This window comes from Hetaerina americana, unplaced genomic scaffold (assembly GCF_022747635.1).
Source record: "Hetaerina americana unplaced genomic scaffold, ioHetAmer1.1.p SCAF_1, whole genome shotgun sequence".
Classification (NCBI taxonomy): domain Eukaryota; kingdom Metazoa; phylum Arthropoda; class Insecta; order Odonata; family Calopterygidae; genus Hetaerina; species Hetaerina americana.
In genome coordinates this window covers 27,128,365-27,374,976 of record NW_027286069.1, presented here as the reverse complement: position 1 = coordinate 27,374,976, position 246,612 = coordinate 27,128,365, and the positions used below count along the sequence as shown (strand labels likewise).

Genomic DNA, 246,612 nt, shown 5'->3' with positions numbered 1-246,612 from the left:
TAGGTTATATGCATGTAGGTTGGCAAATATATAACCACATGAATGTGGTGGGATGATATTGGAGGGAGATAGGGGGAAGGGTCATCGGTGGTTTTATTGTATCAGTTACTAGAGGCCGGAGAAGCTTGAGATATAAGGAGAACAAGAATTTAGTGGCTAAAGAAGGGATTGGGGAGAATAAATGGATGAAGGGACAGTCAACAGCTCCAAATGGTTTGGTTGAGCTGACTGTCAGCATGGGAGGGGGGGGGGGTTTGTTGATTGTCATGGCTTTTGGGCAATAACTGGTTGGAGGGGACGTCAAGGAGAGGAGAAGTTACAGAAAACATATTATTAACAAAGTATACACTAGGGTTGAAAGATATAACAACTTAGTAAAATTTCACAGCTCTTATTAAGCAACCCACCAATTGTTTCAGTTCTGTAATCTCATCTTCAAAAGCATCATATAAAAATAAAAAAATGGATTTGGGGGAGGTGAAGGGTGTTACAAGTAGGAGGGAGAAGTTACATATAGGCGATGATGATGGAAAGATTGATGATGTTGTTGAGGGGTAGGGATATATGGTAGAGCCAAATGTTGGTGAAAAATGTAGTTATGTAGTTGTTTAAGGTGGCTACGGAAGGGTCAGTGCTGCAAAGTAATTGCTCCATTCTGTGCTGCAGAATTTTTTCCTGAGTAGTTGGAAATGGAGTATTGTTAATGTGACATTGGAGTAGTAGTAGTTTTTATGGGAGGCAACCGACAGCTCAGGTTATTTGCATCATTAGGGATGTACAGGAAAAGAATGAAGGGTGAAGAGAAACCCAGTGTCAGATTAGCCTGCTCTTAAACAAAGGCACCAAAGGGTCTGCAACTGAACGTCCCGTCCGATGGATGGCATATTCACTTGAAGTGCCCTTTATAAATCACCTCAAGCAGGGATTGGGACACCACTGAAAAATATCTATTGTTGCCAGGAGTGTGACATTGGAGTTGTAGTTAGATTCAGGTAGATGTTTCATAAAATGGCAAGGGGGAGGTTTGTGGGTGAAAACATATTAGTGCTCTATAACCCTGATATGGAAATTATGTCCAATTCTACTGCAATACACTGCATTGCAGTCTCTTCAATGGAATTTGTACTCTTCCCAAGCATTAAAAATGGTTCAAAACACTTGACAGAAAAAAAGAATAGTTGGTGAGGCTGTAAAATCCTAATTTGTGCTCAGATTTAATGAAAAAGTGATTGTTTAGCAGTTGGTATGTAAATGAAGAAAATGTATGGAAGCTTTCACCAGCGGATGTTGCCTTTTTAAGTTTCTAGGCATGGAATAGTAAATATTTCCAGATGAAGGAAGTTTTGTAAACATTGGCAACAGTGATCTGTTTGAAATGGTCAGTTCTCTTCTGAATGAATTAAGGGAGGAGTGGGATGTGTAAAAGGCAGTGAACCAGTACATAGACAATAGCCTTCTTCTAAAAAGGGTATCGTTCAAAAAATACATGTACACATTGTATGCCTGGTGTGAACGAGTTTCTGGTAGATGCTGAATTCCAAGGCTGGCTACATGTAAGAATTTCATCACAATATTTTACTACTAACAATGGGACATTTATAGCAAGATGGATGAACTTTTAAAAGGTAAGAAAAATGTTGTTTTTTTGTTGCACTCCATATGCAGAATATATTATTATTATTAAGGTGCCTGGAAATAATATTATTTTAGAGTGAGAGTGCTTTACTAATAATTTTGATTTTAAGAAATCTATGGAGATAACTAATAGTAGAGGGGAACCCATAGTGAGGTTGCTATGCTATGCAGAGATTATTAGTAGTTAACAACTGAATTGCTTTGAAGACCTGATATAATATATCTACCACTTATGTTATAATGTCAACAAAAATATTGGGATAGGTATACATCTAACCATAATGCGAAGTTAAAAATCCATTTTTATTATAAAGGTGGAATTCATTATTCAAACTGAAAAAATAACTCAAATTTCAGCAAAAGTTTGAATTGTAGAAACAATAGCCTAGTGTATTAATGTGTGAAAACAATCATCATGTACATGTAATTAGTAAGCCCTAATTCATGCAGAGTGTATACGAGTCCATCAAAATGCTAAATGATTTCTATTCACTTATGCATGCACATTTGCAATTCTTAATCATCCTTTAACAAATTTGGAATGGGAGGTACAAATACAGTGGTTTCTGTACAATCAAATGTTATCAAATCTAAGAAAGGTGATATGTATGTTGATACGTTTAATGGAGTAATGTTCATTAACAATCTTCTTTTCTCAGGCCCTCTCCTAATTTTGCTGCCTATTAAACCCAACCACTATTTCCTCCCGCACAGGGTTCCCGAGTATGCAGTATATTACAAAGCTCATCCTGCAGAAAAGAAAATGACCCAACAATTGAAATGCAACCTGTCTCTTGGTAGCTCCTTAACTTCCTAGCTAGCAGTATGTAGTTGCATTACATAATATATTTAAGATATGAGTTCTATTAACAATACATTAACCTTCTTCCTGCCTTTGTAATAGCTAATGTCATTAAATACTTCCAATCATTAACTTGCAGACTGATGTGCACAAACCTTTGGCTTAATATGGAAGAATGTAGAGCCAGAAAATGTTCCATAGGCAGCAAAACTCACCTATTTCTAAGTGCTGAAAATGGGAGAGTAACCCAGGTCAGCGGTTCAGTAGGAATACTGATTCTCTAGAAGAGAGCTGCTCTATAGTATTAAATTTTCAAGGACGACCATTGGCATAGCAATCAAGAATTTCCAACCCTCAACTTGGTAGTTATAATATAAAACCTTCAAAAAGATTTTAGGCCATAGAATAAGAGTTTCATGAAAAATATAATGTCAGAATAACTCGTTTACTCAATATTGGGAGAGGGTTAAAAATGTGTGGAAACATTGGTGTGCAAGTTGATGTTACAAATAGCTAAACCCTGGGAGAGGAGCGCATGTACAGAGGGTGTAGGTACATATATATTTTCTGCCAGTTACAAAGTCCTCATGCATAGACATACAAAGGAAAAAATTCTCACTAAAGAGGAAATTTGAACAGAAGTCAATTGCTTTGAGATTATAGTCATGAACAATTGCGAGAGAAAGTGGTACTTGGAGAAAGAAATCACATTGGTCATTATTGCTAATGATGAAAAATCAATCAAGAATATTGCACCTTTCTAGCAAAAAAAGAATTAATGGGCCAAGAAAACAAGAGAAGGTAGTTAATTTATTACTATCATGATAAATTACATTAATATTCTGGTTTCAATTATTTATTATGATGAATCAAAATGTACATTAAAGAATCAAAATGTAGCTGGAGCCATATTTGGGTTGGGTTTCTTTAATTTAACTTCTTGTTTCTTTACCTAATTCATCTAAGTCCATTCATAGAAAGAAACAATTGAAATTGGGGAAAAACTAATTACAAATGCAGTCACTGAAAAAATCAATTCACTTTAATCAACAAGAGCTAAGGCACACTGGCATCACAAGTATCATCAGCAGTAATGGATTGGCGTGAAAATATCATAATTGGATAAGACAGAACAGTATCTAGCCAACCCATTTCGTTAATCATGCTTTTCTGGTTTCAGATTTCTTTTTCATGAGTTTATCAAATGCCAAATACATGTTTAATTTTCAGTTTTCCTGATTTCTATCACTTAATACATTTTTCAATGTACTCTTAAATGGCCTTGGATCTTCAATGTTTTTCGACTTTCCTTCTATTATTCAATACTCTATCTTGATATATACCCTCTTAATTTTCCTGCACTTCAAAGTTTCCATGCCAATTACACTGTGGCACATATTTGATCAATTAATCATAGGGAAACGGAATTCACAAGGCTTGGTCCAAAACACTTCCTTGATAGGTAAAATGCTCCACCTGATATAGTTTTTGCTCTCCAATTTTAACATTTAGCTTAGCCTTCCCCTTTCCAGAAAACTTCATAACCTTTGCTTTGTTTGTACTAATTCCCATCCTATACCTATCAAACTGATTTTCTGATGTACGCAGCAATGGCTGACAGGCTAACTAAAGCTTCATCATCTATCTTCAAACAGCTGATTTTATGAATTCCATGCCAACTCTTCTCATGCCTCTTTTACCAATTCCTCTAGGTGTACATTGATGAGCATGGTTGATAATGGTTGCCCAACCCTGTCTTACTTTCCTTCCTAATATTGCCCATCTTGATTCCCCATTTGCCAATTGCACTTGAGCGGTCTGAGACATGTACAGGTTGGGGATGAACCTCTTATCCCTTCAATCTACTCTTATTTCTACAATTTTTCATTAATTCTATCAAATTTACTCTATTAAATCTTTGCCTGATCATGATATAGCTTAACTGATATTTCTGTGAAACCCTGGATATTTTCACTGCATAACTAAGTCTATTATGGAGTTTAAATTCAGATTTTAAAGAAACTGTGGGAGATGCTGCAACAGTAACTTTTAATGGAGTCATCCGCTAATGTGCATTTCAATGCAACAATTTCAGAGTGTATAAATCATTCATACCCAGGTCAAGGTGAATGATTTTTAAACTCTGAAATTGTTTTGTTTAAATTCAGTGTTCATAATGTTTATACCCTGTCTAAAGCCTAACAGTATTGATTTCTCTCAAATACCATTCCTTGTTCATAAACCATAGTCTCCAACCAAAATACCTCTCTCCCTTAGGCCACAGTTGCTTTCCAATACCCCATCACTATCCACTTCCACTCCATGAACTGCAATTTTTTTCATCTACTTAAGTATATACTCTGTCCAACTTCGTACACTATTGTGGCTGACTTGTAGACCTGGAAAATTACCGAGTTCATTGGATCATCTTTTACTTCAACTACAAATATTCTATCACTCCTCTGCACAATGTTCATCACCCTTCTTCCTGTCTTTTTCTTCATTACTGCCACTCCTCCCTGGCTCTGTAACTCTCCACTGTATATTAATCTATAACTATTGCTCCAATAATCCCTAACATCCATCCATCTCACTTTTCACGGAACTAAAATATCTATATATATTTCCTCTCTCTATCCATTGCCCTTTATTTCTCATTTTACCAGTTCTCAACATTGTCCTAGAATCCCAAGTCTCTATTCTACCTGGTTCAGCCCTCTTTATCTGCTGCTGTCGTCAATTTCCCTCTGCTCAAGGGTTTTGGGTGACGTTGAATGCACAGGCCTTGCAATTCCTACAGCTGGGTTTGACACATGACCAGAGTCCCATAGTTGCCAGGATTCATTTTAGTAATTTTGTGCATCTTTGGGATAAATAATTGAGGCGTTTTCCAGATACATTCCAAGTATTTCTTAACATGCCATCATCACCCAAACGGACACTCCACTGGGGGCAGATGGCCTCTGCGGCTACCTCACTGAGGTACAGCTGCTGCAAGGATCTTTCATCTGTCACCTATCCTCTATGGAAGACCCTACCAGAAGCATTTATCATTGCCCCTGTCGGTACGAAGGTCTCGGGATAATCGGAACACACAAGCGCTTCCACCATGGAGTAAATTCATTAACTTTCCAAAGCATTCCAAGGATTGGCACAAGATAACCACACTGTCATTGATTCCACAATTTCTCTAATTAATTAATGTAACAAGTTCAACACTTCTACATTGAAAATGAATTATAAGCAGGTCAGTCTGAATAATGAATCTGTATGAAAACCATTTTAAATATTCAGAAAAAAATACTAACTCTGGTTAAAAATAAACTTTTGTAACAAAGGCTAGTGGGGAGGCTTTGCAAAATAGTTTACGTTTGTAAGCTTGACTGAAGGCTTTAGTGTGACTTCCCTGGGTGATATGTGGAGGTTTGAGTCCCTTCCACCATTTTGCAGAGGTTAACATATACAAGAATTCACAATGCAATAAACATTTTTGTCCATTTGAAACTGGGATTAAATTGTGCGCAACACACAGGCACTGAAATCATTAGAGCTTAATCACTTTGGAAGTGCCGCTCAGTCATTACTATGGCCATCATCATCTTTTTTATTACAAAGTTAACTGATCTGATGCATGTAATCATTGTCACAATAAGGGCTAGTCAGTTATCGACTGACAGTACTTACCTATTTATTGAGGTCTGAACCATTTGTCTAAAGTTTACATCAATCCGGAATTCTTCCAAAAATTACAATAATGGGTAATATTTCAGCAGGAAAAAATCTTATTAATGTAGAGGTGATATTGCAAAAGAATACTTTACTTCACATTTATGAGGCGATAAAACATCCAACAATGCCACAAAATTCATACAAGTTAGAACTTATAACTTCGGAGGGAGAGTTTTAATCCATAGAAGTAGAGTTATCTCATGAAGCCACTAAACGGAACCATTTAATCGGGGGAAATAACAAATCCCTTGCCCTTAATTAAACCAGCCTGAAATCAATAGTATACCACGGACTGGAAACCAACCACTACCTTCTTCGCTTTTACGAAAATCAAGACGCAATTGGGTTTGCATGGATGGTTACACTTGTTATCCTTGTTTCCGTGAGAGGTCTGTAATTTTTTGGATTCACAGGAAGTTTCTCGAGCTCCTCCAGGGCATCAAATCCATCAATGACCCTATAATAAAGTTTGGTAAAAATAACAAGTAGCGAGGCAACGGCATTTGCACAAGAAGAAATGTATGATAACATTTTTATACTTACTTTCCAATGATTGTATATTTTAAATCTAAATGTGGCTGTTCCGCATACGTGATAAAAAATTGACTGGCGTTCGTATTTGGACCACTGTTTGCCATTGATACAGTACCTCTGCAGCTGTGCTATTTAGAGAAGAAACACTTCAAACACTAATTGAGATGGTTTTCATGTGGATAGAAATATTTAATTACCTTTAAATCGTCTTTAAATTCGTCCTCGAATTTTCTACCCCATATTGAATTACCGCCTTTTCCGGTATTGGTAGGATCTCCAGTCTGGACAATAAATCCTTTCATGTTACGATGGAAAAGACAACCATTGTAATAGTCACTGGCGCACAATGCTAAAAAATTCTGCAATAAAATACGTCAATAGCACATCGGGATAAATAACATGGTAATTTTTTGGCCATGCAACCTTATATATTGTCGAGCAATGAAAATATATACCTCGCAGGACTTCGGACATGATTCGCAATATAGCTCAATCTTGATATCTCCAACGTCGGTATGAAGAGTTACAGCCTAAAATAATCACAAATTAAACAAAATGTATTCCACTACAACGTTCGAGTAGCTATATAAAATTTTACATACGCTAGCAAAACAGCGAATGGACATAACAACCGCGGGGGTTAACTTCATTCGCATACCTACCATTGAGAATATTTCCTCGAGAAAAGTTACATACTTTTGGGAAGTGAAATTTAAACTACGGCCAGTTTAACATTGTCGACATTTTTCAAACATTACGATGCTTCCGTGGTCGCAAGTTATGGCCTGATGGGAGCTTCGTGACGTCATAGTATTGATCGCGGAAGAGTGTCGTTGTTCGCCATCTTGCAGTTTGTGGCTTTAGTCACTGAAGAAAGTTAAAATAAAATCCTCAATCATCCGTCCTATATTGTATTCGGAAAGGATTATTTCCCATCGTATAATTTGTACCCACCTGGGCGGACCAAGGTAATTATCCAATGCAATAGCCTATTACTCAGTAAAAGTTAAATAATTCACTACGTCTATCCTGTAACTTAATACCGATTTTTAGATGTTTTATGGTGATGTGTCGGTATTGAACGTTAAAGTAAGTGACCGGGATTTAGATAACGGCTTATTGAATTACATAGTCCTCGTGAGACGTTTATTAGTGTCTAAATTTTGTGATTGCGTAATGAATGAGTTCAAAAACCTTAATGACAATCGTACAACCGAATGCACGGAGACGCTTTTTGTGTTAAAGTCTGTGGATTAACGAAATTGATCTTAGTATTATTCGAAACCTGTTTGCATGTTGCTTTAATCGTGTCTTAAACCTCGGTTGTTACCCTAGTTAGCCTAATATGCCATTATAGGAACTCTACCTGTCAATTGTCAATGTTTTCTCTTTCCTAATCTTTCTTTGTAATGTATCCTAAGAAGTAATTATTGGCTATAAAATTCTGCGAGGTGACTTAAACATTGTTGGTTTTAATACCTCAAATGATATTTAAGATTTTATTTTCTTTAATTTCAGCCAAAGGGTTCGCTCTACGGGTCCGTTTCATCTAAATGGTTGTCTGTGGTCACTATGTCCACACTATCGGGGCTTGCAACGAAGGGGGAGAAAGGCAAATCAAAATTTCAATCTTTGGATATCAATAGTTTATACAGGGTAAGTAATAAATACTCATCACTTCAAACTCTCATTCTGTTTGGAAAATCCTGGAGCATTTCAATGTTCAGTTGGGCAATGTTTGTTAATTGATTCATGTAGTATTTTATTATGGTGAAGGGAAGCCACACCCTAAATTCTGAAAGAAATAGGGATATCGATTTCGTTTGTACAATCTTTTTTTATGCAAACAGCTTGTTTAGTTATAGCATTTATCGCCCCATAAAATTGATTTAATGCGTTCAGTACTTAAACAAATAGTTAAGTCGATTGTTTGAATTTATTTGTGGGATATTTTTGCCCATCTAGGATTAGTTTTGTTGAGTTAACGTATTAAATGGTCATCTTTGGATAGAGTACCGTCCTATGCAAGTCATCTTCAACATAGTAGTAATCGCCAAAAGTGTGTGCAAAAAGTATGTATGTGTTACATTGTGGTTGTATGTATTGCTACATTATCATCATTTCTTGTCAGGGTTAATTTAATTGTACGTATAGGTGACAATGAACAGAAATTGTTCAAGTTTGGGCTCAGAGATGTAGTTTGTTCACTTAAATGATTGCACCTAATATCAAACTGTAGTTTCTCCTTATATTTCCAAATTTCGTGGCCCTCTCAAACATTTTGTTTTGCACACCATAGGTATGAGAATTTAAGGGCTATCGGGCACCAGCTGATTTGTTGAAAGACATGCGGTGATAAAAAAATGTGGCATTGGTCTCATGATCTAGCGAAGTACAATATTCAAGTCTCAGTTTAATGGATTCAATCCTTCTATTTTCCAAAATTGTGGTCGGTTGTAATATAGCCCGTTTAAAGTATTTCTTCCCTCGGAGCGTTAAAAAAGTCCGTTTTGCAGTGATGAAAAGTATTTGGCAACATATTCAGATGAAATGTTAAAATTTTGCTTTGAACTCCGGTTTTTCATAATTATACATCGCTAGTGTCATAGTTGTTCAATTCAGTTTTAAAATACTCTTCATATTTTATATTTAAAAGTTGTTACGTACGAATTTACCAGCCATTTTATTCCAAGTGAATTAATAAATAATTTTGTAAATGGTATCAGCATTTAGAAGAGGGCAAGTGAGGTTATTTGATACCAAGTGAGCCATGAATGTGATATTGCATTAGGGGTGTGTGCAATTATCAACCTGGAAATTAGTAATTCAATGATGGGGATAAACTATGGTAACATCTATTTAGTATTTTAAACAGTATATTATGCCTAATTTATTCTACATTTTATTTTTATGTAAATTGTCTGTGGCCTGTATTGACATAGGTGCTTATTTGATAATGTACCAGGTATTTAGTGTGTGGAAAGCATGTATAGTTATAACAACATTCTATAAGTTCTCAATTAGGTTAAAGAGAGTGTAAACTAAAATTAACATGTCAGTATGTTGTCACATCGCTAATACTTTAATTCTGCTCCATAAATAGTCTTGTTTCGTAATAAGCTGTGCTTAATTCCTAGCTAACTATATATTTTTAGTGCGTTGATTCTGGAACCTGGGTTTAACAAGACCGCCCATAGAGGATTAAAAATAATTTGAATATACTGGAAATCATTTGTATTAACTGTTAGTTCTTTGTCTTCTTTGTGTTATCAGTTAAGTGTGCAATAAATTGCACACTTAACTGATACTCTGATCATTAGGAAATTTTGTGGACACATTAATTTACAATTAGTCTTATAAAATGCTGCTCATTGCCAAATGGTAACAGCTTTCCACTAGATAAGATTTGTTAAACATATTTGTGTAAAAAAATCTTATCCAGTGAAAATTGTTATCATTTTATCTTGTTATGATTGAATATCACTATGTCATAACTCAAACTAAAAAAATTGTGAAATTCTGGCTTCGTTTATGCTAGACTGATAACCATATAGAAGATTATTGTAATTTTAATTTTCAATATTTTTCGTAACATTGTTGCTAAAGCATTTATTTTATGTTCCTGCCATTGTCCACAATTTTATAAAACGTTCATGAAACAAAAATGATGTAAGGAACATTGGAAAACTCTGGACTTGGTTGAAAATAGTACGCATGTGGTCCATTGTATCTTTCCCCAGGTAAAAGACAGACTAAATTATGATAAATGAAGATGTAGATAAATAATGTACTGTTTTAATGAAGATCTAGCATGAAATGTAGAATAAATAAGCTTATGTTAAAGAATTAAAAAAGTGAAGATTGAAGATGAAAAGTCAAAATAGTATACGAGGTTGTCTTCAATGAATGAAAAGGCTATGTCTGGCAACATTAAGAAATTAGGTTGACTTTAATTGACTTCTCCTGCATATTGGAACTTGCATGAAAACCTACATTTCCGTGTAAAGATGCAGGTTTTCATTGACTAAAACTGCAGTTTCTATAGGGTAGAAGACATTTTAGGAATGCAATTAAATATATTTCTGATATACCCTTTACTATGAAACCAAAAACCTCGTGACCCGCATAATTGTCTTTGTAAAACAAATTAAGACAAATTATAATTAAAATCCTTTTGACCTAATTTAGTTGAATACCACATTGAATGTGTGAATGAAATTAATGTTTCTACTTTGAAAATAGAATTTTACATCATGCTAATCCTTTTGATTCGTCAGAATCAGTTTGTTCCCCAAGTAGTAGTCTCACTTTAGGAAGACTTAAAAATGTATCGGTGGTTAGGGAGGAGGCCTACATTAATGCATCAAAGAAGGAAGTTTCTTGATCAGGATGCTACTCTTATAAATCACAAACACAACATGGATTGGTGCAGCTAATTAATTAATTAGGGTTAAATGTCAAAGAGGAAAGCATTTTTTTGTCAATATGTTAATTTCACCTTGGCCTTCCCAAATGAGGAGACCAAAACCATTACATAAGAATAATACTATAAGATCAATTGTCTCAGCCCTCAAATGCTACATCCACTGCCTATCAAGTTCATTTCGGTGGAAAGTTGTTGGTACAGTTTTGTACCCTCTAAATTTCTTCATTGTTACTGTAAACTAATTTCTGTTACAAATTGCAGATAAACAGGTTTCCTGCGTAGTGAGAAAAATGAGAAAAGGAAATACTGCAATTTTATAATTGCAATGTGTATGTGACCATGGAGTCACCCCTATGCAGAATTAGATAAATTGTGAAAGTAGAATTCTGTTATCTCCTCTGTTTCTCATGATGGTAAAAATCCAAGTGAAGCCAGAAACTTTGTCCTATTTAGGTTTCCTTCCTGTATAATTCAAATAGTGACATCACCTGTTTTCTTATCCATGGATTTCTTCTAATGGATATTGATATAGATATTGTTTTCTTCTAATAGTATAAATTATGTGATTGCTGCTCAATGGTGATTGGGTATTATGGAGAGCCTTCAGCAAAACACAAAGGAAAAGTAGATCTAGACCTACGTCTTGAAAATCCAGCTAGATAGCCAGCAAGGGGTAGCATTTGGAGAGAGGGAGCATGCATAGCACTCAGCAGAACTGTGCGCAAGGACTTCACCACAGAAAAATGAAGTTTGAACCCAGTTTACTCTTTCCAAACAAAGAGTATTCGTATTTATTACCTGTTCCTGTGTTTTATCCGTGTTATCACATGCAGTCCTTCGTTTTTTGAATCTTTCCTGTTTTCCTTTTCAGCTGTCATCAAGCCCTTTCAGGAAAGCCTTGAATGCTTGTGTTCTTTACCTTCTCCCATTTGAAATCTTTGTTCAATCCCTCCTCTCTTGACATATATTCATGGACTTAAATTGTTATGTGACTTCATATTTTAGTTTACCAATGTAAGGACCTGTTGTAATAGACCATTTTTAAAACATACAACATTCAGTTTACGTAATCAACTTTTAATGAATGTTTTTGTAAGTGATCCAGTGGAGTATAATCAAACCCTCATGCTGTTATTTTGTCAATGTTTATGTGATTTTGGAGATCTGCAACTTATTAAACGGGAGATAAATAGTGAAAAATAATTGTGAGACTTTTCTTGCTTTCCGCTGAGCGTCTCATCGAAAGCAAGTGTAGGAGTTAATAAGAATATGGTCTTTACTTGATAGGGATGATTAATTAATGTTAATTGAATATGAGGCATATAATTTGATTCATTCATTGTTGATGCTTCACCAACTCAAAGGTAAGTTTGATTGGTGGGGTAAAACTTACCTAATGCTTAGCCCAACAGTGTGTGAAATTCACTCATTTTAGTAGGGCAGTGTCTTTCTCTGTGCCATCTTTGGTGCCTCAAAAATCCACAGTAATCTGGAGGGTGATGGTCACCTGGAATTGAACCAACTCAGATCTCTGGTATAGCCCAGTGTTCTATCTAATTGATTACCATACCACCTAATGTTTAATTTTACTCTAATCAATAATGTAACCTAGTCACATTGCCATTCATACTTCTGGTTGTTATAGCATATAGTTTTGATGCTTAAACAATAGTGTGCATTATTCTCTCAACTTTGTAATTAAGTTAAATTGCTTGTAACTACATGAGGTAATGATTGTCCCAGCTAAGTATGGAAAATCTGCTTTAATTATAATTTTATGAAATTAGTGTCCAAAATTCACTTCATCAGCATTCGCTATTTTAAAATTCTAATATTTTTTAAGTGAGAGGGTCAGTTCCCTTTTTATCATTAAAGGAATGATAGCAAAGTAAGCGGGAGAATAGCCGAAGAAACTTGTCGCTCTCTAAACATTACTGTGTAAATGTTATGTTTTCAATAACCTCTTTATTCAGATAATTTGCTGTTATTTATTTAACTTCTGGTGGTCTTTGGCTAGTAATCTATACATTTTTTGCCAAGGGAATTCTCAAACTGTATGTTTTTTAATTTTTCCAATTTTCTGCATCAAGGCCAACTTGTTACAAAGGTGTCAAAGCACTGATATACCATATTTTCCCATCGATAATCCACAAGTTATCAATGCATAAATGTTCAGATGATTGAAAAAATGACAATGTGTGTTATGTAATGAAAATGGAAAAAATCCAAACATTTACATATCTGTGCACACCCTAATTTATAGAAGAGTTTTGGAAAAATAAATTAGTCTGGAAGCATGCCTTTCTTATTGCATTCTATTTTATACAAATGTGCTACTGTTTCAGGTATTTCATCTCATAAATCCTTGAGAAAAAGAAGAAATATATAATTTCTATACTTCATTTATTCTAATGCGTAGTACTTCTTTATTCTAATGCATATTACTTCACGTATGCATAGAGTGCGTCCTATCATACACACATATGTGTAAATATATGATAGGATAGGTAGATCCATCGAATCCAAGAAATTCGTAGCCTGAATCAGAATTAAATGAATCAAGTGTATTTATTATCTCTTCAGGCACATCACTGAGTTCACTTTTGAAGTTAACTCTCCCTCATCTTCTAGCACTGGTGTTGAAATATTGCCTAAAGCTTTTTCAAATCCATATTTTACACAAGTCCTTCTGACACCCTGCCAACTTTCCAGGATCCACTGGCTTATTTCTTCTTAAGACACTCTTAATCCTTCCCGATTCTGTGTAGGCTTTCTTACCAGGCATCAACCACTTTTCCCAACTAGAACATAACTTTGATTTAAAAGATTTACAATGGATAAATCCTGCCAGCCTCGCGTTTTCCTTTTTTGTCCGCAAAATTGATTACTTCTAGCTTAACCATCGCTGTATACGATTTTCTTCTCTTTTCTTAAGGAAATTCTAAATAACAAAAGTTTAACTCAATTCAGGTTTGAAACAATCACCATGTAGGCGGCACTTTCATAAAACCTGGAGGGTGTATAGAACAGCGTGTACTAACACAGTGTACAAACAAAAGCAAACAAATAAAGAAAATAATATTTCATTTATTCTCTTATTTTTTTGATATTTGATTTGCTGAAAGTTAATTTATATAGCAAATGAAAGGGCACACAAACCTATGTTATATATATAGCCACAGGCAATTGTGATTTCATGTATTCATTGGTTGTTACCATCTATTAGCGAATTGATATAGATGTATGTTTACACACAATACATATATATTCATATATATATATTCATATATATATATATATATATATATATATATATATTCATATATATATATATATATATTTTTTTTTTAAGGTAATCTACCGGTTAAGGTAGGTTTTTGGATGGACACAACTACCAAACAAATATTTTATTACTCCTAACAAAACACAAAATCCATCATCCTACTCTATATCAGGTCCCTCTTCATCTCTGAGTACTTTCTTCCTCCCTTCATCCCGTCCAACATCCCTATCCTGTTCCTTCCCTTTCCTCTTTTGCCCAACATTCTACCCTCTATCACAGTCTTCAACATCCCACTGCCAGTCAACACCCCCTTCATCCACTTTTCCTGCCTCCATAGGATTGCTCCCAACAAACCCCTCTCTTCGCCCACCATGCCAAGTACTTCCTCATTTGTTTTCTTCTCTGTCCATTTAACCTTCTCCATTCTTCTCCACACCCACATTTCAAAAGCCTCCAATCTCAACGTCTATCCTCCAGCTTCAATGACCACGTTTCCGCGCCGTACATAGCTACGCTCCATATCAAAGTTTTAACAAGTCTTTTCTCAACATCCTTACTCAATGTCCCTGTCATCAACTCCCTCTTCCTTGTGAAAGCCTCTTTGCCTAGCGCAATTCTTCTCCTTACGTCCTTACTACTTTGATCGTGTTGGTTCAAAACACTACCGAGATACGTAAACTGCTCTACCTGCTCTAGTTTTTGCCCTCCTATTTTAATGTTAAGCTTGGCCTTTTTCTTTCTAGAAAATCGCATAACCTTTGTTTTCTTAATATTGATTCTCATCCCATACCTGTCGCACTGAATTTCCAATTCACTCAGCAATGCTTGCAGCCCCTTGGCTGACTTACATACTAAAGCTTGGTCATCAGCAAACCTAACTGATTTTACGAATTCCCCACCCACTTTCATTCCTACCTCGAGTTCTTCCCATGCCTCTTTAATCATTTCCTCTGCATACAGGTTGAACAGCAACGGTGATAATGGGCAACCCTGCCTCACACCCCTTCCTAACACTGCCCATCCTGACTCCCCGTTTCTCACCCGCACCTGAGCAGTCTGAGACATGTACAGGTTGCGGATTAGCCTCCTTTCCCTCCAATCTATTCCTATTTTCTGCAGAATACTCATTAGTTTTCCCAATTCACCCTATCAAACGCTTTTTCGAAATCTACGAAACAGGCAAATACCTCCTGGTTGTGTTCTATATTCCTCTCGATTAATAATCTCATTACTGCAATGGCATCACGCGTACCTCTCCCCTTCCTAAACCCAAACTGATCATCCCCTAAGTAATCATTTGCCCTACTCTCTATCCTTTTGTTTATGATCCTGAGAACAACTTTAGCTGCGTGGGATATCAAACTAATTGTCCTATAGTCCTCACATGACGTGGCCTTTACCTTTTTCGGAATAGGAACTAAAACTGATCTCACATAGTCTTCCGGCCAGATTCCCTCCTCATAAATACTACGGATCAGCCCATATAGCCTCTTCCTCCCACATTTTCCTAAGCATTTTAAAAGTTCCACGGGAATGTTATCTACCCCCACGGCCTTATTTAGTTTCATCTCCCCTAGTGTCCTTTCTATCTCATGGTCTAGTATGCCTGGACCTAAGCTGTCCTCCTCTACGTCATTTTCTTTTTCAATGTCTAACTTTGTTGGTCTGAGTTCTTTACCATACAGTTCTTCTATATACTCCTTCCATCTCTCTTGGATCTTTCCTGCGTCAACTATTACCTTACCCGCCTTATCTCTAACTGTTAGCATAGCTCTTCCTTTCTTACTTCCCGATAAAGATTTAACTCTCCTGTACAGCACACCGATTTCACCCTTCCTCTGCAGACTTTCCATATCCTCGCACTGCGTCTTCCACCATGCTTCTTTTGCTTTATTCGTTGCCCGCCTCAATTTATTGTTCAATTCTTTGTACTTCATTTTGCCTAATTCTGTATTTATATTCTTCCATTTTCTCCGCTCATCCATCTTTGTAATCATCTCATCCGTGATCCATGGTTTCCTAGTCCTTTTAGCGTTAACGGTTCCAATAATGTCTTTTGCGGCTGTAGACAACCCCTTCTTGATCATTTCCCATTTTTCTTCGATAGTACTAAGCCCTTTACCATCCATATATATATATATATATATATTCATATATATATATATATATATATATATATATATATATATATATATATACGTACACACAGATGCGTCGCATCTGTACACGTTCAAGATAACTATGAAGCTCTGGGCGTGGGGTATCTATACAAATTCATGATAACTGCCAATTTCTGGGTGCACGTTATCGATGGCAAAATATGCCCTTACCCAGAATACAATAAATTACTCTTTTGCTCCACAACTTTCTACCTCCCTTCATTCTGTCTTCGTCATTTAAATTCCATTGTCACTCCACATGCTCTGCATCCACTTTTCTGTCTCCTTTGAACTTCTATCAACATCCTCCTTTTCAATACTGTCACCAATTTTCTCATATTGCTTTCTCTTATTGTACAGAACTAGAAAATTGATGGAAGATATAATCAAGGCTTAGGTGATTTGGACTTGTTTATCCACTTTCTCTTCATTCAGCCTTTTCATTCGCCTCAAATTAACCCCTGGGAAACTTAGATGCTTTTAGAGCTAATGTTGATTCATCATTATGCAATTGAAATACTTTCAGCTACTTCAAAATTTACTAGTTGACTGATATTTATTTTAGGGAGTCTTACTGGGCTTGTTACAAAAATCAAAGAAAAATTGTCATTTCCTCCATTAAATTCATTTCAGGTATCTCAAGTGAATTATTTTTCATTCAGTAAACATTTCAAGACTGATATTATTTCTTTGAAATTTTGATCTGCAGTCATACTTATTCACTCAAATAAACCCATGACTTATTTACAAAAACAGTTCAGAACACTTTGTCATGATAATTATGTCTGGCACATCAACAGCTGGATGTATGTCGTAAAACCTTCACTATTTTTATGTTTCAATCCTTAAAGGACCATTTATGTAAGTCCGCCCACAAAGGGTGGCCTCCTGAATTTTCAATCTGTTTTCTCACGCTCTTGAATTGCTTGATTATGATTGACTTCCAAGTTTGCAATTCTTTCAACCCTTATTGTTGTATTGCATTTTACTTAATATTTATGATGATCAAAGTGAATATGTATTCTAATTCACATATCACTATAATAGGAAAGTGGTAGTCGAGGGGTAGAGCATTGACTATTGACCAGAGAGCCTGGGTAAATTTCCCAGGCATTCCCCTTGTGGGCACCCTCAGCTTCATCTGAGCTGTGTGAATTTTTGGGTACCAAAACTTCCTGGGAAACCATAGGTGGCACAGGGAAAGGATCTGTGCCAAATATCCTGATGTGTGAATGTCACACGACAGTGGGCTTAGCAGTGGGTGAATTCAACTATCACCTATCAAACTGACCTTAGGGTTGATAACTGTATTTGTTTTTTTAAATATCAGTGTAATGTGATTTTTTTAATTGTACAATTTATGTGCAACTTTCACCATTTTCAACCATCTAGTCATCTTTTTGGGATACTTGTGTATCCTATTTTTCATTTATCTAGGTAAATTTGTGATTTTAAAATATTAGTAAAGGCTTGATGACTGTAGAATTGTGATGTATGGATCAGAGACATCATCTTTTAGGCTATAGAATGAGCATAGGTAGATGGTGGGTTTTTGAGATATAACTGTGGCCAAGAATGGAAAAAATGAGTTAGGCAGAGAGTGAGGCAAACATCAAGATTAGTAAAGGCTTAATGACTAGAATTGTGATGTATGGATTGGGTTTGGTTGGGTAAAGAGGAAGTTACGGGGGAAACTCTAAAAAGGCAGAGAATTTGAATCGATATAATATTAAAAAGAGTTAGATATACAAGGCTCTAATAGACAGGAATGTGCTGGGTAGAGGAAGAAAGAGAAAGTAGACAGCATGAAGACAGGCAAAATTTATGAAGAAATGAAGTAAGAAATAATGTGGGCCAAAGAAAGAGGGAAGTTATCTATATACTTAAAACCTATCTTTTAAATAGGTAAAATATCTTGAATTAATGAATTGAATTGTTTCGCTTTCAAAAAGTTGTCTATTGGATAGGGATTTGGAAGCAGGATATTTCTTCCAATTAATCAATTTTAAACAACCCTAGTTCATGATTAATTGTCCAACAGAATCATAATATTTTCCAATTAAGGCCATTCTTAATTAGCTACTAATTGACCAAGTTTGATGACATGATATTGAGGTAATGGCAATTCATGGGGTAAAAGTTATTATCATAGATAAAATAGCACAATACAACTATGGGCAAGTACTTCAGCCTGTACTTTGTGGATTTAAGGAGGCATTTGACTTGGCGTGAACAAAGTAGAGGATTAAACTCGAGGGCCAGTTATTTTATCAAAGCATATGTGTGTGTGTGTATATATGTGTATAAATCAGACAGCTCAGGCACGAGTGGCAGTGGGAGAATTGGGATGGGCTGGAAATGAGACCGAGTTATTCATTATTACGAAAGATATATATTGAGGAAATGTGAAGCATGGTACAGGATGGGCTTAAACTGGATTTAAAAGTCAGGTTTTTACATGATCAAGCGAGAGTTAGGCTGACAGCCAAGGGAAAGCTATTATTGTTGAGTGCTTTACAGGAGCAATACAAAAACTATGGTATAAAAATTAACCATAAGATGGTGAAAGTAATTTCTAAATTAATTTAAATAATAATAGTGGTAGTAATAAGATGGAATAAACTAGAGCTGGTGGAACATTTGGGTAATAATTTAGAGGGAATGGGTGTTGTGTTGTGGTGGAAATATTAGAAGGATAACTGCATTGAGAGAAGCATTTACCAGATGAAAATGACAGGTATGGTAATTAATTATTAAATTTAAGGTCAGGACAAAATGGTGTGTATCATTGAATTAATATTAAGCCTGGACTTGGAGGAAAGAGTTTGGCATAGATATTTTGAGGTGTAGGTGTGGAGAAATTAAGTTAGCCTGAGATGATGGTGGATGGTGGAGTTTTAATAATGGTGGGTGAAGAGAGGAAGTTGCTTTAATAATTTCAAAAAAGGCAGAATATTGAATTAGGCTTTTAAGATGGTATGAAGGCAGATAAAGAAGCAAGTATCAATACAGGAAACAATGTTAGGCAATCAAGAAATTTCTCACAATGTATAAAAGGGCGCAATAGCCATTAGGGGCCATCCAAAATATCTAAATTGTTGGAATAATCTGAATTAGTTGTAGGGTGTCGGCCAACATGGAAAGCTCAGGGAATTGGGTTAATATTCAGGAGAAACATTATTTGATTAATTTTGGGTAGAAAATTTGCCCCCCTCTCATTTTGAGATGTACTTAAGAGGTGTCGCTGATTCATTCATACGTGTTTATGCTCTTATTGATAGCCCTTGTCCTACATGAACATGCCCTCCAGCCACCCACTGGATTGACAATGGAAGGAAATGAGGCAATAGGTAAAACTGAAGGCAAGGTCAAGGGCCTAAACATTTGTTTTCAGAACATCTTTAATTTTATGCTCATTATTTTCCTTTTACTTGTGTTAGTAACTATGAGGCAACATTTAATTTCCCTGGTCCATTTTTTAGGAAATATGTTGAACATATGCACGAGTTATTTGTCAGACCTACTATTTTTAATGTGAGTGATAATTAATTTTAATGAAATGATGCCCTTTTCCTCTCTTAGAATTCTTGTTCAGGTGGCAAGTGGAGAGATGGATCCCAATTTTTTCAGAATTTTGGGTTATTCTTGATACCATATACTTCTGAGGATATGCCCATTTTCAATATCTTGTCATCACAAGAATCACTTTTATTTCTTACTGTTTCTGTTTGTCTGAATAGACCAAATGTCTATCTGCCGAAAATACACTAATTTGTGAATGTGGAGAATCATGGATAACTTGGATAACATGGATGAATTAATTATTAAAGGGAAGTTCCCTTCAGGTTGAGCTCATTTTGGGCACATTGCTGCCAAAATCTTGAAAATGACTTTAAATAAGGGAGGAAGAAAAAACAAATACCCAGAAATACAATCACATTTCACCCATGTAAGACTCAAATCATTCACACACTATGGGATTTTATAGAGCATTTATTGTCACAGAAAGAACCTCTTAGTTTCATTAATTATGTAATGAATAAAACTTAAGCAAAGAGATGCACACATTCTCTTACTCTGGTTTAAATAATTCATTTCTTATGGGTTTATGCAGAATTTCTTCTGTCCTCAGTAAATTGCCTGAGATATGAAGATATGACAACTGAATCCTGTGACACTGTCACAGGATTCAGTTAAGTTATATATACAGGGCATTAGAAAAGTGATTTGGAAGGTCATAGATTTAAGAGGTTTTTTCAAAGCAATTTCTTTTCTTATATAATCTCCAAAAATACTTGGTTTTGGACTTGGTGGCAACATAAAAATTGAATCAAAAACATTGTTACAAAACTAATGTTTCCATAGTTTCCATGGAAATCAAGATAAAAGGTTTGTCTTTTTAGCCAATAAGTGATAAAAATCTTGATGTTATGGGAGCTTTTTCTTAGGTTACCAATACATGTTTTTGATTTAATTTTTTGCTGTCATAACTCTGTAACCAAGGAGGTTTGCATATTTTGAAGAGAAAATTGTGTTAAATTACAAAATGTACTAACCCTCAAAATTATTTGCCACCATGATACTGAAGATTGTATTTGCTATCAAACACCCTGTGTATATCCATTGCCGTTTATAATGGCAAAGGAAGGGATAAAAGATTTTGATTTTAATGGTTGAAAATATAATTAAAAAGAATTGTTTAAGCTTTAGTGATCTCTTAGAGAGAACTTCACTATGGAAGTGTGCTGAATGTTTACTTGGAAAGATTTTGGGTTGAGGTGTTTGGTGTTTTTCTGGACATTTTCATGCAGCATGATCATTTTCATTTATCCATGTATATAGTAAAATGTCTTAACAGTGGATACTTAACAACATTATTCCTGGCTTTGGGCAAGTGATCCTGCATCTGTTGTAGTTATTATTACAACATTGCAGGTTACAATGCCATAGTATGTACTATTACAATTGGGTTTCTGCTAAGCAGGCGGCAGTGGCAAGAATTTGCTTTCTTTCGTGGATTTTCAATAATTTTGCTCTTTACCATGGTAAATAAAAGAACTATTTAATGTTTATCATTAAAGTGGCAATTGCAACAATATCTCATCATGCATTAGTCTTTGTAATATTTTTTAACCGAAAAACTTTTCAGGGTGAATCTTTGGAGCCTGCACAAAAAACAATCCTCCGTAAACATGGAATGCAAAGCCTTGGTCGTGTGCCCTGCGCCCGCCGAGCTCCTGCCAACTTGCCCAGCCTGAAAGCGGAGACATCAGGAGCGGATCCACCAGTCAGTCTTGTTCCCACAGGAGGTACAGGATGGGGTTCAAAGCCATCAGGAGAGGGAACAGCACCCTCAGCAACCCCACCCTCGACTCAGGTGCAAGGACCTGCGGCTGTGGCCGCCCTGCTGCCCCCTGCAACATTACCCTTGACCTCCAGTACTACTCAGCCCACATCTCAACCACCTCTTCCACAGAACCGGCAGCAACCACCCGTTACTGGCCCAGTTGGTGGGGCCACTACAGTAAGTAATTAAGGGTACTTTTTGGGTGAAGTAAGTCCTTATTCATTCCAAAGAGGCATGCTTTGAAACATTGTATAGTAAAACAAAATTTTCATGCTTTGAAGTAAGTCATTAATATTGCAAGGAATCGAATTAGGTTTGTGTTTTCAACTTTTTTGCTGGAAGGCACTGGAAAAACTTTCCAATGATATTAGTTTAAAGTAACATTAGTGAAAGATTAAATTTATGATAAAGTTATGGAAATAAAAATGAATTGATGAACTTGATTCAAGTTTCTCTTAAAAGTTGATATTTATACACTTCGGTAATAATAGATATTTATATTATTATATCTTCTGGAGGAGTCTTAAATCCTTCGGAAGTATGAACTCTGAAATATGAACTTTGTTTACAATTGCTGATTTTCTTCTACTTGCTACAATCATCAAAAAAATATATAATTGGAAATCTAAAAAATTTAGTATTGCTGTGATATTTGCTTGAATTTTTATAAAAAATTTTCAACAGTTGACATGGATGACAAATGAATTATAGCCAATAGTTAATGAAACTATGACCATAATTATTGTTTTTGATCATAATTTTATTTCTTTGTTAGTTCATTCCATAAATTGAGTAATTACTTTTAATAAACTTTTAATGGAATCTTTTAAGGGCATCTGTCAACAGATGATAAAAAACTTTATGAAATTTTGTGTCTACTTAAACCCTTACGGTATCATGATGAAAATGGGAAGGTTTGACATAGGATATACATTACTCTCCTGCTAAGATACAATGAAGGTTTCCTGTACATAGGTCGTAACATTGCCTCACTATAATGATGCTATTGAACAGCTTTTTGCAAGGTTAATTTTAAAATCATTTGAAATAAAATACTAAACGTAATTCATAAAGAAATAACATCCTGCATTATTACATTAAACATGTAAATAATTTATTACCAAACGAAACAATGAACTTACTTCTATATTCCCAACAAAACGTCAACTTTTTGTTTGCAAAACATATGGGGATCATTTATTTTTTCTATTGGAACAAACAGTTGCAAACAACATTAGGTAATAAATAGGAATATCATAAAAGTAAATGCAAAGCATTTTGAGAAGGCTGTATTTGAAATTAGTAATCGGATTATTGTTGTTGCTTTTGCCATGTGGCAAAACACATACTATTTGGATCCAAATTGTCAAAATTCAAATGAGTTTCTTTCCTATATAGCAGGAGTTTCCCAAACTTTCTGGATCACCAGGGACAGACGGTATAGCAACAAATTCCACCTCTGCAGGAAACAGTGTCAGTGGAGTGTCTCCATCGGCTGGTCCAAAGGGTGGCACAGCACCGGGTGTGGATGTGCAATATGGTCCCGGCCCAAGTTTACGACCTCAGAGTAAGAGCTGTGTTTAGAATGTTTTCATTTCTAGGAATTTATTAGTTCTTTATTTATCTAATTATTATGTGTTCTATAATTGTACCGCTGATTAATAATTTTTTGTTCATTCGCATTTCTTTCTTAAATTCTTATCAGTTACTCCAATGGAAAAATTGAACCTTTTGCATTAGAATTATATAAGTTCTTGATTAACAAATGCTTCTTCTTACTCCAAAATATCGTATTTATAAATTTTTTGTTTCATTTACTGTTGTACAAGAAAAGAAGGGTATGAATGTTTATATTATTTTTCTCATTCTTGGTAGCCTCAGTGATGAATATCAAATTGGAACTGAATGAAATGATGCTTCCAAAACGAGCTTTTTAATTCTGAGGGGCTATATACTTTTTAATGTTAATCTGATAGTCTCAGTAGAGCTATCACTGAAATACGTTACATACCAAAACTGAAGTTAAGCAATTGACATACTTCGGTTGCAGAAATGACACATTGATGATGTTTTGAGATGATTTTTAATGATTTACGAGTCTGGTAAAGTCTTATCTTTTAAAGATGTTACCTGGCAGGTGAAATGGAGTTGTTGGTAGCAATTAGGTGTCTGGTGTTACTAGATTTTTCTGTGTATTGTATCTAATGTGGGTGAATGTTCCTAGACTCGAATGAGAGGAGTTGGTTTAACCAGCAAGCACTTCATTGCACAGTGTAGAATGTCATTTGATAAATGCCATATTTCTGAAGTGTAGTATAATTTGCATGAGAAAAAGTATTTTTGAGTTAAACTTAATGGAGAAGGAAATGAATCTATATTGAAATATGAAGATAGGAATAAAACATTGAGCTAAATGGGGAAGAATGGGAGTTAATTATTTTTATCGTGCATTGGATTAATGGTTGTGGTTGAATATGTTGGTTTTGAATTTTTGTTCCTTGAGGATGCAGTTGATGAAAGAGTTGTAACAAAGACTACTGACTGTTTTCTTTCTAATTTAGTTCTTTAATCATTAGCAAATTCCTCAGTGCTTTACCATACCATTTTGATTCTCTACAGTTTTTCCTTTATTGCATTCCTTTTTCTATTCTTGTTTCATCCTTGAAAGCCATTGATCATGCATATGATCTCTTTGGCCATGCACCCAAGACCTAATCAGGACCAGGGTCAATTACTAAGAAGTGCTTATAGCTTTTCCTTCTTACACTCTGCTTTGTACTCTGCTTAATGTTAATATTCCTCATGAAAACATTTATGTTTTCTTTTTATTTAATGTTCTGGACTCTGCCATTGGACCCTAAAGTGAGATTACCTAATCTCTCCTGCTGTCTATGTCCTTTGAATCCTCTCTAATACCTTTTCATTTTCTACCCTTTTGTAAATTCCCTTGGTTTACACTAACTTGTCATTTTTAAAAGAACACTGGCAATGGAATGAAGAAAGGTGACATTGCCAAGAAGTAAGAGTATCTAATAAACATTTAAAAATCTGTAAATTGGCAAAGGAGTTGATCAGAAGACCGTATTTAATGCTTAAAAATCCAGTTGTAATAATTTATGAGCAGCAGCAACAAGAAGGTTGATGGAACCAAGTTAAAGAACTTCAAAATTGCAGTAATTGACACATTCTTATCTAACAAATTAAAGAGATACTGAAATAATTGTTTGGCAACTTTAGTGGGTAGTGAGTTTGTATTTCGTTATTTGACAAGATCTATATTCCTTATTTGCAAATTTTGAATCACTACAAGCTTCACTAATTTCTTTGCTAAATATGTTTTCCATAGGTATGGTTGGAGACGGTCTGGGTGCAAGAGGTGCAGGCTTAGGAGTATTACCCACCGCCCCTGCCACCCCCCTCGGCCAGACCCCGGCGGTGGGAGGTGGTGGTGTGGTACCACAGGGAGTGGGGGTAGCAGCACCAATGCCCTCCGCTGGGGTTGGCGCCGTCGCAGGAGGTGGAGGAACAGCTGCTGCCCCATTCCCTGGAATTATGCCTCGTTTTGTGAGTTGAATTCATTTTTTTCAATGGGCATTTGGTTGAATCCTTATACTGCATAACAGTAGGCCTTCTGAATACTTTTTTTAATCAGAATCATAAATACCTGCCCATTGTCAAGTGTAGAAAACTAAAATTTTTTGTCTGAGGCGTAACTGTGTGGAATTTGCATAGCATTGAAATGAAATAATTTACTTTGTGATTACAAAGTAAATTATTTCATATCAATTTGTAGAAAACTATTTTATATGTCGGTGATCATCCATTTCCACCATCTTTAGGCAAATATTACCCTGCAAGTGTTTTATAGGACAGTTGCTTGAACAAATCTGTCTAATCTATTTTATTTATGAATTAATCTTATGGTATATCTAAAAAGTATTCTCTTAGAATTGGTGCTTGATAGTGTGCGGCTTAAAAATCTTAAAAATAATCGTCAATTTACTGAAAGAATTTTGATTTTACATTGTATTAAATGGGATCAGGTTTTTAGGTTGTCATTAGTAATTGTAATTTAGCACATGAAGTTTCTAATGATGAACTTTAACTGATGTGAAATTCTATGATATTTCTAATCGAGCTTTTTAATTCTGAATGGCTTAGTGGTAATTCACAAGAAAGTGTTTGAGGCATAAATTTGCATTTTACTAATCCACCGTGGAAATTTTTTTCCCAATCCGTAGATGTACCGAGGTGGTTTTCCAGGACCTGGTGGATTTTCTCCAAATTTCCAGGCCTCTCTTCATGGAAATGCCCCAAGGCCTCAACGCTTCGGTTATCCATCGGCCACAGGTGGCCAGAGTGGTGCTGGAGGCACAGAGGGCGAAGGTGGACCTGGTATTCGTTATGGGCCGGCTGCTGGTGGCCGCCCCCCAGGTCCAACCGGTGGTGGCCAGGGAGGGCCATCTGCCCCTACGGAAGACGAAATTCTTCAGAGGCCAATCATCAAGGAAGAGGACTTAAACAAAATGGATGACATTGTTCGTGGAAATGGCTGGGCCACTCAAGATGACATTGACTACAAGTAAGCGTGAAAGAAATAATTACATCCTATCAAATGACATTATGTGACGCAGTTCAGGTCAACGTCACCACTGGAAATAAGCCAGCCTTATCTCTACTGATCAGATTAGTTTTTATTATATCCTTTCACTGGATTCATGAGACTATTGTTCTTATGTTCTTATGAGTATTGTTCTTAGACTGTGCTTATGATTTTTTTTAAAGCAAATTAAAATACTTTTTCTTGTTCAGGAGCCCATTACTTTTGTATCTGTTGTGTTGCGGCAGTACCAATCATCCCGATTGTCAGTCACCAGGTCTTGTGTTTTTCATGCTTCAACATGTTTGGATTAGTCATTTTGTTCCTCTTAATTTAAACTTAAGTGCAATATGAATAGTCTCCCTCAGGTGTTCTTAAACTGTTCACATTACTAAGCTAGGTCCTTTTTGTACATGGTATTCATTTCATTCCAAGAATCTTTTCCAGGGCAGACTGAGTTACAAATGGTTCATATTTCCATCACTAGTTGAAATCTGAACCAATTCCAATTTCCATCATAAGGTCTGTGGTGCCCACCATATTCAAAGTCTTTGCTAAAACTGTTCATCTGCTTTAATTACTGCTCTAATTTTTGATCTGCTGAAAAAGTTCTTTGTTAAGGCTTGTTGTACCTTAATAACTTTTAAATTGTGAATTTGTCTGTAATACATATTTCTATTTCCATATTAAATAGTGGTCAAAATAGCAGGAAAGTCGAAAATGAAATTGAGTAACTATGGGGTTCCACAGACATTGGAAAAATAGCAAATTGTTTGGGAGGTAATTATAAGGTGGTGTTAAACATTGCACGAAAAAGTAAATTCCATTTATGGAAATATAGGGTCTTTGTCCCCCAAAAAATATACATCGTGCTTTTACTGTGTGTGCTAAGTACAAAGTCTTCTTATTAACAAACAAGCATTGCTTTTTTTTAGTTGTACTTTTCAAATATTTAGTGTTTACTAATTCTGGTCCATCAATTTAAATTTTTAATTTTGTGTGATTTTTTTCCATTATAGCCAAAAGTTAACTTTTAGTGATGATGAGAGCACAGAAGATGATGGAACAAATGGACATTTATCACGTAAGGAAGCTGCTGCTGCTGCCTCCGAGGCACGGCAGCAACAGGGAGGTGTAGGTAGAGGATTAAATCAAAACATTTCTGTGCAACAACATCATCATTCATTGCCATTGATGCAGCAGCCAACAAATCCACCTATTCATATGCACCTTAAAGGGAAAGACCCTGAAAGCCGTAGAGGACCTGCTGGTCCAGCGGCTCGTGGTGTACCTGTACCAGAAGAGGAAAGGGATGGCCATGACATTGATCATCGAGATGACGTTCGTGGACGTATGGTGGTGAGTACTAAATTCTTTTGTTACTTTGTTACATTTATTTTGTGAGTGTTTTATGAGAAAGTTGCTATAATGGTAGTATATCTAAGTTTTTCAGTGAAAATGCAAGAATATAATTAAATATTAATTGACAATAAAATATTCTGCTATCATTCGTAACAAATGAGGGGAATATAGTATTAATATACTGAAAACACTCAATTCAGAATTCACCCAAATCTTCTCATCACTACTGAAATTTCAAATAGGTCCGTTGTTTGCTATCATTAAAACAATTTGATACCATCTCCATGGGCTAAATGGCCTTTGTGTAAAATATATTAGATTATTTAATTTCAAATGATTTCATTAAAATACATACACAATTCAGCTGATGCCTCGGCAAAATCGCATGCAATTTTTTCAGTGGATTGTAATATGTGAAATCTAGATTCTACTGTGCATAGCTGCTTCACAATTGATGGACCAGAGTCCAGTGAGCATGGTATAAATTTTCCAACTTGTGTGCAGGTACAATGGTCATCTATAAAACATCAAAATGTTTTTATAAATTGTCAGTTTTGAATTACTGTTTTTAGTGAGATTCTGCAGTATATAATATAATTTGTATTAATAGATATTCGCCCATGAATCTCTGAATGTAGTTAGTTTATTTTTCCCTTTTTGATTGACAAAGGATGATCGTGGTCGTGACTCCAAGAGATTGGATGGAAATCGCATGGTTGATGGCAGGGGTAATTGGGGTCAACCCGGAGGGCGCTCAGCAGCCCCTCCCCCTCTCATGCCTCCATCCATGATGGATTATAGAGGTGGACCACGAGGAAGTGGTAACATTGGAGTTACACCACCCCAGCAGGGACCAGCATCAATTCCACCAGCTTCTCTGGGAAATTTGATGCAAGCTCCATTTAAATTACCTGCACACATGGTAATGATAGAATTAGTTTTATTATGTTAGTAACGATGCTTATATTTTTAAATAAATAACATTCAAACATTTTTGGCCTCAATTTTTGGGTTATTATCTTACATTTTCAAATTAATTTTAAAGGCTAGCTGTAGCCTTTGGTGTGATCAGTATTTGACTATATTTCTAAAAAGTATCGAGATGCACCTGGCTTTTTGGAGGCATAGCAGTAGAAAAGCAATCACAATATCTTGAATTATATATGAAGGTTTAAAACATTGGCCATACTGATGATTTAAAGAGAACTGATTTGATGATGTTCCTTAATCGAGCTTTTTAATTCTGAATGGCCTAGTGTTTAATATGATCACTCTTAATGGATTAATTAAGGTTTTATCATGACGTACACATGTCCTGTAATATGATGAATGCCAATTCATATCAGCAATTCTTGGTTAAGTACCCTTTGCCAGTCATTTGTTTTTTGCTGGTTACATATTTGGTAAAGCTTTCTGATAATACTGTGTGCTGTTCACTTAATGTTAGCTCTGATTTCTTGTAAAATTATAATTCCACCCCTATAGAAATCAATTAAAAATTGTCTTTCATAAGGAAAAAAAAACTATATTTAATCTCAAGGAATGAAAAAGGAGAGTTAATTTGTTCCTTATCACAGTCACTTATTTTTTAAATGGTTTTGATTCTTATAAATTGAATCTGTTTTTACAGCGTTCATATTTTCTGTGTATTATGGTTATCCATGTATTTTTTTATTATTCTTGCTTTGCCATGTAATTAGCATGGATAATAGCAAGTAATCTGTATTTATATTGCAGGTCTGAGATTTTACCCTGAATGCTTGCAACTAAATATTATTCTTTAGATAACATTTTAGAACTTTATTTTTGGTAAATAATGATTTTTTTTTGCTGTAATACAATGCTCCAGTATAAGATGCGATTATAATATAATGGTGAAGTTGCCTCATTAGCACATTGGTGGTGGGGGGTCTGATTTTTAACACGCACCTGGTGCCATTCGCCTGCAAGCGTTCATGCAGGCTTGATCATGTTGTCAGTGGACCCCTGTAAAGTGACTTGATGGCAAATGCAGGGAAATATTGAACAGTGGTACGCCATCAAATTTTGTGTTGGTCTGGGAAAATCGGTTGCGGAGACATTCAGTATGATTCACAAAGTGTTCAAGGTTGAAAGCATGTCACAAACTGCAGTTTTTAAGTGGCACATGCTCTTCAAAGATGGCCAATGGAGTATGAAGGATTGAGCCCTGCGCTGGATGGCCGTCAACGTCAAGAACAGATGACAATGTGCAATGTGTGCATGAAGTGCTGAACTCAGACCGTCGTTTAAGTTTGGGCATGACTGGAGATTGTACTGTCATTGATAAGATAACAGTATACACCATGATCCCAGAAAATTTGGCATTGCAAAAGATCTGTGGTAAACTCATCCTGAAGGTCTTGACAGACAACCAAAAGCAAAGTCAAGTGTCTGCCAGCAAAGACCTTCTGCAATGCATTGAAGAAGACAAGTTTGGGTGTCCTGGCACCAGCAGACATATTTCATATTTCCAAAAGTGAAATAATCCTGCAAAGGGCACCACCATAGGACTCATAAGTGCCATCGAAGAAGGTTGCACACATACCCTTAAGGACCTTTCGGAATTCGCCTAACATGGAGCTTTCAACTCATGGAAAAGCCACTGACAAAAGTGTGTCAGCGCTCCATTGAGGCATTGTAGCAATATATTAAATTATTTTTCTAACTTTTTCCTGATACTTATTATGCAAACCTTGTACATTTATTTTAAAATTTAAATGTTGCCCATTAATTAAGTCAGGCAATGTAGTGCCATTTTTAATAAAATGTTTCACAAGTTTTTGTTCAGTAAACTTTCCTATTATTTAGATGGGAAATAAAGATTTTATTCCAATAAGAGGTTGCGTAAGAAATTCTTAACTATATCCTTGGAATGTAAAAATATAAATGTTATTAATAGATCTTTTTATGGTGTGTTTGAGTTACTTCTGCAAGTTTGGCACACAGCTGTTTTAAAGCCAAACATTGATTTTTCATTTCTTCTTTGCATAGCCATTTGGTGGTGCTGGAGGTAGGCTTATTGATGATGAGGAAGTTTGGCGTGAGCGGAGGAGACAGACTACAGAAGAAGTTGCTATTGCTGTAGTTCGTGCTAAACAGAGAAAAGAGGAGGAGGAAAAAAAGTTTGAGGAGTCTAAACAGGTGTGTTAGATGACAAATGGCTCATTTTGCTGTTATATTTTCATTTGTTTCATGTTTCCCTAAAACAAGTTATATTGGCATTGCTTCATATCATGAATTATCTATAACATCCGTATTGTTGTTTGCCTAAGAACCCATCACAGATATGGCCATCATGCCACATCATACAGTATAGCCTCAATAAAATGAAAACTCACACTGCCCAGCGTCTCACTTAATCAAATTCTTATTTTCGGGTAAAAGCCAAAGTAAGTGGCATGAAACAATTTAAATTTAATGGAAATTATAGTAATAATAAAATAGTCAAACATTTTCCTGATAGGTCATTCCATATTAACCCAGTTTTAGAATGCCTGCCTGCTATAGTAATTGTTTCACTGATAAGTTTTAGCTTGGGTGTTCACCTACTAGTTAGGCCTTTTAATAATTTAACCTTTAGTAATAGTCACTTCTGATTGTTTCATGGAATACTTCCTAATGTTTTATTTCATGTTAAATTTGAATAATTGTGCACCTTGAAAGTCTCATTTGATGTTATTGATGCCTAGATAATTCATTTTGGTTTCCTCATTGCATCTATTTTATAATAGATTTTGTATTTTTTGTTATGACTCAATAACTTTCAACATGGATGATGATCATAACTTTCATTATATCAACATGCGTAGTTAAGTTAGAACAAATGGCAAATAATATATATATTATTATTTCCAGGTTATCCCAATCCTAGTATTTTATTGGGTATCTTTCGTGTGCGTTTAGCGAATGGCACTGGCCTAACATTTAAAGTGAAATATTGCTTCCTCTATCTTATGTTGCTCAAAAAGAGGGTTTAAAAAAAATAATACACGAGACCAATGAATTACCATCTTTGTAAGTTAGGGCCAATTTTGAGCAAAAATTGGTTTTGAACACCAATAGGTCAATGACTAAAGTAGTAGTTTATAGTATCATCATTATCACGAGTAACTTGAATTTATTTATCAAATTCAACATAAAATCCTGCCTTCCTAAGGAGTTATATATATTGTAGACTCACTAACTTGCTTCCATGCCCATGGTACAGTATGCCCTGTATGTAGTGTAAAGCATCCAGTGCATTCAATTGAGTGTCTTTATATTCCTACGACAATCAGGCAGAGATATGAATCTGTGCAATCATGCTTCAACAATTCTCCTTAAATGAGTGAATTATACCTAAAACCCAGTGGTTGGAGGACTCACTAGGACAATTTGCCAGAAAAAATTGTAACTGTACATTTCTCAAGTATACACTTGGTGGATGGGCTGGACACTGATTAATAAACAGCAGAATTTTTCTGTTCTGAGACCCAATTTAGGCATCTGGGGCATTAAGCTTGGCTGACATCAGAGCATGAAGCTCATCCATCACCATTGCCAACTAGCAGCAGTGGGACAAAAATTTGAAATTTTAGTTCATTTTCTAGGATATCACTTGATTCACCCACACTTTTTATGGAAAATTATATTTAATTTTGCAAATTGTTCAATTCTAGGCTGCTGCAAAGAAGTTGCAAAATCTGGAGGAAAAAATGGGTGTAAATAAAGAAAAGAAAGAGACGCCACCACAACCACCACATCATCCACCAGAAGAAGGGTCAACTGAATGGGAGAGGGATCGTTCTCGTACAAGCAGTGAGGGCAGAGAGGAGAAAGCTGTGGTACCCCCACCACCTGCTCCTAGAGAAACTATTCGTGAGATACCAAGAGATTCCCCTGGAGAGAGAGATTTCAGACCTGCTCCACCATTAATGGTAAGAGCATTTCTGGCTGGGCATAAATTAAGAGCTTTAGTTTTTTGGTAAATTCTTGATATGCATTCATTTACTAATGTTCATTAGAGCCCATTTTGGTCTTAAAAGGTGAATGTTAATGACACTAGCTCATGGTGGATCATTCTGGTTCTTAAGTTTCCCAAAGCCAAAGATACATAAAAAGGCGAGGTTGAGAGAGGAAGAAAGTCATCTTTCATGAAGACAATGCATGCCCGCATATGTAAAAATGGCATGACAAAAATGTGTGAACAAAGATAGAGTTATTTCCACACCCACCTTATTTGCCTGATTTGGCTAGACCAGATATCCATCTAGTTCCCAAGCTCAAAATTTTCCTCAATGGATGGAGATTCTCATCAAACAAAGAACTAACAGCCGAAGTAGACAGTTATTTTGCAGGTTTGAAGGAATTGTATTTTTTGAGATGGGATCAAGACATTGAAGTGCATTAGTGCAGATAGAGACAGCATTGAAAAATAATAGTTTATTTTGGGTACGTCATTTATATCTATTTCATTCCAAGTACTTTTCAAATTACCCACATATTATTAAAAACGTAATTGTCCTTGTGTCATAATGTTTTGCGTATATTTCAACATGGTATAACTATAATGTCGTAAAATGCTGCATTTTATTAATTTCATTCAACATGTTGATAAGGTGTCATTAATAATACCTGCTTTCCTGAAGATTACTGACACTTTGTCTACATTCATTACAACCTTACATAGATCAGTGTCAGTTCCATTGGAATATAAACCAGTCCTCTATTTGTCCAGTGTCTATACTCGCTGCTGCTTACTTTTCTGTATAATTCTTTATAATTTTCTGTAGCTGACCCGGCGAACTTCGTATCGCCTAGCAATCAATGAACAGTTCAGTTAAACCATTCATAAATCAAGAACGGCTGTGCCGATTTTAATTATACTTGACTTTTTGTAATAAAAAATGAAAAAATTTAAGTATAAGTACGAAAAAAGTATAGCAATGGCTTGCTAGAAAGACATTTTCTTTATTCAATCTATACATATATACATTCAGATTTATTCTCTTGAGTCAAGCACCTTATATAGAACATTTTTTGTTTTGTTATCAGGCACAAGAACGAATAAAGCGGATGGTTTGCTGACATGTGAACATGCCACATATAATTGACCATGAGCAAAACATGGGTTTTCTAGATTCAGACCACAAACACTCATCGATTGGCCTTGTGATTTCTTGATTGTCATCGCAAATAGCGCACAAATTGGAAATTGAATTCGTTTGCACTCAAAGGGCATATCGGTTGGGATCATGCAAATCTTCGGAGTGAGAACTTCATCATCTTTGAATGAATCTCATTGATCATCAGTTTTGTTATCACCAAACGCGTTCCATTGCATAGTTTTGGTTGGTTTAGGTTTCGCAGTATCATGACCACCAAGCCAACTTTCAGCTGTAAATTGTGCGTTGCTAAGTCAAGCACATTCAAGGAGTTGAAAAATTCAGATGGATAGTTGGTGACTTCGTCTTAGTTTGTTACACAGTAAATGGACTTGAATGAATGCAGGGTACCAACGATTTGATTCTGAATTACAAAGTTTGTCATCCACATCTTTGTCCTTAGCCACCAAAATTGCTCGCTCACTCTACCATTTGTGATTTTTGTGGTTATCAAATATGATTGGGAGCAGTTTGTTGATGACCTCATCTTACGATGAAACGTAATTGCAAAAATTCTGAGGAAATGAAATCAATCCTCTGGATGCCTCGACAGGAACACAGCCATTAATGATAATCAACAATTGCTTGGAGAAATCTTCAGCAGATGGATCGTTCGTCAATGTAACTCTCATGTTTTTTGTCAGTTGAAGTTTCTTCACATAGCACCACAGATTTGATGATTTGAGGCAAGCGTTTATTTCATCGGCATCAGTCGGTCTTGGAGTGACTGGGAGTGTTTGGCGGAAATCGGCAGACAGTAAAATCATTGCGCCACTAAAGCATTTCGAGTCATTGCGCAGATCTTTCAATGTCCGGTCGAGTGCTTCCAAAGCATGTTTGTGCGCCTTTGTGCATTGGTCCCATATGATGATTTTAGATGCTACTAAAATTTTGGCCATTGCAGACTGTTTTGAAATGTTACATGTCACTTGTTAAGAATTTTGTAGGTTTAAAGGCAACTTTAATGCTGAAGGAGCCATACGGCATCCTTCCAACTATGTGGCTGCTATGCCAGAAGAAGCAACTGCTACCGCAATGCCCGATCTAGCATGAATAGTAGCCAAAAGCAATTATATGAGGAATGTCTTCCCAGTTCCGCCAGGGGCATCCTGGAAAATTAAGCCACCATTTCCATCATCAATTTCCTTTATACCATTAATGTATGATATACTTCCTTCTGTTGGTGGCTCAGCAGGGGTACATTTGTTTAATGTGATTGGTCTCATTCACGTCGATCATATTCAAGTTAATGTTCCATTTCTCAATTAAACGCATCGTTCATTCCTCGATCTGGTGCTGGTATTCCTAACTTCATTAATAAACTGCCCCACATGAGGTAACACATGTCCTCAATCAACAGCAAAGCCTGGTTATGCACTCCTCATTTACCTCAATATCAAGATTTCTTGAACTTACAGGAATTTCATGTAAAATTACTCCTGACATGTTATCCTTGCATTTGTTCCGCAGGATTAAATGGGAAGCATGTCGGAAGGATGATAGCAAATAATGTGCATATCTGACTTGGGGATGTAGAAATAGTCGCTTCAGCCATTGTCGTTTCCCAAAGATTATTGTTTTCAGGTCAATTGAGCTCTTGACATGCAGCACGAAATGTTGGGCACACTATATCATTCGGGGTTCGTAGTTATTCCAACGATGATGGCCCTCAAACATTCTCCAGTAACAACCGCCATTAGAAACATTCATCTTTCTTTGGTTGAACGTTATCAATTCTGCTGAGAGCATCAGTAGAACGCACATCCAGATGACCAGGAACCACCACACCTTGCTTCCAATGTTGAAATTTCTTTAATGAAGCGATACGATATGATATTTTATGATACAATATTATGATACTATAACGATACTGTAATGGGTATTCTGCTATTCTGGGTTGAGAAGGATCCAAAAAACCAAATATCATTAAAATCTACGGTACGATACTTTTACAATATTTTAATGGTTATTCTGGAATGAGTCTTATCAAAAAAACCAAACTTCATTAAAATCAGTTCAGCCGTTCTCGAGTTATAAATGGAGTAAGTAACACGATTTATGACTTTCTTTTTTTATATGGATGATTCAAATTCTTCCCCTTCATCTGTAGTTTCACAAAATCAGTGTGTAGGGTTAAAATGAAAACATAAGATATTGAAGGGAGGAGTGTTTTGGAAATGGGTTGCACAGTTAATGACATGGGATGCTTTCTTTTACTGGTTGTAGTGCCTCCTTAAAAAGGAAAGTTGAATCCAAAAATCTTGAGCCTTACTGCGGTAAACATTTAAAAAATTAGTATTTACATGTATGATACTTCACATGACATTAAAATGATGCACATTACTTTATTTTTACTTTTATTAATTTTTATTAGGTGAATGATCGTGGAGGAAGTAGCTTTTCTCGGGATCGTGAGCTTCGAGGAGAGAGGGATAGGGATCGTCATGACTACAAGTTTTCAAGACAGTTTCAGTCAAATCTGCCTCCAAGGTTTCAGAGGCAGCAGCAACAGGCTGAGCAGCATAGTATACCCACACTGAGAGGTCCTCCATCTCCTCCACCTGGTTCCAGACCAAGGTCAACCCCTGGTCCTGTGCCACCTGGAGGTTCTCAGGCTTCACTTACTCCCTCTCCTCCTTCAGTTACATCTTCTGACCCAACTACTCCCATTGAAGGAAGAGGATCTTCAGGTGTACATGAGTCAAGATGGGCATCCCTTGGATCTTCCCAACCACCACTGCATTATGGTGCTCCAGGTGAGTTTTTTATTTTATTTGTATTAGGTTCACAATTTTAATCGTGACAGCCCAGTGGGTAAAGTAGTAGTAGTTTTTAGGGGAGGCGACCGGCAGCTGAGGTCATTTGCGCCATAGGGGATTGACAGGAAAGGATGAAGGGTGGAGAGAAACCCAGCATCGGCATTAGCCTACTCTTTACGAAAGGCGCCAAGCGGTCCACAGCTTAACATCCCATTCGACGGACGGCGTGCTCACTCAAAGTGCCCTCCACAAAGCACCTCAAGTAGGGATCAAGATACCTCTGAAAAACATTCAACACCGCTGGGATTTGAGCCCGGGCCCGGGCAACCAACTAGTATTGAGGCATCTATGCCCATCACACTAACTTAAGCTGGCAATTTTTTGGAAATGCATCTAAGTTACCCAGAAGTCAATATCCCTCAGCCCTATTGAAGTTGAGCCTTATCAAAATAACTGAAATGCATTTCCAGATAATTCTTTGAAAGTTTCCAGAAATCCTTATACAGTGGAACTCCTTCCAACAAGCATAATTTGCAGAACGATATTTCTTGTAAAGCAAAGCCCTCATTTAGTGAAACAATTTTACCTATGTTAATTAATGTAATGTACGATAATGCATTCGGTATTAAAAATAACTTATGTATACAATGTTTATTGAAAGAAAATTACTTAAGTATACATTGTGTAGAATCATGTTCATATTTTCTTCTTTAGTGGAGTGAAGCTTCTGGGAATGCTATTATTCTTGCTGTTTGTCTTCTATGGTGTTTTATTCTGAAGAGGTTTTAGTGTTTACTCTTTTTACTATTATAATTTTCAAACTAATAATAAATGTTGGCTCTGAATGATATCCAGAATAAATCGTCAAGTAGAAGTCACTGCAGTGCACGTGCATGAAAATGTGGCTGTCTGGAACTTATCATAAGCAGTGAATTTCCCTCTGGTTTTGCATTTGTGTTAAAAATAAAAGCTAAACCATAAATATTACAAAATGAAGCAATAAAAATATTATATTGGCTTGATGAAACTGCTTTAAATACTTCTTTTATTTCTTCATTAACCATGATACTTGTAAGTAAATATTTCACAGTCTACTGGTTCTGTTGCTTCTCAAATATCTAGAGGAGTGATAGGCTTCATCCTCTTTCCATCTACATGCATGTCTTCTCCTTTCTGTTTGTGGAATTTATTTTGGTTGCATCTTAGGTATTTAAATTTATCGATCGCCAAAGATATTTGTTTTTCAATTCCATTTTCATGGCTGCACAAGGAGAAAATCAGCCTTCTCTTACTCACTTCAGCCCCATGACCCACATCCTGGAAGTTAATTTAAAATACTGAAGTCTCATCTGCATTAAAAATGTCATTCATGGAGTAGTATTTGATCATGTATGAAAAGATAATGTTTTTCAATGTTTCTCTAATGTATGTCTACTGCCTTGTTGTGCACCCGTCTGTAATCACATGGTATTTTTTTTTGACCCTTCGACCAATCCGTTCAATATATTCACTTCATTAGAAATTTCTTTAACTCATGAATTGACCATCAACTGCACATTTTATATGCTTTTTATTGGAGTTTTCAATTTTGTTCTTATTTATATGGTAGTATTTATAGTTGGTAGATTTTTGCCCTTTTCTCAGAGAAGTTTGGGCACCCTGGGAAAGAGGGAAAATTATAGGTTTTTTGTCTTCAAAAAGAATAGTATTTAATTATTGTCTTCACCCTTCCATATGGATCTAAGAGATGGCTAATATTTTGAAAAAATATGGCCTCTCTTGAAGACTAAGAAAGTAACAATATAATGTGAAAAATATTCTCTTAGTTTTTGTTTGAGCATTCTTTTTCTATTGTTCGATTGTTCTGTTCTAATGTGTTCATATTTGAGATATGAATACATGTTTAACTTCCTGACATTTCATCTATATTTTGCAGATATTCTAGTTTGTTTGATTATATTTTTTTTCTTGTTGAATGTTTAAAAGAAATATAAATTACTATTTTTACCTGTGTTATGGTAATCACATGATATTTTATGTCATCAGCTGTTTTTTCTGAATCTATATTTGTGAAAGAGAAATTTTTTTATCTTATGAATGTGAAGTTCATTGCTTGTACCAGTCCACATTTAGTATTAATACTACATGCTTGTAACCATCGCATCCTCTATTCCTAATTTCATACTTACATTTTATTCCTTATATTATTGGCTGGATCATTGTACTTGTATTGATAGTTAATGTTTCAGTTATTTATCTTTAGGGATGAATACTGTTTCAGTGTTTAATTAACTGAGATTAGGTTTTAGTTCTTCTACATTTTATTATTGTTTTTAAAATGTTTAAGGGATCATATTTGGCTGTGATCCCATTCGTAGATGAATTTTAAAGGAGAGGTGGAACAATTTTTATTATGATAATATTGTAGTTAATATTTGACATCAGGTGTTGCTTGGTAATGAACATATCAACAAGTGTTAAATTTCAGTATCAAATTTCTTGACCCTAGGTATTACTGGAATGAAGTCTGGCAGTGGCCCTGGTAGGAGGAGTGTTCGTGAAGAAGCAGTGCCTGTTACAGACAGGGAAAGAGAGCGTGAACGTGATGGAGAGAGAGACAGAGAAGATAGATCCGTGTGCATTGACCGAGGGAGAGGAGGAAGTTCTTCAGAGGCACCTAGAAGCTCAAATACAGGACCACCACAGGATGTTCGTGATAAGGAGAGGGCATCTGAACCAAAGAGAGTTATTCCCACATCTGCGGAAGATCGACGTATTGATGAGAGGTAAGAGTGGACTATTGATGGCATGAAATACCGTCAGAAGCCATTGATGTTGTGCTTGATGAATTTGGTTCTTTTCACCATTCTTCTCTAATGAATTCCGATTGTTTTACTGCAACCAAATCCATGCCCAAAAAATGTATCATTCAAACGCCAGCAATGTACCTGTACTACTTGTATGAATACTCTGATATGTAGGGTTCACAGTTTTATATAAGCCTAAGCAAAAAATAAAAGGTATATCTATTTTGTAAGAATTAGATTTTCTTCAAAATATCACATCTGCTTTTCACAGTACCATTGCATGTGGCAAATGGCATTCAATGCATTCACTGCATAGGGATGAAGTATAATGACAATATTAAAGAGATAAACATGGAAAAAATGTTACCTAATTATATTTTGTAACTGCAGTATATTTATTACATTTGCAAATTGTCATTGGTGACAAATGGCCATTGGTGACTTAAAATACTTGAATATTTTTGAATGCAATAGAAAACCACAAATATGAATACATTTACTCCAAAAATTCTTCCAATTCCCAATCATCAGTTTTCTCTATCCTGTTGTTGTTCTTTCTGATTTAATTCATTATTGCTGACTTAATTGTGAATGAGAAGTATATTAGTGCATTTATCTGCCATAGTCTTATCGTCAGATGTGAGATGTACTAATGAAAATGAATTCCCATGAAATGGTAAAGCCTTTTTAAAGCAATTCACTAGAATCCTGAGTTGCTTTTCTGAATCATTAGTTTATATCCCCAGAATCAACATGCAAAACTTTTGCTTGTGTTTTCATTGATATCCTCTGAGACGTGAAGGTCTAGCTCTATGAAAAGGAATTTTTGATTGGCCACAGCAATGTGGTCAATGACATCTCATTGGGAAACCCATTATTAATTAAAATTCTTGCCTATAATTCTGGTATAATTTCAGATATAGAGGACATGGCCGAGATGTTCGTGGCCCCCCCCTTCCTAGTGGTTACTTGGATAATGGCCGACGAAGTTATTATGATGGACCTGATTATGGCCGTGGTTATGGTCGAGGTCCATCACAGGACTATGATTTTGACAGAAGGTAATTAGTAATTTACACTTCTTTCTCATTTCTTGTGTTTTATGTTGTTCAGTAGCATAAAAAGAGCCTATTCCTTGTCCTAGGTTATGCTGATGTGGTACAATCCTTTTTACCATGTAATGTTTGTCAGTGTTAGGAAAAGGAAATAATTCTGAATTTTATCAAATGTTTTGTTATTAAAAGTGTGTATAATTTTTGAAAAAACGTTATACAATACATTTGTTAAACTTGTTCTTTAAAAAGTTATTACAGAACTTTAAATGAAATTTTTTATCACAAAGTGGAAAAGATGCTCAAGGCATAAAGGATACCCTTAATTTTTATTGGTGTCGCTGTGTGATTCAATTGAAGTCCCAAGGAAAACAAGTCACAAAAATAATTTACACCCAAAAATGAGAATGAGCAGGCGAGGATGATAGAAACATTGTGTATGGCCATGACCCATGAGTTTTCATTTTAATTTTCGTGTTGGTGCAAATCTATAATCTCTTGTAACATTGTCCATTTGCTATAGTTATAATGTGAAGTTTTGCTATCATAGATTTTATGCATTGTGCAGGTAAATCTTAGGACAAGTAGCTGTACCTTGAGAATTACTCTATAAATGAAGATTTTAATTAAATTTTGTATTCAACTATATGCTCTACTAGTTTGATTAAAATGTGCTCTAAGAATGACATATTATTATGGTAATTCTTTAATATATTTGTGTTCTTGTGTCTAGCACTAGCTGATTAATCATTTAGAATTAAGTTTGTGATTGATGTTAAATTTGTGAGGGCAATACATTAACTTATCCAAGAAAAATGTAGTAGTTAATACTTGAATAATAAGGTTCTACATTCCTTCCAATTCCTACAAATTGTAATATCTTATTTAAAAATTAAAATTACAGATTCTATTACTGGAATCTCAAAAAACTGTGCTTTAATTCTCTCTAATATTTTATGGAAAAGCAAAGTAAATAATTTTTTATTATCTATGGGGGGATTACCCATTCAAATTCTTCCATATCTATGTTTTACGGGTTACTTTAATGTTACAAAAACATCACTAATCAATTTTGAAATTTGGTAGTGTCAATGTTTGTCTCCTATTTTAATTGGAAACATGGAGGCTAATTTGTTTCTTGGTCCACAGGTATAAATGGTGTATTGTGAAAAGTCTAATTTACATTTTTGAGGGGATTTGTTGACAAGTATGTAAAATGCAGTTCATGTGTGTTTAGTTCAAAAGGAGTAATATTTTAAAAACATTTTATAACTTACAAATTTATGCATCTCAAAATTTGTGATAAACTCAAATAAGTTTAATTTCGCAAGCAGCTGAAGTGGTACCCTGGATAATCTAGAAGAGGATGGGGAGTAGGGCTTAAGAGTAAATGATTGCTAAGGATATCATTTTTGGTTTCAGAAAGGTGAGATAAATGCTGTCATACCAGTATTGAATTCACTAGTTTAGAGAAACCTTGAGTTAAATCAGGATACCTTTGTTTGTTTTGTAGATTCTGAGAAGGCATTAAATAGAGTGAATTGATGGATGTATGGCCAAAAATAGGAGTAGATCGGAGGGTGGTTGGTGACATTAAGAGTCAGGAAGGGTGCTTTTCAATGTATTCAAATTTGGAGCAAATGATTAAAGAGGCATGTGATGAAATGTAGACGAACTAAAGTAATCCGTAAAATCAGATTTGCAGGTGATCAACCTATATTAAGCCAGTCAGCCAAGGGGGCGCAAAAGGATTGCAGACCGTGTTAAAAAGTCGCTGTGATATATATGAGATGAGAATCAATGCAAACAAAACAAAAGTTGATATATTTTTTGAAAAAAGAGGAAAGATAAGTTAAATATTAAAATAGGAGGTCGTTTACTGGAGCAATTAGAGCAGGTACTTTTGTCGGAAGTGTTTTGGACCCAGAAGGTCAAAGTAGTTGGTACAAGAAAAGAAAAAATCAAATTGCATTATTTAAGGAAGCTTTCACTAGGAGGGGGGAATTAGTGACAGGGACGAGAATGATATTAAGAAAATGTTCATTTAAGCTTGATTTTGTGCATCATGGAAATATGGTTGTCAAAGCAAGGCAATGTGTAGGTATTTGATTTTTGAAGCAATTCTTATATGCCTGTATTGGAGGATTTGCAAATTATTGATGTTGTAGAGAGCCTTACTGGAATAATGAGTTACTCATTTGCTTATTGAATGAGTTGTGGTTGATCTGTCTTACTAAGGAATTAGGGCTACTATAGTGGCTCTGCTGTACATTCTTTCTCCTTACCTAAAACCTCCATTGTACTTTTCCACAGGGAAATAGTATTTTCTAAGCATATTAATGAATTTTTTTATTTGACATTTTTCATGATTTTAAATGAAACTTGAATGAAAAACAGGAATAACTCCTGACTTCGAGAAAACGACAAACTTGGATGGCCATATTATGAAACATAGATGTGCTAGGGAAAGCATTTTATGTATTCATAAATATGAACACTTGGAGTTCTCAGAAAAATCCTTATGGTTTCTATTACAATAAAATTGCATTAACAGTCAAAACATCTGGATCATATATGATTAGTTCCAGTGCCAATTTTTCGATCAAGTATGTTTTGTGTCAATTAGTTTTATTGAACTACTCTCATTAAGGATAGAATTTTACTAAGTATTGAACTGAAATGGGATTAAGGTCAGGTCAAACAAACTTTCGCTGTATATCCTCTCTTCATTTACTGGCGAAAAATGAAAATTATCATCTGAAAGATTTGAAAAAGGTCCATAAGCATAGAATTGTATCAACACTGACATTTTATGTTCACTTATTGAGAATATTTTCTTTCCAGTCGCAGTGACAGAGAGCATACCAATGATGCTGATGCCCCACGCTTCAGTGATTCTCGTCATGGTGCTCTTCCTTCTAGCAGGGATTTTGATCCTTGGGAGAGAGATAGGGAAAAGGATGGGCATCCAGTCGATAAGGATAGAATTCCTGAAGGACGGGACAGGCCCATTGAAAAGGAGAGAGATCGCGTTATTGATAGAGACCGGGAGAGATTAAATGACCGGGAAAGAGAGAGAGCTGCTGACAGGGATCGTGATAGGGACAGGGGTATGGAAAGGGAGAGAGAGAGGGATCGGTTACCTGAGAGGGTCTCGGAGCGGGAGAGGGCGTCTGAAAGGGATAGAGATAGGGACAGATTAATGGAGCGTGTCCCAGTGGAACGGGATAGGCTAGCAGATCGAGTGGTGGACAGGGATGTCAGGATGGATCGAGACAGGCCTCAGGACAGAGATCGACCCTGTGATAGAGTAATGGAAAGGGAAAGAATGAGTGAGAGAGACCGTGGTTTGGAGAGATCAGATAGAGACCGATTTTCTGAGAGACCTGAACGAGTCGGAAGAGGACCTGGTGAAAGGGATAGACCCAATGATCGGGACCGAAACGGGGAACGGGAAAGGGCAGTGGAGAGAGAGAGGACCAATGAGAGGGATCGGCCAAATGATAGGGAGCGCCATGCTGACCGTGATAGGCCAGTCGACCGGGATCGACAAGGTGATAGGGATCGACAAGGGGATAGGGATCGGGCTGTGGACAGGGATAGGCCTGCTGAAAGGGATCGTGCAATGGACAGAGATCGTCCTGTAGATAGGGAGCGAGCTGGTGACCGAGACAGACCAGTGGAGAGAGAGCGCGATCGTCAAGTGGAAAGGGATCGCATTGTGGAACGAGATAGACCAATGGAGAGGGAGAGGATAATTGAACGTGATAGGCCATCGGAACGAGACCGTCAAGTTGAGCGGAATTTCGATGGGGATGTTCGGAGTGTGGAAAGGGAACGATCAGTGCCAGATCGTGAAAGGAATCATGAACGAGTCTCCAATGAAAGGGGGGCTCCACGTGAAAGGCTTGTCGGAAGAGACCGTGGGGTGACTGCTGATAGGGAAGTGGAAAGAGACAGAGAAAGGACTCTGGAAATAGATCGTACTTTTGATAGGGACCATGTTGTGGATCCAGAGAGGGGAGTGCGACAGGGTGAAAGAGGAATGGAACGGCTGGGAAGCCGTGATGGTGAATATCGGGAAATCAGACAGTTTGAAGATCGCAGAGAACTTGTGGACAGTAAAAAAGTCAGAAGTGGTGAAACATACCCTGAGAGAAGGGTGAGTTAAGGGCTTATTTCATATTCTCTTTTTGATGTTTCTTATGCTCACTTCTAATAGATGTAATTTTTTTCCTCATATTTCAAATATTATACTTATTTCTTTTCCTTTTAATGAAGTCTGTTATGACTAACTGCAAATTTTAAGCCTCTAAAAATTGTCACTCACTTATTTCTCAGCATTTTCTACAAAACCTAAAGGGGAAAGGGAGAAGGAGTTTTAATTGCTAGAGAAAAAGGACAGCTTATGATAGTATTATAAGCGAGACCTTATGAATACCAGTTGAATCATTGCCATGTAACTAACCTTGTTTTGATAAGTTGCTTAGTGTTATTTCTTTTCGTTTGATGGAATGCTGTGAAGCAAAACTTGTGTACATGTACCTCCTATTTCGCTTTGTTTCATTGCATTTTATATTAGGAAAATAACCTATTCAAACTATATTTCATAAATAAACTGTGTTTTAAGAAGACAAAGAATCAGGAAACTTAAGCTCATAATAGCTATTACATATTTGTGTTACATTTAGCAATATGATATTTGTACTATTGCTCAGTGCTTGAATACTCGCACACAATAATTTGCTGGCGAAAAAAACACAAACCTCTGTCTAAATTGTGGTTCTGTATCATTTTTTATTTAAGTATCTGATACAAATGTAAAAAGACTTGTTTTCTGAAAAACTGTGTTGTTGCCTTGAACTCTTCCACTAAATATTTCATATAGGTACAGTAAATTAGCATTTTGTTATTCCATTACATTTCTCTCCCTATATATAATAAGGAGCCAATGGTCTAATGCTGACTTGTAACCTGGATATAGAGCAGGCTCTATTCACGAAAAGGTTAAAGGAAGTTTCAGCCTATACCCTTATCCCACCACAGATATCATTTGTAATCTCTCTTTTCCCAAATGAATAAAACCTTGGACTTCCCCCTCCATAGGATTTTCTGAATTCCCATCGCCCAATTGAAATGTTGACTAAATTCTATGCCATTAATAAATCGCAATAAATGAAACCCTTAGAAATGAAATATTCCCAAGTTCACTGTAAATGCCGACCAAAATATCTTTAAAATGATTTGAAATAGCCCACTGATAGGAATGAGGAAAGAAACATGTAAGGAAGGAGGATTCCAAGAAAGGGGAAATGTTGTATATAGGCATATAATAATAGATCTTTATCCTTGTTTAGACAATACAGCTTGTGCTTGTTCCTTGGGCATTAGTATTCACTCATTTTACCCTTAGGCTCTCTACTTCAGTGATTTTTTTACTCTTGTTAAAATAGTTCTCTTAATAAATGAGTTTTATTGGTCCTAGATAATCACCTCGTAAGGTGTGATGTTAATATTTTCTATCCTAAATATTCCTTTCTTAATTACAAAATGAAATACTTGCTCTGTCTAGTTTCATAGACAATACTCACATTAAAACTGTTCAGAGCTATAATATATGCAGATTAGAAATAACATTATTCTCCTATGGTAGAGACATAAATTTATGTTATATTAGTTTGAATGTCACATACTAAATGTTGACAGCAATGTGATGGGCTTCATTTCTTCTATGTCTGTACATTTCATTGTATATTTTGTGGTCCAAGAATTGGCAGGCCAAAAATTGGAGCTACATCACCATAGGAATAAAGGAAATGTACAGTAAATGCATCATGTTGCATAAATAATATCAATAATGAGGGTTTCAGGTTGTATGTTTTAGCAAAAAATTATTATTTTTTTTGGAAAAGAGTTGGAAAAAATTGTAGGCAAAATATTAATTCAGCAGAAAGTTAATTGAAATGGATGTGATCAAGGTAGTCAGGCATGCCATTTACTTGCTAGTCATGTGAGTAATTTCTGTTATGAGGGGAATTTTTTTTTTTTTTGTTTCACATATAAACTGTGTTTTGCATGAAAAGAAAGATGATCAAGATTAGTCTAGAAATTAATTTTAATGACAAGTGAAACTTGTGAAAGAATAGGTTATTGAAGTGTTCGTCCTAGCTAGATGCAATGTTGATTATTATTTTTGTCAAATAACCAGGATAAGGGGAGAGTGCTTAATAGTGGCGAAATTTCGAATTGAAAATGTTCCAAGTACAGGAAAACTAGTTGTAAAGAAGTCATTAAGATGAAAAATATTAAGGCTTTATTATAGCAAATTTGGTGCTGGTTTGTAAAAAAGAATTCCAACTATGGATATGAACAAATTTGGATAACTTATTAAAATTATTGTGCAAAGTTTGGGACTTCATTTTAACGCTGGCACGATGAATGGTGTTAGAGCACTTTTGCGTTTTCTACTGAAAGAATTTATCTGAGGGGGATACAATTCCATGACTTTTAAATTTCAGATTATGTTTAATGGGTCTTTTGCACGTTATTATTATTAAAATATATCCATACACACTTTGTCAGGTGAAACACAAGTCCCTAGAATCCTGATTGGTTTCATACAGAGCCATACAAAAATCAACCATAAATAAATCAAAATTATGCTCTAATCAAGGAAAATTTGAAGTAATACTTGACCCAGCCCAAAGTAAGGCCTCGTACCAAACATCACACCACAACTGAAATTATGCAATGTCCACCATCATACCCTGTCCAAAATCACGCACCATCCAACATCACATCATGACCAAAATTATGCAGACCAACATCAGACACTGCTCAAATTAATGCACTGTCCAACATCACAACTTATCAAAAATCACTCTTTATTAAACATCTCCCAATATCACAGCCTTACTTAGTCTTTTCCGCATACATATCAATGTTGCTCCCAGACGTTGCACACTATATCACGAGGTCCTTTGTCCTGTGGCTGCCTTACACCTGTTCTGAAAACTCCTTTTGTTTTCTGGGAAAACCTCAAACAACACCGCAGTTAGCTGGTTCCCTTCAACAAATACGTACGTCTGTGTAAAAATGAAAACATTTTTCTATTATTTTATTTTTTTCTTATTTTTTATTTTAAAACTGGTAATTTTTTCCCCTTAAAACTTGGTTTTTCTTTTTCCTTCCTTAAATCTTCCCATGTTTCATCATTTTTAACTATTCTATACATTGCACCTTTGTTGCTTCCTCTAAAATTGTTATTACCCTATGAGGTGCTTCAAATGCCTTTTGCATTACAATGTCTGGTTGAACTTTCCATCCAAGTTTCCTAGTTCAGTAAATGCCTAAATATTTGCAAGTACTGCTACATTGGATTATCTGTAAATTAAATATTCGGTTGTACACTTTTTTTATTTACAAAATTTATATGCATGCTCTTGCTTATGGTAATGCCAATATTATTTTTTATAATGCATTCATTAAGGCAATCAATGTCTTTTGGAGTATTATGGTCTTTCGTTTATTTTATCCATCTGCAGCTAACGAAATCATGAGCAAATAGTTTTACTTAAGAATTTAAATTATTCAGTAGATTGTTAATGTAATTTAGAGAAAGTTGTAGTCGTGGAATGCTGTATTGTGGAACTTTTGTTATAAAACATTCACATTATTTGAGAATTGATCCCCTATTTTCACTTTTTAAATTCTACCTGTAAGAAAGTTTTTTATCCATTTCTTTATCTTCTGTTCAAATGTAATGACTCCAACTTTAACTGTAATCAATGACGAGGCACTTAGTTGAAAGCTGTCAAAAGATCGACAATTCTCATATAAATTTCTTTTCCCTGATTGTGCCGTTGTTGTATCAACTTAATCCAAAAATCTGTATTTATCATGAATAACCTGTTCTAAATTCATGTGGGTGTTTGTTTAGCCATCCATTTCTTTGGCTGCATAATTTTACTGACAACTTATGAAATATTTACTGGCCTATAATTCTAAGCTACAGCAGCATCTTTTTGAAAATGGGTGTGGTGTTTGTTTTTTCCAATCATTAGGCAAGACGACATTATTTAAAGTAATATTAAATAGATTATGCAGGTACGAAGCTATTGCCGTATCACCTAGTTTTAGATTAATTGATATATTGATATATCGTCTGGTCTCGCTGACTTATTCTTTCTCATCATCCTTATTTTTTTACAAAATGCGAGTACCGTGGTTATACCATTTGTTGAGCGAAGTGAGCGGTAATGCACTGCCTGAACAAAGTTATCTGTCATTAGTTTGAGTTCAATGCATATCTTCTCTTTATTAACTTTGCCCCGATAAACATCCATAAAAACTAGTTGAAAATATTTGACCCTGTAACTAGTACTCTTTAATGATCATTTGACCTTGTGGCAAGTGCTCATGGCACACTATGCAACTACACACATTTGCAGAAGCCATGCACTGTGTGAAATTACACTTAAATTGTGCACTTCAAAATTACCATTATGTCGTTCAACAGAGTGTATTAGACCAAAACTATCAGTTCCGCTGTCTCCTTAATTTTGTTCTGCAATTGTTCTTTTCTCTTACCTGTTAAGCAAGCGATTCATATCTGAAAAGAAAATATTTTGCTCTTCCAAATCTATTTACAGAAGGGCATGACGTCTGTTTCAAAAACAGAAATCCTTCTTCCCATTTTGCCTAGCGCCTACTGGGCAATAACCACACAAGTGACTTTGTTCTTGAGATTTTTCATTTGGAGAAGAAAGGTCTAAGATATGATGCCTTGGAATGTTAAGAAATTTCCAAGGAGTTATGATAAGTTTATATTGGTTAATGACCAGATGTATGCATCCTGCTCTTCTTCCTGGAGCTCCCTCTAATCCATAGCCCCCCTTCCCCCCCTGACACCATACCCAACCCTCTCCCAGTTTCCCTTCTCTTTCCCCCCCCCCCTCCTCTTCTGTGTCTAGTATATAAAGCTGTGTCTCCTCTGTACTTCACCTGATGACTTTGTAAGTCGAAACCTAGGACGTGCAGAAAATATATGTGGATGAACAAAGTAATTTCTTTTCCAAAGCAGTTAACTGTTACTTGCAAACTTTCCTTCTGAATATTATCATTGAGTTCCCCATGATCTTTATCTTAGCTTTATTCTCCTTTAGTTAAAATTTCCTTAATGGGATAGTGGGACTACCCAATAGAATTTCCTTCACCTTTGCTACCTCCATCCAAATCTGCTCTTTGGTGTTTTGCTGCGGATCTTATTTTGATGTGTTATTTTCTTCTCCAGTCTTTCCCAGTCTCCAAATATTTGCTATCTAGGTGGAATTTGAACTTGTTTTTTCTTCTGTCAGGGCTGCTATTACTTAGTAAGCTGTTTGCATTACACTCATTAGCTTTTCGATTAAAAAGTTCCTCCTGTCTTAAGTTATTTGTTTAACTTTATTCTCATTTTTTGGACCTCCACCCTCACTTCTTCATTGCCTTAATGCTACACTTGAAGTGAAGCCAACAATCACAATCTGTGCAATAAGCTGCATTTTTTAGATATTGTTGAGAGACCTTGCTCATAATCACCACTTAACCTTCTGGAATAGCCTCCTCGGTTATTTTTCCTCTAACTTGATCTTCCACGCAGTGCTGAGAAAACACATCCATTCTCTGTGACTATGCATGAAGGAGTCTAGATGAGAAGAGATGTAGTAGGAAGAAAAATCTTTCACAATTCATTTCCAAACAAAATGGAGGTTTACCTAGGACAACAGAAAGTTGTCATGGTGACCACTGGTGCTTTTATAGCTGCATCTTGACTCATTAGGCATTACGGTGGTGCCTAAATGTTAGATACCTAAAGATAAGGTACCTTGTGTTAGGACACCCTACGAAGTAGTATGGCCATCTATGTAGCTAAGAATAAGGAATAAACAGATGATGCCCAAATGTAAATATTCTGATATTTGAGATAGCTTCTGCAAATGTTTAGTTGCAAAACGGCATATTAGTTTTTGCATAATCCTGAGTTCACTTTACAATGCATACAGAAATCTTGCATTAAAGTTTTCCTTTTCTCTTTTAATGTAGTAGCTTGGGTGATTTTTTGCACTAGTTTCGAATTCATTTTTTTCTTATCGTGCTGTATTGAACTCAATAGATTATCCGTTTTTTATATTTTGCTTTGACTATTAGGTCAGATACTATTACATTTCAATAATTTCAAACTATCTATCTTATTTAAATGGTATTTTGGTCGAAGGTAATGTTTCAGTCATTATTCCTTGTCAGTAATTGTTTTAAGATATGCTTTATCATGTGTAGCTCATTTATATTAATGCATACTTATCTTTCTAAATATTTTATATTTACAAGTTAAATTTGGTATTCCAATTCTGTATTTATCCTATAGTTAGTCTTTGTTGGCGCTTGTTCATTTGTGTTGGTTTTATTACTTCGTAATCCAGCATAGTGAAATGGTGACTCCTTTGGCAAAGTTTTGGCGAACGACCCATGATTACACAGTTGGCACAGCTATATTTTACTAAGGGCATCACTAAATACTTACATATATCATATACTTACATTACATACTCTCCAAACACAACATAACGCCTGAAGATTATTTTCTGTCATGTTTATATACCAAAATAAGATTTATCATGCACACAAATGAGGCATGGATACAAACACAAGGACCAAGCCGATGTTCTTAGTCATTAAATGTAGCACCAAACACGGAAATGTTCTTACATCTACATCCCAAATATCTGTATTCAATGACATAATAAAATAAAGTTATTATAAGAATTTAACTACGTCCATGCAGAAGATGCCAAATTTCTCATGCCTTTAAAAAGCTCTGACTTTTCTGACTCGTATTAATAATGCGCTTTGTTTTTTCAATGAGTAAAGAGTCTCTCAAAGAAATAGCCAATTTAATTGTAACCAACATATATTGTAGACTCCCGCCATGGGGATTATTCTTCAGTTAGTTGTCTCTTATCACTTTGAATTTTGGGGCTGCATTATGGCGCCTTTTGGATACACTTCTGGTATACCTTGTCAGAAGGCCGAAATAGGTGCCTAAATATGCGACCTATCACTGTCTAATGAGTTTCTACATCCTTCAAGATGGCTTCCACCCTCAATCAAGCAATTTAGGCACCTAAATGATGAGTCTGGACACAGCTTATGTCTTCTTCATTGATTTTTTCTAAATGAAGTTTTTCACAAAGGATGTTTCAATGTGTTACCAAGCAGGCCTCATGGAGAATTTTCGCACCTTCCCCATCCTGTGCTTGGCTTGCATAAACACTTCTTAGCCAAGTGAAAATGGTCACCAACTAGTCATATGTCTATGATGGTATGCATCTGCATTCAACAAACCATATTCCCAACCCCTCTTAATGAAACCAATTTGTAGGGATTGATTCTAAATAAATGAAATATTTTTTGTTTCATACATAGTAATTTAACCTTTACCCAAGGAGCCAAACAGTAAATTCCACTTGGCCACAACTTAAAAAAAATATGAAGAGTTATTTTCACCATTATATTTATAATTTGTTCAAGACTATGAATGAACCTCTGTCCTCTACAAGTATATCACATAATACCAGGTGGCAACCATCTGAAAGATCAGATAGATACTTACACAGTGCTTTTCTTTATTTTTGTGAGGAAAATGCTTGGCCCAGAGAGAAAAGTTAAGTGAAAACATCTAAGCTTTCCTCCCTGGTTTATGAGCTTGTCATCCCATGTATTACAAAACGATAAAAAATACTTTGCAAAACTTTCATTATTTATTTTTGACAAAGCTTTAGCCCAAAACATTTACATAGAAATTTATTTAATATATTAAAGCAGTCGTTGTGTGAACGTAGAATGAAAGTTAAGTTGCTTCATTCCTATTGTTTAGGATAAAATCAAACTAATTCTTGAGAAGTCTTTTATCCTCGGTCACCAGATGTCTCCCTCTATAGACCTGTAAATCCAACCCATTATTTATTCCATACATAATGCTAAATATGTATGTAAAATATATTTATGTTTGGCACCTTTTTCTTTGTTTTTCAGTTTAATGATTTTTTCATTATAATAAATTAACAGCAATAATATCTTTCAGTTTTGTTGAAAAAAATCTTCATTGCATCCTACATCTATTATCGAGCGTCTATATTTGAAGTCACTGGAATAATTGGCTAAGGATTGCCATGCCAAGAGCCTCTACTACTACAAATTTTGCTTGTGTGAAGGAGAAAGTTAACTTGAAATGGTGACTGATGCTGTGCACTCAAACTAGCTCTATGTAGGCATGTGCTCCCCAAGCATTCTGCATGGGTAGGGAAGGGGGTGATGTCATCCAGGAGCCTTATATGGTTACAGTGTAGAAAGTTTGGTAGACCAGGGTAACATTAGTTTAACACAAGACTTACCACCATTCCAATCATGAGCAGTTTTGAAGCCCATATGCTTTTTTCAGGCTGCCCGACTTGAAGAAGAATGACATGGGGGTCCTTTACCTGCATCCTGGTGGACTCCCACTTGGCAGTGTGATCTTAATCAACAGAAACTCTGACTAGCATAACCTTGAACTTTAACAGCTCCAGAAATCGCTCAAAATGTGGGATGATAATAGGACCCAAACTGCTAGGGGTCGTGGTGACCCCTCACTGTCGTTATAGGGGGTGTGCCAAGTGCTGTCGCTCTAGTGTTAAAAAGTTGTATTAATGATATTATTAATTCCAATATGTTTTTTAAGATCTGAATAAACGAAAATTAGTCAAGATACTCTCATTCATGTAGCCAAAGTGGGCAAAGGGGGATGATTGCCCTCTCATCCTACCCTCAGGCAGGCAACATTCATATAGTATTGCCTTAACTAGTGAAAAATTTCCAAAAATATACAATTTAAAAATGAAATTTTAACCTATCACAATCATGCAAATTTCAGGTATTAGGCATCTAACGCCAGTATTTACTGTTTTAACTTATTAGATTAAGGTTTCCTTAGTGATATATGGAGGATACCATGGTTTTGTTGTTGTCTCTTATCTTGTTTGGTTTTTAATATCCTGACTGCAATTCCAGCAAAATGTAACAATTCTGGAGCATCCTTGAAAACCTTGTGGGACACGTTAAACGCAATTATCGCAACATCATTGCATTCTTTTCAGAAATATAACTTACAGTGCTGGAAAAAAAGTTTCAGAACATTATTTTCATTATGTGGTAGTTTTCAGTTTTCCAAAATGAATGTAATTGAAACATGTCGGCCTGTAAATGCTGAACTATTGGGTGAGAAGTGGAGAATCCTTAGGTTGGCAAAGACTTGAAAAGTGCCACCAACACACATAATTGTTTCTGGGCTTAATTTCCAACTTTTGCTAGTTAAGTTTTCCTCATTGCCTCCATAGAGCAAATATAAATGCTTTAGGGAGAGGGAATCTTAAATAGAGAAAGAAAACATGCATCTTAGTGTATTGTACTTGCGTGGAACACATTTAAATATACTTTGTTAAAAGGATACAGAGGGGGAGAGAACACCAGTATTTCTAATACCCTGGAGCATATATTATTTATAATTTTATTTAGCAAACATTTTGTTATTTTTAGTTGCTATCCTGCAGAATTTTAAACCCTCAGCATTATCAAACATCATAATACAGATGAAATTAATAGTTAATAATAAAAGTTAAATTTAAAACGCCTCAATTACCGTTGATAGTGCCAATTTGGGATAGTTCATATTATCCAATTACAAATATTTATATGGGTGTTCATAAAATTTTACTTTTCAATGCAATTTCCTTCTGTTGAAGATGTTTTATATCATATTGTGTTAGCTATCGCACAAATGGAATTCGAAGCCAAAATCTCGTAGCTAGTTTTCTGGTTTAAAATTTACATAAGTGAAAACGGAACCAAAAAAAAGCATCAGAATGGCAATATTAAAGAAATGATTAGCATCTCAAGTAAATGGGGAATCAAAGTATAAAGAATCCCATTTTCACATGACATTTCAGCTCATTACAAACGTAAATTCTAACACATTTACCTTCAGTCAATTCCAGAGAAAGATTTGTAGCCATTCTCATTATTATTCATGGTAATATCACTGAGGATGGAAATGCATACAGAGTACATTTAGAAATAAAATCTACCTATTAGTTATCAGGCATATAAAATTATTGGTATTTTAGTTATCAATTAATTAATTATCAAATCATCCTTGTGTTCAGATGAATTCTCTTTCTTTTCGGTGCAATCCAATGCTGATTCTCTCTTCTACTTCCACTGATTTCATATCTAAGTTGGTTTCTGGGTTTTTACCTTTTTATTCTGTTACATTAGTCATTATCAAGGCCCTCTGATTTCTTTTAGGGTTTAAATCAAGGCTTATTTCACCTGTGTATGTTGGTCTTCTTTAAACTATATTTTTGTACTCCTGTAGTTATGCACTTAAGAGTTGACCATGCTTAGCAAAAGTAATATAAATTTAATTGCTACATCCATCAATGCCAGCAATATTTATTGGCCATTACTAATGGTAGTCATCTTCAGTATGGTGGCTAATTAATACTTTAAGCAAATCAGCATGTTCTGTCAAATACAGTGAAACCTTGCTTGACGAGCACCAAAAGCAGTGTGTAATTAGCATAACGAGCAAAGAAATTTGACAAAAACAATTCGCATAATGGGTGATGAGGAGTGAGAATTTCCTGAATTCATTGAGCATCTGGAACAAGGTGTAAGGTTGGCTGATCTAGTACATACATCAGCAATTGGCGTTTTCTTCAAGCATGAGGTTAAGGAGATAGGTGCTTCAAATAGAGTGATGAGTATATATTCAATGGTTTTGTATTCTCAACAATTGCTTATCTGATGCGTTAAGTATAAGCAATCGCAGTGCAACATCATTAATGAGAATATAATTAGCGAGAAGGGGAAAGTGATTTTCAGCGACCTCATTTGGAGGATGACAGTATCAACAATGTCCAAACAAGTATTTGAGGGGAGCAGTGCGTGGTTCAATAAGTTAACGAGAAGCATAACCCATAGCATTCTGAGGTATGGTGAAGGAGGAAGTTCTGAGTCAAAGGCAGCAGGGAACTTCATCAGTGGCATCAAATTGCTTTCGCAAGGGTTAACGGCCCGAAAAGGTTTTTAAATGTGACCAGAGGTGTCTCTTCTGGAAGAATATGCTGAAGCAAACCCTTATTTCTAGACTTAATGGTAGAAAAGAATGGATTCCCCGGCCACAAGCCAATAAAATGCTGTCTCACGCTGCTATCATGTGCGAATACAAGCGGGGGATTAGAAATTAACATCCTGCTTGTTTACATTCTGAAACTCCATGAGCCTTCAAGAAGTGTTAAGCCCAAAATAGCTGGCTAACTGAAATCTTGATGTCACAGGAAACTTTTGCATCGTACCATGGGTATGAGGCATCAGCAGTGGCGATGCCCGCCATAAATTTATTTAACAATCATTCTGAGTTGCATTTTTACCTAATTTGAATCATCGAAGAAAAGAAATGTCTCTAAACAACTTTCTAGTAGAAAGGAGTTATGTACGTATTAATGATTAACAATTTATTTAGACTTCTTTGCTTTTACAAGTCAATTTTGCATTCTCGGTTGCTTCATTCTGTGTTAAAAGAAAAGGTTAACGTGGTTCCTGATCCTAAATAATGTATGCTTAAATTTCTTGGAATAAACATTATGCATGGATAATTTTTTTCAGCATGAAACGCATTGTCATATTTTAAATTAATTTATATGCCAAAAGTTGTTTCACTAAGCCAGCGTTTGCCTTATGAGAAAGATCACAGAATGGATTATGCTCGTATTATGAAGTTCCACTGTATAAGAAGACTATATATTATGCACCAGCGTTAGTTAGGGATCCTTCTTGAATATACCTAATGAACAAGAGTCACATTGGTATAAAAGCCTCGGTTGCTTACCTTGTGTATTAATTCTGGCACTTTTTGTTTATTGTAATTAGGGTTAGCAAAGGCAGCCATATTCTAACCTCCCATCCTCCCATTATTACAACTTGGATGTAACTAATTGATTTCTATCTACAGACTATGTGTGACTCACTGGTTGGGTTTTTATTTAATTTTGCAAAATTATTGTATTAAGTAATTTTCATAGCATGTTGAAGTATTCTCTGAAACATTCTTCAAGATAAATTTCCCCCATGAACTTCATTACCAAACTATTATACCTGTAATGTTAGAAGACAAGGTTAGATAATTTAAAATATTTCTATACATGTAGTTAATGGAATATCATAAAAATGAAAATGTGTACACCATTGAAAGAGAGATCTATCTTTCTCTGTTAGTTGTAAAACTTTAAGGAAATCTTGTGAAGGTGGTGAAGTTATTATCTATAATAGCACCATAGTATCCATTATTGGGACACAAGGAACAAAAATAATATTACGAGGCATGCTTGTAGTAATGCCCGAGGCATGCAAGTGAGGGCTGTTCGGTCACAGGAAAAAAATACTCATATGAAACATTTTATTGGCACTTTTAGTTAGGTACAAACCTACTTCGCTTCTCTGCATAATCGCCGCTCACCTCTAAGCATTTTTTGTACCACTGCACCAGCTTCTTTAACCTCTCTGCATAGAAGCTCGCTGCCTGAGAGATGAAACAATTGACACTGCCGTTCTTGAGTTCCTCTTCGGTTTTGAAAAGTGGTCCACCGAGCCACTGTTGCAAGTGCAAGAAAAGGGAGTAGTCACTAGGTGCAAGGTCAGGACTGTACAGGTGGTCAAAGTGTTCCCAATGAAAATCTTGAATTTTCTTATTGGTTTTGGCAGCAGTGTTTCGGTACTCACCTCGCACACAATTTGTGGTATTGTAGGTTTTCTGTGACAATATTGTTGACAGTAGTGCATCCAAGTGGAGGAAATTGTTCAGCCAGGCCATTAATTGTCAATCGACTATCTCATTGCGGTTTTTGTTCCACTTGCGAAACAATTTCATCGGTCAGAATACTGGGCCTGCCACTTTGCTCTTCGTCATGGAAATTTGTTTGTCCATTTTTAAAATCATGCCACCATTGTCTAACATCTCCTTCTCTCATAACTGTAGGTCCATAATCTAGGCATAACTCCCGATGAATTTCAGCAGCCGACAATCCTTTCGCATACAAGAATCATATAACAGAACACTTCACAGCTGGTGGGATGAACGATGGTAGCAGACATTGTTATTTGCATGCACAAACAAGCAAACAACTTATGAAACAAAGCAAATGCTGCTATAGCTTCTCAATGAATCAGCAGATGGCGCTGCTGGAGTAAAACTTTGTTTGAAGCACCAATATTTAAATATAAGCGAACGGCCCTTACTTCATGAATATGCCTCGTACAATAGTACCTTTATGTTGCATAAATGGCTAATTCCCTGCAATCCATGTGCAGTAGCCCTATAAGTATGTTGACAAGTGAGGAAGCAGATTTTGAAATTCTCTGCATATTGATGCATGATGCTTAAAGTAGTTTCAAAGTTCACTCATGTTGGTTAAACATTAATTTATGAATTTTAAAGTTAACAAAAGTAGTAGGGTGCTGTCTAGATTTGAAGATAGTTATTTTCATTTGATTCTGATATTCATCCACCTCCATCATACTGCTGAGAGGTTATTACATAACGATATCTCATGTTGCTCTGTGCTTAAGGATGCTATTGAAATGGTATCAGTAGCTATTCAATATAAGTCACTGATGCCATCCGTGTGTCAGGGTGCCAAGGCCGTGACATAATGGCATCTTTGAAATAACATCAGCATTGCTCTGTTTTTGTCTTGTGTCTTATCATCATACAACAAATACTTCGAACAACTTGAAAATGGCCTGAGAATTCATGGAGTTGATTGCTGCTAATTTTGGTCCCCATGCTATAGAATGAATGAACTGTAGTAATTGAATTGAGAAGGTAATCACCCTTTCTAGTTGCATAATGAAGATTAGTTGTGGATTTGGTTTTTAGAGTGCCTTGCGAGACACTGCGGATTATACCTCTACACCTTTATCTGAATTTGAAGGCAGTCTTATTTCAGCAATCTACTCATTAAAACTTGTAAATATCTAAAAGAGTGTAAAGATTTTCCCATGGTAGATGATATTCTGGAACATTATTACTTCATACTATGATTATTGAACAAATAGTTAAAGAATATTATTAATATTTGATGAAATATATATCCTTAATGTTATCAATTCATTATATTTTTTATAAATTAAATTATGGCAGGAAATTCTTTGTAATCATAATGAAAGTAACTTAAGATTATTTCCCTTTAGATGCTTTTACGTTTTGGTGTATGCAAAGACATAGAAGAAGTGACAAGATTGGTACAAATGTAGCCATAGTGAATTAAATGAATGACCATAACACTAAAGGCTTAACTTCTTGCTTCATAATTTCACATCTGGCTGTAATACTTACTGCAAGATATCTATGGTATACAATATAAAATATGGCAGTGAGCATTAATAGTCCATACATTGTGTTTTACTTTAATGGAACCAGTTACATAAGTTCGTAAAAAAAAACTTTTCTTTATCAATTTTCCGTCTTTATGTGGCATAATGTAAAGTTATTAACTTCACTAATCTTGTAAGATTCAGTGGCACCATGGCAGTTGATTACCAATATCATTTCCAGATACCATTCAAAGAATGGCTTGGGGCAACTTAATCATTGAGGGAAAGCCCCACTGAGCCATCTGGACATCTTTATGCTTAGGTGTGAAAAGAAAATCATCTATTCCTTGGTCTTATATGTATATCGTGCCAAATAGTTTTGAAACTTGCATGGGAGAACTAGTTCACACAACTGAGACAACGGTCTCATGCCTGAAGAACTCACTCTCTGCAGGAGTTATTCTTCTTTCATTAGGTCATATCAAATTTTAACCTGACGATTCTGTGGGCTATAGTGAAAACCTTTTTAGTTGCAACTCTACTACAGCTTTAATGTGTTGATAAGATCTGTCAATAAACTGTTCTCTTACTTAGCTAAAAAATTGGGTTTTATGTGAGCTTACTTGTAGGAATGCTTAGTATGTAAAATGCTCCCAAGTATTGATTATTTGCTTTGACTGTAGTGTATGTCTGCCTTCCCTGACCCTCTGTGTCCGCTCAAGTTGAATTCTCTTTTCCCACTTATCATAATTTAGAAGACCATTCAACTTGCATGCATTGTGATACTTCTTTGGATTATATATTAGCTTTTATTAAACCTGATTCCTTCATGAAAGGAGGCATTTCCATAAGATATATCCTAATGTTGTCTAAATAGATGAATTTATGTAAATACATCAATAAGTTTGCTGAGACTGTTTTGGATCTGTAATGAGAGTAATGAGATGGCTGGTACTGAGCTGTTTTTTTTGTTAGAGTCACTCTGAACTAACATGCACAAGAGAATATGGCCGAATTGAGTCAAATTGCTGCATTTTGAAGAACATAACATTATATTGAACCAAATAATGCTACGTTGCCTTAAAACAAAATGAAAAATTATTATGATGTAATTACAATGGCATAAACTTGTCTGAAGAAGACATGGAAGTCCAGTGGGTAGGTCATTAGGTTACTGACTGGAGGGCCTGGATTTCATTCCTGAGGTTCCCTTGGGGTACCCTAAGCTTCACCCAAGCTGTGCGATTGTTCAGGTGGGAGAGCTTGTGAAACCATAGACAGCACAAGGAAAGGAACCCTTAATATCACAGCGTTCATTTCAATCTCAGTAGGGCTTAGTACTACGCATACTCTACCCTCATTGTCTATCTCCATTTGGGTGAATGACTGTGGGTAAACATGTCAGGTAAACTAATTTTTGACCGATATGCAGACATATTTCTCTATGAAAGTGTGTTCATGTAAACATAATACTAAAAAAAGGTTAACATTCGACAGGGTGTGTACATTTCAAAAGTGTGCTTTTTAGACTAGGTTGAATATTAGAATAGAAAGAAGAGAGGAGATTGAAAAGCTAACAGAAGTCTATCCCAAAGTTGACTTCTTAAATTAAGCCAAATTTTGGAATAGTGTAATTGAAATAATATGACACAAACTACAATAAAGCCCTGACAAAAGTTGAGGGATGAATGCATCATGGTAAATCACTAGTTGAGTATTTGCAGTTAACCTTAGTTGTTCCTTGGCAATAATTTAAAATTCCCTTTACTCAATTTCAACCATTAAATTGGGACGTGTTAAAATTTTTAAGTTTATAGCCTACTTACATATAATGGGAAGAGTCTACGGCCGTAGTTATCGTTCGCTTTTTACATAGCCTACTTACTTCGGGAGATGTGGTTGTGTTTTTAAATAAGTACTTTATAATACAATATTTTTTGGGCCAAAGTTGAATTTTATTTTCAGGAATTAAATAGAGTAAAAATCTTAAGATCAAAGAATTTAATAGTTGACAATTATCTCATATAATAACTCTAATTGACACTCCTTAAAATATTCTTGGGAATTTTTAGGAGTCTTAAAAATATTGGAATCCTATTCTCTTGAGCTTTGTACCCTATCTGTAATAGATATTTCATCGTGTTCCAATGCATTAGTATTCAGCTATTTTGAGTGTATTCATCCTTAAATAAGGCCTTCCTTAGGTATTCAAAATTGTCGAATTGCTAGCTGAGTTCTAGCATTAGGAATTATGAAAGCACTTAGAAATCTTCTCAACAAAGGAATGTGAAAGCAATTTGAGGATGAATCACACATCTATCATTCACTATCATCGTTTTGCTTATGAGTATGAATTTAAGTTATTAAGAAATCCTGCTATCGTAGCTATTTCATTTTGAAAACTTAGCTTCTTAGAATGGTATGATAACATAATTTATATGACAGTGTAGTTCATTCCTCTTCTAAATTGACCAACACCAGATGGTCTGAACATTTCTTGTGTTTATCTATTAAGATAGTTTTATCAAGAAAAAATTATATGTATTGAGATTCCAATGTACGTTTTCCATTATTCGTCTTTAAAGGAGTAGCTTTGACGTTGACTAAAAACAATGCTGGTATCTTTGAGCAAAAACATCATTTATAATGATGGAAATAGATATCTTGTAATAATTTATTATTGTCATTCTCCATACTATTTTCATCTTGCAATAGCAGGTAACTATAGTAACATTTGATGAAATGGCCTTTCGCTATTTATATCTGCCGACTATGATGCAGTGAAATTTGCCTGTCATTTGTTACATGAAATGGCAAAATATTTTTAACTGTTTGGGATCTCCTGGATGAATATTCTCATTGCCTGTCATCAAATTGTTCAAGTATTTAAACAAAACATTTTTTATGAATAAATAGCTGTTATTACACTAACACAGGAATCCTTCGAGCCTGAAATTGAAAATCGTCAAGTTATGGACTGGAGAGATTCAAAAGATTGGAAGGAAGAGCAGCGTGGTGGTGGTGGCGGCCTTCTGGGGGAAGATAGGCGGCAGGGAAGTGAAGATCGACCCCAACGCCCGGACAGTCGAGATGAACGGAGTGTCCGGGAGAGTCGTGGCTTGAGGGACTCTAATAGAGAAACCAAGTTAGTTTGCATCATTTCTTATTCTTGCTATTCAATGAAATTTTTATTTTCTCAATGGCTGAACTGTTGGGAGAAAGAAACCTCAGAAAGTATAACTTGAGATAGTGATGGAATGAAGGTGGTTTTTATTAATTCCATAACTTTTGTGATTAAGTTATTTTTATGTTGACCCATGTATATTATGAAACAGTGCTGTGGTTCTGAGATACTGCGGGAAATTCCACGACTAACTTTTTGACAGAGTTATCGGCTGATATGCATTATGATGCAACAATTTGTGTAAAAATCATTCGCATTGACTGGAACTGGAACCCAGATCCCTCAATGTCCAACTGACTGCTTTAGCCAGTTAAGTTATTGTTAAGCAAATTTTAAGCCTCGATAGCTTTTCTGGTTAAAGCACTCAGTCAGACATCGAGGGATCTGGGTTTGAAGTGCGGTCAAGACGAATGATTTTTACTCTCTGAAATTATTGCTTTGCAGTATTGTGGTCTTTTGATTGACATTATGTTTTTCCTTTCTGACCAAATAATGAGCTATTAAGATGGTCAGCATTGTGTATCTATCTTTGCCACATAGTTATGATATTGTGAAATATCACCTATCCTTCAGTTGTAATTTACTCTTCAGCATCCATGGAGGTATTCTAATGGATCAAAAACTTTAAATTATAAGTGTATTGGTCGAAAACGGTAGAATTGGTTATTTTTATTTTCTTGTAATTGGTCATATTTAATGAACAGCTTTTTTGAGATACCAGTAATGTATCTTGAAAATATGTTTAATGAATACTTCATTAGTCCATTTATTCCTACTGAGTAAGAGTATTCTGTATGGTCTACTTTTAGAGGTATGTTTGGAAGAACCCTTTAAATTCAAATACATCATCTAGATTAATTAAAAATTTTAAACTGGCAATTTTCCACAAAATAAAATTTATTAATGCGACTGGTTTCAATGTAACTACATCATCGTTAGGTCTATGACCTGATGATGATGCAGTTACATTGGAACCAGTCGTATTAATAAATTTTATTTTGTGGAAAATTGCCAATTTTTAATTAATTATGATATTCAACCATATCACGCCTGAAAACTCATGTTTTACATCATCTGGAATTCTGGATTATTTCTTCTATTTGTAAACACTCTCTGCTCTATATTTTCAACCCTACTAATACTTTATAACGACATGCCAACCTTAATATAATTGTTCCTTCCTATACTTTATATAATTCTTATTTGTGTGATAGCCTTCAACTCCTGCTATTTGTCATTTAAAGGGAGTTGACATGAAGTTACACATTTCAGTAAAAACTCATTAAGAAACTTATTCTAATTAAACATCGTTTTCATCAAGTTAAAACCTTGGGCCCTGTGAAAATGGTACCCTATACTCATTATACTACTGTCCAATTGATATGCGAACTGAGGCCATAAAATAAATATTTTTCATAATTTAAAATGCAACACAAATGCAACATAATTCAATGTCTACATCATTTTGTCCCCTTCAAAGTACTTTCCATTCGTTACTATGCATATATTCCATCTTCTTTTCCACGCCAGTTTAAAGCAGCCTTGGAAGTCCTTGGCAGTTAGGATTTTTAGTTTTCTTGTCATTTCTTGCTTTATTGTGTCTACAACTTCCCAGTGATGTCCACTCATCACATTTTTGGATTTTGGGATTAGGATAAAGTGGCAGGGGGTTAGATCTGGCAAATGAGGAGAATGATCAAGGATGGTGATGGAAGTTTTTGCCAGAAACTGGTAAACAATCCATGCTGAATGTGCAGGTGCATCTTCATGGTGAAGGATCCATCCATCATGTTTGGTTAAAATAGTGTGCACGGTTGATTTTCCTAAATCAGTTCATCGGCTATCATTTGGACAGTTTTTAGATGATCGGTAATGACAAGGGACCGCACACCATCTATGTTGTCGTCAACACAGGTGGTTGAAGGTCATCCCAGCCTTGCATCATTCGTGGCATCTTGTCGGCCATCTTGACGATGGATTTTTTTCCAGAGCATTATCATGGTAAATAGCTGTCAACATTTCAGTAATTTCTTGATAACTTTTACTGCACTTCACCAAAAGACTTGATGTTGATTTGTAGCTCTGTGATTTCATTAATTTCCATTTTTGACAAACAGTAAAACCAAGTACAACAGAAGCTAACATAACTGGCACCATACACACAGCTCGACGATCTGCCGAGCACAGACAGCTCATAGGGTCTCAGGCAACTAGCACTTCTAGGGGGCTGGGCTATAGTCTCCGTCATGGCCACCAGATTGCACCAGTTCACACATTTATTGAACATACCACATATATACTAGGTATTCTAACAAAATTATGAAGTCATCCCAAATGAGTAAAATATTCTATCTTTGGCATTCAGTGGATCTACATTGTACAGTGGAATCATGATATAATGAGTATGGTGTACAATAATACTCTAAATGTAACTAGTTTTCCTTAAGGTATAGTCTATTACACTCTTAGTATTCTCATTAATCTTATTGGTTGTAGGTGGTTAACCCTTCCACATTAATGTTTCTAAGAAAACAAATTCAATATTTTTATTTTTGCATTTATTAACATTTGTCCAGTCTTAACTTTGCAGCATTGACTGGCATTTAAGGAGTATGCATGTTTGATAGTATTGTGACTATTGTCTCTTATCCTTATAAAAATCAGCATAATAATTATTGTCTCAAAATTTGAATGGTCACTTCTCATCGGAAAAATTTAGGGTGTAAGGATACCTGGATGGCTGAAGTCATATTGTGGATTAAAGATATTTTTGAACATCAAACTTATTTCAACAAACTTCCATATCATAGGCTGAAGTCCAGCTGTCCAATATTTTTCTGTGTGATGATTGAAATTATCGGGTATAACTTATGATTAAAGAGGATAAGTATCTAGCTTAATATGACAATTTTGAATTGAACTGCCTTTTGTGAACTTGTGATAGTGCATCATGGGTGTCTGCTGGAAATACTAGGATGACTTTTTATGCCGGAAATGTCCTGGAGTTTTCAATCATATGCTGGAAAAATAGGATGAATAACATGTAAAATTACTTCAATAATGTTTGTAAAGAAATTTAAAAGTGTGAAATACCAGCAGTTCATTGTTAATGTACTGGTGATCTAATGCTTTTAATTAAAAAAATATTTGTTTTATATATTTACTTTTTCATGCTATGTAGTGTAGATTTAATCATGATAATATATATATTAATATAATAACATTGGAATCTTGGTTAACGAGCACTTTGCATTGTGAGTAACTTGCATGACAAGTAAAAATATTTTTCCCAAAAATTGCTTGCGTACAAGTGACTCTTTGTATAGTGAGTCGCGAAAAGGGAAATTCCCAGAATATTTGTATGCCTGCTACTTCAGTCAATGTTTAGTACTCGTTCCGCTAGCATCTTAGGGTCACAATTGATCACGCATTTTTTTTTAGGTATTTAAACATTTTTCTATTTTTCTACTTCGTAGAAGTGGCCAGCTCTCAGAAATGTCTGGTGAAGTTGGAGGCAAAGGACCTCCAAGTAATGGTGGTAGAAGAGGAGAGTATGTATCATCTACATCATGGGCTGATGCCCCTGTAGAACCCCTCTATCCTGAAGTTGTTCAAGAAGAAAAAAAGGAAGAATATTTTCGCAATGAGCATCGCTCCCTGATGGAATCTTCTTCAAATGTAAGCATTTACGTTACATCTATTATTTATATACATCCCAAGAAATTTTTGAGAAATTTACTGTTATGTTTGAATTGAGGCAATAAGCTGTAAGATCATTCAACAAAGTTGCCCCCACAAAATCATAAAATATGAACAACCAAGGGTAGTATGTGAACTTTAAGGCTCTATTATACATAATATTAGCATCTCAATGCTGTGGCTGGGGTTAGTCAGTGTTTGTGTTGATGAAATTTTCAGTGAGCATTGTTGTAACTGTTTCCAGTACATGGTCCAAAACTTGCACAATTTAATCACTTTTAGGTATTTAATGTTCACCATTCCAAAAAAGTTGGCCTGCACATTAGCAACCACAATGATCTGACCATGGTAACCTTGTAGGAAATAATGTCCAAATTGTGTGAAAAATACTTTAACAAAGTTTTTTGCTAAATTTCAAAGGATTGAAATGTTTCTTAGTTCAAACTCTGATCACCTCCTTAAGATCTCGGTATATTTTCCTTATTTGATGAATAAATCGAAAGGTACTCCAAAAATTCCAAAGTCAATAGTCTGAAAGTCCCAAGGAATTTCTATTCGATTAGTGAGTTACCCTTAGAGACATTCAATTTGAAGCTTATTATTAAGTTTCAAACCAACTCACTAACTTGACCAAAGTTATATGATTGATACTGCAGAAAATTTCACCCTCTTTTGAAAGAGACTGCTGTGGTTTTCACCATTCATGAATTCAACTACCTATTTCTGTCACTACATAGGTGGATCGCAAACCAGTTGAAGGTGGAGTGGGGGTAAATGAGGGAGCGTGGGGTTTCCCGAGGGGGGGGCCCCCCTCCGCCTGTGCCCAGGGCCATACGCCCAGGGGACCTGGGGCGGAGCAGGCCGGTGTGGCGGGGGTGGCCGCGGGGGCACCTCCCACCCGTGGCCCCCCCAACCGCCTCTCCCCTTCCCCCCCGCCCCCCACCACTACTACGGCACCAACTCCCTCTGGGGAAGGACCTCCATCCCCGGGGCGACCTCCCCGAGCCGGACCTCCCCCATTGGGGGCCAATTGCACAGCTCCCCCTCCCCCCCTCCTACCCCCTCCGAGACCCCAGAGGCAGCTTTCAAATACATCCACCCCCACCACCCAAGTCGGCGGAACGACATCGTGGGCCGACGTCCCAGCCACCCCCGTCGATTTGATGCCGCCCCAGGAGGAGCGGTTGGCAAGGGATATGCTCCCGAGCGCAGGGGAAGGTACTACAACGATGGGTATGTTCCATTCCTTTATTACTTTTTAGTAGTAATGTTGAATGTTGCCTTAGCATCAATTATTAAACTTAGTGACCATGGAATTATTATAGATATTGATTGAGGAATGTCTTTGATCAATGTTCTGCAGCATAGAGAATGTTCTAAGCTGTAGTGTTCTCTGTCATATATAAATGGTTGAACCTGGTAGTTTTGTGAGAAATTAGATCAGCAATGGGTGAAATGGGATCTGTGATGTATGTGTATGTGCAAGTTTTGGCTGTAATTTTTGTATTTACTTGTGTAATACACATTTACCTTACTAATACTAATGGTAGCTGGTAAACAAAATTGTTTATTTCGTTTTCTTATCATTGTGTTATTTTAACCATTCTAAATTAAGTACCAGTGGAATGTATCCAGTGAGGAGTAGTATCGCTACCCATACTCTGTGATAGGTGGAGTGTTTGAATTTTTCTGGGCTAACGGTGGAAATCTGGGATTGCTTTGAATGTCCGTTACCAAATAATGCGTTGTACTACTCCTATACGTAAAGCATGTTCGCCCCAATTTTAAACATTGGAATGAAACAAATGTAAAATACCCAAAAATTTACTCTCATGATGGCTCTTTATGGAAGTTAAATCATTTATTTTAACACCTTCGGTAAAAAAGCAATTTTCCTAGAAAAATTTTATGAATCACTTTGTCACTGAAATGGCTGATGAATAGACAGTGATAGTTACAGTCTGACATATGTCATCACAGCCATTTGCATTTATACGTACTACTTAGCAGCTTAAATTATTAAGCCAATTTTCAGTGATGAGAAAACTCAGGTTTTCTCACATTTCTGGCCAAATTAAAACCAATAATTGCAACCATGTCCTTGTATGAATTCCTTGTGCAAGATTACAGCACACAGTACTTTGCCCAATGGTGTGATTACCTAATTCTACAGGATCTTTGAATACCTCAATTTTTTGCTTTCTGTAAGTCTTCTACTCTTTGAACTTATGCAGTTCAGGAACTATGCTAGCCCTCGTGTAATGATTGCATAAAGAATTGAAACCCTAATGTAGTTGGTTAAAAAACATGACAAATGAAATTAATAAAATATATTGTTGGTGGGATGTTGGAGAGCACTGGCTAGTGCATAAGCGCCTTGAATAGAAAGCAAGCAAAACACATCCTCTAATCTTGTGCTATGCTTAGGATCTTGGAGGCACAGGAGAAATTGAGTCATCACATAGAGAACTTCTGATAGAAGTGAGGGACTGATGTAAGGTGCGCACCCTCATCTAGCTGTTGTATCTGGGAAAAAAGGGTCAGGTGTTACATGGCATTAAAAAGATAATTTATTGGCCATCATCAGACTTTTCACAGACCTCTTTTCTGCTCTGTGGTTTATTAAACTTTTTCAAGTCCATGAGTACTTTTCCAATGTACATATCATAGGTTGTTCAACTTTGCTCGGATAGTATTTCCAGAATTTTTTATCGTGTTGTACTATTAGAATGATTTTTTGGCAATGCCTGTCCTTTATAGTGTTTCAACCCTGATAATAGCATACTCTCCCTCATCAATATTTTCAACACCTTCTTTTCCCAGTATTCTAGCATACATTTCCTTTCTGTCCAGAAAGTTCTCCAAATGCTCTCTCTACATTTTCATTATATTTTCATCTTCAAATTGAATTTCTCTATTAGCTTCCAATTAGCATTGATCTCTCTGTTTCTTGAAGTGGTCTTGAGATTACGGTACCCTCTTTTAACAGTTTCTCTGTTAATTATTATTTGGCATATCATTCTTTTGTTAAAATTTTTTAGTTAATATCTTTCATTTACTTTCTTTTTGTTTCTACCAAAGTAAATTATGCCATTTGTGATGTATTGTTTCTGTTACACAAGTTCCATTGTGTCTTGTTTTTTCATGGCTTCCCATAATCCATTTTTCATGTATGGCAATCCTTTATTTATGAAGTCTTTATTGATACAGTTTTATGTTTCATCCTCCATTCCACTTAAAAATTCTATTTACAGCTCATTTTTTCCATCAATCTCCCTAATACTATTGGTTATTTATTGTTTTATGTAGTTTCTTCAATTTAAGATATATGAATATCACCTTATTAAAACTAAATTATGGCTGCAGGATGCAGTTCCACAGCAATGAATCTGATATTATTGACATTGTTTCAATATTGGAGAGAGTTAATGAATGGAAATATTCAATACCCAATGTTAATGTATTTAGTAAGTTATAAAAACATCTTAAATAATGTAGTTTTGTGACTAACAATAAAAAACATTAAAACTGCTTTATAATGCCTGGTCTGGAATCACGTAATACCCAACGCCTTATGTATGTGTTGTCTTCAACCCATACATCCAAATAATACTTTGGCAGGATACCTTTTAGATGATTGTATGCCATCTTATCGTTCTTGAAAAAAATTGAAAACCTTATTCAGACTGGAACTGTCAATAATTTTATCTTTGTCTTGGAGGTGTAGTCCACTTACACACTTTGTTCCCTTCCTTTGGCCTTAGATACTCGGCAAGATTCAAACTAAAAAATCTATTCACAAGGATAGTACTAGTTTGCTGAAATCTCAACTAAGGTTAAAGCCATGGTATATATGTTTGAATCCTTAAAGATTCTCACATTGCTAGTGAATTTCGTGTTATTTTTTCAAACAAATTGGGGAAGGAGTTGTTTTACTTATTTGATATATTCCACCAGTGTACAAGTAACATACATCATGATATTATATCACATTGATTTGAAACTTCGGTGTAGAATTGAGGCATTCACACTTTTTGCTCAGAGTAAGCAAATTATCACATCAGCTTCCAATCCCATCTGTAAGTAATTATTAATGTCTACATTACCATGTAAAAATGACTGGTGAACGAAATTTACAGTTATTGTGAGTATGGTCCCTGTTAATGGAAAGGCTCTGGATAAAAACTATATTAACATCATAAACTGTTTATAATATAGTAATGCCTTCTGCTTTCCAAACCTTTTTCATGATTTTTAATAGAAATTTCTAAGGGCTCTTAGCCTAGCAATAAACTTGTGTGCTAAGAGACTAGTTAATCAATGCTGTATCATTTTTGGCATATAAGAAAGGAGTTGGGGATCGAGATGGTGCGGGGGCTAACGTACTGGCTTCCCACCCTGAGGGCGCGGGTTCAAATCCCGGCGGTGTTGAATATTTTTCAGAGGTATCTCGATCCCTACTTGAGGTGCTTTGTGGAGGGCACTTTGAGGGAGTACGCCGTCCATCGGATGGGACGTTAAACTGCGGACCCCTTGGCGCCTTTCGTAAAGAGTAGGCTAATGCCGACGCCGGGTTTCTCTCCACCCTTCATCCTTTCCTGTCCATCCCCTATGGCGCAAATGACCTTAGCTGTCGGTCGCCTCCCCTCAAAACTACTACTAAGAAAGGAGTTAGTGTATTCATATAGGCACGTTAGTGCCAGTAACTGTGAATCAAAGCAGTCTTGAGGAAACATCTGGGGAAAGAGAAAATGATCTGGCAGCAAGGCCATATCCTTCTCTACTAGAAAACAAAGCAGTGTTGCTTATGAGTATGGATTTATAGGTGAAGCAGGTCTAGTTATGCCTTTTTTATGTATTGTTTTAGAAAGAAACCTAAGCATCAAATTTCTGAATTGCTTAGTGCCAAACCAACCTTGGACCATTGTTGTATTTAGGCTGTTGGAATTTTGTATTAAATGAAGAGCATGTCATCGTAATAGCTTCACTTGTATGCGCACCTTTTCTATTAATTCTACTACATCCTCATGTGACACTTATCAAATGATATGATGATTAGACCTCCCAGTACATAAGTACCAAAATATATGGAGCCATTATTTACAATCACACACTGACATCTGAATATCCTGACCCAATAATTTCTGCATATTCACTATGGCAGTTTGACATTATATTAGGGATCATACACCAACAATTGAATATTGTCTGGTTTTTATTGGTAATGAAACTGCCTGTTACATTGTGATAAAATTTTTGCTCCAATGAAAATTGTGCTTTAAAAGCTTTCAGATAAGAGTATTGTGCCAATCTTGTTGCTTAACCGCCAGAAAGCCAAAATCTTTTTTCTCTGAATAACATGTTGAAGCTGTGAAAGTACTAATTAAGTAAGTTTGTGATAAAAAAGTTGATATATTCAAATTAATTAGCTGCAATAATTGGCCTGAGGATAGGTTGGATATGTGAAGGTAAAGCTTGTATCATCTTAAGCCCTATCTGAAGCCCAAATGAGTGTGAAATTCTCACATCAGTGCAAGGGGGCTTGTTTCCTTCGCTGTGCTACTTGTGATTTCCCAGGAGAAAAGTCACTGGGAGATCACACAGGTGGAACCTGGACTCAAACTCAGGCCCTCGGGTCAGTAGCTCAGCACTATACCTACTTGACCATCATGTCCTAATATTCTAAATATTTATTAAAATAGTCATATTTTATGCATTTGTAAATTATTCTGCAAGGGGATATAATCTACTTTTTACTAAAAATAGTTGAAATAGAAACTTAATTTTTATTTGTTATTCTTAAGACTTCTCTACATTAACACCATGCCAAGTTATACTCCCTGCATTTCATGACCTCTAGATAGTTGTCATTGCATAACTCAGATTTAGTTGAAAACCATTAAAACGCAACAATTTTAGTGTAAAACTCATTTTTCTTCACTGGGATGATTTTTACACTTTTTATTTTGTTGCATTGTAATGTGAATCAGTGGATGAGTCCGTTATAAGTCACTCTCAATGGATCTCCCACAACTTCAATTTGTTGAACTATTGTTTCTCCTCTAGGAAGTCATTTATGTTGTCAAATATCCAACCACAAAGTGGTTTTTTTGAGTTATGGGAATATGAGATTGTCTCTTGTGCAAGATCTGGAGAATAAAGTGGATGAGGCAAAATTTCAAAGTCGCATCCCTTTGATTGCTGGTCATGCTGTGGTCGCGATTGCCAGGTGTCACTCTGTTTGCTTCCGAAAAGGAGTCAGTAGTCATGTAACTCAGTGTGCTGATACCTTTGACATATGCAGTTCTTCATGATTAATTTTCCACACACTGCCGTAAGTAAGGTCAGTCTCGTGCATAATCATTTGGATGGTTTTTCTTTGGACTAATAGGGTAAAGTTCTCCTTTTTCTTCAATGTGGCAGCATCATCTCAGAGTGATGGTCTTCCACTTCTTTGATCGTGTATGAGGGACATATGGCCAGTTTGAAATTTCCTCTCCCATCTCACAACTGTGTCTATGTTTGGCTATTATTTCCATGTACGGCCATTATTTCTTGGTAAATTTTTTGAGAACTGTAACCTTTCAAATGATGTAATTCAATCACACTGCAAGTTACTTCAATCTATGGCCTCCCAAAACGAAAAGCAACATAAATAGCTGTAATTTACACTATTATGTACTTTAAGATCAATTACCTTATTTTCCCATCGATAACTCTGCGTTATCTATACAAAAATATTCAGATGGTAGAAAAAATGACGATGCGTGTTATGTAATGAAAATTGAAAAAATCAAAACATTGATATACCTATGCACATAATAATAAAAGAAGAGTCTCGCAAAAATAAATTGGCCTTGGAAGCCTGCCTTTCTAATTGCATTCTATTTTATACAGATCTGCTACTTTTACTGTTATTTCATCACATAAATCCATGATAAAAACAAGAAACTTATAATTTCTATACTTCATTTATTCTAGTATGTAGTAATTCTTTATTCAAATGCATAGCACTTCACGTATATGTCGTATTATATACACGTGCATACAAATATATGATGGGATAGGTAGATCACTCTAATCCAAGAAATTCGTCACCTGAATCACTATTAAATTAAGTGTTATCTCTTCAGGCGCATCACCAAGATCACTCTTCAAAGTTAACTCTCCCTAATTTTCTAGCACTGGCATTTAAATATTGCCTAAAGCTTTTTCAAATCCATTTTTTACACAAGTGACTATGACACCCTACCATTTTCCAGGATCCATGGGCATACTTCTTCGATAGACACTTCTTCAATCCTTCTCAATTTTGTGTAGTCTTGCATACCATCCAATTTTCCCAACTAGAACGTAACTTTGATTCAAAAGATTTATTGATTGATAAATCTGGGCAACGTTGCGATTACCTTTTTCTTTCGCGAAATTGATGACTTCTAGCTTAAACATCGCTGTATAGGACTTTCTTCTACATGGGTAAGAATCTTGAGAAAATTCTAAATTACAAAACTTAACTCAATTCATGTTTGAAACAATAACCATCTAGGTGGTACTTTCATAGAACTTGGACGGTGTCTAGAACAGCTGAGCGCCGATATTAACTAAGCAAAGTAAAGCAAACAAAACTAGAAACTTCTATTTAATTCATTCTCTTATTTTTTTATTTGATTTGCTGAAAGATAATTTATATAGAAAATAAAACTGCACACAAACCTATGTTTCGTTTCGACTTACGAATCTTAGAGAAAAAGCAAGAAGGTGGCATACTGTGTTAGCTTGTAAATATTGTTTATTTTTTTATCCTTTTATTGTTTGGAATTAATTTCAACCACCTGGCTTTAATCTTCTGTATACTTACCGTAGATATATTGCCACAGGCAATTATGATTTCATGTATTCATTGGTTGTTATCATCTTTTAGTGTATGAATATAGACATATTTTTACACAAAATATATATAATTTTTATGTACATGTGTATACAGATGTGCGGCATCTATACACATTCAAGATAACTATGAAGCCCCGGGCATGCGATATCTATACAAATTCATGATAACTACAAAGTTCTGGGTGTGCATTGTAGATGAGAAAATACAGTAATATGCAGAGTCAATTTTTTCCGGATATCTTCATTATTTCTTTGTAATAATTACTTTCAAGCCTGTATAGCTGACAGAGTTCTTGAAGGACAGTTGGACAAAAATGATCAGTGTAGAGAAATGGTTTGATGAATGAATGTTGATTCTGAAAGGGTGGCCTGCAACAGCAAAATTAGGAAATGTCAGTAAAATAACCTGAGCTATGACGAAGCAGGGAACTAGGTGGAAATTTGGAAAAAATTTTATGGGATATAATTAATAGGAAGAAGACAAGGGAAGTACCAAGAGAGGACTAATGAATTGTGGCAAGAAACTAAGGGTGAAAGAACTCTGGTTGACGGTGTGGTGTAAGGATATGTAGGGCTTTGAAGTGTGCAATGTATGTGCTTTATAGAAAGGCCTATGAGGAAGTAAGGAGAAGAAATGCCTTGATACTATTAGAGATACAACAGGAAAATTTTCTTCTAAACTATGGAAAATTCAGATGAGAGAGAGATAATTCGGAGGATATTTATCAAAGGATAAGGTCTGTAAGTTTAGACCTAGAAAGAGACAATGTTTTTAATGAGGGTAGCTTAGATTTTGGTTTATTTGATGGGGAGATAGATTGAGCAATATTGAAAAAAGCAAAAAAAAATGTCATTGGGTTTTGCTGATTACCCTGTATTTTCTTGTAAATGATGAGGTTGCAATGGTAGTTGAGTAGCAGTGCAAATTATTCAAGTGGGCCATAATGAAAATAAGTATCATTAATTGATAGCTGTGTAGCATATGTATAAATAAAATGATGAGTAGATTTAACTATTAACATATTCATTATATAATAAGTATAGTTTTTTATTCAATAATTCAACAGAATGGCGAGTCATGATATATTAAAAACATCAAGATTCTGAAATGTATGTAGTTTCAATGAAAATAAGGATTCAAGTTTGGTATCAGATTTGATTGGATTAATGCTAAATTTTGATGTTTGACATTTAAAAAAATGTCTGGATGCAATCACCTCTCCTATCCTGTGATGACTTCTGTATTTGACAAAAAAACATGGACAAATTATTTTTGGAAGAAAATCTTGTTGTGCATTTCATCATTCAACTAAATACATAAAAATTATGTATTGTGAAAACAGTGAATGTTTAAATGTATATGGAAATGCCATTGGGATGCCCAAGAGTAATACCTGATCGTCTGAATTGGATTATCAGTGAGTAAAATATTTATCCAATTGAAGAAAAGTATTATGGAGCCAGCAATTATCATTCAAGACTATAAGCAACGACTTAGTCCTTTCTGTTTTATGAATGATCTTCTGGAAGCACCTAAATTATATGGCACCAGTTTTTCATTGGCACTCAGATTGTTATACCACTACAGAGACTTCATCTAAGGGGAAGAAGTCAACGAATTGTGGAATTAAATCATTATTCATAGTTAATGTTTCTTAATGCTACATAGCAGATTTTACTTCAATATTTATGTAATTTTACTGCAATTTGGAGAGAGAAAATATTTATCTAGGTAAAATTGGTAATTCCTGAGCCAGATAAGCTCTTATTACCAGGATTAGAAGAAGCTTCATGATTTAATGTGAAGCTATTTGGTTTCTTGTTCTTTCAGAGGAATCCATTGATTTATTTAAGATAGGATTATATAGTTTCACTTTTTCCTCCAGAGTTAGTTATGACCACAACTCATGATTTGGTAGGCTTACCATTCTCACTTTCACCAGGTTAAGTCGATTTCTAACTAATGGGAAAGCTGTGAATTTTTATCCCAAGTTAATAAAATACTATGCAAAATATAATATTATATTTGGAGAAGTGACTTCTCACTTTTTTTAATATCTACTTGTTATTTTCATTCATCTTGCTTCCTGTCTTTCCCAGGTATTTAATTTTTCTTGATAGCTCTTGATTTTTCCTAGTGGTCATTAATTAAATGAGTGTCATTAATTAATCTCTGTCTGCACTTAGGGTTATGTAATTTCAGTAATTGTATTAAAGATAATAAATCTTTTTTCTGGTGTTCTTTCTCAGATGGAAAGGCCCTCGTGAATGATAAAATAAAGACAGATGTGGAGGAAAAGGTTGAAAGTGAGCGTATAAAAGAGGAAGAGAAGAAAGATGAGGATCCAGGTCCAAAGAGGGAAAGGGGAGGACGAGGTCGAACTGGAAACCAGAGTAGTACAAGAAATCGACAGCAGACTGGTGGCCCTCAGTCTGCTCGAGGTTCCTCTCAATGGGGTGGATCTCGGGGTGGAAATTCTACTGGGAGTAGATCTCAGCGTGCTCCTGGGATGAAATGGACAGCAGATGAGGAAGAAGAAGAGTCAGAACTTCGTGCTGGAGAAGGGGATTCTGAATTTTCAGCTGAAGAAGAAGGATCAGGAGAATCAGGAAGGGAAGGAAGAGGTGGGCGTGGAGGTCAGCTTCATGGTGAAGTAGAGAATGATATTGTATCCACAGAACGAAGTTCGGGAAATCAGGATGCAAAACGTACTCAAGGAAGGGAGGGATTTGCTCCAAGAGGTGAGCCATCAAGGAGGGGTAGGGGTGGAGGTGCTGGTTTCCGGACTCGAGGAAATCTTGGCAGGAGAATGGATCGCTATGGACCACCACCTTCTGGGTGTCCATTTGGTCAACCTCGTGAAGAGGGTACAAGTGTAGAAACTCTGGAAGAGCAAGGTGATAGCAATGCTTTAGAGAAAGGAAAGGGCAATCGTGGTCAGCCCCCGGGGCCTGTTGGTAGTGGGAAAGATGGCACTTCAAACAGAGCTAGTAAGTCATCACAAGGGTCTTCTTCTACTGTGCCCCCTCGAATGCAAAGGAGAGGAGAGACAGAGAGATCAAGAAAGAGTAGAGGTGGCCGAGGAGGTGGTAGTTCTGGAGAAGCTGGTGGTCAGAGGAATGTAGATGGAGGAAGTCGGAAGCATGCTACTGGCCCAGAATCCAGACAGGGCTCTTCTGATGTTGCTGAATGGGAAACTACTTCAGAAAACAGTGATGCTGAAGATTCTGGAAGAGAAAGAAGGGAGAGTAAAAGAGGTAAAGGACAAAGAGGGTGGTCTGATGGAATTTCATCAACTAATAATTCATCCAGTGGAGTGGTGGGAAGCAGTATGCCTCCAACTTCAAGAGCCCCTGGAGCAGAGAAGAAATCTAGTTCCAGTTCTTCAGGCCCTGTGGGGTCAGGGCAAAGAACAAGCCCTGCTCCGACATCTCGAGGAAAGGGTTCTGGAAAAGGAAAAGAAGAAAGTGGAAATACAGAAGGGTCGAGACGTGGAGGAGGGGCTGTTGGGAGTGGGGGTCAGAATCGATCTGGCCACACTCCATTGATGGGAGTGAGCCTTGATATTGGAGGAGAGAAGGCACTGGAAGGAATTGACATTGGAACATATTCAAGTGAGTGCTCAGTCCTTATTAATGTTGTGTGATAATTATTTGTTCAGTGAATTAATTCCTCCTGTGTAGTTTATATTGACATAATATGTTGAATTTATGAATAGTTTTTTTGGCTTTTATGTAGTTATTTTCCGCACATTAGATTTTTAAATTTATATGATGAATAATTGTGATGTGAAAGCTTTAACTCCTTTCCTGTTTTGTCGTTAGTTAAAATTGTTACAACAAGAGTAAATTTTCTTTTTTTGCAAATACACCTAATGGTTTTATGATTGTAAATGACCTGAGATTGAGATTAATTTCAGGGAGATTCAATAGAACAGGGGATAGTAAAAACTGATTTGATTAGTTGCACCAAAGAGAAAATCTTCTTAATAGATTAGAATAAGATTGTTGCGCAGCAATATTTCTTAATATTTTGGTTGTCTCAAAATGCTTATGCATGATTTTTCTACATTTAGTGCTTGGTAACAGTATGGCTGTTATAATGAGAAATTTGCATTTGTTTCCTCAGAAATAGTTGATCAAGTACACAATAATGCTATCAATGACGAAAACCATAAGTCAATAAGGAAATCAATTGAAATACTACCTTGATCAAAAATTTCCCGGAATTTATTCAGAAAATTACAAGTTTATTCATCTAAATCTATATTGTCCCCTTCAAAGTAACCCCCATCGACTGCAACACACTTATGCCAGCGCTTGATCCAATCCTCGAAACATTTTTTATATTCGGTTTTCGGTATGTCCATCAGTGCTTCCTGCGATTTTTCCATTACTTCCTCTCGGCTGCTAAAACGCGTTCCCCGTAATGGTTTTTTAACTCGATTGAACAGAAAGAAGTCACAGGGAGCCAAATCAGGTGAATTCGGTGGCTGTTGGATGGTATTTGTTGCATTTTTCGTCAAAAAATTACGAATAATGATAGCACTGTGCGACGGTGCGTTATCATGGTGCAAAATCCACGAGTTTTCTGCCCACATTTCTGGTCTCTTTCGGCGAATTGCTTCACGCAAACGTCTCATAACGCCCAAATAATACTCTTTGTTTACTGTCTGGCCTTCTGGCAAAAATTCATGATGCACTACACCGTTGTAATCCATGAAAACCGTCAGCATTGCCTTCTTTTTTGACTGAAAACGACGTGGTTTTTTTGGTCTCGGCTCATTTGGTGAACGCCATTCACTTGCCTGATGTCTGGATTGCGTGTCGTACTCATAAACCCACGTCTCGTCTCCAGTAATGATCCTTTTGATGAATGTGGGATCGGATTCAGCCTCGCAAATCATGTCTTTTGCGACGTCAACACGGTCTCTTTTTGCATGAAATTGAGGTCTTTTGGCACCAACTTTGCTGCTACACGACGGAAACCCAAATCATTTACCACAATGTCTTGGGCGGATCCATAGGCAATGTTCAAGTCCTCCGCTATTTCTCTGATGGTTAATTTGCGGTTATTGACCAACATTTCTTTTACTTTATCAATTTTGTCACCGACTTTCGATGTCGATGGTCTGCCACTGCATTCATCATCTTCGATTGACTCACGACCACTTCTGAACCGCTCGTGCCACTGGTAAACGACCGTTTTTTTTAGAGAATCGTTGCCGAAACACTTTTCCAACATTTCCAACGTCCGTGCGCCACTAAATCCGTTTTTTACGCAAAATTTAATACAAGTTCGTTGTTGCAAATTTAAATCCATTTCTGAAATATTAAAAAATCGCCAACACACACAGAGATAGATGTACTCTTGGCTACGTAACTTTTGCAAATGTCAAGTTATGACACTAAGATTTAAAGGGAATATCAACAACAGATGTACCAATTTAACAAAAAAAACAGAACTCAAATCGGAACGATGGGAGCGCCACACGGTGGTTATTCCGGGAACTTTTTGATCAAGGTAGTATGTTGTCTTTTATATGGAAGATTCATGATGAAAAGATATTTTTGAATTTGAATGTATAGATTTGTGATTTCTTCATCTTAAGTCTAATAGTTTTATTTTTCTTGTACATTGTATAATGGCATGCCAGTATCAAAATCCAGCCAGGAGATGGGTGATGGCATAAACTATTAATGAGAATTCACAAATGAATACTTAAATACATTCACATTTGAATATGGTTATTTCATGTCCATAAACTACACCTCAAATTTATAAACATTAGGTCAATCATTTAAATATATACTGCCACTCTTACATTTCATTTCAAAACCAGTCTGCTAAACATTAAGACCTACACAGAATATGAACTTAAATTAGGTTTAATTGGAGGAAGGCTATTGAGCTTATTAGACTTTTATTGATTGCAAATTGCCTTGTAGGATCATTGCTGAGGCCATAATTATATTCAAGAGTATCATCTTAAAGGTGCTGTTATGATAGTAGTATTTCTTCAGCAATGTAAAATAAAGCGAGATATTTGTATTTTGATTTCCAAGCATAGCCTTCAATAAAAAAATGGTGTCAACTGTTAAAAATAGACAGACCAAAGATATGTTTACAGATTGGGCAAAAGTGATGCTTTATGTAGGCCTTAACTATGCATGGAAAGTGTCGAATTTATTCTAGTTCCTTAGTCTTTATATAGAATTCAACAAAGTCAAGGAATTAGTGCTAAATGTGTGTGTGCACTAATGGTATGAAAATGTTCCTTTGAACTCCTTTATGCCCATTATACAGTTCACAAGCAGAAGAAGTTGAAGTAAAGATATTCATCATTTAATTACCTTTACACTGGTAGACCTAGTTATATGTGTATAAATGTTGTCCTCTGGGATTCATAATTCTAACAATTAAATCATATTAGTTATTGACGATTTATCTGAAATTCCCTTGAACCTTAGAGTAGATTTAATAGAAATAATGATATCCAAGCTAATGGATCTGAAGGTCTTGATCAGTCTCGTCTCCTCCAATTTTAGCTATGTTTAAATTTTCAACAAAATTACTCTGGGTTAGTTCTTTAGGAGAACTAATCTGCAATTAGCTTGATGATTGTCACTTTTAAGTTGAACCATTATCCCTCATAATGATACAATAAATATAATGATAATATTCACAAAATCCTGTGCAGGTTAGCACAATGTTGTTCCCTCAGATGGTCAATCACAGCACAGACAAAGCATGCAAAGAAACCAGTTAGATAGTTTGTATTTTTCATTCAATAATTACATGAGGAAAGGTCTTCATTAGGTTTCATATTTTGGCTTAGGGAATTATATTTGAGGATGCAGTCTTTATTCTGTATCAATGTCAAATTAATGGTTATATTTTATAGAAAGTGTGTGGAACTTTCACCAAACTGACTATGAAGTCCCTTGAAACAGTATGTTCTACAAACAAGCATTGTGATTATGCTGCCCATAGATTTCTTCAGTAGGTATTCCAGATTAAATTGTTTCACCTTGATTCAATTGTTTCTATTTTTAACACATATAAGGAAAATTATGGAAATTCCTCTCTCCTCGTCTTTTTATTCAAAGAGTCGCTCATTAAGCTTTCCATTTTTGGTCAAAATATTTTTGCCCATTATATAAATTATTGCCATGTAAGGTTCCAATTAACCGAGGTTCTACTGTACAGGGTGAATTCCAAAAGTAATGCAATTGAATTGAGTGCCACTCGTGTTGTTCGGTGTGGGACCGAACTGGAGTAGGTAGGGGGACGCCAAGCTTTGCTGCAAAACTGGTCTCGGTGCTCTCCTAGTTGTGGAAGCGGCAGGATGTCAGTTTTTGTAAACCTCTGCTTAGAAACTGAGTGGAAATTTCAAGTGAACTTTGGCGGCGCATTGAAAATGAATCTGATTATTTGGACAAAGTCATTACTGGTGATGAAACCTGGGTTTTTTTAATGCGACCCAGAAACGAAGTGCCAAAGCTCTTCAGTGGCAAACCGACCATTCCCCCAAGCCCAAAAAGACAAGAATGAGCAAATCAAAAGTGAAAACAATATCATTGTCTTTTTTGTTAGTGAAGAAGTGGTCCGTAAGGAGTTTGTTCCTCAAGGGCAGACCGTTAACGCTGCCTACTACAAGGATGTGATAGGCGTATCATTTGAACTTAAAATACAAGGCAGCTAAAGCAAGAAGAGTTAGTTATATACATTTGAAAAATTAATTACAATATTACCATATTTGTGGTATTTTTACTTGTATTAGTAGCATTCAAAGATACAAGCTTGTGGGAAGCAACCGTATTTAAGTTTAAAACTTGCCATTACTTCCAATTTGTCCTGAGTAGAAATATACTCTCTTACAGTTTTTAAGAAATTTGGTTTAGTTGTTCGGTGTGCTTGGATTTAAATAATTTTAACTTCCAAGCCAAAAATCAATGCTACTATGTTCAATTATCAGCTAGGTAATTCTTATATTTGAAATGAAGTAGAAAGGACCAAAAAATAAAGGAAATGGGTGTATGTATAAGGTGTAGATTTAATGTTAGTATCATATTCTTTGGAAAGGGTGAATTAGTGGGCCTACAGGTCCTGTAGATTAGTTTAGAGTTGTTTCACTCTATTCTAAAGGAAATGTGATTAAGAATCTTGGCACACAGGTGTTTGACTTGGTCATCTTTTTGTATATTTTGGCAAATTTGGATCTTGGTGTACTGCCTGTCATTCATACTTATTGATATTATAGAAATTTTGACTTTTTAGGCGAATAAACTGTAGGGCACCAATTATCAATGATAATTAATGGGAGAGTACTGGTGGAGATTTGAAATTCATTGATAACCTGATGGTAATAACTTCTGGACTACTTTGACCACTCCTACTGGGGCACATTTAATATGTCTTGCATTCACCCTTTAGTGAAGTGTGTGAATGGTTTTTGATTTCTTTAATTTAATTTTACCATCCATTCAAGTTTCTGAAAAATTTCAATAAGTTAAAATCCTACTAATTTAATATCTTGAGCAATGGTATGGACTTTTTTGGTGCAAGGATTAAAGATTTTACTAATGGATTTTAAGTTTCTGCCATTAAATTGTACTTTTAGTTAGTTTATAAAGACTTATTTCCATATTTCTTTCCATACTATAATTCAATTTTACTTGAATGGCCAGTCATGAATTCGCGATGAATTTTATAAAAACTCAGTACATAAATTCATTTCCCTTCTTTATTTTTCTTACCAGCCTTTTGGGCAAAAGCGGAGCATATTCTGTGCAATTAGGTAGTTATTGGGGGAGTGGTTACACAAAGAGATGTGGATTGCACCATTAGGAATAGTTGAATTATTTGGTAATGTAGCGGAGGTAGGATATTCAGGGAATGGAGGAAGAAAGGTTGAGAGAAACCCAGTATTGACATATCTTACTCTAGGAAAGGCATTAAGTGGTCATACTATAATAGTGTACCTCACTTGAAGTGCTTTAATATTGCACCCTAAGTATGGAATAAAGTACCGCAGAAAAATGCCTCCACCTTTAGGATTTAAAAGTGCCCTCACAGGTGAGAAGCCAGTACATTTGCCAGTACACTAATCCAATCCGTCTTACCATAGGTTATCCTTATTTTGTAACATTACTTTTTAATACTGACCACTTTTTTTGCCAAAACATTTATTAATTCTTTTACTAATTTCTATTTACTAATAAATATATTTGTGTATTCATTGCTATGCTACCTTAACTGAAAAAAACTGCATTTTTAATCCATGGTATATGTATCCTCTATGGCCAGTCAATCACATTATTATTAAGTACATATCTCTCTTTAAGATACACCAGAAAGAATTTTACATAAAGCTCTCAGGATTTGAAGCGTTTTTTCTTTTCTGATTACTAATTCTTATACAAGTAAATATTAAATCTCATTGAATGCTTACTTGGTCTTGGGTATTTTTAGGTTTTGCCTTAAACAGCAAGTCTCATCTCTGGGGAAATTAGAAAGTGTACAGCATTTTAATATTCCTGAGGGAAAATGGATCATTATTTGGGAATTGGAAACCAATTTGGCAATTTTAAAGTGCTCCAATGTGAACTACACTGAAGTGAATTCGGTAGAATTTTCATTGGTTTATTTCCCCCATTTCTAGAGTTAATTGGGCTATTGTTGAGGAGTTTTTGGGTTTATTGTTGAGGAGTTATCAAAAATGTTGGCCATATTTTAGAAAAAAATTCTAATAATTCATTAATCTCAAGATTCTTAAGTACAACAAAATGGAATTTACTACCTGGGTTTCAATGATAAATTTTCGTCCTCTGGTAGTTTCACTATTAATGCAGATAGTCTTGGTAGTTAATGGGAGAGTAAGGAAAGGGGGGGAAGAAAAAGGATTGAGGAGGACTTTTCTCAAGAATTGAGCTCATGTATCTTATTACATGTTAAATTTCATCATGAAAATCATTCTAATAATCATTGTGTAACAATTTTTTTGGTGAAATCATGTTTAGTTTAACAGTGATTTGTAAAATCTTGAAAGTATTCCTTAGAGCTAATATTAAAACATCTAGAACTGTCCAAGATTGTCACAGTCTTAAATTTTTCCTTGAATTCTCCACACCTGACTAGGGGATTTTTTAAAGTCACTTGGGATTGGTTTTGTTTAGGTTGCATTTGGCTGAAGAAATTTAGTTACTACCATCTTCCACAGTCTCTTTTAATCTATCAAGCAGTTGTATTGCTGGGATAGCCATTTACCTGGGCTAGTCATTTAATTATTCTAGTCTTATATATTATATTGCAATTAGTTCATTCAGAAGGTGATGAATCAAAAAACACAAGACATACGTTTTAGGAGTAACAATGCCTTGAATCTACCAGAAAGCATGATTAGTGTAACTGCATTCATCACACTTGGAGAAAACATGACAATCTTTCACTAGAAATGGACGTCAAGGAAATCAATGGAATTTTCACCCTCTACCCCATGGGTAAATGTGATATTAGGATTTATACTCAAAATAAATTTGATGAAATAACATAATTAGCGATCAGTGCCTTTCCATGAGCCCTAAAATGCACACACATATAATCCAGTACAATGCAGAATTTGGCAAGTGATTTCCTGAGTAAAATATGTCCATGAAAAATGAAGAGACCACATTGGAGACTAACTCAGTCTGTTGTTGTAAAATTAGCTTTAAGGAAAGAATTTTGTGATTCATGTTAGTAACATGGGAAGAATTCATTATTAATCTAGTTAGATATTGCTACTGTCTTCAGTAAGTTATTCATGAGCCATCCTGGGATGGCTCATTAGTGTACAGGTTAACTAATGTATAGTTCATCCCCATCGTATCACAGAAAAAGTGAATATAAAGTGCCTGTGGAAATCTAGGATTAGTAATGTAAGAGGTGGAATAAACTAACTTTACATTATAGGCTTGTGTCATTACACATGACTGCTACATTTGGTGTACATGGAGTTAAGAGATGTTGTTGGCAAATTTTTACCTAAGATATAATAATTGCTCCAATTATTAAAATTTTAATTATGCACTAAAATCAAAACTGTTGTTCCTTGTTTTCTTCATTAAGGAATAAACTCCTAAATGTGTCGTATGGGTTATCATCAACTTCATCCTGTGGTCTATCAAAAGAATTTGAGATACCACATTTTTAAATGAGTGACTGACAGTTTCACTGACAGTCATTTTCAGTGACTGACATGTTATTTTTCTGTGCCTGCACCATCTAATCACATAGTTACATTAATGGAGTGTGGATATATCCTCTCCTTGTGTTTTTTTTACTTGATTGTCCATTGGCTCCGAAGCTTTCTTACGTCATGTTTCTGAGTTTATTTATTCGTACATCTGTTAGTTCTACAATACTGGTTCAATTACAGCAATATGTATTTTTGAATTTCTTTAGTACAGCATTACTATCCATAAAATGCTATTCTTAAAAGTAGTCTTCATTTCCTTATCCCTCCTGGTTGTGGGCATGAAATTGGTTTCATCCTAATTTGTAACCCTAATTCAGCCATTCAATCCTCTTGAATATGCACATCTAAGTCTTTAGGGAATTGCATTTCAGGCAATCAAGTAGCCTCTACATTGCAGGTTAACATAACACCAACCCCATGATAATTCATTTTGATAGGCACTGATTTTTACCCTCTTTGCGTACCAGGTTATTTAGCAGCATGTCAAAGTTCATTGTGGTTTCGTACATATTTTATAGACTAGCCAATGAGTAGCTGTGTTCCTTTATTTTTTTAATTATGAATTGATGTAATGAAATTTATTTGCTCCTCTTACTCTTAGGGAAGATATTTTGAAATATTTGTCTTCTGCCTGAACACAAGATGGTATGTTTTTATAAACCTCTTCCATCAACCTGTGATTGCATTGAAGGCACACATTTTCATTATTTCTGCTTGTTTCAGGGCATAGATCCATATTTGTCCTAAAAAAACATTGAAACCATTCTGCAGAGTTTGTGACGAATTGATAAAAACTTCCTTTTCCATCTATAACTAACTAAGTACAGGCCTGGAGTCTTCTTTGCACATTAGTTCATTGGGTTTTTTACAAACCAAAAAACCACAGTTATCAACTTGAAGGTTTGGTTAAAAGGCAAGGTTAGAGCTTGCCCAGTATTAAGACCAATGGCATGTCAAATTAACACGTTAGGTTAAGAGGTGCATTTTTCTCCCTGTGATACCTGGGGTTTCCCAGGAAGATCTGGTACCTGAAAAATCATGCAGCTTGGGTGAAGCTGAAAGCACCCAGAAGCATCCCTGGGATTCAAACCCGGGCCCTCTGGTCAGTAGCCCTGCAGTGGACTTTCATTGGAAAAAATTTATTCCTTTTTGAATCCATTGCACTTAATATTTGGGAAGCAATAATTTTTACTAAGACTTTTTACTAAAGCTTCTTAAATATTATTTAAATTTAATACAAAAACTGTGAAAGTATTAAATTGCAAAATTTTTTTTCTTATGGTTGATAAGAGTATTTGACCCCACCAAGGCCTTTCAGCATGAAGTTTTAAAATCCCTTTGTGGATTATTGAATAATTACTAAGTCGAAACTGAAGTCATTGGTGTTTCATGTACCATATTTCCCGGCTCATAGGATGCACTTTTTTACTCCAAAATGTGCTCTAAAATTACCCTGCATCTTATGTGCTGGGGGGGGGGGGTACACTGGTGTAATTTTGACCAATAAGCACGAGCTGATTCGCCAGGAAAATATTGATGGTGATGCGCAACATCGAAACCATTGTCGTGAAGTATTAAATCTTTATTGTGGAAATGTTAAGTTTCGTTTAACCCTCATAGAAAAATACTGCATAATTTTACCTTGGTCAGGCATTGGTTATGGTTGCTGGTTTTGCAAGTGTTGATAATGTCACTATTTTCAGTCTGTAGTAAGCCAGATAGTTTTAATATTTCATTGAAAGTACGTAAGTTGAAAGGCCCTGTGATGACCAATTTCAGGATACAACGATGAATAAATTTTATACGCATTTAGCTGCTGAATTTTTAATGTAAAAATTCAAGTTTCTTCATATTAAGTGTTAACATCAAAATAACTTTATCTTTTCTGTCTGATCCAAGTATTTTTCTTAAATTCTGACCTGAAAAATGAGGGTACATCGTATGGACCAGGAAATATGGTATTTATTGAAGATCTATAAATTAATTGTTTCAGTCATACTACCAGTACATATTTGTGATGAAATTCATGGCAACTATCTGTAATTTGATGATGCGAGGAAGATATCAGTTGAGATAAAAAATTAATGCAAGACAGGGTGATATTCATATAACACTATTATGATTACAAACATGTGAGATACATTGATCACAATTTATACCACTCTTCAACTATATCAATAGGTTAATTTCACTCTTATAACCAACTTATCATTCTTAGGTAAATTAAAGCGTCATGAATTTAGAAAACTGTCATTTAAAATCTTCAGGAGTATAAGGGCTGTTCAATGAAGGGCGTTAATAAATTTTTAATTACATGAGTTGTAATATTATGATTGAAGTTAATTATATTGCTGGCTTAATGTCCATTGCATACATTGTGCAATATTTATTTATTTGACCTTAGTTTTGCAGCAGTGACTATTGAACATAATTGAACAGCATTATTTTATACTTACCGAAGCCCAATTTTTCCTTAGTATGCATATTTTTTAAAATTGTTTCAGGCTTTCACCTTCATATTTTTCTTAATGCTGGTAGAAATCATTATAAAATACAAATTTTTGCTTATAATTTTGTTGCAATATATGAAATTCTTTCCTCTGGGAAGGCACTGAAATCTTTATCTTCTATTGTTATGCAAGATCATGTTTTTTCATCGTCCTTGTGCACAACTAGCCTTTTCTTTGAGTTCAGCACATGGCACTGGAATTATGGAAAATTTCAATAATTAAACAATAGTATTAATGATTCCTTAATTTAATGTTTTTGTTAATTTGAAACTGTTGCCAATCTGCCCTTTATGCAACTTCCATGTAGCAATAAAGACAACTGTATGCTAAGGTAAGATAGCCCTTCATTGGAGGATATACTCTTTCACTTAGACTTCCAGGGACTTACACCTAAGCATAGACACTTTCATACCTGTCAGGGTAATGGTTTGTTAGACTCAAAAGATCAAAATTTCCCAGGAAGTTCCAATGTTTTGTTCGACACCTTGAATATGCTTATAATTTATAATTGGTTGGTTCAATATACTATCCGACAATGTCAACCACTTTTGTATCTTTTTGCTCATGCATTGTTCACATAGATGAGAGTAGAGCATAACAGTTAGTTTGTAGGCATATTTAGCTCTTTGGTCATTGATGAGTAATGTTAGTACTCTGTTATAATTGCTTGTGCTGTTTTTACTCCCCCTTAATGTTTGTATGTGTTCTTGTGCCTGTGCATGTGTAATGGATGCCACCCTTTTGTGCGATGCTTGTTTTGGTATGCGCACAACAGATGTGGCAACCTCTGATGACCGACACCCTGGAGCAGAGGACCAGGGCGACGCGCCTTTCCCTTTTGATGCAGACGGCAGTGGCTTCCGAGAGGTGCGTGGCCGAAGAGGGGGTGGACGTGTCGGAACTGATGACAGTTTAGGCTCACAGTCACGCCAAACACAGCAGTCATCCCAGCGGCAACAACGAAGGGAGAGTGTGAGAGGTGAAGGGAGGGGTGGCAAAGGTGGTGCTAAAGGTCAGGCACCAGGGTGTGTCGGAAGACCATCAGGGGCAGCTGCAAGAACTGGAACACCCTCACCTGGACCAGCCAATTCTATTTCAGCTTCAGGTGGTCCCTGTCGTCCTGGGTCACCATCATCAGTGACTGGAGGATCCTTTGAAAGGAACAGGCCAAAACTTCCCCCTCGTCTGATTAAACAGAAAGAAACGGAGAGGCTTCAGAAGCAAGCCCAGCAGCAGCAGCAACAAGGTAGAGGGCCAATGGCTGGGTCATTTGGGAGCCAGGGTTACCATTCACACCATGGTGCACCCTCGAACCACCTACGAAATGATGTAGGAGAAGTAAACCATCATCAACAAGCACAGCATCACCATCAAGGGAAGCTGGTGGGGTCAAGTGGAGTCCTTTTCCCTATGAAAGGTGAGTATTGTTGACGAATGCCAAGGTATTGTTGTCCTTAAAATATATAAATGATTTCCCAAAGCTTTCATAACAAAATCACCCACAGTATTTCTATGAGGTTCAATTTATGCAAAGACTTTTTTATTTTATAAATTCCTAAAAGTTATAATACAGTAGTATGTTGTAGCATTCTTCTATCAATTTTACCTTGGAGTGAACTGTAGCCATGTTTTGTGTAGCACAACAATAAAATTTTTCCAATATTGATTCTCTCATGCTGTTAGACAATTAATTTATTCGGGTAATTATATTGTAAGTAATTTAATTTTTTAATTAAGTAAAGGTATAATTTTGGTTCATCAAAGATTGGAAATATGGAACTAAATAACTAATTGCAAAATATCATTAGATAAATACAGCAAAAAATTTAAAAGAGAAAAACATAATTAATGCATTGTGGAAACATCATATGAAGTAATTACTTCTCTCATATGTACAATGCGTGTTTGTGTGTCAAAGTCTATAATCTCTATTGCACCAGATGATGATGCTGGTTCATCAAAATTTGTAAATATTCACTCCCTATTCTTATTTCTTACCACATAAAAATGGAATTCCACAAATTCAAGGCATCTGCATCCAAGATTTTTCCCATTTTACTTCTTAAATGAAAATTAGGCTTGTATATTATGGAATGTTTACTTAATATATGAAATATTTTTACTGTAAATAAGGTCCATTTTTCCTGATGGTTTCCTTAAATAAAGGACTATTATATATATAATTAATGAATTATAAATGTATATTAAAGAAAGGACTTAATGTGCTAAATGAACATACATTACTTATGTTTAAAAGTGAAGTCTTCTTTACACATCTTAGCAGCTACTGTGCTGTCAAGTTACTTTGCCATCATCTCAGCATTTAAAAGAGTAAATTATGAAACAGTAATGTTTGCATAAGAATTTCAATATTTTATTTGGATAAGGTCTTCTAAAATTTTGATGTAGTAACATAAGGCTAAATTTATAAAAATGTTAGGGCATCATTAATCCATGGAGTAAAAATCCACATCAGAATTCATGAGTGACTTATGCCATGATGAAAAAGAAATCTCACTCTTATCATTGAGTTTTTCATACTTAGTTTTGCTGATGTCTCTTAAATTATTGAAATTTATGCTTTTCTGTCCATGGCATGAGTTACTGTTGAATTCTAAGGGCTGATTTTTATTCCATGAATAAATAATGTCCTAACATTTTTACGCATTTAGCCTTTTATTCTACAGTGCTATTGATTCCATGAAAACAATGTACTTTTTTATTCATTTATAAATTTGAAGTAGTCACCGAGAAAAAAAATACTTTGGGAAATCTCTATTAGAATTCTGTGCATTGGTTTTACTTATCATTCGAAAAAATGAAAATTATCTAGATTAATGAATTTACTTAATTGGTCCAAATAAGCCCATGAATTCCAATAATGCGCACAAGTCTATGCATTATTGGAATTTGTTTTCCCACGATTTACCAAATTTTTATCATGTCCCACAAATTTTCCTATTCTTTTTTAACTAATGTGGAACCATGTATTTACACTATTTAATTTTTAGTTTTACTGCTATTTGCATCACTGTGCTGGCTTAAAAAATTTTTTTTAATCAGTCCATATAAAAAACATTTTTGACTTCGTTTCGTGCAAGTATGTACTCTTAAAAAAGATAGATCAAGCAATAGCAGTAATGTGATTGGTTTTAGATGGTGGAGCAGCACCGTGCATCACTAGAAACAGAAATGTGAACTACATACACTTGTAATCAGTTTACCTGGAAAAATTTGTTTTATGACATTAATGCATTGTACGACTAGGGGTTAGCTAAGGAATTTAAACACCATTGGAGCATCCAAGGTAGACCATTCACAGTGCACATAAGGTTAATTTTGAGGACTATAAGTGAAATTTGACTCAAACATGATGAAATGTGAAAAATGCAAGGACTTGGCAATTGGAATCATTTGTACTGCCTTAAGACAACAGATGTAACAGTGATGGGCTCCTGGATAATAAAAAGTATTGAAATTAACTCTATCACCAAAACCAGATTGAATCAAACATAAATTTTTTTCTTAAAAAGAAGTTGGAGTTGGGCATCTGTTTGCAGCCAGTTCATACTAATCAGAGAAGATTTAAAATTTATGCAAATATCTCTAGCAGCCAATAGTATTCAATTTCAAATTTTGTCTGGATACATATACAATTAATAGAGGAAAATGTAGCTACATCATAGGGGAAAAACAGAGTGTCAGATTGAATATTTTGTTTTAAAGTGGTTTTTATCATATTTATAATGTTCTGGGTCCCATGGAATAAGTTTAAAATTAATTCATTCTATTGCTATTACTACATTTTCATCAACTAATATAATCCTACTTTTTGGATCACTAAATCTCTTGATTCTTTGTTTATCTGAAGAGAGAATGATATGTTTTACCTATAACTACTTTCATTCATTAGTAAGTGTTGCATTCAATAAATAAATAAATAAATATATATATATATATATATATATATATATATATATATATATATATATATATATATATATATAATTATTTAATGTTTTTATATTGTTTCATTTGTTACTTTTTTCCAGATTCTAACAGCGGGCCTATTTCTACAGGTGTTAATGCATGGGACAAACCCTTAGCAACTTCTGCAATAGGGTCCTCATCTCCTGCATCTTCATCTTCTGGAGGGGTAGGGATGGGAAGCTTAGGAGCACCAGGGACTACTGTTGGTGAAGAAAGGTGAATTTTGTTGTTTTTGTTATGTAGAAAATGCACATTTTGTAATTTATTTTGATAAGATTTTGTTCGGATTTTCATTTTTGTTTATTTAAACCATGGAAAAGTTTTGTAGTTTATTATTGAAGAATGAAACTTTAAGATGTGGACTATCTGAATTTCTATTATCCAGAATTGATGTAAATGATTATCTGGCCAAATAACTTTTATTTCTACAGTTGCATATGAAAATTAAGTGGTTTCACTGCAACTTGAAGAATGTTAACTCTGAAGTTTATATCTAGTGTTTGATAATAAATTTCTGGTGATTGACCAATTTTATGATTTCATGGATAATCCTCTTAAAATGAGATTCCCTCGGCAGATTTTATTTTTTAATAATTTTTATGCTTCAGTTTGTGCAATTTTTATTAGAGGTTTTTTTCACATTTGTTACCTTTCAGTAGCACCATTGACTTGTATTTTTTTTGTAATATGCTTGCTTAAAGCCTTGTATTTGATAGCAATTACTTCATACTTACTATTTAAATATACTACTAATTAATGACAAGAAGTATAGGAATTTTTTCTACTAGATAGCAAAAGTCTCAAAAGTATACTTTGCAATCAGAAAATTTTTGGTTGTGTTTCTTGATGTGCTAAAAATTGTCGGATAACTGCTATTCCCTACCACTTTTCCCTGGAAAAGTATGAGTAATATGTTAAAGAAAAGTAAGGTAACATGATAATCAGGGAGTCATCTTATTTATCATCTTTTCTTTAGTCGTTATTTCATTAAGAATTTTTGTTGTCAATTTTATTTGCATGCAGTATTAAGGCATTTCTTTGGTCCCAATTACTGGTAAATGATCCCTGTATTTCTCTCTGAAGCAACATCTTGAATTGTTTCATTTCTTTATGATATTTTGTTAAAGCCTTCGGTAAGTCATTACATCATTCATTTTACTGACTGCCAACTTCCTCCAAAAAAATTTGGAAGGAATATAACCCGTGGCCAGACCCATGCTGGTCATTTTGTCACGCTGCTCTTTGCTGTTCAGAGTGAAGCATTTTATTATGCCTCTTACCTTTTTAAATTGGTTTTTGGCCAGGTAAACCTGGGATCAAATTTATATTGTTTTCAACACTGGACTGTCCAAGTGGATGTTAGAGATAGCATGTGTAACCTCCTCAGCTATAGGAGGTGATAAGTGGAGCATATATATGACCTAGTAATTAGTGTGAGCAGCAAAAACTGTTTCCAACCTCATACACCCGAGCTTATCTCAGCACCAAACTTTAAAAAATTTCTTGTAGGATCTGCACCAAATATCCCAAAATCATTAATTACATGCATAAAACACATTAAAGCATATGGGAAGATTTGACCATATATGTTAAAAACAGTGGGTTGCAGTAGTCCAGGGGGTACAGCGTTGGCCTGTTGACCGGAGGGTCTTGGGTTCACTTCACGGGCAAGTCTCTGGGCACCTGCAGCTCCACCCCAGCTATGTGATTTTTAGGGTACCAGATCTTCCTGGGAAATCATAACCGGCACAGGGAAAGGAACTGGCTCCCCTACCCTGATGTGTGAATTTCACCCGACATTGGGCTTAGTACTGGGTGAACTCTTCCATCACCCACCAAACCGACCTTCAGGTTGATTTCTGTTTGGTTTTTTATGGTAAAAACATGTGTTTAACACTTAGATAAGTGTTAATTTAAATAAATTCTTTCGTTTTGCATTATTCTATTCATGATTTAGTATGTTGCCCTGCTGGAAAATTCCTGCATTAGTGAAATATTTTCAATCTTATTTAGAAGCATTCAAACAAACTTAATTTCCAATAGAGTTCGAGAGTGCTGCCATCTTAAAAGACTTAAAAACCCAGGGGTCTACGTGGTCAGACTCCGTCCTGATAATGTGGAAGTTCAGATTAGCTGGACCCAGAGTATAGGCAGTTTCCTGTTTTTGGTTTTCTTCCAATTAGAGACCTATTTATATTGTTCACCCTGCTGATCTTAGTTAACAAAGTCAATCAAAAAGTTCACATTCTGTATGGCTTTGATTCAGAGCTTCAATTGAAATGTTTACTAGCAATGAAGGTGCTAATATTTGATTAAAATAGTCTCATAGAAAACAAGTTAAAAAAATTACAGAAGAAAAATAATGAATGAGCAGGTTGACCAAGTGGAAAATATGTGTGAGTAGGATAGCCTATGGATGCAAATTTCCAGTTAATACAATTATTGAAACTCATAAAATTGAGCTGCTTTTGTGGGTAATTATATATGATTTGTTTAATTCCTTTGAAAACTCAGGGGAAGTTAGAAATAGGGAAAGAGCTTAATTCTTTTAGAAAGTCTGGAATTCAATATGCAAATGTAAATGATATGGGAATCTAGAATTTCTAACGAGAACAATATTTTAGTTGTAACATCATTTCGTTTTTGCTTATTGTCATGATACGTGCAGGAATTGGCAAAATTTAAAACTAAATTTGAACCAATTTCAGTTAAACTTGAAGCTCACACAGTAATAAGGGGTGATTAAAAAATATCTAATCAGTTTGTAAAAATGGGAAAAAATCAGGAGAAAAGTAAGCCACGTATTCATAAAATGAGTGGTCATCCTATCCCAAAAGAAGTACTAATTTCACAATATAATACTAGTTCCTTTGACAAAGTGTGACCATTGGTGATAGATAGTTAGAGGTCAAAAGTGTGGTAAAGCAACAGGTGCATGCTCAGTGAGAACACAATGACATATGAAAGTTAGCATTGTTGCAAAAGGCTAACAGCTCACGTGCTGGTTCCTTAGTTCATAATATCAATCAATTAGAGCCTGCATAGGCATATTACTTGAAGCATGTTCATACTAGCTGCATAAAAATTGTGGAAATACTTGAGGACTGATAATGACTGTGATTTTTTTATGATTCAGTTCATTAGATCTCTTCATTACACATGAGCATGGAGTGGAGATACTGATTATTTCAATTTTCCAAGGAGATCAATTATGAAAACAGCAACGGCTGATGTGTTACATTAAAGCCTTAGTCAATTTTAAGCCAAAATCTCTTTCACAGAAAGCAATTGGGATTAATTTCTACTGAAAAATTCTTTGGCTAGATAGCTGAAATTTATGCAAGTTTAATGAATTTTAGTTCAGGCATTCAGTGGGTGAAACAGACAGGAATTTTTCGTAAATGTGTATAATAGGAACATTTCTTTAATTTTCTACTTCTAATTAAGAATCACTTTTTTGCACATGATTGGATACTTCATCGATAATGAGAGGTATTAGTATTGTCCATTATTGTAGCAAATAGCCTTTTGGATGCAAGTTGGTGGAGCCTGCTGCCTTTTAAAAAAAGTAATGGTTTGAATTTCCCTGTGGCATTATGTCTTTCAAAATTAAATGAGCGAAGAGAAGTGAAATTCAAATTCAGTAGGGGAAGATATGAAAGAGAGAGAGAGAGGATCTAGTTCTGCCCACCAAGTTCCACTAATCCATTCATATTCTATAAAGTGGTGTATTATGAACATATGCTCTTCAATCTTCTTGTTTCTTCAATTATACTTTATCAAATGAGGAAATAAGGGGCCAGAACTATAAAAAGGTTCAATGGAAATGAATGGGAGTGTGCAAAGCTTTATTATTATTATTATTATTATTGGTTTTAAAGTAAATCATTCAAAATTCTACTTCGTCAAATCATGTTTGTAAATGGCATCTGAGTCAATGGCTGAATTTGCAAACTGGCTGCGTTTGTCCAAACCTTCTTGAATATTGAATTGCTATACCGGAAAAAATAAATTTGTTAGTGTATAATATTAAGTAAGGAAGAGTGTGATCATGATAATGAACTCATCTCTTTAAACAATTTTATATTTCATAAAAAGTAGGAAATGTTAAAAATTGAATGCTTAAATGAGGCTTTTGTTAATTATTTAATCACAAATGCAAGTGATCCAGTTTCATTCTTTGCAAATTATGTATGGTCAGAAAATATTTTTTTCCCTGAATTCAAGGGATGGAAACCCTAATAGAACATCATCATACCAACCTATAAATATCATCGGTGGGAATCATATTGAAAAACTATGTTTAAAATTACTGAAAAATCATGCAAAATATAAAAGTTATTAGTATTATTAGCAAACACTGAAGAAGAGTAATGGCTCAATTTATGAGTGAATCTTTTGGCTGTTTATCGGTCCGTTCTGCTAAAGAGCTATCCTGAAGTGGCTGCATGGAAAATTTATCCTGTCATGTGAGACCCAAATTTTGGAGTTTTGTCTTAGAAAAGAGAAAAAAATTCTGCACTTCTGATCTTAAGATTTTGTGTATGTATTGTTTTCATGAAATTTTTGGTTATGTTAAGAAACTCAAAAATATTTTTTGCTCAGGTTTAGTGCTAAAAAAATTGCTGCAAATTATTTCTCCTTTTTGCCTTCTCATTCACCTGACAAAAATGTGAAAAACTTCAGTGGAACAAATTACTTTAGAGATTCAATAAAACTTATGGGGATTATATATAATTCTACAATGTGTTGTTGCAACTTAGGGTTTATTAATATGCGAGTCTGAATTCTTGTGCACACTTAAAATTCTCTTATGATTACATGTGAAACATTTAATAGAAATTGAAAGTGAATTGGAATTCAAAAAGAATAGGTAAGTTACATGTGATACCCAACAGTTAAAATAATTAAAATTAAATTTAAATCAATACTAACTATTTGCTCAATCTACACAGAAATTTCTTGTATTGGTTAAAGTCTCAGCATTTCTGATCATTGTAGGCCTGACTGTTCTTCAAATATATAATGAGAATTGTTAGCATTTGAATAACATTTAAATAAATTTTATTCTGAGCCCAGTTTTATAGACAAAAAAATAGAAATGTGTCAAACTCATATACTATTAGATATTTTTTAATAAAGAGATAAAAATTGACGTTAGCTTTTTCAAGTGGAATGAACTTTGTCTCTTTAAAGTCCTGAGCTCTGCGTATTTTTTACAACTCTTCTTCCATTTAACCATCAAACATTGTTAACAGAATGCTCACAGTTAAGAGATATTTTAATAAAGCTTTAGACTGCCAGCATTTCCTACCAATTTTGTCAATGATTTTCATAAACACTTAAGTGAAAGTATGTACGGATATATCCTTCTTCATACTAAGAGAATGAGGTAAAATTATGTAAAAGCCATTAGTTGGAAATACTTGTTACTTAATGTGACATATTCACATATTATATCTTCTTTTTAGAAGAAAATCTTGAAAATTCTTAAATATATACTTTCATTTTGACTTGATGATCACATTGGTACATAGCAATATGTAAAATATAGGCGGTTTTCCCCAGAACTCTTTGAGTAATGGGTACAAAAATTATCCCAAATTATGTGGACATAAATTTTAATACCCCATTGAATATGGCCTACAATTTAGATAGTGTATTTTATTGAAATCCGATACCCTTCTAATTGCTGGCCAACCTTTTCTTATGCACTTGAGAGGTTAGCCCAGCTTGTTTACAGGTAGCCTTCCCTTCTCATGGGATTTTGTAAAACTATTTATTAATTTTATTTTATGACTTAGTTTGGGTGAGATTGAGACTCAGTAGTGCCTTTTCTCACCGAACCCCTGCATATTATGTGAAAGACAGTTACAAATACCCAAGCCCTTGGTGGAGGAAAACCCCCTATGCGGGATTGGAAACCGTAACCTCAGAGTTAGCATGCAAGGGCATTATCATGCTGCTACCGATGCTGTTAACTAAGGTTGGAACAGGATTGCAAAAGCTGAATTTCTAATCTCCCATACTGAGCAATTTCATTTGTCATCTATCTATGCTTCGTCTTTCATAATTATTCCTTGAAAGTTTTTTTCTCCCAACCATCACGTTGGGTCAATTGCCACCATATCAATGCCGGAATTTTTATTGGATATGTACAGCAAGAACTTCACGTTGCCATTAGCAGTAATGATAAAATTGTTCCTATATCTTGAGAGAAAAAAGTTTGTTAGCTCTAGACGTCTGACCGAACCAGGTAGACTGACGTGACCTCTGAAATTCCAATAAATGGTAATGTATAGAGGTGGATATATTGGATCAAAATGATATAGATATATTTCTATCATTAATCATTAGTTTGATAGAGGCTCACATTTTCTTTGCCAACTGAATAATATTAAAAAATGTTCAATATTAATTGAAAACTTTAAAAAAGGAGCTCAAAATTTAGTGTTTATGTCTGGAGTGCCCTAAAAAAAAATCAGATTTTTTGTCAGATTCCATGAGACAGTATTTTTCGATCCATAAAATTCTTCTTAATATTTTAGGCAGATGCCCTTCATTCAATGACCTACTCCTTAGGAATGGATGTTGCTCTAAATGGTTGTCATTAATTAAAAAAAAATGGTATTATGCCAAAAACAATAATGTTCAAGTGCTGTTTTATACAAAATGTGTATTCATGAATTACAGGGATATTTTAGCTTTTCATTTTAGAAAAGCTTGAAAAGGAATGTACTTTCGTTGTAATGGCTTAGCTTAATTTGTTGCCAAACCATTTTTTTTTTTTTTTGTAATATCCAAATTTCATCTGCTCTAGCGATGTGATGTTAATGCATGCTTATACTCTCTCCAATGTAAATTTTACCCTATGATATATATTGTCCATAAGTAAGTTCATTGTCCTAAGGTTTAAATGTTCAGAACAATTATCCATTATAAAAAGGTTTTATTTTCAATGTAGGGGTGGAGAAAATGGCTCAGACAGAGGAAGTACTCATGCTGTAGTGAGTGGTATGACTTCATCAGGGGCAACTAACCATAGGGACAGTCCAACAGGAACTGATGTTGGTTCTGGTCTTGGGAATGGCGTAGCAAAGGTGCCTTCTGTTCAGAAATTGACTGTGGAGAAGCCATCATCAGTTTTGCTGGATGGCACTTCACCACCTGTCCAAACCATCATTTTTGAAAACACAAACTACAAATCTGGACCTCCATCGTCATCAGCTGCTCAAGTCCCAAAGTTTAATAGTCACCACCACCATCACCATCACCACTCACATAAAATGCAGAGAGTGATAGATAAAGGGCGTGGAAATGGTAAGTGTGAAGTTACTGATAAGTAATGCATTCAAACAAAAGTGTTTGTATAGGAAATCATGTTTTTCATGCTCTACATGAAATTTATTCAAAGTCCATGCGTTCTGGTTTAATATGAGTTATTACTTGTAGCCCATCTTGACTGGAGTTATTTGGTTGCACATAGGTTGTGTTTTAACTACATACTTGTATATCATCATCAGTATAACAGCTTCTCTTGTCCTACATATTTACCATTAAATTTTAATAATTAACTGGTGCATTTTAATTGCATTCACTTATTTTCTTGTTTTATAACAGAAATGCCAATAATATATTGGAGTGTTATGCTCTTTAACCATTTGTGATTTAAATGGAATCTTGTAAAACATTGAGCATAAAGGCCAAATCCCCTATTCTTCCTTAGTTTGAAATTGGCCTATTTAATGAAATTCTTTAGATTTCTTGTGGATATTTTTCCTGGATAGATTTAGTCATAATTTGACTCTTTGCATTCTGGGGTCACTACAAAACTGCATTTCTATCATGTTCAATTCTTTGGTGTAGGAAAGTTGATCCATTGAACTGAAGGACTGAAAAATTATTGCTTATGCTCATGCATCGTTGTGTCATCCTTGAAACTTGAAAACCCAGTATGGGACAAATTTTAAAAAAAATAATGGAAAAAAGTGGGATTGAGCTGTAAAATCTAGAAATTTGGTGAATTCATGGTTTTTATTATAAAATAGATAATGAACAGTAGAACAGAGAAGAATATCATATGACTGGTGTAGCAATTTTCTTTTAACTAGTGGCTTTAAATATGTCATGTAGTATACCAGAAGGTCAGGAATCGTGCATCTTATCTGCATAATTAAAGGAGTATTCATGCGGTTAATCAGGTTAACTGGGTGTTGCACGATGAAATAGCCACCTTATCTATGGCTGCACCACAACATAGCAGCAATTTTGTGGCACATATGTCTTAAGAGAATACCATGAGAGATCAATACTAATAATATGAATGATTTTTTCCCTCTTCACTGGACAGCCTATTGCTATTTTCCTGTATTTTCAAGAAGTGTAGAATATTACCTAGTAAATAATAATCATTTAACACATCAGTTTTAATGGCATGATAAGCATTCATCTAAATGCTTTATCAACTAAAGCTCCAGTTTAGGATTCCAATTCTGCAAGATAGGTAATCTCTCTACAATAAGTGGAAATTTTTAATAGGTGAGTTATCATTTTGGAAACTATTTTTATTGATTCTTTAGCTACGCAGGAGTGTGCCATTTTATGAGTATAATACTGATACAGTTTACCTTTCTATATCCCTAATGATAAATATACTTCACTGGGTGCCTTTCACTCGTAACAACTAATTAAATAATCAATTATTGAACTAGGCATGGGGATACAATGAAGAAAGTTTTTTTCTAATCGAATATCTTAGCTACAATAGATTTTAGAAGAGACTGCGAAGGCCATTTGAACCATTAGAATTAAGTGGGAAATTTAGCACATTTAGTTACATTTAGTCAACTTAGTTTCTTCTTTTATATGGCCACAGAAATGGTCCACCACCAGGATATTGGGAAGATAAAACATCAGCTTAGTTAAATCCCCCCATTTTTCTTCAGCCCAGTGCCTTAGCTTTATCCATTCAGTAGTTGTTATTATTCCATGAAAAGTCTTTCCATAGGATACTTTGCTCTAGGAAAATGTGTTCATGTTTGCATTAGATACAATAAAAAAGTTCTTCCTTATTATCAAAACCATTAGCGTTATCATATTTCATTCTAGTCTCCCTGTTACAAATGGCACAGATTTGAAAATAAATTGGTATTATTTAATGGAAAGGATAAACTGGGCTTCTTACAGCCTCATTTTAGACTGACTATATGAAATAATAATTCCTTTAGCCATAAAGGGTGTTTTACCCCACTGTAAAAGTAAAAAGGAGGGGAATGCTGACTATGGCGTGGTGATTTACGGGGAAAGTTAATCTCTTTTTTTTTTGACTGAAAGGCTTTAGTTCCTACCATTTTAAGTTTTGGCCAAGCCATCCTGGTTTTTTCCACTTCATACTTAATGCAGTGTGTCCCATTAGTTTTGAGACTATGGCTATTAAAGACAAAAAAATTACAAAACAATTTTCAGCAAATGTTTTATTCAAAATACTCCCCATCAGAAGTAATACACATGTTGGCACATTCTTTCAGCTTTTTCATGCTTTTCAAAAACTCCTCTTTTGAAATACTGTTTAACTTAACTGTCACATCTTTGTGTATTTCGTCCATCAATGCAAAATGGTTCCCTTTCAAGTCCATCTTTAATTTGGGGAACAGGAAGTAGACAGTGGGATTTAAATCAGGTGTGTATGATGGGTGACTAAGCACAGGAACCATATTTTTGGCCAAAAATTGAGTTTTGATCGCCGCGGTATGTACTTACAGCTTCCTTTTTTCTAATCGTTCATAATAATGCAATTTACGATGGTTTTTGGTATCTCAGTTAGTTGTCCTATCAACCTACAGCTCGCATTATGGTGGTCCTTAAACACAGCTGTAACTTAAGCAATGTTTTCGTTACTCTTCGTGATGTATGGCTGTCCACTCCTTTCATTGCCTCCACCGTACACTCAACCATAAGCAAAAAGGTTGTATGAGAAAAACAAATTTGTACTTTTCCACAGATTTCATTCTGTGGAAATGTGTAATTCTGTGGAATTCCACGGTTTTAAATCAGTGGGAAAGTGCTAATTTGTTTTTCTTACAATGGTGAACTTCCACCAAATCTAGCTCAAATCTGTTGAAAAAAGATTATACCACCAAAAAACAGTAGTACAAGGGATAACAGATCTACCATTAGTCAATTTTAACAGTTCGAATGTTTCCATTGCACTTTTACAAAGACTTTAAGGCAAAATTTAATCACAACACATTCATTATTTTCATTCATAATTATTTTATAGCCATAGTCTTTAACCTTATGGGCCACTGACTATTCCCAAATGTTGGCATTGCTTGTCTGTAATACCTAAGTGAGTGTGTGTGTGTGTATTATTCCGCCAAAGTAGGTTCATGGTGTCTGAATCAATTTTTTTGCAAACCTTTTGTCTCTTCCTAGCTATCCTCGAAAGTGGTTAAGGTTAAAAACTTCCCCACGTACAACTTTAGGCTTAACAGAGTGACTGTTTGTGTATTTGTAAGTTCCCAAATATGGTCCCTGGCAATTGGATTAATTTCCTTGTAAACCTATTCAGGAAATACCCCTTGTGTAAATGCGAATGAATGTCTTAATATTTTGGATTTGTGTCTGCTCACTGGCGAGGGATTAAGTTTCCCTGTAAATCATCGCACCATACCAATCTCAATGTTCCCCTACTTTTTTACTTTTACAATGGCGTGAAAAACTCTTTATGGAAAAAGGAAATATTATTTAAGATAATCATTATATACAAGCTCAGGAGTTTGATGTGTTTCTGGATGTCCTAATAAATGCTGTTAAGGTCAATTAGGGTCAAACGGACATTTTCAGATATTTTATGTATTTTCAGAATACAAAGGTGAAGGTTATGTTCATTTGTGTTTCATTTCCAGATCGGAAATTGTCTGATGACTCTGATGATGGTGTTACTCTTGGATATGGAAGTGCCAAGGACTTAGGAAAAGTTGGAAGTATGGAGGTGAAGTCAGACCCAATGCAGCTCCCTTTAGGTTTTGCTAAGGTAAGAGCTAATTTTGGTGAAAGTCAAGGTATATGTTGGGCTTAACTTAAGCATTCTATCGTAATAATTATTATTATTTAGTAGTCTACCGTTTAAGGTAGGTTTTGGACACATTAAATAACACATTTTTTAGGCTTGTCTGCACAAATACTTTGATCTCTTTTTTCTTTGATCTCTTTTTTCTTTGATCTCTTTCAACTGATAATCCTAAGTACCATCATCATCAAGCTACATGTGAAATCAAACTTATTCTTCTATAGTCTTAATGTATGGCTGCCTATTCCTTTTTTGGGATAGAAACTAACAGTAATCTGACAAAGTCTTCTAGCACATTGCTCCCTCATAAAGCTGTGCATCAGTTCATAAAACCTCTTTGTCCCTTGTTTCCTTAGGCCTTCAGGGTGTGGCTAGACCAAATTCAATGTGAAATTCCTGGTGTTTTATATTTGATGTAGAGGTCATCATTGGCACCCAAATAAGCTTGACATACGTGCAGAACAGTCATAACCCCAAAACGGTCTTAATCATGAGAACAAGTGTGGAGTATAACCGAAGAGCCAAGATTTTTTGAAGTGCACGTGCTGGTTACTCTGCAACAGACGTTATTTGGTTCTTCAGGTACCTGAGATGAATACCAATTAAGATTTTAAAAATATCAAAATGAAGTTAGTGGAATGAAAATGCATGGAGATAGGTGGTTAGAGCTTAAGAATGGGTTAGAAAGAGCAGCTAAGGAGACAAAGGGGATAGTAAAGAATAAGAAGCTACGGGTTGGAGAGACTGAAGAGGATGGATGGAAGAAGAAAATGCTGAACAATGAACTTTGTGTTGAGAAAATAATAGGGCCAAGGAAATGTGATTCAAAGATCACTGCAGTCATGTGGAGAAATTTCAGTTAAAAATATAGGAACACTATGCATTGGATCCTCACTTAACAAGCACCTTGCACAGCAAGTAATTTGCGTGCCGAGCAAAAATATTTGTCCCGAAAATGACTCCCTTAACAAGCACCTTTTCACATAATGAGTGACAATGGGAGGGGAATTCCCAGATACACTACACATCTGCTACTTCTGTTTGTCTAGCACTCGTTCCGCCAGCATCTTAGCCTTGCTAGTGGTGGCATATTTTTCCTATCTTGTATACAAACATATTATTAGTGATTTTTTTGTGCATAGTTTTAAAAATGACCCCAAAGAAAATTCCATGAGTAATCATAAGAGAATAAAATTTAAAAAACAGGAAAGAAAAGTCAAATTATGGAAAATCCTGAACAAGGTGTGAGTGTAGCTGATCGAGTACGCAAATTAACGATTGGCCTTTTCTTCAAGAACATAGACAATGCTAAGGAGATAAATAATTCCAATGGAGTGAAGAGTGTCTACGCCAGGGTTATATTTTCACAACGATGTTGAAAGGTTGCTTTTCATATGTTTAAAGAAAAAGCAACTGCAATGCGACACCTTTAACGAGAATTGAATGAGAACTGGCAACAATGGCAATGTAAGACATGGTGAAGCACCAAGCTCGGAGTAGCAGAGAACTTCATCAGTGACTTCAAAAAGCTCGTAGATTTGAGGGTAACATCCCAAAACATGGTTTTGATTGTGACGAGACAGTTCTCTTTGGAAAGAAGATGCTGAAGCAAACCTATATTTGTGCACATAAAAATGGAAGAGAATGCATTGCCCAATCACAAGGCAATGAAAGGCTGTCTCTCGCTGCTAATTTGCACAAAGGCAAGTGACAATTTGAAAAATCCTTGCTTGTTACTATCCAGAAACTCCACGAAGCTTCAAGAAGTGTTGATTCCAAAACAGCAGGCAAAATGTGATTTGGAAGTCATGGGAAACTATTGCATCATACCATGTGTACGAGGTGTCAGCAGTGGTGTTGCGTGCCATAAATATATTTTAAGACCATTCTGAGTCTCATTTATATCAAATTTTGTGTTTCCTTCTTTAAGCTCTCGTTTTATTAATCTCATGTGTAATGCATAGTTTCCTTGAATTTTTCCTATCAACTCTTTGTATAGTATTTTTGTAACTTTCAGTTTTTCTTTTTTTATGTTACTGTCATTCTTTTACTGTAAAAATTTTTATGTCAACGCTTACAAACCTTCAACTGCCTCCTGCGGTGTTACTCAGAAATCCAAGGCCATATGTAATGTCAGCCAAACATAAGGTGTGTCTCACAGCCAAGGTATGGCCTTAAGTGATTCTCAGTGTCAGGGGTTTATCTAAAGCCTCTAACTTAAGCTTTTAGTCTTATATCATTTTCATAGGTGCACATGGTAACTAATTTCAATATTGTTCTTCAAAATTACTTATGTACCCACCATCAATTGAATCATGTGACATCTGTTCAAATTACATAACATGGTCAGACACCACAGAAAAGGCAGGAAGATAATCTGTTGTTGAAAAGGCATCATAGTAAAAGAAAGAAAGTGGAGAGTGTTGGCCAAGACATCTATGAACAATGTTATTTGACATAAGTTAAGGTTGATTGTTGGTGTGTTGACCTGAATAATGACCCAGTTCTTTGGATCATCTTGTACCTTTATTTATGATATTCTATCGCTCACTATTTACTATACCTTTTCCTACCTTTTTGTTCAATATCACTGCCAACCCTTGTTGGCTCTCTCCACATTTTCTGTATATTAGTCTATAACTATTACTCAAGTAATCCCCGCTATCTTTACAATACACATTGCACAGCTCTAAAACATACGAGGGTCATCCGGAAAGTAGTACCCGTTCGTGAAATAAAAAGACAAAAGTAAATATTAACAAACATAAAAAATTTTATTTGAAAGAGGATACTTTAAACTACTTCTCAACATAATCTCCAAGCAAATTAAGGCATTTGTCATAACGTGTGACAAGTTTCTGTATTCCTGCTGCATAGTCCTTCGCCGCCAGCTCATTGAGATACGCGAGGGACCCATCTTGCACAAATTTTTGCATAATGCAGATGGTGTTTAACAATTTCATGAACAATTGTTCGAGAAACATTGGGAAAATGCTCACAGATGTCATCAATTGTGACGCGCCGATCGTTCCTCACGAATTCGTCAACTGAGCTCACCAGTTGGTCTGTAATGACAGACGGTCTCCCCGAACGCTCATCGTCGTGTGTGTTCCCCCTCCCCATGTTGAAGTTGCGACACCACCGCCGAACAGACGACTCGTCCATTACATTGTCTCCATACACCTCCTTTAATTGGCGATGAATATCACATGGGCGAACGTTTCTTGCATTGAGGAATTTAATCACTGCCCTCACTTCACAACTGGCGGCGTTCTCAATTTTTTTAAACATTGTAAACAATCACAGAAACAACACAGGCAATGCTAGCGTCACGCAACTTGGCTCAGAGAAGGCAGACAAGCCACTGAAGCTATCTGACCTCGTCCAGCGGCTACTCGCGTCGTCAGCACTTCATGCGGCACGAACGGGTACTACTTTCCGGATGACCCTCGTGTGTGTATATATATATATTTCCTATTTTCATGTCCCAATTTATATTTTCTAATTTTCCTGTCCTCAACATTTTCATAACATTCTAAGTGCCAATTCTAACTGTTTTTGCCCCCTTTTGTCTTCTCTGCTGCTGCTGTCGATTCCACTTTGTAAGGATTTTACCAGTGACACTCAATTATAACAAATTTAGTGTTTTAAATCAAATATAGTTTTATTTTCAGTAATGCTCTACCTATTCTCAAGTCATACTTCTTTTGGTGTATTTTGTTGCTATTTAGAGTGTATATAAGCAAATTATTCAGAAGACCTCTTAATTGAAACGAAATAAATGGTAGAAGAGTTTTTTCCTCTAAATAGCTAATACCAAAGGTTTTTATCACAGTTTTCATTTGTGTAAATGAAAAACTGGACATTTACCTCTTTTGCATTTATTTAAGTTTGCTTTTACGTATTATGTGTAAAACCGCTGTAAAAATACACTTGTTATCATTTTTCTGTACTGTACTGGCATAATTGTATCCCCAAGATATTTAAATGTTTTTAATATACTACTTAAATTCATTTTTAAATTGAATTTATTCTCAGAATGCAGAAGATAGTGCAGAAATGAAATTGGACTTTGCTTTCCATTCGGAGCTATCTCAGCTAACAGAAGAAAAAGCACACAGTGGAGGAACCGTGAAAGGAGGAGGTAATTCTCCAGGAAGTGGAGGGGGTGGTGCAATTGGAGGGAGTATGGCCCTGCAACGGAATATGCATGCCACTTCAACTATAGGCACAGCTGCTGAACTTAATTACAAGATTGCAGCAGTTAAAACTGTAAGTTTCATTATAATTCAGTTAAAAGTGATTAGACATAGCATGAGTATGATATTTGATGTATTAAGTACTACATTCTTTGTGGTAAATGGTTACCCGGGTGCATTGTCATTATGTTCAATGCTAAAAAATCTTTGCATAAAAATGTGAATATTCTGGAAAACTTGAAAATAATACCATGGAAACCAGGAAATCATTGTTAGTTGAATAGTGGATGACCTGAGAAAGGCATCCCTCTAACTGCTATTTGTGGGATCCTTTTTTGTGGAAATACATTGTAGAATTTGTTGTCTCAGGCATAACTTTATGGAATTTGCATAACATATTGAAATGAAATAATTGACTTTTTGATTGGACCCACTTTATTTAAAAAACACATCCCAGGTTTCGTCGTTGAACGTGAACGTACCTGATGATGACGTTCAACATCAAAACCTGGGTCGTGTTTTTAAAATAGTGTGTGGAATGACAAAGTATATTATTTCATTTCAATATAAATTGTAGAATCCCTACAGTTAGGATAAGACTGCTTGCCTGAAATAAAGTAATTGTTGACCTCTGAAAGCGGTGACCATTGAAAAGATAGGAATTTTATGTGGGTCATTTGGGAATCAGTTTCAGCAGAAAGTAGATACTTCAAGGGGTGGCCATTGTATCATTTTACAAGTCTCAAGGGATTTTGTTTATCTTTTATCACCAAGTGACTGTGTGAATGGTATCAACTACCTTTCCAAAGTAAAACTAGAGCTTTTGATGGAAGTATGGGACTTAATGTTTATCTTCATTCATTTAGGTTCAATAGCTTTTTTTAAATTTACTGATTTTTTTATGAGTTAAAATGATAAGCTCACAAAGTATTATTTACCATTTATCTTGGCTCTAATGATTAATTACTGCTATAATTAATAATTGATTTTTAATTTATTTCCGAAAAGCTTTAATGTTTTTCATAATTTCATTGTATAAATTCAGAATGAACATTACCTGAATATATTTGTTGATAAATGAATATTTATCCTTTCATTGCAAATTTTTAAATAGAGAATTTTCTATGCAGTCTTAAAACTTTCAGTAGTTACAACTTTATTCAGTGGTAATGACCTCTCTGTTTTCTCTGATTATAACCAATTATCTATACTACGATTAAATCCGTAATGTTTTATTGCAATGATTTTATGTAAATTGCGGATAGTGCAGAAGGAAATTTTTTTGTTCCAATGTTAATTTAATTTTCAGTTTTGGGAAAATACACCCCCAATGCCAACAGTATTAGAGATATCAGAGAGCAATGATGGTACCAGCGGAGTGGTTGTAGCTTCTTCATCTGTGGCAGCAGCTACGTCAGCATCACCATCATCATCCTCACCATCATCTTTAGCTCCTGGGGTTGTAGCAGCTTCAGCGGGTTTTGTTGTAGATCAACCCTCATCTTCTGTAGTTGTGGTTACTGGTGAAGATGGCTCCGGTCTTAATGCTACAGAAGTAGTATTTAGGTTAGATTTTTAAAGTCACTATGATGGTAGTTGTTTGGTCATAATGAAATTATAACAGAATATTAAATTTTGAACTTGAAAGTCAAAAAAAGTTATATAGTAAGGTATAAATTAATAAAATCATTAAATTTCAGCCCTGGAACTCCAATGCAAGGCTCTAACAGTTTTGGGGTTACTCCAGCTAGTTTGGGTAAAGGAGATCCTGGCTCAACGTCAAGTAATGTTTGTAAGGTAAGTGACTATCTTTCTATTTATAACAATTTATTATTGAAATTTGATGGGCAACTGTTTCAGTATATTCCATGTTAAGGGTAGACACTGGTGGTATTTTGGATTTGCTGATACACTTACTTCATAAATGATATGTTCCTAATTTTCAGGTCTAACAAGGGTAAATGAATATCTAGAAAGCCTGACTAATTCAATAACTTAATTACCGTATTTTTCCATCGATAACACACACCTTCCTCAATTTTATATTCCTGAAATCTAGAATTTAAATAAATTCTTACTACTTCACAGAGAAGATGAGCTGCTTTTCATTGTAATTATAACATTCATGAAAGATTTTATTATACATATTGACTCAAAATTGTCTGTGCAAGGAGCTGAGGAATCAGGGGATTGGCAAGGAAAAGGATTGTGTGGAGAGCTTCTACAAACTAATCCTTGGATTGATAACTCATGCTGTTCATATTGGTTCATTGAAATTGTATTTTGCCAGTAAATTGGTTATTAATTGGGTATTAATAATTTTTAAAAATAATTATCTGACTAGTTATCTCTTGGTACCATAATCTCAACTTCGTGGAACAATGTTATTTTTCTGGTGGAAGGAGTTTTTTATAATCACTTAAAATAACATTACAGAAGTTCACTATGTTAATAGCATTGCTGGCCCGGTGGCAGCGGGGTAACGTCCTCGCCTGCCAACCCAGAGGTCTGGGCTTAAAGTCCTGTCTAGGTAGATTTTTCTTAACCTAGGGCTTGGGTGTTTGTAATTGTCTTAAATGTCAATTTTAAGGGTTATGTGGTAGAAGGGACTATTAGTGTCAATCTTGCCCATTGAAGTCAATAAATAAAAAAATAAAATAACATTCTTTATATTTAATTGTTGGTTATTATTGCTTCAGAAAGGCAGGAAGAAAATATGAACGTTGGAAATCTAGTAGTTGTGGGAAATTCTGCGAAACTGCATGTGAATAGAGTAGGCTCTGATTAGGACTCTCTAAGTGGACTGCAATGGACTCTTATTCCTTGGTAGAATATTTTCCTTGTTAGCATTTCCATTCCCTTAGATCCCTGCCCTAATCCATGTAAATAGTTATGGGTATTTACCTAAATAATCAGCAAAAGATATTTCTCAAATTAAATATCATGATTATTTAAAATATTTCGTTAAATGAATGAGTTGTAGAAAAATTATGGTAGTAGTAATATATATTATAGGTAGTAATTGATTTAAAATGGGTTATCGTGAATGAAAGAATGTCCTATTTTGTTTGTCATTATATCTCTTAACACACTCATCATTTGCTAATCTGTGTTTTAAAAATGTTGGTGGCAATGTATCATAATAATGTCAGTAGTGTATATTTCGTGTTTTCGAAGTATTTCTTGTTATTAGAAATGAAAGTATCACTGGAGTATCAGGCAGGGAGAAGCAAATTTCAACTGGAAAAAGTGTGAAATTCTATGAGAAGTGATCAACTGTAATCATGTTGATGTATGGACAGTGGCAGTGAAGTAGTTGTCCTTGTGGCCATTTTAACATTAAAAAATATTTGGTTTAGTATTATTCACTACATACTCTGAATATAATGCAGAACTATCAGGAAGTTGCATTGATTAATAAAAGTTCTTCATATGTTTGCTGAAAGGTTCATTTCAATTCGGGGATGCTGGTTGAACATTGCTAATGATGACATTTTTTTCTTTATTATTTTTGACAATATAACGGTAAAAAAAGTAGTAACTTTCTATAATTTTTGTTTTTTTTGCATTTTGTCTTGGAATTTAATTTTACTTATAAAATTCGTTTCTGTGAATGTTTTCAAATTTATAAAAAAACATTGAAAAATGTTCTAGGGACTTCCAATAAATTTATTTAGACCACAGCTTACAAGTTGTTGAGTTGTTTAAGAATCATACATAAAGTCATTATGATTGTAAACTAAACTTCTATATAGCTATATTAATTATTTTTTAGGGTGTGATATCATATACCTATGCATACACGGTGCAGCAGAATTATTAATCAATGATTTGTAAAGTATTAATAATGTAGGTTTTGAGGAAGTACTTATGAAAAGCTTTTATATATTTCATATTATGAAAGGTTTTGCTATACAGTATGATAAATGATTAATAGAATGGACTATAACAAGCTACTACATCATAATTTACCTAGCTATAAGTTTTGCGACCCCAATAGCAATTTGCTGTGGAAGGTCAACTCTGGTTTGCGCATTTATACTGGTTTCATTACTTCAGTCAGTATACCAGGTCTCTCAAAAATATGCAATCAAGAGTCCACACTACAAAATCCTCTAGTATATTGGAATATTTTCCATTTGAGAAGCCTTAATTCTAGTTTTCAATCTCAGGCATTTTTTAGTTACATTTATTGCACCTGACTGTAGTAACAGATTGTTTTGATCCTTAGAACTAGTTCATTAAAATTCTATGTAAGTCTTAACTTTACATATTGTTTCACTAGTCCCTAAAGAAATATGTATTTGAGTTTTCTCTGTAGTATCAAAATGAATTCAAACTATCTCTAATGTTCATTAACTTAAATGTATTTTAGGTTCCTCAAAATTATAAATAGTATAACTACAGCTATTGAATGAATTATTTAGGTCAAACCCCAGCAGCAGACTGCTGTAATGTCTACTGGTCCCTCACCGATTGGGCACCCAGGTCCTCTGTCTCCTCCTCCATATAACTCATCAAGCGCACAGGCTACTGCAGGACATATTAACTACCAGGTTTGTTATTTACTGAAGAGGCATTTTCCTTAATAATGTAGATTCCATAACATTTTTTCCAGGTTAAGTTAATACCTGTTGGTAGGAGTGTGACTTCATGCTTCATTTACTTATGGGATGCTGTTGATTTCAGAGTTATCTGCCATACCTGAAATTATTAACTAATAGAGATTTAGGGAATTGGGGTGTATATTTTCTCAACCAAAAATATGTTTTTAATTCTGAGGGATGTAAAGAATTAAGTACGAAGGTAAAAATTCATACTTCAAATTGGTTTAGTTAAATTTTTCCCATAAACTGTCATAATTTTAGGATATGAAATGTCTTGAAATCTGCATCATAAACAGTTAATATTTTGCAATACCATTTTTATATCAAATCTACATACTATGTACAGTAATCTGTAGCTCCAACCTAAGTACTTTAATTGGTTATTGGTAATATTCTTCAAGTTCAGAAAACAGGTGTTCAGCTGCTGTTAATTGTTTTATTATCTGAGCAAAATATATTACCACATTTCATGCTACAAGAAGTTCAAAAATTCTTGTTTTATGATTAATTAATCCTAAGTTGCATTATTATCGGCGTCAAATCATTCTTATGTCATTATGAGAGTTACAATTTGTTTCAACTAAAAACACACACTAAATGAGAATAGTAATATATGGTGCAAATAGTAGTAATAAGTGGAATAAGAGTAATCTTTTTCAGAGATTTAAGGGAAAATTCCAAGAAACTGCAGGAGATGCCGCGACAGTAGCTTTTAATAGAGTTATCTGCTAAATGTTGATTTCCCCAAGGCTGGTATTTTCGTATTATTACATGAACTCAAAATTCCATTAATGAATGTCTTTGTGTGCCACGATTCTCAGTTTGGAAACCAATTTTTGGCTTAGTCGTAGATCATGTACATGATTTGTGTGAATAGTATTGGGAAAATTTCGGAAAAATAAATTTATTTCAGATGTTTCTACAATGCTTCAAAATTCTTCTGAGTATATTCCTAGAGTGTCGACACACTTTTGCCTGTGGCTTTTCCACGACTTCAAGGCTGCAATAAGTGGATTCTGAGACGTTCATGAGGACATATGTGGACGCTTTTATGATGGCACTTAGGGTCACATGGTGGTTTCCTTTGAGGGATGATATCACTTTTGGGAATAGAAAATAGTCTGCCGATGCCAAGTTGGGGACTGTAATGGGGTTGAGAAATAGTCCTGATGCCGTTGCAGAAGGTCTTTGCCAGAAGACTCTTAACTCAGCTCTTGGTCGTCTGTCAATACCTTCTGGACAAGTTCAGCGCAGATCTTACGCATCATCAAATTTGATGTGATAATGGTGTGCACTGTCATCAACGCCAATATAAATTGTGATCGTGTGGAACCTTAACCGACGGTCTGAATTCAGTACTTAAGGTGCACATGAGGAAAAAAATAATTGCCGATACTTTTAATACAAACCTTGTACTATTCTTGTGAAGCCTTTTCATCTTCGTTTCATAGATATCATTGGTAGTAATCACATTCTTTCAGCTACCATTTAACTGCTCCAAATATTAAACACCACCTTGAATTTTAAATCAAATTTGAAAATAAATCTCACTTCAACTCTGTTTCATATCTGTATTACACGGTTAACTCTCGTGTTGACAGCACATTTGGAATCAAGCATTGTTATAGTTTGAATAATATCATATCATTTTACTGTGTAGGGAACAAATACCCAACTTAGTGAAAGCCATGAAATGTTATTGTTTTGATTGATTATTGATTATGAGTACTACTTGTGTGTGCATATTGCAGGTTTCTACAAGCAACTGATTTAATTTCTAGTTACCAGTACATGTGCATTTAAAATTTTATTAGTGATATATATCTCTATGTAGGGTAGAGCTACTGGAAAAAAATATCATATTACAAGAATGACTCAGCAGAAGTGAACAGATAATGTACAGTAGAACTCCATGTTTTCACTTTTTCTAGGAATCCCAGAAAAAATTTGTGAATTGAGGGAAAATGCAAGTCTTGCAAAAGGAGAATTGTGTATTTTTCATGTTTAATTAAGTAGTAAAGTTAAAAATTAGAAACAGACAAACTAAATAAGAGCTGTGTTATTATTTATCTCTTAAAACTATAGCTCTCCTCATTTATTTATATATGATCAATGCAGGTAACAAAATAGGTTGAACATCTTGGGTCCACAGAATGTGTAAGAGTAAATTATTTTCTCCTTCCTTATCAAAACATAAAATAATAAGTTTAGCCATTCACAAAATCAAGACAAAATTAATGAAGGTAAAAAGAATAATGCCATGAAAGCTCATTTTACAGGTTCTTGTGGACCCTAGAATAAATAATAATATGTATCAAGTTATGAATATTGAAAGGAGATATTGTAAGCATAAGAAAGAAAGCAGATGGCATAGTAAATTCAGTTATAATTGTTGTTAGGATCTATTGAAATTCTTTAATGTTGTCACAAAGCAAGACTATTTTGACAAAGTATGAGAATGTACAATTTGCCTGAAGGAGATTGCAGTCATTGTCTATGGTACATAATCATCAGAAGTAACTTCAACTTGAATTTCTTCATCAGATTTAGCATAAAATCCTGGTTTCCCATAGCATTCATATATTGTAGATTCCTTAACTTGCTTCCAAGCATATATTATGTAGTGTAAAACATCCAATGCATTCAATTTGATCGCTTTTATATTCCTACCATAATCATGCATAGATATCAATTTCTGTACATTTATTCTTTGATAATGCACCTTAAATAAGTGAATAATACCTAAATCCAGTGGTTGGAGCTCTTTACTAGTACACTTTGCTCACTGCTAGTACAGTTTGCTGGAAAAAAGTTTAACTGTAGATTTCTTAAGTGTACACTCGGTGGATGGGCTGCACCCTGATCAATAAGCCGTCGAGTTTCCCTTTTCAGAGATCCAATTTTAGCATTAGGACATGAAGTTGATCCTCAAATATATTCATGCTTTTGAATTTACTGTGTATCTGGTAGACATTGATTTTACATAATGGAAGTTTCTAGGGCTCTTTGATTTACCAACTACTAGTGGCTGAAGCTTCTCTCTCGTAAAATGTATAGTCTTATGCAGGTGTCCGTACTATGCATAAATTACGTAGCTGACTCCTGGTCACACGATATATTCATTTCATAGCATGAATCTGTCCCTGGCAGATTGAGATGAGAAGTTATAAATAGTTTAATGTCGATCACTAGTGGCACTCTGTACTGCCCTGCCGAGTTAAAATTTTTCTGTAAAACCGTTCACAATGCTGCTTTCCTTGTCTTTTTTAAGTGTGTTACTATGAAACAAAACCATAAAAGTCTTTTCTTAAAGACATGTACTTGAGTAAATGTTATAGCATGTAATATTTTCTTTACTCTATCCTATAGTGATGCTAATAGCGGGAAAATAGAAAATGTAATCTTATGAATATTCTTGAGACATTAAAAAGGATCATAAATTTTCCTTGTAAATTTTGTGGGAGAAATTAGAGCATATACTTATATTTGTTGATATGTAACAATTTTAAATGATTTTTTTTATTCAAGTAGTTGAGGTATTTGTAAAATTTGCTTAATAATATTGTCTCTTTGAACAGCCAACTATAGGGGGAACTGCTCAGTTTGGTAGTATGTCTGCCATTCCTTCTCCTCCTTCTGTGATTTTCAACTCCTCTCAACAGATACCTGCACAGGGAGGATTGTATGGTACTTTTCCTATTGATGGGCAGGTAGGTGTTATTCCTAAATTTCTGTGGCATGCATTTTGAAACAGTTCATACCTGTTTCCATACCATATATTTGGCCTGAATTTAAGATAATACTGAACATAAGGAATATTTAGGGTTTTCACGCTCTCGCTTTTGGGAAAGAATTAAAGAATTGCTGGCAGAGTAACATCCCCTCCTGCTAGCATAGTATTTGTGTGTTAAATTCGGTCCTAGGTTGGTTTTCCATCCTGTGGGGACTAGTCCCCACATGATGGAAAACCAACCTACCCATATCTTCACCAAAAGCGTGGTCACCTGAATGTCAAAGTGAATCGTCCATGTAAACATCAAATCACTTGCTTTTGCATAGTCATGACATCATGACCAGAAGCATTGGTTAATTCTCCACAGTCATAGCTGTAGAGAATAGGGCCCTAATGCTTTGAGGTGTAATCATATGATTGTGTGAACTAATATTACCACCAAAAACTTGACCAGTGTTAAAGAGTTAATGAGTGCAAAATTCAGGCATCATGCCATGTTTAGTTTGCATTTTTGTTTACAGATATTATCATGATGGGATTAAGTCAAATTATCATGTATTTAAAATAAGTACGTGCACACCAACCTAGCTTTCTGAAGGTTGTTGGTTTTGAATGTTTTAGTAGTGATTAAAATTCGTGATTTTTAACCATTCAAATAATGAAAAAATGCCCATCTAATTCAGGGCAGAATGATATGTATTGATAACATCCCATTCTGTGTGAATCGGATTAGTCATTCAGTTTGGTTACCTGATGAATTATCATCCAGAATCATTATATATATATATATATGTATACATTTTCTAGTAAAAGTCTCACTGTATACTAATTGATAAATTTAATTTTTTACATTAAAGGTGCTAGGAGGAGGAGCACGTTCTCAATTTCCTCAATTCCCTAGTCCTTACGGTCTGTCTCAGAGCATTGGTGGGACATCAGCCTTTAGTCCCCAGTCAATGTACCTGCATCAGGCTGCACCTCATCCTCAGCCGCCACCCACTGCCGCACCTGATATGTATCCATCTTCACTCTCTCAGTATCGATTGCAGGTATTACATATCATTTTTTCCAAATAAGATAGTCGTACACATTGTTGATTATTTAACTAAGAAAATGATGCAAGGCCATTTTCATCAGTTTTATTCCTATATTAGGAGTAAGTGTATGCAATTTGTTTATTCGTATACATTCAGTGGTGACAAAATTATTTAAAGAAGAATCAGTAAACTCTTGGTTATCCATGTGCGGATTATCTGTTTTGTTTTGTGGATTATCAGTGCTACTCATTTCTCAAAGCACCTTAAAGGTTTTATACAATTCCAATCGTAAGGATAATTAAAGGCTTTTAATCTTTGATATACTTTTAAAAACATTCAAGTTTGACATCCTTGTGGTTTCTTAAAAGTTTATAATTTCACAAAATCAAAAGTGTTTAATAGTGTATAATATTTTAATTTAAACATTTTTGTACTATCTGTGTTTCCCAATTAACATTTTCCATTTGTTAGAGTATTCCTAATTCTCCTGTTAGTCGGCAAATACTCAGTTTTACTATGCAAAAAATTAGTTGTTTAATATCTACACCATTATTTTAATGTGTATAATATGATTAATAGGAATCCATATCAGTAATTCATTGTTAATATTTGTCTTTTGTCAAGAATTTGTTTTTCCTGGATGCATTATTGGTTTAGCTTTACAAGGAAAATATGTTTGCTATTCACTTGATGAATGTTCTGTGATATTGTGATAAATTTATTATTTCACCCTTATAAAGTGGCTGAAATAAGTACTTTCCATTGCTAAAAAACTGGAAAAGGTCTATAAATATTCAGATCAATTTGGAACAGCCTTAATTTTTATAAACAGGTATAACCTTAGATGCTTTTAACTGCGAAAGGAAAACACAATGAATCGTAGATTCATCCATAGGAATTAGTGATTTAATATTTTCTAAACTGGAATGGATCATTTTAGCTGGTATTTTATCCAGCCCATTTCCTAAGTTCTACTTGAATTTGCTAGTAACATTAAGAAGTCAGATTCTGTGTAGGGGTTACGAGAGGACAAATGAATAAAAGAGTATGGGGTCTGTTAAAAAACTTATTGAACTTTTTAATGCCGCGTCTATAGTTGGTTGTCTCTTAATCCACTTGAAAGTGTCCAAGGAAACTTCCCGGATAACTGCCTTCAACCACTTTGTTGATATCTTGTTTCGTTGATTAGTTACAGCCATTTTTATGAAGGGATATCCATGGAGTGTGGCAAAAAATCAGATCGGCAGAAGTGAGCACTTTGAAGGAGCAGCGTTGTTCTCTGAAATTCTGTCTGAAACTCTGAAAATCCTTCCTGGAAAATTTTGTGTTGGTTACCAAGGCTTATGGTGAGGATACTATGAAACATACCACATGTCATGAGTGGTTTACCCAGTTCAAAAAGGGGTGGCAATCAGTGAAAGACAATGAGCATTCCAGGAGACCATAGCAACAACTGTTGACCCCCTCACATCGAGAAAGGGAGCAACCTCGTTCATGCAAATCGATGTTTGACTGTCAAGGGACTTGCAGACGAGTGTATCTACTCCATTGGTTCATGCCATGAAATTCTAACTGAAAAATTTAGGAAGCATCATGTCGCCACCAAAAGCTGAAGAGGATGAAACGTTCTTGTCCAGGATCATCCTACCAATAAATGAGTCATGGGTTTATGGATATGGCATGGAAACAAAAGTGCAATCTTCACAATGTGGATTGGTGAAAGATTCCGCCCCAAAAAAGCTCCACAAGTTTGCTTGAATGTCAAGGTGATCTTGACTTTTTTTTCAATTTAAGGGGGGTTGTGCATCATGATTACCTACCTAAAGGCCTGACAGTCTACATGGAGTTCTGCCTAGGGTTTATGAAATACCTATGAGAATCAGGCGAAAATGTCCTGAACATTGGAGGAGAGGCAAGTGGCTTTTTCACCACAGCAACATGCCAGCTCATTTGTCTCTCAGGACTCAAGGTTTTGGTCACATAGTGAACTGCTGTGCTTCCCTACCCACCCATGTGACTTTTTCCTGTTCCCCAAACTCTGCTCTAAGGAAAAAGATTTGCCATTATTCCAGAGATAGAGAAAATTTTGACGGAGAGGCTAATGAGCATACCGGAAGAAGCATTCCAGGATTGTTTCAAAAAGTGGAAACACCGTTAAGATAAGTCTATACGTTGGGGAGGAGGCCGCTTTGAAGGGAACCCTGACCAAAAGTGTGTGAGTGAAGTATATTTTTAGTAAAAGAGTTAGGTAAGTTTTGAACAGACTTCTTAATTGAAAATCTACAGGCAGTAGACATTTGGAAAATGGCTATAGCGTGTTCAGGGATACCCCAAAATGAATAATACCATGAAATCCCAAGGTAAAACATTTTTGCATGAAAAAAATATTTTTCTTCTACATTTGGAGTAAGTAAAAATAAAAAAGAGATCTCCAATAGTCCTATCTTGTTATGAAAATTCTTAGTACGGGATGCTTACCTTTCCATTAGTAAGTACTTAAATTGTAATTTCCAATCATAATAATATTTTATTAGTTAACAACCGTTTGGTTTTAAACATTTAAACTCTCAATTCAAGGGATGAATCTATGAGTTACAAAATGCTTCATACCCATCAAACATTAAATGAAATTTCCACTGTAAAAAGTTCTTCATAAATCAGTTGAATTGTAACTGTGGTCAGGAAAGTTAAATATAATTTTCTGCTGGAAACATATAATTGAAGTACTGAAGTTCATTTAACTGCTTTGTTAATCTAGATTTATTGAGCAGCTATTTTCAGTGCAATAAAGTGGTCCCAGTCATGTCACACAGCCTTTTTCATGAATATTTAGAACTAATCATGCAGAAGAATTATAATTTTTCTTAATAATTGAAATGATGCCTAGCAATGAAATTTCATTGAAACAAAAACTTAATTTGCCAAACAAGCATCAAATTCTGCAAAAAATGTGTGTGAAATCTGCTTTAAATAAAAATATATTGAGTCTTAGTATATTGAGAATTAATTATCCAATAATTTGAGTCTTACCTGTGCAATTTTTAGTTTTTGCAATTTGAGTGTTTTGTTACAATAAACTGAATTGTCCACAGGCAGCAGCAGCTGCAGCAGCTGGTGTAGCAGCCCCATATGGTGGTTCTGGGCACCATGTGGGGGGAACTACGCCTCCACAGGCACCCACCGCTGTCCTAATTACTACACCCCCTACAAATTCTCTGGCTGCTATGAAACCACCACCATCTCAAGGACAGGGTACTAATAGTGGACAAGGAGGTGGTGGAGGTGGTGCTGGTGCTGGTCCACAGCAGCCACCGCCATCACAAGGAGGACCACCTGGGGCAGTTGGGTCCAAGGGTGCCGGTGGTCACTATGGTGGAGCAGGGACACTTGGGTCTGGAATTCCATCTGCCCCGCAGCCATCACAAGTATGTTTTTCTGTCAACATTATTTTACAAATTTTTGTGGAATTAAATATCAAGGGTTTGTCTTATAAGTAATAAATATGTTTGCACTAGTTGCAGTTTTCAATTACATACCATTATGATAAAAAACTGGTGCATTGTTTTAACAATTTTATTTTTTACCTGAAACTTAAAAGCTTAATATATTTTTCTACACAATTTCCACCAATTAAGTAACTTATCTTCTAATACATTATATATTTAATCTAAATTGCATGAGAAATTTGTAGAGAGTACAGTTATAGCCTATAAAGTTAGAGTAATCCTTAAAAGAAATGGTTGGTTTATTTTCTGTGATACCCACCATCCATCAATTATTTTATAGAAGATGGAAATAAGCATTGAAAATGAGCTTTTGTGCCATTATAGAAAGAAATATGGTAATATTGTATTATTCACTCTTAATATACTCTCTATATAAAGTTCACATTATTATCTTCGGTTATTATAAAGTGGTATTGATAATGATTTATCATATCTTTTTTCACTAAGCATGTTTTTCATATCATGCATTTAAATTGTTATAGAAGGGCAGTTAAGAAGAAATGGCCACTGGAAAAACTGAAGGGGGAAATTTGAGGAGGAGTCAAATGAAATAGCTGAGAAATGGGAAGAAAGAGTAAAGTAGAATGAAATGACAAAGGGAATAGTAGAAGTGGCAGATAAAGTCCTTGGTAGTAAGAAGCTTGAAGCTCGGAAACCTTGGATGACAGAGAAAATTTTAAATCTAATTGAGAAGAGAAATAAGTTCAGAGCGAAGAAGAATATGGACGAATACAGGAGAGTAAAGAATAAGATAACAGACGAATGTAGATAAGGAAAAGAGAGGTGGAGGAAATAGAAGATAAAATTCAAGCTGGAAAACAAGATTTAGCCAATCAGAAAATCAAAGCTCTACAATATCAACCGAGAATAAGGTCAAGAGTGATTAATAGCAAAGAGGGAGGTTGTTGGCAGATAATGAAGAAGTGTGAATGATGGAAAGAATGCAGGGAGTAGCTATACCATAGCAAAGATATAGCTATAAGATAAAATAATATTGAAAGCAAAGAAAAAGCAGGAACAAAAAGTGGGCCCTAAGCAAAAAGCACTAAGAGAGGATTTCAGCATGACTTTCAAAAGCTAAATGCTGGGAAAACTATGGGTGTGGATTCTGTAGCAGCTGAAATATTAAAAACGTTGGAAATATGATGACAGAAAGACCCTGTAAAATAGGGCGTTAATGTTATGAAAATGGGGAAATACCTGACGACTTAGTTAAAAAGCAAAATATTATGATACCAAAAGCAGGGAAAGCAAGTGAATGCGTGAACTACTGGACAATGGCTATTCTGTCACATGCTTCCAAGGTTCTTTTTACTTATAATAGGGAACAGAATCTAAAAGGAAGTGGAGGAAAATGTTGAAGATGATCAATTTGGCTTCCAGGAAGGTATAGGAACAAGAGACGCTTTACTGGCACTACGCTTGATCCTTGAGAGAATGCTAGAAATGAGCAGGAAAGTTTTCCATATTATTGATATGAAAAAAGCCTTTGATACTGTAGATTGGAAACTTATGTTTGAAACCATGAGGAGAAAAGGAATATAGTACAAAGAGAGGAAGCTCATATTTCAGCTCTACCAGAACCAAAGCACTTCATAGAATTAAGGGGATATAAGAAAGAAGCAAAAATAGAAAAGCAGTAAGACAAGGATGTCCTATTTTGCCATATCTATTAAACATATTGAAGAAGCTATAAAGACAATCAAGGAGAAAACAAACGGCAGAAAGATACACTGCATTAGGTTTGCAGATGATGTATTGGCCCAGGCAGAATCAGCCATAGATATGAATAGAATACTCAAAACCCTGCCCATAGCTTTGAATAAATGGAAACTGAAAATAAATGTGAATAAAACCAAAGATATGATAGTTTCTAGAAACAGGATTGAACTCCCTATAAATATAATGATAGAGGAATCAATGATAAGCCAAGTAAAATAGTTCTGCTATCTTGGGAGTATAATCACAAGAGATAACAGATCCACCTTTGCAGTGAAAATAAGGATAGCCTTGGCAAAGAAGGCTTATGAAAATAAAAAGAATCTTTTATGAAACAAATACATGAAATTGAGATCCTTGCAAATGTTTTATTTGGAGTGCATTATTTTATGGATGTGAAACTTGGGCATTGGGAGAGGGAAGAGGCTTAGCTGGAAGCACTGGAAATATGAATTTGGAGGAGAAAAACAAGAACAAGATGAATGGACAAGAAAAGCAACATAGACATATTGAGAGACACTAAAGAAGAAAGTAATTAGTAAAAGAGATGAGAAAAGGAAAATTAAATATGTTGGACATATTCTCAGACTTTCCAGCAGCTTGTTGGACATATTCCAGCAGCTTCCTGGAAAATATGATGGGGAGGAAAATAATAGGAAAAAAGGAAGGGAAAGACCAAGAAAGAAATCTAAACGTAATATGAGAGTAGCATTAAAAGTGACGTTTCAGGCGTGATATGGTGGAATATCATAATTAATTTAAAATATTTGGAAAATTTTCAATTTTTAATTAATGAGTGTAGCAACCTACAGTGAACTGAAAAGAACGGCAATGGCTACAACGATTAGGCTCTGCCTTTTGAAGATGATGATGATATTATCTCTTGTAAGAGATCCAGGAATAAATCTATTAATGTGAAGACTTAAAAAATGTTTAAAAGAAAATTATTGGAATTTAAATGTCTAATAATGTAGGATACATTTATAAATAAGATGATGGCATGTTATATCATAATCATGTACACAAAATTACCTGTTCTCCGCAATAGCTGTGTATATGAAAATCTGAAGCATGAATAAATAATTTTTATTTTTGCTGTTAAATATCAATCTAATCAATATAAAATGCATTCAGTTGTTATGCCTGGAAAGCACATGCTATATTATTTAAATATTTTGTATCGCATGTAATCCTTTGATTTTATCTATAGAGTGGAATGTTTCTATATCAACTAGGTCCTGTTAGTTCTGTCATTTTTATTGCAGCTGTACATCCAATATAATGACCAGGGTCAGGCAGTGTTGAACCACAGTTTCTTGTCAGCTGGCTCACAGATGGTACAGCGTCCTGGCCCTGTTCAAAGCACTGTCGTTCCACCTCCAATCCAGCCTCCGACGTCTTTTTACTCAACTTCGGCTGGTAAGTAGCCACTGCAGCATACTAATATTCAAAGCATTGAGATACTGTCAATTTTTTATTTTTCATTGATGGAACAACAATGCAAAAGTTAATTAGTTCTTAGAAGTATTTAAAATGAATGGAGTAACTTTGTAATTCCACAAGAACTGAATTAAAATACAGCAGCCAACAATGGACACTGCAGGCTACACTTCTCTTTCCTTTCCCTCCTATCTACATCCAACACTCATGACCTTCTTTTATCCCACTCACCCTCCCTTTCCCTTTGACTCCGCTCAGCTACCTCCCCCACCCTGAAGGTATGGGTTGTCTTCTATAGGAACTACTTGATAATGATGTCCAATGTTGAAATCTAGGTTGTATTTTAATAAAGGTTGTATGGAATTACAAAGATACTTCTTCAATCTTAAATATGTTGTGTAAATTCTTTAAAGTTATGCCTGAGACCTCAGAAGAGTATTAGTAAGAGTCATATGAGTATTTGTCAGTCTTGAACAAAGACATAGGGTTTTTCTTAACAAATATTTAATAAATGATTGAGTTGAAGCCAACCTTTCTTAATCAAAATGGTCATCACATTCAGCATTAGTGTAGAATTAACATCTTCAAAAAACTAAACGGTTAATACTGGATGCATTATTTGACAGCTGATTTAATTCTCAAAATAAATCAGTATTATAAGAGACATATTTTAACTTTTCAGGCATGTTTTAGTTAATCTTCTTTATGACTATCGGAGGCAGCTATCAGCTAGAGTCATCACGTACAGTTCAACAATGGGAATTGAGATTTGTTGTCCAAAATTTGTCTAAAATCACCATACTGTGTTTATAACACCGTAATTGGATGTAACCACTAGTTAACCATTATTTGGACATATGTAGGCGTACTTAATTGATATTCTTGGGCATTCACCATAACTTTATAGAAATGGTACAAATTTTAGTAAAAAAATACTGTGTCAGTAAACTCACATTTAATTTAACTGTATGGGACTAGAGATCTGGATCAACTCTAGATTTGACAGGTATAAAAAACCCCATTTTGACAAATTCCAAAGAAACAGCGGGAGATGCCGCAACAGTAACTTTTAACGGAGTCATACAAGTGTTTAAAGTTGGCTTTAACCTCGTGGACTGTGGCGCCTCGCGCACGACTACGAATGCCTGTGACATTGTATGTACGGTATTTCGTCACAACATCTTGTTCCTTTAAAAGCCCCAAAATTTCAGAGTTTAAGAAGACGCCTCGGTAGCTTAAGTGGCTAAAGTACTCGACCGGATATTGAGGGATCTGGGTTCGAATCCCAGTCAAGGTGAATGATTTTTACACTCTGAAATTGTTGCATTGAAACCCCATTTTGTTTTTTTCAACATTATTATTGTGTGAGTTTAATCACCAATGACATATTTTGGACAGAAAGCCTCAAGTGTATAGCATCTTATACCAAGTTGAAAAAAATCCCATTTGAATAAAATGCATTGCAGAATGATCTCAGAAATTATCTTATTAATTCTTAAGTAACTTCAATTAACTTTGATAATGTCTTATAAACTACTTGATCAATAATATTTTATTTATTTGATCTATTTGCATGTATTAAGTGAATAAATAAGCTTTTTATTCAATAAATTCCTGTTTAACTTAAAAAAATTATTATATTTTATTTTGTAAATTTTAGTAGCTTTGATGCAATGCTCAGTTAATTATGTTGTCTGGTATGATTAAATCATACGATCTACAGATGAAACACAACTTACCTTGTTGTAATATTTAAGAATATTATAGATGGTGGTTTTCTATTGACAGCATGATATGGTTAATGACAAATTCCACTAGATTTTATCAAAGGCGGCATGATTTAATAGTTAACCTAGTTAACTACTGTTAACCAATGAATAATGCCATTATAGCATTTGTTTTCATTCTTGTGATCAATGTGACGTACATTGATTCTTAACGATATCAAAAAATGCCAAGAAATATAACGAGTCCAATTATCATTTTTCATAAGTCTGATATCCATTTTAATGCCGGAAGAACTCAAAGTAATTTGGTATTTTCTTCAGAAATGACAAAAGCAAATGCAAGGGAACTGGCCATCTCTAAAAAAATGTCCTATGACCAAGCAATGTGCAGCATTTGAATGAACAAATTAATGATTTGCTCTAGTAGCCCTGGTAATTCATAATCTAAAATACTACTGGAAAAAGTATTAATGATTATATCTGGTTTTAATTCATATCCAGAGAAACTTGCAAGCAAAACTTATTTTTTGGTAAACTACTACAGTGCAGCCATCTCAGTGAATGTCTGGATTTAACTGGTCCTTAGTGGCAAAGGTGTGCTGTATTAGGTGATTAAATGTGAAATGCACATGTGAAAAAAAATGCATAAACTTAGCAAAAATTAGTTCTGTAGTGACAAATGCTAAATAACATCATTTATCCAGACCAATAAAATCTTTTGAAATGGAAATAAGAAATAATATAAAGTAAAAAAATGTTTGCCTTTTAACAAGGAAACGGAAATTGGACCCTGCTTCATTCCTTTTCCATTCAGTAATCAGAATAGCATTTCTCATATTGAAAAACAACACAAGAATAAATTCACCTTATGAGTCACAAAGGAAGGAGATAGGGGTAAGACTGTTCACAGTCACTTACCCCAAGGCGAACGACACAACATGAAATAATGTTGTAATGATTAAAGAAAATTCAGGAAATAATTTGTCCAATCAATGATGCTAGAGAAGAATTCATATAATTGGAAAGAAAAACTGAAGTGTTAAAAAAAGTGTTCATACGTTTTTATTCACTTAATGTACTGGTGTCTTATGCACCAGTGTGTCTTATGAGCCAAGAAATACAGTAAATTCCAAGGGCTGAATTTTTTAAGGCCTTTTTGAAGAAAAAATGTTGGGTTGGCTCGTAATTGATGTTTTCAATGCTCTATCTGGGCAAAACTCTTGTGAATGAATAGTTTTTTGTTTCTTCAAAACCCGAAATTTTTGTACTGTGCCACATTTTATGATAAATCTTTCATAATATTAGTTGACCACCATTTACTACAACAATTTATGAAAATTATGAAAAAGGGGAAGTGTGAAAGCTTGACCAATGTCCTTGTGGTCATTAGCAATAATGAAAGATTACTCAAGCATGATTCACCGAGGAGGAATTTTGGCAATGAACCTGCACATGGAATGCTGGAAGGAATGCAGTAACAGGGTTTGCCTAAGAAAGCTGAAATGGAGACATGGCTGCACATGACCACAAGGAAGCAAGCTGAAAATCACGTGTGCAAGAAGATGCAATGGGCACACAAACCTAATAAGGTTTTTGCGTTGCACCCTTTGGGTCGACACTTTACTCTGTTTGCAGGAGGCCAGACGGGCTTCTACCAGCCCGGCAGCTCAGGACTCGGGCAGGCAGCTCAACTGCACCAAACAGCAGCAGCCGCTGTGGTAGCAGCTGCAGCCTCATCCCAATTTGGCCTTGCTCAAGGATTCGGGCCTTCCCAGTCGGCACCAGCTCCTGTTGGTCTTCAGAACTTTGGCTCCCAGGTATGCCCCAGTTTTGGTGATTAGTTCTATTGTGGGTGATGTTTGTAAATTGCAGCAGAATTGAAGGAATTTATTGATACCAAAGATTAAAGAAAATGTTGAGAAACTTGAGAAAATATGAAGTTTACATGTTAAAAAAATCAACTCTGTAAATGATGAAAGAGTTATGTATGACACATTCACATCTGCCAATAAAACAGAATGGAAAACCCCTTTAAAGAAGTGCATCAAAACGTTGGTCAAAGAAAACTCAAAATATATTACAGAATATTTCTGTTGAACATTAAGCTTTCTTGTAAGTATTTTAAAGAATTTAATGTATATAAGAGATTACATTAGATAAATGTGATGGAAAATTGTAAGTATTTTTTGCAGCAATTCGTTAGAAAGGAAATTTTAAAATTCTTAATGAAATAAAATTCTATGAAGTCAAAGGAAAATAAAATGGTTGCTATACCAAAAAGATAATAGACCAGAATGAAACTTGTTAATAAGAATCCATGATTTAGATTTAAGGAAGAATGAATAGAAGTTTAAGTATAGAGGAAAATAAAATATGATAAAATAGTGTAATAACAGAAAGATATGGATTCAAAAATCCTCTGCAAAAGAAAGCATTTTTCTCCAATTTTAAGTTAGTTTTCTCCCATTGACAATGATCATAGGATGTATTTTTTTATAATTTTTTATTCCGTAGCCCAATGCTTGGAGGTTTCATTTCTATTGTGTATCTTCTGGAGAACCCCAGATATTTTGTGTGCTAATTGAGTGCTATAATTGTGTGTATGTGCAGTTATTAAAAAATACAGAAAAACCCCTTATTTGCACTTTTCTAGGGACCCCAGAAAAAGTGTAGCTGGAAAATGTATGTAGCAGGAATAGGAAAATTTTCGCTTTTACATGCTTAATTGAAATCTTTGACTATAGTATCATCACAATCACAACATCAATTGGAATTAATGTATCACAACCACATAAAATCCTGCCTTCCTTCAACAGTTACATATTGTAGAATCCTTAACTTGCTCTCAAGCCATATGTTGTTGTGTAGAATATTCAGTACATTCAATTTTATTGCTTTTATAATCCCACCACAATCATGCAGTGATGTGAATATCTGTACAATCACGAAGAAATAGGCAAGGAAAATTATATCATGTGGCAATAAAATGAAAGGATATGGATGATAAAGTTATAGGCAGAACCTACTGATACAGTGATAGTACAGGTGTATGTATATGCCGACATCCAGCCATTCAGATGAGGAAATAGAGGAAGTATATGAATAACTGGAAGAGGTTCTAGGATCTAAGGGAAGGAAAACCTCAGTAATGGGACATATGAATGCTGTGGCCGGCAAGGGGTGAGAGGGAAGTAGCATGGGATCCGGATTGGGCAAACGAAAGGCAGCGAAAGAGAGACAGGTAGATTCTGCAACAAGAAAAACATAATAGTGGCAAATACCATCTTCGATCAATATCCAAGAAAAAGATACACATGAAAGATGCCTGGAGACAAAGCACAATACCAAATTGACTACATGCTTGTGTGGAAGAGATACAAGAACCAAGTTAAGAAGTGTCAGAGCTACCCCGGTACAGATATAAATAGCGATCACAACCTGGTGATCATGGACAGAACACTGGGACACAAGAAGATGGAGAAAGAGACACAACAAGCCAGTTGAAACCACATGGCCATATGGTTCAGCACGACCATCAAAAGGGAAGTAGAAGGAAATGATGAAAATACCACCCCTGACAATTGATGTAAGAAGTAAAGAATATAATTCCCAAATCTCCAGATGAGCTCCTTGTAAGGTGGAATTATCTAAGAAGCCATGGATAACAGCTCAAATAAGAGGTCTCATAGATGAAAGAAAAAATAAAATAATGCAAGAAATGTGAGTGAAGAAGGCCTCTATAAACAGCTGCGGAACCAGGTGATAAGAGAGTGCAAGGAGGCAAAGGTAGAAAGGATAGAAAGCTGCTGCGAGGAAATTGACAATATGAAAAAGGGAAATAGCAAGATGGCTTATAAACTAGTGAAGAGGTGATTCAGGGGAAGAAAAACAAAATTGTAAAACATTCGAGCCGCTAATGGAAAAATACTAATAAATGATGAAGAAATAAAGGAAAGATAGAAAGATTTCATTGAAGTACTCCTTCAAGCTTCTAAACCGCTAGAAGATGGTTTAATTAATGATGGAAGCGTGATGGGTAAAGACGGTCAGGGTCCACAGATATTTCAAAGCAAATTTGAGAGAGCCGTGGCAGACGTGAGAAACAACAAGGCACCAGAGTTGGCATAATAAACGGAGAAATAATCAAGGAACTCGGAGTCATAGCGAAAGATGCCCTCTAAGGAATAATCAAAGATATCTATGACAGCGGAAAGAGATTAGAAGTCTTCGAGAAAAGTATAATCATTGCATTACCAAAGAAACTGAAAACAGATAAATGCAAAGAACACAGAACATTGAGCCTGGTGACTCAAGCATCAAAAAACCTAACTTGGATAATTAACCAAAGAACAGAAGGAAACCTCTCAGAAAACCAATTCGTATTCAGGAAAAACTGAGAGCACTTGGATTGGACCTCAATGGCAGAAGAATTATCCATAACCTCTACAAGAATCAGGTTATAACAATGCAAACAAAAAATGAAGGAAAAAAGTAGCCAAAATAAACAAAGGAGTGAGACAAAGATGCAATGTCTTGCCAGCAATATTCAACGTATACCTGGAAGAGTTAATAAAAGAAATGCAAGAATTGGGTATGGAAGAAGTCAAGGTAAATATAGAAGAAATCAGCATGCTGCAGTTTGCAGATGACATCACGATAGTGGCGAAAATACTAGAGGACTTGCAAGAAACTCTTAAGTGATATGAACCAAATACTGGGGGACTATAATATGAATATCAACAAGAAGAAAACTAAAATCCTTGTGTGTGGAAGAGAGAAGCTGAATGCAGATATCACAATTCGAGGGGCGAAACTAGAGCTAGTGGAATCCTTCATCTACCTGGGTAACTTCATAGCATGGGATAGAAAAAGTTCAACTGACATCAAGCGAAGAATAGCCCAAGCTAGGAACGCATTCATGAAGAAGAGGCAATTATATGTTCAAAAAACCTAAGGCCGGAAACAAGGAAGCAATTCATCAAAACTTTCGTGTGGAGCATGGCCCCATATGATTCTTAGACTTGGAACATGGGAAAAGTGGACCAATGAAGAATAGAAGCATTTGAATCATGGTGCTGGAGGAGAACTCTGAAGATTTAATGGACAGACAAAGTGGGGAACGATGAAGTGTATAGATGAGTGGTAGAGGAAAGGACCATATGGAGAGCTCTACGGCAAAGAAGAACTAGATGGATTAGACATACTGTGAGGCACAGTGGATAAGTTAGAAACATAATAGAAGGAAAGATCGCGTGAGGAAGGCCAAGAGACAAGTACATAGGGCAAATTAAGAAGGATGTAAAACAGGGAACCTATCAGAGGATGAGGGAATTAACTCTAAATAGGGAAGAATTGAAGGGCTGCAGTAAACCAATCATAGGGTTGAAGTACTGATGATGAGAGACTGAGTTTAAATTTCTGTCACTAGTGGCACTCACTACTGCCCTGTAGTGTTAAAATGTTTCCCTAAAACCATTCACAATGCTGCTTTCTTATATTTGTGTATATGTATGAAACAAGGCCAAATTGGTTTATTTTTAAAAGACTGATGTATATGAGTAACTTTTGAAATGGGAAATTTTTTACTCTAGCATATAGTTATCCTAATAGTGGGAAAATTGAAAATGATATGTATTAAATACAGGGTTCTACATATGTTGGAAGAATTATTATTGTTAGGTAATCTACTGCTTAAGGTAGCTTTTGGATGAACTTAACCACCAAATAAATATTTTGTCTTTCCTAACAAAATACAACCTAACACCCTATTCTACAACATGCACATCTTCATCTCTGAATACTTCCTCTCTCCCTTCATCCCATCCAACATCCGTATCTTATTTCTACCCTTTCTTGTTTGCCTAACCTTCTTACCTCTATAACAGTCTACCACTGCTGATTAACCTGCTTTTTATCTATTTTTCTTGCCTCCTCATGATTTCTCCTTACTATCCCCTCTCCTTGTCTACCATACCTAGCACTTCCTCATTTGTTTTCCTTCAGGTCCATTTCACCTTCTCTACACCAGAAAAGCCATCAATCTTATGTCTATCATCCATCTTCAGTACCATATTGCTGCACAATACTAGGTTCCATATCAAAGTTTTGACAAAACTTTTCTTAACATCCTTACTTGAGGATAGCTTAGTGATTTGCAACTCTGATACTCATCTGGGATAGGCATCAATCAAAGAACCCACAATAAATTCTCTTTGGCCAATACAATACTGCTGTGATGACCTATCATGGCTGTTGAAGTGAATAATATCACATTTCAGAGCTAAAATATGTTGTGTGAGGGTAGGTGAAGTAATATCACCAGTGGAAGCTAATCACTGATGATAGAATTTACGTGGTAAAACAGTTATTGACATATATTAGCCTATATATACAATATTTCCATAATTTTCTTGGTGAGATAAATCATAAAACACAATCTCATGAAATAATGTACTGCACATACCCCTGATGTCCCAGAAATGGTTTTCTCTAGGTTCAAAAATAAAATTTTCAACTCCTTACTAGTGGGGAAAATCCCCACTTATTTAGGTGTCAAATATCCATTATAATATTCTGCCATTTTAAAACTAGTTAAGTAGTTACCCCAGGAATAGTCCTTCCTTTAATTTTGCGTTGTCACATTTGGTCTGTTATTTTCCAAGAAAGAATGTGATTAAATGGAAGTAATAATATATCTGATCTTATGAATCATAATTTTTAATTATTTCATCCTTCTTTTTTAAAACTTCTTGAAACTTGGCACAATAAGATTTGAAAATTATGTGAATTATGCTAATTCACTTGGAATCAAATAATTTAACATTTAAGCGATCAGTTATTCAGAATTAAAATCCAATTTGGTTTATAGTGTCCAGACTTTGAAAACAGTTTCAAACTCTTAGTCCATATAAACATTACTAGTGCACCTTAAGTTTTCAGTAGATTGTTCTAATGCTGCAGTGTGAGCCTATGCTAATATTTAATTGTAAGTGGCATTCCTGTCCCTATTAGAAACACTTATATTTCACAGCATAAGTACAAATAAAGGCATCCTAATTTCCTTTCAATTAATTGTATGAATTGGTATTTTGTAATAACAGTTTAACATGCCACTGTGAAGGCACAGGATACCATTAGAAAATATTATTTGATCGGTGTATATCTTTTCCCTCACCATGGACTGCAACAACCTGGTGGAAGGGATTGTGTGTTCTACCCTGCACAGTATACTTCCATTATAATACTAGTGATTAGATTACAAATGACAATGTTTTTTGAATCTTTTTTCTGTGTGGAGATTTTTCCTTTTTATATTATATAAACATTATGGCATCTTTTTTGTATAAAAATTCTCATCCTCTGTTTGATATGATTGTGTGTATCCCATCCATAAATACACCGTATTTTCAGGTGCATAAGACTCACTTTGCTTTTTCATGTTAGAATGTATCGAAAATACCTTGGTCAGACAGAACAGATTGTGATATTTTATGTTAACACTTGACATGAAGAAAATTGAATGGTACATTATAAAAATAGCTGCTGTATGTATATTATTGCTTATTCATCATAAAATCACAAAAATTCATCATTACTGGGCCAAAATCCCTTTCAGCTGCCTTGTTTCTGTGTCCTGAATCATACTTCAAGTTTAAATGCAATTCCTAATGACAATCTTCTGTCTTAAGAACCCCTGAGGTTACGTGTATTATCATTTTAACTTTTCATGCGATGCTTAGTTTCTGTTATAATATTGATTTTATTGAATTTTTATTAAATGAAGTAATTTCTATGCCTTTACAACACTCTGATACTTCTTAAGGTTGAATTTCTGACGATTCCGGGTTTATCTGGAGAAATACAATGCATGTATTAGCAGAGGGGCTACATCCCTGATATTAGCTCGATGTGTATACATTTTTCAGCAGCACCACACCTGAGGTGAAACTAAACAGGCTACATTGTATAGATTTATGATTTATTTGGGAATTTTTTTAGGATGTACTTTCAACAAAATATTAAAACTCCATTGGTTACTAATGACTTAAAATTGATAAAGCATTTTTCTAGCGAATTAGGTAATTACGAGGTGCAGGAAGCATTATGTAACAAGGAAGTGTATTTGTTGAAGGTTAGAATTTGAAAAATAAATAATAATTTAATATGCAGACATTTCTGATTCCATTAGAGAATACTAAAAAATTTAATATTTTTGGTTGAATTTTAAGTGAAGTGAGATTGTTAAATATTTAGTTGGTAATCCATTTTGAGACAGTTGAAATTATTGTATAATTCAGCATTTATAAAATTTCAGGAACAATAACAGGGCACGAGCCAACCTAAAAATCTGGACATTTTTCTTTCCTGGAAAACTTGGGGGACTTCATAGGTGCTCCAGAAAATTAGCATTTGACACATTTTGCGTAGAGTTCCCCACCAGTCATTATGAAATATACAGTAAAATTACTCAACTCCATTTTCAATAACTTGTGATTTCAAGAAAAGTTCTGGTCAAGATGGTTTACTTACTTGATATATTTCACCTATTCATGTACACTTCTATCAAGGTATTATGATACAAACCTGATATCACAATGAGATTACATTTATTCATTGCCATTTCTGGCACCTTCTACCAGTAATTAATTATTAACATGTCACCAAAATTTGTACAAAAATGTTTTTTTTAATTTAGAAAATCCTGTAAAACCCAGCAAATTTAATTGTTTTTCGCTGCATTGGTTCAATCAGAACCTTATTACACAAGTATTATTAGCTTAACTAATGTTCGATAGAAGTATTGTTTGACTCCAGATAATTAGTACCAAAAAATTTTGAGAAAATCTTCAAATAAACAGATTTTTTCAAACGTTACCAACTATATAAAACACCCTAAAAATGGTTTTGGTGTTAAAATGGAGCAAGGTCCTGTGAAAAAATTCTGTAAGTTTAGTGACTCATTATTCTCTCTACGATAGGCTCGATTAACAATGAATTCACTTTATGACAAGGCCAAACTTGTAGCTTACTTTACAAGTAAATTCATATGTTATGAATTTTTTTTGCTTAAAAAGTTTTTGTCGTACAGAATTTGATTGCTGCCATTGCAATTTTTCTGCATATTATACCTTAATGTAATTTGTTAAATCTTGTAACATAAATGTGTTATTGCCATGCTGTACATTTACTTGTGACTTATATGTGTTGATTGTTTATGCTATTGCCACTTGGATGGCAATGACATCATCTTAAATGATTCCTGTACATATCATTAGAATACTGATTGTTTGGTGTGTTGTTCTTGCTATTGATAGAGCCAAATGCGGCAGTCTTGCCGTAAGTAGTAAGGTAAAGATGATTATACATTATGAATATTAGCACCAAAATGAGCATAAAGCCCCCTTTTAATAAAATTTAATCACCCAGAGTCATCAGGCTGTGCAGGGTAAAGAATAGGTTGGGAAAGTGGAAAAGACCTAGGCTTAACCACTGATGATACTGTGGTTATTTTGGATCAGATATGAAATAAGGTGGACTTTATTTATTCAACATCTACTTTTATTCTAATTTTTTGTGTGTTTAAATTTGTATTCATGTATGATTTTCAACTTCCACAGATGGCTGCTGCCCAACAATATCGAAGCACTTATCTTAAGAGTGGTGGAGCAGGGGGAGGCAGTGGAATAGGTGGCCCATCAGAACATCTCCAACAGGGGGTTGGTGGAAGGAGTCAGCTAAAGTCTCCCTCAGCCAATCCTGGCAGCCAACAGCAGCCACCCCCACCAGATGTCCTAACATCTGCATTCTCCTCTGGTGAGAGAAATGCTCTTCCTTCTCGGCGAAATAACCCTGGTCCTCCTCGCAGGCGACACCCCCAGTGAATACTGCATAACACATTTCCCTCTGACTTCTGGTTCTTGCCACACCAGGATTGGAAAAGTTATGGTCATGTCATTATTCTAGCTCTTGGACATCTCGGTATGATGCTGAGTGTTGTCCTATGCCTGCCCTTTTAAAATCTAAGCAGAAATATTCTGCTCTTACGTGCTATTGTTTATGGCCAATTTGATGTTTTCAGTGATGAGCCTCAATGCTTAGTAGAGACACTTTTGAGGCCATTCCATATGCTTATGGTTTGGAATGTGCAAACAAATTGCCTGCAGTTGATGGTAAAAGAATTTATTTTAATGAACATTCCTAAGTAAAGCTTTACAGTATTATTTTTTCCTCTCTCTTGCCTCCACATTTTTTGGGTGCTGAAATAGTAATAGTAAGCTTCAGACAATGCTCCAATCTTTTGTGCTATTTACAGACTTGAAATGCGTTTTTAAAATTACTTCTCAGATGATTTGAAATGTTATTATGGTTAGTGTCTAAAGATGTGTGCTCTTAAATGTGAAAATGTGATCTTTCATTTCAAAATTGAAATGACTACTCTGCTAACCACAGTGTATGTGAGGAAAATATTACATCAATATGTAAGAGTAAGATTTGATATTTTGAAAAGTAATTATACAAGTTGTTATAATGTAAAATTAAATCGCTTCTAAGAAAATGAAGTCACGGAATGATCTGTGGGTGCCTTTGGATATGAGAGATGCATTTTGTAATAACTTGGATACATATCAACTTCCAGAGTTTGTTACATTTTGTACAGTTTTACATAAAGCTAATAGAGGAGATATTAAACCATCGTTTCAAGTCACTCTGCCAAGAGTCACAGAATCTTTTTTAAAAAAACATTAGTTGAATGATGAGGTATTTCTGGCTTTAACATTTCCTTATCTGATTGTTGGAATGGTGCAGTGAATATTTTGGTGATGAGCCTGTTGTAATTTGTAATGAGCTTCATTTGGCCTTATGAGCGGAGGATATTAAAATGTGATTTTCAACAAAGTGCTAGCATTAACATGTAATAGTTGATAGCATTTGTAATGTAAGCCTTTCTCTTGGCTTGTACACTTATAGATATCTAGTTTTAATGTTGAGTTTGCGCCTGCACTTCATAATACTAGATAGGAGAAAATTTAGAGCGTTTGATATTTTGGTAGATAATAAAATCCTTTTGAAGTTTGTTGAGAAGTATGTTAAAATGATGGGAAGATACTTCCATTTTGCCTCTTTAAAGTTGTGTAATGTTCATAGTGTTGAATTGCAGTGCCAATTTTAAGTCCAAATGAATATTTATTATTTAATTAGGCATTTGTGTCTTAGTCAATGTGTTAACATTTTATGCATTGGTTTAGAAGGCATTCAAGTGTAGGTCTGATCTCAAGCCAGTGTTAGAAATCTTTTTTAGTTTTGAAAAAGCTCTATATTATTTTATTTTAAACCATTTGTTCCTGCTCATGAGTCCTATATGGTGGGGACTGTCATATCTATTATTATATGCTTTTATGAGACCTGGTGCTTTTCTCCACATTTTAAATATCACCGTATTGTATATTGCTAAGCATTTTATAAATATTTATGAATATTTTCATTGAAGACTGCTATTGGGATTATGTAATGGTATGGCTATTCAAGTCGGAATTTCTGATTAGGAATGAGATTATTTGAAACAATAGTTCTCATCTTAGGTACTTAAAATCAATAGTATTAGCAGTATATTTATTTTAAATTAAATAGTTATCATAATATTTCTTTTTTGCTTTTAATTGAATTCTGTAGTGACATGAGCATGAAGTTTGGTGGGTAGTCCATTAGCTTGTTGAGTTTTTTTTTATGATTACTGTTTAGTTTATATGTTGGTGTAATTTCAGAAAATTAAGTTTTCCCAATAATTTATACTCATTTCTTGTGAATGACTCCTTTCAGTGTAGGATGGTTTGTGTTGTGATACTGTGGATGACCTTTTTTTAAAAAAATGATAATTTGTTAATTGTATGAAATTTGTGTGATTAAGCCTTTAAATGATGAGGCCGTTAATGTAGATGTAATACTATTTCCTGAAGAGTTAGGGATTGTGTCAAGTGTCTTCTTCCCAATATAATGTATGGATTTTTATGCCTTTATTGTTAATAGCGCTTGTGACTGCTGTATATGATATTTTATCTATTGTCTTGGTATTTATCCCATGATGTTTGTGAAAATGAGGAAGAAATTGTTGTTTCTCTGTCCTTTGCCAAGAAAGCATTATTATTCTGGCTTTTCTTTCCCTAATATTGGAAACCAAAACTGATTGTTGATTGGAATTGTTCTTCAATGATGGTCAATTGAATGTACAGGTTTTTGTAATAAAAATGATGGAACTGAATATTCTGAAAAACTCAAGATGATTAAACCATCAACTCTGATTCCTAATTGCATTTCTAATGGTTGAAGAGCTGTGATGATATTCTCAGATGACTGGTAGAATCGTTTCCCTGTTCAAATATATTAAAAAAATATTAATTCCTTAATGAGGAAATTTTACTGCCAACATGAAACATCACATGCTGCTCAAGGATGAGTTTTTAGACATTAGATTGTCTCTCATGTTGTTTTAATTAGCATGAACATTAGAAAGTTGATCAATTTAATTGAAAAATTTCCTTGCCTGGAATGACACATAAGAAATATCATTGCTCTGTATTTAGTGCCATTATTTGCCATTCAATGAAGCTTTGGTGGTGTCCAGAGGAAATGCCTTGCAAATGCTGAATTCATTTCATGTCATGGTTTGCTGCCAGTTTTAACATTTCAAATATCAGCGATGTCTCTAACTCACATCTTTAGTAGTCAGCATGGAGCAGACTTTTTTTTTAATGAAAGCCTTTGTTCTTGCATCTGAAGAAGATTTTTCTTTTGTCCTTTTTAGCTGCCTCCAGTAATATGCGTGTGTCAACCAGACCATAGTGCCTTCTGCATAGAAATGGTGACCACCTGAGTGTTCTCTTTCCAATTTTTCAGGTGTATTAAGAATAGTTTTGCTTACTCTCATTGCCATGTTTGATTGTTTTATACATAACTTTATTTAATTTTAAATGCAACAGCCTTCTTTGGATCAAAAATTTTATAACTCATGGTTGTAAAGCTCTTCCTCTATAGAGCCTTATACGAAGCAATTTTTTTATTTGAAATGAATGGTTGTCATTGTATAGTGTGTTATAGCAAAAATTTGAAACCAATTAGGTGTTCCTCATACAAGTTATAAAATGTTGTATTTTCCTGATTTCCCAGTGGTACAGTTTATTCCCATCAATTTTAGTCAGTCATCCGTACTTTGATAGTGAGAAAGTGCTTGCTATTATGCATTTGATGTCATTAAAACCTCGTTAACATCACAATGTTGTCAGTGCAATGTATAATGATCATTTCCGAAAAGAAATTGAACCCCTTTACTAATTCTGGGTGATTATGAACTGTAAATTAAGTAACAATAACTGAATCTTTAAAGGATGAGGTGTTGGTGTCGTTGTAAAAGCACATTTTTTTCTTTCCTGTGGAATTGCTGTGGATGTATCCAAGAAGGACATCAAGAAGTGCTTGAGACTTTGATCATTTGAGTGATTATACCGTAAATGTTTGGGTATGAACCAATAGGACTTTGTTTTTGTATGTTGATTTTGAATAAAGTTTTAGATACTTCTAATTTGGCATTTTTTGTTGGACACCCTTTTATTCAATCACTAGTTAAATCAAACACTTATTGCTGTGCATAACTTGTAAATAACTTGACCACCGCTATGATATAATGCATCGATTTGTATGGAAAGAAAGCTGTAGTATCTCTTGTTGGACTTGCAATGATTTCCAATAATTAATGCATTTTTGCTAGCATAGAGGGATACATCGTTAAACTTTTCAGTGAGGTAAATGCGTTTGCATGCCAAATTGCTTCTTATTGGCTTAATGTTCTGAATCAATTCAAAGTTCATTCTTTAGACTTATTTAGTATGACATATTGCATTTCGATGTGTAATTGGCAGTGACAGTTTTTCACATATTTATGACTCATTTATTGCCACAGTTATTCCTTATCATGCTTTCTTCTGCAAATAATTTTATTAACTGGTTTGAAAAAAATTTGCTCAAAAGTTGCTGTTCATGTGGATATGTTGTTGTCTTTGCACAATTTTCTAGGTTTTTTTGGCTTGTATATCCTGTTATGAATTGAAAGTATGAAAAACTTGGCAGTATTATAACTTAACATCAAAGTTTAAAGGAGGTATAATTTAAAATATAAATGATCATTCATATCATTTATGTTGTGATAAAATGATGGAATCATTCCAAATTTGGTAATTTCAATGTTTAATCATTTAAAAAGGCATACTGTGATAGATTTCAACAAGCGTTTGCTGCAATATATTAATTAAACTATGAAAACATTTAATGATTTTATAAATCACTGAATTTCATTCAAGTGTTAGTAAGGTTTAAAAATTAGGCATCATAAAAATAAGCATTGGTTTAAATCTGTAGTCCTGCTTTTTGTCATGATTGACACAATCTTATCATAATTTATTTCAATTATGAATTTTATTCGTAATTGAAAATCATCATATACTTTCAGGAATAGCTTGCTTCCTTATGATGTCTCTCCTTAACCATTGCATTAGTATCTACAGACTCCAAGTGGGGAAATTGGTCTTGATATACATCAATCAACAGAGTAATGAATAGTTTGCTGAAGAATAACTCCAATATTAAACAGTATTTCATTTTTCACTTTCATTCATATTATTTTGTGTATGCTTAATCTAAATGCTGCCATGAACGCCATTATCATAATGCATTTAACCATTAGTTTTTGTCCTTTGTATCTCAAATGATTTTTATTGTCATTGCATTTTTCATAATTTTCCTATGATACTACCCTAATGCTCAAACAGGTGGTGTGTTAATCTGTGAATCCAATTTCTGTGAGTTCAAATCCCATCATATGGCATGAATAATGACTTATCTTTTTCTGCTTGTAGAGAATCAGGCACAATATACAGAATGGCTATGTGGTAGTTATGATAAAAGCAACAGAAAAAATAGACTGACTTACCAAGAGGGTTATCAAATCACACTTTTTCAGGAACTTAAAATTCAAACATACCAGTTTGTATCATTCTCATTATCCCAAATCATTGTTGAAGGCTGTCTTTTCTTGTCTTTATGTAATCAATGTGCTGAAGTGATTCTATTATTGGAATTGTTTGTTTGCATTGTCTATGACTAATGATTGGTCATTGTGTCTAACTTTGGTTGGTATTTTTTCTTTGTTAGCACCCCAGATTCCATCCCCTAAGTCACGAAACACCAAACTTCAGGGTGTTCCTGTTGGAGGGCAAGGGAATCAACAGCAGCAGCCAAGTCCAACCCAGCCAACAACTCATCCTAAATTTTCATCTTATACACCTGTAGCTGCTTTGGTTAGTAGTACCATCATTTTCTCTTTCCAATTTTATTTCGACTGACACTAAACAATCTTTCATTACTTGTCTGATGAATAGGTATTCTTTATGATTGAAAACTTGTTCAATTGTTCATATTCAGTGTTCAGGGAATTTGCAATGTTTAGGTATAGTTCAAATTGAATCACAGAAATAAGGAGTCTGTATACATTGATGTTGCTCGAATTGTGGAATAACGGGCAAGTTATATTGTTATCCATTTTTGTAAATTCATTGTTTTGAATTTTAATCTAATTTGGTCATGAGTATTAGTCATTGAGTATATGATGAGTCTTGTGTCCCCTCAATTTGTAAATTCATATGCTGTATTTTGTTAACGATGTGCTGTCATCAGTCCAAGAATTCCCAAGTGGCAATGAAATGTGCATTTATGGATACCTTTGCTAATTGATACTATATTATTATTATATATATCAACAGAAACTATTGAAAGTGGTGATCTGAAATGCTCTCAAATCGCACATTTTAATATCCAGTAGGGACCTCATTATAATGTGAGAAACTGTACATACAGTCATGTCATGGACTAAATACCCATTATTAAAAAAAGTGACAGTAATGCAGTTTTACCAATTTTTTTAATGTGCATGTTGATTTTTTGGGCATTATGTCTTCTTGGAAACTGCTCGCAAAACAAGGAAAGGAACTGGTCGCCTATCCTGATGTGTCAATTTCACACTCGAAGGGTGTGATGTTTCCTCGTATCTATCAAACTTTGGGTTATGGATCACTGTAGGTTGTCACCATTTAATTTCTCTCTTTGACAAGGCTTCTTATGCTGAATTCTGATCAAGTAAGTCATATTTTTTTCTTAATTCATTTGTTACGACCAAATATTTTGACATTTCTGGGTGAAGTAATGTAATATACCAACTGTGGATGTTGGAAGGTTAATGCATAAGTACATACTGTGTATAGATTGAGTATTGGAAATTCATCATTAGTGAAAAATGTAATGATGGCAAGTTTTTTAGCCTATCAGTAACTGAATGTATTTGTTTGTATGAAACCTTAAGAGACCATTCTATGCATACTTTGGCATTAATATATTACTCCAAATCATCAAAATGTTGCGTGATATTATCACAAGAAAATGGCATGAAATTCATTCTTTTTTTGTAGTTCTTATTAATAGATTTCAAATCCTTATAAATATTGTAAATATTGTAATTTTCACATGTATTATTCATAATTTGGATGATGGCATGAAAACATTACTTATACATTTTGTGTGTAGGTTCTTCAGCAGCAGCAAAGCAATTCAGTTAGAAACCAAATGAGTGGTGGAATGAGTGGCTTATTGAGAGGGAGTGGTGCAGGTTCCAACTCAATGAATTCTGCACCTTCTCGGTACCCTGCACCCATTCAAAGACCTGTTCCTGTGCCTCCAGTTGGTGGGAATAGTGGAAGGCATCGCATGCAGCCACAGCCACAGAGAACTACCAACATTGGGAAACATTATTTTGGTAAGTAATGTAATTGAGAAGGCATATGTAGCATAGATCAGTCAGTGAAAATTATATTATCACTCTTGTTCAAAATGCATATGCTGTCAAATTGCTGTAATTTAGATTTTGGGTGAAACTATTGCTATTTTACTCCTTTCCAATAATAATTACCATGATGAATTGATCCCCATTGATCAAGCTAGCCCGGGTGATTCAAAAAATCTTTAAAGTTGCCCACCAACTTTGCATCAGCAATATGATATAAATGTGGGTAATATCCTCAAAATTAAAAAAAGAAATGCAGAGCTGCGAGGTGTAAGTAGGTGTCAAACAAGGCAATTTCTGTTGTTTGCTACTCATTCCACCCTAAAACCTGGCAATTAAGTTTCTGTTTTCATCCAGACTGGACAATTAGATCTATTTGCTGTAAAAATTAAATGTATACAAGTGACCACATAATCCTGATCAACCTAATCAATTATTTCATGAACTTACTATTTGAAACTATGTATTATAATTTTATGGTATTTAATTTTGATCATTGAGAGAAGTTTTTATATATTGTTTTATGTATTTCAAGAACTGCTTTTTCGTGATTTATATTTTTTACTTGAAATAGTATAATGCAACATTTGAACAGTACATGGTTAACTATGAAAGTAATGTGCATAATTTTATTTATTTCTCTGGGAAAAATAGATTTATTGATAGTACTTGTACGAATGCTTAATACTCTTAAAAATGCATTCCCCTTGCATCAATACACTTGCGGAAATGTGTCTGCCATGCCTTGAAGGCACCCTGAAACTCCTCAACGGGAATGTCTCTCGGGAACGTTGTAACATGCTTTTGGATGTTTTCCACGATCTCCCAATGCTTTCCTTTCAGCTCTCTTCAGTCGGGGAAACAAAAAAAGTTGCTTGGGTCCAAGTCAGGACTAAATGGGGGCTGGGGGACTGCCGGAGTGGTGCTCCGGGCCAGGAAGTTGGTAATGATGAAGGACATGTGGGAGCACTTTCGGCACAAGCTTCGTGCAGACCTTGTGAATTTCTAGATCCTTGGTCCATATCCCATGCACCGTAAATGTAGTCATGTGTAGGGCATCAGCAATTTGCTGGGTGCTGAATCAATGGTTGGAACACAAAACTTTGTGCACCTGATTTCACATTTTCATTGGTTCTGGCCATTTTGGGTGTCCAGAACGGGGTTTGTCGGCGACCTCCTCCCGGCCCTCCTTGAATGCCTTTTGCCACCTCCCAGGCTGTGACCTTGAAATGCAGTCATCCCTGAAGGATGACTGCATTTCATGAAGCATTTTGAATATTTCAATTGCACACAAAACTTGATGGCGTATCGCTGTTCAAGCAAACGCTCCATCGCACCATGTTACAAAGTCAAAGAACACACTTCACATGGAGGCATGTCTTTCTGCTCAGGCTGCTTGGAGCAAACTGGCTGTATTGGAAGCGCAGACCCCCCACCACATTTCCCGACTGGTTTTACCGCACTGACATGGATAGTCGCGTCAAAATAAAATTATGCACATTACTTTCATGATGTAACATGTATGGTTATATATTGTTCAAACATTTTGTAAATTCGTGTTTTCTTCACAGTTTTTTCTGGAAGAATCTATATGGGAGTGTCTTCAAAGTGGCCTAAAGTCCACATTTTAGCATATTCATCTTTGATTGCTTTTAAAATATGTTCATTTGATGTCAATTTGTTTGAGGAAATTTCAACTTAAATGTTGAATTATTATGCACTGCTAAAATGATTTTTTTTCATTTCAACATGCTCTTGCACCATCCCTTTTTAAAATTTCATTCACAAAATCTCACTATGCTTTTGAAGCGTTTTTATTTATTACTATTTGTATTGCCTCCATGTTGTTACCAAATAGTATATTTAGTGTTGTAGTTGAAAAATTGGAGATTAAACATTTTGTTATGGGTGAAGGATGTATCCCATGTATTTTTGTGAGGAATGAACAGGAAATGCTCTTTCAAGGCCCACTGCTATATTGTATCTTAGAATAGAAGTCATGATGGTTGTAATAACTATAACAAATGTAATTATTATCTATAATTTACTGTATATTTTTTGTGTAGATTATTATTTAGTAGATGACTCTTCCCTTTAAAATTAAATCTACATTAGTATATTTAGTCCAATCATTTTTCAGGAACTCCCTTCTCTGGTTCAACATTAATGGCACCACAGAGGTATATTAGCTGACCTATGAATTTGTTATCATGTGGAATTTGATGATTTGATGTTAATTGTGAGCTTCATTGAAATAGTGTGTGCTGCTTATAATAATCCACAATTTACGATTATGTCTCGTGCATAACGCTTAAATTGATAAAGAAAAATAGTGTTTTTGTCATGCAGAGTAATCACTCATAGTCAAGATAATTTCCGTCGTCACAATCACAAAAATTCTTTTGCACCCTCTGGGATGTAATCAATAATTTACTAGTTATAATAGCAAGTAGAATATTGGGAAGTGTAGCAAGTGTCCCTTGGAAACGAAGTTTGCACTCAAGCAAGTAAGATTCATTCAGCCGAAAAATATCAATTTTTCTTCAAATGAGTGAAATGTATAGACTAAAAAAATGTATATGTATCTAAAAACTAAACAAAACTTGGATAATTTTTTATATAAAACCTACGTCATCGTTCCAAATTTTTGATTTTAAATCCAAGAGTATAAAATAAACCTGTTTGTATGAAACAAAGAAAGGTTTTCCTCAAAGCCTGTGAAAGGTGCTTTCTAATGGTACTTTACTCGTGGGGAAGTATGTAAGTAAGAGTTGATGAAGGGCAAAAAGGGGTCTTACAAATAAAGAATATACATAAACGATTTTTGTGTGTGAAGTGCATACTAATACGTACTGTGCACATCGCTATGAAACAATGGTTAAAATAAAACTTGGTATTTTTGCTTGACCGGCTTCTGTGCTTTGCTTTTCAAGATTTCATTGATGGCCTATTAGCATTTTGAATGATTTGGTTCAAGAATGTATTTGTACTAACAATCTTCGGTTAAATTAAAAATATTAATTTTATTTTTAAAATATTCTATCATCTTGAATTAATTTTGTTTGTTTTAATTTATGGCATAACATGTTAAATGTAATTTTAAACTTAATGTAAGCTTTTTATTTATTCTGTAAGTTACTTAATAAGTTTTTGGATAACGAAAACTTAACCCTAGTGGGTTGATTTTTTTAGGTGAGCAAATACACATATATATTGGCATATATTTATCCCAATGCTTTTAGGCCAAGATGCCAAAGGAGAGGATGGAAATGATGATGGAAAAATTGGAGTGGAGAGCAGTAAATCTCAGAGTGCAAGGAGTGGAGACTCAGGAACAACCCCCACTGTTCCTTCCCCACCTGGGTCCACACCAACCACGGGCCAGTCTTCAACTGTCCCTACCCCATCTACTCCTACCACCTCCTCTGCAACATCTGATCCACAAGCTGAAGGAGGTCAAAATCATGAGGAGCAGCGACCCTCTTCCGGAGGGACTGCAGAGTGAGGAGTGGAAAATGGAATTTTATTTTATTGGCTGGCCACATTCCTCCTCATCCCATTTGCAGCAATCTTTCAGATGCATAGGGTTTAATAAGAAATGGATGTATTCAACCCGTCTTTTGTTGTTTGTTAGTGCAAGGTCTCCCTGAGCAAGAATTGCTTCTGTAAAATGATGTATTGGGTACCCACAGAATAGCAAAAGACAATTTTTAATTTGCCGTAAGGGAAAGTGAAGAACTTTCCATGATTAAGGAAACAAGAAATCTTTGTGAAAGGGAGTTGAGAAGGAGTTTCTGTTTTGTGGCAGCATGGTTCGCGGCCCTTACCCCTTTCATCGGTGTACTCTTATTCCCTTCCCACTGTGAAGGGTCAGAGAAAGGCAGGAGAGCTGAATTACAACCGAAACTTCACGTGTTGACCTTCCCTGGCTTTTTTTTGTAATAACCAGTGTGTTAGGGATATAGGTGCTGGAAGAATACCCTAACCTCACTTAGGTGATTTTTTAATGGAGAGAGCTGCTACAAAAAGGCATGACACCATGCAGCCTGTATTGTGATCCCTCCCTTGCTGTAGTTTGTTCAATTATTTTAATCCCTGTCCATTTAGCTCCCAGAAATATCAAGACAGTGGTGCAGCGGACTTCTTTTAATCCCTTTAAATGTGTCCATGAACAGACAAGTATATAGGTACATGACACTCTGGTGTTTGAATGCATTCAAAATACAAGTTGGGCATGAATAATTTGTGTATATTGTAAGGACTGTTATACTTACAGCAAAGCAAAATGTATGATTTTATTGATTCAGTTGATTGGAGACTATGGTGGGGCTTTTATAAAGTGCCCGAAGATATGTGTATCATAGACAATATGGAAGTGTTTTCAGCTAATCACATTGAGGATATGATCGATAGGTGATTATGTTCCTGCTGTATTTGGCATTTCTTGAGTGGTGGAAATGTCAACATCAAGTGTCCTCATCTGATATTTGGCAACCTGCTAGATGGTTGGCTATTGAGAGATACGCACTAATGTATTTCTTTTTAGTGAGTGGTTTGGGAATGTTTTCCCTATCAATGGATATGTGAGATACAAGGAAGGGATACTTTGCATGTAATATGTTCCCTATCCTAAACGTTTAGCCTATTCCATTACATCCCACTCAACATGAAATCAAGTTCTCGAGTGAATTGCCATGAACACCTTATCTGGTATTTGTAAGCTCAAAAATGCTGTTCTGTAGTTTTTGTCCCTTGATGCAATAATAAATTGAGTCAAGTTAAGCTCCTAAAAATATTGGGAGAAATGAAGAGAGAAACCATTTTATATAAAGTATGTGAATGGTGAATTTCATTTATATGGTGGTTGGAGATTGCTGTCAAGGTCACAAGCATATGAATCAAAGTGTGCCGATGTTTAAATTATCTTTTTGCATTTGTTACAAATACATGAGGATTGATTATCCAACTCATCTGTGTCTTTAATCATTTTTTTCCTCCAGGTGGGTAGGTATGAAGATTCATTATTTTCTCGTAAAATATGAAAATAGGTTCGAACAATTGAGCAATCATCTTAGTTTGCATGTTACACACCATTCTTCAATGTGCGAGGATGTTTTTATAGTTTTTCATGGTTAGAATTTATACTTTTAATTATTTACTGTAATATTTTTATTTGCCAAAATCCAAGTATTCAACTTGTCATTGATATTGATTTAGTCCAATAATACTTCTAATAAAAAGTCCTGCCAAAAAATGTCAAGTACTTGTAGGGTACTTTCGTTATACATGTAGTTACATAATTAGTTAATTTCTATTTATTTGGGAGAATTATATCCTATAATGATTATTCACTTGCCTCGTTGATGAAAAATAGTCCCTCAACCTTTTTTTGTTTGTGTATTGATTTTAACACTTCACAAGTACTTAATTAGTTGCCAGAAATGGTAAAAGTATTATTTATTCATGGGCGTTGGTTATTGATCAGCTTTAAGAGCTTGGTGGACCCATTCTAAGTATTGCAGTATCATAGTTCTCATAGAAAGTCAACTGTTGTACACTTTGAAGAACTCTGTTCCTTGTATTGAAATCAGACCTTTTTTAACTTTGCTTAATTTATACCTCCATTCATTCCATCTGAAAAGCTAATTGTTTTATTCCCTCAGTCTCGCCCTACATTCCCATCTTGAGCATTGATATTGGTGTACCTCTTACTATCTCATCCATTAACTTTTCCTGCCTACTTTGAATTAATTCCAATTACCTGCCATCATTTTTTACCATGCTTAGCAGTTCTTCATTTATTTCCCTTTCTGTTAATTTTATTTTATCCAGTCTTCTCTTTATCCACATCTAATTTAATTTGATCCTCACCAAATTCCTTTCCTTCTTTTCATTATTCCCATGCCTCTGTTGTTGTTTACTGCTGTTGAAGTGCATGGGTGATAATTGGCCAGTCTTAAGCCCAGTTTGCCCAGTGCAATTTTCTTCAATTGATTTCATTACCTAGTCTTGCTTGCTACTCCCTGCTGGTTGCTAATCTTGTTTTGCTGTTGGTTGCTGGTTCACACAGGGCTAGGGGAGGTACCTAATGAGTAAAGACACTTAAGAATCTAGGCATGCCTAAATGGTTCTTCATAGAGGACTTGGGTTGTCAGCTGACTTGCATGGCATATGAGAAAAACATGAATTTTTAAGATCAAGTGGTGGACTATTTGTAAATATAAGAAACCACAACAAATATTAGTGAAGCCAGGATGGAAGCTGTAGTACAAAGAAAGCATTTAGCTACTGTTGTGACAGCAAGGGAGACAAAGCGGAAGGAACGAAGAGTGAAGAAAATGAGGCTATGGAACAGAAAATGGTCTCTTCGTAGAAATTCAAAGAAAGAGATACTCAGGAAAATGTATACATAGTTGAAATACACCAAGATCTAAGCTATGGAAATCTTCTGATTGGTTTACTTGAAATTGCTTAGACTATTTTTCATTGATTCATGGTGGATTACTGCCTTAAAGATCCTAAGTCCTGTAAAAACTACATCAGAATACACAAAGATGTTATGGAGTAACTTGTGCTTACAATCACCCATTTCATAAATAAAAGAGGCATTTCAGGCATAATATGGTGGAATATCATGATTTATTAAAAATTTGCAATTTTTCACAAAATATTTATTATTTTGTGTAATAATGCCAATTTTTATTTAATTAATCAGTAAACCATTATGAATCTATTTCTCCTCTAGCAGCACCTTTGCAGGACATTTGGGGAGTCAAATGCAGTTTTTCAATGAAGCATCCCTTTGGTATGTTATTATCTTTGGAAACATGCATCAACTCTGTCTTCATTTTTCTCTCAAATGCCTCAATAACTATGAAACAACCGAAAGCATAGAGGTTGTATTTTATTTTCTTTCTACCAATGATCTCATCACTGCTTTGATTATATAAAATGTGTAACCCTCCCCTTTCTAAAGCAACACTGATCCTCTCTTAGGCAGTAATTTGTTTTCTGTCATTTCATTGACTCAATCCCTGTACCTATCATGGCTCAAGTAATATTTTCTCTGTAATATACCTTGCAGTTCATTTGGATTATTCTTACCCTGATGGTTTATCTCTACAGTGCAACCATTGCTCACGCTTTAACTTCTCATACTCTCACTGCTCTTTCCACCATGTTTTCTGTGCTGCGTTAGTTTCTTACCATTTATTATTTCATTCTCTACGCTCCTCCCTGATTTCATGTTCTTCTTTGTCTAGCCTCTCACTACCTCCTTAACATTTCTCTTGTGACCAATGATTTACTCCCAATGACAATACCTTGTTACCTTTGCAGCTTTTATTATCCATTTTTAAGAATTTTATATCTTCTGTCCACTGTACCCATCTCTTACCATTGTCCTCAATTTTATCTGCTTATTTGTATTATTACTTCCTTTTCACTCCAGTTATATTTTTTCCTTCAAGTTCTGTTACTCCCTCCCCTTTATTATCATCTTGAACTTGACATAACATTGCTTGATCGCTAAATTATGATCTGGTTCGGCATCCAATTCGGGAAAACTGATTTGATGATGTTTTCCTAAATTTTTGCCTAACCACAATCCAGTATTTTCATTAATCATAATTCGGCATTTTCCATATATACCTGGTGATGGCATTTCAGCCAAGTGTTAGTATTATCCAACGATTTGTTCTGCAAAACTTTGTTCTCTTTGTGGTAATTTCTTCTTACCAAAGGACTCTCTTACTACATTCCTATCCCTTCCTTTGCCGATCACTGTATTCTAATCCTGTATCCCTATTAAGTGTGTTCATCCAGGAATGTTTCTATTTGATTAGGTTATCTAGTTCATTCTATAGACATTCTACTTATTCCTGCTCATGACTACTTGTTGGATGTGCATCTGAATAAAAATCAAGCTTTTATCTAAAAAATTATAATACACTCACTCATCCTGTATTTCCTTTCCTTCTTCCCAGTTGTTCTTAGTACTAATTGCTTCTGCTAATCCACACTGGTCTCTTCCATTGTATTGTATGTTATTTGAGGTCTATCATTCAACTAGTCCATGGTATTTTTTCATCCCACTTCTCAAAGTCCTAACATGCTTTTATTTCCTCCCAGCATATTTTGCTTGATAGTTTTCAAATTCCTGTCCCCAAGATTCTAAGGGTATGTCCTAATGTGTGCTATCTTCTGCTTATTGTAATTATCAAGACAGCAAGGTAAGGGTTTGTATTTTCCATGTATTTGTAAAGGTAAGGTATGTGATAATGGCTGTGGAAGCCTTTTCTTCTCCACTTCTGGTAACCAGCCCACTGGGGCTGGTTCCCTTAATTACAAAGTCTTTTTTTTAGGCCCATTTTATCATTGGTAAAAATGTTAGAATTGGCAATACATTAGCATGGCTGCCCCCTGGTGTCAGACGCTATTGCGGCCATGTTGAGGAGCAGATGCTGTATAGACCATATTTTCTGAACCCTTCAATCGATCTGGTATTAGTAACCTTACAAGGAAGAGTTATCATGTCTCCGGCTATTAAAGCTCTAAGAGTCAATAGAAACGGTAAACCATCCATACTCCATGGGGAGAGGGTGAAATTTAAAGAGGAAATAAATTTTCCACATGGCTTTCCAAAATAATTTAGGCAGGGGCTCTCTGTAGCACCTCGTCCACACATGAGCGGAGCTCATGAAGGTTGACTTTTTCTGCAATGTTGTAATCCTCTAAATTGGAATGAGGGGTTTATCTTGTATTTGTATGCTCAATATGATTAGCTTTAGGAGGCTGTGGAATTGTTTGCCAGTTCAGAAAAATTAAAATTATTTAGTTTAGTTTGATAACTTCATACAAAAGATAACCTTTCATGGGTTGGTTGGTAATTAGCAATGCCACTGAGAAATGTTGTTTCCGACCTAACAAAGATATGACATTTTTTCTGAAATTTTCTGAGTCAGAAACTTTTCAGAACACCCATGGACTTGTATTATGGGCAGAGTTATATTGGGTCTTAATGAAGAAGTAGGCCCACTGTGCATTGAATTTTTAATGTTATAATTGCACCAAAGTTTGTCGTCATTTGTGAATAAAAACTGTAATGAACCAGAAAGTTGGTTTGGTAGGTGATGAGAGAGTTCACCCAGTGCTAAGCCCGACAGTGTGTGAAATTCACACGTCAGGGTAGGGTGACCAGTTCCTTTCCCTTTGCCAGTTATTGTTTCCTAGGAAGATCTGGTACCCAAAACATCACTTAGCTTGGGTGGATCTGAGGGTGCCCAGAGAGGCTACCTGGAAATCGAACCCGGGCCCTCCAGTCAACAGGCCAACACTATACCCCTGGACTATTGCAGCCCACTATTTGTGAATATCAGTTAATCTCAGTCTCATATCTTAGTTAATTACTTAGTTTGCTCCTGCTTGATCCCATATATGTTTTAACTCCATAGATGAGCCCTTGGCAATAATATCCAGATGAGTAATATAGCTGCTCAAGGTGTATAGAAATCACTGTTGAATGATTAAGGAAGTAACTTGTTTACATATTTATCATGTGAATCACAGATGAATGCTATTGGAAATGTGTATAAGCCACAGTCCGGGCTGTAATCTGATTATAAAAAATTATTATGCCTGGAAATTTCATAGTCACAGTATACACAAACTGCTTGGGCCATTTTTTTGTATTCATTATTACGTAATCAGATAATTTTAAATTTTTTGATGGGCAATCGGTTATAATTATTTTAGAGCATGTTAAGATGTGGTCTGGTTCTACTTTTAAGACTGGCTCTCCCATGTGTCATAGCCATTCGTGAATTCTGTATTAATTGTGGCCTAGCTTAATATCTGGGCTGGGTAGCAGCTATCATATTTAACTTCCTCATTAACTCAATTTAAGCCAAATCATCTGCCTAAAACATGAAAATAGACTAAAGTTTCTGGAATCAACATTTTTCGTTCATGTGAACTCATTGGTTCAAAAAGAGGAAAGTTATATATATATATATATATATATATATATATATATATATGTATGTATATATATATATATATATATGTGTGTATGTATATATATGTATATATATATATATGTGTGTATATATATATATATATGTAAGTATATATATATATGTGTGTATATATATATGTATATATATGTATATATATATACAATACACAGTAACACACAATATAGAAACACGAAAAAAGAAGAACACTCGCACGTTATTTCTTGATATTTCGACGGAAACAATCCGTCTTCCTCTGAAGATATAGAAGTAATAAGCCTTACTATATATATATATATATATATATATATATATATATATATATATTGCTGTATACAATTATAGCCTCAAACATTTGGATATTATGTTTTAGAAGAATTCAATTACCTGTTTTATCATTCAAAATATTTTTTTACTTTGTTAACAGTTCTAATGATTAATAACAGCTTATTTTGTAATTTCATTAAAAATTAATTGGTAATCTGATTACAAACACTTTAACTTGATTACATTTAATCTAAAAATTTGCGTCGGAAAATTTTCTTTCATTGCACATTATAAAAAAGTAATGCTTATTTGCTAACAGTAAGTAAAAAGTACTGATGCATTAATATATAGTAAATTATCATTAATTTTATTTTAAAAGTAATTTTTAGAACTCTGGGTGCAGTTAGAATTCATTAGCAGAGTAATTGTGCACCTGAAATTTTCTGGAATATTCTGATTACAATCTATCCCTGGATACTCAGTATATACTGAAGTGTTCTATGAATTTAAGACTATGCTTCAATTAATCCATACCTGTACGAGGATGATTTGGAAATTTCTTAGAATAGAATAGAAGTAAATGACTTACCTCAGTGGATCTTTTTTTATTTTTCAATATCTCCCTGTACTTAAATGCATTTGGTCCATTTTGGCCGACCACTCTGTAGACCATCATCTAACTGTTCCAACCAAACTTAACTCTTTTCAAAGAAACTGCAGGAGATGCCGCAACAGTAACTTTTAATGGAGTCATATGCTACTATGCATTTCAATGCAACAATTTCAGAGTGTAAAAATCATTCGCCTTGACTGGGTTTCGAGTCCGGATCCCTCAATGTCCGGTCGAGTGCTTTAGCCAGTTAAGCTATTGAAGCGTCCTCTTAAACTCTGAAATTTTGTTGTTCACAGCATCTTCTTCCTTTAAAGCCCCCAACATTTCTGAGTTTAAGAGGATGCCAATTTTTGTTCTTCCACAAATCCGGGAGTTTGTGGCGGATTGTTTCGCGCAAATTGCGCATAACTTGCAGGTCATAGTACTTATTTACCGTTTTACCCTGAGGCAAGAACTCTTGATGCACCATGCCCCTGCAATTAAAGACAAATGTAAACAAACCTTTCACATTCGACCAAACTTGGCGCACTTTTTTTGGTCGTGACTCGTGTTGCAGCTTCCATAGGGATGATTGAGCTTTAATTTCCATGTCATTTTCATAAACCCATGATTCGTCACCAGGTATGACCCTCTGGAACAAATTTGAGTCATCGCGGACAGAGTTATTAGCAATATTAATGCGTTGCTGTTTTTGGACGAAATTGAGCGATATTGGTACGAATTTCGTGGTGTCATGCCCAAATCATTGGTAAAATTCGAATGGCACGTGCTAATCGACATGTTTAGGTCCTCAGCAACTTCTCTAACGGCGATTTGACGATTGGCCAATACTTTTTTCTTCACTTCATCAATGCTTCCGTCAGTTGTTGACATGCTCGGGCATTCGGCACACTCTTCGTCGTCCACATCTTCTCGGCCCTCTGGGAACAGTTTGTACCACCGATAAGCGTTGCTTCAGTCCAAGGTAGCTTCTCCATATACCGCTGTCAGTTTTCGGAAAGCATCCGCGCACATACTTTCGTTTTTCACACAAAATTCGATACAGATTAAGTGATCCATATTTTGGAACAAGCAAAAATCGATGACAAGCCGAAACACGTCCCAGAAAAACAGCTGTCAAAAATTAACTGAACGTTCAAAATGGCAGAACTTTTCGGCATGAGGGAGAGACACAAGTGTCAACGTAACACCACAAAAATCGGAAATCAAATATACGTAACCCGCGAAAATTCAAAATTCGCGATACTTTTTGAACAGACCTCGTAGATGCCTGGTGCAACATGGTCACTGGTATTATTTGTTACCATTGTGAACTGGAAAACTAATTTCCATTCCACTGTAGCAAGAGTGTTCTCAATGAATTTCAGTAAATAGTACGAGAGAAAAACTAAATAGGTACATTATAAGACTACTCTTGATCAGATCAATACATGTGTTATTAGGTAATGTGTTACCTAAGAGTTGGGACATGATTGGTGCAAAAGATTTAATGAACTTTAATTTTATGTCTAAAACAATTATATGGTCAACCTCACTCTTGAAAATGCATAAAGAAACCAAAAACAACAAGGAATATACAGATAATGCTGATTCATTTAAAACTTTGTGGTGTTCGATTGCAATATATTATTGGGATTTTTTTTAAAAACCACAGTTAAAAAGTCACATGACCTGAGATTCAATACATTATCATGAGTTGAGGCAAAGGAAACATCACCTCTGCTATTTATTGACAAGATTATTTCTTCCCTTCCTGGTTGAGCATGCCAGATTTGCTCTATCCTTTGCCTCGCCGGATGTTCATGATGCTAATGCTTTGAAACTTGAGTCATGTGATTTTACTTTGGTTCTTTAAGTTTCCCAACATTAAATTCAAATAGGAATGGTTCACTTCATATCTTTAATTATACATTATTTTGTGCAGTAATAAACTTGTTTTCTGGGTGATAAATAATGTTTGTACCACTTAGTGTTATTATGAACTTTTTCCATTTATTCAGGGAAATAATATTATTACCTGCATCATATTGTGTGGTTGGAAGGCATTGTGTTATTATTAGCCTTCTGTATCATCTTTAGTCTCAGTCATGTTTGTAATGATAGCATCATCATCATTCCTGCATGCCTCAGTTGATAAAAATGACAACAGTGTAGAAAAATGAGTATCTTTTCCCCTATATTTTAATTTTATATTGATTTCTTCAGCCATACTACATGGCCAATGATCAAGACCAATGTGAATAACTCTGATCATTGGTAGAGCTGCCTTGCACCTATTACTGACTTTGGGTACAATGCAATTGTTTTTGTTTGAGTATTCTTGTGGCTAGATGCACCAAATGCCTCATCTTCATTTCCCAGTTCACACCCATGGTAGCTTGGTAATGGATATATGGCATTCCTCCTATAATTACTTGTGGTAATGTGTTTGGCATTTCAAATGAGTTTCCACACACCAAAATCGCCATAATTATAGGTGTTCTTCTGATTAGAGATGACTTTTGGATGGTCCCTGGAAACTGTTGCACTTTATCATAGATACATGAATTCCTTCATTAAACCTGAACTTATTTTCCCGAGCATTATTTCTTCTGTATTCTGCTATAATTTCTCCTTTCATTCCATTCCAAAATTCTTTTCTTTCCTTTCCACTGCTTTTCCAAGAAGCACCCCTCTGATTTAAGAAAGATAGGTAGGTGTGAACCAAATTAGCAGCTGTATGTGCAAGAAAATTGTTGCTGCTTGAGATATCCATATTACTGCAATACAGTTACATATAATGCAGTAACTTAGTAATTAAAATCTTTACTGAAGTTTTGTACAAATATATAGATGCCCTTGATAACTCTTATGGTTTGTATGTGTAAGGTTATTTTAAAATATTCCTGTATTTACTTGCTACACTCTGATTTTTCATGGTGAAATAATAATATCTTATAATTAGTCTACACTTTTCATATTGATGAAAAAGGTTTTTACTCATTTTTAATTATGTATTTATTTAACATAATACATTCAATTAATGTAACATTATATTTATCATTTGTTTGATGCTTGTATCACTGTCCATCTTGTTTAAATGTGGACAATGGAGAAAGTATAAAATAATAAGTGGACTTCTTCATAAATATAGCACTTCTTGTAATATTTCATTTGGTAAGAGAAGACACCTAATGTATTTTAATACTTTTATTTTTCATTTAATGTAGCACCTTGAAGTTTTCCTTCTATTTTTTGAACCAATATTGGAAAAGATGGGTCAAGAAGGCAGAGTTTTATGGCACGTTCTAAAGACAGATCTTCTTCCAGGGAAATGTTCATACCATCTACGGTTGAAAGAAAAAATTGTTGGTTATAATTCCAATTAATGTGTTAAAATAAGACACCTATGAAAGTACATTGAGTAGAGTAGGGGGTCCTGAGTTAATTTCCAGGTGATACCTCTGGGTAATCTTGGATTCACCCAATGTGTATGATTTTTCACATGCCAGATCTTTCTGGGAAATTAATGGATAAGGAAATTATTTGAATTTTTTCATGTATGTAGGAGCTTAATATGAATTAGGTGAGTTCTGTGCACACTTATCAAGTCTTCAGGTTGATTAGTGGTGTCTTGGTAAAGTAATTAAATGTGTGACTATTTTGTATGTTTGGGGTAGTAGTAATAAGACTAAAAAGTACTGCTCTATTTCCAAGAGTAACAATTGCTTATTTAAGCATTCATAGGAAAAGAAGATAAAGAAAGATTTTTTTCACAAGTAGGCATGAGAAATTATTATTTTGTGATGTTAAAAGTGAGAATATTAGGTGAGGAATCGCAATGCCCAGATGTGTGTGCGCAAATTATGTATGCAATAAGACACACATGAGGTTACCAACTGATAGGTTTACAGTGAGTCTGAGCATTTTAGTGATGTACCTCATTTCTTAAACATGAAAAACAATTCAAAATCAAACAAATGGCTCAAATTGTGGGAAAGAGTTTTACAGAAAGCAAGCATCATTCAGCTGATGGAAGGCATCCACATTTTAGTGAATTGTAATCATCACTACACCACAGGAAGTATTCTTTCCCGTGGATGGTGCTGCTGGAATCAAATTGAAGTTTTCAGATACCCATAAGTTCTTGAATTAGAGGCAATTTACTGTTTTATTGTTTCATAAAACTTTTATGGTGGTTAGTGTGTAGGCATTTAGGCTTGCGAGTAGGTAGTCACCAGAACTAATGTAGGGAGAGAGAGATATATGTTAGTGTTTCCCAGAAAGTGCACCATTGGAGGTTTTAGCTGAAGTTTAGAGCATCATATTTAAATGCGATTTTGAGGTGGAGGAAAAGGAAAGACCTTTCTCAAAGAGAAATTTGGCCCTTACTGAAATTGATAATGAAGCAGTTGACCATGTCACCAGAGAGTGTGGACAGTGTAGTTTCCTCTTGTAGCAGTCTGGTAGGTAACACAGGTATGCTCTTTGGAGGAGGTGATAGGTTAAAGAGGGTAGCAAGGTCAAGCTTATCTAATACACTTAGGGGTTGATTATTATATTTTTTAAATAGGTCCCTATATCGCAGCATTCTACAAAATATTCTGATAAAATCGTGAAAAAATGAACTTGTCTTGTTATATACCTTTGTATTACAAAAGTTAGTGGCAAATATATTGAAAATATCAATACTTACCCCACCCAGGCAACTTGTTTGGCTCAGATTTTTCTAGAAGCTTCCAAGCAATTTCTTTAAGTGGTGCAATATTTGAAGAATAAATATTTCCCTCTTGTAATCCTAAAACGAATACAGATATAATCAATTCAGATATACAAAGGCAATATTACACATTCCTGGAATTATCAAGCAACTAAGTAAGATATTGTACAAATTAATAAAGCTGCACCTCCATGGTTTGTGAATGACGAGATTTTAAATTTGTAGCAAATTAATCATTAAAAACAAAACAAAGATAAATAGTGTGCATGTATCAACTATTACACTTGCATAATTGGAAGAATGTACATCCCTTCCTTCAAAAAACAATGGCGTGAACATTCCCAAGGAAAATGATCGCATTTCCAAAGAAATTCAACTGTGAATCACTGAATTCCGCAGAGCCCTCATTTTTAATGTGACCATTTCATTTCTATACTCCACCAAAATATTCTAAGTAGGTATTAGAAATAAAACCTAACACTTAGAACTTGAACTGGCCGAACTAGATATATCGGTTTTGTGCATAAGTGAACATTGGTGCAGAGAGGAAGAGATTCTTGCCACTCAAATAACTAGCTACGAGGGTTGATATTTATATTTTCAGCCTAATAATGAAAAGACTAAATTATTGTTGAAAATGCCTTTATTGTTTTTTGCAGTGTTCTCAATATAATCAATAATCTTTTGCATGCACTCAAACGAATTTTCGTAACACTTTTTCCACTTTGATTGAGGTACCTCCAAAGCATTGTTTTTTGAATGCATCCACAGCTTCTTCAGATGCCGAAAAATGTCGGCCACACAATTTTTTCTTGATAAACAGGAATAAAAAGATGTCATTTGGTGCTCAATCAGGGCTGTCCGGAGGCTTTGGTCAGTCAAATAGGTCGTTGTTTCAGCCGATCTGTGACAGCTTGCATTGTCATGATGAAGAATGTGTATTTGAATTTGTATTTGGACCCTGATGTGTGAAATTCACACATCAGGGTCCAATCAATCCATCCAGGGTCCATCAAGTCTAACGCTCTACCCCTTGGACTACCGCGATCCACATATATCCATATATATATATATATATATATATATATATATATATATATATATATATATATATATATATATATATATATATATATATACATACATACATACATACATACATATACACGCACAGTAGAGATTCCCTCAATTCCTTCATCTTCCAACTCAATGATTCCTCATCTCTGTCCTTCACCTCCACCATTTCATCCTCTCGGATCACCTTCCTTGATGTGAATATTTCCCTCAGCAACAACAAACTCCTGACCTCTGTCCGCATTAAACCTACTAATAAACAACAATATCTTCATTACAGCGGTTGCCACCCCTCCAATACCAAGTGCTCCCTCCCTTATTCCCTCTCTATCTGCGGTTCTATTTGCAACCATCCCGTATCCCTTACCAAATACCTCAACAACCTTCACCTACTCAAACATTCCTATACCCTGAAGCCTCCCGCTACCACAGACTCCCACCCTCTCTCAATCTGTACCACCTACTTCCCTGGCATCCAGTCCCCCAAATTCATCCTCAAAGACCTGTACCCCACCCTCAAAAATCACAACACTACCTCCTACCTACTTTCCAAATACCCCTCTGTCACCTACAAACAGCAGTCTAACCTAGCAGATCTCCTCAAATCCAACAAGCTGCTCTCTAAATCCCCTCCCACCCCCAGAGCCACACCCACTCCATGTCATCGAGGAAGATGTAAACTTGCCCTATTTTCACCACTCCACCCTGCTACATCCCACCTTTTAATTCTCTCCTGCCCTTCCCCCACTCCTCCTGCACATACAAGAATTTTGTTTATCTCCTGATCGGTAAACTCTGCAGGTTAGCTGAAGTATATAATAGCTGCAAAAAAATATATATAACTACAATAAATAATATATCAGTGATTACTGAGTCTAGCATCGACTTGATGAAGAAACCTACATTGAACTTTCTCAGTATAAAGTGTATATGTATCATATTTAGGAGATCATATAGTTAAGGCAATCTCAGCTTAAGTTCTGAAAAGTGACTCATATAAATATCTCGATGAGTCAACATTAGAAATGTCTCCAATAATATGCCTATGCCTCTAATCTTGGTAACTTTCTAAATTAATATCAGAAATACGAGATTTATGATGGTAAAAGTATCGCATTTGAATATATTCAATTGTTTCAACACTTTTTAGCCAGGAAATCTTAGAAATTAAGTTTCAAGTAGTCAAGATCGGAATAGATCACCAGAAATATTTATGTCAGCAGCATATTAAATTAGCTGTACATCATTTAAACTGTGAGCAACTGAGTCGATAAAAAAAATAAATGATAGTGGGCCCCTGCCCTTGGGTTCTGGCAGGGGCTCACTGTCAATGTGTGTTGTTGTGATTCAAGATTTTACCTAAGCAATATTGAATAAAAATTGTTCTCTAATATTGTCATTTGATTTTGCTTCCTGGGTTTGTTCCACCTTTAACTATTGAACATGGATTTGGGTTGGTGAAATTTCAGATCTGATATATTTTACATTTTTTTATAATCAATCGTGATTTCCCCAGCATGTTCCCATATGCCTAGTAGGTCTAAAATGTATTTATAGTGTAGGGATCAGTTATTATGAAGTGCTCCCAGTTGATTATTTAACCAATGATATACCTACAACAAAAAAATAATGTTTAGGAAAGGCTGTAAACTAAGTTAGGAAGAGGACAAGACTAGATGTGCTAGATGAGATGGAGGCATACAAAAAGATGAAGAATAGTTTATTGTAATCAAGAGTTTAATAGTATTAAGCAGCATGTTCCACAGAGCTTATGGTGTCAGTCACAAGCCCCTCAATCCTTGAAAAAACTTTTTTCAGAAGTAGTCTCGTCCTAATTACACTTGCTGGATTTCCAGAAAATGTTAAACAAATTTTAAAATATATGAGGCTTTGAAAAAAAGACTAAGGAATAAATATGTATTGATTCAGTTTCTCATGATATTTCCATATGTAATGTAGAACATGTAATTGAAACTGGGTATCACATTCATTTCATTTTAACCTTGTAAAAAGATGAATATTGACCCACCTCCATCTGTATCATAAATCATCATAAAGCCCCGAAGAGCTGTTATGCAGGAAGCTTTTTGTTCCTCAGCTGATTTTCCCTTCTCTGGAGAGAATTTCACTCGAAATTTTCTAATTTTCTTCTTAACCGGTGTGGAATGGATAGGACCCTGTAGTTTGAAGTTTAAAGCACAATGTGAAAAGATTCATAGACTGCTAAAAAAATAAACTATTCAGCATACTGCCAGCAATAAATCCATCAAAGATCACAGAAACATTCAACAGTTTTCAGGATCTATCTAAAACTACTGCTGTATAATATTACTTATGCATATATATATATATATATATATATATATATATATATATATATATATATATATATATATATATATATATATTATAAATAATGATCTTCTCCCCTCCCATGGACTACGATCTTGATGTGATGGAAGGGCTTGTGCATTCCGATGACCCCTAGAGCTGTGCTGGCCGGAGTAATAATAATTGCTCCTGGTAGGGTCACCCATGCCAAATAGGTCGATGGTCACGAGCCAGACGAAAGGTAGTCCACGCAGAGTCTGTTCCTCATTGAGGCGGCGGCAATGGCGTCTGACCCCCGGGGGGCAGCCAGTAAGTGATGGTGTCACGTTAAAAACACTATTGAGAAAGGCAATGGGAAACCACCTCAATTATCATTCCCAAGATTTAAATGATGGTCACTAAAGAGATTTTGAGTCCTGGCAACTATGGGGCTTGGCCCAATCAGCCGTGTGTCATGCCCGGTAGCGGGGGAGGCAAGGCTTCCATGAAACCCTTGCAAGAGAAAACCAGCAGCAGCAGGACAGAAGGCGCAGGAGAAGAAGACCAAATTAGTTAGAATAGGAACGTGGAATGTTAGGACAATGATGAGGACAGGGAAATTGGAGAATGTTAAGCGAGAGATGGAAAGGGGAAATATAGATATGTTAGGTCTATGCGAGGTGAGATGGAAAGATAGCGGGGATTACTGGAGTGATAAGTATAGAATAATATACAGCGGTGGAGACGAGAGCCAACGAGGGGTTGCCATAGTATTAAATGAAGAGGTAGGAAGAAGCATAGTCAACATAGGGCAGGTAATGGATAGATTAATACTAGTAGAGATAAAAGCAGAACCGATGAACTTGGTTATTATTCAGGTATACATGCCACCGAGTACCCATAAGGAAGAAGAGGTCGATAGGATATACGATCAGTTAGAGGACATAAAAGCGTGTGTTCCCGTAGGGAAATATTTGATAGTGATGGGGGATTGGAATGCGGCGGTAGGCAAAGGAAGAGATGATGATGAGGTGGGGGACTATGGTTTAGGCACGAGGAATGACCGCGGGTAGAAAGCAATGGAGTTCTGCAGTCGACAGGGGTTAGTCATCGCCAACACTTGGTTTAGACACCACAAAAGACACAGGTATACATGGAAAATGCTAGGAGACTCAGAAAGGTATCAGCTAGATTATATCCTGGTTAGACACAGGTTTAGGAACAGTGTGATGAATTCGCACAGCTTCTCGGGAGCAGATGCAGACTCTGACCACAATTTAGTTGTTATGAAATGTAGCGTCCGTTTCAAAAAGATAAGGCAGGGGCGGCGGGTTAGAAAATGGAATGTAGAAGCATTAAATGGTTTGAAAAGGAAGGAGTACCAACAGGGTGTAGAGGAAATCATGGATGATGGTAAAGAGCCAAGTCCTATCAAAGAAAAATGGGTAAGTATCAAGAAAGGGTTATCGAAAGCCTCAAAAGACACCATTGGAACCGTTAACTCTAAAAGGACTAGGAAACCATGGATCATGGATGAGATATTTACAAAGATGGATGAGAGGAGAAAATGGAAGAATGTAAATACAGGGTTAGGCAAAATGAAGTACAAAGAATTAATAAATAGAGGCGGGCAACAAATAAAGCAAAAGAAGTATGGTGGAAGACGCAGTGTGAGGATATGGAAAGTTTGCAGAGGAAGGGTGAAATCGGTGCGCTGTACAGCAAAGTTAAATCTTTATTGGGAAGTAAGAAGGGAAGATCTATGCTAATATAGAGATAAGGTAGGTAAGATAATAGTGGACACAGAAAATATCCAAGAGAGATGGAAGGAGGATAGAAGAACTGTATAGCAAAGAACTTAGACCAACAAAGTTAGACATAAAAATTAACATGACGTAGAGGAAGATAGCTTAGGTTCAGGCATACTCGATGATAAGATAGAAAGGGCATTAAGGGTGATGAAACTAAACAAGACCTCGGGGCTGGATAATATTCCTGCGGAATGACTGAAATGTTTAGGAAAATGTGTGAGGAAGAGGCTTAATGGGCTGATTCATAGTATCCATGAGGAAGGAATCTGGCCGGAAGACTTTGTGAGATCAGTTTTAGTTCCTATTCCAAAAAAGGTAAAGGCTACATCGTGTGAGGGCTACAGGACAATAAGTTTGATATCCCATGCAGCTAAAGTTGTTCTAAGGATCATAAAAAAAGTATAGAGTAGGGCAAATGATTACTTAGGGGATGATCAGTTTGGGTTTAGGAAGGGGAGAGGTACGCGTGATGCCATTGCAGTAATGAAATTACTAATCGAGAGGAATATACAACACAACCAGGAGGTATTTGCCTGTTTTGTAGATTTCGATAAAGCATTTGATAGAGTGAATTGGGAAAAACTAATGAGTATATTGCAGGAAATGGGAATAGATTGGAGGGAAAGGAGGCTAATCCGCAACCTTTACATATCTTAGACTGCTCAGGTGCGAGTCGGCAATGGGGATAGATGGGCAGTGTTAGGAAGAGTTGTAAGGCAGGGGTGTCCATTATTACTGTTGCTGTTCAACCTGTATGTGGAGGAAATGATTAAAGAGGCATAGGAAGAACTGGAGGTAGGAATGATAGTGGGCGGGGAATTCGTAAATCAGTTACGTTTGCTGATGACCAAGCTTTAGTTTGTCAATCAGCCAAGGGGTTGCACGCATTGCTGAATGAATTGGATGGAAAAAGTGGGATGAGAATCAATACCAAAAGATCAAAGGTTATGCAATTTTCCAGAGAGAAAAAGGCTAAGCTAAACATTAAAATAGGAGGGCAAAAACTAGAGCAGGTAGAACAGTTTACATATCTCGGGAGTGTTTTGGGCCATCATGGTCAAAGTAGTAGCGACATAAGGAGAAGAATTGCACTACGCAAAGAGGCTTTCATGAGGAGGAGGGAGTTGATGATAGGGACGCTGAGAAAGGATATTAAGAAAAGACTTGTAAAAACTTTAATATGGAGAGTAGCTATGTACGGTGCGGAAACATGGTCATTGAAGCAGGAGGATGGATGTAGATTGGAGGCTTTTGAAATGTGGGTTTGGAGAGGAATGGAGAAGGTGAAATGGACAGAGAAGAAAACAAATGAGGAAGTATGATGGATGACGAGAGGGGTTTTTTGGGAGAAATCCTATGGAGGCAGGAAATATGGATAAGGGGCAAATTATTGATTGGCAGTGGGATGTTGAAGACTGTAATAGAGGGGAGAATGTTAGGCAAATGAAGAAAGGGAAGAAACAGGATAGGGATGTTGGACAGGATGAAGGGAGGAAGGAAGTACTCAGAGATGAAGAGGGACCTGATGTAGAGTAGGATGCTGGATTTTGTGTTTTGTTAGGATTCACAAAATATTTATTTGGTAGCTGTGCCAATCCAAAAACTTACCTTAACCTAACTAAAATATTTGCCTGTTTTGTAGAGTTCAAAAAGGCGTTTGATAGAGTAAATTGAGAAAAATTAATATATATTTACTTTAGAGAGAATCTAATCAAGAGGAATATAGAATGCAATCAGGACGTATATATATATATATATATATATATATATATAACGATTGTACGGAAAAACTCATACGAGCGGCACAATAATTGGCTGACACAACATAACACAAATAGAAAAGAATAGACACATATAAAAGAACACTTACACGGTAAATTGTTCGAGCTTTCGGCCCTCTCAGGGGCCTTCTTCAAGAGAGACTGAAAATATGCTATGGAACAGGAGAGGGGAAAGAGTTATGGGCGTGGAGGGGAGGTGTGGAGGGAATGCTGGGAGGGAAGTTAAATATGGCGGTTAAGGGTGGGAATTTTAAAGGAACGGAAGGATAGTATGTAGGCGGATTCACGAGTTCTCACCTCTATGTTGGTAGCTGAATCAGGTAGGGATTCTAGGATGCTGAGGGAAAAACACTGGTCGAATGAAAGGTTGTGGGAATTGGCGTGTGAAGGGATAGGAAGAGAAGAGAGTGAGGCAGAATTACAGGAGTACCGGTGATTATTCATTCGGATGGATAAGGGGGTAATGCATTCACCTATGTAGAAGGAAGTGCAATGCTTGCATGATAAAAGATCTTTTCTATTTGTGTTATGTTGTGTCAGCCAATTATTGTGCCGCTCGTATGAGTTTTTCCGTACAATCGTGATATTAAGCTACCTAGCTACTGTTCCTGTCTCTTCTGTGTTCGTCGTGGGATCCAGCACCAGGTTTTGCGCCGCGGATTCTGCTCTATTTTGAATGTGCTATCCTTTCCCTCACCACTGTCTTTCTTCGTTTCCTATTTATTTTCCACAACCTTCTCAATCGCCTAAACATGGACCACCCTCATCCCATTCCGTCTTGGATCCGAAATTTTCGCCGTCACGCCTATAAGCTCGCCAAATACACAAGCCACACCGAGTTTCTCACCTCCTGCCTGTCCTTAGGAATCGTTCCCAACGGTCTAGTCATTTCCCTACCACTATCTGCTACTCTTCCCGATATCCACCCCATACTTAATGCATTTTCTTACCAAAAATCTTTAGAATACACCCACATTATCCTTATGCAATACCAATGCATTCGTGAACAACACAAATCAAACCTTTTTTCCCTCTTTAAAATAATCTCTTTGGCTTCTGCTCACCTAATTCCACAACTCAACGCCATAATTTCGTCTGCCCTACGTTCCCTCCAACAAAAACGTCAAACTCTCCTTAAAAAGCTGTCCAACTTGTATATTTCCTACTTCCGAGTTGGTCTCAAAATTCCACACTCTCACCCTTTCCCGCCACCTCCTCCTCAACCACCCCCACTCTTTCAATATAAGCCTGACCTCCGCAGCATTTACAACCTTCCCCCTCCTCCCAAAGGCCCTCCGGTTTTTCCAAAACGCCAGCCACCACCGAACAATCCCAACACCCCCCCTCCCTCCGACAATGCCCATGACATTGTAAACCTTTCAAACACCAGCCTTTCAGACAATGAAATATCCGTTCTTAGCAAAGGCCTATCCTTCTCCCCTACACCAAAAATAAACCACATAAACATACTCACTGATACCCTCAATTTCTGCCGAAACCTTCGATGGCGCGCCTTCTGGAAATCACAAAGTAAACCTTTCAGTAACCTAAAAACCAATCCCGCACTTGACAAATTCCGCCCGGCTTCAACTCATGAGCCAAAACCCCTTCCTAGTAACCATCCTGTCGAAATTTTTATACGTCTTCTCATCGAAAAAGTTTCCAATCAATCCTTCAGAAAACATCTCAGACCGAAAAATAACCTCTCCATGAACGAACGTCATGCCCTAAAAACCCTACAGTCCAATCCTAACATCGTTGTTACCTCCGCCGACAAAGGCTCCTCTGTTGTAATTCTAAACACCAAAGATTATATTTCCAAAGCCCTCGCTCACCTGAATGATACATCCACCTATACCACTCTAACCAAAAACCCAACACAAACTTTCCAAACCGAAATTCGGTCTTTTCTCCTCCACTCCGGACCAGAAGAAGGCCTCACCTCCCAAGACATATCCCTACTTTCACCCCCAAACCCCAGAACACCCCAGTTTTATCTCCTCCCAAAAATACACAAACCCAACATCCCCTGTCGTCCTATAGTTTCCAGTTACAATTCTCCCACCGAAAGAATCTCCGCATTCCTTGACCACCACCTACAACCACTTGTACTCTCCTTGCCCTCCTTCACGAAAGACACGTACCACTTCCTCGACCGTCTAAATTCCGTCTCTATTCCCTCCACACCCAACCTACTTATGGCCACCATCGACGTTACCTCACTCTACACTTCTATTCCCCATGCAGAAGGTTTATCCTCCCTCCGGCATTATCTTTCTCTGCGCCCCCTACCCCAGCGCCCCTCAACGGAATTTCTCCTCAATCTTGCCACTTTCGTCCTTACAAAAAATGCATTCACTTTCCAAAATTGTTTTTACCTACAGACAAAAGGCACAGCGATGGGAACGAGGATGGCACCATCATACGCCAATCTCTTCATGGGCCATCTCGAAGAGACCTTCCTGTCACAGCAACCCCTTCAACCTCTTTTCTGGGTCCGCTACATAGACGATATTTTTATTCTCTGGACACATGGCTCTGACTCTCTCAACAACTTCTTATCCGCCTTAAATTCATCTTTCACGGTTAAATTCACCTCTTCCATTTCAGACTCCACTATCACCTTTCTTGACACAGACATCTCACTTCAAAACAACAAATTCACTACTTCAGTACACATCAAAGCCACTAACCATCAGCAATACCTACACCACACTAGCTGTCATCCTCAACACACAAAACGCTCGATTCCTAACTCTCTCTCTATCCGCGGACACCGAATTTGCAACACCACAGCCACTCTCAACAAATACCTTGCCAATCTACACCTTGCACTCCTCAAACGCGGTTACCCAGAAAAGTTGCTACGAAATAAAATCCACCGTTCCACCCGACCACACACACCACACAATAACAAGCCCACATCTGACGCAGGACTCAACCTTTGCACCACCTATTACCCCGGATCACACAGACTGAAAACCCTCCTTAAAGAACTGTTCCCAATTTTACATGACAATGACGCGACCTCATCCTTACTACCCCAATGCCCATCTATCGCATACAGACGACCCGCCAATCTCAAAAACCTTCTGAGATCCACCAACCCTTTGGCGCCCCCCCGTGACAAATTTCCCAATATTTCCCCAACTTGCAACCGCCCCCGATGTAAAACCTGTCCTCTTATTATGCCTACTCCCCTCTCCCTACATCCCCTCATAGCCCCCCCACCTCGTTCCCACGCTAATTGCCTCTCAAAAAATATTATTTATCTTTTATCATGCAAGCATTGCACTTCCTTCTACATAGGTGAATGCATTACCCCCTTATCCATCCGAATGAATAATCACCGGTACTCCTGTAATTCTGCCTCACTCTCTTCTCTTCCTATCCCTTCACACGCCAATTCCCACAACCTTTCATTCGACCAGTGTTTTTCCCTCAGCATCCTAGAATCCCTACCTGATTCAGCTACCAACATAGAGGTGAGAACTCGTGAATCCGCCTACATACTATCCTTCCGTTCCTTTAAAATTCCCACCCTTAACCGCCATATTTAACTTCCCTCCCAGCATTCCCTCCACACCTCCCCTCCACGCCCATAACTCTTTCCCCTCTCCTGTTCCATAGCATATTTTCAGTCTCTCTTGAAGAAGGCCCCTGAGAGGGCCGAAAGCTCGAACAATTTACCGTGTAAGTGTTCTTTTATATGTGTCTATTCTTTTCTATTTGTGTTATGTTGTGTCAGCCAATTATATATATATATATATATATATATATATATATATATATATATATATATATATATATATATATATATAAGTTCACTCTAGGACATTTCCCTAAGAACTTAAGGCTGCACATATATTTGGACAAAAGTTACCATGGCTGTCAACACACCCTAAAATAAAAACTGCATTTGGATTCCAAGTCAAAGGGGTGGTAAAAAATTGGTGAATATTTATTTAAACCTGTTTTCAATGGTGAAAATAAATTCAGAATGGGAATTTTCCATCAAAGAAGGAAAATTATACTCAATGAGTGGAGAGCTTTGTATTAGGAGGCTGGGATTTTTTTGTGGATTAAGTTCATCTAAAATGATGAAGAATTCATGTGGAAATAATGCAGATCCTCTGTGTAACATTTTGATCAAGTTGGAAGGTGTGTTCCATTTGGAAATTGGGTGGAACTCATGACCAAAATTATTTGAGATTAAACTATTGGTTGCTATGAAATTTCACCTCAATTTCTTTAGATTTGACTAGTTTATTTACATTGGGTTTGCACCATTACTGTGCATTTATAATATTGTTCATCACGACTCACATTTTCTCCACATAAGGTGGAATATAATTACCAATTAATGCCTGATTTTTCACCTGGCTAGGATGTTGTTCCTCTGTCTGATTAGCAATTAAGAATAAGATGGTAGACCCTCGTGTTAATCCCCTGCAGTTGGTATGAATTAATGCAACAGACTCCAGGGCAACATTAGCTTGAACTACCAGCAGCAAAGACCCCTGAAAAATAGATATTTGTATGAATAACATATTTTGGATTCATAACAGAATGAAGATCATTTTGATAGAAAAATCTTTTTTCTTTTATGTTAATAGTGCATTAAATTAATCCACCTTACTAACACACCAATGAAGAAGTATATTAGAGGGAACTATTAGGTGTTATATTAAGTAATCTTTATATATTGATGGAAATGAGCTCTTACGGCTATTAATATTGAATGAATGTAAAACTCCAATAGCCGTAAACAGTTTACCTTTCTAAACAAAGTACAAATGAAATTAGTTGGCTAGCGCCACAAGTCAAGAAGGGGTAAAAGGTAAAAAGGAGAGGATAAGAAAGGTGAATACGAATACGCGTAGGGCTACTTTGTGGCCTAAATACGCATATTCGTATTCACCTTTCTTATCCTCTCCTTTTTACCTTTTACCCCTTCTTGACTTGTGGCGCTAGCCAACTAATTTCCTTTGTACTTTGTTTAGAAAGGTAAACTGTTTATCGCTATTGGAGTTTTACATTCATTCAATCTTTATATAGTGAAGTTTAGTTTCACTGCCACAGTTTATTAGGAACTAACTCAAGTTTGAAATAGAATGTTCCTTTTAAACTTTGTAAGACATTAAAATATATCAATTAGAAAATCTCTTGATTATTTCTATAGAATGAATCTTTAATTAAACTTTAACATAGTACAATATGAGTTATAAGTTGACATTTGCATATCATTCTCATCTTACCTGTAATACCAAGTGCACTTTTCCATTTCTTCTGTCAGCCTGTATCCAGGTTTCATTATGAAGATGGGCATATTTTTCTAAACTCCAAGATGCCACTTTTTTGGAAAAAGAATATTAGTTGATTTACAGATTTTTCATAATGAAGTACCAGTAGTATTTTTAATGTTTTTTACATGATTTTGTAGCTTAACTCAATAACGAATTATAACTTTTAAGTCAGTTGTGTTCTAAACTATGTGTTGTCCTTCATCATGCTGAAGAAACAACTAATCACAGTTATGCTCATTTGATAATAATATGGTGACCACCCCATGTAGGTTTATCCTTATATACCTTATTTTACTTAACAAATATGTATCCTGATTTGACCCTGCCACCATATGCATCAATCAACTTGGAATACTTTACTTACACTACTGATGAAGGTTCCAGTTTATATAGAAACAAAGATATTTCCTAAATAATCGTCTACCCGACTAACTTAAATTAATGACATAAAGGAAACTATTAATGTTTATCTGGTAAAGAACAATTTAAATTACCAAAAATTAACGCGCTAGAGAAGCAAATATTTCTAGCAAAAAGATGTTTTGAATATAGTTTAAATAAGGAAAAGGAGTATTCTCTATCATAAGTATCTTACTTGGATATAATAATTTGTATAACGTGTTATTACATTAATCACATGAAAAAGATGGTTCTTAACGTGAAGTGGTCTCACTTTTTACGCTAGATACTTCAACACCTCCTTGTTTTGTTATTCATAATCGCGCGATAGATTTATCCGCCATATTTTGTTTTTATTGGTTGGGAATGACGTATATTGGCTTACCTCGCTGAGATGCCAGATATCTATGTTCCTTTTTTTGGCTTCTTCACATCTTTTATTGGGAAAACAAACAACTCTAACAATGCGGTACTTAAACACGAACCATTTCGGAGAGTTTAAATGCTGTTTATGAAGAAATCAGCCTCAATTCTACCTCCCATCGTTCAAATCGATTTCTTTTATGAACTCATTCCTTATTTCCTTCCGTTTCCTGGCCGAATAATTCGTTTAAAAGAAATATCGAAAATTCAACAATCTCTGGGTCAATCGTAACTAGTTTGCGTACATTTGGCAACGAGGCTTGATTTTAGTGGTCTTTCATTGGAGGAAATCGAATAAGTTAAGTTGAAACTTTACTACATCACTCTAAAGCCAGAGTGTAACCAGTGTAGCTTTTGACAGATTAGGTAAATTTATTCCGAAGTCGGTGTCGTTTGAATGGTTAGTCATATGCCATTCAGCATTGGGGAAATTTAATTTCTGCCACTTTTTGCATAATTTCACGTCCATCATCCATATTTCTTGCTTAGTTCCTTTTGGTTTTAAAACGGGTATGTAATATTGCCTCATGTGGGCAGATAGGAATTATTAAGGCACACACTACGAAGTTTAACAGTGACTCTGGGCATAGCATTAATGATTTTCGTTGTGGATGTTCAAGGTGTTTTTAGCTTTAACGTCGTATTCTACTAGGCAGAAGGGTAGCTTCGGGAATAGCCGGTCCACAGACTCAAAATCATCGTTTTCATCTGTTGAAGATTCTAGTGGAAATTTAAGGTGAGATTTTATGTGCGCTTTTGTTAAGCTTATGTTTAAATATGTCCCCATGTATTCACCTGCATCTCTAAGGAATATTAAATCTTTTACGTAATCCCTGTAACGGAAGCTTAGGGTACGATATATCCACGGATCTCTTTTGAATGATGAAGTTGAAACGTTTGTCAGTGGTCAAAATGTATTTCTTGTTTTGTTATAATTTTATTGAAATGTTGTGATAGGGTCTGGAGAAAATTATTTAATATTTCATTTCTCTTTTATCATGATTGATTTTCAAAATGAATTTGTGCCAATTGAGGAAATTTATTAATATTGATTTGTAGCCAATCCGTGTTTTATAATGTATCTTTATATAATTAAAATTCTTTTTGTTTATTCAAACGGATATTTGCTCTTAAATTAGTCTATTATTATTATCACTCTGTCTGGTCTCATGATGTGAGACATGACATGTAGAATCATAATGTGAATATAATTTCTTACTTCTCATCAGAATTTTCTGACTGGTAGCATTATTGTGTGCTTTTACTTGAGAGATCAGAATGGTATGGTCACCAATGTACTGAATCCCACCTCAAGCCCCGGATTTGAATGCCGGTGGTGTCATAATTAGTAAAGGTAACTCGGTCTAAGGATAATCTAGACTATTCCGACCACGACTCCCTCGTGGTGGGAACAGTATAGATTAGCAGTGATTAGCCAACAAGAATGAAAATACTATTACACTTAAAGGAAAGATGTTAACAGTTAAAACAATTGTGGAATACCCTGCTAAAACACACATGAGTAGCCTTTCGCGTTCTTTCTTTGGGAACACATTACACAAAGTACTAAACACAGCAGGTGTTAGGATACTGGCAATAGCAGAAATTACAATATGTACAGTTAATTTAATGGTAAAGCCGAACATGTATATGTCTTAAAATCATAATGAACAATTACTTCTCCATCTAATGCGAGAAATAAGTGCACTACTCGTTGGATATAGGATTCAGGGCCTACCGTTCATGGGAAAGATATTCGCTATACTAGCTGAAGCTCAGAGATTTTGCTTATTTCTCGTATTATAGGAAGTAGTACTGGTATATTGTAATGTTCAGAGGCGTGTATGTCCTGGTTTAACTATAAATTAGCTTCACATCTTGCAATTTGTGAGGAAGGGACAGTAACTGCTACTGTCAATATCTTAACGCCTAATGTGGCCATTACTTTGTGTAATGTGTTCGCAAAAGAAGCCGAACCGTAATTTGTATGCGTTTATCAGGGTAATGTAGAAATTTTTACACGTTTGCATCGTCTTTATTAATGTAATCATATTTTTCAGTTTTTTTGTATCAGTGGTTATCTATGCACGGCTGTTACGACCATGAGGGAGTAGTGGGCAAAATTCAGTTCACTGGCAGCTGTCTATCACTTCCCGTAATGAGTACTAGTGCAACATTACTTGAACGCGTATAAATATGGATATTAATTACGCTTTGTGAAACTCGTGGTGTTTTTATTATTGTTATAGTTTCCCATTGGTAGAATGCGGAAAGTTCTTGGGAATCGATTTTGGAAAGAGTTGAAAAAACTTAATCCCTATTTTCATATATTTGCCTTACTTCTAAATGATGTAAATCGGCTGTTTTTGTGATCCATTCAATCCTAGTATACCATACATCTTTTCAGCTTTCGTAGAACTGTGGACATACACTTGCAGTTAATTTCAGTTACTCTCAAAGAATCAATAGCTCAATCTATTTCGCTGCGGTATTTAATTAATTCAGTTTAGTCGGTGAGAATATCGATGTGTTGTCGGGAATTAGCAAATCGTCATGTTGTATATGAATATGCGATGTTGCTAATACTGATTCAATTTTCAGGTGAATTTATGATTGAATTAAAGTATACCAGCAAAAGCGTAACTAGAGTTGATGTCCAATCTTATCATGCTGCTGTTTAATAATATTTTTCCATAATACATGTTCCTATAGTCATTGAGGAACCTTTACTTCTATCCATTGCTAGTTTAAGATTAAAAAGTGCCTATCTGCAATGGGTCCTTAATGTCAACCACATAGAAATATAAAGATTGATTTATTTGCAGTGATATTTTCGATATTTATTTTAGTGAATAACCCTTTTACAAAAAGGAAGGCAGAAACTTGTATTAGGTAGTTCCACAATTATTAAAAGCATTTACATACAAGTACAAATTACATAAAGTTACTTACTAGTTTCTGAGAATTAAAATATAATTTAGAATTAAAGAAGAATTTTAATTTGCAATTCATGAAAGACATTCAGATTTAATGTAGACAAAATATCAATTATAATAATATTCCAAATTAAAAAAATGGAAACAATATTAGAAATATAGTCTTTGTTACAGGTCAGATAAAGCTTACCAAATGATAAATGTTAGTAGCAGTTATAAACTAGACCTTGTGGCATCCATTGAGAAAATTTTCACAATGGGCATGGGAAACAACTTATTGTCATGTACAGATATCCACACAGCAAATAATTATCATTCTAAAATTCTTTAGATATTTTTAATAACATTTATTTAAGGGATCCTGGTGAAATAGAAATAGGTCAATGTATGACAACTGTTGGTATCTCTCATAATCTGACTTATATGAGAATAGTGAGTGTAATTTTGTTCATGATATCCAATTTCAAAGAGTGCTTCGTACCCTCTGTTATGTGAAGGTTTGTGGAAAGATATTGCCCTTAGGAGTTCTAAGGAATCAATCTTGTTATGCAGTAATTTATGAATAAATGTTATGTTACTAATTTTTCTACTTTTAAGCAAGGAAGGAAGATTAGTAGAGTTAACATTTCATGATTGCTATAAAGATCTTTGTGAATATTGAATTTGAATGCAATTTTGCTCACGAATTTTCTCGAACACATTCGATTTTATGAATATGCAGTTTGTAGTAAGGTGACCGGATAGGAGGGGATTATTCACAGAGTCACCTAACTAATGAGTAGAATAGTAATTTAAATGGCTCTATATGTTTAAAGTTTTTACAGCATCAGAAGATAAATCCAAGCGATTTGTATGCTTTAGATTAAAATAGTTGTAATGTTGATGGAATGTTAACTGTGGTTCAAATATAGCTTGCGAGGTCTTCTATATTTGTTAATCGGGCCATAGAATAATTGCTTAGTTTATATTCATAATGCTGTGGACTCCTTTTCCGGCTGAAAGTTACAGAATAGCATTATTTTTAATTGCCAATTAGATAATTATGCTCACACCAGTTTTAAAGCCTATGAAGGCAGTTTGCAGCAATCAATTGATGATCACCTAACTCTGCAGAGTTAGGTGATCATCAATTGATTGAGCTGTTAAAAATTTTTCAGTCATCATTATGCAAAGGAAAAGTATTTCGGTCTAATGCCATTATAATATAATTTTTAAATAAGTTAAATAATAGTGAACTCAAGATGAGATCTTTGGGGAATGCCTGATGATGGATAGAAACATTTACTTTTAGATGTATTAATTTTTACTAAAACTTCTGTTGGTCAAATAACTTTCAATCCAGTCAAGTAAGGTACCATTCATTCCTGATGCATCCAAATTTCTAAGAAGCTCATGACTAAGAGTATCAAAAGTCTTATTGAAGTCAGTATATATGACATCTGTTTGTAGGCATTTTTCCATACCTTCTGTTATTTAGATACATTTGAAAAACCAAAAGATTAGTTAGTCTTCCTTTAGAGAAACCATGCTGCTCAGGGACAGTGGTACTATTAAAATTAAGAGTTAGCTTATCTACAACCAATATTCTAAGATTTTTGCTATTATTGAGAGTTTGGCAATCGGACAATAGTTACGTTATTTCTGTTACCCTGCTTATTTATTGGCACTAGATATGTGGATTTAAGTGCGCTTAGAAAAATTCCAGTGGTGATGGATTATTAAACAGTGTATACAAAGGATCAAGTAATGGCACTAGACACATTCTTAGAAGTAGGGCTGGGTGTCCATCAGAACCACAACCATCTGAAGTAACTTTATGGAATTTACCCAGCTTATGGAAATGAAATGAGTAACTTTGTGTGGAATTACAAAGTTACTTATTTCATATATATTCTACTGTTTCAGGCTTCACTTCGTGGAAGTAATGAATATCCTGTGGAAGTATTTAATATCCATGCTAAATAGAATGTTTCACAGATTTTTATTGTAAGGTCCAATGCATTTCACCGACTAGCGGCATCATCAGGTACAAATTTACTTAACAAACAATGCAAGAATATATACACCCAGGACAGAGTGAGGAAGGGAGGGGAAGATCCTGAGAGGAGTGGAGGCAATTGGGTGGGTTAAGGGATTGGTTTGACCATTTTCAGGCTAGTTTCTCGAAAAGGAGTGGGAAGGGGGACAGGAACAATTGCTCATAACAAAGTGTCAAGTTGGGGTTTGCTCAGTGCCGCCTTACCTCCATTTGCTCAAGAGCATCCATTTTTAATCCTTTTGGGAGTATATGTAATATTCCTGGGATGAAGTCACTGCTGTGGTCGAATTCTAGTATGTGCTTAGCATAGAGGTAGTTGGTATTCTTATTTTTTTGACACCTTGTGTGCTCCTTGGCTCGTAACTTGACATTTCTCCCTGCCTGACCGACATAACTGTGTTGCCATTCTCGCATTTCAGTTCATAAATCCCTGATTTAAGGAGGCTATCCTTTGTATCTTTACCATTGACTAGAAGTTTGGAGAGGGTTAGGGGTGGGTAAAAGGCTACTTTGAGTGAGGTGGGCAGGCAGTTGGAAATCCTAGATGAAATTTCTCTCTGAGGACTGTGTAGAGGAAATACTATTTGTGGCCATTGATTTTTGGGTTTTTCCAAAGTAATTCATCTACTAGCTTAGGGCTGTAGCCATTGTTGGTAGCTATATTGGTGATTGTCATGAGTTCGATGTTTAAGTTTTTGGGCGAAGGGTGGACGTGTACAATGTGTTTCACCAACTTGTTTCTTATCATTTGTTACTTATTTCATGTCAATATGTTCATGAAATAACTTGGCTATGGAAAGAGAAAATGTACTGGACTGGCTGAAAAGCACTATGATTGAAAGTTAAGGGAAATAATACAATTTATTTACATCTAGGATGTTTGCTATGAACATGATCTCACTAGGGTCAAAGTTTGTCATATAATTTTACGTTAATCAAGCATCAATCATGTTTTCATTGAGAATATCATGTAAAATTGCTAGTTAAAGTATAATTATCAGAAACAATATTGAATGTTACAATATTGAATTATGTTGAATGTTACTCTTGGGAATAAGGTGATTTAGTTAATTTAATTTTTATAATTAGTAATTTAGTGACTATGATTTATTTGGGCATTGTTTTTCCAAATGATGAAAGATGTAATCAAGTCATGACCTCCAGTAATTCTTTGATGTTTGGGAAAATAAAGATTGTTATTTTTGTAGTCGCATAGTATGTATCAAAGTGAACTCATCTAACATCACTGTGATCTGCCTAGGATTGAGCTTGATTCACATTAGGTATATACATTGGTTACTTTTGATTGAATTATTTTGTTGATATTTTTTTTAGTGGTTTTCTTGTGTATTTTCTTATTTTATTTAATCTAGCAGCAGCATGAGTAGCTCAGAAGAAGTGTCATGGATTTCTTGGTTCTGTGGTCTTAGGGGCAATGAGTTTTTTTGTGAAGTGGATGAAGATTATATCCAAGATAAGTTTAATCTTACTGGATTGAATGAACAAGTACCACATTACAGGCAAGCATTGGATATGATTCTTGATCTTGAGCCAGGTATGTTAGCTATGAATTCCTTTTTTATACTTGATGAAATTTATAAAGTTATCTTAACTGCCTATCTGTAGATTTTGCTAGATGTATGTTAATTGTTAATTTTCTTAACTAAAGATGATGAATTGGATGACAATCCTGCCCAGTCTGACATGACTGAACAAGCCGCGGAGTTGCTTTATGGTCTTATACATGCACGGTATATTCTCTCCAATCGAGGCATAGCACAAATGATTGAAAAGTATCAAAATGGAGAATTTGGACATTGTCCTAGGGTATATTGTGAAAGCCAGCCTTTACTTCCAATCGGTAAGATGCATGGCATAACCTCTTTCTTCATATACCTCTGTATATATATGCATACTTGGGGTGTTTTAATTTGTATTTTATGCCTGTAATATTTCTTAGTTTATACATTATCTATGTAATCAGCTGTGTTTAGATAATAATGCATGAACGCATGTTATAGTTAGGCCCAATTTTATGAAGTCTGGTTAAAGTTTGTCATTAAAATTGGAGTTTTTGGAAATTGAGGAGTTTGTAAAAGGGATCAAACTGTTGTTAGGGGATATCAACTTTAATTAAGGTAAATTCTTGGTTCCAATGGTGTCCAAACAAAGGCATAATGAAATTTACACGTACCTATAGATGTGTTTCCAAAGTTGATACAATGCACCCAAAATAAATTCGGAGAGATGTATAGTTTGTAGCACCATGGAACGAAGTCTTTTGGTTGAATTGATTTTGGATGAGAAGAAGATATTATAAAATAACAAAAGTGATGCAGTAACATGAAAACCAAAGGTTCAGTTATTTTTTAATATTTTTGTTATCTACCGACAAATTACATATTTGCAGTGCCTATAAAAAAGAAGTTTTGTGGAAAAATATGTCAGAGTTTGATGTTCAAGTGACAATAGTCATAACTTGGGAGCAGCTTCAGGCTAAATACAACTTAATGAAAGAGAGATTAAAAAGGCACTAGCTGAGGGTCTTCAGAAATCATTGCAAATGGGATGTTGACTTATGCCCTGGGCCTCACCCAGTAGCAGGTTAGTGACCCCTCTTCTGGGCATATATATGACCTTGGAAACCCCATGGCTCTCATTTTATTGTCGAGAGTAAGAAAAACCTTAACAATTTGCCCAGTATAACTTTCCAAAGAAAAATTTACTAATAAATGTTTATATCTAGCAGCTGATAATGCTCCTCTGGAGAACGTTTGGGCATTTATAAATGGGAATTGAGCTTTAATTATGCATTCTGTAAGTTCATGCCTATACTATCTATGTTATGTAAGTTCATGCCTCATATTATTCTTTGCAATCATCAAAGTACATCTAGATAAAAGAAGGTTGTGTGAAAAAATAAAAGAAATCCACCCAAAATATTTGGTTATTCTATTTTCTCTTATGGACTTATTAAAAGACCCTCATACATTTCTTAATTTAATATGACTTCACTGAGTAACTGTACTTCTGGTATTCTTGGGTTCCTCATTGGACTCAGTAAATACTTCTTCAATCTATACCCAGGATCTCCCAGTGACAAACCATTTCCAGATATTATTCCCTATTTCAAGATTTGCCTTGGGATTGTCAAAAATTACCTGGTCGCATTTCAAACTATGCTGCCGTGTAACATTGTCACTTGTATTGTTTCCTAATTGTTATTTATACATGAAGAAGCATGTGAGCAAATAGATTTTTTCCAATTTTATTGTCCAGTAAATATGTTTAAATTTATAGTTTGCGGTATTCCAGGGAGTAGAGCATTGGACTACTGAATGGAGGGCCCGGGTTCGAATCCCGGGCTAGCCACTCTGGGCACCTGCAGCTCCACCCAAGTTGTGCGATTTTTCGGGTACAAAATCTTCCCGGAAAACCATAACTGGCACAGGGAAAGGCACTGGCCCCCCTACCCTGATGTGTGAATTTCACATGCCATCGGGCTTTGTAGTGCGTGAACTCTATCATCACCTACCAAACAGATCTTCAGGTTTATTACTGTGTTTTTGTTTTTTATATATTTAAATTTATGAGATATAGCAAGCAATATTTTCCCTCTGAATGCTAGTAACTCTGAAAACTAGAAACAAACTTTCAACTCCAATGGCTACTTATTTTTCCTGAGCAAATGGAGCCTTAAAACTTCTTGAAATTAATTTTGGATGCCTTTCAGTTGTGATAATGCTATTCACAATAAATATCAATTCTTTCAAATAGCATAAATAATTATAATTTGCATAAATCCGTATATTATGGAACAAGCTAAGTAGGCACTTTTCTGCTGGCACAGAAATCCCACAAAATAGCGTGGCTTAATTCACAATACTTGTATAAATGTTTTGCAGAGCCTGACAAATTTCGGGGACGGCTATTATGGTTTCACTGGTATTGAGTGAAATTATCATGATGAATAATTATATGCAGGCTAGATTTCAAGTGGATGTTTGACAGGGAATTGCAGTTTGGCAAAATAATTAATGCTAATTACAACTGCAAGTATTATGTGAAATAAATTATTGATTTGAGTTTCTGGAAATAGTGCCTTAAAAATTGGAAGTAACAAATTTACCCATCACTTTCTGAAATTCTAAAGTAACAAAATATGAAAAGGCAGACACCAGCTATTCAAATGATGTTTTGAGACTGCATTATGACAAGTCAGTAGTTCGCAAAACTTCGCTCCTAGTGACTTGTCAAAATCATCAAATTCACAGTCCTTGAAATGAAGCGAGCAGTACATTCTTAAGGTCATTTTTCCTTAATGATGGCAACATTTCTATTTGCTCAAGGATGCCATTGTATCACTGGCTACATGAAACTGCTGAAGTGGTTATTCCGGAAAATTCTCCTTTGCTGTTTGTAGGTGCTATCAGTTTGTTGGCTACTGAGGCCATGTGGTCATGGCATTACTGAAGGCATCGACAAACACATTGCTCTGTGGTCATAACGTATCTTTATTACAGTATTTGACATACTTTAAAAATGAAAATGCATGAGAATTGTGGGAGTTAATTTGGCTAATTTTTATCCATGAGAACAATGAAATCTTTTTGAGTTGTTCATTTAGGTTTTTGTTGGCTGTTTTGGAGTTGGTACAATCATTATTCTCTAAATATAAACCTATGTCAACAATGAGGTGGGGATTGAGATGGATAACATACTGACTTCCCATCCAGAGGTCCCGAGTTCAATGTTTTTCTGTGGTATCCTGATCCCTACTTGGGTTGCTTTGTGGAGGGCACTTTGAGTGAGTGTGCCATCCATCGGAGGGGACGTTAAGCTGCGGACCCCTTGGCACCTTTTGTTAAGAGTAGGCTAATTCCAATGCCGAGTTTCTTTCCACCCTTCATCCTTTCCAGTCCATCCCTAATGGATGGGACGTTAAGCTGCGGACCCCTTGGTGCCTTTTGTTAAGAGTAAGCTAATGCCGATGCAGAGTTTCTTTCCACCCTTCATCCTTTCCAGTCCATCCCTAATGGCACAAATGACTTCAAGCTTTCAGTCGCCTCCCCTGAAAACGACTATTAACAATGAGGTGTACCTAAGATTTCATCTATTCACAATTCTTAACTCATGAATGTGCCTTAGCTTATAAAAATATTCCTTAGCACATGGTAATATGCCAGATTATCACTGCATGTATTCATCTAACAAATGGAAAGAAAGTAATTTTTATTATTTAAATAAATGTTTCCCTAACATCTTTGTTTATCATATTTTTTTGTGGAATGAATTTTTAATTTCATTATTTGTCAATTTAAAAAAATAACATTAATCACAAACAATGTTTGCTGGCACCAAACTTACAGCTACCTATGAGCTTTTGGACACAATTCCTAGTTTCCCATAAGTTGCTTTTACTTTTTGATACAACTCCATATTCAATGCTTAAAATATTACCGAGGACTTGTTGCATCATTTCATCTTACTCTAAAATAGGTTCATAATATGTAGAGAGAGTTATGTAGTAATTTAGTGAACATATATATTCCACCCTCGTTGTTTTTGGCTTCCTTGGAATTAATTTGAACCAATGGCATTTATTGAGAGAAAACATTTTTTCTTATGGCAACCTTGCAATAATTTGAAACTTCATGCATTTGGTGTTAGCTTCATTCTTGGTAAAAGCTTCGGTGGCATCATTCAAAACCAATTCTGATGCTGAATACTTAACTGAAAAGCTGATGATACCATTCAGTGAATGGCATAAGTCAACTTATGGGTTACCAAATAGCTCCCCACCATGTAATCCTTTCATTTGTGTGTTAACCCTTGAAACTCCACTTTTAATTTGAAAAGTACTTAAACTGATGGTTTTGACTTAGTTGGTGATTGCAAAAGTGGTTCTTTGCCATAACCTGATATTAAAGTTCATGATCACTTTAACCAGGCATTATAAAACCTTGTCTAATTTAATTAACCACTAATTTTAATCATCTCCATTTTCACTTTATATAATTTGGCTGGTAAGCAGTGACAAGGAATGGTAACAGTGAGTGGTTGATTCCATTCTGAGAGTCTTCAATTCCAGGTCAAGAATCAGAAATTTGACATGAGTACTTAAACGGTTGAAGATTGATTTTAATTCTGGGATGCATTCTTATTCTACCTAGGGTAGGGGGTAATGTCTTCTGATTCTTAACATTCATGCAACAATAAAAATGGAATACCCCCAGTGATGGACCCTGGAGAGTAAGAATTCAAATTGATTTTCAACTCCCTCCCTAAAATACTTCCCTTATCCCACCTTAGAATTGAATACTGAGAATGGAATCGACCCATCATCAGTAATTATATGAAAGCATACTTTTATATATCAATTGCTGATACCATAGCAATCCCCCTTAAATGCCCTTGTGGCAACTTGTGGAGTTGTAAATATAGATGTACTATTTCTTTCACCATATCCCGAGTTGTCATAAATCAAGGAATGAATATGGTCTCTTATAATAATTTAAAGATTGGAGTTCAATATAATGTCCTCATATTTTTTATTTAGAAATGCATGTTGTAGAAAAATGATTGAGCGCTGCTGAGCTCCTTGAAAGAAATTATCACATTACAAGAGTTGGGTTGAATAATGAGAAGTTTCTTGGAATTACAGTTATAAAGGCAAGCTTTGTTTTTTATTTAGCAAAATTTGAAGACTGTATAGAATTTGACTCTTATGATAAATTTTTCATATCTTGTCCAATATTATACAATACAATTACATAAGTAGTTTTTTGACAATTTAAAGTTGCTGTTGGATTGATACAGATTGAATATCGCCTCTTATTTCTTAGACTTGTCTAACAAGGCACAACCTGTCCCTGTACTTCAAGAATTTTCAATTCTGCAGTCTTCCCTCACTTCCATCCAAAATGTGTATCCTTTCCATAACCAACCAGCATTATTTTCTCCCCTTGATCACAGTTGTCAACAGTTGCATTTTGATCATTATATTGATGGATTTGAATATCATCTCTACTTACATGAACTTGTAGAGCCAACCACATTACAGGCATTAACTGTTGCCATAGAAAGGATAAATGCTCTTTGATTTACGTATTAACTTTTTTATCCTTTCTCTATATTGTATCTGAATTTGATAATAATTTCAACTTTTGCAGTTTAAAAGGGCTTATTCAATTGAGAATCATTGTTTCTTATCTTAATTCACACAAGATTGACCTAATTTGATTTTGTAATGATGCCTCTTTTTTTAGGACTTTCAGATGTTCCTGGTGAAGCTATGGTGAAATCTTATTGTTCCAAGTGTATGGATGTATATACACCAAAGTCCTCCCGTCATCACCATACAGATGGTGCATATTTTGGTACTGGTTTCCCCCATATGCTCTTCATGGTTCATCCAGAATACAGACCAAAGCGACCAAGCAATCAATTTGTGCCACGGTGAGATTTTTTTCATTTTCTGCCTTTCTCCTTTAGTAGTAGCCATGTGAAAGAATAAGTGCAATCCCATCATTTGGTAACATGTGACTGGTGATTAGCATTTATCTACTGGTTTTGTTTGTATAAAAATTCAGTTTCCACAAAGAGGCTCATTGTTTATAATGGGTTTTCATTTTTAATTTTCAGAAATTTTAAAAATTTCTTAATGCTAGACATTATTTTTAATGAAGTTTTGCCCTGAATATCCTAAAAGATTAGAGAATAAGATATGTGTACCAGCATACCAAAATAATTAGGGAAGGTAGGGTAAGAGGTAGGTTCTGAAAGTCAAGAGGTGGTTACTCCATGTGGGGCTCATTGCAAGTGGGAGAGGTTTAGCATTGGCGTTTGGAACATGGTAGAGGGGGAAGGTGTAGGGTACAACAGCTCATTAAACATTACCTGATGATGCTGCAAGACAGCGAAACCATGGTTGTGTGTGACAATAAATTGTGGGTTGTGGGATTTTAGTTTCTTTTTTTACCATTCCTTGGAATATGGAGAAATTCTAAATAGTTAAGCCTGAGACAATGTCATACATAACATTTCCTTGAAGAATAATGTTGGCAGTTTTTGTTTTTGATATTTTTTCATGTGATTGCAAATTTTGAGTTTCTTACTGTTTCTATGAAGAATTAGACCGTTGTATTTACTGTTAACCCTTTTGCTGCTGTGAATAACAGTGAATATAGATTATTTGTATTTTTTATATTGTTTTATTATTTAGATTATTTTATTATTTTGGGAGTATTAAAGGTCACAGAGATAAAATGCCCTCCATTTTTGCCAATGTGAAAAGTCGGAGTCTGGATGGTGAACTGCAGTGAAAGGGTTTAACTTTGTCTGAATCAAGGGATACTTGCATGATGATGGATATTATTATTATTATTATGATCATTGCTAAACTGACTTGGAGAGTCAGGCATGATAATAATCCAAAGTACAAATTGTAGAAAGGAAAGGAAAGGTGAATTCCATTTTAACCATTAATATTTCCTCCTTGTCATTTCCATGTTTTGAGCAGTTTAGTTTAATGTTGACTTCTCACAGAAATTGATGGCACATTCTATAGTTTAAAAAAACTGTGTGATTAACTTATTCAAACAACATCAATTCGTCACAAAGTGTATTGCCATTTGTGGCATATCTTATCTCTTCTCTTAGTTTTTCTCTCTCATCACATTGTGTACTAAAACTCCATTAATACACGCATTTCTCATCATCATTAACTTAATATTTAAATTATGAACAAAGTTTGGTTGACTTGTTCTAGTATTGTCAATATGTATACTGAAGCAAATGCAGAAGGCAGCTACCAGAAGTGTTTTTGCTCAAATTAGATCAAATAATAGTTGCGTTAATATTCTCAAAAGTTAAGAAATACTCTAACTTTAATGCAAGAAAAAAAATTTTTAGCCACTTCAAATGAAGCATTTGTTGAGCAATTAACAATTATGTTTTCATCCATTTGTTGAGATTTCATTGGAACAATCCATTATTGCTATTTCATTAGAACCATCATGGGCCAAAATTTCCATCACCAAAATTTCAGAGTTTAGGAGGTCACCTCAATAACTTAACTGGCTAAAGCACTCGACCAGACGTTGAGAGATCCGGGTTCGAATCCCGGTCAAGGCGAATGATTTTTACACTCTGAAATTGTTGCATTGAAAACCACCATGGAGTTTGATTTGTATGGATTTAACATTTGTAACATAAGCTTGCACAAGGATGATATAAGTTTTTACATTTAAATGATGGGTACATTAATGCATATTTACCTATTTAGTTCATTTGTACAAAAGTCATAATTTACACTGTAAAACTACTCTACCTATAGCCCTTGGCCAAAGATCAAGGGGTTAGTATTTGAATCTCAGTCAGGGTGCATTAATTTTGCACCTTTAAATTGTTTCATTGAAGGGCACTAAAGGGATTATTTAATAATAAATTATACTTTATATTAATTTCAAATTTATTTTGCAACTTTTGGGTACATTATTATATTTCTTTAATATTTCTTGCACTCAGAAAATAATGAAAAGGGTGTATTAGTTTATAATTATTTTATCGGCTGGCTGTGATTTTATAATTATAAGTGACATTTTTAAAGTTTCTTGTAATTAACAGCTACTTGTTTAGTGAATTTAATTTTCTGCTTTTTTTCAGTTTGTATGGATTCAAGATTCATCCAATGGCATACCAATTGCAACACCAAGCTGCCATAAACTTTAAAGCCCCATTAAGAGTTGTTGGCTATAACAATGGGAAACGCTGAGTTTGAGTATCATGGGCAGTCACATGTCCCTTATAGCCCAATACCACATAAGTCGAAACCTAAAGGAATACCCAAATGATTTTAATGCAGTGTTGTGGCAAATGGAACTCTGAAAATAATTTTGTTTAAGGTGTCCAAATGTAGGTTATCTTGTCATTTTTTTAATTCAGTACAAGTTCTGCAGTGAATGCCAATAGTTGTGAGTCGTCTTCCTGTAGTTTTTTGACATATTGTGGGCTGGTTGTTGGCTCTCAGTGTTACGGAGGATGTATAATTTAAGAATGATTGAGAGGTTTTGTTTGCCCCATTCTGTACTCTTCTAGTTTACTTGGTTGTTACTTAATCCTCAAATTTCTGCAGGAAAATTGAAAATCATAATAAAAGGTATTGTTCAGTCAATTATATTTTTGTAAATTTTCTTTTCTCAATGGTACAATTGCAATCTTGTCATGGACCTTCCCAAAATGTTTGTACTTGTATAAAAACAGCATGTTTAATTCTGACTAATGTTGTAATTATCGCCTCATAGACAGCTACATGAATCCATGAATATATGTGGCATATTTCTCCAATCAAGGAAACACCCCTCTTAAAATACATGATACATTAATATGAAAGCCCAATCTCCAGTAATTCTAGAATGGATAAGTATTTATTCTGTTTTACATGAACATGCACCTTTGTTATATCCGAGGGCTCTTCTGATTTTCTCTTTCCAGTTACAGTGACAATTATTTTAAGTTTAATCTAGCTCTTCAGTAAATATATAAGAGATAGTTAATTAGGACGGCCAAGTCTCCAACCATAGATACAAAGTCATTACACCTGGGACACTATTAGGATTCTGTTTCCTTCTCAACTGTAGGAATGACTCATGGAATCTAAAGGGTAATGTATAAATAGCTGCTGGCCTTGTTCTGGATCTCATGAAGGTATGCCCACTACAGTGGAAACCTTTTTAAATCAAGAGTGTATCTTCTTGAATAGAAGAATAAAACTTAAGACAAAAATAAGTTAAGCTGTCTCATTACAGCTTTATTATCTCAAGGTTAACCTCTTGAGCCTGGTGGTGGTATGTTGCCCCCTTGAGAGTGCTGCTGCTACTTTTGTTCCGAGAGGCATTCCAGAGGTGATGGTCCAGGACCTGACCACAGGAAGTGAAATTCAAAACACTATTGTACTTTCTACAGGTGAAAAAAATAGTGTATGAAGAAATAAAAAGTAATGTATAGTGTCATTAATAAGGAGTATTACTGGTTTTAGTTTTACTATAACTACATAGTATACATCTATTTATAGGGTTCAAAAAGAAAAGACTTATTTTCCATATTGTGTTGGGTGTCTCTACAATTAGTGTTAATATGGAATATACAAAATTAAAGCAATTCTTGCTGCTGCTTGATCTTATCGAAGTTTTGAGACCCTTATCCTATGAAAATAATTTACTCACTGATTCCAAGAAAAATTTAGAAAATTCATGTAGAAGTAGGTACTTTTATAGCATTCCAATAGCAATATTCAACATATCAATGTTTTTGTATTTGTTGTATTTCGGTTATCAACAAGTAGACTTATTTATTAACATCCAATGACACTAACATATCACTTTCTTAATCGCCAAAATGACATTCTTTCAGATATTCATGACATAACTAATGTATTAAAAGGGGGTTGTAAGCATGGATTAACCGAAAATAACATGTATATTTAAGTAATAGGGGTGGTGACTGACAGCTACAGGGTTCGTCCGGAAAATAAGTGTACTGATTCCTGGGCTGGGCGCGCCGCTCCGGGCGCGCCCAGCACCGCTCTGACGGGCTGCGATTGGAGGGGGGTATGTTGGCAAGCGACGCTGAAAAAGGCAGTCGGCTCTGAGCTGTGCTGTAGTGAGGAGCTCTGTTAACGCGAACCTCCACGCTCGACCCACGTCACGGAACGCGATGCCGAAGTTTTTGGAGCAGCGTTATTCCATCAAATTTGCGGTAAAGCTTGGGAAATCGTCTACCGAAACTGTCGGTATGATTAACCAGGCTTACGGGGAGTCAGCCATGTCCAGAAACATGATCTTTCGGTGGCACAAGATGTTCGAGGAGGGCAGAGAAGAGGTCGACGACGAGTCTTCGAGAGGTTCCCGATGATGCCTTCGCGGGAGCGTTCCAGGAATGGGAACGCCGCTGGAACAAGTGTATCGACTCACAAGGGTCCTATTTTGAGGAATATTAGCTTAAGATATGTAAAAGTGTAATAAAATTTTTTTTCCTGAGCTCAGTACACTTATTTTCCGGACGAACACTGTATGTCTATAGTATTCAGTATACCAAAATTAAAACCACCTCGGTATTCAACCATGGTAGTAAGCAATGTTGAAGTGGCCTTGGCAGTTTCAGTGGAATCTTGGTTATCGCCATGACTTATCACAATGGTGGGTTTTTATAATTGTCGCCCTAGATTAACATTAATGATTGAACACTTCCATCTCTAATCAGGTAGGTACTGCCAATAACCGTCGTGTGATCTTATTTAATTTTTATGAGGAACTGATGGTGTTACCTCTGCTAGAGGGAATAATTATCTCAACATATGTTTACTTAAAACATTTTTTGGCAAATTAACTTAATTCTAAAAATAATTTAATAATGTAAGCATTTGCAAAAGATGGGTCTAAAGCAAAATCGCAACTTTTGATTTCTCGGAAACTAATGTGATAGTGGCTACTATGGTATCCGTCTTGACTCTCTTGCAGTGCACTTATTTTATTCGAAGAAATTTAATATTTTTATGTTTCATGTGTTTTCAATGTTCTTCATAATCGCGCGATGGGTTTATCCTCCATTTTTGTTTTATTTGTTGGGAGTGAAGGCAACTGGTTTATTTCGCTGAGTTGCCAGACTGTATATCTTCTTACTTTCGGTGTCTTTCCGCGAAAGGAGTGAACTCTGACATTGTGGTGCCTTAACACGATCTATTTCGAATAGTTTTACAGCTGTTTTTGCACAATTTAGCCTATATTCTACCTCCCATCGTTCAAATCGATTTTTTCATAAAGAAATGCTGTATGAGGTTCCGTTTTTGTGGCCGAATGATTTGATGACAAGTAATATCGAAAACGAGGCCGTAATTATTGAGAATACACTTGGCAACGACGCTTAACTTTTGCGCTCTGCCATTGGAGGAAAGGGAACAAGTTAAGTTGAAAATCGACATCAAACCTACACCAGAGAGTAGCAAGGGTGACTTTTGACAGATTTGTTGAAAGTATATTGAAAACGGTATTGAATATATTGCCAGTTGTGTGCCATTCCATCTGCACCTAGGGGAAATATTTTTTCGTCCACTTCTTGAATAATTTCACGGCACACAGCTAGGATATTTTACGTGTCTTAGTTCTTAAGACGTTTATGTAAAATTGCCTTTTGTGGGCAGGTAGGGATTACTTAGAGATATTCCGCGAAGATAAGCTGTGAATCGCTCGTATCATTCAGAACTTCAGTTGTGGATGTTTATGTTTTTTTGCTCATATTCTACTAGGCAGAAAGGAAGCTGAGGAAATAGCCGGTTAGCAGACGCAAACTTATTGTTTTCATCCATTGAAGATTCTAGTGTGAAGTTAAGGTGAGAAATTTTTGCGCATATTTAAGTTATCATGAAATATGTTCACATGCATTCATATTCAACGAGAGTGAACATGATTTATTTCTCGAAATACTTGTTACGCATTACTGGAATACGATATACCTACCGATCTTTTAACTGGTGAAGTTGAAATGTTTGCTAGTGGATAAAATGTTGCTATATCTTGAGCTATTATATTTTTTATTGGATTGGAAAGAATTGAATATTAACCCTTTTATTGAAATATTGTGCTAGTATCTGATTCGAAATGTTCAGTATCTTAATTGTTGTCATAACTTTCGCGCTGTTTTCCAAATGTTAATATATTTACGTGAGTCAATGTATATATTGTATTTATAATTATAATTCATATGGTTTATTAAAATGGGTTTATGCGCTTAAATAAATCAATTATTATTATCATTGTTTTGGCTCATCTTGGGGGAAAAAATCTTATTATGAACAAAAAGTCTTAGTTATCCTCAGAAGTTACTAAAAAAATGACGTTATTGTTTGATATTGGTCGAGGGGATCGAAAATGTATGGTAGCTTATATACTGATATCCCACCCCAATGGGGCCCTGGCATTGGACCCTATAGTAAGTGCCTCTTCAAATTAGAGCCCTATTTTTCTCCCTTCATTCATCCAACCTGCCCATCCTATTCATTCCACTTCCTTGTTTGCCTAAGAGTCATCCTCATCATAGTCTTAAATATTTTATTACCAATCAAAATGCTCTGCATCCACCCTTCCTGGCTTCTGATTTCCCCCAAAATCACCTCTCCTTAACCCATGTTTCAAAAGTTTTTAATCCATGCATGTTGGTTTGCTTCACGGGAAATATTTCCTGGACATATAAAACACTCCATATCAAATCTTGAGCTGGGCCTTTCATAGCATTTTAAATTTGTCTCGATCATCAATTCCCTCCTTGTTAAAGCTTATCAACGTAATGTAATTGTTTTTCATATATCTCTACTATTTAGACCATCTTGGTCCGGAACACTTCCAAGATAGCCAAACTGTTCCACCTGATCTAGTTTATAAACCCCTAATTTAATATTAATCTTTTAATTGGCTTTTCTCTTTCTCGAAAACCACTTAAACTTTGTTTTGTTTACATTTATTCTCATCCCATATTTATCGCCCTGAATTTGCAATGTGCTCAGCAATACTTGTAAATCCTTCTTAGACTGGCAAACAAAAGCATCATCAAAGCTAAATGGTTAATGAATTCCCCACTGGCTTTCATTCTTACTTCCAGTTCTTCCAATGCTTCTTTTACCATTCCCTCTTCATGGATGTTGAAAAGCACAAGTGATAATGGGCATCCCTTTTCCTAATACTGTGGGCACTTGCTTAACAAGTAACTCTCATAGCAAGCAAAAACACCTTTCAAAAATGACTCACTGAATGAGCAACTCTTCATGTGAAGAGGAGGGGGAGCATTTCCGGAAAGAGCACCTACTGCTTGAATTTATGTTCAGTACTCGTTCAGCTAGCATATTAGTGTTGATAATCATTACCTATTTTTACAAAGTTTTGTTCTGACATATTATTGCTGATTTTTCTGTGCAAAATTTAATAATATTTTGTGCATAGTTTTAAAAATGTCCCCAAAGAAAAAGCCCCCAGAAGACAGCCATAAGATAATAGAAATAACCATAGAAATGAAAAGTAAAATCAAAGAGAATTAGGTATAAGCATCGCTGATCTAGCTTGCATATTCAATTAGTGTACAGCGATTTGAACTATTGTCAAGGAGATAAATGCTTCAAAGGGTGTGACAATAGTATTTACACAAAGGTTATATATTTTCAATGATCCTGAAAGTTTGCTTCTCATATGAATAAAATGGAAACCATGTCCATGATGCGGACTATAGCCCCGCCCACTAGTGGCGCCAGTTGCCTGAGGCCCAATGAGCCGTCTGTGCTTGGCGGATCATCGAGCTGTGCGTATGTCACCAGTTATGTTAGTTGCTGTTGTTCTTGTTTTTACTGTTTGTCGAAAATGGAAATTGACGAAATCACGGAGCAACAAATCAACATCAAGTTTTTTGGTGAAATGCAGTGGAAGTTATCAAGAAATTACTGAAATGTTGACAACTGTTTACGGTGATAATGCTCTGAAGAAAACATCCATTTTCAAGTGGAATAAGCATTTTAAAGTTTTAAAGATAGCCGGCAAGACACATCGGATGATGCAAGGCGGAACACCTTCAATCACCTGTGTTGACGACAGCATTGATCATGTGTGGTCCCTTGTCCTAACAGTTCGTTGAAAAGCTGTCCGAATGATAGTTGATGGACTGAATTTAGGAAAATCAACAGTGCACACTATTTTAACCGAACATGATAGATGGATCCTTTACCATGACAATGCACCTGCACATTCAGCATTTATTGTTTGCAAGTTTCTAGCAAAAAATTCAATCACTATCCTTGATCATCCTTCTTATTCGCCAGATCTCACCCCCTGTGACTTTTTCCTATTCTCAAATGCAAAAATGTGATGGGGGGCCATCACTGGGAAGATGTGGTCCTAATAAACCAAGAAATGATGAGAAAACTAAAAAGCCTAACTGCCGAGGACTTCCCAAGGGTGCTTTAAACAGTGAAAAAGAAGATTGAACAAGTGCATAGCAACAAACAGAGAGTACTTTCAAGGGGACCAAATTGATGTAGACTAAATTTTGTAAAATAAAGTTTTAGTTGCCTCAGTTCGCGTATTTATTGGACAGAGTAGTATAATGGGTGTAGGGTACCATTTTCACAGAGCCCAAGGCTAGTAGTATGCAAATTATAAGAATTTGTAAATTATAGTAGTATTGAGAAATAGTTCCCCGGTCAGGTATTTTGCTGTATGCTTCTAAGGTGAGATTAATCTGCTTGAAGAGTCTATGGAATGTTTCTTTGGTTCTTAATAATTTTCTAAGACCAATACCTTAAAAATGGCATGAAGTATTTATCAGTCATATTTTTTCACCTAAATTAGGTTGTAAATTTGCTGTGTATTGCAATAACATAGATATTTATAAAAGCATGTTTTTACCATGCAGGATATCAGTCATAAGAAAATAATAGAGGTAGCTAGCCAAGTTTTCAAGTACAAAATACATCCACCTTCTAAAGGCCTTGATATAAGACTGAGAGCTTTCTTCTATTAATAATCCAAGGTAACATTCTTCATTTATTGTCTTGGCATTTAGTTTTGAATTTTGATCAAGTTAGAATATTTTGACACCGTGAAATTCTTTTATCTCCATATAATTAAATCACTGTGGATAACCTTCAATTAGTGAAAACCTTGATGTTGTCTTAGTTCATGTAGTTGTTCTCACCACGAAATAATATTTACAACAATGGTTGCAGGAAATTTGTCGCAAAGTTTACTTGTATCCCCTGAAATCAATAGCAGGCAGATGATGGTAGCACTTTTCCTCTTGATAAAATATATTTTACGACTGGGTTTTGATGTAATGCATTAAAACCCGGTCATAAAATAAATTTTATCAAGTGGAAAAGTGCTACAATCAGTTATTCATTATGTTCGACTTCCATCACATCATGCCTGAAGCTGCTCAATTTGTTGATAGCAGGCTTTTGATTAAATAGAAATGGCCCCGAGGAAAGTTATAGTAATGCTTATAGTGACTTTTGCGTGGATACCTTAACTAAAATCCTATATAATATCCAACTCAGGAATATGTCATTCAGAGAGAAAGGCAGGAAAGATACTATGCACAGCATATAATATTATATAAAAGTATTTCAGACAAATTAAATAAATATAAACTCATATAATGCTACAATAATACCTGAATAGGGAAGAATTGAGGTAATAAGTAACTTAACTAGCCATTGCTTTCCTAAATGAAGATTGGTATAATAGTAATTTATGCCTTCAGTGACTATGTGATGTCTTAGGAAAATATTTTTATTTGGTCACCTATTCACTCTCAAGCTGAATTCATTATCTTACACAACTGTAATGTTTTTAGGATTGAGGTTGATTAAAATTAGAAATATTCACTGTCTCAATTATTGCATCAATTGTCTTCATTGTGTTATATTTTGATTATTTTACATTGTGGTTGGTGATGTATTTTCCCATATTTTAATATAGCAGCAACATGAGTAGCTCAGAAGAAGTTTCATGGATTTCTTGGTTCTGTGGGCTTAGAGGAAATGAATTTTTTTGTGAAGTGGATGAAGATTATATCCAAGATAAGTTTAATCTTACTGGATTGAATGAACAAGTACCACATTACAGGCAAGCAGTAGATATGATTCTTGATTTTGAGCCAGGTATGTCAGCTATGAATTCCATCTTATTCGTAGTTGATGAAGTTATTATAGCTGCCTATCAGTAAGTTTTGTATTGATTTAATGTTAATTATTGATGTCTTATCCTAAGATGATGAACTGGATGATAATCCTGCCCAGCCTGATATGACTGAACAAGCAGCTGAGTTGCTTTATGGTCTTATACATGCACGGTATATTCTCACCACTCGAGGAATAGGACAAATGATTGAAAAATATCAAAACGGAGAATTTGGACACTGTCCTCGGGTATATTGTGAAAGTCAGCCTTTTCTTCCAATTGGTAAGATGGATGGTATAACATATAAATACCATTACTAAAAGCTTGATTTGAATTCTATCCCTGTACTGTATTGTAGTTAATACATTATCTTTATAACATACTGTGTCATGGTATTATTGCATGAACAAATATTGCATTTAGTTTATTAACCACCAATTGAAATCTCTCTAATTTGACATGATAAAATTGGGATCATAAGCAGTGACAAGGAATGGTAACAGTGAGTGGTTGATTCTATTCTGAAAGTCTTCAATTCCAGGTCAAGAATCAGAAATTTGACATGAGTACTTCAACGGTTGAAGATTGATTTTAATTCTGGGATGCATTCTTATTCTACCTAGGGTTCTCACTGGGGGTAATGTCTTCTGATTCTTAACATTCATGCAACAATAAAAATGGAATACCCCCAGTGATGGACCCTGGAGAGTAAGAATTCAAATTGATTTTCAACTCCCTCCCTAAAATACTTCCCTTATCCCACCTTAGAATTGAATACTGAGAATGGAATCGACCCATCATCAGTAATTATATGAAAGCATACTTTTATATATCAATTGCTGATACCATAGCAATCCCCCTTAAATGCCCTTGTGGCAACTTGTGGAGTTGTAAATATAGATGTACTATTTCTTTCACCATATCCCGAGTTGTCATAAATCAAGGAATGAATATGGTCTCTTATAATAATTTAAAGATTGGAGTTCAATATAATGTCCTCATATTTTTTATTTAGAAATGCATGTTGTAGAAAAATGATTGAGCGCTGCTGAGCTCCTTGAAAGAAATTATCACATTACAAGAGTTGGGTTGAATAATGAGAAGTTTCTTGGAATTACAGTTATAAAGGCAAGCTTTGTTTTTTATTTAGCAAAATTTGAAGACTGTATAGAATTTGACTCTTATGATAAATTTTTCATATCTTGTACAATACTTTTGATTGCATAAAATGTTTTCAATGTAGTGCATGTGCAAAAAATCTTCTAACAGCCATTAAACTTCTCTATATTGAAAGAAGTTGTTAGGATGACTAAACTGTAAGCAGCAATATTTTATTTTTATCTATACAATTATTTTTTAATATGATATTGTGTAATTTTCCTTATGAACAATTGTGACCCTGGTGTTAGTAAGAATTATATTAAAATTTGTGACCCAATAAGTATGTAACTAGAGCATAAAATGATTTAACATTTGGTTGTAAAATCATTTTATGATATCTTTGATACTTTGTGATAGTGGATATTATTATATATGAAGGTAGTTTTGAGTAATCCATCCAAAGTGAGAGAGGGGACTGGTATGTTTTGATTTTATTTTCAGGAGTATCATCTCTTGAAGGAACACCATGTTTCAGGCTGTTACTCTGTATTTAGCATTCATTTAATTTGAAAAATTCCAGTGATTTCCAAAAAAGGATGAAAGAGAATTTCACGTGTTGTTAAGACTATATTTCATGGAAGGCCAACCACCTAAGAAGACTTTAAGAGAAGCTTGTAAAAACATAATGGTAAATCTGCACCGTTGATTAGAATGGTGTATAAGTGGTTCCAAAATTATATGTGGTCATATGAGCACAATTAATGGAAAATGTTTTATTCAAAGGAGGAGGTTATTATGGAAAAAAGCCGATGTGGCATAGTTGGAACATTCCCATTATTTGGGAGGGATCAACAAACTGGAGATGCATGGCACAAAATGTTTAAGCCTTAGAGGAGACTGTGTTGAACATAAAAATGTGTTATTATTATTAGTAGTAGAAGTCTATAATTTAAGGTAGGTTTTGGATGGACACAGACTGAACATGTCTACATTCCTTAGATTTGTCTAACAAGACACAACCTGACACCCAACACTACATTAAAATTTTTCAATTCTTCCCTCCCCTTCATTCCATCCAATGTAACCACCTTTTTACTCATCCTAACTAGTCTGCTTAAACTTCTTAAGTTAAGTTGCTGAGTTAATATAATACTCTTAAGTCCTGCTTGATGTTCCTCTTTCTTTTTCTTCTAACCTCCATCACAGTCTTCAACTTTTGCATTTTAATTTAATCTACTGGTTCTTATCTCAAGGACTGGTACAGCCAAACCAACTCTTTATTGTTATATACTTGTTATTATTGATATGGAAAGAAAAAATGTGCTGTTGTTTAAATATTTTATATATTTTTTCTCCTTCATTCCAACGGACATGCTTTTTAATTTTTTCAACTTTGCTTTTTGAAAGGGCTTATTTCAATTAAGGGTAATTGTTTCTTATCCTATTACGTAAATGATTTTCCTAATTTAATTTTATAAAAATGACACCTCTTTTTCAGGACTCTCAGATGTTCCTGGTGAAGCTATGGTGAAATCTTATTGTTCCAAGTGCATGGATGTATATACACCAAAGTCTTCCCGTCATCACCATACAGATGGTGCATATTTTGGTACTGGTTTCCCCCATATGCTCTTCATGGTTCATCCGGAATACCGACCAAAGCGACCAAGCAATCAATTTGTGGCACGGTAGGATGATTTCTCTTTGTTTCCCATTCTTCTCCAGTAGTGTAGATAGATAGATAGAGGTCTTTATTTGGGCAATATTGAGAAAGTAAAGAAAAACTGCAATACCAGCATTTTGAGCACATGTGGCAGATATTAGCATTTATCTTCAGGTTTTATGTATTATTCTTAGACAAGGATCGTTAAATCTTCGATGCGGAACATATGGTGGAGAAATATGTGATGAAGCAAGCTGATTGGTATTGATTGAAGGCTTTTGGAGTATCGTTTTTCTTGGTCCATACGATTCCCTCCAGTACTTATCAGGTCAAAATTAATCAAAAAATACATGGATCAGATGTAAAGATCAAATTATTTTTATGTTAACGCTTAATATGAAGAAAATTGAATTGTTATGACTTCATTGCTTACTGCTGACTGAAAACTGTGATATTATCTACATATACTATACATTATAATAATGGCAACCATAATGTATGCCTGATAAGAGGGTGGTGAAATAAGTCCTTAGAAACAAGTAGAGAAAGCCATTTTTTTGGGCAATTTTTTTTTTATTTTTCAACATAATCTCCTTTCCACTCTATACATTTGTCTAAGCGTTTTTCCAATTTTTTTAAGCCATCTAAAAAGTAGGATTTTGGAAGCTCCTCAAAATAGGCATTTGTTTGATCGATTACTTCCTCGTTAGACGTAAACCTTGGTCTGCCAAGCCATTTCTTAACCCTCTTAGTGCGACGGGCCGATATATCGCTTTCGTATCCCTGGTGAAAAGTGCGGCGGGCCGATATATCGGCTCTTGCATAGGCTATTGTTTCAATCGCTGTAACTTATGGTTTTTTCTTTAATAATTTATGGTTTTTGTGCTTTCGATAGGTTGAATTCCATAGAATTACGTAACTAATTTTTTAATTTTTTATTAGCAATTTTCAATGCTTTTCAAAAAGTATAATTCTTACTATAATTTTTCATTCAGTTTTGTACATGTCGGGAAGCTCAGCCTAATTGTTTGCTCGTTTTTTTTTCTGAGTGGTCTTTCCACTATGAAAAGCCACTGAAAGGCTACTAATCTGTTTTCATCTGTAATCTCTTGAATGTGTTGTGGTGTCATGGTGTTGATATATATAGCTGCTTATTCAGACTTTGTTGAGACAATGGAAATGAGAACACTACTTTGTAATCATTTTGGTTTCTCTTGCCGTCCATCCTATCTAATCAATTGCACCCTGTGTAGTGGATTACATTGTCAGCAGTTCCCTGTGAGTTAGAACTTGGTTTTTTTTCTGCCTTTAGATTGTAAGCACATTGCTGCGGTCTCAAGGAATGGGGAAAAGTCCAAATTTGACTCAGTGAGAACAGCCTTTTCAACAAAATCGAACTATGCAGAGGCTGACAAAAAAATTTGCAATTCACTGGTTTTTCTTTATTTATTCATAATATTTTCTGCATGTCTTTTTCATTCTTTATTATATTTAAATATCGTAGTTTAATTGAAAAATGTTTTTAAAAAAATATTAGTATTGTGTCAAAAAATCGAAATATAATTGCTAAAAAAATATTCTTCAAATTTTTGATACTGTAATAATTACATTTATTTTTCAGATGATGTAAATGTATTACATCATTATTAACTGCAATATTATATTTTAAAATAAAAAAACTGCATATGGATATCTAAACAAATAACTTCATGTTTTTTTTTCTAAGGTGATACATTTTCTTAAATTACCCTTCGCACTTCTCACTAGTACCCCTGAAATCCCCGCCGCACTAAGAGGGTTAAAGTCTGGATATAAGAAATAGTCACTGGGGGCCAAATCTGGTGAATGCGATGGATGTTGTAATAATTGGAACTTTAATTCCATAATTTTGGCCATCGCAACTGCGCAGGTGTGCATTGGTGAATTGTCTTGATGAAAGAGAATCTTTTTCTTTTTCAGATGAGAATGCTTTTCCTTGATTTCTTTGCTCAGCCGTTTCACTAATGACGCATAATACTCTCCTGTTATCGTTGTTCCCTTTTTCAAGCAATCAATGCAGATGATTCCGTGAGCATCCCAAAAGACAGTTGCCATAACCGACCGTTGCCGACTTGACCATCGTCACCTTCTTTGGAGCCTGTTCACCTTCAAAAATCCACTGTTTTGGCTGTTGCTTTGTCTCTGGAGTGTGGTGTTGTATCCACGTTTCATCTACAGTTATATATCAATGCAGAAACTCATCAGGGTTGCGCCGGAAAAGTGCCAAAACAACCTCAGAGTTGACCACGCAATTGCGTTTATTCTCTGCTGTGAGTAAACGCGGCACCCATCTTGCCGAGATTTTTTCATGCCCAATTTTTCATGCAAAATTGAAGCTACTCTACCTTGTGATAGGCCTATGGCTTCTACTATTTCGCGCCCTTTCAGTCATCGATCACTTAAAATCATATCGTGGATATTGTCTATCATTTCAGGGGTAGACACTTCGACAGGGCATCTGGATCTGCATTCATCTTTTGTGGATGTGCAACCACGTTTAAACTCATTCACCCAATTGTAAACAGTTGCTAACAAAGGAGATGTGCCATAAACTTCGTCCAACTCAGCTTTGATTTCTTTTGGCGTCAACCCTTTCTAATGCAAGTGTTTAATCACTGCTCGAAACTCATTTTTATAGAAAAATTGAAGTTATTTACTTCAATCGATGACAACAATGAAACTATTTGATAGATGCAGCAGAAACTTTAACAGCTGAATAGTTAGGAGTGTTATTCAATGGAGAAAATTTATTTTCGATGCTACGAGCACCATCTATTGGATTTTCTAAGAGCTTATTGTACCACCCTTGTACAAGAAACAATATGTAATTGTAAGTATATTTCCAGTGAAATGGCTTGTGCTTATGGATTAAGATTATATTGGTGTACCCCCAGCCCATTAGACCCAGGCTAATTTTATAGTGCATTTTGAAGCAAAAAAAGTGCATCTCACGGGACAGGAATTACCATATGCATATGAAGGTAGATGGAAATGATGAAATGGATGTAAACGATGAAAAACTAAATTTTCAGCATGCTGTAGTAGGAGACGGAGGGGAATGTTGGGATAGCTCAGGAGGAGGCAGGAGAGATGGATGGAGAGAATTTTGATTGATGTTTGAATGTCGCAGACTATGATAGGTTTTAATAGATAAAGTAAGGGGTAGAAATAGGATATGCTTTTTGAATAGAATGAACGGCTCAAGGAAGTATGCAGAATTTAATGGCAACTCATTGCAGTGTCATGTGTCTGGTAGTGTTTTGGAGTAAGATGCAATGGAAATGTATTATTGTACCATTTTAGTCTGTGTCCATTCAGAACCAGCCTTAACCATTAGAATGCGAGTAATAATATTAATAATTTGAAATATGAACAAAATTTGATTGGCTTGTTCCAGTTAGGCTAAAATCTCCTTACTACATGTTGAAGCAAATCCTAAAAGCAGCAATCAAAAGACACATTTTTATCAAGTAAGAGCAAACATTTTTTTAGTCCATATAAATGAAGCTTTTGCAGAACAGCGCACAATTACCTCACTCAAAATCATTATTACCATTATGTGCATTTAGATTTAGATCAGAATGGCAATGAAACTGTGGCATAAGTAGACAAAAATATGGACATGAATATTTATGCATATAGTAATTGAGAAACATACATTTACATTAAAATTATTGGCAAAATAATGCCTATTGACCTCTTTTAGTAATATTTTCCATGTTGTAATGTAAATTTACATGACCAAATGAGTTAAGCGTATATATTGTAAGGGCTCTAAAGGAAATTTTTAGTTATAAATCTGTTTTTTCAATTCATTTCACATTTATTTGGTAATTGTTGCATAATATTGTGTTCTTGTAATGTTGCATGTACTCAGAAAATGATTAAAAGGATATTAGGTTATAATTATTTTTATTGGCTGCCTATTCTTTTATAATTAGCAATGAGGATATTGAAGATTCTATTGGTTGGGCATTAATTTATTTAATAAATAAATTTAATATGCTGCTTTTCTTTCAGTTTGTATGGATTCAAGATTCATCCACTGGCCTACCAACTACAGCATCAGGCTGCAATCAACTTTAAAGCCCCATTAAGAGTTGTTGGCTATAACAATGGGAAACGTTGAGTTTGAGTGTTAAGCACAATCATATTATCACTACCACATGAATCAAAACCTTAAGGAATACCCAAATGATTTTGATGCAGTGTTGTGGAAAATGGAACTCTGAAAATAATTTTGTGTAAGGTGTTCGACTGTTTGTTATCTTGTCAATTTTTTAACTCCGTACAAGTTCTGCAGTGAATGCCTATAATTGTGAGTCTTCTTCCTGAAGTTTTTTGACATATTGTGGGCTGGTTGTTGGCTCTCAGTGTTGGAGAGGATGGATGATTTGAAAATGATTGAGAGGTTTTGTTTGCTCCATTCTGGACATTCTTCTAGTTTACTTTATTGTTACTATTTCCTGAAACTTCTCCAGGAAAATTGAAAATCATAATAAAAGACATTTTTCAGTCCATTATATTTTTGTAAATTCTCTTTCCATAATGGTACATCTGCAATTTTATCATGCACCTTTAGTAATATGCACAGTCTGCCACTGTACAACTTTTCCAATTATATTTCCGATGAAAAGGGAAGCAAAATATTTCTTGCATGTGTTTCATAATTTTCTTCCCACAATCTAATTCTCACATTGGAATCTCTGACTGAATTCAGAACATTCTTCAAAAAATTATTTGCAATCTGTCTCTATTAAAATGGATACTGGCATACTTTTCCCAAATATTGTTATCTGCCAGGATATCTTTTAAATTGTTGTTAGTATGACTGGTGCTACTTTCCAATCACTCATAATTGTATTTAACACATTTTTACATTTAGTTTTTAATTTACACAATGAAAATTGTGTTATTGATAATGGGAAATAAGTCACCCTACTGAATTTGGTATGTAAAAGTTTATTCACTAGCTGGTCCTGGCACTGAATATAGACCATGAAATGACCACCTCACCAGCATTAATTTTTTTTAGACATAATGTTAACATTCTTTGTAACCCACAGTTTATAGCCTTGTTTTACAGGTACTTAAGGCCTCCCAATTGGTTAAATTATTTTACCTGTGAACTCAATTTTACCCTAGCTGAAGTATATACTGTTCACCACCCTAAAATTCTCCTTTGGGTAATGCTACAGCCTGATGTAAAGACTATGTCACATAAATACCCTAAATCATGCACCATAGACTTGGAATATCAGCAAATACTACCTTGATCAAAAAGTTCCCGGAATAACCACCGTGTGGCGCTCCCATCGTTCCGATTTGAGTTCTGTTTTTTTTGTTAAATTGGTACATCTGTTGTTGATATTCCCTTTAAATCTTAGTGTCATAACTTGACATTTGCAAAAGTTACGTAGCCAAGAGTACATCTATCTCTGTGTGTGTTGGCGATTTTTTACAATTTCAGAAATGGATTTAAATTTGCAACAACGAACTTGTATTAAATTTTGCGTAAAAAACGGATTTAGTGGCACACGGACGTTGGAAATGTTGGAAAAGTGTTTCGGCAACGATTCTCTAAAAAAAACGGTCGTTTACCAGTGGCACGAGCGGTTCAGAAGTGGTCGTGAGTCAATCGAAGATGATGAATGCAGTGGCAGACCATCGACATCGAAAGTCGGTGAAAAAATTGATAAAGTAAAAGAAATGTTGGTCAATAACCGCAAATTAACCATCAGAGAAATAGCGGAGGACTTGAACATTGCCTATGGATCCGCCCAAGACATTGTGGTTAATGATTTGGGTTTCCGTCGTGTAGCAGCAAAGTTGGTGCCAAAAGACCTCAATTTCATGCAAAAAAGAGACCGTGTTGACGTCGCAAAAGACATGATTTGCGAGGCTGAATCCGATCCCACATTCATCAAAAGGATCATTACTGGAGACGAGACGTGGGTTTATGAGTACGACACGCAATCCAGACATCAGGCAAGTGAATGGCGTTCACCAAATGAGCCGAGACCAAAAAAACCACGTCGTTTTCAGTCAAAAAAGAAGGCAATGCTGACGGTTTTCATGGATTACAACGGTGTAGTGCATCATGAATTTTTGCCAGAAGGCCAGACAGTAAACAAAGAGTATTATTTGGGCGTTATGAGACGTTTGCGTGAAGCAATTCGCCGAAAGAGACCAGAAATGTGGGCAGAAAACTCGTGGATTTTGCACCATGATAACGCACCGTCGCACAGTGCTATCATTATTCGTAATTTTTTGACGAAAAATGCAACAAATACCATCCAACAGCCACCGAATTCACCTGATTTGGCTCCCTGTGACTTCTTTCTGTTCAATCGAGTTAAAAAACCATTACGGGGAACGCGTTTTAGCAGCCGAGAGGAAGTAATGGAAAAATCGCAGGAAGCACTGATGGACATACCGAAAACCGAATATAAAAAATGTTTCGAGGATTGGATCAAGCGCTGGCATAAGTGTGTTGCAGTCGATGGGGATTACTTTGAAGGGGACAATATAGATTTAGATGAATAAACTTGTATTTTTAATTTTCTGAATAAATTCCGGGAAATTTTTGATCAAGGTAGTATTTGGAACCTTCTTTGGATCTAACCTCAACTTCATCCCTGTGTATGAAGTTGAATAAAAGTCAAATTAGCATGTGCTTGGGCAATTTTCCTGTTCCATCACTGAGTCCTGAGGGCAAATATCAGTAGCTTGTGCAGTGTTGGCACAGTGGAAGCCCTGGGAAAGTATGAGATTGTTTTGATGGAAGTATCCTTTGATAATCTAATGTCTGCATTGTGAAACTCTGTTTGTCTTAAACCAGTGGAGGGAAGCATGTTGGACCATAAACAAAAAAAAACTTCAAGTAATAATAATAATTTTTATTTGTCCAGAGACTGCATCATACAAAAAATTGTACACATAGTATAGGACACGTCAATATATACAATAATACACAATGTAATACATATACCTATTCTAAGTTTCATGTTCCATGAAATTCCTAATAGAATAGAACAAATTCCTTTGAAGAAAAGCTCTCAATTTCCCTTTAAATAGACAAATGTTTGTGCTGGATTTCAGGTCCTCATTTAGCTTATTAAACATAAGGAGACCCATAGATTTAGGGCCTAGTGCGGTGGTTCTAGTTCTTGCGTAAGTTCGGTGCAGATCATTTTTAGACCTGGTCCGATAGTGGTGAATACCACAATTTGTGTCATACATTGAAAGGTTTACAAAGGTGTACACCAGTAATACATACGAGGGTCATCCGGAAAGTAGTACCCGTTCGTGAAATAAAGACACAAAAGTAAATATTAACAAACATAAAAAATTTTATTTGAAAGAGGATACTTTAAACTACTTCTCAACATAATCTCCAAGCAAATTAAGGCATTTGTCATAACGTGTGACAAGTTTCTGTATTCCTGCTGCATAGTCCTTCGCCGCCAGCTCATTGAGATACGCGAGGGACCCATCTTGCACAAATTTTTGCATAATGCAGATGGTGTTTAACAATTTCATGAACAATTGTTCGAGAAACATTGGGAAAATGCTCACAGATGTCATCAATTGTGACGCGCCGATCGTTCAACACGGATTCAGGAAAACCCGCTCCTGCGAAACCCAATTAGGATTATTTACACATGATTTTCTTTTATCGGGTGAGAGAGGTAGGCAAGTGGATGCCATATTCTTAGATTTTCAAAAGGCATTTGATAAGGTCCCACACGGTAAACTCATTCATAAATTAAAGGTCGCGGGTATAAATAAGGGCGCCATAAGTTGGGTTAAAGATTTTCTTTCGGAGCGGGAACAGAGGGTAGTCCTTGATGGCGCTAGTTCCAACAGCGTTCGAGTCACGTCGGGGGTACCTCAGGGAAGTGTGATCGGGCCGTTGCTTTTCTTGATTTTTGTTAACGATTTGAACCGCGAAGTGAAAAGTAAAATTAGGATGTTCGCGGATGACACGGTGATCTATCGGGAGATATCTGGGGATGAGGATCGTTTTATTCTAGAGCAGGATTTAGGTTGCATTACTAAATGGTGTTCTAACTGGGGATTGACTCTAAATTATAATAAATGTTCAGTGGTAAATTTCTTTAAAAGATCAACGGGATTTGCTTACAAATTAGCTGGAGGTGACCTGGCAGTAGTTGATACGGTAAAATACCTAGGTGTCACATTCACAAAAGACTTAACTTGGGGGACTCACATACGTAAAGTCTGCGGTCAAGCATATAAAAAATTGGGATTCATTAGACGCATTGTCGGCAAAAGTGACTCGAAGGTCAAGGAACGTTGTTACCACGCTCTTGTAAGCCCTCATTTAGAATACGCATGCAGCGTGTGGGATCCGAGTGAAAAAGGTCTCATTCGGGAAATTGAGAAGGTTCAACGCCGGGCAGCCCGTTTTGTAAAAAATTCCTACGATAAAACGCAAAGCGTCACCGAAATGCTCATGGATTTGGGGTGGGAATCATTGGCTGAGAGACGATTCAATGCAAGATTGAAATTATTAAATAAATTTAGATCCGCATGTTTCAGCACCGAGGTCTCGCAAATTATTCGTACTCCTACATACATTGGTCGCTTGGATCATGGATATAAAATTCGGGAAATAGATGCCAGAACTAGCCGACTTAAGGACTCCTTCTTCCCACGGACAATACGGGATAGCAACTGCAGGGTTATAGATAGCAAAAATTCCATTTGCCACCCTCAGCGTCTAAAAAATAATTAGTTGTATTTAAATGCATGCTCTTCCACTAACCTTATGTGTTTTGTTATAATAACACATTCTTCCCGAATGACCTCATTCATGTTCTGTTCATCTGTTTTTAAGTTTCCCTTTCAATCCCTCGTCCCTCTCCGCGGGGGTAAATTCCTGCTACCTGCAACGTTGGGTCGCATTCCCTGCCTTTTAAAGACTCTTTGGGGGCAGAGTGTTTCGTGGTGCATTTTCATGTGGTGTTTCAATTTCTTGCTTGTTGTGTCCTGGCTTCCGTGTTGTAGGATGGCTTTCGTGCTGCATCATGGGGTGCAGTTTTTTAGTTGTTTTGCGGTATATGTGTTTGCATGAGTGTTGGATGAAGGGATTTTTGCATGAGTGTGTGCGCTGCTGTGGGTGTAATTTTCCGTGTTGTTTTTTTGCATGTGGTATTTTTCTTTTTTACGGTTGGTGACCTAACACCCCCCGCCACACGCCCTTGCGGCGGCTTGCGGGGTATTATGTAGATGTAGATGATCGTTCCTCACGAATTCGTCAACTGAGCTCACCAGTTGGTCTGTAATGACAGACGGTCTCCCCGAACGCTCATCGTCGTGTGTGTTCCCCCTCCCCATGTTGAAGTTGCGACACCACCGCCGAACAGACGACTCATCCATTACATTGTCTCCATACACCTCCTTTAATTGGCGATGAATATCACATGGGCGAACATTTCTTGCATTGAGGAATTTAATCACTGCCCTCACTTCACAACTGGCGGCGTTCTCAATTTTTTTAAACATTGTAAACAATCACAGAAACAACACAGGCAATGCTAGTGTCACGCAACTTGGCTCAGAGAAGGCAGACAAGCCACTGAAGCTATCTGACCTCGTCCAGCGGCTACTCGCGTCGTCAGCACTTCATGCGGCACGAACGGGTACTACTTTCCGGATGACCCTCGTAGATATAAATACATGGCAAAGGTAGAATGTTCAATTTATGGAATAATGGACAAGGAGCATTATGCTCTGCTTTGACAATTAGCCGTACGGCTCACTTTTGAATTTTAAATATTGTGTCTGCAAGTGGAGAAGAACCCCAGAAAAGGATACTATATACTATACAGGAGTAGATATTTGCATAATATATTGACATGAGGACATCCATTTTTACGGTAAACCTGATGCTTCTAATAAGGAAGCAAATGGTATTCAGTTTTTTGCCCAGGTGACATATATGCTCCCACCAGGACAACCGCCCATCTAGAACTATTCCTAGGAATTTTGCATGGGGCGCTTGGGGAATTAGTTTTCCACTTGATTCAATTGCAAAAGTGGCCATGTTTTTGTTTGCAAAGTAAAGTAGTTGGGACTTTTCCACATTTAAATTCAGCTGATTCCTGCTACACCATGAGTTCAGATGTTGAACGGTTTGTTTAGCATTGTTTGTTAAACTTTGGACTGTAGAGGCAGTGAGTATGATACTGGTATCGTCTGCAAATAAGAGTGGATCATCCCTTTCGTTGGTTCTTATATTCTCAGGTAGGTCATTAATGTAGAGGAGAAACAGGATAGGACCCAGAACTGAACCCTGTGGGACACCTTGGCATACAACTTTACCAGGAGAGATGAATTTTTTTCCATCATTGAGCAAAACCACGTGCTGCTGACGGCCCTGAAGATATGAGACTAACCAGTCATGTGCATTGCCCCTAATGCCATATTTATGCATTTTTTGCAGTAGTAAATTGTGATTTACTGAGCCAAATGCGTCAGAAAAATCGAAGAACATTCCTACAGATAAAGTTGATTTCATCTGTATGGCCCACATCCATCAGGAACAGCTGAAGGGATGGGGCTCTGATCACATCTACACAATACCCTGCAAGCTACTGCAAGGGCATGTGTTAGGTCACCACCCGTAAAAGAGAACAAAACCACATGCAAAATCAACACATCCATGGAAACCTAAACCCACAGTGGCTTATGCATTCATTCAAAAACCCTTTCTATTAACATGCATGCAAATATATATACTATCAAGAAACAAATAATTGCACCCTAGGATGCCGTAAGAAATTTATCCAATAACATTCAAGGGTTAATTCAAGATGCTTCCTTCCATGATGTCATTATCATTATTATAGGTAATCTAGTGGTTAAGGTAGTTTTTGGATGGACACAACCACCAAATATTTCTTTTGTCTCCCCTAGCAAAACACAATCCAACAACCTACACTTAAACAAACTCCATCTATATTTCCATATACTTCCCTCCCTTCATTACGTCCAACATGCCTATTCTATTCCTGCCTCTTCCTAGTTTTCCTGAAATTCTCCCCTCTCTCACAGTCTTTTACATCTCATTGCCAATCAATATGCTTTACATCCATTTTTCCTGTCTCCTTATGATCTTTCCCAACAGTCCATTCTCCTGCTCCACCATGCCTAGCACCTCATTTGTTTTCACTTCTGTCCAGTTAACCTTCTCGGTTCTTCTCCAAACCCACATTTCAAAAGTCTCCAATCTACTCCTATCATCCTGCTTCAATGGCCATGTTTCTGCACTGCATATAAATATGCTGCATATCAAAGTTTTGACAACCCTTTTCTTAACATCCTTACTCAAAGCCATCAATTTTTTTGATCCGAAACACTTCTGAGATAAGTAAACTGTTCCCAATGCTTTTGTCCTCCTATTTTAATTTTTAAATTAGCCTTTCTCTTTCTGGGATAGCACATAACAATAACAATAGTTTTATCTACATTTACTCTCATCTGATATCTACTGTGCTTTTCCTATGCACTCAGTTGATTATCTGCAATCCTAATTGATTTTATGGATGCCCCACCAACTTTCATCCCCATCTCCTTCTTTCCATTCAGTTCCTACCATGCCTCTTTAATCTTTTTCTTCACATGTATGTTGAACAGGACAGATGATAAAGAAGAGCCTTGCCTTACTCCTCTTCCTAGCACTACCCATCCGACCTTACCATCCCCCACTCTGCAGTCTGAGACATATACAGGTTGTGTTTGAATAGTCTCCCATTCCTCAAATCGACTCCTATTTTCCACAAAATATTCATTAGTTTTCCTCTCTATTAGTGCCTCTCTCTCAAACTCCATGTTCCTCTCTATTAGTGCCCTCATTACTGCAATGGCATCACTCATGCTTCTCCCCTTCCTAAACCCTAATTGATCATCCCTCAAGTAATCATTTACCCTGATCTCCATTCTCTTGTTGATGCTCCTGAGAGCTACTTTAGCTGTGTGCGAAATCAATTCTATCAACCAGCGCTTATTGTTCTATGATGACATTTTGGCCAGAAAAAGCAAGTTTTCTGTTACACAAGCATTGCAATTATTATTCATGTCAGTTACAGATAGAGCAATAATACCTTGATTCATATTTTTTGGCCATTGAATTAGCTTGCTAGGTATAGTTCAGGTCAGCCCATCTTTTTAAAGGAAAAAGCAATCCTGCAGACTGGATCCAAATAGCAATTTTCTTAAGTTCCCAACATGCTTAAAATAGCCATTCCAACTCGTTGGAACTTAGTTATCGCCACTTCTCTTTTGTTTTAACCCATTAAATTAGCTCATTTTACCTTGAGCATTCTAATTTCAAATTAAAGTTAGTACTATATAATAGGGAAACGTCATGTTTCAGTCAGCTGCTTGTCAGTAGCCATTTTCAACTTGCCAATGGACTGTTGCTTTTTTTCCCAAGATTTCTAATTTGTCCAAAATGAAATTATTCTTTATAATCTTTCTATCTCAATGAAATTCCTCTCAACCAATCAAAACTTCTCCAATTTTCTTTCTCAAAGATTTATCTCAAATTACGAGTATCCTCCAGATTTCTGGATGAGCTTTTTCAGTGCTCCCTTAGGCATATTTTCCTCGATACTTCTCCATTTTTCATCAGCCCATTTTTCTTTATTCTATTATAATCGATTACCTCCAATTCATTAAACTTCTCCTCTGCATCCCTCGATGCGAAGGAGAATATACGATCTCCTTGGTGAAGACTATACTTAATGCTCAAACAACCTCTTTCTGCCTTATATTCCTATCTGCCTGGGAAACCATAGGCACCACAGTGATAGTGTGTGGCCCCCTACCCTGATGTTTGAATTTCACACCACCTTGGTCTCAGTTGGGCGATTCTTCCATCACCTATCAGACTGACCTCCGGATTGATAACTGTGTTAATGATTTTTGAAAAATGAAATTTGAAACATTAATAAGCTAATGTAATGATATATAGGTAACATCATTGTGTAAGTCACAATTCATTCCTCAAATCGAAATACTGTACTAGGCAACTTTCCTATGCTCACGAAAACCTCCTATTCAACATCTATAAAAGAGAAGTAGGTGCCTACAAAATACACCGCTAAAAAGAGAAAAATATTAAATCCATTATATAAGCTTGGTGCAAACATTAACATTTGATTTTCCCGTCCAACTCTCTAACGAACAACAAAAGACTATCCACATGCGTTGCCTATGTCGCGGCAATCCGCGTAGATGTAGATTGCATTTCTGTTTACCGCATGAGTGCCGGTACGTGTGTGGTGCGAAAAGAGTTTTTATAAATAATAATGGATACATATTCAGTGAAGGGTGAAGTGTTTCGGTTGTTGCTGAAAAAATCCAACCTCAAAAAACAAGAAGTTGCCTTAACTAAAATGCTAGACGTTATCGATAAACAGTTACTAGGATTGGAGGTATGTGAATTTCTTTTCAGTGAATATAAAGGCGTGGTGATATTTCATAACTTTATTCCTAACATAAAAATATCTAGGTAGAAGGATATCAGCTTGCCAGTGAAGTTAGAATGAAAGAAGACCCAGACGAGGGAAGTGGTTCAGAACTAGAGGAAATGAATTCAGACACTGGATTGGTTTCAGAAGAAGAATTAAATAAAACCAAACTTAGTTTGGATAGTCGTCTAGACGGTATGTGATTATTTATTTTCTTCTCGGTAGATGATTCGCATTTTCAGAATAAGTTCATTTTTGTTCTCGTAAACAATATCGGGTGGAGAAAGCATCTCTAATTTGTCGCCGACTGATATAATTCTTCAAAATAACCAAATTTTATCGTTAATGGACGGTGAATTTTGCATCTTTATGTGATAACCCAAATTAATTTACAGATATGCTGAGTGGCAACTTCTGTGTTGAAGAAGATGAGGATGATGAAATGGAAGATTTAATCGTGCTATGATATAATTTTGAAAACGATCCGAACTGATTTAAAGAACCGGCTGCGTGCTGTACAGTTTCATTTAGCAGAATGGCCATTCATTAAGTGGAACTGTTCATAACATGCAAACGTTCAAGGTTTTGGTGTGCTGTGCAAGAACCAGTCAAGAGCGAAACGAGTTGGAAGTTAATGTATTAAAATCAATTCTCCATCGATGTAGATTACTGGGTGGAATGGTTTGTATTCATATTTGTTCAGTAGTACCTTGAATGACAGGGGAAGTCCTTTTCATATAGCTTAGCTGTGTGAAAAATTTTATTGCCGTCAGTTATAAACGAAATATATATGATGTTGAAAAAGTCAATATGAACTGACAGAAGTGAAATTAATGGGGTGAAATATTTTACTGTAATTTCCCAGTCTGCTGGTTAAAATTCCAATGTTATATGTACATGTCAACTACAATATATAGGATTTTGAAAAACTATGTTGTAATTGTCATTTGTTTCAACACACCTTTTTACATATTTGTATCATGCTAGAATTTCCCATCAGCTTTTTCCGGAGTAGTTCATGGCATTTCAACTTTGATTTCATAAGATTTACAAAAACTTTATTTTGAACAATAGGCATAACATTTTTCTTTATACAATGTTGAAGTAGCTAAATGCGCTACAAAAGCCTTAAATAATTTCATCAGAGGGGCCTTTCAGATGAATGAAACAGGCTCCATTTAAATTATCCGTGCCACCTAGAATCAAAATGCACAAAGAGCATGGTGCAGCATGCTCTACTATTTTTGTACACCACCTTCGAAGAGTTCTTAATTTTTTTCCAACCGAGTCTTTGGCTAAATGCACTATACACAGTTGATGCTCCAACATATTTTCACATGCAGAGGTAATGACTTCCGATGGATGTTGCAATCGTAGTAGATTTGGAGGCTTTCCTTCACTGTGACTAAAATCCACATAGTCTTTTTCAGAGTTCCTTATGTCAACATATGACTCATATTCACTAATTGTATCTTCCATGCCAACAATGGCAGCTGCAATGAAAAAATAAATTACTTCATGTTTAGCAGAATTATCTTTGGCACTTGCTTTTGGTATTTATGAATGATACACATCAAAATGTTTTTAAGTACCCAAAATAAATGAAAAAAAAATTAAACCACTTGGTAAAATTCAGTAACAGTGAAATCATACGAGATACTTTATCGATCCCTCTCCATTGACTACAACCTAGATGCGATAGAAGAAATTGCATGTTCAAATGAATCCTACAACTGTGCTGAAAACTGCTGGTAGGGTCACCCATGTCAGATAGGTCGAAAGGTATCTAATTTCAGTGGGGTAGTCATTTAAGTGATGGTATCATATCCAAAATGCTATTGAGGAAGGCAATGGGAAACCACCTCAATTATCTACACCAAGAATGGTATGATGATGAACATAACAGAGACTGAGTCCTGGAAACTACGACAATTTCACCAATCGCCAGGGTTGGGCCTGGCAGTGGAAGAAATAAGACTTCCGGGAAATAAATCATCTCCTGAAATGAGGGAAAGGAAACTTTAAAAAATATGGAATGAGAGATTGTAAGAGGAATCATTATTTTAGATTGTGCAAGGTGAGATGGAAAGGTATCAGGGATTACTGAAGCAATTGTTGTAGGGTAATATAAGGTGGAGGGAAAGAGAGAAGAAGAGTGAAGGTGGCAATATATTGGACAAAAAGGTAAAGAGAAGTACAATAAAGATAAGAGCAGGCAAGTAGGAATACTATTAGTAGAAGAATGGTTGAACCAACCAACACTTGGTCATTATTCGGGTATACATGCCACCATGTAATTATTGCGGGGAAAAAGTCAATAGGATGAGTGATCATTTATAGAAAAGAACTGTGGGCATAACTGTAAAAAAAACATTTGATAGTGATGGGGGATTGAAACACACTGGTGGCAAAGGAAGAGATGGTAGTGAAGTAGGTGATTATGGTTTAGGAACAAGGAATGACTGCAGGGAGAGATGGTTTAATCCAAATGATCTCAACATAAACACTACAATAAAAGTTTATTAGTTTAAGGAATTCTGTCAAAACTCCTGAAGCAAATGTCAAAGATCTCGCGTAGAGTAATTCACAAGTTGTCCACTCGGTATCAAGTTCCTTTGCTTGGCATATATTTGAAATAGAATCAAATATGGCTTCAAAAGGTGAAGAAGTATACCATTTTGTGGTAGATATAGGTTATATATAGGTATATAACCAGTATAGAGGTATACATTTATAGCCAGTGAATGGCAAATGGATGGTTGGAAATATACGCCAGCAGATTGAGCCACCATACCACAAGACTTAGATTGGACGTCGTCGGGTCAATTATTGCAAAGGATGAGAAAAAGTGCAGTGAAGGATATCAAACAAAATTCATTACAACATCCAACTGATATAACTCATTACTGATGGATAGTTTGCAATAAACAAATAAAATGAAGCAAACTATCTCAAGAGTAACTCCAAAACTCCCCACTCTTCCTTTTCATAAAAAGAAGCTCATCTTCACCCCCGAAAGGAATTTTAAGTAAAATTTTATAGTACCACCATACAAGTACTGTGAAAATAGCTTGGTAATAGAAAAGAAATTGGACCCAAATAGAAAAATGATGTACACCAGAAAATCTGCGACATGTGGGATGTATGCATTTGTCAAATGAAAGAAATTTCAGCGATAGAATTAACCCACGAAGTTGAGTCGGAAAAACTATCCTTAATGGCAAGGCATCTGATGGAATCTTTACACCAGCCCATGTTTGTGCCCACAAACAAACAACATTTTTGGTCTCAAGGAAGAAGACTTGATGTGCGAGAACAATGTAAGATGGTAAAACATAAGAAGAAACGTGACTTAGTCATAAAGTCACAACTTGACATTTGGCAAACAATCCCCATGAACGTACCACCTTTATTGCCCATACTCTCCTCTCCCACCTCTCCTTTTTCCCAAATCTCTCACCCACAGTTTACCCTATATATACACAACATTGCAAGGAGACATTTGTATTTTGTTCCTGAAGATGATGACTGAGCATTAAACATGTACTTCAAAAATCCCATGGAAAACTAAAACTAACATTCATAATCAGTAAACAGCTATGAAAAACAACTCAAGCATATGGAGGAAACAGATACTCAAGAAACAGAATTGTCAATACTGCATATGTTAATAGATGAAGAAGAAAAGATTTAATTGCATCATATAGAAAATATAAAAAAAGCATATTCTTTTCCACTAATATTAGCATTATTAAAATTAGCTAAGAAAAGCAAACTAATAGCATTAACTTTTCATGTATGTTCTTGACAGGAATGAAAAATAACTCGCCATTCTGAATGCTTTAATGGGTCAACTCAATTGTCAAAGGCAACCCAATTAATTATTGCTCATTGAATTCATTCATTACCATGACCTTTAATACCACATGCAAGAGGACAAAATGGGGAGATAGATGAGCAAATTGATTGCTCAAGAAAATTTGTTGTCTCCGGCACAACTTTATGGAATTTGCATAACACATAGAAATGGCATGAAATTTTTGACTTAGTAATTCCACACACTTCTTTTAAAATCATGACCCATGTTTCGATGTTGAACGTCATCATCAGGTGGTTCTCATAGAAGCAAACTTGGTTTCTATACCTCCTAATCGAGGAAGGGAGGTTGGAGGGGTAAAAAGGTTAAAATATAGCTGGGAGGAAAAGAGAATTACATCTTTCGGTGTCAATCGTTGATTTGGAAGAAGTGGGGAGTGGGAGAGATACAAAATTTTGTTAGCAAGTTCATCCTTGCAACGGACGCATTTCAAAATTTCCAACTGCTCCAAAGCATCAACCCTTCGACCTTTATTTTCAAAATGAAGAATTTTAGTCAGAAAGTCATTTCTGTAGTCATTCTCGATGAGATGATTTCCAAAGAGGGATGTTATATTTTTGTTTTTTTTATTTTGTATAATTTTATAATTTCTTTAAATTTCCATCCTGTTTGCCCAATATACTTTGTATAACAGTCAGAGCACTTTAATCATACACTCCACTTCTCTCGTTTTTTTGGGGACTTTGTCTTCAGTGTGAGAGATCAGGTTCTTAAGGCATGAACCCCTGTAAATAGCATATTTAATTTTTTCTTTAGAGAGAGAGAAATATTCCGCAGATAGAGTATTCGTTGCCATTTGGCAGTGAGATCTTTTAAATATTCGGGGTTGTAAATGTGGCTTAAGGCTATTTTCATAAGTTTCTTCCAGTAAAGCATATTAATTAGATCTTCTGAATAGCCACTGTTTACTGCTAAGATTTTAACTACATTAAGTTCCTTATTTATACTGAGTTTTGACAGAGGGATAGAGGCTAATTGGTGGGTCATTGCATGAAATGCCGAAAGCTATGGGTGAAGCAATGCTTTGAAGATGAATTAATTAATTGGTCCATACATTTCCTTCCGAAAAATGGAGTACCTGTCTTTGTCTTTACTAATGGATAGATCGAGGAACTTTAGGGAACATTTTTCCTCTTTTTCACACGTGAATTGTGCATTAGAATTGACCGAATTTAAATGTGCTGAAACTGATCTAGTTGCCAATCGGAACCTGTTCACACACAGAAGATATCGTCTACATATCTAAACCAACCAAATACATTATTAATGGGAGGGTGAGCTAAGGAAAACAAAACTTTTTCAAAATTGTCCATATAAATATCGGCCAGGAGTGGGGACAAGGTCGAGCCCATGGCTAAACCATTGGGTTGTTGGAAATATGTACCATTAAAAATAAAATAATTATGGGAAACAAACGTCATTAGTAATAAGCAGAGTTCATTAATAACTGGCACTGGGATATATTTCCGGAGGAGGATGTCCTCGGCCAGGTTCACAGCTTCCATGGGTGGCAAGTTGTTGAAAAGGTTGCATACATCGAAAGCAACAACCATGCACTTTTTCGGGATGACCTTTTTTCATTAGCTTGCTGACAAGGTTCAAGGAATTCACTACACCATATTCCGTGGAAAATTTGAAAACCTCTCTAAAGAGTTCATTAAGTCTTTCCACAAGCATGTGGTTGGGAGCTGACATATTTGATACTACTGGTCTGATCAGAATCTCATTTTTTTTTAACTTTTGGTAGCCCGAAAAACCGTGGTTCCGAGGGATTCATTTATACTAGTTTGAAAATTTCACAACTTTTAAAAAAAGTATCACTGAATTAAATCACTTTGTTAATTTCTTGTTGAAACTTGGGGGTTGGGTCAGAATGAAGTACTTGAATATTATTGTCTCTGATGAAGTCTTCGCCAAGTATTTCTTTCTAATACAATCACCTTTGGGCCTTTATCTGCTTTTTGATGATCAATTTTCAGCTGTCACTGAATGTATAATGGACTTCAAGGCCTTGAACTCTGTAAAACACTTTTCTTTTTTACTTCTGTGAGATTTTAAGGAGCTCCAGGGAAATGTCTAGTTTAACCTCGATGTTTCCTTTCTGAAGGGTTTGCTTCTCTAAGGACCATCTGATGATGATGTTCAACATCAAAACCTGGGTCATGTGTTTAATTAAAAGTGTGTCGAATCACAAAGTCAATAATTTCATTTCAATATGATTGCTTAAGGTTTGGCCAGGATAAAAAGGAAGTCTAAAAATATAGCAAATTAAAATTTGGCATTTGGAGTGAGCTCAAGAAAAAGAATGGTGGCAATATCTCTTGAAATAGATAATGAAAGCAGCAAACAAAATGACAGGGCTAGTATATGGGGAGACATGATGAAGAAAAATTATTATTATGCGAATGGAGAGATTAGTAATATAAAAGGGATAATTAGGAGGACAAGAGAAGGAAATAGAGTAACATGTCAACAGATCCTTAGGAATAATTAAAGTACAAAGAGTTAAATAAACTAAATCAAGAAGCTTATAATGCAAAAGAAATGTGGTGGAAAGAGTGTGAGGACATAGTTCACACGAAGGTGTAATAAGCTTGCACTACTGAAGAGTGAAAGCAATGACATTGGGTGAGAAAGGTCCATCCATACACATTCCCATGTACTACTAAACATGTGTTACTAAAACCAGAGGATTCTGACCAAATTAAAAAATACATAGACGAACTATAAAATACAGATTTTAGGCACGACAGAATTTATGAAAAAAGAAATTGGTGGGAAGATGAAGAAGAGGTGCTTATGCCCCCTAATTACATTTTAAAGTAAATACATTCATACATAAGCAAAAACTAACAAAATTAAATATTTTTTGTGCAATGGGAATTCAGCATGATTCAATTCATTAGTATTGAGATTGATTAAATTTTAAATTGATAATAATGAATTAGAACTTTGCACACTCCTACTGTTAGCCATCCCCCAGGTGGGTATATGCTAATGTCATACTACCTTGATCAAAAAGTTCCCGGAATAACCACCGTGTGGCGCTCCCATCGTTCCGATTTGAGTTCTGTTTTTTTTGTTAAATTGGTACATCTGTTGTTGATATTCCCTTTAAATCTTAGTGTCATAACTTGACATTTGCAAAAGTTACGGTCGGTTTTCGGTATGTCCATCAGTGCTTCCTGCGATTTTTCCATTACTTCCTCTCGGCTGCTAAAACGCGTTCCCCGTAATGGTTTTTTAACTCGATTGAACAGAAAGAAGTCACAGGGAGCCAAATCAGGTGAATTCGGTGGCTGTTGGATGGTATTTGTTGCATTTTTCGTCAAAAAATTACGAATAATGATAGCACTGTGCGACGGTGCGTTATCATGGTGCAAAATCCACGAGTTTTCTGCCCACATTTCTGGTCTCTTTCGGCGAATTGCTTCACGCAAACGTCTCATAACGCCCAAATAATACTCTTTGTTTACTGTCTGGCCTTCTGGCAAAAATTCATGATGCACTACACCGTTGTAATCCATGAAAACCGTCAGCATTGCCTTCTTTTTTGACTGAAAACGACGTGGTTTTTTTGGTCTCGGCTCATTTGGTGAACGCCATTCACTTGCCTGATGTCTGGATTGCGTGTCGTACTCATAAACCCACGTCTCGTCTCCAGTAATGATCCTTTTGATGAATGTGGGATCGGATTCAGCCTCGCAAATCATGTCTTTTGCGACGTCAACACGGTCTCTTTTTTGCATGAAATTGAGGTCTTTTGGCACCAACTTTGCTGCTACACGACGGAAACCCAAATCATTAACCACAATGTCTTGGGCGGATCCATAGGCAATGTTCAAGTCCTCCGCTATTTCTCTGATGGTTAATTTGCGGTTATTGACCAACATTTCTTTTACTTTATCAATTTTTTCACCGACTTTCGATGTCGATGGTCTGCCACTGCGTTCATCATCTTCGATTGACTCACGACCACTTCTGAACCGCTCGTGCCACTGGTAAACGACCGCTTTTTTTAGAGAATCGTTGCCGAAACACTTTTCCAACATTTCCAACGTCCGTGCGCCACTAAATCCGTTTTTTACGCAAAATTTAATACAAGTTCGTTGTTGCAAATTTAAATCCATTTCTGAAATTGTAAAAAATCGCCAACACACACAGAGATAGATGTACTCTTGGCTACGTAACTTTTGCAAATGTCAAGTTATGACACTAAGATTTAAAGGGAATATCAACAACAGATGTACCAATTTAACAAAAAAACAGAACTCAAATCGGAACGATGGGAGCGCCACACGGTGGTTATTCCGGGAACTTTTTGATCAAGGTAGTATACCCACTTCCCCTGAATGCATCGTATTCTTTTAGCTGCTAATTAGTTTTTATGGTCACTGGGATAGTTTGTACAGCAGTTTGCAAGTTTTGTGTTGGAGCTCCTTCACTGCGGTGTCTCTAAGTATACCATTCAGTGTTTGCACTCCACCATCATGAGATACATACAGTTTACTGACTAACCAGGATAAAATCAGTTTTCACAGTTTCAATAAAAAGGCAAATACCATAATGTGAAAGAACATGAAACTCAAAATAAGCCCAAGTCACAATGAGGTGTGCAGTTAATGGAAAAGACAATGAACACTGCACTGCCTACTTACCTGCATGTTTCCCCCTATTTACATGGGTAAATACAGATGTAGCATAAGCCGCAACTCCATTGGCCCCCATCTCCAGGTCTTGTGCCAATCTCTTCTGACGAGAGCTCTGCTTAGATTTTTTACTAGCCTGCCTTGCCACTAGATCACTTACTACAGCATCTCCGAAGTGCATACCTAAAACAAGCACATACACAATTACTACCTATTATCTAATGAAGCAAGCAGAGAATGAATTAAAACTTACATTGAGAGAACTAGTACCTAAAAGTATAAGAATTGAGCAAGCACACAGAGAATGGTAGAACAGACTTCTTGAATGAGTTCGCCGATGTATCAGACATTTTCAAATTGAATATACAAGGAAAAATTAAACATACAATGGATTATTGCCACACTGATTATTTACCATCCCTATAAAAATTACTCCTCATGTTAAAAGCTTGTTATTGCTGAAGATCATGTTAAAAATACTATTTAGCTAAATTCTAAGACTAAATGGATGGTATTGTAATAGACATTCATATTTTACACGCTAGGCTATACAAATCAACTGGGAAACCAACTACCTGCCACTAGCATGCATTTTCATACAGTATTGATTTTTTACAAACAATCCGGTGGTTGCACTATTTTTAAGGCAATAATAGCATATTCATTGGCTGAAGGTTTTTCACAAAACTTAAAGAGCTGCTTGAGAATTAAAAAAGCTCATTACAATACTTTAAAATAGTGAATTATTTTCTCCATCAAAAAAAAGCTTTAAAGACATCTTACAGTACGGCAAATGTCATGCTATGGGTGTATTTCTATAATGAAATAAGTTTCTAAAGGTAATATATAATATGTGGTTTTTCATTGAAATTAATGGACTGGTTTTTTTGATAGTAATGAATTAATTGAAAAAATGAACTGTTTTAGTTAACATGGTTGGCACAAAAGTGCTGGCTCATAACCTTTGCTATCATGACCGTAATGATAAAATCAATTTTTTTATTAACAATCAAACAAATTGTAGAATTACAAGATGCATGTAAACTAAGTAGAAATGCTAAGTTGTAACAGTTCAATTACTCAAACTTTGTCTGGTTCTTGATATTATTTCAAATACTGACATCCAGACTAAAGCTTTTTCATTTTCAAAATAAGACATAAAGTTCATCTGGTTGACTGTCTCCTTTTTAGCTGGAAAAATACACATGAAGGTGGATGAGAGAGAAAATGTTTTTTTAAGCATTGCAGATATTCTTATGACCCATCAACATTCAGAGCATATTATTCAAATATTACTGCCTCGGGAAGGGCATAGTAGAACAGACCTACCTCAAATTCATACACAAGATGGTATCTATTTAAATATCACCTTTGGATCATAACCTAGATCTTGAAAGTTCCTCTCTGTTCGAAGTTACAATTATAGTCATCCTTCACAACTTGGTAAAACTCAATTTTAATACATCACTAATATGTTGAACTATCACCTAAATTACATATTCACTTACACTGCTGATCTCAAAAAATAATCAAAACTGGGAAATCCTGTGGGTGTTTAGAATTACAAGGTAGGTCCCAAACTTAGAAAGACTTATTTTTTTTCTAAATTGACAGACGTGGATGGGCAGCAGTTTCTCTGGCTGGGTTCGAGGGAGGGGAGTCTTGTGAAAGGCTGGTGGCAGTTGGCTCCCAGGCTTTGCAGGATGCTGATTGTTCATCATGGAAAACCTTTATAACGCGATCTTATTACGCTCCGTCATGAAATGGTTATTGGAACGTTGCTACGCCATTAAATTTCATGAAAAACTGGGAAAGAGATTCATGATGTGCTCAAGGCAGCTTGGTGGTGTAATATGGTGTGACATGGGTATAACACCATTGGTAGATCGGGTGTTTTTGTGCAGCACAATTGTTTCGGGAGGGTACAGTAAATTTGAAGTTGCTGAACATTCAGGATGTCCGTCGACCTCTGATGAAAGTGATGGAAATCTTGCAAGAGTAGAGGCTTTGTTAGACAGGGATCACAGATTGTTTTGCATGATTTCTGATGAACTACAGGGACGCACCCAAAAGTGGTAGGACTGATTTTCTCTGGCGCGAACGGAGCGGTGGAGGGGGGTCTGCCTGGCAGGGTAAGGTGGAGGGGGCTCTTAGCAACAGACTGACACCAACCTCAGTCGCCTGCGGGCTGTCGTTGAGTGAGGACACCGTTTTTAGTGAAGCAAGTTTTTTGTCCGCGTCGAAAAACAAAATGAATCTGAATTTAGAGCAACGTTATTCCGTGAAGCTTTGTGCGAAACTCGGGAAGACGGCCACTGAGACCCTCGATATGATCAAGCAGGCTTATGGGGACACTGCCTTCAGCCGTTCCACAGTATTTGAGTGGCACAAGTTGTTTAAAGAGGGTAGGGAGCTCGTTGAAGACGACCATCACTCCGGACGGCCGTCGACGGCAAGAACCGACACGAATGTGGACAGAGTGAGGACACTGCTGAACACAGACCGACGCTTAACCAGTGAAGAAATTGCAGACCAGTTGGGTCTGTCTGCATCCAACGTCCAACGCATTATTTCACAGGACTTGGCCATGCGCAAGGTGTGCGCCAAGATGGTGCCGAAAATTCTGCCATGGCACGCTCGTCGTCAGACAGCTCCTGGCCAAATACGGCGTTGCCACGTTGCCGCACCCACCCTATTCTACCGATCTGGCACCACCGGACTTCTTCTTCTTCCCCCTGATGAAAAGACAGCTCAAGGGACGAAGTTTTGACTCGATAAAGGCCGTTCAAGAGGCTTCGACGAGGGTCATCAACGGCATCCCCAAAGAAAATTTCCAGCGGGCGTACGGGGAATGGGAGCAACGTTATACTAAGCAGTGTAGCAGCTCAAGGAGCATACTTTGAAGATTATTAAGTTGATGTAAGTATATCGTCAATAAAACTCTTGTAAAAAAAACAGTCCTACCACTTTTGGGTGCGACCCTGTAGGTATTTCTTAAAGTTACATGCATCGACTTGTGACCGAAAATAGGAGCATGAGAAAGGTGTGTGCGAAACTGGCACCACAAGTGCCCTCAAACGAACAAAAGGAAACACACGTGCATCTACCAAAACCTTCTCGGTCATGTGACGGAGGATTCAAATTTTTTAGAAAACGCCCCACCCAAAATCTTTCTCAAAGTAATCCCCCGCCTCAAATCTGTGCAGAAAGGATGTCACCACAGCTCCATGGAAGCGTTGCAACAGGCCGTGACAAGGAGCTTAGCAAGCCCCACCTTCCAGAAGGCATACGAGGCATAGAAAACCCACTGGCAGTGGTTAGTGGATGCAGAAGGATACTAATTCGAATACTTTTGAATGAATGTATCCATTCTGGCAATAAATGTTTTTAATTGACCAGTCTTACTATTTTTGGGAAAGACCTTGTATAATCCAAATCCATTTATGAGTTTTGATGGTATTGCAAACTGAATGAAATTATTGTCCCATTGAGAAACAAAAGAGCAGAAAATTTGTACACAGTGATTTAATAAGAATGAATTATACAATTTCCATTTTCATGCAAGTGTTGAATCTCTCATAATATAAAATGACCACCGTGAAAGAAATGAGTATCCATACTATTAACTACTTCTTTTCAAGATAATCAAGGGAACCATACTTTGGGCGTGATTTGCTACATGCTACACTTAATATATCAGCATTCCAATTGAATGAATTCTCGTCAGTTATTTAACACATAATTAAGTGTTACATACATGAGTAAAGAACAAATACTATCTAAATAAAAATAAAAATTATGACCACTGAAATATGGGATCCAAACATGTTGAACATTTAAAATGGAATGATTTTCCCTAAATAAACTTCAACAAACTTTAACATCATAAATCAAATTCCTTGAGTATTTAAAAAAATAACTCGTTGCAATTATATGATTGTTTCCATACAAAAAACCGCCTCAAGAGCTAGATGTTAATTACCACAGCTAAAGTTGGAATCAAACATTGAAAAATAGAGAGAGCATGTTGATAAAACATATATTTTCTAAAAAAAACAACATTATATTGTGCTTAAATATTAATTTAAGTTAATCAAACAAGGAGTGTCATTGATTTAACTAAAGTCTTCTCTGTTGACTACTCAAATTGTAAGAATATCTTCAATGTCTCAATTGAAAATAGCCTGTCTCCACTTGAGCAGAAATAGCTAATATTTCCACTGTGATGGTCCTGCTATTGTGAAATTGCTTGGCATAGTGACTATAGAAAATTTTAGACTTTGGCCAGCTATTAATTATTAGTTATTAGACAACTAGTTATTCAGCGAGTGAAAGCTAAAAAGCTATATTTAACTTACCAAGGCCACATGACTACCAATTTTTACTTTCTTTCATACTCACTTTTAGACAGCTTTAGCAAAACCAATTTCATAGCAGCCGAGGCATCCTCTACAGAATCATGACCTTTTGCCCCAGCACACTGAATATTTTCAGAAAGAAATAGACGGGAGAGTGTGGCAAGCTTTGTCCTTCTACATCTGTCACCACTCAGGTTGTACACTATTGAGGTGTCAATCACATAGGGATGCATCATCTAGGATAGAAAGAAATTTGATATTCAATATTCCATTTTATTACAATTTATTAACTGAATGACAAAACCACACAATGTATTGCCAAAATTCAATAAATACATAAAATAAGAACATTATTACATTTATTCTAAATCAAAAAAATCACCTCCCTAGTGGCAATTCCGTAAAATTTAATTTTTTTGAAACAATGGTACAAAATATTGCCAAGCATACATTGTCTTAACTGGCTAAAGCACTCGACTGGATATTGAGGGATCCGGGCTCGAATCCTGGTCAAGGCAAATGATTTTTACACTCTGAAATTGTTGCATTGAAATGTACATTAGCGAAAGACGCCATTAGAAGTTACTCTAGCGGCATCTCCTGCAGTTTCTAAGAGGGAATACATGAGGGTAGTTTGAAAAGTTCTCACAATCACCATCAGATGTCAGCACAACAGATTTCGCAAGTAGTAATAGGTACTCCTTTACGAGTAAGCATGTAACATGTCATTGCTCTGGGATGAGATCTGCCTCTCTGTTAATGTTCTGGAGAAGGGATTTGTGAAGATGGAAAAAATTGAGATTTTAGAAGTGATTAAATACTTTGTAAAGAAAGGTATGAAAGCAAAGGAAATTCATACAAACTTTCAGAACACTCTGGTAGATTTTGCTCTTCCATATTCAATTGTTGCCAAGGGGACAAATAATTTTAAGTTTGGTCAGAACAGCTTAGATGATGAACCATATAGTGGTCAGCCAAAATGTGCCTCTATGCCAGAAATTATTTAAAAGTGCATAAAATGGCTGTGAAGGATTGTAGACTGAAAAGGCTAGAAATTGCTGAAGCTGTAAGGATGTCATCTGACCGGGCATATCACATTTTAACAGTGGAATAGGATATGAGAAAATTATCTGCTAGATGGGTGCCAAGACTTTTGACGCAGGATTACAAATGCATCAGAATGGAAATTTCCAAACAATGTTTCACCTATTTTAAGAGCAACCAACAAGAATTTTTGCATTGGTTTGTGACCACAGATGAACTTGGATCCATTACTATACTCCAGAGACAAAAAATCAGTGGAAACATTTTGATTCACCACAGCAAAGAAAGCAAAAGCAATACGGTCGGTCGGAAAGGTGATGGCTTCAATTTTATGGGATACAAAAGGGATTCTGCTGATAGATTATCTTCTCACTGGCACAAATTGCTGGACAAATAATACGCTTACCTCCTGGACCAACTACAGCAAAAGATACCAGAAAAAAAGTCTTGTTTGCCGAGGAAGAAAACTATCTTTCATCAAGACAATGCACACCCACATGCAGGTGTCATTACCATGGCAACTAAGATATGAAATATTGCTACACCCATATTATTCGCCTGATTTGGCTCAATCAGATTTCCATCTCTTCCCCAAGCTCAAAATTTTCTTCAGTGGATGGAGATTCTCTTCAAACAAAGAACTAACAGCCAAAGTAGATAGATATTTTGCAGGCCTGAAGGAAACTAATTTTCCAGATGGGACCAAGATATTGGAACATTGTTGGACCAAGTGCATTAGTGTACAGGGTGACTACATTGAAAAATAAAAAAGTTTCAATGAGGTAAGTCATTTATTTTATTCCATTCAGAGAACTTTTCAAATTACCCTTGTAGATATACATTTTAGTATTCAAATGCAATGTTTTATTAATGAAAATTTAATGGCTTGTTCATTTATACATACATAAATAGAGTAATATTAAAAAAATTAACTATGAAAAAAAATGCATACCTTCATTGCATGAAGGTCAAAATTGAGAGATTGACCAACAAGAATGGCATCTGCAGGCAGCAAATTCCTTATATGTTCCTGTACATCCTTAAGTCTTGTCTTCACATTTTTCAGCATCTTCTCGGTGATTCCCGAAAACCTTTCAAATATATTTTGAACCATCATTCTCACTATCTATGGCATAGGAGGCTCTGACAAAAAATATGACTGCGGTGATAGACTAAAGTTAAAAGCTACTGAGCACTTAGATGGGTAGTAGAGTAAACCCTTAGTAATCTGGATCCTACTCTTTTGGACAGCATTTAATCAGGCTGAGTTCAGCCGTGTACTGCAGGTGGCTGGTTAAGGGGTCACAAGAAGTAGCACTGCAGTACTTAGCTGAAATATGCATTTAGCTTACAAGTTTTTACAGATATGGTAGAAAATAATTATAGTATTTCAATCAATATTCCAGCTGCACATTTAAAATTATGAATAACTATTGCTACATGAGGTATAATTCAGTTGCTCATCTAAATACTGGAAATTTTGCAGGTGATACACTTGATATAGTTGCTTCCATGCAATTTCATGAATCTCCACATACATGTACTTAAAATAAAAGAAATTGAGCTCTACAGCCTCTTAAATTAAGAAAATAAAATGAAAACTCCTATAGCTGTAATAAGTTTTACGTATAAGGTTTTATAAATCACTTATTACGGCTATAGGAATTTTCATTTTATTTTATTACATGCACTCTTAGATATTTAAAGAATATGGGATCTCCCAGCAGAAAAAATAACTTCAGTAACATTTAACAATAGCACCAAGAATTTTAGTGAAAAATACAATTTGGAGTATTAAACAATGTGAAGTATCTCGAAAATTTGGAAGAAGGTTTTGAGTTCAGTATCGGTTTACATGACATACAATTCAAAAAAGAAGACCACGGTGCATCTATTTTCTCTTAGGTTTGAATTAAATATCTATAAAATTTAAAGACAGTTTCAGGAAATTTTTACCAAAAGTTGAAAGCAAGAGGCTGACCACATTTGGTATGCGCATAGAGTAGAAATGGGTGATATACAAGATACAACATCATGAAAAACTCTCCTAAGCTTTACTAAAACTGTAAAATAATTTAGGGGTTATGAGGCAGAAGAGACTCCATAGTCTCAACCTCACCCCAAAATAAAGACAATGATATATCCATCTCCAGGTCTTCCTAAGCCCCTTTCACCATTTCTTCCATAAATTGCAAGGCAGAGGTGGCAGTAGACAGCTGGATCTTACCCTCTATTAAGAAATGCCCAGGAACTATGCAGTCTGTGACATGTACAGGTTCTGGATGTCACCTATCCTTTAGGTCTTTTTTTATCTGGAGCAATACATTCATTAATTCTACCCAAGTTACTCTATCCAATGCCTCCATCCAAATCCATAAAGCAATCGAACATCCTGGTTGCATTCTCCTTTTCTTTCTATCGGGGACTTCATTGCATGTGCTATAGCATTATGTACCTTCCCTTTTAATAAACTCAAACATCATCCCTGAAATAATCATTTGCCCTCTTCTCCATCCTACTCATCTTAATTGCACTAACTGCGAAATCAGCTTAGTCTAATAGTCCTGACATACAGCTACTTTTCCCTTTTTTAGCATAGAAATTAATACAGGCCATATAAAGTCATCAGGCCAGAAAAGATACGGGGAAGAGAGAAAGAACATACACAGGAGCTTCTTGTGCCAAAGATATTAGGCTAGCAAGTTAACAAATAGAGTGCAAAGTTGATGCCGATAGCTTAGGTCAGGCATACTTGACTGCAAGATAGAAAAGGCATAATGACAGGTATTGATGACATCACCGTGGAATTACTTATGGGTTCAGGAAAAAGCAGAAGGACGAGTCATCACAGGCTTATTCATAATTGAGTAGCTTATAATTGAGCAATATGAGGCAGGCATCTATATACAGGGGTCAAAAATGCTTCATTTTGTTAATGCATATCATTGGATTGAACAATATTCCTTTTTTTATTAAATTTGTACAATATCTCTACACATTTTACAGCAAGGACAGAAGCAGCAGATTATTGAGAAGCCTGATATCTCAGATTAAACTTGGGGAGTTTAGGGAAAGTACAACAAAACTGAGGAAAATTAGATCTTAAAAATAACATCTACTTAAACTCAATTCTGAATTGTCCAGAAGAGCTCCTCCCTCCAACTCTTCTACCAATTTCTATAGCCAGAGTCTGACCTTACCATCTCCAAAAGTTCAGACTGACTTAATTGGGAATTATTCAACTTCTTTAATTTATGAATCAAACATAGCTTGGCATTCAAGCGATAGTTCCATTTAACAATCCCATTTTTCTGATAATTTCGTGGCAATTCCACCCTGGTAACCAGTTGACGCAGGTTAATCAGACCATAGTCATCAGATAACATTAACATAACAACGACCAACTTTGAGGGCTGCAGATGCATTTAGCCCATAAAGTTCAAAATATTTTTGACTGTGAATGATGGCATCAAATACTCCTTGTAGTAAGGGGCGTATTAACCCCATTTGCCGCCCTACGCTATAGTCAATGTCTGCTGCCCCCTTAAGGAATTAATTTTCTAAATAATGCGAATCAAATTCAATGTGTCCACAAGGTCCTCGCGCCTAACAACAGGAACTAGCAAAAAAAGGAATAGCGAGATCATTCGCTAGACAATGACTAATGTTAACACAGGATTCGTGCTCCTGGTGGCCTCGTGAAGAAAGAAAACACGTGGGATTTTGAATCAATAAGTTCGCATTAAAAAAAATTGAAAAAACTGATGAAATAAAAATTCTGGGACTTATGCCGCCCCCTGGGAGCTGCCGCCCTACGCCATGGCATAGTTGGCGTACTGGTAAATACGCTCCTGCTTGTAGTCATATCAAATGTTGCACCAAAAAAATAAGAACTTCCATCTCTAAATTTATGAACAAAATACAAACCAAATAGACCAGGAAAAAAGTAAACCACGAAAAAGAAGAATTTGAAGACTTTTAAGTTTTTTTCAATAGAGGAGATTTTTAGTTATCACCATGGAAAAAAAAGACTGAAAGAAAAGTGACTTGCACCAAGGCCTATGTAACTAATGGATTTAATCTCAGGTTCAGACGCTACATAAATGATGGAACTTTAACATGTTTAGAAGCAAATTAAAAACTCACCGTGTTAAGTAATTTGTTATCTTCCTATGGGGCTTAACCAAGCTCTCATAAACAACTTCTAGATCCTCATTAACAATTGATATCCTTGTAAGCTCTGATCTTCGTTCACCAGTTTGGCACATCTCACAATCAACACCAAACATTGGTGAATTGGGCCCCACTTCTTTATATAATGGTCTTGAAAAAACATATGTCTCTTCATCAGCTTCTTCTTCTGCATCATCCTGAGAGAAATAGGAAATAGATAAAAAAAAGGGTACATTTTCACAAATATTTACTCCAAATAAATTGTAAAATTGCATCAGGTAATCATAATAATAATAATAAATCTTTGTTGGGGCAAGATTGAGACTAGATAGTCCCTTCTTCCAAAAAAACCCTTGTCATTAGTAAACATTAATAAGTCAACCATTATTACATTAAAAGGTGTAGAAATTTTGACAGTGATCATAGGAAAATTTAACATAAAATATATTAAAATAATAACAACAATATGTAAAATTATTGCTAAATTAGGGTATGAAATAGGGTTGAGTGTGAAAGTCTTTGGGGAGTATTGGTAATCAGCGAAAACTAGTTGGATTTGGCTATTAGGAGTGGATATTAGGATATTACATATCATGAGTCCACAAAGAAAAATTATACAGTACATCATATTCAAAATAAATTGCAGAATAAATATATAGAATAAATATCACATTCAAAGAAATGAAAGAAATTCAATTTAAAAAATCCCTATTAATAATAATACAGGGTAAATATAAAAAAAAATTTGGAAGAAATGACTACAGTAATTATGATATTAAGAAAACATAAAACAGTTTCTAGTGTCACTTGGTGGAAAATCTTCACATTGAAATTGAAAATAAATGACTTTGCTTTTCCACATAGAAAAATTTTTTTCCGCATAGAAAATTTTTTACGATGTTATGCCATAACGAAACCTAGGTCGTAAACAAAAACTTTTCTATGCGGAAAAGCCAAGTTGTTTAATATCAATATTAAGAAAAAAGAAAAATATCAATAGAGACAAAAGCTAAGAATGTATTAAGTATATATAAATAATTATTTTTGTTATCTCCACCAGAACTTGATGGAATTTACATAACACACTGAAATAAAATTAATGACTTCCTAATTCCACACACTTCACATTTAATACATGACCCAAGTTTCAATGCTGAACGTCATCATCAGGCCTAAATACAAGTGTATGAAATTCCAAAGTCATTAATTTCATTTTCATATTAAAAATATAATAAAGCAAGATAAAATTGGAAATTTAGCAAATAATATGCAACATTTAAATGTATTTAAGTATTAATAATAATATATTAATAATAATATATTAATAATACTAATACTAAGAAATAATTATTACACACATTAAATTTTCAAATATAATTTATGACTATGAATCATATTTAACATAATGGAATATTTACAACGTACAGTACTATTATGCTAACCACAAGGGATAAATACATCTGCTAATTAAATTATTAGTCAATTTCTTGTACCTTAGGAGTGTTTTATACAGCATCTTTTTAAATAATGGCAGTGAAGGTGTATTTCTAGTGGTTATGGTACACAATTCTACTTTCAGATAGCTTTAAACGACTTATTATACATGTCAAGTCAATGATGAGGTATTACAAGATATTGATTCCCTAGAGTGATGGCTTCATGTACCTTGAGATATTCTGGTTTTCAGAACTTGGTGCTATCCACATTGTGCCGGTGCCTTTTAAATTTACCAGCTTTGGGGCCAGCCATTTTTTGTACCTGAGCAAGGGGGGCGTAAGCATTCAATAAAACATCCAATTCCTGAACTACTGGATATTTTTTAATGAAATTTATAATACAGAGAGATTATACACAAGAGTAATCAACTAGAGTCTGTTATTGTTCAAAACATGTCCCGCTATGGAATGGAACACAACAAAATCCATAAATATAGTGGGTTTCACTTCTCCTTTTATTGGCTGCACATACTCCAAAAGGTCTCTGAAGAATTTTCTCGCTCCCAGCACCAACTATTTTCTCTACTTTAAGCTTTTTATCTCCGTTGAAACTCTTCCCAGTTGGTCCATCTTAGGTGCACGCCTTTTAGGAAAAATGTGAATATTTTTCTCTTAAGTGTTTGAGATGGGTTCTTCTGTCTCTCTGTGACTCACCCATTGTCTTGTAACTTCATGCAAGAATATTTTATACACAATTTGTTTTCCATTGAGCTGCAAATGCACCCAATAAGAATTGAATAGGGCACTGTTCAACAAATACAGCACTATCTTCTTTGACCACTTTATGGTCTTTCCCATTATTTTGCCTCGCGTATTTCTATTAGAGGGTCCAGTATCCAGTAAACCTTTATCCTGTCTTTATGCACCTGCCCCATAAGAATAACCAATTCTAAAAAAAATTTTCATTTCTCCAATGGTTATATTGCACCACTTCAAACTTTTAGGAGACTCTCTGTATTCATGAGCATTTTGCTCATGAAAGCGATTTAACTCCTCCACCATCACTGAAAAAAGGGCACCCCGAATAAACAAACTAACTACGTCACCCACATTTTTCAGATTATAAGGAGTAATTTTCATATGTGTGCCAGCAAATGTTTCTTAAGCAGAAATAATGTGGCTCTCCAACCAAAATAAAACATCCCCACTCGTGTTAGTTATCATTTCTGTCATCAATTTCAGCATCACTGGAATAGTGAAAAGGTAGAGCATGAACAGTTTTCTTGATAATTATTACATCTTCATTACTGTCACTTTGTATTTTGTAATTGTTTTTGTCAGAACTTCCATCAGTTCCTTCACGACTTGGGACATGAGACAAATTATCAGCAAAAACTTCATTTAAAATATAATTTTTGCTCAGTCCCCTTTTTTCTATGCGGCCACGATTGCGTAAGGGGTAACAATGAATGTTACAGGTTAAAAATATAACACCTCTCATTAGCAACAAACTTTAACAAAAACAACTTGGAAAGCTTCCAGACAGATAAGGATCAAAGAAATGGCTCCTAATTGTTCCAAAATAATCCACTGGGGTGTGAAAACCTGAAGACTACATGAACACACAAGATAATATGTGAGCAGTCACTTGATACTGGCGACAAAAACATACTATTGCATGAACGGACTACAAAGTTTTAAGAATTCTGCCCCGCTGAGATTTGAATCTGGGTCCCTGGGGTGGGAACAAGCACATTAGCCACGGCAGAAACCCAGTCCCTCAATATTTAGGCAAATTTTGCCAAAGTCACTTCATAAATCCATCAAAACTATATCCTGCAAATAGTCATTTCTAACAGCATAATGAATATTATCAAGAAATCTGAAATGGTGCATACTTTTTCCTTTTCTTGATGAGCGAGGTCACAGCTGGCAAATCCCTCTTGAACTTCGCTTTTATTTGAATTTTTCCTAAATTCAGAACTATGAATTAATGTCCCAATACTGCCAGCAATCTTTGCTTCTTTTTCATGGAATTCATTATGAAATACCTTAAATAAACAAAATTAGATTTATTGATTTATGCTGCAAAAAAATTTCAGAATTTCAAAATTAATACATATGAATGTAATTGGATGGTGAATATGGTGCTTCTAAACAGGAAGACAGGTAAAAGGGTGAATAACAGATAAAAGGTAAGGTTTATTAAATTTTCAAATTATTCTACATAAAATGAAAAGAATTAGATAATTTACAGATAATGTCTCTCCTGAAATAATTAATTTCATCTCAGAATTAACTGCAAAAACATAATTTCCTACAAGTGTTTGATCAAATTCCAAAATTTGTGCACTTCCCCAGTAGCATCTTAATGCCTGAGTATAAGTCTGGGAAGTTGATTCCCAAACAAATTACCTTAGCCTGAAAGATGTAGATATACCAACTAAAATATCAGAGCATGTTCAACACTTTAAGTGGGGCATCACCCCACCACCTGCACTCTTGTTCAGGACAGGGAAAAAATTACACACTTCAACCCTGAAAAATTATCACCATCCAAGTCAAAATAAGTAGAGAAAGAACATTCAATGTCTGGAAAGATTTGCTTTCAATACACCTCATCTCTCACTAGACTGTTGTTACCGTATCTATCAAAAGATTTCACTTTCATAGCCAAATGACGCAAAACTTTTCTTTACAGTAGAACCTCACAATACTAACAATCTCTTCCGCTACCTTCTTGCAAAGCAAAATACTCATTTAGTAAAACAAATTTGCATATGAATTAATATAAAATATGATAATGCATTCCATGACAAAAAAATAAATTATGAGCAACGCTTGTTCAAAGATAATTATTTATACAATGTTAGGATCGTGGATCACGCTCTTTTTCTGTTGATTTATAAATGCAAAAAAGAATCTAAATAAATGGTTGATTATTTATGATACATAGCTAATTCTTTTCTACAAGCAAGCTGCCAAGAAACATTTGTTTTCGAATATGCTTCAAAAAAGCTGGTAAAAATGCGACTCAGAATGATTTAATGATTTTAATAAGAATTTAAATTTAATAAGAATAAATTTATGGCCCGCATTGCCACTGCCTTACTTGGGAAGGCCCAGAAGTACCCGGCCTGACCTAGAGACGGCAGTAGTTATTCCAAAAATATCACTGTATTAGAAATTACGCAATCTATAAAGCATATGTTTCAAGTTTGAAGGCGCTATGTTGTTTAGTATTTGTTTGGCAGCCATCAATAGTTAACGTTTTCAGTGCATTTGTGAAAATGGAGAAAATTGGTCATCATCATGAGATACAATACTTTTATTTGAAAGGCCTCAGCCCAACCAATGTAAAAGCTGAACTGGATTCTATTCTGGGTGAGTCTGCTCCTTCATTTACAACAGTAAAATATTGGGTAGCAGAGTTTAAACAAAGCCATGTGAGCTGTCAAGACGAGCAGCACATTGGTTGACCAAATGAGGTGACGACTCCAGAAACGGTGAAGAAAATCCCCTAAGTGATACTGGATAATCGTCGACTGAAAGTGCGCGAGTCAGCAGATGTAGTAGGCATTTCAAAAAGTGTGGTACATCACATATTATCTGAAAATTTGGACATTAGAAGACTGTGTGTGCAAGATGGGTGCCACGTTTGCTCACACTCCAGCAAAACCAGTGTTGTGAAGATGTTTCAATGTTGTTGCACCATTTCATAACTATGGATAAAACATGGGTCCATTACTTCACACCCAAGAGAAAGAACAATCAAAACAATGGATTCTAAAAGGGAGAACCGTCTCCAAAGAAGGCAAAGACTGTTTCATCTGCAGGCAAAGTCATGGCATCGATTTTTTGGGATGCGCATGGGATAATTTTCATTGACTATCCTGAAAAAGGAAAAACTATCAACAACGAGTATTATGCAAACTTATTGCAATGTTTGAGAGAAGAAATAAAGCAAAAGCGGCCGAATTTGGCTAAGAAGAAAGTGTTGTTTCATCAAGACAATGCACCAGCTCACAAATTCGTTATTGCAAAGGCCAAAATTCATGAATTAAAGTTTGGATTGCTACCTTATGCACCCTATTTTCCAGATTTAGCCCTGTCGGAGTATTTTATGTTCACAAACTTGAAAAAATGACCCGGCGGTCAAAGATTTTGCATCCGTGAAAAAGTGATGTCGGCAGTTAATGGCTATTTTGAGGAGCAAGACAGCTCTTATTATATAAAGGGTATCAAACTTATTGAACATCACCGGGAAAATTGTACAGAGCTGAAAGGAGATAATATCGAAAACTAAATACATTTTTTTCCAAAATTTTGGTGTTTTCTTTGTTGGATCGGACCTTCTGAGATTACCCTCATATAAGTGCAGGAACATGACTAGTTCCTCTAGTGTTATGTGCACAAATTTAAGTTCACTTTCGCATCTTCTTCCCAAAGAGAACCATTTGGTCAGAATTAAAAACATGTTGGTGCAGGTAACCATCAGAATCTAAAAGTTTTTGAAGTCACTGATGAAGTTCTCTGCTGCCTTTGACTCTAGAGCATGCTGCTTCACTATTCCTCACAATGCCATGGATGAAGGTTTTTCTCAGTAATTTCTTGAAACACACACGACTCCCCTTAAATACTTGTCTGGCCGTTGATGATCCTGACATTATCGAAATGAGATGAACGAAAATCACTTTCCCTTACTCACAAAATATATTCCCCTTAAAGGTGTAGATTTTCATTTATGCATCTGATAATCAATCATTGATAATACGTAACCGTTGCTGAGACACTCTTTTCATTTTATTTGAAGTACCTATCTCGTTAGTGTTGTCCGTGTTCTTCAAGAAAAGGTCAATTGTTGATGTGCGTACTAGATCAGGCACGCTTACACCTTCTTCCCAATTTTCAATGACTTTCCTTTCATTTCTATTGCTATTTTTTATTTCTATTCTCTCCTGGCTTTCTTCTTACAGATTTTTCTTTGGGGTCATTTTTAAAACTATGCAAAATATTATTAAACTTTGCAAAAAAAATCACTAATGATATATTTGAACACAGATTTGAAAAAATCTGTGATTACTAGAGACACTAAGATGCTAGTGGAACAAGGGCTAGACACAAATTGCAGTAGCAGACTGAAAATGGATCTGGGATATCCCCTCTCTTCATCACTCACGAAGCAAGGAAACACCTACAGTTTTAATGGCAATAATATTAGAATTTAAATGTGAATTAGTACAACATCCACTGTATTCACCAGCTATGGCCCTTGGTGACTTTTTCAAACTTGAAAAAATACCTCAAAGGAAAATGGGTCAGGAGGTCATTGCCAACACAGATGTCTATTTTGAAAATATTCAAAATCTTACTTTTTGGATGGCTTAAAAAAGTTGGAAAAATACTGGGACAAGTGAACCAAGCTAAAAGGGGATTACATTGAAAATAAAAAAATATCTACCCAAAATAATATGTTTCTCTATTTTTTCCTAATGACTTATTGAACAGCCCACATAACTAGTGGGTAACAATTTTGAATGATGTTGCCACCGATTTCTTCATTGGAGTGATCCCATCCCAAGTCATTCTACAATGACACTCGACACAATATAAGGGTCAAGCATTGAATGTAGGCTATGCACTGTTACATTGTTGACTTCTTATGCCAACAACATCCGGCATTGACATAGGTTCAGAGATTAGAAAAATATGCATAATTAAAACTCAAAATTAGCCAAATATACATTACATTTAAACAGTATGTTTTATAAGCTAATTTAATAAATATACAAATACATTTGAAACAGTATGTTTTATAAGCTTCCAGATACAACCCCGCAGTTGGTTCAGAGGATAAAATAAATATATATTTCTGAGGCTCCTCAAAAAGTATATAAAGAATGAACCATAAAACGGTCAAATTACATGTTTGAATAAAATATTCATGGCTTATTCTTAGTTTTTTCACAATTTGCAACATTTGCAGTAAGTTCACAATTGAGTGACCACTCTAATAATGAAACAAGTCATGTCATTTGGGTGGTGAAATATACATACCAATGGCTGCTTTGTACCATCAGGATTCTTAAGTAATGGCAGTGGATATCCCATTTCAACCATCTGATCTACACTCAGTAACAACTCAGTTCTAGGAAATGCATCCTTCATCTTAAGGTTGTCCTTAGCTTGTCCCTTTTTAAAACAATCATCCTTTTCCAAATCATTAGAGTGCTCATTTTTCTCTGCAAACTGAACAGGAAACATAGTTCGAAAGACTTTGTAAATTGCATTCCCTTTCAAGGCCTTCTCAATGCTGCCATAGGCTGGAAACATAAGAACGTACATGAACAATACCATCTCATTCGGAAGTCTTGGCATTCAGAAGATAAAACAAGGAATTAATAAATAAATATATATACACACACATACACACACATACACACACATACACACACACATACATGATTCCTCCACATCCAATTTCTTCTAGCAGCCACCAATTAAGTTAAAAATTAAGAACGTTTAAGCATCATTAGGTAATATTCATGAATGTACAAGTGCATAGCATTCTTCAAGAATTTAATCCCTGCATTATTTAAGAATTATATTTCAGGAACAATAGCTTCTTAAGCCACAGACAGTCACAATATTTGAGACATACACCACACAACTTGCAATAATTACTCACTTTTAATTACTCTGTCATACTGTGTATTTGACAAAGGAACTGTAGCTATTTCTTGTACTAAATTACTCCCATAAGACAATGGCCCAACGAACTCCAGTTTCCATGGGAATAATTTTTCTGAAGGAGAACTCAAAGCTTCACATTCATCATCACGTGGTTGGGATGGAAGACGTAGAAATCCAGCAGCTGATTGAAGGTCGTTCACTGATATTCCATCAACTGCTAACACAACTGTATGTGACAACTTGTTGAATTTGAGAAGCTGGTACCATCTGAAAATATGTGACAACATTTAAACAAAATAAAAACTAAAGCAGTTTACCAATTAATATTTAATAGGGTTGGCCTTAGAAATTACCATAATTTTCCAATTGAAGTGCCCGAGACAAAAATGGAAAGCAGAGAGTGATGAGCATTAAAGAGGGACTGCTTAAGCCATAGATCCTATAATTATGAAGGTAAGTAACTTTGTGTGGCTATGATAAACTCCTAAATTTTACCGCGCAGTTTCAGGTTTAACTTTGCGGAAACTTTCCATATTGGAGAGAAATGGTAATTAACAATTGTCATTTCCACTATACTAAGTGTACTAGTATAATGAAAATCAGAATTGTTAATTATCATTTCTCTCCAATCATAAATAAACTAACAATACTCTTCTAATATTCTCTAAAATTACCATCTGCTCCTGGGTTACTACATATTAATTACCATGTTCTCCCTTTAAATACATTCAAACCCCCTGGAGCATTTCCTCTCAGGAATTTATGCAATCGCTTCTAGCTAGATGTTCACAAGTTTTAATTATCCCTCCCTGTCACTGCATCTACAAGTAGATCTAAATAAGAATCAATTTTGTAGGTTCAACTTTCACCTCAACAATAACATTCAAACACTCATCAGCCTGTGTGTCAAAACCAGTAGTAGGGTAATAAAGTTTACTAAAACAGTGATCATAAATTTTCACAACACCATTACTTTACCACACATTACCCCATGTGGTCCGTCAGTCAGGATACCCCCCTACTGAGGTCAGATGCCTTTTTAGCATCTCAATGAAGAACATATGCTGCATGAACAATCATTTCACTGGCTCCTAGCATATGGATGACTCTACCACGAGAAATTATTATTGCTTCCCACAGCTTTATGGATCATCAGAACATAAAACCCTTCCACCATGTCATGGATGTAGTCCATATCTGGGGATGACTACATGTAAATTGAGCAGTAATATTGGTAACTTAATCTGGTTGAAGGACTGAAATGATGCCAATCTTTTTTCCATGCTGAGGACAAGTGCATATTCAATTCAGGATAACACTGAATTACCAAAAACTCAATGCCTTTTAGGGCAAAATTTCATTTGAATCTCAGTCAAGATATGGTGGATATACATATTTCCAAATGGAAAAAGAACAGGCAGTAAGCCAGATGAGAATGCCAATTTTTTACTCCATCGCTCTATAACTTTGTATAATTATGCAGCTCAGGGATAATAAAGACCAGAGATGTCCTAAATTAAAACAACAATGCCAATATGCAATGTTTTATTCATCTAATATGGTTATTCTAGCAGAAGCCCCACACTTAAAAAAGATATGTTCCCAAACTTTATGTTCCTGATGTTATTTTGGGCACAAATTGAGAATTCTAATGAAAAATCAATATTTATTACGAATTAGCATCCCACAGTTATAACAATATTGGCATATTCTTAAACTCATGGCATAGCCAAGACAAGAAATTTGCTTTTGCTTCCTCCCTCCACCACTCTGTCCATCTTATCTAGGAGTCGGCAAGAGGGGAGAGTTGCAAAAAATCTATGTGAATACTAGCAGATGTATGAGTGATTACGTTAATAACATAATGAAGTATAAAACATACGTTGAAGTTTCATTTCAATTTATAAATACCTAGATGGTGCAAAAGGTGCATGGTGGCCCAGCAAGGACCACATGATTAGGTGCTGCACATCTACCATGAAAAGTGGAATCCTGTGATCTTCAGTCATATATAATGATGCCATTTCCCCACTTTCTTTAAGCCGAAACTTGGGGATCTGCTGAAAGTAAAGAGGAACAAGGTTTGAATAATTGCATATCACAATTAATGTTTTGATAATTCCTAAAATATGGGGCTCCAAATAAGTATCTTATTATCTGGAAAGCCTTTCCTGTATCCTGAAGCTTTTTGAAAGTAGGGACAGAATGCATAATACAATTGAAATACAGATTAGCATGCTTCTAAGTCTACAGCACTCCTTGATACATTTAGATAACACCAGGCACTTAGACTCACTGCTTCAGCAAATTTTATTTGTAAAATGGAAAGACCAAAAGAATACATTTATATTTGAAGTGCAAACACTACAGTTGGCTAAGCTATATTTCAACCCCTCAAGTTCTTACTATGGGGTTGATCATTGCCCACTTCAAAATAAAAGAAAGGAGAAAATTTGAGGTACAATAAGAAGAAGAATAAATAGTGTCATGAAGATGGAAGAGAGAGGCAGGGGAGTTCTATTTATAACGAAGATAGAGGAAAGAATTTATATGTATCCAAGAAAAATATCACAGGATGAGTCAGTCATCTTTCAAATTGGCAAAGGCAATCATCACATCCTAATAATTAATATTGAATTAAATGAATTAAAACTAATAGATTTATGCATTTTTATGAAACTGTGTATTTCAGATTATTAATGCAAACATTTTCCACAAATTGATGGTAATTTTAATTCAAAGTAAAATAATCTTATTTCCGAGCACAGCACAAAAATACAGTCACCAATGATAAGCAATTACTCTTAGACCTACACTTAAAATTGTTTAAAGACATTCATATTCCAAACTGAAGTTCAGACAAACCTCAACCTATACATGCATTTAAATCCAGACTGATTCATCAATATTGAGCCTCAATCCCCATTATCAGGGACCTTATACTTGGCAGGAAGCCTTATTGGGTAAAGAGCATTACAGTAAGGAATCTTACAGAAGGAACTCCATTTTATGACAAAAGAGAGATTTCAACATCTTTTCACTACTAAATCAATACAAGATTAGTGAAACTTATAAAATGACTAGAGTAGACCAATGTTAAAAGAGAGCAAGTAGCCCAACAGTAACTGCCATGATTTATGCAATGGTGGATACTTTAACTTGATACAACTCCTTCATGACATGAAATAAAGAAAAACACAGCAATTCCACAAAATATACTTTACTGTGACCGGTATCAATACAGCTTAACATCATCTGGCAATTTTTACAATGTTTTTACAAGGTTGTACATGTACCTGAATACTTATATAGCACTGGATGCCTGGGGGTAGGGCGGGGATCGTTGGCGAGGAGAGGAGAGGTTTGTTTTGGGAATTGAAGGTATATAATTGGTTGTCACTGAAAGGGGTAAATGCTGGTCAGAGTAGTGCATATGGGTTGGATTTCAAAAGAGATCAAATTAAGTAGGGGTGACCAAAAAGAGCACAATTGCACTATAACGACCTTTGTTTACCCCTTGCAGTGACAACCTTTTATTACCTGTCCGCACTTTCCAAAATAAACCTCCCCCTCCTTTCCTCGCCAGTGATCCAGTGCTATATATCCATGAGAAAACTTTGCTAAATTGTTAGATGATGACATGCTGTATTGAAACTGATCACAGTAAAGGTATATTTTTTGGAATAGCAAAGTGTTTTTCTTTCCTATGCATTGTAACTGCAAGAAAAAGAAAGGGGTCCCAGCCATCAAATGAGAATACTCAAGTAAATAATGAGAAAGAGCTCATATGATTTACCATGAGGATGAGTTAAGAGCACAGGAGGAAGAAAAATAGGGTATCATGCCATGTGGATACAGAAGAAATATCTAACCTTGGACCACACTATTAGATCTTCTAAATAGACATGAAGTTATTGCACACAGCACTACTTCCATTTGTCATTATTGACTCAATTCAAACACTGAAACTGAAAAAAACCCTAGTTGGTTTCAAGCCACGTGATCATTATAGAAAAGTAGACCATTATGGAACCCACTTCTGCTGCAAGAAATTTTAGAGCTAAACAATAGTTTGGCAAAGATGTACTCTGATATTACTAAGGATCAGCTGTTAAAGATAAAATAAGAATTGAAGAACATTACTGAGAGATATTTAGGAAAGATATGAAAACAGGTAAAAAACTATATGCCAAAGCTTCTATAGCTACTGACATTAATTAAGAAGTTCATTTCATAAATTTTTGTAAAATTTTATCACTGAGTATTTTACTAAGCAAAATTAAATATTTAGTTTCACCACAAGAATATAATCTGATTATACATATTAATTCTATTTGTAACAACATCAAACATTGAATTTCAACTGGTAATTCAGCTAGTCTGTACTGCCTATACATTCTGTATTTCTATGGTCGACTGCAAGGCCAAATTAATGATCTCTCACAGCTGACATCAGTGCATAACTTAACTTCATAGTACAGCAGAAATTCAATTAGAAAATTATCCCTCCTGCAGTGATTAATATTCTTAATTCCTAGAATTCCATGATATAATTACCATTGTGCTGCCATACATGAAGGATTTTTCATAACAACACACCAAAATGAATTTATTCGAAGTCACACAGTTGGAGTTTTGCCAACAAATTAAGTTAAGAGTTAACCGAAAATTAATTTCATAATGAAACTATCAATTGCATACTTAGCCTGGAGGTCAATATTTAACCAATTACCACCATAATATTCAATTTCCCATAATAAAGAAACTTATTTAAATGAAATACCCTTAATTTTTCAATTAGTACTTTTATGACATCTTTGTAATTTACCAATAACCTCTTTTTTCTTTCTCTCAGCATCTTCCTCAAATCATCAATGTCCGCATTGGCGAAGTTTTGGTCTGGACTTTCATGGCTAACATCTGGATTTACTTCTTCATGCAGATGATTCGCACCATTATCGTTGTCTACCTGTTGGAAAGAAACATGATGATACAGAGACATTACCAATAACATTTTCAATTAATTGAATGAATAATGTTAATTAAAGATAAGAGAAGTACTACCACTCCATGTGATTCCAGAGACTAAAATTACAACGTCATAAAAATAATACTTTCGATTCAAGATTTCTGAGAAGTCACTACTACAATTCATAAAATCTCATTGATAATTCTGTAAGCTTGGAGTTTAGGTATACTTATTGCTGCTCTGTAAGCACAGCTTTCTTTCTTAGAAATAATTAACTTACATACTAGCGGATTGCCACAGATTTAATGCTAATGTGATGAATAAATCCAGTTTGATATGATTTTTTCAAATCTATTTTAAATTTTATGATACAACACCTGAATATTCTAAATAAAATGACATTGGTCACAATGATTTTCTCTAAATTTTTAAAAGAGAAATGTTAGATATACAGGCTTGTAATACAGGGTTCGTCCGGAAAATAAGTGTACTGATTTTTTCCCGCCGCTCCAGGCGCGCCCAGCACCGCTCTGACGGGCTGCGATTGGAGGGGGGTATGTTGGCAAGCGACGCTGAAAAAGGCAGTCGGCTCTGAGCTGTGCTGTAGTGAGGAGCTCTGTTAACGCGAACCTCCACGCTCGACCCACGTCACGGAACGCGATGCCGAAGTTTTTGGAGCAGCGTTATTCCATCAAATTTGCGGTAAAGCTTGGGAAATCGTCTACCGAAACTGTCAGTATGATTAACCAGGCTTACGGGGAGTCAGCCATGTCCAGAAACATGATCTTTCAGTGGCACAAGATGTTCGTGGAGGGCAGAGAAGAGGTCGACGACGAACCACGGCCTGGACGCCCATCCACGACACTCACCGACGAAAATGTGCGAAAAGTTCGTGATGTACTGAACTCTGATCGTCGTCTTAGTGTTCGGATGATAGCAGAGCAGCGACAGGCTTCGAAAACGAGTCGCCCGCGTCCGGCCAGCGATCAAAAACATCTGGCGGCTGCATCACGACAATGTGCCGTCTCACACCGCGCCTGTCGTGTCGGACTTCTTGGCCAAGCACGGCGTGGCAACGCTGCCGCACCCGCCCTACAGCCCGGACTTGGCACCACCGGACGTCTTTCTGTTCCCGAAGATAAAGAGGAGTTTGAAAGGAACGCGATACGGGACTTTGGATGCCGTCAAAGAGGCCGTGACGACGTGTCTTCGAGAGGTTCCCGATGATGCCTTCGCGGGAGCGTTCCAAGAATGGGAACGCCGCTGGAACAAGTGTATCGACTCACAAGGGTCCTATTTTGAGGAATATTAGCTTAAGATATGTAAAAGTGTAATAAATTTTTTTTCCTGAGCTCAGTACACCTTTTTTCCGGACGAACCCTGTATTCTAGATATACTTTAATGTACTCTGTATGCCATGGAAATAATTATATTTCATAATCTTGTAGCACTATTAGTTGCAATTAGATTTTTAAAAACATTTTCCACCTTGTCATTAGCGGCAGGAATATTATCCATCATTGTCCACTTTTATGGTTCCCTATGGTTATTGCCTCATTACATTAAACCACCACAATATGGTGTACGTAGTTTTGTTGCTACCTTGACTAGGGAGATTGCTTCATTGTATTGCAGGATTCTCTCCAAAGCAGCACTTTTATGGAACTTGACCCTCTATTATACACATTCATTTCATAACTTCCTATCTTTCAAAATTCTAACATTTCCATTTTAAAAATATAGCATATGCATTTAGCTACTTTCATATGAGCATGTGTGCTGGATGTCAAGAATTAACCAGAACAGTAGTTGGTCAAAATATTGGTTTTCAGGGTTAGGAGATGAGCATGATAGCACTTTTGACAGTACTGCAATAATTTAATACACACAATTTTCACTGGAGTGTTCAATTTCCACTTCATATTTATTGCTTCACTAACTCTTTCAATATTTTAACATTTAAAAGGCTTTGAACCCAGCCATTCTGGTAAAGTAAGGCTTTGAACCCAGCCATTCCGGCACAAGGTTTTTATAAACAGTATCGGTAACAATTTCTTCCTGATATATGCCTTAAGTACTGCATTCAGAACATCAGTTAAGTGGGCGCATGATCGCAGATCATATAGGCATTGATAAAATAACAGTGAATACCATTATCACTGAAAATTTGGTGATGCGAAAGATCTGCTCTAAACTCATCCCGAAGATCTTGACAGATGACCTCTTCTTCATGAATGCATTCCTAGCTTGGGCAATTCTTCGCTTGATGTCAGTTGAACTTCTTCCATCCCATGTTATGCAGGTGACCACATAAATGAAGGATTCCACTAGCTCTAGTTTCACCCCTCGAATTGTGATATCTGCATTCAGCTTCTCTCTTCCACACAAAAGGATTTTTGTTTTCTTCTTGTTGATATTCATATTATATTCCCCCAGTATTTGGTTAATATCACTTAGAGTTTCTTGCAAGTCCTCTTGTATTTTCGTCACTATCGTGATGTCATCTGCAAACCGCAGCATGCTGATTTCTTCTCTATTTACCTTGACTTCTTCCATACCCAATTCTTGCATTTCTTTTATTAACTCTTCCAGGTATACGTTGAATATTGCTGGCAAGACGTTGCATCTTTGTCACACTCCATTGTTTATTTTGGCTACTTTTTTCCTTCATTTTTTGTTTGCATTGTTATAACCTGATTCTTGTAGAGGCTATGGATAATTCTTCTGTCATTGAGGTCCAATCCAAGTGCTTCTAGTATCTTGAATATCTTGTTCCATTTGACATTGTCGAATTCTAAGAGTCCACAAATGCCACATATAATGGCTTATTTTAGTGTCTCATTTTTTGGCTAGAATTTTCAAGCTAAGAATTGCCTTTCTTGCTCTCAGTTTTTCCTGAATACGAATTGGTTTTCTGAGAGGTTTCCTTCTATCCTTCCTTCAGTTCTTCGGTTAATTATCCAAGCAAGGATTTTTGACGCTTGAGTCACCAGGCTCAATGTTCTGTGTTCTTTGCATTTATCTATTTGCAGTTTCTTCGGTACTGCAATCATTACACTTTTCTCAAAGACTTCTAATCTCTTTCCGCTGTCATAGATATCTTTGATTATTCCTTAGAGGGCATATTTCGCTATGACTATGAGTTCCTTGATTATTTCTTCGTTTATTTTGCCAACTCCTGGTGCCTTGTTGTTTTTCTTTACCTGAATCACCTCTTCACTAGTTTATAAGCCATCTTGCTATTTTGCTTTTTCACATTGCCATTAATTTCCTCGCAACAACTTTCTATCCATTCTTCCTTTGCTTTCTTGCACTCTCTTATGACCTGGTTCCGCAACTGTTTATAGAGGTCTTCTTTACTCTCATTTCTAGGATTCTTATATTTTCTTCTTTCATCTACGAGACCTCTTATTTGGGCTGTTATCCATAGCATCTTAGATAATTCCACCTTACTCACAAGGAGCTCATCTGGAGATTTGGTATTTATATTCTTCACTTCTTTCCATCGACCATCAGTGCCTAGATCCTAGAACCTCTTCCAGTTGTTCGTATACTTCCTCTGTTTCCTCATCTGAATGGCTGGATGTCGGCATATACATACACCTGTACTATCACTGTATCAGTAGGTTCTGCCTATAACTTTATCATCCATATCCTTTCATTATATTGCCAGCATGATATTATTTTCCTTGCCCATTTCTTCGTGAGTATTATGTCTACTCCTGCAATATTCTCGTCTTCTCCCAAGCATATCACCCAGTAGCTGCCGCTCCAGAAGTCGTTCGCCCCTGCCCACTTAATTTTGTTCAATGCCAGGATGTCTATCCCCAGCCTATCCATCTCAATCTTTGCATTTTCTAATTCCAAATGCCTATTCTGTTTGATTGATTGACCTTGACTGATGTTCCCCTCCCAGTAGTCCCTAACCGGAGATCCGATTGAGGACCATCATAAGACCATAGGATAAAAATTTAATTGGGAGCAAATGGATTTTGAAGATCCAATGGGAGTAAAGGGGTATAAAGTATGCTTGGTGGCACAGGTTTCAGCAAGGTTCCTGGAATTTGACTAAAAGGAAACATATATTATCGGGTGTCCCACAAGGAAGTGTTTTCAGTCCACTATTTTTCCTTTTATACATTAATGACATCAGGTCTCAGGTTTCCAGTAAACTTGTTGTATTTTTTGACAATGCTGTGAAATACAGGGATTTATCTAGCCATGAAGATAGAGTATCATTAGCTAATGCCCTAAATCAAATCAAATAGTGGTGCTGAATACAGGAGCTAGAATTAAATTTTTGAATAAATGTGCTTCGACACATTTTTCGAGGAGAAGTATTTAACTCGAAAACACTTACACCATAAGAGGAGCCAACAAAATACACGTAAATCGGTAATTTACTTAGGTGTAACAATAACTAAGGATATGTCCTGGGGAAAACACATTTGTGAGTTTGCAGAATAGCTAATAAAAGTTAGGATTCATAAAAAGAATACTAGGGAATTGTAATGAAAGGGTCTAGGATATTTGTTATTTCACGTTAGTCAGGCCCTACCTTGAGTGTGCTGCAGGTGTATGGGATCCTCATGAAGTGAGCTTAATTTTGGAACTATATCAGGTGCAACAAAAGTGCAGCTAGGTTTGTGAAGAGTTGTTAAGAACAAAGTAGCAATGTCCCTGCACTATTGGAAGAATTAGGATGGGAGCCACTGCAAAATAACCTTTCAAAGTACTGCTCCAATCCTAATTCTTCAAATAGTATCTCTGATTAGTGCTCAGATTGTTCCCATGTCTCACACCACATTTGAATTGCATTTAGGACATTAGGTAATGATACTCTATTTTTATGACAGGATATTTCCCTACATACTACCTTGATCAAAAAGTTCCCGGAATAACCACCGTGTGCCGCTCCCATCGTTCCGATTTGAGTTCTGTTTTTTTTGTTAAATTGGTACATCTGTTGTTGATATTCCCTTTAAATCTTAGTGTCATAACTTGACATTTGCAAAAGTTACGTAGCCAAGAGTACATCTATCTCTGTGTGTGTTGGCGATTTTTTACAATTGCAGAAATGGATTTAAATTTGCAACAACGAACTTGTATTAAATTTTGCGTAAAAAACGGATTTAGTGGCGCACGGACGTTGGAAATGTTGGAAAAGTGTTTCGGCAACGATTCTCTAAAAAAACGGTCGTTTACCAGTGGCACGAGCGGTTCAGAAGTGGTCGTGAGTCAATCGAAGATGATGAATGCAGTGGCAGACCATCGACATCGAAAGTCGGTGAAAAAATTGATAAAGTAAAAGAAATGTTGGTCAATAACCGCAAATTAACCATCAGAGAAATAGCGGAGGACTTGAACATTGCCTATGGATCCGCCCAAGACATTGTGGTTAATGATTTGGGTTTCCGTCGTGTAGCAGCAAAGTTGGTGCCAAAAGACCTCAATTTCATGCAAAAAAGAGACCGTGTTGACGTCGCAAAAGACATGATTTGCGAGGCTGAATCCGATCCCACATTCATCAAAAGGATCATTACTGGAGACGAGATGTGGGTTTATGAGTACGACACGCAATCCAGACATCAGGCAAGTGAATGGCGTTCACCAAATGAGCCGAGACCAAAAAAACCACGTCGTTTTCAGTCAAAAAAGAAGGCAATGCTGACGGTTTTCATGGATTACAACGGTGTAGTGCATCATGAATTTTTGCCAGAAGGCCAGACAGTAAACAAAGAGTATTATTTGGGCGTTATGAGACGTTTGCGTGAAGCAATTCGCCGAAAGAGACCAGAAATGTGGGCAGAAAACTCGTGGATTTTGCACCACCGTCACACAGTGCTATCATTATTCGTAATTTTTTGACGAAAAATGCAACAAATACCATCCAACAGCCACCGAATTCACCTGATTTGGCTCCCTGTGACTTCTTTCTGTTCAATCGAGTTAAAAAACCATTACGGGGAACGCGTTTTAGCAGCCGAGAGGAAGTAATGGAAAAATCGCAGGAAGCACTGATGGACATACCGAAAACCGAATATAAAAAATGTTTCGAGGATTGGATCAAGCGCTGGCATAAGTGTGTTGCAGTCGATGGGGATTACTTTGAAGGGGACAATATAGATTTAGATGAATAAACTTGTATTTTTAATTTTCTGAATAAATTCCGGGAAATTTTTGA

At 35.6% G+C, this 246,612-nt stretch overlaps 7 protein-coding genes and 1 non-coding gene across 23 annotated transcripts in view; 5 read left to right on the top strand and 3 right to left on the bottom strand.

The window, feature by feature from the left end:
- Positions 1 to 6,241: 6,241 nt before the first annotated feature.
- On the bottom strand, positions 6,242 to 7,479 carry LOC139690094 (peptidyl-prolyl cis-trans isomerase-like 3). The gene is made up of 5 exons (XM_071587321.1): positions 7,363 to 7,479; positions 7,156 to 7,230; positions 6,898 to 7,059; positions 6,710 to 6,828; positions 6,242 to 6,623 (listed from the first exon to the last, which is right to left on the bottom strand). The coding sequence occupies exons 1-5, from the start codon at positions 7,363 to 7,365 to the stop codon at positions 6,497 to 6,499; spliced, it is 486 nt and encodes a 161-aa protein (XP_071443422.1). The 5' UTR covers positions 7,366 to 7,479; the 3' UTR covers positions 6,242 to 6,496.
- An 84-nt stretch (positions 7,480 to 7,563) lies between these two features.
- LOC139690065 (uncharacterized) lies at positions 7,564 to 146,507 on the top strand. Of its 6 annotated transcripts, none has more exons than XM_071587300.1 (35): positions 7,564 to 7,668; positions 8,219 to 8,356; positions 21,718 to 22,092; positions 23,314 to 23,482; positions 25,262 to 25,479; positions 26,157 to 26,497; positions 27,535 to 27,874; positions 28,548 to 28,799; positions 30,890 to 31,039; positions 32,557 to 32,814; positions 36,416 to 36,797; positions 39,289 to 39,586; positions 40,525 to 40,668; positions 43,504 to 44,821; positions 62,043 to 62,251; positions 65,767 to 65,968; positions 66,727 to 67,222; positions 76,130 to 77,494; positions 88,729 to 89,046; positions 91,682 to 91,835; positions 98,584 to 98,939; positions 102,527 to 102,654; positions 106,729 to 106,962; positions 108,199 to 108,455; positions 108,590 to 108,686; positions 111,317 to 111,445; positions 115,075 to 115,206; positions 116,087 to 116,278; positions 119,359 to 119,691; positions 122,757 to 122,910; positions 126,294 to 126,475; positions 134,276 to 134,471; positions 139,857 to 140,002; positions 141,282 to 141,510; positions 144,780 to 146,507. In XM_071587300.1, the coding sequence occupies exons 2-35, from the start codon at positions 8,273 to 8,275 to the stop codon at positions 145,040 to 145,042; spliced, it is 10,101 nt and encodes a 3,366-aa protein (XP_071443401.1). In that variant the 5' UTR covers positions 7,564 to 7,668; positions 8,219 to 8,272; the 3' UTR covers positions 145,043 to 146,507. The 6 variants fall into 6 exon arrangements, with proteins under 6 accessions (XP_071443401.1, XP_071443390.1, XP_071443381.1 ...); XM_071587289.1 differs by having other exon boundaries at positions 88,477 to 89,046; XM_071587280.1 differs by having other exon boundaries at positions 88,441 to 89,046.
- Positions 23,791 to 23,863, top strand: LOC139697602 (small nucleolar RNA SNORD36). Its single transcript, XR_011702798.1, has one exon. It is a non-coding gene; the product is annotated as a small nucleolar RNA SNORD36 (small nucleolar RNA).
- A 9,112-nt stretch (positions 146,508 to 155,619) lies between the features above and the next one.
- Positions 155,620 to 170,353, bottom strand: LOC139697263 (uncharacterized). The gene is made up of 6 exons (XM_071595921.1): positions 170,347 to 170,353; positions 169,364 to 169,458; positions 168,485 to 168,625; positions 160,233 to 160,380; positions 157,106 to 157,207; positions 155,620 to 155,756 (listed from the first exon to the last, which is right to left on the bottom strand). The coding sequence occupies exons 1-6, from the start codon at positions 170,351 to 170,353 to the stop codon at positions 155,620 to 155,622; spliced, it is 630 nt and encodes a 209-aa protein (XP_071452022.1).
- A 32-nt stretch (positions 170,354 to 170,385) lies between these two features.
- Positions 170,386 to 185,384, top strand: LOC139690045 (casein kinase II subunit beta). 3 transcript variants are annotated; one of them, XM_071587254.1, is made up of 6 exons: positions 170,389 to 170,743; positions 170,854 to 170,969; positions 176,581 to 176,762; positions 176,877 to 177,068; positions 182,476 to 182,665; positions 184,874 to 185,384. In XM_071587254.1, the coding sequence occupies exons 3-6, from the start codon at positions 176,588 to 176,590 to the stop codon at positions 184,980 to 184,982; spliced, it is 666 nt and encodes a 221-aa protein (XP_071443355.1). In that variant the 5' UTR covers positions 170,389 to 170,743; positions 170,854 to 170,969; positions 176,581 to 176,587; the 3' UTR covers positions 184,983 to 185,384. The 3 variants fall into 3 exon arrangements, with proteins under 3 accessions (XP_071443346.1, XP_071443355.1, XP_071443338.1); XM_071587245.1 differs by having other exon boundaries at positions 170,386 to 170,969; positions 176,584 to 176,762; XM_071587237.1 differs by having other exon boundaries at positions 170,389 to 170,969.
- A 2,725-nt stretch (positions 185,385 to 188,109) lies between these two features.
- Positions 188,110 to 200,244, top strand: LOC139690018 (casein kinase II subunit beta-like). 4 transcript variants are annotated; one of them, XM_071587209.1, is made up of 6 exons: positions 188,110 to 188,594; positions 191,657 to 191,773; positions 192,724 to 192,905; positions 193,015 to 193,206; positions 195,524 to 195,713; positions 199,748 to 200,244. In XM_071587209.1, the coding sequence occupies exons 3-6, from the start codon at positions 192,731 to 192,733 to the stop codon at positions 199,854 to 199,856; spliced, it is 666 nt and encodes a 221-aa protein (XP_071443310.1). In that variant the 5' UTR covers positions 188,110 to 188,594; positions 191,657 to 191,773; positions 192,724 to 192,730; the 3' UTR covers positions 199,857 to 200,244. The 4 variants fall into 4 exon arrangements, with proteins under 4 accessions (XP_071443310.1, XP_071443318.1, XP_071443325.1 ...); XM_071587224.1 differs by lacking the exon at positions 191,657 to 191,773 and having other exon boundaries at positions 188,115 to 188,405; positions 188,511 to 188,594; XM_071587217.1 differs by lacking the exon at positions 191,657 to 191,773 and having other exon boundaries at positions 188,114 to 188,594; positions 192,727 to 192,905.
- An 8,727-nt stretch (positions 200,245 to 208,971) lies between these two features.
- LOC139700821 (uncharacterized) lies at positions 208,972 to 210,161 on the top strand. Its single transcript, XM_071599251.1, has 3 exons — positions 208,972 to 209,193; positions 209,271 to 209,424; positions 209,625 to 210,161. The coding sequence occupies exons 1-3, from the start codon at positions 209,068 to 209,070 to the stop codon at positions 209,693 to 209,695; spliced, it is 351 nt and encodes a 116-aa protein (XP_071455352.1). The 5' UTR covers positions 208,972 to 209,067; the 3' UTR covers positions 209,696 to 210,161.
- Positions 210,162 to 210,296: 135 nt separating this feature from the next.
- The window catches only part of Rexo5 (RNA exonuclease 5), a 38,031-nt gene continuing 1,715 nt past the window's right edge, over positions 210,297 to 246,612 (bottom strand). The window contains exons 4-14 of one of the 6 annotated variants that reach the window (XM_071587093.1): positions 240,288 to 240,428; positions 237,371 to 237,519; positions 235,455 to 235,726; positions 235,220 to 235,252; positions 234,824 to 235,089; positions 230,665 to 230,817; positions 227,304 to 227,527; positions 224,110 to 224,248; positions 222,157 to 222,349; positions 217,765 to 217,938; positions 210,297 to 210,722 (exon numbers count right to left, since the gene is read on the bottom strand). In XM_071587093.1, coding sequence (XP_071443194.1) covers positions 210,358 to 210,722; positions 217,765 to 217,938; positions 222,157 to 222,349; positions 224,110 to 224,248; positions 227,304 to 227,527; positions 230,665 to 230,817; positions 234,824 to 235,089; positions 235,220 to 235,252; positions 235,455 to 235,726; positions 237,371 to 237,519; positions 240,288 to 240,428 — 2,109 coding nt within the window. In that variant the 3' untranslated portion in view covers positions 210,297 to 210,357. Of the gene's footprint in view, positions 210,723 to 217,764; positions 217,939 to 222,156; positions 222,350 to 224,109; positions 224,249 to 227,303; positions 227,528 to 230,664; positions 230,818 to 234,823; positions 235,090 to 235,219; positions 235,253 to 235,454; positions 235,727 to 237,370; positions 237,520 to 238,999; positions 239,108 to 240,287; positions 240,429 to 246,612 lie in introns of those variants that run through there. The other 5 variants (XM_071587099.1, XM_071587104.1, XM_071587129.1 and 2 more) reach the window with 5 other exon arrangements.

Bases quoted from the DNA above. Each gene is read 5' to 3' on its own strand.
- LOC139690094 (XM_071587321.1), bottom strand. The intron at 6,829-6,897 runs GTAATTAAATAT...TTCTCTAAATAG, and splicing joins AATTTAAAGACGATTTAAAG to CACAGCTGCAGAGGTACTGT. The intron at 6,624-6,709 runs GTAAGTATAAAA...ACTTTATTATAG, and splicing joins AAATATACAATCATTGGAAA to GGTCATTGATGGATTTGATG.
- LOC139690065 (XM_071587265.1), top strand. From the start codon at position 8,273: ATGTCCACACTATCGGGGCTTGCAACGAAGGGGGAGAAAGGCAAATCA. The intron at 8,357-21,717 runs GTAAGTAATAAA...AAAACTTTTCAG, and splicing joins ATATCAATAGTTTATACAGG to GGTGAATCTTTGGAGCCTGC. The intron at 23,483-25,261 runs GTAAGAGCTGTG...TGTTTTCCATAG, and splicing joins CCCAAGTTTACGACCTCAGA to GTATGGTTGGAGACGGTCTG.
- LOC139697263 (XM_071595921.1), bottom strand. The intron at 160,381-168,484 runs GTGAAAAATCAG...TTCAAACTACAG, and splicing joins AGGAACAACATCCTAGCCAG to GGTCCTATCCATTCCACACC. The intron at 155,757-157,105 runs GTAAGTATTGAT...TTTCAACCGTAG, and splicing joins AAACAAGTTGCCTGGGTGGG to ATGGTATGAACATTTCCCTG.
- LOC139690045 (XM_071587237.1), top strand. From the start codon at position 170,845: ATGTTCAAGGTGTTTTTAGCTTTAACGTCGTATTCTACTAGGCAGAAG. The intron at 170,970-176,580 runs GTGAGATTTTAT...TATTTAATCTAG, and splicing joins GATTCTAGTGGAAATTTAAG to CAGCAGCATGAGTAGCTCAG. The intron at 182,666-184,873 runs GTGAGATTTTTT...GCTTTTTTTCAG, and splicing joins AGCAATCAATTTGTGCCACG to TTTGTATGGATTCAAGATTC.
- LOC139690018 (XM_071587209.1), top strand. From the start codon at position 192,731: ATGAGTAGCTCAGAAGAAGTTTCATGGATTTCTTGGTTCTGTGGGCTT. The intron at 192,906-193,014 runs GTATGTCAGCTA...TCTTATCCTAAG, and splicing joins GATTCTTGATTTTGAGCCAG to ATGATGAACTGGATGATAAT. The intron at 195,714-199,747 runs GTAGGATGATTT...CTTTTCTTTCAG, and splicing joins AGCAATCAATTTGTGGCACG to TTTGTATGGATTCAAGATTC.
- LOC139700821 (XM_071599251.1), top strand. From the start codon at position 209,068: ATGGATACATATTCAGTGAAGGGTGAAGTGTTTCGGTTGTTGCTGAAA. The intron at 209,194-209,270 runs GTATGTGAATTT...AAAAATATCTAG, and splicing joins AACAGTTACTAGGATTGGAG to GTAGAAGGATATCAGCTTGC. The intron at 209,425-209,624 runs GTATGTGATTAT...ATTAATTTACAG, and splicing joins TTTGGATAGTCGTCTAGACG to ATATGCTGAGTGGCAACTTC.